This window comes from Muntiacus reevesi, chromosome 2 (assembly GCF_963930625.1).
Source record: "Muntiacus reevesi chromosome 2, mMunRee1.1, whole genome shotgun sequence".
Lineage (NCBI taxonomy): Eukaryota > Metazoa > Chordata > Mammalia > Artiodactyla > Cervidae > Muntiacus > Muntiacus reevesi.
The window spans coordinates 93,052,532-93,296,157 of NC_089250.1; the positions used below are offsets into that span (position 1 = coordinate 93,052,532).

At 40.4% G+C, this 243,626-nt stretch overlaps 2 protein-coding genes, 1 long non-coding RNA gene, 1 other non-coding gene and 1 pseudogene across 8 annotated transcripts; 4 read left to right on the plus strand and 1 right to left on the minus strand.

Moving 5' to 3' along the window:
- Positions 1-413: 413 nt before the first annotated feature.
- COG2 (component of oligomeric golgi complex 2) lies at positions 414-42,852 on the plus strand. Of its 3 annotated transcripts, none has more exons than XM_065922343.1 (18): positions 414-597; positions 9,715-9,876; positions 11,005-11,070; positions 14,761-14,841; positions 16,630-16,733; positions 18,255-18,363; positions 19,405-19,584; positions 21,251-21,375; positions 24,175-24,301; positions 27,961-28,100; positions 32,457-32,518; positions 34,025-34,176; positions 35,775-35,972; positions 36,898-36,970; positions 37,223-37,365; positions 38,876-39,015; positions 40,207-40,390; positions 42,196-42,852. In XM_065922343.1, exons 1-18 carry the CDS (start codon positions 526-528, stop codon positions 42,295-42,297), a joined length of 2,220 nt encoding a protein of 739 aa, XP_065778415.1. In that variant the 5' UTR covers positions 414-525; the 3' UTR covers positions 42,298-42,852. The 3 variants fall into 3 exon arrangements, with proteins under 3 accessions (XP_065778415.1, XP_065778416.1, XP_065778417.1); XM_065922344.1 differs by having other exon boundaries at positions 16,654-16,733; XM_065922345.1 differs by lacking the exons at positions 11,005-11,070; positions 14,761-14,841 and having other exon boundaries at positions 16,654-16,733.
- A 3,442-nt stretch (positions 42,853-46,294) lies between these two features.
- On the minus strand, positions 46,295-124,358 carry AGT (angiotensinogen). Of its 3 annotated transcripts, XM_065922346.1 has the most exons (9): positions 124,318-124,334; positions 124,050-124,141; positions 122,027-122,134; positions 116,041-116,157; positions 113,905-113,945; positions 52,050-52,906; positions 48,820-49,087; positions 47,719-47,863; positions 46,295-46,980 (listed from the first exon to the last, which is right to left on the minus strand). In XM_065922346.1, the coding sequence occupies exons 4-9, from the start codon at positions 116,056-116,058 to the stop codon at positions 46,792-46,794; spliced, it is 1,518 nt and encodes a 505-aa protein (XP_065778418.1). In that variant the 5' UTR covers positions 116,059-116,157; positions 122,027-122,134; positions 124,050-124,141; positions 124,318-124,334; the 3' UTR covers positions 46,295-46,791. The 3 variants fall into 3 exon arrangements, with proteins under 3 accessions (XP_065778418.1, XP_065778419.1, XP_065778420.1); XM_065922347.1 differs by lacking the exon at positions 124,050-124,141 and having other exon boundaries at positions 124,318-124,358; XM_065922348.1 differs by lacking the exons at positions 113,905-113,945; positions 116,041-116,157; positions 122,027-122,134; positions 124,050-124,141; positions 124,318-124,334 and adding an exon at positions 57,194-57,304.
- Positions 124,359-127,568: 3,210 nt separating this feature from the next.
- Positions 127,569-219,172, plus strand: LOC136157216 (RAB11-binding protein RELCH-like; annotated as a pseudogene).
- On the plus strand, positions 188,297-188,369 carry LOC136162191 (small nucleolar RNA SNORD36). The gene has a single exon (XR_010662012.1). It is a non-coding gene; the product is annotated as a small nucleolar RNA SNORD36 (small nucleolar RNA).
- Positions 219,173-223,580: 4,408 nt separating the features above from the next.
- Positions 223,581-225,087, plus strand: LOC136159773 (uncharacterized). The gene is made up of 3 exons (XR_010661509.1): positions 223,581-223,819; positions 224,550-224,667; positions 225,034-225,087. It is a non-coding gene; the product is annotated as an uncharacterized lncRNA (long non-coding RNA).
- Positions 225,088-243,626: the final 18,539 nt, after the last annotated feature.

The following is a 243,626-nucleotide window of genomic DNA, read 5'->3' on the forward strand; positions in this document are numbered from 1 at the left end:
TGAAGACCCAAGTTACTCAAAGGTGCTCCCTTAATAAGAGTGAAGACCCAAGGTTATTCCGACCTCCCACCTGGATCTGAGCCAGACCCTGGGGCAAGATCAGGGAGAAGATCCTGGAAGAATGCTGCAGATAGATTTTTCCCAGTGGAAACGGTGGCTGGAGAGGGAGCCCCAGACTCCTCCAGTCAGTGCTCTTCAGCCTCAGACCTCCGTCACTGGGAGCCAGACTGCCCAACCCAGCTTGCCTGAGCGGCAGTGCCGGCCTCCGCCGCACGGAGGCAGCATGACCTACAGCGAGGTGGCAGGGTGATCCCCACGCCCCTCTTGGCGGCGGCGGGCGGTGGGCGGAGGCCGGCGCACGGAGCCCTCGCTGATTGGCTGCGGCGCGGCCGCTGCCATGTTGGCGGAAGTGGCGCTCTCTGTGCCGCGGCAACTGGCTGTGACTGCGGCTGCCCGCTCCGTGCGGACGGGGTCTTTCTGCTTCCCTTCGCCCGGGGTTGGCGCTGAGAGGCGGCGTCCGGCGGGATGGAGAAAAGTAGGATGAACCTGCCCAAGGGCCCAGACACGCTGTGCTTCGACAAGGACGAGTTCATGAAGGTGCGCCCGGGGGCTGCGCTCCCCGAGCCGAGGCGGGTGGCCTGTCTTCCTTTCCCTCCGGGTCCTCCTCGGGCTGCTCTTGCTGGGTCCCGGGCCGCGCACGCCCCGGATCAGCCCCCCAGCAGGACCTCGCTGCCTTCGTAGTGAGTCTTTTGGCCTCAGGTGGGGCCGGGGCAGCCTGCTGTGAGAAGGCACTTCTGTGAAATGGTGCATAGTGACGAAAAGGCCTCAAGTTGTGGGCAAGTGGTTTTGAGCTAGGTGTAAAAGCTCCTCTTAGTACCCGGGCACATTACCATGCAGTGCAGTCGGAATTGCCAGATCCTGGGCCGACAGAAGTTTGTGGACCGCCGCCTTGCACCTAGAAGCTCAGTACTTATGTATTGACCAAATCTCTGAACCCACGTCCCTACCCAGGGATTAGGTGCATGGAAAAGGAACTCAATCGAAAGTTTTTCCTTAACGTTCGCCTAAAGTTTCTGAATGGGATATTTAAAAGATTAGAATCTATTACTGATTTTGTTGCAGTACAACAAAGCAAACCATTTTGCTTCTCTAAAGTTACTCTATTTTTTATAAAGTGAACTTGAAGTTGGTCTGCAGGTAAATGTACGACATAAGGTTACATAACCAGAATTGAAATATTATGGATATTAAAGGTTTATCAGGCACAAGCCTTGAATGTGTCCAAGATTTGAATCAGAGCTGAGAGGAACTTTGCATATTTTTGTGGTGTAATGCTCTGGGACTGTACATACACCATCAAGAAATACAGTTATGCTTTATTTCTAAGGATTCGCATTTTTGATACCACTTAGTGGCTGCTTTCAGTGTTAAAAAGTTAAATGTTTTGGCTCAGTAGACACTTAAACTTTTGAGCAACTCAATTTAAGTCTTTTTTTTTTTTTTTTATGACTTCAAGTCTTAGTATTTTTTTTCTTTTTAGCGTCATTAGTTTATCTTTTTGATGCTTGCATTCAGTTCACAGTCTCTGGTTTTAAACAGTATTTACATCTGTTCTTTTTTATAGCTGAGTAGTGTGTACCACATGGACTTGAGCTTGGGAAAACTCGGGGAGATGGTGAGGGCCGGGGAAGTTGGATGTGCTGCAGTCCACGGGGTCTCAAAGAGGCAGACGTGACTTGGGGACTGAACAACACCACATCGTCTTTATCCGTTCCTGTGAACTTTTAGATTGTTTACATGTCTTGGCCATTGCAAATAGTGCTGCAGTGAATACTAGGGTGCGTGTATCTTTTCAAATGATGATTTTCTTCACATATATGCCCAGGTGTGGGGTTGCTGAATGATATGGTAGTTCTATATTTAGTTTTTAAAGGAACTTCCATATTGTTCATAAAAAAAGAGCAAAATAATGCCATTTGCAGCTACATGGTTGGACCTAGAGATTATCATACTAAGTGAAGCAAGTCAGACAAAGACAAATATATGATTTACATTTGGACTCTAATAAAAATGATACATGCATGCGTGTATGCTTAGTCTTAAGGAACTCTTTGAAACCTCATGGACTGTAGCCTGCCAGGCTCCTCTGTCCATGGGATTCTCCAGGAAAGAATCCTGGAGTAGTTTGCCATTTCCTTATCCAGGGAATATTCTTAACCCAGGGGTGAAACTCACGTCTCCCATGTTTGTTTGCATTGGCAGGTAGATTATTTACCACAGAGCCACCTGGGAAGTCTGAAAAGTGATAACAAATGAACTTATTTACAAAACAGATTCACAGATCTCAAAATTAAATTTATGTTTCAGTTCAGTTCAGTTGCTTAGTCATGTCTGACTCTTCGAGACTCCATGGACTGCAGCATGCCAGGCCTCCGTGTCCCATTGCCAACTCCCAGAGTTTACTCAAACTTATGTCCATCTAGTTGGTGATGCCATCCAACCGTCTCATCCTTTGTCGTCCCCTTCTCCTCCCGCCTTCAATCTTTCCAGCATCAGGGTCTTTTTCAGTGAGTCAGTTCTTTGCATCAGGTGGCCAAAGTATTGGAGTTTCAGTTTCAGCATCAGTCCTTCCAGTGAATATTCAGGACCAGTCTCCTTTAGGATGGACTGGTTGGATCTCCTTGCAGTCCAAGGAACTCTCAAGAGTCTTCTCCAACACCACAGTTCAAAAGCATCAATTCTTCGGTGCTCAGGTTTGCTTATGGTCCAACTCTCACATCCGTACATGACTACTGGAGAAACCATAGCCTTGACTAGCTGGACCTGTATGGTCACCGAAGGGGAAGCATGGGGAGAGGTGATAAGTTAGGATGCTGGGATTGACATATACACATTACCATATGTAAAACAGATCAGCAGAGGTTCACTGTGCAGCACAGGGAGCTCTGCCCAGCACTTCAGTGACCCACGTGGAGAGGAGCCCAGAGCAGAGTGGGTCCACGCGCGCACACAGACGAGCTACTCTGCAGCACACCTGGGACTGGCACTATGTCAGCTGTAGTAAAAAAGTTAAGTGATGCAGTTTAAGAGAAAAGCAGTTACATCTGGATCTTCTCCAGTGTGGCCATTCATTTTTATTATGCAGGCCATCTAGACCCAGGAATAATGCACTCTTTTCCTTGTACGGTGATGTTTCTGCTAAACCTCTGTGATGAAGGGCGTCATTTGAAAGGGAGTACCACGTGAGCTTGCCAATCCAGAAACGCTTTGTTCCATCCGCTGGCTGAGAACTGTCCTGGAGCAAGGGTAGGAAGAAAGAGCATGATGAGGCGAGGTGTGCTGAAAGAAGCCAAGGCACAAGCAGAGATGAGGGACTTTGTTCTGTTCACGAATCTCAGAATACAGAGAGCTTAGCTTGACCAACTTTGCCTTCTTCAAGGCTTCCTTCAGGCTCAACACCAGCATTCTTTCTGACTTGCTAGCCCCACCATGTTTCTTGCTGTGAACTGATAGAAAGCCTTTGGGAAGAGAGGCTTTAGAAAGTAGAAACCTCAAAATAAGTTCTAAAGTAGAACTTGATGAAGGGGAGAGCAAACTGGGGAGGTGGCTGAAATGGCAGCAGTTTCATATTCTTTCATGCCTCCTAAGCCTCTGAATGTGCTCTGTAGTTTGTAGTGCTAATAAATGTGACCACATCACATGTAAAAGCAAAATACATAGGACAGCCACACTGTGTTAAATGTTGATTTTCTAAGTGAGACTTGGAGATAAAGGTTACTTGCAATTTATGTTTCCTTCAGAGAGACATTTTAAAAGTTTTGGTCACATGGCAGAAATGATAGAGAGTTTGCCTTTGGGGTTATATTTCTTAAGTCTGTCTGATTCAGTGCATATTGTAATTTGTGCTTCTGAGAAAGTTCAAGAATGTCCAATTTGCATTAGGAGAGTGGAGGTTATTCTCAAAAAATCCAGTCATTGGAAACTTTGTCACACACATGATGAGGCCCTGTTAGGACAATGGTAGCAATCATTCATTTAATAAACAGGCACTCATTGATCACCTTGGAGAAGGAAATGGCAACCCACTCCAGTATTCTTGAGAAGCCAGGTGGGCTACAGTCCATGGGGTTACAGAGAGTTGGACACGACTGAGTGTCTTATCACTTCACTTCGTTGATCACCTGCTTTGTGTCCACCAGCAGTCTAGACTGGATAGTACAGGAGTAGATAAGATTTAGGCTTTTGAGTATGGTCACAGAAAGACCACAGTGTGTGCTGAGAAACTGGACTTAGTCCAAGGAGGCTGGGAGGATGACCAGAATTGGAAAAGACAGCTGGGTGGGACTGCGAGTTGTTCTCATGTACTGCACTGAGGGGTTTGCGCTTGATGAGTTACAGTTAGGTGGAAAGCAGGAAGTGACGTAGTCATGTCTGTTGCATTGAACCCGTGTTAGAGGTTGCTGTGCCACTGGTTACTTCAAGTTAATATAGGGTTCTGTTTCAAGGGGAAATTATGTTGGATTGGAACTGATGAGCTAATATTTTGATTTGGGCCATTCTTGGACATGTATTTCAGTCCTAACTCAGTGTCGTAGTGGTATCTCAGACTTTTAGGAAGTTATTTAATAAATGCTTAAGAAACAACCAACTACCTTTCTGAACATAGAGAAAAAAGGCCACTTTAAATGCTTCAGTGGTCCTTGTAAGATCTAATGAGAAATACAGAGCAGAGGACAGATTTGTGAAGGATGTAGGTGATCAGAAGACAAGAGTGGCAGATGGTAGTAGAGGTACCATCACTTGGGGAGGTGGTGATGACATCATGTCATTAGTTTTGTCAGCTTAAAAACTACAGAAATCCTTAGCGAGAGTTGATAGCCACCCAATACATGAAATAGCACATGAGATACTAGTAGTACGGGAGAGAAGAGGCTGCTAACAAACTTAAATTAGACCCACTCACCTAGGTGTGCTGTTGAAATCTGTCCTTCTACCCCAGCATATGACTTCTATTTTATAGAAAGAAAAGTGCCATCAGATGGGAACTTCTTCATCTTAACTGATGACAGCTCCATTCTTGTGTATGTACCCATTCCCTTTCTCCTCCTCGCCTGGTTTGGAAAAGGGGTCTTCCTTCCTGAGGTTGATTCTTCCTACCCTGCTCCTCCCCGTGCTTGGAGCCCAGACCCCCTGGTACTCTCCCCACCGTCTGATTCACCTCTTCTCTGACCTCATCCCCAGTAGCTTTCAAACACACTCCTGCTTTGGTCTCTTTCTCTTGACCCTCCTGCCTCTAGTCATTTTCATATCATTCTCTTCCATATCACAGCCAAACTCTTGAGTTGTTTTTGCTTTCTTATATGCTGATTGACTATTTGTATATCTTCTTTGGAGAAATGTCTATTCAGATCCTTAACTATTGAGTTGTAAGAGTTTTTATACTCTGGATATTAGACCCTTGTCAGATACATGATTTGCAAATATTTTCTCCCATTCACTGGGTTGTCTTCTCACTTTGTAAATAATGTGTTTTAACACACAGGTTTTAATTTTGCTTGAGTTCAGTTTATCTGTTATCTTGATGCTTTTTTTGTCAATGACTGCCTAATTCAAGGGCACACAGATTTTCACCTGTTTTCTTCTTAGAGTTTGATTGTTTTAGCTCTTCTATTTGTCTTTTAATCTATCTTGAGTTAAATTTTTGTGTATAGTGCGAGATTGGTATCTAAATTCATTCTCTTCCATGTGGATGTTTTCTAGATAATAATATCAATTACTGTATGTTTAGTAAATCTACAGTGTAAAGTGAAACTCTCTGGGAAATGAAATGTAGCAGTTATTACATGCCACTGTTAGTCTGAAGTCGTTTGCTGTCAGAGCAAAAGCTGCCTGATCCGATATTCAGATGTCCTCAGGCATCTTCTCTTGTGTGGGACAACATTTGTTTATCCAAGAACAAATATATAAATGGCAAACTGAGCACTAATATTGCCTAATAGCGTTTGTTAGAGCTCAAGTTATATGATTTAGAATGCCATCATGAAGTTCAGATCTGAACTTCATCCATTTGAAGTTTATACTTTCAAAATAACAAGCTGAGTACTCCACATAGAGTCATATGGCCGGTCAGTACCAAGACCAAGATGTCAGGCTGAGTCCTGCCCTCACATTCTTTCTGTGATTGTTGTGTAACTGTGAGTCTAAGGTGTTATCTGAGGTAGTCTCAAGAAGTAAAAGAAACAGGTGGTTTTTCACTAGGTGGCTGTGAAATTATAGTTTGGTAAGAAATCTCTTCTCGGACACTATTATAGCAGGTGTTTGGGTGATTAATTAAGAAAGTCAGTTTTTATAAGTACTCCTGTGGAATGGTGCATGTTGTCCTTAACATGTGTGTCCATTTGTTCTACATTGATGTGGTGTGAAACTCTTTTCTCTGAAAATCTATCTGAGAATTAGATTTTTTTTGTTGTTGTACTTTAAGTTGAATAAGAACCCCAAGGCATTTGCAGAGAATCTGGTATAGAATCCTTCAAGATTTGTATGATCCTCCTCCCCACAGCACTACCTGGTTCATGGTCATCTCATATATTTAATATAATTCAGCAAAAATTGTCTTATCAGCTTCTCAGTATCAAGTATTTGCAAAGCATCTGCCTTAGTTTTCATGAAAACAGTTATCATTTTGTACTTATATTTTGTTGGTTTATACAATGTTTAATAAAATTATGTAATTTTGGTGACAAGTATAAGTGGCCTTAACAAGTTTGGGAATCATCGTACCTGATACTTGATAACTAAACGGCTCAGTTAGCACCAAAGTCATAAGTAGACAGTAATTTGCTGTCTGTATGTCTGTGTGCCTACCAGGGGCATCAGAATGTTATAAAGGGAAACAGGGCATAATGATTCTATGAACAGTGCTTGGGAGTTGGTTTTGAAAGATTTTAAACATCTGTTCAGTTGAATACTCAACATCCATGTAAAATGTCAATACCAATTAATATGTATTATGAAAAGACATTGAAGTTATGGGTAAAAGGAGGAAAATAGCTTAGAAAAGGTTTATTAAGATTCTGTGTATGTGTGTGTGTTTGTGTGCGTGTGTATGAACATAGAAAAAGGTCAAGAGTTTCATTCAAGGAGGATCCTACAATACTTACCTCCTCCCATGGACGCATGAAATCAGTAGCTACACATGGAATAGTTTCCTACTCTGAGCAACTCCTGCACATCTGGCAAACAACCCACATCAAAGTGGATAGGAGAGGCTGAGACATGGTCTCAACATCCACCCCACTCCCAGCATGGTGACCCACAATTGGAAGGAAGCTACCATCCCCAGCTGCTCCCTGAGAAGTGAAGGGTCTGAACCCTAAACTTGACACCCCTCCTTTAAAGACTTGCACCTGGGAGATGGGCCCCCAAACATCTACATTTGAAAGTCAGTGGAACTGGCATCTGCAAGACCCACCAGACTCATGATCTGAGAAACAGCTTTTGAAGGGCAGCATGAACTTGGTCACCCTCCTGGGGCCTGGCACAGGCACAGTGGCTGAAAAGGGCCCAGACTTTCTGTGAAAGAGACTTGTTTATCTTAAAGCATCAGCCTGAGGGGCCGGCCTCTCATTTAACATTCTCTGGGGGCTTGGAGGCTGGCAGGAGCCGTCTTTGCCCTCTCTGCCTCATTCCAGCTGGACAGTATCTCCTGGAAAGGAACTTGGGTACTTGTCTGGTGCCCCGATGTTTGCGGTTGTTGCCCATAGACAACTCTAGGTCACCTGGCTTTGGTGGCCGGTGAGGCTTACACCTGTAGGTCTCCAGTGTTCACTGCAGTATTATTTGTAATAGTCAAGACATGGAAGCAGGCTTAGTATCCATCGATAGATGAATAGATAAAGAAACCATGATATACACACACCACACACACAGAGGAATATTATTCAGCCATGAAAAGGAACTAAACCTAGACTCCCCTGATGGTACTGAAAAGGAAAAGTTAAAATTTGACATAACCTCCTGCTTGTTCTGCCTGTGTAACTCAGCTTGCTCCTTGCAAAGTCTGGATCGGGTAGGTCACGCAGTCTCAGAAAGTGGGGACTTAAGGTACAAGGAACTGGAGCTTATCTCACCACCCTTGTCCTGCTCTTTGCAATTCCCCAGCCCCTGTAAACCTGCTTAATCATGCCTTTCTGTGTAAAGGTCAGGCATTCCCCTCCCCATCTTGACTGCTATTCCCGTGCACACGAAACTGCTTCGTTTAAACCAGCCTATTAGCAGCTAGTGTTGCCCACTATAGTCTGTCTGTGAAAACTCTGTAACCCCTCTGTTTGGGGCTCAGAGCATAGAGTGTTAACTGCTCTGGGCCCGCTGGCGTAGTAAACGTGAGTTCTCCAACTCTCCCAGTGTGGTGCTTGGTTTCTCGAGTACTGGTTTCTACAGCAGTACAGTGGCTCAGAATCTGCTTGCCAGTTCAGGGGACACAGATTTGATCCCTGGTCCGGGCAGATTCAACATGCCACAGAGCAGATGAGCCTCTGGGCCACAGCTACTGTGCCTGTGCTCTAGAGTCCGTTGCCCACAACAAGAGAAACCACCACAATGAGAAGTCTGCAAGCCGCAACACAGAGTAGCCCCTGCTCGCCACAACTAGAGAAAGCCCGCATGCAGCACTGAAGATGCAGCACAACCAAAAATAATAAATTATTAAAAAAAAAATAAATCTTGCCATTTGTGGCAACGTGGATGGACCTTGAGGGCATTAATGCTACATGACATCAGTTAGAGAAAGATGATCACAATCTCACTTTTATGTGAAATCTATAAAACAAAACAAAAATTAACTCAAAGGTACTGAGAACAGATTGGTGGTTGCCAGAGCAGGGGGTGGGGAATGGATGAAATGGGTGAAGGGGTCAAATGGTACAGAGTTCTAGTTAATTAGTTAAATAAGTCATGGGGATGTGATGTATAGCATGGTGACTATAGTTAATAATACTGTACTGTATATTTGAAAGTTTAAGAGAGTAAATCTTAAAATTTACCATAGCAAGAAAAGGAAATTTGTAACTGTGTGGTGGATGTTACCTTATCCATCCTCACAGTGAAAATATTTGGGAAAAAAATTCCAGAAAGTTTCAAAACACAAAATTTGAATTTGCTGTGACAAATAGTTGGCTACTATTTACATAGTATTTTCAATGATCTGTATAACTTTTACATTTTATTAGGTATTTTGTAATCTAGAGATGATTTAAAGTGTATGTAAATACTGTGCCATTTTATTTTAGAGACTAGGACATACCTAGATTTTGGTGTCTTTGGGGGTCCTGAAAACAGGCCCCCATGGATGCTGAGGGATGGCTTTATTTATAGGTTGAAATTGTCACAGTGAATATCTGTTACTTTTAAAACTTAAGGGAAAAGGAACTACTTCTGTTCTGAGAAGAGCCTATTGAATGTGTGTAGTTAAAAACAAATGAAATCCCTTTTGGGACTTAGGCAGCAGGAGAGAATGCTCTTGGTCCGGGGCCTCCCTCTTGGCACCTTGATAGTGTGCGAGCACCTTTCTGTCCTGTGTGTTTTAAAGTGCTTTATCCTGACCGCAGTTAACCTTTCAAATGAATAGAATGGGGTTTCTCTGTTGTTCTCTCTCCTTTTGTATATGTAAAATGTGATATTGTTGCAATAATTCTTTTTTTCTGGTTTTATATTCAGGAAGACTTTGATGTCGATCACTTTGTGTCTGACTGTCGGAAGCGAGTCCAGCTGGAAGCACTCAGAGATGACCTGGAGCTCTACTACAAGCTGCTTAAAACAGCCATGGTTGAGCTCATCAACAAGGACTACGCAGACTTTGTCAACCTGTCAACAAACCTGGTAAACTTGAAATCCACAGTTCCTACCTGTCAGTGTATTTACACATGTACTGCACACTTTTTTTCTCACTTGTGTTTATTCTTAACAGCTCTGAGTCTTTTTAGAAACCTTTTGGTTATTTTCTTTCCCCCAGAAACTTGAAGGGATTGCTACTCTTGATTAATAAAGGAACTAAACTTTCTTAATACACATGTTTTATGTTTAGTTTAGTTTGATTATTTTTTGAATGACTTACTAAGAAGTGGTGAAAAGTAAAGGATAGCAATGCCAAGAGTGTTTGTTTTTGTTAGTTGCTAATTGATTCTTATGAAATCTCACCAGTTTAGACTAATTTCTGAGAGCAGCTATCAACTCACTCTTCTTAAGGAAATGTTTCATTTACTTTCAGGTACATGTGTTAGCCAGAGATAAGTTGAGAAAACATTGGCCAATATTGATCATTAAGAAGCCTATTTTTATACATTTATAAAAATGTAGGAATTGTTTATAAGAAGCATATCAATTACTTGGAAAAGTTGTTTAGAAATACTTGAGTTTTCATACTTGTGAAAGTCTGGTTCATATTTTGTTTTCAAGTCTGTTTGTCAAAAGAGGTATGGAAAATAGCCATCTCTATGGGAATTTCAAGAAGCATTGAGAATAATGAGCCATATTTGCTTTTGGGAAATACACCGCTAAGATAAATGTTCCAGTAGGATTAGAAACCCTGAAAATTTTATTTCCATCCTATTTAATTTGGATTTTTCTGAAGGGTTGTAATAATGCTTAGGAGAGATGTAGTTCATCAGACTTTCATATCAGCTGGTTGAATATCATAAACAACAGAGATAGCTATTTTTCCCGTTAGTTTTTTAAGTTATTTAAAATTTCACCCAAAGGCAAATTGTGCATAGGAATTTTTCATTTATTATGACTTTTCTTACTTTTATAGTTTTTATATATCAACAGGTTTTTCACATTCAGTGAGCAGTATTTATGGCCAAATAACATTTTTGTTATGTAGTTACTAGCAGCATATAATTGTACAGAAAGAATAACCTAAGTCTAATACTGCTTTGATCATTAACCATGGGCTTCACAGTTAATCCTGGCCCTGATATGTTTGTGCCAACATGATTTTGCCTTTAGGTTGGTATGGACAAGGCCCTCAATCAGCTTTCTGTGCCTTTGGGACAGTTACGAGAAGAGGTTCTGGTAAGTCCCCAAATAACAGTAATCAAGCTTCCATAAAGCATATTACAGTTGTTTGCCTTCTCCAAGAATTCTTTTATTAATCTGTTAGATTGTTGTGATTGTTGTCGTTGGTGTTTTTTAATGTTCCATGATTATAGTATAATACATTCAAAATGTAAATGATTTGCATGTGATATTACAACCTAAGAAACATATTTGGTTTGAAGACGGCAAATTCTCAAGAGTAGACACTTTTAAATGTCGGGGAGGAGAAGGGTATTTCAGATTTTAAATTTGTCAATACCGCCTCACCCATGTATAAGTGGTCTCCAGCTTAGAACTGGCTTACTTATATTTTAAAATTTGTCATTTTACAAGTGTTTTCCCAGACAATATTTTATATGTAGTTAGATTCGTGGACCAGTTTATACCAGCCATTTAACACCTGATGTAACTGAAGGGTCATATAAATGTCGTGTAATAACCTAGTTTCTCTGAGAACATCTCTCCCTTGGGAATGGAACTGTCTGCCCCTAAGCCATGAGAACAGGGACTTCATCCTGGTGAACAGTGGAGAGGGAGTTTTGGTCTCACCTCCAACAGAAAACTGCCGCCCTGCCCTCCCCTCACCCTCTAGGCTGTGCTAGGCACCTCGCCTTCCATCTTCCCTTTGTTGTGAAGCACCGCACCGTCACTTCCTGTGTGTGTCAGCACTGGACCACACCAGACCACGTGACCTCATGCTCCTTGCCTCGAGACAGCACCTGGCACATGCAGGGCTCTCAGTAGATAATGTAGTAAAGAGGTTCTGCTTGGATAAAACTGTAGGAAATGCAGGACAATGGGCATGTCAGGGCTGAGAAGTCCCGAGGAGGGTAGGCAAGAAAAATTCATAAAAGAGGTTAAGTTGTGAGCTGTGCCTTGAACTAGCAGATTGTTTGAAAGTTTGTGTCTTGTTTGAATTTTACAAAGCTTATTAAAGTGCCTTTTGTTGGAATGGAAGAGAAAGAAGTTTTTGGTCTGCTGCTGGATTCCACACCAGCCTCTGTGTGGCCTTCCTGCCGCCTTTTCAGGACTCCTCTTCCTTCTCCCAACCTGTAGCCATGACATTTCCTGAACCCCATCCTTTTTTAACCTTCCACTCTTCTCTCTGAACTCTCTCCACTCTGCTCACCTGTGCTTGAACTTCCTTGACTGCCCTCATGCCTTCAGGCTCTTGTCCTACACTGCCAGCACCACCTACCGTCCCTTACTCTGCAGCTGTCTTTATCACCACCCTTCTCCTCATCACCTGTAGACCTCACCTGCCTTTTTAATCTCAACTCAAGAAGCTTCTCTGAGATTCTAAGATCATTGAGGGATAAGACTAATTCTTATCTAATTCATCATTGTATCCTCATTGGCTGATGGTTAGTAGACATTTCATGTTTATTGAATTAATGAATTCACTTTTCTATAAAATTTTTGTGATTTGTCTGGTGGTGGTGATTTAGTCACTAAGTCGTGTCTGACTCTTGTGACCCCATGGACTGTATGTAGCCTGTCAAGCTCCTCCGTCCATGGGATTCTCCAGGCAAGAGTACTGGAGTGGGTTGCCATGTCTAGTTTATTCTAATCGTTTCTTTTACCTTTGCTTTGGCCTGAGTCTTCATATTTTGTTTAATTTATTAGCTTCTGGACATGTTTTCCACCTATGAGCTGCCTTTTCTTGGCCATTCTGTTCCTTACTCCTTGATTCGTAATATCCTTAGAACAACATGGCATCGTGAAGTATCAGTGCTTAAGAATTGTTTAGTTCCTGATAGAATCTAGTCTAAAATTCTCCTAAATCTCCCCCACCCCCCGTTTATTTCTACTTCTCTCCAAAACGAAGCCTGCTGGCACCCCGCAACCCTGAATGTGCCCTGTCAGCTGTACCTTTCCACCCTCTGTCTTCCAGTGACTGCTCTCCTCCACCGGCTCTCCAAGTCAGACTCGAGTTCCATTCCCTGTGCCAGATTTTCCTAGTGTTTGATTCAGATGGTTCTTTCTGTACTCTGACCACTTATGACGGTGATTGTATATGTGTTGGGTTGGCCAGCAAGTTCCACTGGTTTTTAAGTAAAAATAAAAGACACAGTTTTCATTTTCACCAAGAACTCTATTGAACAGTGTATTCACAGTTTTGTTCCACTACCTTCTGCTGTTTTTTTCAGGCAGCTTCATAATTCCATCTTCCCAAAACTTCTTATATTTTTGAGCAAAGAACTGTTGCAGGTGTCTCTTATGGTCTTTCAGGGAATTGAAAGTTTTCCATTAAGAGAATTTTGTAAAGACCAAAATAAGTGAAAATCTGAAGGTGCAATGCCTAGTGACTATGGTGGGTGAATGATAACTTCCCAGCCAAGCTGTAACAGTTTTTGCCTGGTCATCAAAGAAGCGTGGTCTTGAGTTATCCTGATGCAAGATTATGCATTTTCTCTTGACTAATTCCAGGTGCTTTTCGCCTAGTGCTGCCTTCAGTTTGTCTAATTGGGAGCAAGTACTTGTTAGAATTAATCATTTGGTTTTCCAGAAGGAGCTCATTATAGACAATTCCCTTCCAATTCCACCATATACACAGCATCACTTGTGGATGAAGAGCAGCCTTACGTATGATTGTGGTGGTTCATTTTGCTTGCCCCACGAGTTCTTCCATTCCACATAATTGTACAGTACCCACAGAGGATGAGATGGTTGAATGGCATCACCGACTCAATGGACATGAGTTTGAGCAAACTCTGGGAGATAGTGAAGGACAGGGAAGCCTGGCATACTGCAGTCCATGGGGACAACTGAGCAACTGAACAACAATAGCAGTTCACTTTTTTCTCTCCTGTCACAATTTGTTTTAAAAATTAAACATTTTTGTTACATTTAAATAGAGAATTCCCTGTGGAAATACAGTCAAGAAGGTTCTTTTTTCACTTCACTTATGTGGAACCCAAACATCAGAACAATTCACATAACCAAGCTGGTGCAAATGGTGTTCCACAGTCGATTTGAATATTTTGAGTATGTTGGCCATCTCCTGCATGGTATAACATTGATTGTTCTCAGTTAAGGTCTCGATTTGATTGCTGTCAACTTCAATTGCTCTTCTCAACCGTGGCCAAATCTATCCAGTGAGAAGTCTCCAGCACAGAACTTTGCAAGCCGTTTGACACTTCAGTCAGTCACAGCACCTTCTCCATACATTGCACAAATCTTACTTTGCTTTTCAGTTGTATTTTTACCTTTCTTGAAATAATAAAGCATAATACACAGAAATTGTTGCTTTTTTTCTCCTTTAATATTAAAATGACTACACAAAAATTCAGTAGTCTTGTTTTTTCTTTTAATGCACACTGATAAGACAACTGTCACAATACCATCTTACAAAATTATTTCTAATGAAATTAAAGACAGCCAAGCACTACTAGAGCCATCTTATGGTAAAAAGTAAACTAATTTTTTTGCCAACCCAATATTATTATTCTTTTGGCCGTTAATCCTCTGTGATCTTGGCTTTATATGTCATTTTGCCCTCAAATCATGAGTACCCTCAACAGCAGTTGTATTTAATATTATGTATTTTTGTCAATATCTAAATAATACTGGCACAAATATAATTAAGTTACGTGGAATTTAATGTATAAGTTTCATAATGCCACAAAACAATTTCTGCAGTACGTTTTCTTTATTCTTTTAAAGAGTCTTCGGTCATCTGTCAGTGAAGGAATTCGGGCAGTAGATGAACGAATGTCTAAACAAGAGGACATTAGGAAAAAAAAGGTATCCTTGAGTCATACTGTTAAACACGGGCTTATGGTAGCACCTTGGAGCTAACGGCACTTTCATGGATGTGATGTGATATACTTCTCTTGGTACCTTTGCAGAGAGAAGTGCAGGATATTCCTTTCTCTTTAGGCATCAGCATTCAGCCAGGCTCCTGAGGGATTCAGCCAGAGCTGGAGCCCAGGTCTTCTCACTCCTTGGCTGATTGAAGTCCTATAAATAAAAAGGGTGTGGTAAAGTAACTAATTGAAGAAAAAGACAAAAGAATATTGCATATTCTTCTTGTGCTTTATTAATGATAGCATCAAAAATTTTAAATATAGACTTCTTATGCTACATACCAGCTCAAAGCCTCATGTCTTCTCAACTTCTCACCATATGAAACTCTTTTTTGTCCTCCCAAAACTGTTTCTATGCTTATAATGTCATGTTAACTATTTGAAATAAAGCAGAATTTTAGAGGTACCCAAATGGACACAAAATTAACATTCTTCAGTTTTTCCAGAATAAGACACAGGAATAACTGGTATCAGTGAAGCACTTTAAAGTTTAGCAGACATAAAACTAATTTCTCAGCACACTTGTAAAGGAGATGTTCAAATTTTAGTGATTTGGGAGCAAGTAAGCCTTCTAAGGCCAACCCTTCCAATGTTCTGCTGCAGATTGAAAAATTAGTGTGTTGCTCTCTCGTTCTGCCACATTTACTTCTTTTGTTTCCACTTCTTAACTGTACATCTGCATGCACTACTTTTAATTTTTAGCAGTTTTATGTTTTGATTTTACTTTCTGACTTTAATGGATATATATTACATTATAATATAATATATATCCATTATTTTATATATAATAATATATAACATATACATATATCCATTATTATTGGATATAATAGGATTAGGATTTGAGACAGCTTTTGTCCAGAGATTTCAAGAATGTAGTGCCTTTCTAAAAATGATTGTAAGCTTTGTGAGAGCAGGGACTTTTTGCCTGTTCTATTCACTCATGTCCTCCCTGCCTGGAACAGTGTCAGGTGCACAATAGGGGCTCAGTAGCTATTTACATATTTTATTTTGTCTTTTTTAAAATTAATTTTTATTGGAGTATAGTTGCTTTACAACATTTTAATTTCTGCTGTGCAGCAAAGTGAATCAGTTACACATACACACATATCCCCTCATGTTTAGATTTCTTTCCCATTTAGCTCACCACAGAGCACTGAATAGAATTCCCTGTGCTATACAGTAGGTTCTGGTAACTATTTGTTTAATGAGTGACTTTATATCTTTCTGTTCTTTCAAGGATGAGTTTTTTTATAATGCTTAACTTCTTTGATAATGTTGTGCAATAATGTCTGATGAATTGATGCTTAAGCATATAATTGTGTCTTATACATGTAAATAGGATAAAGATGATCAGAAGCTACAGTTACAACATGAAAAAGGGTCATAAGAAAATAAATGTAATACCTACAGAGAGGTTCATTTAAGATAGGAAAAGAAAGGAATAAAAGTGTGGGAAATGAGAAAACAAAAAGTCTAGTTTTCTTCTTTTTTTAACTATAAACTTGCAGTAGAATATTGAAAATATGCTTTTTCTTGACACCTAAAATTAAGATTTGCATTCTTGGGAATTCAGTTTTATGTAGAAGTAATCAAAATATAGAATGCCCTACATACTCTAAGTTGACTTTTTGCTTTGTATTTCCCTGTATTTAGAATGGGGAAATAAGATGATTAAGATTAAATATCATGATAACTTTTCTTTTGCTTAATTATTATTTTATAGATATGTGTGCTGCGGCTTATACAGGTTATTCGATCGGTTGAGAAAATTGAAAAAATCTTAAATTCTCAACATCCTAAAGAAACATCTGCACTAGAAGCAAGCAGGTGAGTATTTTCTTTACTAAATATTACATAAATTAATACTCCACAACTAGCCTAAATTCTTTTTTTTTAGTTAAAATTCATTTCTGAAAAAGAAGAAAAGCCAAGTCTATGGTGAACAGTGTTTTTGAGTGTAGCTTGTGAAAAGTGGAGGGTGTGAGATGGTAAAGTTTATAATACATCCTTATAAAGCCTTTATGGTTATGGGCCACAGTTCCAATACATCACTTCACGGGGAATCAGACGAGTGTGCTTTTACTGGAAGAATTTTATCTTTGGAATTGCCTTATAGAAGCACTGGCAAAATTTTGTTGATCTGCAAGATATGAAATAGCTTTCATTTTTCCTAAATTCATTTAGACCAGATTAATGCCCAGAGTATTGCCACTTAGGTATCTTACCCTAGCATTACATCATTAAGAAACAGGATAGGCACATTTAGTTAATGTTTGTCAACAAGAAAAAAAAAAAACTTGTGAAATTAGAAAAAGATGACCATTTTCTTTGTTACATACTGCAACGGTCTTCTTATCTTTCTAGTCTGAATTTTAAATCAGCCAGGTAGGTGAGTGACTCAGAAAATGAGTAGCTCATACCAGCACCATGGGAAGCACCGTGGTGCCGTGGACAGATTTGTGCTGTATATTCCACTGGGCAGCCTGAGCCATGGAACTCAACTTCTGGTGTCATTGACAGTGGAAGGCTAACGGGAACTCCTCTGGCAGAGTTGTCTGACACTGAGGTGCCGTCAGCCCATACCTGGCATGTAGTAGGCCCTCAGTTCAGTTGAGTTGCTCAGTCATGTTCGACTGTTTGTGACCCCATTTGATGGGTCATCCCTTCTGACCCATTCAGGGGAGCTGTTTGTCTCAAACTGTTCCAAGTCTCTTGCCCTCAGCTGCCTTGGCAGCTCCTGCCAGCTTATCCTCACTCGACATCCACCATACCTGCCTTCCTGTTTTCTTTCCATTTTTGTCCATTCCTACTCTTCCTTGGATATAAATGCATCACAATGTCTTATTTCTATAACACTGGTCCTTTGTGGTATTCTATCTTTAATGTAATAGATATTATGCTGTTTCTTGCTCAGAATCACCTTTGAGGACTTTTTAAAAATTCAGATCAGCAACTTTGAGTTGTAGAGGAGGGAAAACCAGGGCAATGTAAATAACGGGGTAGAGCTAAAGAGAGGGAAGGGAAGTTAACAATGAAGAAGGCCCTGAATGAGAGAGGCTGGGGAAGGAGATGTAAACACCCACACTGGCCTGGGCCAGCTCTTGCTTCTGGGCTGGACCCTGTGGTTGGGGCCTGGCAGTGTCAGGGGCTTATACTTAACTATTCTAGTATTCCGCTGTCCTAGAACATGCTATAAAAGCTCATGGCACAAAGGATTCTATAGCTTCGACCTTATAACAAGGGGGCTATGGAAAAGCACAATGAAAGCATCAGGATTGCTGATCATGTGATATATTCTTGGAAATTAAAAACCTTTAGGAATTAACTCTTTTTAATTGTCTCCACTAGCCCGCTTTTGACTGGACAAATTTTGGAGAGAATTGCTACAGAATTTAATCAGTTACAGTTTCATGCTGTTCAAAGCAAAGGCTTGCCTCTTTTGGACAAAATAAGACCAGTAAGTGTTGTTTTAGATTTTCACACTTTAGTATTTAGGAATTTGCTAAATAATTTTGGTTTTACCTAGTACAGGCAGACCTTGTTTTATTGCCCTTAGATTTATTGTGTTTCACAGATACTGCACTTTTTTTTTTTTTTAAATTGAAGGTTTATTGCAACTCTGCATCAAGCAGGTCTATCACCATGCTGGTACTCTTTTAATAGCACTTGCTCACTTCAAGGGCTGTTATCTTTGTATCTCATTCTGGTAGTTTTCACGGTATTTCAAACCTCCACCAGCAAAATGATGATAGGTTACTTAACGTTCACATGATGGTTGCATTTTTTAGCAATAAAGCATTTTTTAATTCAAGTAATTAAGGTCTATATCTTGTTTTTTTTGCACATAATGCTTTTGTAAACTCAATATACTGTAGTGTAGTACAGTATAAACATACCCTTTATATCTGCTGAGAATCCAAGAAACCCCCATACCTGACTTTATTGTGATAGTAGTCAATTTACTATGGTGGCCTAGAACCACACCTGCAGTATCGTCAAGGGATGCCTGTATTGTTCTGACAGTTGTTGATCTGCAGGATTTTGAAACTAGCTTTGAATTTTCTCTTTCAGGTTTTGTTTTTTAGGCCCCTGCCTCCTAAGTGTCGCACATTATAGATTTTGTGTAAAGACAGGCATATTCTCTGAATTATCAGGGTAAAATTAATTCTAAATTTCATGTAACTTGACACACTATATGATTTAGTCAGAATTAATTTATCCAAAACTCCTGACTGGACTTTAGAATCATGATGTTTGTCAGATTTACTCTGTAGCTTAAAAGAACCTCATTCTGAAGTGATATCTAAATCCTCCTTTGATACAGCCAAGATTAACTTAAAAAGAGATGTGAGGAGGAGGAGAGACTCATTGTTCCTCTCCAGAAAATGTTAATATTTAATTTTACATATCTTCTGTTGGAATAAGAAATTTGTTATGTGTGTGTTTGGGTCTTTAGAAATGATTACAACTGGAGCTTTTAATCTGTCTTTTCTTGCAGCGTATAGCTGGTATTACAGCCATGTTACAACAGTCACTGGAAGGCCTCCTGTTAGAAGGTCTTCAGACTTCCAGTGTCGATATTATTCGGCACTGCTTACGGACTTACGCCACAATTGACAAGACACGGGATGCAGAGGCATTAGTTGGTCAAGTCCTCGTGAAACCCTACGTAGATGAGGTTTGTGTACTGTTGAATCAGGCCTTCATTTAGCAGATGTTCATAGAACATCTGCTCTGTCTTGGATGCTTTACTGGGTGTAAGGGGTTGTTTAGAGGCCTTTCTGTAAAGATTCTCAGTTACTGTAGTACCATCAGTTGTAAGAAAAGGTTGGTCCCTGGTGGTGACAACCAGCATGCAGGAGTCAGGCACCTTCTCAGTGTTTCTTAGTGATGCTGTAGCCCAGGGATCATGTTAATTTAGTGGGAGGAGGGTCTTGCCTAGGGAGAAGGAATGTATCAAAACATTTTTAGGTCAGTTTTATGGTATGTAAGTTATTTGCCACTAAATTCTTAAAATGAATTTTTAACTACTGGTCTAGTGGGTAAAATGGAACAAGCAAGCAGATACCAAAACCACAGTGTAAGTTCCTGGTAAGGGAGCCTGCTGAAACCCTGACCATGGAAAGTCTGTGCTGAAAGTTGTCTTCACAGAGATGTGGCCTAAGTCTTGAATACTGAGGAGTCTCTTAGCCAGGAAGGTGGGAGGGAGGAAATAGTCACTGATGCAGGACTTTCATAGGCAAATTAGCACCATAATACCCTAAGTCCAGAACTTGACTATCTAGTGTCCTTCATCTCCAAGGATGCAGTTACACTTTGGAAAGTAAGCATATTCTGCCTTTGAGCAGCCAGAATATAGACTGTACCATATGAAATTGCCAATACTCAACGTTTTCTGACACACAAAAACGGCAGCTTCATCTGGTTCAAATTGATAAAAGTCACAGGCCCATCCTCAGTGTTTGCAGACTTTCTTCAGTCCTCTGTCAGTGTGGATGCTCTTCCTGTCCAGTAAGTACAAAGCCCTGTTCACCATGACTTTGGGATGAAAGCCTCCCATTTATAAATGGGGGAAATGGAATCCCATTGATAAAAATGAAATGTAAGGATTAACTTCAGTAATCCTTTCAGCTTTCATTAGAGTTACTAAAAGTAAATGATCTGTCAGTTTCCTTTCTTCCTATCCTGTTATATTTCTTACCTAACTTGATAAGAATGAAAAAGACAAATTACCTACATTATTTCTGTCTCAGTAAGTGAAAATCGTTACTAACTTATGCCTTTGTTTTTCATTGAACTGAACCTAATGTGCTAAATGAGAGAAACATTTGATGTTTCAGTGACATATTAAATAAACCAAGGCCACATTTTATTTTTTTTTTTAATTCGTATGCTTGTCATTAACCTCTTGACTCTCAACCTTAACACAAAAGATAAAATAATAAAGTAAAATAAAATATATATTGCCATCTTTCTCTGTCTCACGCCTTCCCCTGATCTAAATTATGGTAGAAGAAAAGGCCGAGGTCAGTACAGGGAGGGGCTGTTGTTATGGGAAAGTGTCATTTTATTTTGTTTTCAGTCTCGGGAGGGGAGGAGGCAAATGTGCTTGGCTTTCCGACTTCAGGCCAGTCTGTCACCCAGCCTGTGTCTCCCCTGGGTCAGAGCTGTGCTTGCAAATCCTGAAACTCGTTCTGAGTATAGCTGTTACTGTTAGAAAACATGTTAACTGGGGAGGAGGGAGCATGAGGAAGCATACTTTTGAGGTTTTCTCTATTTTTCCTGTAGTGTGTAATTCATACCTCTCTTTGAGATTCTTTTTTTAAATGCTATTCGTTTAATAGGTGATTCTAGAGCGGATTGTTGATAGTCATCTGAGTGATCTCCAGCTCATGTATGATAAACTCTTGGAGTTCGTTCCCCATCACTGCCGCCTTCTTCGAGAGGTCACAGGAGGAGCCATCTCAAGGTAGTTTAAGCAGCTGTACTCAGAACTTGCGCCTGCTGATTATCGCTGCCTCATTTGGGTCGGGTTCATATGCGCTCCCCTGGTGAATTGTTAGCATGGCACTGTGAGATGGGTGTGGGTCATCGCCTCAGAAGGAAACTGTAATGAGTAGGGCAGAGGTAAAGGGTGCATCTTTCTGAGTTCACAACCCATACTTTCCCCTTTTGTGTACTTTTTCCTCAATTACATGTGAAATAAAAGTTGGTTTGCTTCCATTATTCTGATGTTGTAATCTGTTTATAAATAGGAATTCAGTGTAATTCAACAAGTTTTATATTAATTGTGGTTAAAGTCATCTTCAGTTTTCCCTTCTCTTGCCTGATTTCCATACTTTTCACTTTGTTTCATAAGTACCCGGCTGCCTTTCACTATCACCACTGGCCTGATCCGGGCCTTTATCATAGTTTTATCCAGAATAACAGGATCTGCCCACCTCCTCTCCCTGCCTCCACCCTCTCCCTTCTCACCCTTCCCCTCTGCCCTTCGGCTGTCACATTGACCCACAATTCTGATATTTAGGCACTGCCTTCTTCCTAAGTCTTTAGGGGCTTCTTGTTGCATGTCGAGGAAAGTCTAGGCGTCTTGATGCGGCGTATGAGGCCCTGCGCACTCCGGCCTCAGTGGTCCTTGTGTGTGGCACTCTGGGCTTCCCTTGTTCCGCAGATCCCCGGCACACATTTGGTGGGTCTCTGTTTTTCCTCAGAGTCCTCTGCCTTTCCCTTTATTTTTGTTGATCTGTCATCCCGTGTGAAGCCCCAACTCAGATGCCACTTCCTTCAAGAGACCTCTCACCTTTCATCCTGAAGTCTAGCTTTCATCCTGTTTTCTGCAGGCGATTGCATGTTGCTTTCACTTCTGTTGAGGACTAATTTCCATCTTAACAGCTTGCGTCCATCCTGCACAACCCATATTCCCCACCCCTGGCACAGTGTCTTAACACAGCAACTATCCAATGTTTGCGAAATGAAAGACTCAGTTTGCAGCATTAGAAAGGCAAATCGAGTCCCTTTCTTCATGGAGTGAAAATTATTTTTAGCCTTGAAATTTTTTTTTTTTTTGAAAAGAGAAACCTGGGGAATAAATGTGCTGATTGACTGGGAAGTACCCTCTCTGTTTCCACTAGATGATTTCGGATGAAGCTTTGTTTTGCCGCTTTTGTGTAATAATCATGAAGATTTAGTTGGATTTAGATTTGGGGTAAGAATTTAATAGCAGTCATCATGTGAAATTAAAGAGGCCACAGTAACGAAACAACCAATCATTAGATTTGACGAGCCTAGTCTTGGTCCTGAAATGTCAAGTTTCATGCCTCACATGTTTGTTCTTTTCCACAGTTTTCAGGGTGGCAGAACTCATGTAGAAAGCTCAGAAATTTGAGTATCTAGACTGTACCTTGGTAGGTCATCTGCCTTTGCTTCACGCTGCATTGTCTTGTTGCCCTGGACCCTCCTTGGCTCAGCATCTGCCTTTGGGTGCTCTGTATACCTGGCAACAGCAGTGATGTTCAGGAGTTATTTTCCAGAGGACCTAAATTAGCTTTTCTGACTGTTGATCTTGCAGAGTTAAATTTTCCTTTTGAGGTTTTAATTGTATATTTAGTTTGGAAATGAGGTGATCTTGTCATACGTTGTTGCTCACATTATGTGCATTTGTATTCTAAAATCTTCAATTTTGTTCTCTCTTTCTATACCTTATTAGAGCTAGTTCTTATTGGGATTAAAAGTATATGATATGATACGTGGAACTGGGTATGTGCGACATAGGCATCTGCTTTCCCTCATCAAATATAAAGAAAATTACCTTAATATAGAGCATGTTAACAGTGCAGTGAGATGCTGTTGCCTAAAGATATTTACAGATTTTTAAGTACAGAGAAACTTAAGGAACCTGCCTTATTTATTTATGTAAGGTGTATTTAACACTATTAACATAGCACTTACTATATGCCAGTAAGTGCTAGATGCTTTACAAACCTTACACCATCCTAAATGCTTTACAAATCTTATTCCATATAATGACCCTATGATTTTAAAGATGAGGAAACCAAAACACAGGGAAGTTAAATGACCTGAGATTTGAACTCAGGTGCTGTGGCTCCTGAGAGCATGATTTTCTCTCAGTGTTCTCTCTCACCTAAGTGTGTGAATTAGAAACTCAGAATTTGGCCTTTTTGCTGACAATGCACAATAAAGCATGTGCATATGGAAACTGTGAATGTTACCAGTTTTTTTGTATTAAGATTTGTAATCCAGATTTTACATGAAATAGTCATAGAACATTAGACCTGAAGTTAATCAGAGATAGCTGAATCACAAAGCTGTTAGTAATTGGTAAATTAATGTGATTTACAGTGTTTTAGAGTTGAGTAGTGTTAAGGTTGAATACAAAAATTGCTTTTCTTGTGGTATTAGATTGCTGCTTTTTCAAGATAGTGTAGCCCATTTAAGGGGAAAAAACTGCCACGGCAAGTCAGCGTAGTTTTCCATTATCCTTGACCCCAGCTGTCTGCTATGTTTGCTATAATTGTAGGAGTCAGGACACAGAGGATGTGTCAGGTTCTAGGTGAGAATGAGATCAAGGAGTGAAATACAAGTTTGGGCGTAAAAACAAAATAATTGACAAATATAGTTGTTTTTAAAAGGTTGAAGTAAATTTTAGGCTGAGGAACTTCTATTTTAATAAAACACCACAATGGAATTTTGCTTTTTGTAAGTAGATGTTTCTGGTGTATTTGACTGAAATTTTTCTCCTATTTTACAGTGAAAAGGGCAATACTGTTCCCGGCTATGATTTTTTGGTGAATTCTGTCTGGCCAGAAATAGTACGAGGATTAGAAGAAAAATTACCCTCGCTTTTTAATCCTGGGAATCCAGATGCATTTCACCAGGTACCTTTCCCTCTGTTGTCTTGATTCTTGAAGGTGTTAACCTGAGATAATCATGTCTTTTTTGCCCAGTCTTGGTTCTGTGGTTTATTGAAAATCACAATCTGAGTTGTGGAGCCAGCATTTACCTTAAAAATATACACACACTGTTTTATTCAAGTCATAGTCTCTGATACTTTGGGGACTAAGAATATTTTTTAGTATGTAATTCAGTAGAATGTAATTTAGTAGAATTCAGTCAAGAAGCAATTATGACTAGATATGGATGTTTTTAATCTAAATTTAAAAAAAAATCTTAAGGACTATTGACAACACCTACAGTTGTTTTCAATGAAAAATTAAGTTTATAGAACTCTGCTATATCACTTTGAAGGAAAACAAGAAGTAGTAATTGGATTGTAGTATATATTATGTAATTAATATTATAATTATTAATTTAGTATAAAAATGTCCTATATAATTTGAAAGATTAAGAGGCCTTGATATTTCTTTTTTTAAAAAAAATCATGTTTTTTTTTTCCCCCCTCATGTTTTTTATTTAAAGGACTTCATGGTTGATATATCCAAAGGAAATCCGTATGTTAATTTTTCGTTTTTTAAAGATGTAGTGTCCTGGAGAAGAATGAAGACTCTAGGCCAAATGGCCTGAGTCTGCACCCCACTCTCCTGCTCAGTACCCTGTTGCTCAGCCTCTTGGTGCCTCTCCTCTTCCTGCTCTGGATTTTGATTTTTGTTTTTTTAATTTTTTATTCAATATGACAGTCTTTGATAATTAGGTAATTTATTAAATTGACAATGATCGTCGTGATTGATATACTTGCGGGTTTTTTAGTTCTTCCTATTTGTCCCATTTTTCTTCCTTCTTTTCCTTTCTCTCATCTTTTTTTTTTTTTTTTCTTTCTTTCCCACCTTCTCTTTATTTTGCAGTTTTGGGAATGTGTTTTTCTCATTTATTCTCTTTTACCCCTCTACTAATTTGGAAGTTCTGCCCTCTATTTATTTGTGTGTTAAGTAACCTTAGTGTTTACTTAAGAGAATTTAAAGTTACTGGTGTTCTTCAGCCTCCCAAACAGCACAAGGATCTTAGATGCCAATCATGCCATTCCAAGTATATATTAGTTACCAGGGTCTTATTTCTATTTTGATATTTTTATGCCCCTCCCCCCAAATTGGGCATTATTTTTATTGCTTTAACATGGCCATCATCCGCCTCTCGAAACTATTCCACATGTTTATCATTTCCTTTGCTTATTGTTCCTTCTTGGATGTCAGACCTTTTCTCTTGTATCATTTTCCTTCCTCCTGAAATTCATCTCTTACAAATTTCTGTTGATAATAAATTTCGCTTTTTTATGATAAACCCTCAGTTAATATTTGTTTGAAAATAACTTTATACCTTTTATGTTTGAAAGGTAGTTTTGCTGAAAGTAGAATTCTCTGCACGTTGAACTTTGTCACTTGAAAGTAGTTGTTGCTGTTGTTTCTTGGTAGTTATAATGGCTTTTTCCCCTGGGTCCTTTTAAAATTTTCCCAGTGACTTTGGTGTGCTGTTTCATTATGATATATCTAGTATGGACTTCTTTTTATTTGCTGAATTTAAGATTTGTTGGGTTTTCTGACTCTGAGGATTGGTGGTTTTTTAAATCATTACTATATCATTTTTATTCATTAACTCAATTGTACTTCTGTCTCATTCCTTTATTATTTGCTTTTAGAACTCTTAAAATTATCCTCACTTTATCTTTCATGTTTCCTGAATTTACTTTTTTTTTTTCATCTTTGTGCTACATTCTGGGTAATTTCTTGGAACTTTTCTTCTAGTTCAAGAATTCCTTCTTCAGTTGTGTCTAAATTCCTTTTCACCTGTTTCAAATTTATCATTATTTTCATTTCTAGCAGCTCTATTTGCCTCTTTTTCTAATTGTACTTGATCGCTTTGCTTACTAATTTTTAAAGTGTAGAGAGGCACAAGTTGAGTGTGGTGAGCCTGGACCTAATAACTTCACAACAGGTGAAGTTGACAAATTTGGAACTTTATTATCCCAGAAATACCACTTATCTGTTCTCTTGACCCTTGTTACAGTATGTTGAACCATATAATTAAGTAATATGATTTTCAACCAGTTGTGTGACACTGAGTTTTGTGACTTTATAAAATAGATCTTTATAAATAAATAAAGTAGAGCTTTTAAAAATAGATACCATAAGCAGAATGAAGTAATGGTCTTAAGCATTAGCAATTTAGACCCTTTACATCTCTCTTTAGAGAATCATATTGATCATGTTAGGCTCAGGAGATTTTCCAGCTCAGACATGAAGCTTTCTGATGAAATATTGACTTTAGAATTCTAAACCAATACTTAATGTCCGTGGTTACATTTCTTGCAAGAAATGCTTTCAGTTTTCAGTGTTAATGGGACATGCTTTTAGAAGAGAGAAGTATTTTTGCATTCCTTTAACATCCATTATATGCAGGGGTGTAGTTTTATCCCAAAAGGGATGAGTAATACTTGTCTTTGTCTCAGCTCCTCACATCCAGACCACACTTAGGGAATTCAGTAAGTATAGCTAAGAGTCGGACAGGCTGAGTGACTTCACTTTCACTTTTCACTTTCATGCACTGTGAAAGGAAATGGCAACCCACTCCAGTGTTCTTGCCTGGAGAGTCCCAGGGACGGGGGAGCCTGCTGGGCTGCGGGGTCGCACAGAGTCGGACACGCCTGAGGCGACTTAGCAGCAGCAGCTCCAAACCAGCTGAAAGGAATTTAACACTATAGTGGTGTTTACTGTACTACAATTCCCATGTAATCACAGACATCGTATTTAGGCGATCGGTTTGGTGACCCAGAATGGAGCTTCTCTTCAGTGAGAAGTACGTGGGAAATCCTGCAGTGTTCTCCTGAGAGCCTGGGGATTGAGAGCCCTTGCCAAAGGGCGTGCAGCTGCAGTTTTGCACTGCTGACTGTCGGGGCTTCTGGTTCCTCCCTTTCCTTGCTTTGTTTCTGAGTCAGTTCTCTCTGAGCCTGGGCAGAAGAGGAAGTGTCATCTCTATGGGCGATGATAATAAAAGCAGTTAACCTAGTAGTGTAGTTTTCTGGGTTAGATTAAATAATAGAATTGTAAGCACTGTGTCCAGATGATACATGTTCAGTAAGTGTTACCTGCGGCTTTTGGTGGTGTTGCTAGATTCCCCTTGTCAGTCTTCATGCTGTCCCATCTATAAGAATGATGTAATTACTCACATGGTTTGAGTAATTGCTTTCATTTTCTTCCCTCCTTTCTTCCCTCTCTTTAAATTTTCTACTTCTTCTCGAAAGGCAGTGAAAATTACACCACTTAATCTGTGATCTCTTGTGGTTCCAGTGGACAGTTAGGGGTGCCCTAGAAGATGAGTGAGAGCTGTCACTTAAAGACCACTGGACTTAGAATACCTGGGTCTCTCGATGGGCTTGCCACCTAAGACCTTGAGCAAGTCAGAGAACCACTTTGGGCATTACTCAGTGTGGGGATCTTCAGAGGAAGATCCTGTAAGGTCCTAATGAGATCTTAAACCTATGATTCTGTGTGTTGATCTTTATCTTGATTTCCATTTTTCATTATATGATCCCGATTCTGGTCAGTTTCCTTAAAATGAAAATTCCACCTGTTTGTTCTTATTTTAGAAATATACCATAAGTATGGATTTTGTAAGAACATTTGAACGGCAATGTGGATCACAGGCCAGTGTAAAAAGATTACGAGCACATCCTGCCTATCACAGCTTCAATAATAAGTGGAACTTGCCTGTTTATTTTCAAATAAGGTCAGTAATTTATTCCCATCACCTCCACCCTTCTGAAATAGGATTTGAACACCAGTTCAGATGAACTGAACTTCATCTCACAGCCCTTTCTTGGAGATCATCATATTATTCCTTGGGAAACAGTTTAGAGCAGAAACACACAAGAAGTATCATGATTGCCCAAGTTCTGGCCTGTGTGACAAAAGGATTAAGTTTTACTCTCTTGTCATTAGTAAGCTGGGAACGCTAGACTCCAAGGGAGCTAGACCAGGCCCAGCTTCATTCCCAGGTGCTATGCCTTCATTCACCATGAAGAGACAGAGAGAGCTGGTCACCTAGCAGCTCTTCCTCTCCTTTTTCCTCTTTCATCACTTGTTTCAAATAGCAGACCTATCCTTCATCTGTAGTTTTGCTCATCTGTAACATTTTTATCCTCAGAGGGAATCAGGAAAAGTGTTCTTTCTTGAAATATTCTTTGTAGCTGATTCCATCCATCAATTTATAAGAATTGTAGTTATTATTTTGACTTCCTTTATAATCTTGGTGAGTATTCTGGAAAATGGTGACATTTTGCTTCCAGATAGCATAATGATATCACCAGTGCCAGTAAGTGGTCCTGTAGACAATTTGGGGGCAATTTAGGATAAATTCTTAACAATGTATGTTCCCCTAGAAAAAGAGATGAAAATATAGCCTTTTTTTAAAAAAATATAGCCATTTTTGCAGATTCTTTTGAATGAGATCACAGTAAGTTCCTCCATAGAATGGTGTTAACTAAAGCATTTTAGTTAGAATGGTTTTTAAAGACTTGCAAGCTTTTTGTTTAAATTGCTGGATGCTTTCATTAAATATGATGCTGTCCTTCCCTGGAGTTCTGAGGAATAATTACAGAGAGGGAAATATATTAAATACCTTGACTTGTAATTACTTGCCATGATTGAGAATGTATATAATTGTCTTTTGATGATGAAATCAAAGCTGTCAGACCGTTAGTGTGGTTCTCTTTTACATACAGTACTGAGCTTTATACTTAATTTTTCAAGGTTATATTATCATGTAGGTAAGAAATTAAGGATTTGTTTGTCTGAGATACTCATGGACTGCATGGGACATAATCGTTATGTGATGATCAAGATGTAGCCAGAGCAAGAAGCCCTTTTGGTTTGTGAGAAAAATTTTAAATGGTGAAGCATCATTTTATAGTGTAAGAGGGCAGAAGAAAAATAATATTTAAACTTTCCGTGTCTTCTGTAGTCTCCATTTTGGGTTAGATTGCTTTAGATATCTAATAATCATCACAGCCCATGCTCCTGTTTACTGCCTCCAAATGCCTCTTATCTAGTCATTTCCCCAGGCCCCAGACCCCCACACTTGGTAATCTTGCAGTCATGTCATTCTGCCTTCTGGAGTTCTGGGCCCTGCAGGGTAGCACAGCCCGGCCCTCAGCCTGTTCTCCTCTCATCATAGGTTCTCTCAAAGCTGGCAGTTGAGTCTTAAACTATGCTGAAACTCAGCCAGTCCCATGAAAGACATTTTTAATCTTCACCAGAGTTCAGCCGTAAGCATTCAAAGGAATTGCTTAACTTTTCTTTGTAAATAGTTTTATTTAAAATTTTTGAAATTAAAAAAGTTACGTTTGAGTTATGAAGTGTGGAACCTGTTTTCAGTGCATTTGCTCTTCCACTTAAAAAGAAATTTAAAAAAAAAAAATCAAAAAAAAAAAAAAGAAAAGAAATTCAAGTAACACTTTATAGAACACCATTCTGTTGATTTTTGCCAGTGGTTGGGTTATTTATTCTCTGGGATAACAGAAAGTTCTGCGAACATGGCTGGTGTCAAAGCTGTATTGCTGTCTGATTCACTTCAGGGTCATTTAAAGTAAGCCTAAACGCAAGCAGGGTGGTGATGTTTCAACAAATTTCTAGGAAGGAATTTCAGTACTAATATTGCACTCTCAGCAATCAGATAGTCCCGGGTCTGACTCTGTGCCGACATCCCCGTCATCTTCAGGAAAAAAGGCACCCCTCCCACCACCTCCATTTTGTGAGCACACAGGCACCCCTTCTGTCTCTGGTCCCCTATTGTGTCAACACACCCTATTGTATCAACACTTCATTTGTTCTTCCAGGAGTTTTGGAAAGTAGGGTTAGGCATTAGTTTTCATAGAAAGAGATTCGATACACATGGGCCCCCAGCAGTCTCAAATGGTAGTAAATCAGTGGCTGCCTGGAAGCTGGGTGTTAGCCCCTTAAATGCTACAGGCAGTGGTATGTCTTTTTCGATTGGACTCCTGCTAGAATGGTGTGTGCTCCCAGGATGGTCACATGTGTTCTCTGTCTGCTCCATTCAGCGCATGCTTAGCATGGTGTGGCTCCTTCACAGCGTGGAGTCTGTGTGGTACTGATGCGCCTTCCTTCCCCTCCACCCTCCTCAGGTTGTGTCCATGGGTCAGTAGAGCCGTGCATGGGGAAGGGGGTGTGTGTCTCCAGATCATCCCCATACCCAAATGTCAGAGTTTAGGAGTGTTTGTATTTGGGGTTGCCTGTCTTACAAATCCTCTATCAAGAGTAGAATGGCATCTCATATACACCTGTGAAAACTACAGCATAACTTTTCAAATTTCACCAAAGTAACATCTCACTTTGTTTATTTTCTAAGAAGTACAACCTAACACCTCAATCCTGGAAGTTACTGGCCAGCCAAGCTACTTGAGGGGCGGGTTCTGGGCTCCTGGAAGGTAGGGAGAGGGGACAACTGGGTCACACGACATAGACAGTTTTAGTCTTAGGGATCTCACACCTGGTCACACGTCATCTGCACATCTGTTTAAAAGACATTAATGTTAGGGGTCTGCTGCATTTGTGTCTTGCACTTTCTCGTTTGTATGGTTTTCAGATTGTTGTGGCATACATACAGTTTTATCCTGTGTCCTTACTCACACTGAGTTATACCTGTTCCTCTGATGGCCGCAGAACTTCCAGCTGACCTCTCTTCACGCTGCATTCAGTAGGAACTGTGCCGCATGTTGCGGAAACCTTCCGTTCCTTGGGGCTGTGAAGGTGGCTTCTGGTTCTCCGCGTTCTGAACAATGCTGTGTAGTGTCAGGCCTTTTCTATGCTGAAGCTTCCTTCCTGTGTTTCGTGTGTTAACAGATGTGGGCCAACGGTGGGATTTGGGGTCTGAGGCGAATGCAGGAGCTGGTCTGCTCTCTTCGCTGCAGGGCAGCCCCTGCCCTCTCCTCCCCAGTGTGCTCAGGAGCACCACCTTCTTTGTGGTTCTCCAGTGCTCCCTTCTCTTCCTCCACTGCTCTTCTGCCACTTGTTCCCTCTGGGCCTCTCCCTGCTGCTTGGAGAGACTCGCCTTCCACAGGCTTCCCGGGGCAGTCGCTGAGTTCTTTCCTGCGTGTGGCACAGGGAAGCTGTGGGGAGCGCCAGCTCCAGCAGGCAGGGTGGGCCAGAGTCCTCTGCTCTCAGCCACTCGTGCCTTTGAGGGCAGGGCTGCTACTCTTTCTATGAAGTGCTGCTGCGTTTACTCTCCAGTTTCCTGAAGATCAGTCTCTGAACTGCTTTTAAAAAGCATATACGTGCTATCCAAAAAACCAAGATTGTGGATTAGGTAAATTGATGTTAAGTATGTGTCAGAATTTATTGGTAGTGGGTGACAGAAGAATGTATGGTAAAGTTTGAACATGGAAGGGTTATATAGGTGGGAAGGAGGATGCTACATAGGCAGCTAATTAAGGAAATACATACACACACGGTTTCATTTCACAGTCATAAAAATGTGTCCACATCAGTTATTATATAATAACAGAAGTCTTTGAGAAGATGGTATGAAATGACAGGTGGCCCAGCAGAGAAAACAGAAAACCCATCCAGAAAGCAGATCCTGAGCCTCAGGGTGGGCCTGCAGTTACCAATAGCAGCACGAGAGACAGGCAGCAGACATCTGATGAGCGCCAGGCAGAGACTTGTTCTAGTTTAACTGCCTACTTTCAGTGGTATGTCTCCAGCTGCAAACAAAGATACAGAATATGGCTTCTCCATTTCTTAGTTTGAGGGACATTTGCTTTCTTCTGATAGTGTGGAGGTAAGAGGACTGGAAAAACCAGTCTTATGGCCCTGAAATGATTACCTGATTATAGATGGTGGGACTTGCCAGAAATGGCTTCCTTGTCAAGTAATTCAGGTAAGTTTATTTCCTGCTCAGTAAAAAAAAAAGTCTGGAGGCCAGGCTTCAGGGCTGCTGGGGCATCTCTGAGGCACTGGCCCTACGAGCAAGCAAGAGAATGGTCCTATTGCCTGGGGAGCGGAAGGTTGGGGGGACAGGCACCTGAAGCAGAGAAAACAGACGTTTACACTCTTGTTTTTCTCTCAGATTTAGAGAAATAGCCGGATCCTTAGAAGCAGCACTTACAGATGTCCTGGAAGATGCACCAGGTAACATCCTCAAAGTGACAGAGGCTATCGTTAAGTGGGTTAATTCCATTCACCAAGTCTTCTTGGTGGCCTTAGCGCCCTGGGAGCACTTTGACCTTTTGCTGTCTTCCAGTAGTGTTACTTGCTCAGTCATGTCCAACTCTTTGCAACCCCATGGATTGTAGCCTACCACGCTCCTCTGTCCATGAAATTCTCCAAGCAAGATTACTGGAGTGGGTAGCCATTCCTGACCCAGGGATCATACCCAGGTCTCCTGCATTGCATGCAGATAATTTACCATCAGAGCCACCAGGGAAGTAAGTTAGACCCTGAAGATAAAGTTTAAGTTCTTTTTTAAAAAAAGGTTTCTAGAGCTTCCATCTGTATAGAGACAATGTAAGGGACGCTTTAAGAACACGGGAAGGAGACCACATTTTCATTTCTGAATATAATGTGTCAAGGGGATATAACCCCTGCTGTGCTTAAGTGACAGCCTTTTTTTGTAGCCTTGTGGCTACCCTCCACTTCCCTCTCAAGCTGAGGTAAAGGATCAGAATGTCCCTTCCCTCCAGAGGATGAGTTTCAGCTCGGACTGCTGCCTCAGGCCTCCAGAGCCCTTGGCCCAGTCCTGGGACAGTGGGAGGGTGGCTGGGATCAGCCTACGCTTTCCAGACATGTTTGCATCTAGTCATGCTTTAGGTGTCCCTGGTGACTGCTCACCTAGGTGGCTCTTCCTGTGGCCACAAAGCTCCACTCCACTGTGCTCCCTTTTGTGCGGCCAAGTTCCATCTAAACTGCACTCTTTTAGCCTCAAAAGTTTATCTTCAGCTGTCTTTGCAAAAGTAGCCATGTGTAATTGACTTCCTATATTTAAATAGCATATTCAGGAGTGGAAGAGAAGACAAGACAAATTCAAAACCAAAGATTAAACCGTTGCAAGTGACTGCCACTCCAGTTCGCATGTGCTGCTTTATTATAAAGTACCTGTTAACTGATTATCTCTGATTGTTATATATGTTTCAGTTCAGTTCAGTTGCTCAGCCGTGTCCGACTCTTTGCGACCCTATGAATCGCAGCACACCAGGCCTCCCTGTCCATCACCAGCTCCCGGAGTTTACTCAAACTCATGCCCATCGAGTTGGTGATGCCGTCCAGCCATGTCATCCTCTGTCGTCCCCTTCCCTCCTGCCCCCAATTCCTCCTAGCATCAGGGTCTTTTCCAATGAGTCAACTCTTCACATGAGGTGGCCAAAGTACTGGAGTTTCAGCTTCAGCATCAGTCCTTCCAATGTATGTATCAAATACCTGGGAGAAGGAGTCATGTAAAATTAGCAAACAGCGTTACAGGCGAGATGGAGTCACGTGTCCATGGTACGACCTCTTGGCTGGCCACACCCTCTCCCTAAATCTTCACTGACCTCATAGGATTCTTCAGAATGCCACTGGTTTCACTCTTGGCTTGTCCGTTGCAGATTTTAGCTGTGAGCCTTCTGCTGCGACTTCTTAACTGTGCGTTTTTACCTCTAGCTGGGAGCTCCTATCGCCTTTTGGCTTCTCATAGGACGTGGAGCAGCCTTCAGAGGTGCTGGTCTGACAAGATGTTCTTGCCGCTGCTGGCGCATCGTCTGTGGAGACTGACGCTGCAGATTCTGGCGCGGTACTCCACATTTGTCAAGGAGGTGAGGGCTGGCTGGTGCACATCCCTGATCAAGACTGAAATAAATTAAAGATAGGTTAAGCTAAACGTGCCAAGATTTTTAAAGCCCATGTGGTCATGAGAGGTTGATGCAAGGGCTATAGTCCAACTTCCCAGGTTTCTATCCATTTCATTGGATTTCCTTTTCACTCTTGTTTATGTGACCTTTATGGATATCAGTTGTCACATATTCATTGCTTTGTCTTTTTGAAAAGCACCGCATTGACCTCATTTTCCCTTAGGAAAACCAGAATCTTTGGTGCCTCCAATACAGAGGTACCATAAAACAGAGATGATCATTTTAATGAAGATGATAAAAATATGTATATTCTTCCCTTAATATTTGGAAATTGAAAAACACCAAGTGGCTGAGATTAGAAGGTCATAAAATTGATTAACCTTGCCTTCATTTCAGAAACCCTTTTCAGCTTGGCTGTATTAGGTATTCACATGCCCATGATGACTGATTAGTTTTTGTGCATAAAGCCACAGTGGTCCAGTACTGAGCACCCGGCCCCACCAGGTCCGCTCCAGGTCTCAGAGATGCCTGCTGCACAGACAGCTCAGTGATAGACACACACCCCGGCCAGTGCAAGGTGATGAGTATAAGAGACCATGAGCGGAAGTGTAGGAAAGATGACTTGGAGAAGCCATCATCCATGGACACGGAAGCACTCTGTCAACTGGAGGAGAGTGTTTCAATGGAAAAAGCACAGGCTTCAAGTCAAAGTTAGACCTTGGCCCTGCTGCTCTTTAATTTTGTGGTCTTAGGGAAATTGGCTGAATCTCAGATTCTTTGTCTGTAAAATAGGAACACAACTTCTACATGTGCTTGTTGTGAGGTAAGGAGTAAAGAGATTTCTTGCCCAGCAAACTGATAACGAAGGTGCCCAGCAGATAATGGTGCTCCATCCAAGTTCCTCTCCTCTTCCTCCTTTGCCTCCCTCTACTCAGAGGAGTCTCAGTAGAGCACCCTGCCCTATGAAACTGTTCATGAAGATCGTGCAGTTCCTGGGACACTGTGGACTTGATATGATCCTCTGAGGCCTGGGCTTGCTTCATCATCCCCAGCAAGATGCCAGCCAGTGATGATTCTTACACCTAGAATATTCCTTTCTTTTCTCAATGCAAGTGCTCTTCTGTTAGGTTTTTTTTTCCCTTGTAGCAGTCCATTATGCAGAGAACACTTATGTCGTTTGTATTACTTGAAGCATAATTGAAGTTGAGACTTTTATTTTTTACCCTTATGATAATTTATTAAGTAAATACAGTAAATTGTTTACCTTAAGCAGTTAATTAACTTTTTAAAACCTGTGATGTTCCGGATCTTAATTTTCCTTTAGTTTTGGGACCTCTTGCTTTCTTTCTGACTCTTAAACTTAAGTCAAGGAGGGGAAATGCACATAGGATCAAAGTTTGTCCTGTTTCTGTTTTTCACACCTACCTGGAGAGACAGGATGTGGTATCCTTTCATAAGTTAACTTTCACTTAATACTTTATCGACAGCTGGCATTTTGTGTTGAGTTACATGCTCACGTATCTTGCAGGTGAAAACATTTTATCACTGAAATCCTTTTTCAGCTTTTACTCAGGCCCATCTCTAATGAAAGTGCTAAGGATATTAAAAAACCTTTGGTAACTGGCAGCAAAGATCTTTCTATCACCCAAGGAAATTGCGAAGACCAAGCAAGTGGCCCTTCTGAAACAAAGCCCATCGTCTCCATTTCCAGCACTCAACTTGTCTATGTGGTCACAGACCTGGACAGACTTCAGGAGCAGGTGAGCCTGTGTCGCAGAGGATTCTAAGTGTGGGGTTCAGTGTTCTCACTGTCTGGCCTCATGGGGTTTAGACTTGTGGGCCCAGGGCCCCTGAGAGAGAGCATCATTTTCCCTCCCTCTGGCATTGCCTCAGTCCCCGACTGGCATGCTGTCCTCCTCGGGTAGCAGCCTGTGTTCTCACTGTCTGGCCTCATAGGGTTTAGACCTGTGGGCCCAGGACCCCTGAGAGAGAGCATCCTTTTCCCTTCCTCTGGCGTTGCCTTCGCCCCCTGACTGGCACGCTCTCCTCCTCGGGTAGCAGCCTGTCTACCGCGTGCCTGCCTGGTGCCCCGGCTTCCCCTGAGCAGTGACGCCACAGGCCAGGGCAAGCCAGCCCCTCATTAGCTCAGCTCACTCTGTGGAGCCACAGTCTTTAATGGGTTGGATTCTAATTGTTTCTAGTCTACTTACCCAGCACTTATCCTTTAAAAGTGCTAATCTATTAAAACGTCTTCCTATGTCCTCCACATAGGTTTCATGTTCTTGCTTTTACCATTAACAGAACTTTGTTTAAGAACAGAATGTGTTTAAGTGCTGTGATACATAATTCTCCTTTTTTCAGGTTTAAGTGTTTTGTGGTGCTTGGACAAATACTGTATATGTTGAGCAAAAACATGGTCTTTATCATAAGGTTTTTTTTGGTATTGAGGGGAGCTACAGAATAGTGTTAATAGCCATGAAAATATGATTTTCCATGTTGCTGAATTATTTTCTAGTGAAAGCATTAATTAAGAATTTTATTTTCTTCCGATGAAAGTTACTGAAAGTTCCGAGTTTAGTTTTATTATTAATTAATAACATTCTATAGTTGTAGGTGCATATAGAATTGCCTCTTCCTTTGATTAATAAAAAGTAACTGAATATATAAAGTGCATATTTATTTCAGCTTCCAGAACTCTTAGAAACAATCAAGCCAAAACTTGAAGTGATGGGCTTTAAGAATTTTTCTTCCATCTCAGGTAAAAATGAATCTTTAGATTCAGCAAATCTTTGAATAAAAAATAAAATAGAATTTTAGAGACTAGGATATATTTAATTAACAGTTTTCTCTAGTTGTAAATCCTTGGTTGTTTCTGTATTCTTCTGTTCTGTGATTTTTAACTTCTCTGAATGAGATATTTTAATTCTAATGATTTGATTTGGTTTAGTGTATACTCTGTTTAGGCCTGAGCCTGAATAGAGTGATAAAACACATCTTTCCGTCTCTGCAGCAGCCCTGGAGGACTCCCAGCTGTCTTTGTCTGCCTGTGTACCCGCCTTGAGTGAGAAAATCACCCAGGACTTAAGTGAGTCTTGCTTTAGTCACCTGAAAAGTGCCCTGGAGGTTCCCAGGCTGTACCGAAGAACCAATAAGGTCAGTGCACTCATTGAAAAGCATTTTGAGGTGGGGAAATATATATCAGGAAGGCAGAGATGGAAGAAGTGGTTAAGTGAGAACAGAAATGGATTTTCCAGGGGAGAATCCATCTTGTTCAGTTGTGAAAAGGAGGCTCCTCCGTAGATGGCCAGGGCCTCGGCACAAACATAATGTAGGTAGTTGGACTTGGGCAGTATGGACTTTGGGCCTTAAGGGAGAATAGTATTTTCAAAAAAGCATTTTAATAAAATATTTTAAGTCCTGCCCTTCTTTTGGGTTTCATATTCTATATTTGAGAAGATCTGAATTTACCTTATTTCTTTCATATTGCCATTGGAAGTACCTGCTTCTGTCTTTTACTGGATATGGTATAAAAATGTTACATTAAAAGCTATTAAAGGCATTTACAAGGTGAAAAATTGAGCTTATACTGGTATTCAAAGTCAAATTCTCCTTTGTCTTCACTTTCTAGAATAGGAATTGGGGAATTTGTTTTTAGCAGTGTTTTAGTTTTTCTCGTAAACTCTCATTTTCAAGTGTTTATATTCATTTCATTCTTGCTAATTCGTATTTTCCTTCTAATTTTCTTTTTTCCTGATTGTAAAGTTGGATTTTAATTTACAACTAAAATTATTCTCAGGACCTGTGAAAATGTCCTGCAGCATTGTGCTATTTTGGAATATCCCTGGAGTTTCTACACGCACACCCAGTGTGGGGCCTGGTGTGCTATTGGTGTTACTTTTCCCACCCAGCCTCTGCTCTGGATGCGGGGAGTGGCTGAGCTGCGTCCTGAGACAAGCTGAGCTCATCTCTGTGACTTTTCTCCTTTTCCTTTTAACATCTAGGCCATATAGCAGAATTTCCACTTCTGGGAACATCAGCAAGAGTATCTACTCTCCTGATGTTGTGGTCTGAAGTGGGAGAAACAGACCTATTTTAGTTTGCCAAATTCATTACTTTTCCTGTAGGAATCTACCAGCTTTCCCTTTTTCATCAGCAGGGTGTTGTTATATTTACCAAGTGCTTGCCTCGTGGGTCAGACAGTCACCGTACTAAACACTTTATACTGTCATTCGTCCTGTGAAGTGAGTGCCAGTGTCATTATTTACAGGTGAAGAAACCAAAATTAAGAAAAGTCCTAGATCCTCACTTCTTAAATGGTGGTCTGTTAAACAGCAGCAAATGGTCACCAGTCGGAGCTTGTTATAAATGCATGGTCTCAAAACTTGGCCCCACTCACCTCCTGCCCAGTACACACACACAAAATCAGACCTAGAATTAATGAAGTGGCCAGGTGATTTGTGTGAACACAAGGTTAGGGAACCTGAGTCCAGTCAGCTCCGGGCATCGTCCTCTGTGGCTCCCTCTTGGTCTCCAGGGTCTTTCTGTAGACAGCACTTGTATGTGTCTCAAAACTGGTACCTTGGTAACATCCTTTTGAACATGAGGTTTGAGTACTTACTTTCTCCTTTTCTGGCCTCTTTAACCTCTGCCAACATTATCCCAGGAGGTGCCAGTGACAGCCTCCTCTTACGTGGACAGCGCTCTGAAGCCATTGTACCAGCTTCAGAGCAGGCACAAGGACAAGCTCAAGCAAGCCACGATTCAGCAATGGTTAGAAGCCGCTCTCTCTGAGAGCACGCATAAGTAAGTAACTTACAAGTAGACTATTCTGGAACTTTCTTAGAAAAGTCCTAAGTCAGAGATCACTGGGACCATCACAGTTGTTTTCTATGGCCTATCTCTGGACAAGGCTCCATGTGGGCACCCAGTCTCCTCCCATCTGTGCTCACTGCACGCCAGCCAAGGCTCTGCCTGGCCTGCAGCCACGCCAGCCCTGCCTCTCACAGCTCACACACCTTTTGGGACCCAGGCGTATTCCACAGTCCCCCTGAGCGTGCTGCATTTGACTGTCCTTAATGTCACTTCATGTGGGAGTGTTCTGCAAGTCTAGGCACACTTTCTCCTTTCAGGTCCTTTCTTCTCAACTCTGTCGGTCCATAATGGCTCCAGGCATGCCACATAATCAGCAGACTTGCACTGGGTAGACTAGGGTAATGAAGGAAGCAATCGTGTTCATTGTGAAATGTGATTACAGCTCTTACAGGATTGCTGTCAAATCCTCAGGCTGATGAAATTAGAGGAGGTCTTCAGTCTGGTTGAATGCCTCTTTAGTTCTAATTCAACCAACTGTTTTCCCCGAATCCAGCACTGAGTTACATCAAAATATATTATTTGATTTTGTTGTTGAATTTTAATTATTAATTTTGCAATAACATTTTGTTTCTTTCTACTGCTTATGAATTAAGCAGCATTTGTGAGTTAATTTAGAACACAGCAACGAGTTATAATGTGGTTTCTGTGGGCAAATGTATTATAAATGCCAGGTAACCAGTTGTAAATAAAATTTTGAAATATAGCTCATTTATAATTTGGAAATCATTTTGAAGGCAGTTAGTTTTGTTTAAAATTTTTGAAATACTTTTACTCTTTAAAAAAGATGAGCTGTTCCTAGAACTGATCATAAATGAATTTGCTACTTACATTTGAGAAATGAGCTGCTGTTCAGCCTTGATATAGGAAAGACTTTGGCCTGTGATTTCTCTTAGTGTTCAGGCGGACATTTTAGACAAAATTCATATACATAGTTCTTAAATTCTGAGGGAATACAATGCTAGAGAGTCAAGACCCTATTTTTCTTTCAGTCTTAAACAGTATTTACTATGGCTGATCTTTTATTGGAATTGAATTTTTAACTAAAAAAACCCTTTTTTTGGTCCACAAAGCTCATGGATATGTTCGGTACTGCGTCTCTTTGACTGCTGTCTTATGTTCAAGGTACTATGAGACCGTGTCGGATGTCCTGAACGCTGTGAGGAAGATGGAGGAGAGCCTGAAGCGGCTCAAACAGGCCAGGAGAGCCACTCCCGCCAGCCCGGCTGGGCTCAGTGGCGGCGGCATGAGTGATGATGACAAGATCCGACTGCAGTTGGCCTTGGACGTTGCATATTTAGGAGAGCAGGTGACCCGAGCGCCACTGCCCTTCCAAGGGGCCTGACTGCATTCCAAGGGCCCAGCAGGCACCCGGCAATGCCCCTGAGCCCAGAGATACTGGGAGGGACCAAAAGTTCATTCCCGGTGCTAGAAAAGAGGACCAGGGCCCCAGACACTTGAAGGAAGAGGATGTGCACCTAGGGAATATGAGAAGGAAAAAGCAGACTTTTTGAGGTCCAGTAAATTGCCATTCTCTTGGCTTGCTGGCATTCGTGTTCCCAAAGCTGCTGGGACATGAGCCCATAGGCGGAGATGGTGTCCTTTTGGTCCAGAGCCTGAAACGTGCTTGACGTGGCATTGCTGCTGGGCGGCTGAGGGTCCTTTGAGATATTTGTTAGTTTGGCTTTAGAATAACTAGAGAAGCATTGGGCCATTGATGTCTCCGTGCGGTGCTTGAGAACTCGTCTCAGCACTGTTTCTTTGTCTCCCTGCCTGTGTTTTTTAGGTTTTCTATAAGACACAAATTTTGGTGTCACACAGTGGATGGGTAGACATCCACATAGGTACCATCACCTATGGGCAAGTGTGGATCCTACGCAGGGCCTTCCATCCTTACTGAGTGTCAAACTTTTGAATGTTCAGAAACTGGCTTTCTCAACTGCTTAGGTTTTCTGTAGCAATAAATCCTCAAGAAAGACCTTTTTAAAAATTATTTATTTATTTATTTTTGGCTGCACTGGGTCTTTGTTGCTGCTCATGGGCTTTCCCTCGTGGCAAGCAGAGCTACTCTTGGTTGTAGTACATACTTCTCAGATAGTAGCTTCCCTTGTTGCAGAGCACAGGTTCTAAGGCATGTGGTGCCTCAGTAGTTGTGGCACTTCAGTGGCTGTGGCACGTGGGCTTAGTTGCTCTCTGGCATGTGGAATCTCCCTGGATCAGAGATTGAACCCATGTCCCTTGCATTGGCAGGCAGATTCTTAACCACTGGGCCACCAGCAAGACCTTTTTGCTAGCGAAAAAGTGATATTATGACATTCCCATCAAAAGATGCTTGGTTTTCTAGTCACTCTTTCTTATGGCTCAATGTCATCACTGAAAATCCAGATTTTTCCGTTTTCAAGTGAATTTACAGGGATATCCTGGCAGAAAGTCTTATTACCTTCTTCTGTTTACTTACTCTATTTCACAAGAGAAACTTAAAGTCTTTTTATGGGCAAAAAAGTTGGTCATAGACAAATGAAGAGCAAATGAGCAAAAGAACAGGGAGATGGGTTCCTCGCAGCCCCCAGACCAGCCCCAGCACGCCAGCAGGGACTGTGCAGGGGGTCTGGAGTTTCCCGGACGCGGCTTTGCATGTGTGCACGTGTGCTTGGTGGTGGTATTGAATGAAGGGTGACGCATACTGTGCTGCATCTCTGTTGCCATATGGTTGCTGTGCCGGAGCTGTTTCTAAGAAAAGGCTGTTAATGATATGCTAAGAGATTAAGACCTCAGGCAAGTCGTTTCTGAGAATTCAGCATGTAGAAAGTTCCTTTTCTTAGTGTGAGTTTTCTCTTCCAGCCTATAAGAGAGGCTCTTATCCTGGTGAGAGAATGATTTAGTGAACGGAGATAAATTGACACTGACGTCTTAGAATGACCTCCAGAAGTAAATGTTATAATAAGTACACTTTTTTACTTCATTTATTTGAAAGTAAAAAATTATTCTACCAGTCTTCAGGAAACTGCCTTTTTCTGGTTTAGTGGAGGGTGAGGTGAGGGTGGATATCTTGTTTTCTTTGTAAGAGTCTCTTCCATGTTCAGCTAACTTGATTCATTCCCGTGGCCTTTACAGATAGAAAAGATGGGCCTGCGAACAAAGGACATAAGAAGCTTTCCGGCTCTCGCAGAGCTTGTTGCTGCTGCCAAGGACCAGGCATCTGCGGACCAGCCTTAAGCATCTTGGAGTAGCCCAGGGGAAGGTTGGACCTCACGCCTGCAGGGAAGAAAGCGGCTCTGTTCTCTCTCAGGCTGCGACACAGACGCGTGTCCACCGGTTCCCAAAAGTGCGCCAGGGCAGCTTCCCTCAGCGTCTTTGGGTCTTCTTTCACCCAAAAAGAATACAAAAGCCTTTTTCCGTTGTATGGAAGATAATTTTAAGATGTTTGAAACTTTCTACTATAGTTTACAGAGCAAATTATTTTATTTTTATTGTAAATCTTAGCGTGGAAGAGATGATTTCTAAAATATGATTGAAGTAAACAAATGTATGTCTGAATATAAAATGTCAGCTTTCTGGCCCTGCAGTTAGAAGGGACTGGCTGCAGAGGGGTGGCTACACTGTACAAACACCCTTCTCCCTGGTGACTCTGACTTTCTAGACGGGGCTACACCGGTGGCTTCCCATTCTCCCACTAGGTGTTCAGAACAGTCCTCGTCACCCAGATCTCTGTCAACAGCAAGAAGCAGCAGGGGGATCAGTTTCCTAAATAAAAGAGCCTGCCAAAGCATATGCACCTCTTACTTGTGAATTCAGCACAGTCAGATACCACATCCCCTCTCCTTTGCACCTGTAGGCTCTATCTGTCATGGAGTGCCCTTCAGGTATGTTGCAGATCTGGGCCGTGGGAGGGTGACCCAACACACCTTCCCACTGAAGGCAGCAGGGCCCCTTCCTGGCAACCTGCTCCTGCGTGTGGGAGAAGGGGGGGAGTCGGGAGTGTTGGGAGGTGGCACTGCAAGCATGTGGGTGCTTTGTTCGCTCCCATATTCACACATACGTGCAGAGCGCATGTGCGTGGCTTTGGCTCTGCCCCTTCAGCCCAACACTGACATGAGAGCAGGTGCACCTCCTCTCTGGGTTAACTGGAGGGGGAGAGGAAGACTAAGTGACAGGGAAGGAAGAGAGCCGGCCTGGGAGCCGGCAGGAGTGACGAGATGGAACTGGAGAAGCGGGAGGGAGAGGAGCGGGGCCCCAGAGAGCAGTGAGCACTGCAGGCAGGGCACGGGCCCTGTCCAGGCTGCCAGCCTCCAGCGGGGCGTGCTCTGGCATCTCTGCTCTCTGTTGGAGAACAGGCACTCTCATCTTAGCAGGGAGGGCCCTGCCCTTGGATAGATGTGTGTCTTAATTTTAGGAAGCTAGTCAGAGGAGCAACACCGAGCAAGACAGCAGGAGGGATTTGCCCTCAGGGTGTGAGCCCTCGTCTGAGGAGCCAGCTCACCAGGCCAGGCTGTGCGTCCTTGTGTGGCGCCGGGCTCGTGGGCAGCAGGGGCAGGACAGGGGCGAGAGGTGGGTGTGCAGTGCAGAGCTGCTGAGCTGGCACCTGCAGACCGAGCGGGACCCTGGTCGCCCTGGGACTCCTTCGGCGCTGGGGTGCCTGGCACACGCACCTCGGATCTGGAGAAGCTAAGGGAACAGGCCTGTGGTGCCCACAGCCTTGTGCTCCAAGGGAGCCTGTAACAGCATAGCAGAGTGCGTGGCACAGGCTGCATCGCCACATCTTCAAGTCACACATGTTCCCTGAGGCCACGCCGAGCTCTCTGCACCAGCACATCCTTCCCTGGCAACTGTGCCGTCCAGCCTTGGGTGGAGGTGGGCTCCAGCACTGTCTCTGGCCACTTTACCTCTCTTGTTTCTGAATGTGGTGGACAGCAATCAGGTGTATCAGCCCCTCCATCGCCAGCACTGCTCTTGCCAATCTGCAGAAGAGGAGACAGAAATTAAGTTGTGAAATGAGTAAGAGATTTGGGATCTGATGACGTTCTTCATGGGGCCTTAAGCTGACCCCCCCTGGCTATCCTCAGGCCAGGGCTCATGCCCACCAGGAATATCAGATTGAAGGTAACCGTGGCTGCTAGATGATGACCTGATCTACTGGATAAGCACTTTGCAACCCCAAGAAGACATAGGATTTGCTGCGGAAATACTGAAGAGAGATCTCTACAATTAATATTTTTGTGTTGAATAATCTACAACATGCTGCTATTGAGTGTCCTGACCCAAATTTCCTTTTGTCGGTATAAAAGAGCTCTGCAACAAGGACAGAGAGTCCATTAGTCTGCCAGTTGCTTTCTGAAATAAAGTCAAAAACACCAACATTCCTCTTCCTCCTGCTGCCGTGGTAGTGCTGTTCCAGGTCTATGCAGACAACTTCAGAACCACAGTTATGACTCAGGATAACTTGTCCGGCTGGGTCCCCTCACCCAGCACAAAGCTGGACTTTCAGTGGGCCCCTCACAAATATATATCAAATGAAGAAATGCATTTCCTGGGAGGATATTTTTTGGCAAGCAGCTCTGAATCCAGTTATCATATATTTTGAAAATAACCATTTTTTGCCTTAAGTTGTCTGAGAAATTACAGAAGACACTACAAAGGTTATGTTTCTGGTTTGAACATGTGTCCCCTTGAGATCCTAAATCCAAGTGGTGGGTCCTGACTGGCTGTGGCCACATTCCCTTCTAGAAGCCTGTGTTTGGAAAGGAGCTTTTGAGCATCACTTAAAGCAGTGCTCCCTAAACTCTAGTGTGATCCCTGGGCCTCCCGTAAAGATACACATCCTGACTCAGGAGGTCTGGGTAAGGCCTGAGCGCCTGCATTTCTCACAGGCTCCCAGGGCAGTGCTCCCACGAGGCTCTGCGGGCGGGTCCTGTCCTTGCCTTTCGAGCTTCTTGGGGCTATGCTCATAATTTGCACGGTGGCCCTGAGTCACATATCCTTTCTCCTCTTCCAATCTCTTTGTTCCTCCCTCTCACAAGGATGGTTGTGGCTGCACTGAGGGCTCCCCAACATTCCAGGAGCACCTCATCTCAAGACCTTCAATCACATCTGCAAAGCCCCCCTTTGCCGTCTAAGATCATGTTCATGGATGTTAGGGACTGGGACCTGGGTGTCTTTGCGTGCCACTATTCAGCTTGCCACAGTTGTCCACAGGTAGGCATCCCAATCCCTGCTGCAATTCTGTGGAACAGGACTTCTAGACAGGGTGGGGGTCATGAACTCTGTATGGACTAAGGTCCATTGATGTAATGGTGGTTATTCATTTATTCACTCAAGTGTTCGGTTTCCTATTTTACAAGTAAGGATGGGGAGGCCCAGAGAGGTGAAATAACTGGATCTGGGTTAGTAAGTGTTGGAGCTGGACTTCCTGCCAGCCTGCTGTCTCTAGACCCTTTGCTCCTAAGCAATTCCATGCTGCCTTCTGTGCCCGGTGCTGCAGACTAGAAGCCTCTGGGCCCACAGAGGTGGGAAGGACAGCTATCTCCCCTGACGTCAAAACTAAGCAGAGGGTTTTCGACTGCAGAAGGGGCACTTGGGTGTGTACGGAGAGAGCCTGAGATGCTGGCCTTGGTCCAGATGCAGACCCTGCCTCCATCCTCACAACTCCCTCTGGATGAGCCAGGGCAGACTGGGCAGCTCCTACAAGCAGACCACAGATACCACCCGTTTCCACACCTCAAGCTTCCCAGCTCCCCTGTCCTCCCTCCCCTGCTCCTTGACCCTTGTGATAGTGGCTACACTGCAAGCCTACTTAGTCCTCTGAGTATTCGGGGAAGGGAGGGAGAGAATGTGCTTTCTGTTCATTTCACAGTTAGGGAAAACAGCACGGGCCCACCTCCTTCCCAAGATTTAGAAGGTGGGGTCCGCACTGAGGGAGACATGTACCCATATTCATGGGTGAAGATTTCTTTCTCCGTCCTCTGATTCCAGGCACAGTGTCAACAGCACTCCAGGGGGTGTTCAGGAGGACGAGTGACAGCTATCCCCCGCCCAGTTTTGCCCAGCGGGGTCTGTGCAGCTGGTCACCACCACCCAGAACTTCTCCAGACAAGGCTGAGGACAGCCTGTGCCTTCCATGAAAGCCCCATGCAAACAGAGCTCAAGTACAGCCTGCTAGCTACCTCACACGTATTTGTCCTGCTGCTGCCAAGTGAAAGAACTTTTCTTTTTTGTTTATTGTTGCAAGACATTTATTAATAACACAGGGGTAATCAGCCAGGGATTACGGATTAACATACATTCAGACACGTGTTTTTTTCATAATGTGTTTTTCAGAAACCGCAAGTATCAGGGGAAGGAGAAACAGAAACCCAGAGAAAGGAAGGCATTGGGGGACCACTTGCAGGTCATCGTCACCGTCAATAAGCCAAAGGTAAGCCTGGGGCAATGAGAAAGGGGTGTTTTAATTTTAGTGCCCAGTTTTGTTCTCAGTGAAAAAGGAAACCATTTTTGGTTTCACAGTCAAGCTGATGTGTTCAAACTCTTATCAGGAGCAGTGGCCTGTGCAAAACATGGGCTCATGGCGCTGCATCCACCACCACCCCCCAAAGGCTGCTCATTGTACACAGTGCACGTTTCCTGAGTGGAACGGCTTCCCGCAGCTCCCGGTGGACTCCGTAGAAGAGAACGGGGATGTGTAACGACACCGGTGGTGACACACGGGTGGCGGCCTCACTCTGCACTCAGCGGGTTGGACACGCGGCCCAGGAAGTGTAGGGCAGCTGAGTTTCTCTCCAAGACAGCCAACAGGAACGGGCTGTTGAGGGTCACCTCCAAGGCCTCTGGCCCGGCCGGCTGTGGGACGGACTCTGGGGCCTGCTCTCCATCTGCTTTTAGTTCAAAAAGGACGCTGTTCAGCACCTGCAAAGCAGTGAGCCTGAGAGTCACTCCTGAAGGCCGGGCCCCAGGGGGACCGTTCTCCAGCCTGCCCACTCTCACTTGACCCAGCTCACGTGATGCTATGGCTCTTCTCCAAAGTGTCCCTCAAACTCGCCTATCTTCACCTTCCCCTGCTGTCCCGGGCAGATGGAGTCTTTGGCCCCTGGACCATGGCCTGCCAGGGCTTGCTTCCTCTCTCTGCTAACAGCACAGGGGGCTCCGAGGCCAGGACTGTGAGCCACCCCCCACTTCTCACCCTCCCAGCATTAAGGCTCTTCTCAGCTGTGGGATTGCATCACCCCTGTGCTCCTGGGACAGTTCGTCCACTGCTGTGTGCTTCCCTGAAGCCAGGAGCTGAGTGCCAGGGCCGGTGGCCAGCCTAAAGGCTCTGCTCTCCAGGCCCTAGTCCTGACCCTGCTGTAGGCTCTGGAGAGGCCCCAAGGCAAGGCCTGGCTGCCCAGAGCCACGAACACATGCAGGGGAGGGTTTTGCTGCTCTCCAGCTGTCCCTGGGAAGACCCGGAGAGCGCTGCTCACTTCTCCCCCACCCTGGGCCAACGGCCTCCTGGCCATGTGCTCACACCTCTCCATCCTAACTGCCTCTACCCAACCCCCCAGCCCACCCCCTCGGTGAAGCCTCCTCTGTGTCCCTCTTGCCCGTGCGTCCCCCTCCACGAACATATAGAACCCACGGCAGGCACGGATAGCACCCGCTCAGTACCTTTCCAACTCTAAGGTTGGCATCGCTGATTTTGCCCAGGTTTGCCTCGGCGCCCAGCAGGGTAGGCAGCTTGGCCTGGGCAAGCAGGTCCTGCAGGTCATAGGACGCTTTCAGTGTCAGCTGGGGCATGGTGAGGTGGATGGCCCTGGGGAGATGACGCATGGTTACCAAGGGTGTCTCATAGTGTGAGGCACTGGCGCATGCTGGCCTCACAGAAGACCTGGGAAGCATGTGCTCCTGAACGAGGAACTTTTGCCATGCTCACTCAGCTAGGTGTCTTGGGAAAATTTTCAGCGATAAATACACTGACAAGCTTTCATTTTCTTTGAAATACTATGAGAGGGAGGTACAAAATTCAACAGTGGAGCTCTCTGAGGGATTGATGTGAACAGTTGTCAGTTCTGCCTTCTGTTCCTTTTTTAGGTTGGCTGCATTGAAAGCGTGCTCAGTGGGTTATTCTAAAATGCTATCCTCTAAAATAATGTCATGTCTTACTACTTCCCAGAGCAGTGCTGAGCTCCCCGTGGGAGGGGGAGGGGAGGGGCAGGCACAAGGTCAGCCTCTGTGTGGGCGCATCACTTACATCAGCTCAGTTCACCTCCACACAGAAGCCCTGCCTGCCTTGGGTATTGATGTCATGTTGATAAACGCTTAAGCATTGTTCAGGTGATTGATTTTATGTGACGTGTCTATCACAATTGTTTTTTACACGACTTAAAAAGTGTTGACCTCAGGAGGCCCCCTGTGCCCTTAGTGCCTGTCTCAGAGCAGGGGGCCTATTGAATGCGGGCCTCCCAACCCTGCAGGTAAGTGTCTGCACAAGGGAAAGTGGCTTCCTCCTCCCCTACCTCTCCTGCACCCAGAGAGAGGAGATAAAAAGAGCTGAGTCCATGACTGCAGGGGGTGCTCGTGTGGGGGTGCTCAGGCCTCTACGCTCCTTTCCCACCCGCCCCCCTGCCTGCTGGGCGCCCAAGGCTCAGCTGACACCGCTCCCTTCCCCCCCACGCCCCCCCACTCCCTAGGCAGAATGGCCCCGCAGATCCCCACTCTCCGGGGTGGGAGGCAGCCCAAGAGGGTCCAAGCAGTTTCCTGGAGCCATACCGAGGAGAGAGATTCTTCATTCGGGTCAGGAAGTTGTGCTGGAAGGTGACGGCCTCCACCTTTCGCAGGTCAGGGGTGTGGTGCGGCTGGATGAGCAGCAGGTAGGTGTTGGCACTCAGGGGCACGCGGGTCACGGACAGGTTGTTCTGGCTGTCGCTCCAGTAGTGGAAGGTCCCGGTGCCAGAGAGCATGGGGACCGACACTGAGGTGGTGTTGTCCACCCAGAACTCCTTGAGCCCTGGCAGCAGGGAGAACCCCTTCATCTTTCCTGGGGACACAGCAGGAGACAGGAAGGGAAGAGTAAGGGAGAGGACGGGGCTCTGGCGGAGCAGAGGGGCAGGGCTGTCTCTAAAGCCTCCACCACCACCAAGCCTCCTTTCTGCCTCTCCCTCCTTCTGCCCCAGGCTACTCTGCCCTTTCCTGGCCCCACAACTTCACCAGCCCCAGGGCACCCGACAGCCTTCCTCCTGCAGAATCCACGAACTGCCAGTGTTGAAATGTAGAACACACCAGGCCCCAACCTGAGGCCCACAGAGGAAAATCCTACCCCACTGTTAACAGACCAGGCAAACTCAGGCCCAGAGCTGTCCTGGCCCCAAGCCTGGGCTCTGCCATGCTCACTTTAAAAAACAAAAACACTATTTTTTAGAGAAGTTTTAGATTCACAGCAAAATTAAGACGAAAGTGCAGATATTTCCCATATACCCCCTACTCCCCAGCAACACACAGCCTCCCCCAACACCAACTCCATTAGATGGTCCACTTGTTAACACTGATGAACATCATCATCACCCAGAGTCCATGGTTCACATTGAGTTCACTCTTGGACATTTTACAGGTTTAGACAAACACATAATGACGTATCCACCATTATGCTGTTGTACAGAATTGCTTCACATTTCTTAGTACCCCTCGCTGCTAGAGACCCAGGATGACCAGTGGATGTGAACTGTGCAAAACCTTTGTGCTGGGCCTTGAGGGGAGGGGCAAGCCCTCTGTCACCTCCCACCCCTGCCAGTGGGCTGTGGCCTTGGGGTTGTGGAGCTGAGCTGCCAGCCAACTCAGCTGTTGTTGAGCAAATTCTTGAAAGCACTGTGACTTGGGCTGTCTCCATAGCAGCAGCTGGGCACACAAGCATATCCCCTCCCTCTGCAGTCTTCCTAGCCCCGTGAAAGGCCCATTTTGTGGTTGTTCCTGGGAGCACAAGGTGAAGTTGAGATTGAGCCCATCACAGAGTGGCCCCTGGGCACCTGGCACTTGGAGGTCTGAGCAGAGGTGACTTAAATGAGTCAGGGCTCTGGTTCTCTGAGGAGTGGGAGTAGGGAGCTGGGGAAGGGAGCCCAGGTATTGTGAGACAGGAGTGGCAGGGTCCCCAGCCCCGCCTTGTCCTCTAGCCTGGGGTCCCTGTGTCTTCAGGCAAGTTCAGCTCCCAGGAGGGCTGCACAGAAGAAGCTGGCCCACAGGAATGACAGGAGGCTTGTTAGTTTATAGGGAAAAAAGAACTAAATATTTTTTCCTTTAACTGAAAGGAAAACAGGATGCTACCTCCAAAAAGATATGGGAGTCTGAAACGAGGGTAGCTGCGGCCTACTCTCGGCTCATCTCATCACACAGCATGCTGTCCTCATCCAGAGATTAAGGACATTTTGACAGGTTAGGACAACAGGTGTGGCCCTTTCCTGGTGCCAGTGGCTCACTCTAACTCTGCCTTTTGGGAAGCAGACCTTTCTCAATGAGCTCTCCTCCTGGACACCTGTTAGCGACTCTTGGCTCAGCCCAGGGGCCCCCTCGGTCCTACATGGGGTGCAGCCAGCCTCAGCTATGTGGCTCCTGACTGGACTCTGCTCCCAAGACCTCAGTGCTGGGATCTGTGTGATCCTGGGCTCTCACCTTCCTCTTGCTCCCGGGGGCGGCCTGCTGCCTCTTCTTGGCAGCTTTTCAGACTTCCAGGTTATTGTCAGAGTAAGAAAGCAACTATGTTCTGTTCAACCTTCCTCTGTCTCCACAGTTCTGCCTTCCAGCCAACGTCTTTGTCTCTCAGTTCTACTTGTTGCACATATTGATGGGACCTCACACACAGCTTCCCTGGCCCACCCATCCATTCACAGAGCCTCAGAGTCTTGTTCCTGGAACCGTTTGCTGAGCAATTGCATAACCTTCCAACCACTCTTCCTGCCTCCAGTCCCCATAGCACAGGCCAGGGACCTCTGAGCAGAATGCCTGGCGCCCAGCTCCCAGCCACCCACAGCTCCAACCTCCCATTAGCACATTCAGAGTCTCAAAATCTGGCCTTGACCCATCTCTCTGGCCTTGCCTAACACTGATCCCATTCTCTCACTCCGAGCTCAGGCCAAACAAAATCGCCCCTGTCCTGGTTCCTCGCCCTGACCTGTGCAGTCTTGCACCATTTCCCAGCCTTCCTTCTGTCCTCTCCCAGGCGACACCCCTCCCCGAGCACTCGGAGCCCCGGGCACCTGCACAAAGCACCTTGCCTTCAGCTCTGGGGCTGAGGCATTGGCCTGTGGGGTCCAGCTTTCTGGTTAACCACAGTCAGCAAGCTGAGTCGGGGCTTGTGTGGTCTCCCTATTCTCCCCTCTGAGACACCAGCTCAGAGTCTTGCAAGTGATACATCCCCAATCATTATTTCCAAATGAATGAACAACTTGTGTGTTAGGCATTATTTTGGTAATAATCTCCCAATATGAAAATGACCCCAGCAAACAAACTGGTTATTTTTGCATGAGACAGTGAACTTCTCAAGAACAAGATCCCTTGACCTCGACAGACAGGAACCCATCTCTTCTGTGTGTGGAGCTGGGCCACAAGATGTGTGTTTAGAAATCAGGACCCTGCTTGTGGTTGTGCCATCAGGAGCAGTCGTTTGTCTGAGTATTTTTTGTCACTGGTAAACAAAGGCAATCATACCTCTTCACCGCCTCTCAAGGGGGTCCAATGCTGAAAGTAAAAGGATTCAGCATAGCAGCTGCACATAGAAGGGTGGCAGATGGGGAGGCCAATGCTCAGATAATGCTCATCCAAGGAGCCCAGTGGGGCAGCCACTTGGTACTCTAAGGGTGGCCCCAGGTACTTGCTCATCTGCCCCCCTGCCCATCTCCAGGCATGGCCCTGCTCAGCTGAGCTGAGATGCTGGACAGTGAGTTCATACAGACAGAGAACCACCACCCTCCTGCACTGGCCAGGGGCAGAGCCCCACGGAGGGCTGGCCTTACCTTGGAAGTGGACGTAGGTGTTGAAGAGCAGGGTGCTATCTGGGCTGACCGCTGTCAGGGGTTTGCCCATATTCCACCCCGTCACTGCCTGCATGAACCTGTTGATCTTCTCAGCAGCGAGGTTTGGGTCCGTGGACAAGTCTAGTGAGCGTGGGAGAGTGATGGGGGTGAAGGAAGAGAGGCCCTGCACAAAGGGCTGCTTCAGGCGCAGGCCAGGGGCTGTGAACAGGCCAACCACCGTGGACAGGAGCAGCCTGGCCTGACTGCTGGCCCCACCCTGGGCGACCAGAAGGCCCTGGATGGTCTGCAGGGAGGACAGGACCTTGTGGCCATCCAGCCGGGAGGTGCAATCCTGATCCTCCCCAGGGACGCCCAAGAATGCCTGTAGTCTGCTGGCCGTGGGGTCTAAGGCCCCCACATAGAAAGAGGTCAGGGTGCTGAAGAGGGCCACTGGGGAGAACACAGCCCCACTGGTCACACCCCATGTCTCACTCAGTATCTTGTACATGTGGAAGCCCATGAAGTTGAGCAGCAGCCCCACCTCTGAGGCCCGCAGCCTATCTTCAGCCTCTAGCTTCTCAGTGGCTCGAACCAGCTGTTCCAACAGGGCCTCTTCGTCCACTGGGGATGACTTGGACTGAATGGGTACAGGTGTGAAAGTCGGGTCTGGAGGTGTCTCCACGTTGGGTTTCTCCAGCTGGTCACAGTTGCTCTTGCTGTAGACGAGGAGGTGGAAGGGGTGTACATACACCCGGTCGCCAGCAGCCAGGCCAGCCCAGGCCAAGAGGCAAAGGACGGCAGTCCCTAGGCTCAGGCCAGCAGGAGCCATCTCTGACCGGGCACTTGCTTCTGCTATCCTGAAATATTTTGTGAAGAGTTAAAAGGGATTATTACCTGTCTTCCAGCAATATTCCCTGCAACCAGTCAGCACATGAGACATCCATCCATGTCTCATAAATTTCAAAGAGAAGTGGCTCAAAGCTCTGTGAAAGACATCTACAGGTATGCTCCAGTTGCAAGTACACTATCGTGGGCTGAGCTGTGCTTTTGTGAGGCTTTATTCTGGGGTAGGGTTTGGGTTTTATTTTGTTTAAATTTTAAAGTGGTAAGGATGTCTAAATATTAAGACATTTGTAGATTTTAAAAATATGAAATGGGGTTATTCTTAATTAAACACATGATTTCACAAAATATTGCAGGTGTTTTTTGTCAATAATACGTAAGCAGCTGATACCATTTTTACCTTTGTTAATTAGTGGTATGATGCTTCAGTCATGTTTAACAAGAGTAATATGGAAGCATCTTAATTTATTTTTAAAGGAACACTTTGAGTAAAAACAAAGTATCATGATAGTTGTTATGCAAAAATTTAAAAATTCATATGTCAAAGTTGATGGAAGAAATTTTTACATACTGAAGTATGGGGAAGTCATTCTGGTTTATCCAAAATGGAGCTGGGTGGCCATTGTGATGTTATTTCAGACATGTTCATATATCACTGAGAACTTGAATTTTCTGAACTATATCAGACTCAAGACCATAGTCGTAGCTGCCAGCTGCAACCTTCTGGTCTCCAGGTCTCCCCTTGTAACTATACAACCATTTTGAACCCGAACCAATCCTTGCTTAACAAACACCCTTACTTCTTGCCAGTTCCAGTCCTAATTCTTGACAAATAACTTACGTAATTTTGCAGTTTTTGCCTTCATAAGCCTCCTCTATTTTGTTGTCTGGTGGAACACAACTCAAGTGCTTCCTGAATCTGTGTCTCTCTGCGGTAGGCCTCAGTTTGGCTCAAATAGAACAGTTGTCAATTCTTATTATAGATTCTTTATTGATTATTTTTGTTAGCAAAGTCCTGACCCCTAGTGCCTCAAAATGTGACTGTATTTGGAGACAGTCTTTAAAGAGGTAATTTAGGTTAAACGAGGCCTTTAGGATGGGCATTAATCCAGTCTGACCGGTGTCCTTATAAGAAGAGGAGATCAGGACACAGAGGGAGAACCGCATGAAAATATAAGGAGAAGATGGCCAGGAGACCACCGGCAAGTCAAGGAAAGAAGCCTCAGAAGAAACCAACCCTGTCAACACCTTGTTCTTGAACTTCCAGCCTCCAGAATCATGAGAATACAGATTTCTTCTGTGTAAGACTCCAGTCTGTGGCTCTGTGGTGGCAGCCCATAACAGCAATAGGCCCACCTGTTCAAGGCTATAAATTTTCCCCAAAGGACAAAATGTGGGGCAGCAGGGGTCTTTGTGGGGCTCTAAGCCCTAGGGTAGGTGGTAAACCATTTTGGAATACAAGACCAACTCACACAGAGGTTTCTCCTCTGTTATAAATTAGCCTGACAAGAAAAGAATCCAGCTGTGTGGGGAATGTTCCCTTATTTCCCCAGTTAAGGTGTATAATTTAGAATGGAGATCTCATATTGTTTGGCCAGAGACGGTTCACAAAGCTCTTTCCCATAGATTATCCAGTCTAATGTGTCACGTAAGCTAAGATTGTTTCACTTTGCAGACACAGAAAGGGGAGTTCTGAGATACAGAGACACATCCCCAAGCTCATTTTACAGCAAGGATGTAACAGAGATCTGATTCCAACCTACTTTACTCTTGGAGGTTATTCTCCACCCCAGTGCTCACAGGACTCACCCAGAAAGCCTGAGAAACTATGACAATCTGAGTCTCACCTCCAGAGATGCTAATTAAGTGACACTGGGAAGGGTCTGAGAAAGGGTTTTTAGTCTCCCAGTGGTCCTAACATGCAGCTGGAATAAAGCACCATAGACTCAACCTGGGGAAGCCCGGACATCCCTGCCTGTCTCAACCCCCACACTAGCTCGCACCCGCCCTGCAGAGTAGATCCCTGCAGGGCTCCAGGTCATCTGTGCCCAAGCCCATTCATCAACAACCAGATTTCACTGGTCTGTGCCCAGTTCTTCCAGGAGGCGCCGAGGTGCATCAACAAGATAGAACCTCTCCCTGCCTCACCCGGGGCAGGTGGGACCTCTGCCTCACCCTCACTTCTAGCCAAGAGAACGGGCATGGGCTGAGCTCCTGGGTCGGCTCTGCTGGCTTTTTCCACGATGGTTCTCACTGAGAGAATGAATATTCCCTTTATGGGTTCATTCAGTTCTAGCAGTTTTTATATGACACCTCCTTCATTTTGAGGGAAGGGCAATGCTGTACCACCAGGTAACTGCTCAGCCTTCCCATTTCCCTCCTCACTCTCCCCTGCCCTCCCAGAGCTGGCCTGGGCCTCCTTGGAGCTATGGTACATCACCACCAATTCCAGGTCGCCTCGAAGCCTAGCTGGTTCCTACACCCCCATGCATGCCCGGTCAGGTGCAGTGACTGCAGCTGCTTGGGGAGGGCATCTGGCTGACACGCGTTGTCTACTCACTCTGCTCTAAGTGTCAAATTGCCAGGGGAACACTGACCTCTGATTTAACCCCCACCTACTCTTCTTCCAAGCTGTTTGACTCAACCCACTGTTCCCACAAAGAGTTACACAACATGGAAAAAAAGGACAGAAACTTCTCTCTTTATAGGCCTCCCTGTCAGGCATGCCTAAGTTGCCCATTGACACCTCTCCAAGGGAAACTGGCGGGGCCTGAGTGTGGAGAATTCTTCAGGAACCGGCCTCAGGGTCCTGGGCTGGGGCCGTGCAGGTAATCGCAGCCGCCTCCCAGCTTCTTTCAGGCACAGGCACCATTTTGGGTGATTTACCAGGTAGAACAGAGGCTGTTGTTTGCTCTCAGCTGTGGTCTGTCCCTTTGGCCTTGGTGCTAAGTCAGCACACAGCTTCCCAGCCCGACAGCCACACCTTGGGTTTTCTCTTCCACCTACCTACACCTGGCCTCCCCCTTCACCAGCCTCTCCTTCAAGCCTTCTTACATCTCAGGGTTTGTGCTTAAGGATAATGAGGATGGTAGCAAACACAAATGTATGGCTGATCGTGGTTTCAGTGACTTCAGGGGTCAAGTCTGAACCCTCACAGCAGCCCTACCTTCCTGTCTAGGCCTCCCCACCACTGATTTCGCACTTCGACTGGCCCTCCACGCCTGGCACTCTGAACTCACTCCTCCTGCCCTCCTTCTCTCTCCCTGTGGCACTAGTCACCTGAAACACTCTGATCACCGAGTTATACATGTGTTTCTTATGTTTAGCATTTATCGCCTGTCTCCTTCCACATGAATGCAAATCCCGTAAGACTGAGGTTCTTGCTCTGTTTTGCTTACTGATGTGTCCCACATTCCTAAAAATACAATAAGTGGTGGCTAAATGATGCTGTCCTGCAGATGAAGAGAGAGGTTCAAAGACTTGCCCAAGATCACACAGCTGGTAAGAGACAGATCTAGTATTCGAACCCAGAGCCCCTGACTCCATACTCCGTACACTTAAGCTCTGATCTATACTACTTTTGAACAAAAATCACAAGACTGTGTCTTTTTAGTTTATTCTGAAGTTTAGAAAGCACTGTCAGGTTGTATTAGCACTCTTATTTTATAGCATAATTCCTGAGAAAGGGAGACCTGTTATTGCTGTTGGTTCCATTTTATAGACAAGCAAACCAAGGCTCAGGAGACAGAGTGATGAGCTTGACTGCTCAGACCTGGGCCTTGAACCCAGGACCAGAGCCAGCACTGCCTCAAAAGAGCGGCAGGAAAGTAGACCACTGCTCCCCTGATCCCTGTGGGGACGCAGCCCCAGGCTCACTGAGCCTGCCCTTCTCCCCAGCTCCACTGCCTGCACAAGCCTTGCTCAACCTCTGGCTGGAGAAGGACCCAGCGGACTCCTCCTGCGCCGGCCCCCTAAGACCCAGTCCTGCTCAGAGAGAGCGGAGGACCCAGCCAGCCTGCCTGCTGCTGAAGGGAGCAGTTCCCCCGGTGAGACCATGATATGCTCAGGGGAGGGACAGCCCATGCCTAGGGGAGAGGCACCCTCCGAGTCTGCAGTGGTAATGTCGCCAGCAGCCCAGGTCACCGCTGTCCCCTGGTTCCTGGGTGCAATTTAGCCACAGGCTCCCAGCAGCTCTCCCCCACACCTGTCCGCCAGAGCGCCCAGCTTTCTCCTGCCAGCAAACAAGGCAGCCGCACGAAGAGAGCTGGGGAGGGGTGTATGTGGAGAGGGCCCCCACTCACCTTCCGCTCTCGTCCCCAAGACAGGGTGGCCTCTTCCCCTGGCTGGGCCACCGAGGCCCTATTTATGTCTGAGGGGTGGGGATGGAGCGGTTCCCAGACCGTCCTGTGCTCAGGCCGGGGGGAGGGTGTTTACATGACTTGGCCAGGCCGTGGGGGTGGGGGCCCCAGCAGCCTCCCAGCTAGAGGGACAAATGCCAGGCCAGTCGACTCTTAGGATGGGCCTCCTTCCAGGAATCCAGGGTGATCGATGCACTGTTGCTGCTGACAGTGAACTGGTGCACAGTCAAGTTACACATTTACTGAAGTCTGCTCGAGTTGGGGCTGCTGTTTCGGGACACGGGAGCTTCCCATGTGGGTTGAGATGTGTCTCTGCCCCCGGGTGTGATGGCCTGAGGTCAGCCACCCAAGCCTTGAGACTGAGCCCCCTTGGGGTGTGCTTCTGAGAGGCCTCAAGGACATGTGGGCTCATGGGCCCAGCAGGAAGGGGAAAGCCCTACTCAGGTAGCCTAGGGGTCACCTGAGCCGATGGCCTTGAGTGGTTCGGCAGTTGTCCAAATAGCCATTGGGTACCCCCTCCATGTAGAGGCCTTTGATGGAGATGGGGAGAAACACACAACCCAGCAAAGCACATTCTAGAGAATTGTGACTTATCCGGGGAGAACACTAGACACCAACCGTAGGGAGATGGGAAGGTGCTCACAAATGCTTTCAGATTGTGAGACGGTTTAGTCTGTTAGAGCTGGAGAAGCTTTCAAAGTTCTCTCTGTCATTTGAGTCACACCTTGAAGGATAAATAAGTTGGCTCTTTGAGGTTAAAGAAGGGCTTTTCAGAGGTAGAGGCTGATAAGATGATAACAGAGGTGGGAAAGCGTGGGGCTTGCCTAAGGGTCACCCACAGGCCCAGGGGCTGAGAGGGAGGTGCAGTGACAGCAGCAGAACTACTCCTGCTTCTGGGCTTCCCCCTCCTCCTCAGTGACGATGAGGGGACCCCAAACACAGAGCCTCAGGCCAGGCCCTGCAGGATGTAGAGCTTATGCACAAGAAGTCTGGCTGGGTCTGGGCCGTGTAGAGAGAGGGAAGGAAGGACGTTGATTAGTGCCAGACACCACATGGCAAGGGAGAGATGAAGCTGTGGGAGGGACTGAAGATGCCTGGGTGAGGCGAGGGGCACGATGCTTGACTTCTGCTTTAAAAAATGTTCTCTGATAGCAATACTTCATGAGGAAGGATGGAGAAGGTCCAGGCATCACATTTCCAAGTTCAGGCCCCTGAGAGAATGATAAAACCAATAACCCCGAGAGGGACACAGGCGGTACAAGAACTCTGGTGAAGGACTGTGCAAGGGTGAGTTGGGATGGTATCCTTTCAAGGTGTCTATTGGAATTCAGTGCTGAATACTTGCGTAGATGGTTTTGATGCTCAAGAGGGAGATCCAGGCTGGGGACACAGGTGTGGAAGGCAGAGGCACCACCATGTAATCTAAGGCCCATGGGAGGAGGGGTTTTACCCAGGGAGAGTCAAAGCAAGGAGACGAGAGGAGAGGGGAAGAAGGGAGAGGAAAATCTAGCGAGAGAGGGAATGGGAAAGGAGTCGGCCACCACAGGAGAGATCCAAGAAGGCAGTGAAAGAAACAGGAAGTGGTATTCAAGAAGCCAGGAGGTCGTTTTGACAGGTGAGTGAGGACTTAGGGCCTGAAAGAGGTCTTTTGGGCAGAGTCATTAGTACTGAGATGTCTCCTCCCAAACTATTTTTGATCAATCATTTACTAACATTTTATTGCTCACCAAAGGCCAGGAGGAGGTGAGTCGAGATCACAGACAAGTTGGAGAGCAGCCTCAGGGAAGGATGAGGGAGGGACCAGGCTGAGACGGTTTGATAAGACCTCGAAAAGAGAAGCAGGTAGATTGAACAGTGAACTGCTCTTTACTGAAATGTGATCATGAAAGAAGAGGTTTATTCTGTATTTTCACCTCTAAAATAGAAGGATGAAGGAATTAACATTTATTGAGCGGTTGCTACATGCTGGGTGTATGAATCTTTCAACATAGCTACGATATAGATTTTACTATACCTCTCAAGGGAAGCACACTGACTGAAACCACCCACTCTGGCCAGGCACCATGGTAACCATTTGCATGAGTTGTTTTATGACAGGAGGTCCTGGTAAGGAACACAGAACTAATACGCCACCACCAACCAGGGGAGTTTGGGAAAGGTCAAACACCGTGTGTCCAACCACCTCTCAGAATCCTCCTCTCTGGCATCCATCTTGGCTGAACAAGGCATGCACCACCAGGAAGGACTCAGAATGATTGGCTAAAGACAACTGGAAACTAATCCCATCACCATAAAACCCAAGACTGTGAGCCGTATGGCAGAGCAGGTCTCCTGGGTTCCCTTACCCTCCTGCTCTCCACCCGGGTGCCCTTTCCCAATGAAATCTCTTGCTTTGTCAGCACTTATGTCTCCTCCAACAATTCACTTCTGAATGTTAGACAAGAGCCCACTTTCGGGCCCTGGAAGGGAGTCCCCCCTTCCTGCAACATACCCACTATCCAGGGAGCGAAAACTGAGGTCCAAAGAGGTTCAGCTATTTTCTAAATGTCACCCAGAATGAGTTCAGATTTGCCTGAAACTAACACCCATTCTTTTCATATCACTTTTGTTCGTTTGTCCACCAACTATTTATTGAAAACCCATTACATGCCAAGATTGGAATTCATCTCTGAGGTGACAACTGGAGACAAATCAGGCATGATCACCACCCTCATGAAACCTACAGGTTTTCAAGGTGTCAAGATTAATCAATAGTCACATAAATAATGATTTATTTGCAGTTTGGATAAATGTTAGGGAAAAAAAGAAATGTGAACATCCTGAGGATGTAACAGTAAGCCTGGTCTAGCCTGTACAATCAGGAAGACTCGCTTGAGAAAGAAGTCAGGACAAGACCTTGAGGATGAGTGGAGTGGTCCCAGGAGCAGTGCTGGTGGGTCTGGTGGGGCTGACATCTAACAGTCAATGATTTTTTAAAACTTCTTATTTTGTATTGGGGTATAGCCAATTAACAATGTTGTGATAGTTTCAAGTGAACGGTGAAGGGACTCAGCCATTCATGTACATGTATCCATTCTCCCCAAAACTCTCCTCCCATCCAGGCTACCACATAACATTGAGCAGAGTTCCATGTGCTAAATGGTAGGTCCTTGTTGGTTACCCATTTTAATATAGCAGTGCGTACATGTCCATCCCAAACTCCTTATCTATCCCTTCCCCCATCCTTCCCACCCTGGAACCATAAGTTCGTTCTCTAAGTCTGTGATAACAGTCTATGATTCTTGCAGAGATGGGACAGACTAAAGGATTACATAATCCCATACTATCCTGGACAAGTTTCTATCCTGCTGCACTGTGAGTGTTTTCTCACTCCTCTCTCTGCCTTGAGTGACCATGAGTGCCCTTCTAGCCCTAGAACTCCCTTACTCTCTGTTTGGTAAACTCACCTGGCCCTGCAATATCCCTGCATTGAGAAAAAGATGCACTCAGCCCAGGGGAGAGTCTTGGCTGAGAAAGGTGCTCTTCCACTTGGCAATCTGCTTTCCCTTCAGGCACTTGGTTTGGGCGTCACAAATAAAATTTAGATTGTGCTCCTCAATGTAGAATTGAAATGGGTCTTAGCCTAGCTCTCAAAAGGACCAGAATGTTTCACAAAAATGACAGTATTAAGTTGTGGGGGGATATCTGCTATCTAGACAAATCATAATGGTCACATTTTTATTGAACTAGTGAATTTGGGGAAGGGCCTTGAACCCCAAATATGTGTGTAACTAGATTTTGCTGCATCATTTCAAAATGGCTCAACAGCAGTGGGAAAACTGAGTCCCAAAGAGTTGAATCTTGGGACCGGAACTAGAAAAGGCCTCCCCAAAGTTCCACCCTTAGGCCCCACACGCCGCTCTGCAGGCACGTTGCTCTGAATGTCCTGAGCTCTCTGACTCCCAGGACCTGTGGAGTGGCAGGACCATGGCCTGTGCGGCCCCTGGTTCCTGTTTCACTCCTTCAGCGCACTCTTTCTTCAGATGGTACCAGGGGTTGGTCATATGTCCAAGGAGCTCTGAGACTCATGCCTATAGAACATCTCAGTTAGAGGAAGGCTGTCTACTAATGAGATCACTCTTGCTGGCTGGCACAAGATTGGTTTCACTGTCTGTGTGTAGTAGGATGTGGGATGTGTGTGTGTGTGTGCATACTTGTGTGTGTACAGATGAGAGGTATGTATGGTGTAATGTGTGTATTTATGTTTGGGTGTGGATGTAGAGTGGTGTGTGATGGTTTATGTGTGTGATGTGGTATGTGATATGAGTGATGAGGTGCACATGTGTATGTGGTGTGTGTATGTGTATGGTATAGCATGGTGTGTGTATGTATGTGTGTGAGGGGAAGTGATGTGCATGTGGTATGTGTATATGTGTTCATGGTATGTGTATATCTGTGTTGCGGGGTGTGCATGTGTATATGTGTGTAGTATAGTATGTATAGAAGCAGAAGATATTAAGAAGAGGTGGCAAGAACACACAGAAGGACTATAAAAACAGACCTTAATGACCCAGATAACTACGATGGTGTGATCACTCAGCTAGAGGCAGACATTCTGGAATGAGAAGTCAAGTGGGCCTTACGAAGCACCGCTACAAACAAAGCTAGTGGAGGTGATGGAATTCCAGTTGAGCTATTTCAAATCCTAAAAAATAATGCTGTGAAAGTGCTGCATTCAATATACCAGCGAATTTGGAAAACTCTACAGTGGCCACAGACTGGAAAAAGTCAGTTTTCATTCCAATCTCAAAGAAAGGCAATGCCAAAGAATGTTCAAACTACTGCACAATTGCAGTCATCTCACATGCTAGCAAAATAATGCTGAAAATTCTCCAAGTTCAGCTTCAACAGTACATGAACTGAGAACTTCCAGATATTCAAACTGTATTTAGAAAAGACAGAGGAACAAGAGATCAAATTGCCAACATTCATTGAATCATAGAAAAAGCAGAAGAATTTCAGAAAAACATCTACTTATGCTTTATTGTCTGTGCCAAAGTCTTTGACTGTATGGATCATAACAAACCATGGGAAATTCTTAAAGAGATGGGAATACTAGACCACCCTATCTGCCTCCTGAGAAATCTGTATGCAGGTCAAGAAACAACAGTTAGAACCAGACGTGGAACAATGAACTGGTTCCAAATTAGGGAAGGAGTATGTCAAGGCTGTATATTATCACACTGCTTACTTAACTTATATGCAGAGTACATCATGTGAAATGCTGGGCTGGTTGAAGCACAAGCTGGAATCAAGATTGCAGGGAGAAATATCAATAACCTCAGATAGGCAGGTGACACCACCCAGATGACAGAAAGTGAAGAAGAATTAAAGACACTCTTGATGAAAGTGAAAGAGGAGAGAGAGTGAAACATCTGGCTTAGAACTGAACATTCAGAAAATCAAGATCATGGCATCCAGTCCCATCACTTCATGGCAGATAGATCGGGAAATAATGGAAACAGTGAGAGATTTAATTTGGGGGGGCTCCAAAATCACTGCAGATGGTGACTGCAGCCATGAAATTAAAAGATGCTTGCTCCTTAGAAGAAAAGCTATGACCAACCTAGACAGCATATTAAAAAGTAGAGACATTACTTTGCTGACAAATGACCATCTAGTCAAAGCTATGGTTTTTCCAGTAGTCATGTATGGATGTGAGAGTTGGCCTGCAGAGAAGGCTGAGTGCCAAAGAACTGATACTTTTGAACTGTGGTGTTGGAGTCTTGAGAGTTCCTTGGACCGCAAGGAGATCAAACCAGTCAATCCTGAAGGAAATCAGTCCTGAATATTCACTGGGAGGACTGATGCTGAGGCTGAAGCTCCAACACTTTGACCACCTGGTGAAAAGAACTGGATCATTGGAAAAGACCCTGATGCTGGGAAAGACTGAAGGCAGGAGGAGAAGGGGATGACATAGGATGAGATGGTTGGATGACATCACCAACTCGATGTACATCAGTTTGAGCAAGCTCTGGGATTTGGTGGTGGACAAGGAAGCCTGGTGTGCTGCAGTCCATGGGATTGCAAAGAGTGTCTATGGTGCACAGCTGAGCAACTGAACTTACTGACTGATGGTATGTGTATGTAAATGTGTGGTAGAATGTGTTGTGTGTGTGTGGTATATATGTATGTGTACAGGATATATGTATATACATATGGGGTATATGTATTTATGTGTGTGGCGGTGTGTGTGTGTGTGTGTGTGTGTGTGTAATATATCTATGTATGTGTGGCAGTGTTTGTGTATGTATGTGGTGGCGGTGGTTTAGTCACTAGGTCGTGTCCGACTCTTGCAACCTCATGGCCTGTAGCCTGTCAGGCTCCTCTATCCATGGGATTCTCCAGGCAAGAATACTGGAGTGGGTTGCCATTTCCTTCTCCAGGGGATCTTCCCGACCCAGGAATCAAACAATCGAACCCAGGTCTCCTGCACTGCAGGCAGATTCTTTACCGACTGAGTTATTAGGGAAGCCCTGTATGTACGTGGTGGGATATATGTATGTTTGTGGTGTATTCTGTGTGTATGTATGTGTGGTAGGTAGTATGTTTGTTTGTGTTGTATATGTATATGTATGTCTTTGTGTGTATGTACATGTGTGGTGGGGAGTCTGTGTGTATGTGATGTGTTATAAATATGTAAATGTGCAGTAAAGAGTTTGTGTGTGGTGTGGTGTGTGTCTGTATGTATGTGGTGTGGTATTTGTACTGGTGGGGCACTGGGCATATTGACTGATATTTCCCACCCACACAAACATCATGTGGCTCTTCTGTGAACCCACTTCTCCCCAGGTGACTCACCCAGATGTTTGGCTCCTGACTTTTCACCCAGTCCTCTCTAAGCTGGAAGGGAATAAACACCATGTTTATTCCCAATAAATATCCAATTCCTTCCTCTGTTCTCCAGTCTTTCCCCGAGTCCAGGAATTGCTGGTCCTGGCCCCTTCTATCCATCTTACTCAGGACTCACTGGCTCCCCAGTTCACGCCCAGGTTAACCCCTGACTGTGCTGGATGGCCGCTCCTTTGTGGGCTCAGCTCAAAGGCTCTCCTCCCCATCTCTAGCCTTGGCCATGTCCACCAGACCCAGGTTACCTTCACCTCCTCTGCGAGCTTCTGCAAACCCTACCCTTGAGTAACTCTCCTTGGAGAGTCCCGCTCACTCTCAGCTGGGAGAGAGCCTGCCCAAGATCATACATCTTTTAGTATATTTGAAGCAGCTTCTCAGGGATCACAACTCATACCGAAGTTCGTTTCAGCTTCATCATGATGAGAGAGGCTCTAAACCAATGAAGTTTCTGTTTTGGTAATGATATGTAATTGTGGAAAAATAAGGAAATAATCATTGTCAGGTAGAACACAATAAATTATATCTGCTTACACTTTCTGCAGGATTGGTTCAAGCCCCTTGATCAACTTTCAAGAGTGACTATCAGTTGGGTGGGTTTCCTATGTGAGGCTTTTAAACTCATTAAAATAAATCAGAAAACTGCTAGAGTACCTTATCAACATTTTATCAAGAATGTAAGTTATTCTTGGAAGGAGCACCTATTCCAACAAACCACAGAATTTTGACACAGTCAGATTTAGGACAGGTGGTGCTAGTGGTGAAGAACCCTGCTGCCAGTGCAGGAGACACAAGAGACATGAGTTCCATCTCTGGGTTGGGAAGATCCCCTGGGAAAGGCCATGGCAACCCGCTCCAGTATTCCTGCCTGGAGAATCCCACGGACAGAGCAGCCTCGCGGGTTATAGTCCATGTGGTCCCAAAGAGTCAGACACAACTGAAGCAACTTAGCATGCATGATTTAGGACAACTTCTTTTCAATAGGTGTTATTTCTTATGCTTTCACTGCAGCAGTGGAAGTTAGGGACAGTTTATCTCTGGCTGAATAAAGATTTGAGTGAAAGTAAGTGCTGGCTGTGGAGGACTTCACTCAGAGTTGGATCCACAGACCCAGCATGGGACCAGTCAGCAGTCTTGGGCAGCAATGATGTAGTGGTGAAAGATGTCCCTCAGGCTGATGATGTTCAGGTCTTTGTGGATCAAGTCTGTCCTATGCTTGTGAGATGAGGCTTGATCCAAACAGAACTCCAGCTTTACCAGTTCCTGACCAACCATCCCATCATGGGACAAACACACACAGAACTACTGTGAAGTAAAATAGAGCCAATCCAGGAAAGAAGAAGTGATTTATTTACACATGTGAGGCAATCCTATTTGGAACCAGCTTGCATGAGGTTAGGAAAGAATGAAGGGTAAATACAAGAACTGGGTTTCTATTTTTACACCTAGGACAAAGCTAATTGTTTTACAGAGGATTTGTCTCTGCCTGAATCAGACAGTTTTACTATGAGCATGTTTTGTTCAAGACACATAACCACTAAACTATTTACTGGAACCAGAGGATGGAGAGAAGCTCCCTGTCCTACATCCAAGCTTTTCTGTTTGTGATAAGGACACTTCCCACCCTTTCTGAGTCTTCATTTCTACTCACCTTCATCAAGTGAGCTGGGACAGATCCGAGGGTTCTGCCTTTGTAAAAAAAGGCTCAGTAAAGGAAAGTTCATTTCTTTTCAATAAAGAGCACTCACATATTAATACAAAGAGTTTTCTCAGTTGGCTCAATGAGCTTTAGATTTCTGGTAAATAAAACAAAATAGTCCCAGCCTCCCCATCTCCCCAGGAGGAATCTGTAGGGGGAGAAGACAGTTCATCATCTGTATAATGACACTTGGGGCTGCACCTGCAGACTGGTGTATGCAGCCTTTGCTGGCAGAAGTGTGGCTGTTGCTTCAGATGCAGCAAGCCATGGACTGGAGAAGATAGTAATTTGGGGTAGCAAGTTCTGGGAAATGTGATTGGATCATGTTTCAGGAGTTACAGCCAAACTGATGGCTTTTCTTGGTTATCGAGTGCAGTTGTATAAATAAGAAATGGGTTATTTGTCCTATTAATTTTAACATTAGATGACAAAGTTAGTGAATTCAGTTCCACGTTCTTGTGAAAAGTAGTGATAAACTTTATGCCAAACACAAATGGATACTGAACTCTCCTCTCCCCCTACACTTTTCTCCTTTGTCCACATCCACGTAGAAATTGAGAAAAATAAATATTCACTTTCCTAGCCTCCTCTGTAACCATTAGTAGCCAAGTAAGAGACTTGTGGCCTATGGGAAATAAACAGAAATCTGTTGAGGGCTTCTGGAAGTGTTTCTGCTTTCCTTTTATTAGCGGAGTCAGTGGCTCAGACTCTACCCCTTCTTCCTCCCTCAAATGTTGATGTAATATCTGGAGACAGAGCAGTCATCTCGCAAACATAAAACAACAAACTGAAGGACAAAGGCCAACAAGAATGCTAGAGTGGAGGGACAGAAAAAACCTGGGCCTTTGACCGACATGTAGAGCTGCTAAACTTGTACCAACAATTGCCCGTCTCTAACATCTACTTGTCTGGACACAATATGGGGCATTTTTAGATGGTTACATGAAGCTGAAAACATCCATAAATAACTAAATAACAAAAAATTTAATCCCACCTAGAGGCTAGAAGAGCATTAAAAAAAAATTCAATTCCATTGATATAGTATATTTCCTGTCAAATTTCAACCTCCTTGTAATGGGTTTTCCATTTTACATTTGTTTCAGTTGGTTTTATTTTAAAGGGAAAATGCAAAGTATAATGAAGTATAGAAATTTCCCAATTAAGTTCAGAGTTTAATCTGCTATGCCAAGATGAGGTTAATGACTCTAAACCTTGAATGAATAACAAGGTTAGTGTTATACCTTGCTTTGCTATTAGCTTTTATTTTATCATATAATATGCTTCATCCATAATTAACCGTGTGATGAGGGTCTGCCTCCATTTTCAATAAGATTAGAAGATGAGTACCATCCCTATATTCATTCACAGGAGGTTTATGGTTCTTAATGTAATGCTGCAAGGTTCTAAGAAAGCTAGGTATGACTTTCATGATACACATTGTTGGTGTACAATCTTTAAATCACAGCTACCTTCCTGAATGACTAGGTGAAAAGAAACCATCTCTAATGTGCATTCTAGGAGCTCCCTATTTATAGTTGTCTATGGTCAATCCTGGAAAGCAAAGGATACTTTTATAAAACAAATAGAATGAACATCCATTCCAGGAATTTGCAAACTATAGCCCATGGGCCAAATCTGGACCCATGTAAATAAAGTTTTATTGGAACATGATCATGCTCATTAGTTTTCATACAGTCTATGACTGCTTTCAGGCTACTACAACGGAGATGACTGGTTGCCACAGAGAACATATGACCTTCAAAGTCTAAAAGATTTATTACCTGGTCCTTTTTAGAAAAAGCTTGTTGACTCTAACCTAATCTGTTAATTCAGATTGCCAATGAAAGACTTGTATATTCTCTCCTTTTAGTTAGAAATTAGCTTTGTAAACATATGCTATATTTATAGCTCTTATTTCATGTATAATTTACATTATTTCATTTCTAGATGAATGGATTACTACCCAGAGAATTCTGAATATAATGACACAAACAAAAGTCAGATGACATAATGAACATGACAGGTAGAAATAGTCTACGTAGCCTATCCACAGAGAGAATGGCTAGAACATCACGTTATAAACTTAGTCACCAGATGAAATTTGATTTTAAAAAATACAGTTGGTAAAATTTAGAGCTGCAAAATTTAAGCCTTGGATACTGGACTTGACCAAAGTGGGGAAACAGAAAAACAAAAGGAAATTTTGTATCTGGCCATAAAAGAAAACTTTCAATGGCAGAAGCTATTATCAGGAAAACTTAATGATGACAGAATCTAATTGATTAACCAGCTCTTCATTATAAACTCTAAATGGAAAAGAATTTATCCTTATGAAAGGTACTTCTAAGAAATCAAAATGGAAAATGTTTCATTAATTAATTTTAGAAGAATAAAAAAGGATTTAACCACAGTATATAGAAATTGATTAAGGAATTAAATTGGCTTGTGAAGTGAAAGTTGTTCAGTTCTGTCCAACTCTTTGTAACCCCATGGACTGTATAGTCCATGGAATTCTCCAGGCCAGAATACTGGAATGGGTAGCCTTTCCCTTCTCCAGGGGATCTTCCCAACCCAGGGATCAAACCCAGGTCTCCTGCATTGTAGGTGGCTTCTTTACCAGCTGAGCCACAAGGGAAGCCCAAGAGTACTGGGGTGGGTAGCCTATCCCTTCTCCAGTGGATCTTCCCAACCCAGGAATTGAACCAGGGTCTCCTGCATTGCAGGCGGATTCTTTACCAATTGAACTATGAGGGAATTTATTCCAGAAAATATTTTTTTCAATGAAAATTCATTAGGAGTCATGTAATTGTCAATACAGTGTTCTTATTTAAAGTGGCACATTCTCATGTATCCTGTTTGTTTCGTGGGTGCCTCCCTAGTTCAGAAATGGCCCTGAAAAGACCTGAAGAGACTTTCCTGTGTCAGTTGAGTGAGGTGCTGTGAAAGCAGATACAGAAATACTATTTCCAAGTCTATTTTTCCATTCAGACTCTCTTGCCCTTACACTACTGCAAGTGAGGTGGCTGAACTCCATGTGTTTGTTTTGGCACTCATGCAGTTGGGGAAAAGGACTGTTCCGCTCACCATTTAATAAGTTTAGATAAGAAACAGCTGTCGAAATGGAAAAATGTTGTCATCCTTTTCCTACTGAAGCCCAGCATTGTGATGATAGAAATTCTATGCTTTGTGGGCCTGAGATGCTATCTCTTATGAAAACCCAGCTCCAGAAATATTTATTTAATGATCAGTTTCTCTTCTTTGAGAACCATGGCAGAGAAATTTGGAAAGGGAAAAATTAATGCCTTTCTACTGCAAATGAGAAGGAGCAGAGGACTCAGAGTGTGGTGGGATCTGACACTGCCGGTCTGTGGGGAAGACTGCCAGGATACCAGCAGGGAGTCTGAGCCCCTCAACACCCCCACCCCCCAGTTTTGTGCAGAGAACTGAATAGCTCCTCCTGTCTGAACCTCTGTGTGAGCAGTACCCATGAGAGTCGCTTTGGTCGTCTTCACCGTAAGAGGGACCAGCTGTCATAACTGGTTCAACCACAGATGGTGAAACTAACTGGACATAAGACTCGGCCTTACATGTCACACTACTAGCCAAGGTGAGGGGGCACTCTATTTGGTTTGAACTTGCAATATTTTAAATAATGAAACAAAATTAAAAAGGTTTAACTGACTACTTATATTACTTTATTATATCCTTAATCAATAGGAGATGATGTGCATCTCTTCTGACATCCTTTCTAAATATCCTTGTTCCATAATTCAATAGAGTCATCTGTATATGTTTTTCAAACTGAAACACTCACAAAGGTTCAGATGACCCAGGGTCAACCATCCCATTCTTCCTCCTGTCTTCAGATTGTTTCACTCCCCAACTCTCAACAGGGCCTCACTGAGCCCAGATACCATGTCCCCCCAACCCTTCTCTTCCCACCTCACCATTCCCTTTGATCTCAAAGTACTTTCCAAGAAGACACCTGGACTATCTGAGTAAGGAATAAGGAATTTGGATGAAAAACCCAGAAGTCTTCCCTTCTCCCTCTCTTCTAGATAATCGTGTCTTGGTGTCCTTCTCAAGTCAAAGTTGCCATCTCATAATCATAGTCATGTCTGTACCATGATTGATGAGTGGTGGGAGTTCCTGGCACCCTAGCAGGCCTTGGGGAGCCCTAAAATCATACCAGTGGTACCCAGGTGTGACTTTGATGCTCAGAAAAGACTATCTCTCCTCCTCAAGATTCTAGGCAAAAGGAAAATACAACTTCCCTTAGCTCTCTGCTCCAGATATTAGAGATCCCCTGTGCCAGGAACTGATTCTCATATGTGAATCCAATTGGGTGACCCACCAGGTCAGGGCAGAGAGAATATCTCTTAACACCAAGCAACCAAATTGGGAATCCCAGATGTCTTCACCAGGAGGCAGATAACCAACTGCACTCCCTGGGTTATTCCACAGCCATAACCTGAAACTATCAATCAACTGTCAACACGTATTTACTGAGCACACAAAAACAGACCACAGTTACAGAGGAAATCAGAAAAATTGAGAGGGAATTCTCAATATAGCTCTAAGCCATGAAGAAGGAAAACCTAAGTGACATGCATAATCCATATAATCAATACAGGTTCAAGATGAAATAGAAATCCTTAGTAAATGAGCAGAACATAAAACATTCAGTCAAAATTCTCCCCTTTTGAGACACCATCCTGGAGTGGAAAAATGACAAGTTCTCTCCACTTGTAAGGAACCAATAATTCTCATCTTTTGCGAATCATTATTGGGCACCGACTCTATGTTAGGTCTTGACCTAGTGCTAGGAGACATAAAAAATAGGAAATTCTCCAGCCTTCTTCTGTCTTATGCCAAGCTGAAAAGGTAATATTTATACTCATGAAAATATAACCAGTGAAATAGTAGCAACAATAATAAGATGCCATCATTTACTAGGGACTTTTGATATCCTTACATCTTCATCAAACACTTTACACCTACTTCTTCATTTCATTCTCCATCATACAGTGTGCGGTACAGGGTGGCACATACTATTTGCACTGTGGTTCTTATATGGCAGGAATTATTTTTGCTCTTGCATCATATATTCTTTAGATAAAGTCAATGAACATATCTGGACCATTTTGGCATTCCATGAAATCCCCAGGAGAAAAATTCCTATTTCTTGGTCTATTGTGAGGATAGAATTAACTAACATACGCCAGGGTTTGGAAGAGGGCCTGGCTTGCAGTGACTGTAGTTTAAGCATTAGCTGAGCTGCCCTCACTCATTAGAGGTCAGCTGGTGGCATGATTCTCAGCTAGCAAGATGGGGAAAGAGAAGAGATCCCCCCAGAGCTAACTTGTCCAGGCTCACAGCAACAGCAATGCATAGGCAGGCTGACACTCTCCTGACCTGTAGCCCACTGCCTCTGCAATTTCTCCACCAACTACCTTGCAGACCCCACTGCCCTTTGGCCACCACTTTCCACCTGCTCCCTGGACTTTCACCTACACTCAGCAAGAGCCTGATGATGCCTGCCCTCTGCTCTCCTGGGCTTCCAACACACAGTGGGCCCTACATAAGGACAGATATAAGTCTAAAATCCTTCCTGTTAAGGGTGGGAAAGAGATTCCCTTCCCATCCTTCTTCTCAGATCACTCATCTTAGAAAATGCCTCACTGTAAGTACTTTCTCTTCTTTTTGAAATATAAACATTAAATGAGACAGCACCCTACCCCCCAGTTCAGTGGGCACCTGGCTCCAAGTTGCAAAACTACCTCCTGTCATAAAGATGTGAGTTTGTTTTTCCACTGCTCTGTCATAGTGAAGGGGCTTGTGTAACTCGATAAAGTTGTGAGCCAGGCCGTGCAGGGCCACCCAAGATGGATGGCCCATAGCTGATAGTTCTGACAAAACATGATTCATGGAAGGATGGCAAACCACCCCAGTATACTTGCCGTGAGAACTTCATGAACTGTGTCAAAGGAGAAAAAGCTATGACACCAAAAGATGAGTACCACAGGTTTGAAAGTGTCCAATATGTTACTGGGGAAGAACAGAGAACTACTAATAACCCCAGAAAGAATGAGCTGGCTGGGCCAAAGCAGATACAACTCTCAGTTGTGGATGTGTCTGGTGATGGAAGTAAAATCTGATGCTGCAAAAAACAATATTGCATAAGAAACTGGAATGTTAGATCCATGAATCAAGGTAAATTGGATGTGGTCAAGCAGGAGGTGGTAAGAATAAATATCAACATCTTATGAATCAGTGAACTAAAATGGACGGGAATGAGTGAATTTAATTCAGATGACCATTATATCTACTACTGTGGGCAAGAACCCCATAGAAGAAACAGGGTAGCCCTCATAATCGACAAAAAGGGTCTGAAATGCAATACTTGACTGTAACCTCAAAAATGACAAATGATTTTGGTTCATTTCCAAGGCAAGCCATTCAACATCACAGTAATCCAAGTCTATGCCCCTACCATCAATGCCAAAGAAGCTAAAGTTAGTCAGCTCTATGAATACCTAAAAGACCTCCTAGAACTAACATCAGAAAAAGATGTCCTATTCATCATTGGAGATTGGGATGCAAAAGTAGGAAGTCAAGAGATCACTGGAGTAACAGGCAAGTTTGGCCTTGGAGAACAAAATGAAGCAGGGCAAAAGCTAACTGAATTCTGCCAAGAGAATGCTTTGGACATAAAAAATATCCTTTCCAACAACACAAGAGATGACTTTACACATAGACATCACCAAATGACCAATAGTGAAATCAAATTAATTACTTACTTTGTAGCTGCAGATAGAGAAGATGTATTCAGTCAGCAAAAACAAGACATGGAGCTGACTGTGGCTCAGATCATCAGCTTCTCATACCAAAATTCAGGCTTAAATTAAAGAAAGTGGGGAAAACCACTAGACCAGCCAGGTATAACTTAAATCAAATCCCCTATGAATATGCAGTGGAGGTAATGAATAGATTTAAGGGATTAGAACTTGTAAACAGTGTGCCTGAAGAATTATGGATAGAGGTCTGTAATATTGTACAGAAGGCAGAGAACAAAGTCATCTCAAAGAAGAAGAAAAGCAAGAAGGCAAACTGGTCTGAGGAGGCCTTACAAATAGTCAAAGAAAGAAAAGAAATGAAAAGCAACAGAGGAAAAAAAAAGGTATATCCAACTAAACGCAGATTCCAAAGAACAGCACAGAGAGACAAGAAGAACTTCAATGATCAGTGTAAAAAACTAGAAGAAAACAACAGAAGGGGAAAGACTAGAGATCTCTTCAAGAAAATTGGAGATATCAAGGGAAGATTTTGCCCAAAGATAGGCACAATAAAGGATATAAATGGTAGAGACTTAGTAGATGCTGAAGAGATCAAGAAGAGATGGAAAGAATACATGAAAGAACTGTACAAAAAATCCAAATGAACCAGATTGCTATGATGGTGTGGTCAGCCACCCAGAGCCAGACATTCTGAAGAGTGACTGTCTGGTGGGCCTTCGGAAGCACTGCTGTTAATAAAGCTAGTGGATGTGATGGAATTCCAGTAGAACAATTCAAAACCATAAAGGATGATGCCATCAAGGTGTTGCATTCAGTATGAAAACAAATGTGGAAGACCCAGCAATGGACACATGGCTGGAAAAGGTTGATCCTCATCCCAATTCCCAAGAAGGGTAGTACTAAAGAATGTGCTAACCATGGGACAATTGCACTCATCTCCCATGCTAGTAAGGTCATGCTTAAAATCTTTCATGCTAGGCTTCAGTGTTATGTGAAGCAAGAACTTCCAGATGTCCAAGCTGGGTTTAGAAAAGGAAGAAGAACCAGAGATCAAGTTGCCAAACTTCACTGGATCATAGAGAAAGCTAGGGAATTCCAGAAAAACATCTACCTCTGTTTCATTGATTATGCCAAAGCCTTTGACTGTGTGGATCATAATAAACTGTAGAAAGCTCTTAAAGAGATGGAAATACCTGACTGTCTTACCTGTCTCCTGAGAAACCTGTATGTGGGTCAAGAAGCAACAGTTAGAACCCTGAACAACTGATTGGTTCAAGATTGAGAAAGGAGTATGACAGGGCTGTCTGCTATCACCCTATTTGTTTAATCTATATGCTGAGCACATCATGAGAAAAGCCAGGTTGGATGAATTACGAGCTGGAATCAAGATAGGCGGAAGAAACATCAACAACCTCAGGTATGTGGATGAAACCACTCTAATGGTAGAAAGTTAAGAGGAACTACAGACCCTCCTGATGAAGGTAAAGGTGGAGAGTGAAAGAGCCAGCTTAAAACTAAATATTAAAAAAAAAAAAATCTTAGGTCATGGCATCCAGTCTCATTACTTCATGACATATAGAGGGTGAAAAGGTGGAAGCAGTGACAGATTTCCTCATTTTGGGCTCTAAAGTCACTGTAGATGGTGACTGCAGCCATGAAATCAGAAGACATTTGTTTCTTGGCAGGACAGGTAAGACAAACTTAGACAGAGTGCTGAAAAGCAGAGATGTTACCCTGCCGACAAAGGTCCATATGGTCAAGGCTATGGTCTTCCCAGTGGTCTCGTATGGTTGTGAGAGCTGGACCACAAAGAAGGCGGAGCGCCAAACAATCGATGCCTTTGAACTGTGGTGCTGGAGAAGACTTATGAGAGTTTCCTGGACAGCAGGGAGATCAAACCAATCAATCTTAAGGGAAATCAACGCTGAGTACTCATTGGAAGGACGATGCTGAAGTTGAAACTCCAGTATTTTGGTCATCTGATGGGAAGAACTGACTCATTGGAAAAGTCCCCAGTGCTAGTAAAGACTGAGGGTAGAAGGAGACGAGGGCATCAGAGGATGAGATGGCTGGATGGCATCACTGATGCAATGGACATGAACTTGGTCAAACTTGGAGATGGTGAGAGACAAGAGAGGCAGTCCATGGGGCCACAGAAGAGTCAGACATGACTGGGCAACTAAACAATAGCAAGGTCAAGTGGCCAACAGAAATGGTTCCCCAATTACCAAGTAAAGTGGGATGAACTCTGTGTGACCAAGATGCAATCAAGTCTGTTCACATGAGGACTGATTACTGTTTATCATGAGAACATACATGGGATTGGTTATATTTGCTTGTCTGTAGAAAAAGGGCAAGGTTGCTTCTTGTTTTTGCAGTCCCTTAGCAGATTTCCTGTGATACCCACAACATTTTGCTGTAATGTTTATTCAGTAATAAAAGTGTTTGCTTTCCCAGCTACTTTGTGGAGAGGATTTTGGGGGTTGGGAGATGAGTGTGGCCCCAGCAGTACCCTGTAACTGAAAGGTTGTTGCCGAACCCACAAAAAGACGCCAGGGTTCTTGACCTACGGAGGAGAAGGATTCAATCTGGGGTCAGAGACAAGGCTTGATCGCTCAGAGCTTTTGTGCAATATTTATTAAAGTATAAAAGGGATACAGAAAGTGTCTGACATAGACATCAGATAGGGGCAGACAGAGCACCCCCTTGCTAGCATTAGTAACGGAGTTATATACTCTCAAATTAGTTATTACAGTGAAACAAAAGAATGTCTGGAGATTGTAAAGACCTCACCAGACCTACTCCCATAATTTACAACTTAAGATAACAGGATTCGCCAGAAGGTTTTTCCCAGAGACTGTCCTCAGGCAGGTTACATTACTGTTATATAATCCTAAGGAATGTAGAGGGAAATAAAAGTTTGTTCTTTCTTCCTCCTTGAGAATTCCAGACTCCTCTCTCCTTGGGGACCCCTGGACTTCCTATCAACCTGCCTAGGAAATGACTCTTTCTTAACTCTGTCTGATGTATGCATGGCTTCTTCCACAGGCCTCCTGACCAGACTTCCTGCTTTCCCTGCTGCCCCTTCCATCTATTATTTATGTGGCTCTCGGTGGAAATCAAATCACATCATATTCCCTGCCAGAGTTAAAGTCCCCAAAGGGCAGCTTTCCCGTGAGCCAGCTGCTGCCTGTCTCTAAGCCTCACCCCGAGCCCATCCCTGTCCTCTGGACTCCAGCCATGCTTTCTCTGTGCCCTGAACACAGAATCTCAGTGCTGCCCATCTCCTCATCCCTCTACGCCCCTCCCTACCCCACCACAGCAAGGTTTCTTTCTGGATCTGAAGCAGAGGGTCCTCACTACTCAAATCTCAGTTTTTTTGCTTATGAGGGTGTGCTTTGCTGGGCAGTATACCCGGGGCAAGCTATTTTTGGAGCACCCCAGAGGCCAGGCTGTTACCTTTGAACTGGAGTATTTTCAGAGTTTGCATACTGGTATTTAACTCCTGTTCTGTTACTACGGACAGATTTAAAATTACTTTTTCCAATTCATAACCTCTGAAGTTTGGGAGCAAGGTCTTCAGTGCTGAAAAGAACTCAGAGTTGTGATACACAAGCAGATTCTCTACAATTTCTTAACTGGCACAATTATATGGCACCAACGTCATGAAAAAAGAAGCCCAGGTTTGTAACTTGGTTGGCATTTGGGGTGAAGGATTTGGTGACAGAAGAAGCCAAGTGCCCAAGTCTACACTGTCCAGGCTATTGAGATGGGAATGCTTTAAATAGTTTCTACATAAAAGAAAAGTGTGGTTTGCCGGCAAGTTTAGAATGGAATCTGTAATTTCCAGGGTCTGGAGCATTCTATGGCTGTTGTCATTGGTGTCCCCAGACCTCCATTTCCCATGTGCTTCTGCCAATATTTGAGAACAAAACATATTTGCAAAATAGCTGGTACAGGAGGCCTGTCATTAGGTTTTGGTAGATGTACAGTTTGGTTGTTTGACTTAACCAACTAAGTCCAGATTTTTGATCCACACATATATAGTCTGGGTATTGGTTAGCTTTCATGTGGGGTAGGTACAATTCTTCCAAGTTATACAAGAATGGTTTATGAGCCATTCAGAACATGTGATTTGGCAGACATTTGCGCCAGAAAGAGTGGTGCTGGAGTTGCTCACATCTTTATTGAGAGGTTTGAGGATACCCACCCATGGGATCAAATTGCAGAGTTTGATTGCAATATTGTCCTAGAATATCACACTAGAATGGTCCAGTATCATGTTTGTTTTCAGTGAAAAGGGAAAGTTTTTATTGTCCTTATCTGAGTAAGTGACAGAGAGCCCTAGGGCTTCTTTGGAGTTTTCTGGGGTCTAAATGACGCTCCAGAGAGAAGACAAAACATGACACTGGCCAATTACTGGAGTGAGTTTTCTTCTAAAGGCTCTGCTGTTCACCCAGTCTCCTGGTTTAATGGAAGCCTTGGCAGTCAGTGGAAGCCGCATCCCATTTACCTGCTGGCAATGTTAGGCTTCAGCTACACTTGTTAGTTCTTATATCTAGTGAGTCATAGCATCAATTGTTCACTTAAGTCTCCATGATGTTCATTTAATCCAAGAATGGCAGATTTACAGATGCCAGTAGGCATTGGTTGTCCAAATACTAGTTCAAAAGACATCAATTCATGTTCCCTATTTGGAGTATTACAGATCACAGAAAACTTACCAAACTAATCAAATGGATCACAACCTTATCTAACTCAATGAAACTATGAGCTATGACAGGTACAACCACCCAAGACAGACAGGTTACGGTGGAGAGTTCTGATAATACGTGCTCCCCTGGAGAAGGGAATGGCAAACCACTTCAGTATTCTTGCTTTGAGAACCCCACAAACACTATGAAAAAGCAAAAAGATATGACACAGAAAAATAGATATGACATATACACACACGCACAAAAAGATATGACACAGAAAAACCTCCCCAGGTAAGTAGGTGCACAACATGCTACTGGAGAAGAGTGGGGATATAGCTCCAGAAGGAATGAAGAGGCTGAGCCAAAGAAGAAGCAACGCCTAGCTGTGGATGTGTCTGGTGGTGAAAGTAAAGTCCAATGCTGTAAAGAACAACACTGCATAGGAACCTGGAATGTTAGGTCCGTGAATCAAGATAAATTAGAAGTGATCAAACAGGAGATGGCAAGAGTGAACACCAACATTTTAGGAATCAGTGAACTAACATGAACCCGACTGGGTGAATTTAATTCAGATGAATATTATATCTACTACTGTGGACAAGAATCCCTTAGAAGAAATGGAGTAACCCTTGTAGTCAACAAAAGGGTCCAAATGCAGTACTTGGGTGCAATCTCAAAAACAACAGAATGATCTCTGTTCATTTTCAAGACAAACCATTCAGTATCACAATAATCCAAGTCCATGCCCCAAACATCAATGCTGAAGGAGCTGAGGCTGACTGGTTCTATAAAGACCTACAAGAATTTATAGAACTAAACAAAAGAAAAAAAAAGATGTCTTTTTCATTATAGGAAACTGGAGTGCAAAATTAGGAAGCCAAGAGATACCTGGAGTAACAGGTAAGTTTGGCCTTGGAGTACAAAATGAAGCAGAGCAAAGGTTAACAGAGTTTTGTCAAGAGAGTGCACTGGTCATAGCAAACACCCGCTTCCAACAACACAAGAGATGACACTACATATGGACAAAACCAGATGGCCAATACCAAAATCAGATTGTTTATGTTCTTTGCAGCCAAAGATGGAGAGGCTCTATAGATTCAGCAAAAATAAGAGAGGGAACTGACTGTGGTTCAGATCATGAACTCTTTATTGCCAAATTCAGACTTAAATTGAAGAAAGTAGGGAAAACCATGAGGCCATTCAGGTATGGGCTAAATCAAATCACTTACAATTATACAGTGGAAGTGAGAAATAGATTCAAGAGATTAGATTTGATAGACAGAGTGCCTGAAGAACTATGGACAGAGATTTGTGACATTGCACAGGAGGTTATGATCAAACCATCCCCAAGAAAAAGAAATGCAAAAATGCAAAGTGGTTGCCTGAGGAGGCCTTACAGATAGCTGAGAAAAGAAGAGAAGCTAAAGGCAAAGGAGAAAAGGAAAGATATACCCACCTGAATGCAGAGTTTCAAAAGAATAGCAAGGAGGAATAAGAAAACCTTCCTAAGTGATCAGTGCAAAGAAATAGAGATTAAAAATAGAATAGGAAAGGCTAGAGATCTCTTCAAGAAAGTTAGAGATACCAAGGGAACATTTCATGCAAAGATGGGCACAATAAAAGACAGAAATGGTATAGACCTAACAGATACAGAAGACATTAAGAAGAGGTGGCAAGAATACACAAAAGAACTATACAGAAAAGATCCTAATGACCCAGATAACCACGATGGTGTGGTTACTCACCTAGAGCTGGACATCTTGGAGTGAAAAGTCAAGAAGGATCACTATGGACAAAGCTAGTGGAAGTGATAGAATTCCAGTTGAGCTATTTCAAATCCTAGAAGATGATGATGTGAAAGTGCTGCACTCAATATGCAAGCAAATTTGGAAAGCTCAACAGTGGCCACAGGACTGGACAAGTTCAGTTTTCATTCCAATCCCAAAGAAAAGCAATGCCAAAGAATGTTCAAAGTACTGCACAATTGCCCTCATCTCACACACTAGCAAAGCAGTGCTCAAAATTCTCTAAGATCGGCTTCAACAGCACATGAACTGAGAAATTCCAGATGTTCAAGCTGGATTTAGAGAAGGCAGAGGAACTGGAGATCAAATTGCCAACATCCTTTGGATCATTGAAAAAGCAAGAGAATTCCAGAAAAACATCTACTTCTGCTTCATTGATTATGCTAGTCTTTGACTGTATGGATCACAACAAACTGTGGAAAATTCTTAAAGAGATGGGAATACCAGACCACCCGACCTGCCTCCTGAGAAATCTGTATGCAGGTCAAGAAGCAACAGTTAGAACCAAACATGGACTGGTTCCAAATTGGGAAAGGGGTACATCAAGGCAGTATATTGTCACCTAGTTTATTTAACTTATATGCAGAGTACATCATGTGAAATGCCAGGCTAGATGAAGTACAAGCTGGAGTCAAGATTGCCGGGAGAAATAACAATAACCTCAGATATGCAGATGACACCACCCTTATGGCAGAAAGCAAAGAGGAAGTAAAGGGCCTCTTGGTGAAGGTGAAAAAAGAGAGTGAAAAAGCTGGCTTAAAACTCAAGATTAGAAAAACTAAGATCTTGGCATCTGGTCCCATCACTTTATGGCAAATAGATGGGGAAACAATGGAAACAGTGGCAGAATTTATTTCCTTGGGTTCCAATAACCCTGCAGATGGTGACTGTAGCCATGAAATTAAAAGATGCTTGCTCCTTGGAAGAAAAGCTATGACAAATCTAGACAGAGTATTAAAAAGCAGACATTTATTTGCCGACAAATATCTGTATGGTCAAAGCTATGGTTTTTCCAGTAGTCATGTACAGATGTGACAGTTGTACCATAAAGATGGCTGAGTGCCAAAGGATTCCTGCTTTGAATTGTGGCTCTGGAGAAGACTGTTAGAATCCCTTGGACTTCAAGGAGATCAAACCAGTCAATCCTAAAGGAAATCAACTCTGAATTTCACTGGAAGGACTGATGCTGAAGCTGAAACTCCAAAACTTTGGCCACCTAATGTGAAGAACTGACTCATTAGAAAAAGCCCTGATGCTGGGAAAGATTGAAGGCAGGAGAAGGGACAACAGAGGATGAGACGATTAGATAGTATCACCAACTCAGTGGACATGAATTTGAGCAAACTCTAGGAGAGATTGAAAGATGGAAGAGCCTGGCATGCAGCAGTCTATGGTGTTGTGAAGAGTCAGACAAATTCAGCAACTGAACAGCAACACAGATTAGGAAGTTTGTCGAAATTAGGTAAGTCAAGAGCTGGGGGTGTGGATAAAGCTTATTTTAAGTCTTCAAAGAAGGTCCATGTCTCTGGAGGTCAGGAAATGGACTCTGGGGCTGGTCTCTGGGAGGCAGCCATGCAGAAGCTTTGCAAAGGCTGCAAAATTAGAATCCCATTGGCAGCAGTAGCCACCGCTGATGGCTACTAACATTTAAAAATTCTGAATCACTACACTGTACACTTGTAACATATAATATTGTACATCACCTCTACTTCAGTTTTTAAAAAAAAAGGAGAGGAGAGTCTATATAGATTCAGTTCCTGGCTTTGCATCCCTAGAGAGGAGGGTTGAACTACACTTGGAAATGGGCTCTTCTTTTTTCAAGTAGTGTGAATATGTTCTGCACTCAGTAACAATCCTACTTCATTTGCTTGTGAAGCCCAGAGTCTAACTTGGACATTGTTTTTTTTTAAGAGCTCATCTCTTCAGAGACATTTAAGTCAAGATGAGTTTCTACTAAGGAAAGTAGAAGATTTGAGATTCGCTCTGAGAGCAAAGATGAAAAAATGCTTTTATCATTACAATGTACAGTGGCATTAAATTTATATAACAAATCTGTGCTGAAAAGATTTGCTGGTAAGCAGTTAAAAAGTAGAAAGGGGAGGAGGGTGCTCAGAGGACCTAACATTGTGGGGAAGAGCTGAAGTATGTGCAGGGACACAGCCCAGAGGCTCAGATTGTATCAGAAGTGACAGGTAAAGAGAAATCCTCTGAGCAAAAACAAAGTCACATCAGTGTCAATTGCACTATCCAGTCCCCAAGCCTCTCTTTTAAATCAAATGGCAGGCTCTGGGGTTTGACCGAGGATATGCTGACACCCTCACTTTAGAGAAAACTGTCCCTCAGGTGGAGAAAATGAAAATTCTGGGGATGCTGAGGCCTAGGAGGGTTTTTCTTTAAACCTCCCTTTCTTGTAAGTTTAGGGCAACTTCTCTCCCAAGGTTCTGCCTTCTTGAAAACCGGCAATTGTCTGGAGGTTCACAGGGAGGGCACTGCCTGGCCTTTAAATTATCCTCAGAGTCATACTTCTTTTTCCTAAGGATTCAAGTTGCAAAGCAGGAATGTGTGTGTATGTGTGCTCAGTTGTGTCTGACTCTGTTACCCCAAGGATGGTATGCAGCCTGCCAGCCCCATCTGTTCATGGGATTTTCCCAAGCAAGAATACTGGAATGGGTTTCCATTTCCTTCTCCAGGAGATCTTCCCAACTCGGATCGAACCTGCATCTCCTGCGTTGGCAGGAGGATTCTTAACCATTAGGGCCACCTGGGAAGCCACCTGAAAGCAAAGCAAGGCTGGTAGCTTTTAATTCCTTTTCCCTCCTGCTTTCCTATAAGCTGTTTTCAAAGAATTACATGGCAGCCTCCACTATTATGTTTAATGGCTGTTCTGACTAATTAACCATGCTATTTTGAATTCGCTTTTTTATTATCAAGGAGAGAATTTCCTACTAAGTAGAAATTAAGAGACTAATTTCTGAAGCCTCTGCTAGGGCTTCCAGATTTAAGTGCAGTGAGACTTTGAAAAGTTTGTACAAAAGGTTCAACAAATAAAATTTTTAAAAGTTCAACAAAGGCCTTTGGATGTTCTCTTTTCAGAGTGCACAATTTCAATCTCTGACCAATTAACTTCAGGAGGCAATGCCTCTGAAATTACCCCTACTAAGTTATGGTTTTTCCAGTAGCCACATATGGATGTGAGAGTTGGACCATAAATAAATTTGAGCACCGAAGAATTGATGCTTTTGAACTGTGGTGTTGGAGAAGACTCTTGGGAGTCTCTTGGACTGAAAGGAGATCAAACCAGTCAATCCTGAAGGAAATCAGTTCTGAATAGTCATTGGAGAACTGATGCTGAAGCTGAAACTCCAATACTTGGGCCACCTGATGTGAAGAAATGACTCATTGGAAAAGACCCTGATGCTGGGAAAGATTAAAGGCAGGAGGAGAAGGGGACAGAGGATGAGATGGTAGGATGTCACTACCGACTAGATGGACATGAGTTTGAGCAAACTCCAGGAGTTGGTGATGGACAGGGAAGCCTGGTGTGCTGCAATCCATGGGATTGCAAAGAGTCGGACATGACTAAGCCACTGAACTGAATTGAAACCTTGAATATTAGCTTGCGGTAAAGCCATTGCTGGACTTCCCTGGTGGTTCAGAAGGTAAAGAATCTGCCTGCAATTCAGGAAACCCAGATTCAATACCTGGGTCAGGAAGACCCCTGGAGATGGGAATAGGTACCCTCCAATATTCTTGCCTAGAGAATCCCATGGACAGAGGATCCTGGTGGGCTACAGTCCATTGGGTCACAAAAGAGTTGGATGCGACTATGCGACTAACACTAAAGTTATCTTCTGGTCATCGACAAAGGGCCTGGAAGAGGGTGTGACCGTCTATTACCTCTGGTGAGGTGGAGGGCTTCTTCAGGGGCTGCCTAGCCTGTCTGATAACTACAGGATATGTGCTCAGTCCCTCAGTTATGTCCAACTCTTCACGACCCCATGAACTGTACCTTACCTGACTCCTCTGTCCATGTAATTTTCCAGGCAAAAATACTGGAATGGAGTGCCATTTCCTACTCCAGGGGATCTTCCTGACCCAGGGATTGAACTTGTGTCTCTTGGGTCTCCTGCATTGATAGCAAGATTCTTTACCACAAGCACCATCAAGATACAGTATAGTTGTGGGCAGAAAGAATGCCTGCCAGTAGCCAGTCAAGGGGTCTATGAGTGGGGTTAAGAATAGCAACTAATCTTTCCAATTCCTCTGTGAATTTTGTTGGATCTTCTAAGTGGCAGTAAGAGCATTTTAGATTTTCAAAGTCAACTACTATCCAGGGGACTCGAATTCTCGGGCGTGGGGAACATTTCAGGGCCTGACCACAGAGCCTTGGAGAGTAGGAGGCATCACAGGGACAGCAGAAGGAGCTGCCCTGCTCTTCTTGGTAATTTCTGCTAAGCTCACGTCTGACTTTCAGCATTGACACAGGTAACCTCTGTGACCCTAGCTAGAGGTCAGGCCCGAATGCCCTCTGCAAGTCTTCTTGAGGAAAGGAGGTTGAAACTAGCAGTTAGATGTTTTCTGTAGAAGCTGGGGTCTTCGGATCTAAGGGAACTGTTTGAGGATTTTGCAATGGGGGTTAAACCAGGGACCCAGAGATCCAGAAGGCCTTCTGGAGAGTCAGGGAGTTAGGAACATAGGGGAGTATAGGAAGGAGGAAAAGGGGGATTTTTTAAATTTTCTTTATTTTTTATTGAAGGACAATTGCTTTACAGAATTTTGCTGTTTTCTGTTGAAAAGGGGGGTTTATATCAGATTTAATTTTTAATTTTGTTCTAAGTCTGACTGTGTTCCTTCGTTTTATTAAGGGATCCCCTGAGCCTAGGTATTATAGCCCTTCTTTGGGTTTTCTTTTCAATCTGATCCTCCCAAAATACCAGTAAGGCAGCTGCTTAGTGATGAAAAATTAGTTAGTCAATGTAAGAGAGGAATGGAAAATTTTCATTTGAACCAAATTTGAGGCTTATTAACTGGGAAGAACATTTCAGAAAGCCCTGAGAACTGGTCTACACATTAACAGTCCAGACACAGTTATGTTAGTGTTTTGAGGCAGAAGGCTGGGCGTCAAATGACATATTACTGACAGTTTACACAATCCAGATCTAAAGGTCATCGTGGCCCCTTAGAAGATAAAGAAGGAATGTAATCTTTAAGGAGCTGTCTTGTTGATGCTGGGGCAATGTTACTCCTTATGGTTGCGTGGGTTTTTCTGCCCACAGGATAGGTTTGGTGAATGCCTAATGGAGATACACATGCACAGTACAGAGAGAGAGGAGGCCAAGGTGTAAAGAAGATTTTTTTTATGTTTAAAATTTCTTGTCTTGCCATAAAATATGAATTTTTATTTCACATTAACCCTGAAATTTTTTCCAGTTTCTTTTCCAATTCAAAAAATCTGTCTTCTGGTCACTGATGAGTAAGAATTCCATTAGAGTATTTATTCCAATATCAACTCAATCTGAAACTTAGCCAGACCCTATGGGGCTCCTGGGCATAGAAGCCTTTCTGTGTCCCTTGTTACTTGTTTGTAGGGGACAGACTCCAGCTTCCATGATCTTTCCTGTGTTCCAAAAGGCAGATTGGAACAGTTTCTAATCAGGGAAGGGAAGGGATGCAGAAACACGGGAGGAACAGTTAAGAGACAATCTTGCAGCCTTGAGGTTCCACCTCAAGGGATACACACAAGGCATATTCCTCAAGGGGTACACTTTTGGGCTGTTTATAGAACTAAAACCCCCAGAGAATGGAAGATGAACCAATCCTCATTCCAGGGAGAAGGTCGCAGTTTGATAATCTTGAGAACAAGAGAAGTTTATCTGGAGACCACCTGAGAACAGATTTAAGGAGTACAGGCTCTGCGCATACCCTAATATTATCAGCAATCCCACCCTTGAACTATTGCTATAAAACTCCTTGACAAAACCTCCCAGGTTAAGAAAGAGTTTTTGGGGGTCACGAGCCTGCTGTGCCCCGCTTTGCCTGGCAAAACAATAAAGCTACCCTTTTCTACTTCAGCTAAAACTCTGTCTCTGAGATTTGATTCAGCGCCACTGCACATAAGTTGAGCTTTCATGATCAATTTCAATAAGCCTATTTGTGAAAATAATCAGAGGTAATTTTCCAGGTTTAGAATAAATCTTTGCCACTGATGCAAGAGGCATCCCTGGTGAAGGGGCAGAGATAGACCCTATGATTCAAAAAGGTATACTCCCAGAAATAGTCTAACAAAGTAAAGACCTTCATTGCATAGGTGGTAAGGTTGGTATAGCGGAAACAGCAGATGGTCTCCAGCAGAAATGTGGGGTAAAGAAACTGTTAGTCACTCAGTCATGTCCTACTCTTTGTGACCCCATGGTCTGTCCATGGAATTCTATAGGCAAGAATACTGAAGTGGGTTGCCTTTCCCTTCTCCAAGGGATCTTCCTGACCCCTTGTGTGTGTGTCAGATTTTTTCCCCTTCTTTATACAAATTTTGAAAGAGGTTTCTTTTAAAAATCTGTGTTGCTATGATGACACCTGGTTCCACCGGAACTTAACTTTTCTCAAACCTTGAGCTAACCAATGCATTTTTCTTATGGGAATGTTTCTTTAAGCTATGTTAATGAACAATAAACTGTGGAAAATTCTGAAGGAGATGGGAATACCAGACCACCTGACCTGCCTCTTGAGAAACCTGTATGCAGGTCAGGAAGCAATAGTTAGACCTGGACATGGAACAACAAACTGGTTCCAAATAGGAAAAGGAGTACGTCAAGGCTGTATATTGTCACCCTGCTTATTTAAGTTATATGCAGAGTACATCATGAGACACACTGGGCTGGAAGAAGCACAAGCTGAAATCAAGATTGCTGGGAGAAATATCAATAACCTCATATACGCAGATGACAGCACCCTTATGGCAGAAAGTGACAAGGAACTAAAAAGCCTCTTGATGAAAGTGAAAGAGGAGAGTGAAGAAGTTGGCTTAAAGCTCAACATTCAGAAGACTAAGATAATGGCATCTGGTCCCATCACTTCATGGGAAATAGATGGGGAAACAGTGGAAACAGTGGCTGACTTTATTTTGGGGGGGCTCCAAAATCACTGCAGATGGTGATTGCAGCCATGAAATTGAAAGACACTCCTTGGAAGGAAAGTTCTGACCAACCTAGACAGCATATTAAAAAGCACAGACATTACTTTGCCAACAAAACTCTGTCTGGTCAGGCTATGGTTTTTCCAGTGGTCATGTATGGATGTGAGAGTCGGACTGTGAAGAAAGCTGAGTGCCGAAATATTGATGCTTTTGAACTGTGGTGTTGGAGAAGACTCTTGAGAGTCCATTGAACTGCAAGGAGATCCAACCAGTCCATCCAGAAGGAGATAAGTCCTGGGTGTTCATTGGAAGGACTGATGCTGAAGTTGAAACTCGAACAGTTTGGCCACCTCAAGCAAAGAGATGACTCATTGGAAAAGACCCTGATGCTGGGAGGGATTGGGGGTAGGATAAGGGGACAACAGAGGATGAGATGGCTGGATGGCATCACTGACTCAATGGGCATGAGTTTGAGTAGACTCCGGGAGTTTGTGATGGACAGGGAGGCCTGGTGTGCTGCGATTCATGGGGTCGCAAAGAGTCAGACACGACTGAGCGACTGAACTGAACTGAACTGAACTGAATGAACTATGTATTTACCCTATACTCTGTCTTTCTTCAAGTCAGTTCTACCTAAGACTCAGAACTGACTTGACAAACCAGTATGTTTTACTCATGCAAATGTTCTCTTAAGCTATGTTAATGAGACTATGTCTTTGCTTGGAAACCTGTCTTTCTTCAAGATTCATGTTGATCATTTATGGCCAGGACAACTCACCTTGCGCCAATGTTATCTCAATGCATGCTGTGGGTGAGGGGCCTGGTGCCAGCCTCTGAGTTTTGAGACATTTCCTTTCTCTAATCAGTAGCCTGCTAGTAGCTGTATATCATCTGGCTAAAGACTAGCAGGGGGGCACTCTTTCTGCCCCTTTCTGATGTCTGTGTCAGAAGCTTTCTCTATCTTTTTTGTACTTTAATAAAACTATATTACGCAAAAGTTCTGAGCAATCAGGTCTCATCACTGGCCCAGGATTGAATTCCTCTCTGGAGGCCAAGAATCCTGGCGTCATTCACGGCTCAGTAACAACCTTTCATCTACCTTTGGGCTATTGTGAATGATGTTGCTATGAATAGTTGTGTACCAGTTATTGTTTGAACAGCTCTTTTCAGTTATTGACATGTATATCCAAGAGTGGAGTTGGTGAAATAAACAGTAAGTGTATTTTTATCTTTCTGAGGAAATACCAAACTAATGTACATATAGTCTACTATTTTCTATATACACAAGCAAAGCGTATGGTTTCCAATTTTCTACATTGCTGTTAATATTTGATCTTGATTCTAATTGTTTAGTGAATGTGAACGGATATTGCATTGTGACTTTAATCTGTATTTCCATCATTACAGAAAGGGAATATACCCAAGACAATTTTTAACTCAAACCTCAGCATCATGCTTAGTAGCCATAGCTGTTGCATTACCAAGACTACTAACAGTTATGTTATATATTTTAAAAAAAACTAATTCCCCAAATCACCCATCAAAATTCATTCGGGTAACACAAACAATTCTACCATGTTAATAAATCCAAACCTACTACAAATTTATGAAGATTTTGAAAAAAACCTTATAAAACTAACAATACAATGAATGTCATCAATATTCTTACTTGGAATTGAAACATGGCAATGAAAGGAAAAATCATTCTATTTTGACTGTAAGAACAGTAACGATGGACATTTGAAAATTCAAGATGTTAATCGTAATTGTTAACAGTGCATTTATTGATCTGCCATCCCCATCAAATATCATAACGAAATTCCCATTGTTTGCTTTGTATTTGTTTATTTTTGCAAATGAAATCACAACAGATTTATTTCTAGCAATACGTTGTACATGAAGTACAAGTCATATGTACCAATATGTAAACAATCTATGGATTATTTGTAGCTTACATGGAAATGAAGGTTCCATGTTCTTTCTTTCTTTTATTCATGTAGCAAGAAGCCTGCCATGTGAATTTCACACTGTGTTAGAATTATGAACATTAGAATCAGTTTACTGTTTCTTTAATAGCCATAGCGTTTATGTGTTGTGTGTTGCAATGAGTCTAAATGTCCTTTTAAGGAGAAACAGGTTTGTCAAGTTTTGTTTTAGCCACTCCTCCCATTGGCACTAAGTTATTCAGAAAAATCAGAGGAGGATTCTGGTCCTCATTCAATTCTTTGCCTTCCATTTTATCCTCCTCCCACCCCCTTTTTTTAAATTGAAGTTTTAACAGTTGATTAACTACTAATCTTTCATGAAACAGAGTCTAGTAATCCAACAGGGATCTCATCCAGTTCTAGCAAAATCTCATTTCATCCGAACTACAAAGTTGAGGATCCCTTGGTTGCTTTGTTCTTATTAATAGTCTTATCTGACCTTCTTATCTGACCCTCTAAGAGACCCAGAAAGTTATATGCTAACTAACTCCTTCAACACTCTCCCTTAACATTAAACTGAAATAATACTTATAATTTGCTTATGCTGTTCTGTGATCTATTCACAATAAATGGGTGTATTATCCCTAATGTTCCCAACTGTAATTTTGGCAGTTGTCCCAGTAGTTTGTATATCAAAACAATAAAGTGTAATATTGATACCTCTTAGCTAATGTTTTTTGGATTCCCACTAGTGGACCTATTAACACACATGAATTGGAAGAGAGTCCATTGATCACTGATACATTATCATTGGAGAACTAGCAACTGTTTTACATTTTTTTGGTAATTTTTGTTGTTACAGGACTAATAAGCATTATTAAAAGTAACCTGCTAAAGTGTAAGAGTCTTTGCCAGAAATGGAGAGTAATATATCCCCTTAAGACTCAGGGAAGGTGCTCTAGCTCTTCCATCAGCACAGAAAGTTGAGATTCAGCTTAAACTATTTCCCAAACAATTTGCTTACAGAACATAAACATTGTCATTAAGTGGCATACAAGCATTAAAAATTGATGACATAAAAGCAAACAGTACTGTTTGCTTGGAGAATTATATGCCCTTTTACATATATAAGTATAGCACTATGGTTTATTATAGTCCTTTAATAAACCATGGTAATTTTTATTTAAATATTTATTACATAATATGTAAAATCATGAATTATCTGATGTGTATAAGCATGTATATCAGCCAGTTGATATTATACAACACATTAAACAGTTCAATCCACTTTAGATTCCAATTGGTATTCATTTTTTACAGGGGTCATTGAGGTAATTAATGCTATATGATAGCTAAGTGTATTTATCATATATAACATATTAAGTCAAACCATCTGTGGTCAACATGCTTATTGCTGATAATCAGAGCTTGATTATGAAGATGTGAAAAAGTATCCATTTGCCCCCAAATATGCCTCTGAATTGGGGAAGGAAATGGCAACCCGCTCCAGTATTCTTGCTAGGAGAATTCCATGGACAGAGGAGCCTGGTGGGCCTCAGTCCATGGGGTTGCAAAGAGTCGGACACGGCTATGCAACTAACAAACACATACACACATGCCTCTTAATTTCTGGCCCATGCTCCATGTGGATTTCTATAAATGAACTGTATATGATGTCTGCTCCTTACTTCAGGGCCATCTCATATAAAATCATCTACTGTTTCCTCTTAAATAAGACATCACAATGAACTTAGGACAAACCCACCATACTCACACATAAATGGTTTCATGCATTTGCCATTTTTTAATTTTGGGGAGTTTTGGGAGTCAGCTATGGATACTTTGGCCACATGATGTGAAGAACTGACTTATTTGAAAAGACCCTGATGCTGGGAAAGATTGAAGGTGGAAAGAGAAGGGCATGACAGGATGAGATGGTTGGAGGGCATCACTGACTCAATGGACACGAGTTTGCGTAAACTCCGGGAATTGGTGATGGACAGGGAGGCCTGGCATGCTGCAGTCCATGTAGTCACAAAGAGTTGGACACAACTGAGCGACTGCATTGAACTGAGCTATGGATGTCATCACCGTCCTTAACACAGTCAAGCAACTTTTAGCTGAAACTGAATACTGTTTACAAACATCATAAACCATCATATGTTATTGGTTGAATGGTCACAGGACAGAGAGCAAGGACATTCATAGGTACACATGCACATTCCAGAAAAATAGTCTGTTGAATCAAACCCCCATGAAAGAAAGAGAGATAGTGGTAAGTCATGTCCGATTCTTGCAACCCTATGAACTGTAGCTTGCCAGGCTCCTCTGTCCATGGGATTCTCCAGGCAGGAATACTGGAGTGGGTTGCCATTTTCTTCTCCAGGGGATCTTCCCGACCCAGGAATTGAACCCAGGTCTCCAGCATTGCAAGCAGATTCTTGCACATTTCAGATAAATAGTCTGTTTATGTGTTTCCATGCATAGACAACTACATACACACAAGTGCACTATTACTGAGCCATAAAGTAGAATGAAGTAATGCCTTTCACAGCCACATATAGATGGACCTAGAGATTATCATACTAAGTGAAGTCAGAGAATGACATCTATCATATGGTATCAGTTATATGTGGAATGAATGTAAGAAAAATGATACTAATGAACTTATTTATGAAACAGAGGTAGACTCACAGAAACAGGAAACAAATGTATGGTTACCAAAGGGAAAAGGTAGGGATTAAACAGGAGTTTGGCATTCTTAACAGACACATACTACACACGAACGAAACCACCAGGACCTACTGTGTAGTGTGGTGGTGGCGGTTTAGTCGCTCAGTTGTGTCCAACTCTTGTGACCCCATGGACTGTAGCCTGCCAGGCTCCTTGTTTCATGGGATTTTCCAGGCAAGAATACTGAACTGGGTTGCTATTTCCGTCTCTAGGGAATCTTCCCGACCCAGGAATCAAACCCAGGTCTCCTGCATTGCAGGCAGATTCTTTACCTACAGAGCTATGAGGGAAGCCCACTGTATAGTATAGGAAACTATACTAATATCTTGTGGTAATGTATAATGGAGCAGAATCTCAAAAGGAATATATGAAAAAGACATGAAAAAAATAATCATTGTGCCAACACTAATAGTTATCATAACACTACTCAACACATATTTATACATGCCCCTAAAATGTTCACATCAGTAAATATATTGTCACTGATCAGTTACATATGGTTCCTTATTCTCTACAACTGATCTAACATTTATTTGTAGACTTTTTAATGATGGCCATTCTGACAGCTGTGAGGTGGTATCACTAAAACTTATTTTTTATTTTCTTCTGAGTAAATGTCAAAACTATGGACTGTCTTTCTCTATGAGCCTTATATATTTAAGTACTTGATTAATATATTTAAAAAGCTAGGTCGTAGTTCTAATAACTTGGGTTAGAAAAATAAGGGCAATATATTAGTTTTTTTTTTTTTTTTTTAAGAAATCCCCATGCTGTTTTGCATATTTCCTGTACACATTTGCATACCAACAAGGAGGAAAGGAGGATTTCTTTTTCTCTAAGCCCTCTGTGGGACTTAGTTTCAGTAGATCTTTTGATACTGGTCTTTCTGAGCAATATGAAGTGATTCTTCGTGGTTGGTTTGATTGGCCTCATTTTGGGAGGTAGTCATGTGGAGTATGTTTCCAAGTGCTCTTGGACTTTAGATAGTGTACAATGTACTTTTTCAAATTGGGCCCTGCTTTGGATTCTTTTTCTGATGATTTTCCTAGGGACATCACTTGAAGGGCAGGTGCCATTTACAACCTCTCAGGCCTTTTGAATAAAATTAGGCTTCCTCGGTGGCTCCCTTGGTAAAGAATCTGCCTGCTATGCAGGAGACCTGGGTTCAATCCCTGGCTCGGGAAGTTCCCCTGGAGAAGGAAATGGAAACCCACTCCAGTATTCTTGCCTGGAAGACCCCATGGACAGAAGAGCCTGGCAGGCTACAGTCCACGGGGTCACAAAGAGTTGGACACGACTGAACTACTAAACCACCACAGGCCTTTGAATAGTAATACTCCTTGAGAACTGGTTTTAAAGTTGTTCTACTAGATGTAGCCACAAGGTGGCAGCAGTTCTTCATGCTCAACGCTGGTTCCTTGGACGAGCTGAGCCTGCGAAAATCCTGTGTGGATTGTCAGTTTGAGTGAAGTATTTTGGTCACCCGATTTGAAGAGCTGACTCATTGGAAAAGACCCTGAGGCTGGGAAAGATTGAAGGCGGGAGGAGAAGGGGACAACAGAGGATGAGATTGTTGGATGGCATCACTGACTCGATGGACATGAGTTTGAACAAACTCCCGGAGTTGGTGATGGACAGGGAGGCCTGGTGTGCTGCAGTCCATGGGGTCGCAGAGAGTCAGACACAACAGCAACTGAACTGAACTGAACTGGGCCAGGAGAAACACCAAACACCCAAAGGTTTGGTGTTCCCCCTTACCCTTGATCCACAGGGCATATCCTAACTCCTCTTCCCTGGGTCAGGAAGATCCCCTGGAGAAGGAAATGGCAACCCACTCCAGTATTCTTGCCTGGGAAACCCCATTGACACAGTAGACTGTCAGACTACAGCCCATGGGATCACAAAGGGTTGAACATGCTGGAGCACACGTGCCCTGCGGGAAACACAGGCCTGGTTCGGTAACACATATAGCTCAGATCATTAAAAGTTGCAGTATCTGTGAATTCCTCATACCCAGCCTAGTGCGTGATAAATGCAGAGAAAATGCTCCTATTTCTTACTCAACCTGGGGGGGCTCACTGAAAGGTTTTGCTGCCCACACCAAGGTGCAATTCCGATGCCTACGTTGGTGTGTAAATAAATAAAGCTCAGATGAATCCATGTTAAATGTTATATTGTAGTGGTATTAACTTTTATTATTTACTTTGTGGTTCTAGTAGCTATTTACTCCAGGAAAAACATAAACAATTCTGAATAATGAACATAAACAATTCTGAATAATGAACATTGGGTTTCTGATTAGCTATATCTTCTGAAGTTCACAGTTTCTCTGTTGGCTCCATGAGGCTTCTGGAGTAAATTGTGAGCACACCAAGAACAACTTCAACCCACATCCTAGTAAACAGGCAAAGCTAGTGAGAAGTATAAAGAAAAACAAAACAAAACAAAACAGACCATTACAGGTCCTGGAGATTGGCCAGTCCTTCTCCCATCTCCAGCATCATGCTAAAGGGCACAATTCAAGGGTAAGATTAAGGGTCCCATCTCTGGTTTGTCTCCTTGGAAGCAGGAAATCAATCTCTCCTGTGAAAGGTACACTCTGGAAGCCAAGGCCTGAGGGTGGAGGGCTGCAGGCCCAAACATCAAAGTGATTAACCAAGTTACTGCAATGATTTTCAGCACTCGAGTTGGATATTTCAAGTATGTCATCTATTGCCTGCCTGGTATAATGTTGATTGTTCTCGGTTAATGTCTCTATTTGATCACGGTCAACTTCAACAGGTCTACCCGAATGCGGAGCATCGTCTAGTGAGAAATCTCCAGCATAAAACTTCACAAGCCACTCTGGACACATTGAAACAGTGTGGGCTCCGGGGATGCCTGGACCCCCCAAAACTGGAAGAGGCAGGAAGGACACTGAGCTGGAGCCTCTGGAGGAAGTGCGGAGCTGGGACACCCTGACCTGAGACATCTGGTCTCCAGGACTGAGCGAGGGCAGGCTTCTGTTGTTCAGAGCCTCCGTGTGTGGTCGTTTGTCACTGCTGCCCCGGAAAGCTCATACAGCAGGTGGTCCTGCCTGATCTAAAGCCTCCCTCCCATTAGGGGCAGCCCCCTGCACCTATGCTGTCTGCACCAACTGTGAGGTTCATGCTGAGCCCTGGCTCCCCTTCTCAGCGCTGGCATTGTGGAGGGTGAGGGCAGACACCACCATGTGACCAGCCTCCAGTCGGGTGCCAAGTCTCTAGTGCGCTTCCCTGAGGGGTCGGGGTGGGGGCGACTGTCAGGGTTTCACCCTTCGTCACTGGGGGAAGAGACGCCCAGACATCCTCGAGGGAGGAGGTGCAGGAAGGGTGGAGAGTGAGCGGCTCAGGGCCCCTCCCCCGGGGAAGCCCCACTGCGCCCTGAGGCGCATCTCAGCTGTGAGCACCCAGCCCGTGCTGAGCCTGGAGCCTCCCAGCAGGTCCCAAGGTGAGGTGGCCCCGCAGATCCCGCCCCTTCCTCCAGGTCTAGCAGGGGGACACCCCTTCTCCCTGTCACTCCAGGAGCCCTGAGACCCGCCCCTCCCTCCACGTCTAGCAGGGGGACACCCCTTCTTACCACTCCAGGAGCGGTTCTGGAGCCAATCTGTGAGTGGTTCTGGGGTTTGCAGGCGGAGCCCGTTGCTGTGCACCCCTTCCCCACACGAGCTTCCAGAGCAAGCTGTCTGCCCTGCGGCCTGAATGCCCCACCCTCCAGCCTCCGCAGGATGCTCAGGAAAGGATGGGGGTACTGTAGCAGCATCTGAAACCTCCTTTAATAGGGGTGTCCTTGTTCTCAACCCTTTAACCTTGTTCACACCTTTAGCAGGATGTAACAAAAGTCTCTATTTGAGAAGAGAGGAAGAGAGGAAGCTACAAACAAAACCGGATGGAACCAGCTGGGCCCACAATGGTGGTGAATCTGACTTCCAGCAGACCGTGAGTCTCATTGTGTGTTGATTTTAGTGTATTATTGATGCAGGGGATAGATGGGGTCCAGGTTAGACATTTATAAGTGGCCTCCTGTTTGCATTTCATGGGACATGAAGAAGTAGGCTTCAGGCTGGATACTTAGAACTGTTAGCATTTCTGAGAGAAGAGTGAGGTGGGCTTCAGTCCAGGTATTCACTGTCAGCCTCCTGTTTGCCCTCTGAAGTGGAAGTAACGACAGAGAGTAAATAGCCAGTGTTCGTCTCCTGTAAACACCTTGTGGTAATAGTAGTGGCAAAGACAAAGAGGGGGCGAAAGCCTGTATATGTAAAGGATTCAGAGGTGCTGCCCCCAGACTGTGGGGACAAGGGAGACACTGCGCATACACAGAAAGGCTTCTCGGGTCAGAACTCAAGAGGTGATGCCAGGCCATAACGAGTCTTGTTCCTCCCAGAAGCCTTCACTTCGAAATCCATCCTGCCTGAGGGGTGAGTGTGCACCCAGCGGAGGGTCCCAGGGTAGGTCAGGTGTGGGAAGAGAAACCAGGTAATTGGCCTGAAGAAAGACAAAGACCTGGAAGAACTGCCCTAAATGACTGCTATAAATGACTTAACCACCTCTTTGCTGCGCTCCCCTTCACTGGGGGGGGACACAACACCCGTTCCCTGCCGTGCTTCTTGTTATGCCCGATGTCCGAATCCCCAAGCGGGAAGAGAGAAGGCTTCCAAGACAATGCAACTCGCAAAAAAGGGAAGTTTATTACTGACTCGAGCCAGGGCCTTCTGCCCCACCCATCATAGTGGTGCAGGGTCAGAAAAAGCCCTGAGCCCAAGCTGTTACGCAAATTTATAAGATGTGCATAGCAATTAGTAGCTGGCTTAAGCGGATTGGTTACATGTTTGCAAAGCAATTCTATTGGTACAGACTTTCGCGGGCTTTTTCAAACCTGGGCGTTCATGGGCTTTTCAGCTCTCCCTTTGTTTCTTACTGGGTGCATATTGATTGGCTGGCTCCAGGTTACCTGATGGGGGTAGGGAATCTTACCATTTCAGGGGAAGCTAAAACTTAGGTCCAGGCTGCCTGTCATGGTATTAACCCTGGCAGCCTCACACTTCTATCTTAACAAACCACATCTATGTGTGCTCTCCCACTTGTTACACAATGCCTCTAATAATAAACTTTATATCTGCATTTACAGTTTCTGCCTCCATGGTAGAATCATTTTTCACTGGGGGCAAAGATCTGGGGAAAAATAGCATCTAGCCTCTAGCCCTTGCTGGTCTGGTGGCTAGGATTCCTGGTTCGCATCCAGCCTTCTCAGGCTCCATTCCTGAGCAGGGAGTTAAGATCTCACTTCAGGTCACTACTCGCTGCTAACTTGATCATTATAGTAAGTGATACAGCAACCCGTTGGCTGTGACCGAACATGAAGAACCAAAAATGGTAAAAAGGAGGTGGTACCCCACTAACTCGGAAAGCCCTGCCCTTTCCCTAAAGCACCTGTCCCCCCAGCATTAGCCTCACTCCTTCCCCCTTTGTCTTTACTTTTAAAATCAAACCACTCTCTCCAGGTGGGCGAGAAGTTGAGCTGTGAGCTCTGTTCCCACTTCTCCATTCTTTGGCCTCTGAACAAAGCCTGTGCTGTGTTGGCCTCAGCTTTGGTTTTATAATCTCCTACTTGAACCCGAATGAAAGAAGTAAACCTTTCCTCTTGAGGCAGAGAGCCCCGGCCAGGCTAGGGCAAGATCGGGGTCCATGGGCTGACTTGGTGACAGTCTGTAGGGGGCGGTGGTCTCCGCCTGGGGGGCGGGGAGGGCGCACCTACAGCCGCAGCACCGGCCGTGGTCGGCGCGGCCCCCTGGGCCTGGCCTGTGCCCTCGTCCCCACACCCCGACGGCACCCGACGGTCTGACTCAGTGACGCAGGCTGCCGGGCGCGTGGTCACAACGGACCCAGAAGCAGCAGCTGGAGCAGGTCGGCCGAGCCTCCTCACGGACGATGGGTGTACTGGGTGTCAGGACTTGGCGTGCAGGAAACAAGCAGAGCCGTAGAAGCTCGTGTCTGCTGTGGGCTTGAAACCCACGTGCAGGGCAAGAGCTCCCACTGGACCCTGCTCCGAAGCGTCTGCACAGGTGACAGCCACACCAGTGCTTCCTCACCAAGTCCTCCAGGCCTCCCTGGTGGGCACAGCGGGACCCACACCCTACGGGCTCCCCAACCCGGAGCCTGAAGGGCCAATGCTGGCAGGGCCTGGGGACAGGAACGGTCACTCCACCAACCACCAGACCGAGCCCATCCCAGGCTCTGCTGCGAGTCTGCTCTCTGGGTCCTGCAGACAGACCTGCTTGAAACAGCGGCCGTGAGTCCCGTCCTGATGTTCTGTGGAATTTCCACGACACCCCTTTCTGTGCTGTTCTGAGCAAATGACTGGTCAGTCCCTGCTACCATCAGCCCAAAAGCAGGCTGAGAGGCTGAGGCTCTGAGAAGCCAAGTGACCAACCCAGAAGGATAGACGCGCAGCCATGGAGTGGGGTGTTTGCCCCCCGCCCAGGGTGACTGCCCACGCACAGCAGGTTCTCATCTGCCCCCTTCACCCCCTCCCAGGGTGAGTGCCCACCCACAGCAGGTTCTCATCTGCCCCCTTCACCCCCTCCCAGGGTGAGTGTCCACCCACAGCAGGTTCTCATCTGCCCCTTCACCCCCTCCCAGGGTGAGTGCCCACCCACAGCAGGTTCTCATCTGCCCCCTTCACCCCCTCCCAGGGTGAGTGTCCACCCACAGCAGGTTCTCATCTGCCCCTTCACCCCCTCCCAGGGTGAGTGCCCACCCACAGCAGGTTCTCATCTGCCCCCTTCACCCCCTCCCAGGGTGAGTGCCCACCCACAGCAGGTTCTCGTCTGCCCCTTCACCCCCTCCCAGGGTGAGTGCCCACCCACAGCAGGTTCTCGTCTGCCCCTTCACCCCCTCCCAGGGTGAGTGCCCACCCACAGCAGGTTCTCGTCTGCCCCTTCACCCCCTCCCAGGGTGAGTGTCCACTCACAGCAGGTTCTCATCTGCCCCCTTCACCCCCTCCCAGGGTGAGTGCCCACCCACAGCAGGTTCTCATCTGCCCCCTTCACCCCCTCCCAGGGTGAGTGCCCACCCACAGCAGGTTCTCGTCTGCCCCTTCACCCCCTCCCAGGGTGAGTGCCCACCCACAGCAGGTTCTCGTCTGCCCCTTCACCCCCTCCCAGGGTGAGTGCCCACTCACAGCAGGTTCTCATCTGCCCCTTCACCCTCTCCCGGGGCATCTCACAGAGCCTCCTCTTAGGGGGACTCACTCACCTTTTACTAGGACTCCTGTCTCACATCCTATCTGCGATTGTCCGATCATCTGGAAGGCTTGTCCCTCTGAGGCAGATTCAGTCTCCCATCAGCAGGGCTGCTTTCTTGGTCACACTTGCCCACTTGCCCACTCCCCCTCAGACCACAAAGGCCCCCTCGGACCCCACGCCCCCTGGCTTTGCCTGGGCGCTCACTCCCCTCCGGCCTGGCCCTTCCCTCTCCCGGCCCCTCCTGCAGGGTCTCCAGGAGCTCCCACCACCCAGGGCAGGCGGTCTGCTGTCCTGGGGAGCCCCCGTGGTGTCAGGTGGGGCCTCCCACACTCAGCACAGTGGCCGCACCCGCCTCCTGCCCTGTCCCCTCTGGATGGGCCCAGAGTGAGCTCAGGGCCCCACTGCGTGCTGGTTCTCATCTCAGCCCGGCGCTGTTCACGGGGGAGCTACTCTGCACCTGCTGCACAGGGGGCGCTCGTTCACACGCCCCTTCCAGAAGCACAGGGTTCTGGTGGGCAGGCTCCTCCAAGGGCATGGGGCTCACCTGGGCAGGCACCCACAGGACTCAGTACCCAGGAACCCAGTACAGGGCCCTCATTGCAGAGCACCCCCAGCCCACGTGTTGGTCAGGTCTGACCCTGAGCCCCTCAGAGCAGGACCTGAACTAACAAACAGCTGCTTCTGGACAGGGCAGTGACCCTGGGCTTCACGACGCAGCCTCCCTCCACCGACTTCCAGAGACTTCCACTGCACCCAGGCACTGGGCCCTGTCTCCACACCCCACCCCACTTCTCCCTGACTTTTGGAGTCCCCTCATTAGGAGAGGGTCCTGTTGAAATTACCTCCCACTCGTGGGCCAGATAAAATGACTAGAAAACAGGCCAGAGCGTCAGCCCAAGTCCATCCTGACCTTCAGGACCACCACCACCACCCCCCCCCCCCCCCCCCGTTCCCTGCACCTGGCAGACACAGCAAGGCCCATTTCTGCAGCTGAGAGCCCCTGGTGGAGGAGGGTTGGCTGACCTGAGCTGCTGGCCAGGCCCTCCAGGTGTGCCTGGGCTGAGGTCTCCGTGAGCGTGTGTCAGAGCGCTGACAGCTGGACTCGACGCCATACTCTGTGGCGGTGTGCGGGCTGGGCTTGCAGTCGCTGTCTGTGATCGGGTCTTTTGTAGACCAGGGAAGGAAGTGGTGTGTCACCCATTCCTGCTGTTGGATGTCTCCCCGGGGTGGGGGGGGGGGCGGTGGTGGTGGTGAGGAAGCAAGAGAAAAGGCAGTGGGAGCAGGACTGGGGAGGTAACTCAGGGAGGGAACGGAAAGCTTCCAGAAGAGCCCCTGGGTCAGGACCAACTCGGCAAGCGTGGTGTCGCTGAGGTGGCCCCAAGCCCTTTTCTCCAGCCTGTGAGATCTTTGCTCATATTCTGGTGTTTTACCTGGGAACGATGGATGAGGTTCAGGAGCAGCTCGCCTAGGGCCCAGCCAAGGTTTACTTAGAGAGGCCTCCGTTGGGTCCCATACCTTCCCACTGAGGATGCTCCTTGAGGGTGGGGTAAGGGGGTGGAGACAGTGAAGGGCTGCTGGCTGCATGTGAGTCCCCACCCCTGACCATCTTCAGAATTGATCATCAGTGTGGCAAGTACTAGCCAATCTGATCACACGGACCACAACCTCATCTAACTCAATGAAACTAAGCCATGCCATGTGGGGCCACCCAAGACGGTCGGGTCATGGTGGAGAGATCTGACAGAATGTGGTCCACTGGAGAAGGGAATGGAAAACCACTTCAGTATTCTTGCCTTGAGAACCCCATGAACAGTATGAAAAGGCAAAATGATAGGACACTGAAAGATGAACTCCCCAGGTTAGTAGGTGCTCCATATGCTACTTGAGACCAGTGGAGAAATAACTCCAAAAGAATGAAGGGATGGAGCCAAAGCAAAAACAATACCCAGTTGTGGATGGGACTGGTGATAGAAGCAATATTGCTGTAAAGAGCAATATTGCACAGGAACCTGGAATGTTAGGTCCATAAATCAAGGCAAATTAGAAGTGGTCAAATGAGATGGCAAGAGTGAACGTCAACATTCTAGGAATCAGAGAACTAAAATGGACTGGAATGGGTGAATTTAACTCACATGACCATTATATCTACTACTGTGGGCAGGAATCCCTTAGAAGAAATGGAGTAGCCATCATGGTCAACAAAAGAGTCCGAAATGCAGTACTTGGATGCAATCTCAAAAACAACAGAATGATCTCTGTTCGTTTCCAAGGCAAGCCATTCAATATCATGGTAATCCAAGCCTATGCCCCAACCAGTAATGCTGAAGAGGCTGAAGTTGAATGGTTCTATGAAGACCTACAAGATGTTTTAGAACTAACACCCAAAAAAGATGTCCTTTTCATTATAGGGGACTGGAATGCCAAAGTAGGAAATGAAGAAACACCTGGAGTAAGAGGCAAATTTGGCCTTGGAGTACAGAATGAAGCAGGGCAAAGGCTAATAGGGTTTTGCCAAGAGAACACACTGGTCATAAAAAACACCCTCTTCCAACAACACAAGAGAAGACTCTACACATGGACATTACTAGATGGTCAATACCAAAATCAGAATGATTATATTCTTTGCAGCCAAAGATGTAGAAGCGCTATACAATCAGCAAAAACAAGACCAGAAACTGACTGTGGCTCAGATCATGAACTCCTTATTGCAAAATTCAGACTGAAATTGAAGAAAGCAGGGAAAACCACTAGACCATTCAGGTATGACCTAAATCAAATCCCTTATGATTATACAGTGGAAGCAAGAAATAAATTTAAGGGACTAGATCTGATAGACAGAGTGCCTGGTGAACTATGGATGAAGGTTCGTGACATTGTACAGGAGACAGGGATCAAGACCATCCCCCCAAAAAAAGAAATGCAAAAAGGTAAAATGGCTGTCTGAGGAGGCCTTACAAGTAGCTGTGAAAAAAGAAGCAAAAAGCAAAGGAGAAAAGGAAAGATATTCCCATTTGAATGCAGAGTTCCAAAGAATAGCAAGGAGAGAGAAGAAAGCCTTCCTCAGTGATCAATGAAAAGAAACAGAGGAAAACAATACAATGGAGAAGACTAGAGAACCCTTCAAGAAAATTAGAGATACTAAGGGAATATTTCATGCAACGATGGGCACAATAAAGAACAGAAACAGTATAGACCTAACAGAAGCAGAAGATATTAAGAAGAGGTGGCAAGAATACACAGAGGAGCTATACAAAAAAGATCTTAATGACCCAGATAGACATAATGGTGTGATCACTTGCCTAGAGCCGGACATCCTGGAGTGTGAATCAACTAGCTTTATGAAGCATCACTGCAAACAAAGCTAGTGGAGGTGATGGAATTCCAACTGAGCTATTTCAAATCCTCAAAGATGATGCTGTGAAAGTGCTGCACTCAATATGCCAGAAAATTTGGAAAACTCAGCAGTGGCCACAAAGGACTGGGAAAGGTCAGTTTTCATTCCAATTCCAAAGAAAGGCAATTCTAAAGAATGTTCACGCTACCACACAATTGCCCTCAGCTCACACTAACAAAGTAATGCTCAAAATTCTCCAAGCCAGACTTCAACAGAACATGCATCGAGAACTTCCAGATGTTCAAGCTGCATTTATAAAAGGCAGAGGAACCAGAGATCAAATTGCCAACATCTGCTGGACCATAGGAAAAGCAAGAGGATTCCAGAACAACATCTACATCTGCTTCATTGACTACACTAAAGCCTTTGTGTGGATCACAACAAACTGGAAAATTCTTCACGAAATGGGAACACCAGACCACTTGATCTGCCTCCTGAGAAATCCGTATGCAGCTCAAGAATCAACAGTTAGAACCAGACATGGAACAATGGACTGGTTCCAAATTGGGAAAGGAGTATGTCAAGGCTGTATGTTGTCACCCTGCTTATTTAACTTATATGCAGAAAACATCATGTGAAATGCTGGGCTGGACGAAGCACAAGCTGGAATCAAGATCACCAGGAGAAATAGCAATAACCTCAGATACGCAGATGACACCTCCCTTATGGCAGAAAGTGAAGAACTAAAGAGCCTCTTGATGAAAGTGAAAGAGGAGAGTGGAAAAAGCTGGCTTAAAACTCAACATTCAAAAAACTAAGATCATGGCATCTGGTCCCATCACTTCATAGCAAATAGATGGGGAAACAACGGAAACAGTGATAGGCTTTATTTTATTTTTTTTTTTTTTTTGGCTCCAAAATCACTGCAAATGATGACGGCAGTCATGAACTGTAAAGATGCTTACTCCATGGAAGAAAAGCTTTACCAACATAGGCAGCATATTAAAAAATAGAGACATTACTTTACCAAAAAAGATTGATATAGTTAAAGCTGTGATTTTTCCAGTAGTCATGTATGGATGTGAGAGTTGGCCTGTAAAGAAGGTTGAGCACTGAAGAATTGATACTTTTGAACTGTGGTGTTGAAGAAGACTCTTGAGAGCCCCTTAGACAGCAAGGAGATCAAACCAGTCAATCTTAAAGGAAAGCATCCTGAATATTCACTGGAAGGACTGATGCTGAAGCTGAAACTCCAATACTTTGGCCACCTGATGCAAAGAACTGACTCAACCGAAAAGACCCTGGTGTTGGGAAAGATTGAAGGGAGGTGGAGAAGGCAGGACCTCAGAAGATAAGATGGTTGGATGGCATCACTGACTCGATGGACCTGAATTTGAGCAAGCTCTGGTAGTGGGTGATTGACAGGGAAGCCTGGCTTGCTGCAATCTGTGGGATCACAAAGAGTCAGACACAGCTGAGCGACTGAAGTGAACTGGTAGAATCCAAACCAGTGTGCTCACTAGCATTGGACCTGGCAGGTCTTGTCAAAGGAAATATCCCTGCTAATGTCTAGGAAAGCTAACGGATAGGATGAGAGCTGGAATCTAGCTGGAAAATCAAATAAATTGCAATTATGAAATGTACATGCTCTTTGGAAATCCTTATTGTTTGTCTTTGGTTCATTTCCTCTTAGTGAAAATTTTCAAACATACACACAACTCTGGAGGGCACAGAAAACCCCACCCCACTCTATGTAGCCCTCACCTTGCTTCAGCAATCATCTGTCCTCTCCTACCACTGCACTAACACTCCCTTTTTTGGTCTGGAGTGTATTTAAAGACAAATTCCAAGCACCACATCATTTCCTGCTCCCCAAATACCTCCATTTACAAGTCAAAGCAAAAAAAAAAAAACACATTTTCTTACAAATTGCCAATGTCCCACCTAATAAAATTAGCAGTTTTAATAACCAATCCATCTTGGCTCTGAGAGGTGTGACTTTTAGCTCAATGCTACAGTGTTACTGAGTGATAACTGCAAATCCCACAGCATAGGTTGCACATCTACACCTTTAACCAAGGCACCATGGTGTGGGGTTGGGGAAAGGGTGCTGGGAAGACCAATTACTCATGCTAAAAAAGACTAAATGAGACAACGGATGAATGGTAAAGAGACATTAGTAAACCAAAACCTAGTGATGCTGGTGCAATTGATCACATGAGCAAAATCTCAAGACTGAATTTTCAGTTCTCAATACCTCAGAGATAAATTTTCTCACTTATGCACCAGTGAGTGAACAATATATTTACAAGAAGAAAAAAGAAATACAGCACTTATTCAAGAAGGAAGGACTTCATTGAACAATTACTTGTAATAAGAACCTGAGTGATAGTCGCTCAGTTGTGTTGGACTCTTTGCAACCCCATGGACTGTAGCCTGTCAGGCTCCTCCATCCATGGAATTCTCCAGGCAAGAATACTGGAGTGCATTGCCATTTCCTTCTCCATGGTATCTTCCCAACCCAGGCATTGAACCCGGGTCTCCCACATTGCAGGCAGTTTCTTTACCATCTGAGTTACCAGGGAAGCTCTGCTGTACAAAAAGAATGTGTAACCACAGCATACTTTCATCTTTTATAATGTTTATGTGCCAATAAATACTTTATATTGTAGCTTCAAAGTGGACAATGCTGACATTAGGTGAATATATAAAGGTGATTGAAAGAAAAGAAATGTGTAGAAATGACAACAACTTATTGGAATAAAGAAAATTAAAGAACCCATTGTACTCAAATGATAAATGATGATAACTGTTTTTCCCGGTATACTGAGCATATGTGATAGGAAAAAGAGGATACTACTCATAATATTTAGAAATAAAATATCTAGGAATAAAATAATGAGAAATGTATATTGGGTGAAGAATGATAAAATTTTACTTAGGGATATAACAGAAGATATAAATAAATAATGTTCAATACTGTAAAAAATGTCAACTCTCTCCAATTGCTTCTTAAATATGTTAAAATAACTAAGAATTTTATATATAACTCAACATGATGATTCTAAAATTTATATGAAAGAATAAATTTCTTTATCTGTGCCCATAGCTTGTATGATTTTATGATTCATGCCAATGATCAGAATATATATCTTTTAAATTATTTTAATATTTAAAATTTTTATTTTATTTTTTATTTATTTTTTGCTGCATTGCACAGCTTGTACACTTTTAGTTCCCCAGCCAGGGTTGGACCCTGGGCCCACATCAGTGAAAACACCAGGTCCCAACCACTGTACCACCAGGAAACTTTCTATTTTTTATTTCTTTTTAAATTATATTTTATAAAAGTTATATATATTAAGATATATTTGGGCTTCTCAGGTGGCACTAGTGTAAAGAAGCCAACAGCCAATGAAGAAGATGTAAGAGACACTGGTTCAATCCTTGGGTTGGCAACATCCTCTGGAGAAGGAAATGGCCACCTACTCCAGTATTCTTGCCTGGAGAATCCTATGGACAGAGGAACCTGGTGGGCTACAGTCCATGGGGTCACAAAGAGTTGAACAGGACTAAAGGAAATTCTGAAAGAGATGGAAACACCAGACCACCTGACCTGCTTCCTGAGAAATCTGGATGCAGGTCAAAAAGCAACAGTTAGAACTGGACATGGAACAACAGACAGGTTACAAATCTGGAAAGGAGTACTTCAAGGCTATATATGGGTCATGCTGCTTATTTAACTTATATGCAGAGTACATTGTGAGAAACACTGGGCTGGATGAAGCACAAGCTGGAATAAAGATTGCCAGGAGAAATATCAATAACCTCAGATATGCAGATATCACCACCCTCATGGCTGCTGCTGCTGCTAAGTTGCTTTAGTCATGTCTGACTCTGTGAGACCCCATATATGGCAGCCCACCAGGCTCCCCCATCCCTGGGATTCTCCAGGCAAGAACACTGGGTTGGGCTGCCATTTCCTTCTCCAATGCATGAAAGTGAAAAGTGAAAGTGAAGTCGCTCAGTCATGTCCAACTCTTCACGACCCCATGGGCAGCAGGCTACCAGGCTCCTCTGTCCAGGGGGTTTTCCAGGCAAGAGTACTGGAGTGGGTTGCCATTGCTTTCTCTGCCACCCTTATGGCAGAAAGGGAGAACTAAAGAGCCTCTTGATAAAAGTGAAAGAGGAGACTTAAAAATTTGACTTAAAACTCAACATACAGAAACTAACACCATGGCATCTGGTCCCATCACTTCATGGCAAATAGATGGGGAAACAATGGAAACAGTGGAGATTTTATTTTGGGGGGCTCCAAAATCACTGCAGATGGTGACTGCAGCCATGAAATTAAAAGACGCTTGCTCCTTGGAAGGAAAGTTATGACCAACTTAGACAGCATATTAAAAAGCAGAGACATTACTTTGCCAACAAAGGTCTATCTAGTCAAAGTTATGGTTTTTCCAGTAGTCATGTACGGATGTGAGAGTTGGACTATAAAGAAAACTGAGCACCGAAGAATTGATGCTTTTGAACTGTGGTGTTGGAGAAGACTCTTGAGAGTCCCTTGGACTGCAAGGAGATCCAACCAGTCCATCCTAAAGGAGATCAGTCCTGAATATTCATTGGAAGGACTGATGCTGAAGCTGAAACTCCAATACTTTGGCTACCCGATGCAAAGAACTGAGTCACTGAAAAAGCCCCTGATGCTGGGAAAGATTGAAGACAGAAGGAGAAGGGGATGACAGAGGATGAGATGGCTGGATGGCATCACCGACTCAATGGACATGAGTTTGAGTAAGCTCCGGGAGTTGGAGGTGGACAGGGAGGCCTGGCGTGCTGCAGTCCATGGGGTGGCAAAGAGTCGGACATGACTGAGAGACTAAACTGAACTGAAAGTGCCTTACACACACACACACACACACACAGATATAATTTTTAATAATAATAAACAGTACAGAGGGGCATAATGACAACCAGTAAATTCCTGCCGCACCGTTCTCAACTCTCAGCTTGCCAGTACAGAAATGAACCCCTCCCTGTGTCTGCTCTGATCAAGCCGTCTCCCTCAATTGTTCCAAATCACGTCACATCTTCCGTTGCTGCACATCGCAAGCGTGCTTTCTTGTACAGTTTGAAACATTTCCTTTTCCTAAAGTTTCCACCGCAAGAGGGGTGAAGAAATGAGGCCTTCCAGGGTTTCCTTAGCTCCTCATCAACCCATATATTACTGAAAACTCATTTCACTTCATTTGAGGTCTACTTGCTCTTCTAATTTGGAGGACTGGCCTCCCCTCTGGCTGATCCCTGTATAATTTATCGTTCCATGAGGTTTTAGACACATTTCCCGTTTTTAAACAATGCACCCTGTACTCCTCCTTTTGTAAAGTTTGTGCCACTTTTTGTTTTATAGGTAAAACAGCTTCTCAGATACTTCTGAGGATTTCAAGATTTTAATATTTTTAGTCCTTTGCTATTCCTTCAACTGTCTATTTCCTCATAAGTTAATTTTTTACTTTATCTTGGGGCTTTTTTTGGTCATGCTGCAGGCTTTCGACAAATGGTGCTTTTCAGCCAGACAAGTCTGCAGGCAAGATGGGTGAGCCAATGGATGAGAATCAGCCCTTCTGTCGGGCCCCCAGCTGACACAAAGCTAGCAGCGGCTCCCAGGCAGGTGCTAAGCTTCAGGGAAGGGCAGGGTCACGGTCAGCTCCCGGGCCGAGGGGAAGAAGACAGGCAACACGCGCTTGAACCTCCTGCAGAAGAGCATCTCCCTGATAAAGTTGCTGATCTAAGGTAACTGTTATTTTCAACATCCTGTGTATCTTCTTCATACCAAGAATTGATAAAATATTTCTTATTCATTTATTTCTTTATTTTGTTATGGTCTGACTATACTACTATGTTATTAGTAAACAGATGCATATGATATCTAAATGATACAGGACACATTCTAACTGGAGGATTAGAATTCTAACTCTAATTCTAATTGATAAAGACTTGGCTTATACTCTTTATAAGCATATGTGATAACCTTACAACTAGGGACATTATTCAAATGATAATTCTACCTTTGACATATATAATTAATATAATATTTCACTAACATTATTATATATATTATCATATTATATAATTAATTTTGACTTGCAAAATCCTAATTTTGCTTTGCTTTTGCTCTCCTACACACACACACACACAGAAGCAGGCTGCCATAGTGAATAATAATTACATGATTACGAGGGTAAAAGCTTCTAGTTTATGACTATTACACTAGTGTTATGTTATTGTCGTTGTTCAGTCGCTAAGTCATGTCTGACTCTTTAACCCCATGAACTATAGCATGCCAGAATTCTCTGTCCTTCACTATCTCCCTCAGTTTGCTCAAATTCATGTTCATTGAGTCAGTGATACCATCCAACCACCTCATTCTTAATCGTCCCCTTCCCCTCTTGCCCTGATCTTTCCCAGCATCAGGGTCTTTTCCAATGAGTCAGCTCTTCGCATCAGGTAGCCAAAGTATTGGGGCTTCAGCTTTAACATCAGTCCTTCCAATGAATATTCAGGATTGATTTCCTTTAGGATTGACCTCTAGTGCTATATGGAGAAGGAAATGGCAAAGTACTCCAGCATTCTTGCCTGGAGAATCCCATGGACAGAAGAGCCCTGGCGGGTTACAGTCCATGGGTCACAGAGTCAGACACGACTGATCTCTATCTTGAGATCCAAATCCCTATTTCTAACTAATTCCTGTATCTTCAAATGCAAGTTGAGCTCGGTAGCCTTCAGCCTCACCTCTCACGCCAGCTCTCCTCTCTTTCTATAAGCCAGAACGGCATGAACATCTCCCCAGTCAGCCAGGCTAAGAGCCCGCGCCCCTTCCCCGTCAAGCCCTGCTGAGTTTATCTCCTTCATGCTTCCTGTCTTTCTGCACCCCTGTATCTCCTCTATGAGCCACTCAAAGGTATACAGCATCTGGTTCATTATTTGTAAGACAATAGAAGAGGCTTTCATTTGGTATATGACACTAATGTACACAAAAAAGACAAATTTTCTAAGTACCTAATCTATTGTGTCAAGCATTCAAACTCAGTGAAAAATTCTTTCCTACAAGTTAATAAAAAACATAAGAGACTTACTTAAATGGTGTAAACAAAAATGATAAAGTAGCTTCTTTTTTCTGAGTCATTTTTACTTGGGAACCAAGCGTGAAAATATTTTATATTAGAAAAGATTAAAAAATGAACTAATTTCATTTTGAAATACAAATATCCATTAAAATGGTTCTTCGGTGATAGAAATAAATGGAATTTTGGGTTACTACCCTACTTCATAAATATTTAAAGAAAATGTTAATGCTATATAGTACCATTACAATAAGCTGAGAATGAAGCATATCAAGCCTGCAAAAAAAAAAAAAACTGTCATAGAATTAAGCTATACTTTTTAACTCTTAGGAAACAAAATAAGCTATGCTGCATTAACACTATTATGAATAACAAAGTTTCAGTTAAACGGTCATTTCTTTACATTGTTAATGCAAATAAAAACATAAACAGAATGACATGAAATGTTGCAATCTCTATAACTACTTCTACAAGGCAAATTCCATCAACAGAGACTTGGTTTGCAGTCTTTATAAGCACATGTGGTACTCTAACAGTTAGGGACACTCCTCAGCGCTAATTTTACACCCTCAAACTGATTCATGAAAACTGTACCTCAGAAATGTGGAACTGCAGGACGCTAGTCAGGTACAGACAATTTAAAGATAATACATTACGAAAATCATTTCTTCAAATACAAAATCAAGTATTTTCACAAAATATATTCAGTTTTAAAATTGGAATCATGTCCATATTTGTGTGTGGTCTTGTTTTACCATTAACTATTCAAGAATCTGTACTGCATTTGTAAACATGCTCTCTGCTTTGAAGAGATCAGAGGTATTAAGCATGTCCACAGGAATGATTCCCTGTAAATAACAAACACTGGCTTAATATCAGTACTAACAAAGCTCAGGTTATTCTTATTAAACAAAACAGACTTACAAGGGAAGCAATAGAGATAAGACATGGAAAAATAAATTCTTGAAATAATTAAAAAATCTTTTTTTAAATCGTAACTGAAAAACGTTCTACTACTTTTCTCACAAAATAGATATAATAAAAAATAAAGCAAAAGAGACGAATTAAGTCCAATAAAACCTAACATTTATCAAAAGGTTACTATAGGGCAGGCAGTGAACTAAATGCTCTGCACACACACAAAGCTACTATGGTGGGTCACAGCCAGCACATTAGGAAAAAAAAAAAAAAGAAAGACATAAGAAAAATAGGAGCATGCTATTAGGGTTTAGTTGCTAAATCGTGCCCAGCTCTTGCGACTCCATGGACTGTAGCCCACCAGGCTCCTCTGTCTATGGGATTTTCCAGGCAATACTGGAGTGGTTTGCCATTTCCTTCTCCAGGGGATCTTCTCGACCCAGGGATCGAACCTGGGTTCTCCTGTACTGAAGGCACGTTCTTTACCAACTGAGCTACCAAGGAAGCTCCACACTATTATACTATACTTAAAAGTGAGGATGTTCTGTGAAACTTTCGTTTCAGTTATAGACATACACACACATTGATGACCACAGGGGTCAGATGACTCAGGGTTCTGAGGCAGATGATATTATTTTTTTAAACTTTAACTTGAAGGGCGAGAAAGAATGGCTGATGGGGATGGATTCTGTTTGTCTTGTAGTTTTTCAGCATCCAGTTCCCACCTTAAAAACATTTCCACTGGAAGCTGAGATATTAGATGGAGCATAGTGAGTCTAATGAGGTCCCCTGACTTCCCATACCAAAGGGTAGACAAGTAATCCAGGCTGGATCACTCAAACGCTAATAAACACTGGAATTTGAAGCTTCAGGGTCAAGGAACAGACAGTACAAGAGGCACAGTGCGAGTCGGTGACCCTGCAGACTGGCTCTGCCACGGAACCGCAGTGAGTTTCTTTGTCCTGGGTCTCTGGAGCACTGAGTTAGCAAACCAGCAATATCTTTGTAATAAGTTTTCTTTAAATGGATTCAGAAACACATAAAAAGTAAATTTTACTGTATGATAATTTTTCTTTTATTCTGAGAGTTGATAAGAAAATTGTACTCTTTACCACTGAATTAAGAGGGAAGGGAACTCCAATAAGAGCTGCCATCAACGGTGCAAATTCAGCCTGCAAACAGAAGAAGTTAAATCTAAGATGGCGACAGATCAACAAGGACATTAAGTAATTTAATTTGTATAACTGGATTTTGAAAGATAACCATGATATCCATTTTAATCCATTATCATCAAATACTTATTCCATACACAGCAAATACTGATCTCTATCTCTAAAAAAAATGTCATTTGCTAGAGGTACATGAACTCAAGAAAACCTCAATTTGAAACCACTAGGAGCCCCCAAAGTAAAATATATAAAACAAAAAAGTTACTTATTCTACAAGCTAAGAGCTTGACCACCTAATGTAACAGTTTTTGGGTATTATGACAAGGATGCTTACTAGACAGAAAATAAACACCAAAAGTAGACTTCAATGAGATTTATATATATACACATATATATATTAAAGAAGGAATACAGCAGAAGGAGGTTGGTTGGCCAGACAGTGAAATCTAGAAAAAGACATCAAGCAGGATAACAGTCTCTTTAGACACAAGTCCGCAAGCACAGCTTTGGAGAGCCCCCTCCAGGTCCAAGTGTTCAGAAGAACCGACCACGCTTCCGGTCTCCATGGCCTCACCTCCCCATCCGTCCTCGGGCCGCTCTAACTTGTTCTGACTCTTTATCATCCTCTAGGCTGTGCTTACTGCAGAACTAATAACCTCCATTTTCTACATCGAATTGATTGCTTTTGTATTAGTCTTGATAATGTTTCAGGCAGTCAAGTGCTTGGCTGTCAGAATGCCCAATTACAAACACTTCGTTTGTGATCTTTGAGACCTTGAGCAGGTTATTTCAACTCTCCAATGCTTCAGTTTTCCTTATCAGTTAAAAAATAAATAAAAGTTTCTCCCTTACAGAATTACGACATGATCGAGTGAGACAATTTATAATGTACTGGTGTGTGATAATCCTGCACTAACCAGCTGCTGCAGACACTGCTGTGATTATAATGATGTGACCACTCGGCACTGTGCAGACCACCCCCTCTGGGTCTCTGTAACCCCGCTGTTAGAGTGTCTCCAATCTCTACTTTCAGTTCAGCTCATTCAGTCACTCAGTTGTGTCTGACTCTTTGCGACCCCATGGACTGCAGCATGCCAGGCCTCCCTGTCCATCACCAACTTCCGGGGTTTACTCAAACTCATGTCCATCAAGCCGGTGATGCCAACCAACCACCTCATCCTCTGTTGTCCCCTTCCCCTGCCCTCAATCTTTCCCAATAACAGGGTCTTTTCCAATGAGTCAACTCTTCTCATCAGGTGGCCAAAGTCCTGGAGCTTCAGCTTCAGCATCAGTCCTTCCAGTGAACATTCAGAGCTGATTTCTCAAACCCTCATTTAAAGTTGGAGTTTTGTCAGAGGCTCTCAGTCTGTCTCACTTTCACCATCTACGCCCTCTTTACCAAGCCCCATTTCACAGAAAACTGACAACACCCCTGGCTGCCTGATTGCATCCTCTCCTTGCCCAGTCTCCAATGCTGGCCTCTGAACTATTCTCCAACATAGAGAAGATCCTGCCGTAAAACCTCAGATCACGTCACTCCCCAGGCTTCAAACACTAGGAGGGCTTCCCCAAACTTAAGGATAAACTCCACAGGCCCACAAGGCCCTGAGCGTCCAGTGTCTGCCTCCCATTAAACCACGGTGTCTGTGCTCTGTTCAGCCGCCTTTTTCAGGATCCTTTGAAATGCCATGTACCCCCTCCCAGACCTCTGGGCACAGGCTGCTCCTCGGCCTGAGAAGCTCCCCACCTCCTGCCCTGGCCTGGCAACTTCTATTCAGGCTTCAGTCTCGGCTCCAGCCTCAGTTTCTCAGGAAACCTTTGCTGACCACACAGCCCACCAGATAGATCTGCTCTACGCCCTCATGGCTTCCCAGGTCTCTTCTGCTGTACTTATCACTGCTATAATTTTACATTTATTTGTATGATAAGTAAAGATAAATGTAACTTTTATCCTATTCCTAAACTATAAGCTTCCTAGGGGAGGGACTGTGTCTGCTTTTTATTCACCATGACAGCTGTCACACGAAGTTTAATGTTAATATTTCAATGTGGAATGTTAGTGTTAATGTCTGCACAGCGCTTAAACATACTGCAGACACATAACAATGCTGGCAGAAGGAATGAATACAGAATTCTCATCTAATGTAGAGCTGAAGCAGTATTCAGAGAGTAATAGCATTCAGTTTTTGATTATGATCCAGTCTGGCTATAAATAATATACGCTCTTATTTTATGAACTTCAAGATAGTCCCATCCCCCTGACAGTGATTTTTATTGCAAATTAATAGATTGCTATCTGATTCTATACATTTTCATTTGCTTGGGTAATAAGCATTCATCTGGAGAGATGAGACCATTCTTAATATGCTGAGAAAGAAAAGGCTTCTGTGAGCACACAGCTGACAATGAGACCCCGGAGCTTGATTTACCCTCCACAGAAAGGAAAGCCAGCTTCTGAGGCGAACATGTGAGGTGACCTGGGGGAGGTGTAAGATATTCCTGCCATTCTGGAGGACACACACCAATGACACCATGCCTTTCACTTGAAGACAGCTATCTACATAGCATATCCTCAACAAGAAAATTCTGTGCTTCCTATTTACAGGTGATGCTACTGGTCTAACTCTATTAGATTGGCCAGGCATTTTCCTATAATGTAAGGTTTCCTACAATGTAAGGTTTCTAATCTATATACTCTTGTCACTTTTTCCCCACTGCATTTGTAAAAATTTTGGGGTAGAATTAAAGATAAAACTTGCGTTAATAAAGAAGAAACAGTAACTGACACACTAACAGGAAGTAAACCCATAGTGGGGTTTTATTAGATCTGTGCTGAAAGCAACTGAGCAAACCATGACAAAAGCAACCATGACAAAAAAGTCACACAAAAGTAACAGGCATGCACATTTCAATTTGCATAATAATTCTGTAATTAAGCAGTGTTATTTGGAGGAAGTCTTCTTTCAGTTTTATCTGAGGCTTCTTTATTTTGCCCAAAGAAAGATTACTCGGGGTGAAAATATTCACACTAGTAGGATTTCTCTTAGTAACTGAAATGTTTTAGAAAAAGCTTTTATCATCTTTAATACAATTTTCTTTCCCAGATTTTTTTATTCTAAACTTCTTATAGGAGAGAAAATTAAATTTGAACATGATTAAATATAATGAATACCTGATTAATATCTTGTCTCTTCCAGTTCTCCAACTTCCATTCTGAAAGATACAAATAAACATAAGTGCTGATGTTAAGAATTAAAAAAAAAAGAAGCTATTTTATTATTACAGGTGGTCAACGGAAAAAGAAAGTATTGGGACAGTCAATTTTAAGCCAAGTATGAAGCATGAGGGTGCTAAAAAAGGCAGAGTGGCAAACTTTTTTAAACTAGAGTTTTAAAAGACTAACTCAATAATATATATTTGATATTTTCTGTAATAGTTTATTAAACTTCCAAAATGCTCATTAGGGGATAATTGTTTCAAAACATCAAAAGGCTAAGGAAGGAAAGATGGAAGCAAAAGGCACAACGGTAACAAGTGCCACATGACTGCAGTGACAGTCCCGCTCCAGGGAGTCACTACGGCAGCTGACCGTCTGTTAGTCACTCTAAGCTGTTTTTTTTTTTGTAATGGCAGCTGCTTGCAAAATACATGAAATTTTTTAGCTCCGATGCTCCTACCACCACTAATCCCAAATGTGAAAGTAGTATGTGCTTAGCAGCTCAGTCATGTCCAACTCTTTATAATCCCATGGACTACAGTCCACCAGGATTCTCTGTCCATGGGGATTCTCCAGGCAAGGATACTGGAGTGGGTTGAAATCAACTGCCAAAATAAAGTTCTGTTTCCTAAGTACAAACATCCCATTTAACCTAGCTTCTAGACCCAATCTAATCCATTTAATGGGCTTCCCAGGTGGCTCAGTGGCAAAGAACCCACCTGCCAAGCAGGAAATATGGGTTTGATTCCTGGGTCAGGAAGATCCCCTGGAGAAGGAAATGGCAACCCACCCCAGTATTCGTGTCTGGGAAACCCCATGGACAGAGGAGCCTGGCGGGCTACAGTCCATAAGGTCACAAAGAGTCAGGCACGACTGAGCGACTAAACAACAAAAGCAACCTATTTAGCAGAGTATAGGAATACAAAATGATGCAGCTGCTTAGGAAAACAGTTTGGCAGTTTGCAAAAAATAAAACATAAGGAATATATGACCTGTTATTACTCACCTAGGAATCTACCCAAGAGAAATAAGAACACATATCCACACAAAAAATTTTATACAAAGGTTCACTGCATCATTGTAATAATAGCCCAAATGTGGGAAACAACCCAAATGTCCATAAGATGATTGAACAAAATATGGTATATACATACAATGCAGAGAGGAGTAAGGAGTGACTGCTAATGGATAAGGGTTTCTTGTGGGGTGGGGGAGAGGAATGAAATTGCATAGTAGAGGCAAAATCGTGTGAATATGCTAAAAAAAATTCAATTACACACTTTTAAAGCATGAATTTTATAGTATGAGAATTACATGTCCAAAAAATTCAAAAAAGAATATGTAAGAAAACTTTATTATACAAACCCAAAAGTCTTCTAGCAGAAAGAACTAATACAGCTATGAGTTCACATCCCTGGAGAAGGTTTTAAAAAGAAAATTTCCAGGCCTTACCCAGACTCATGGAATTGAAATATCTAGTGATAAGGTCTAGAAATCTGTAATTTTTTAAAAATCTGTACTTTTAACAAGTACTTTGAATGAGTTGACACAACTAATCTAGAGAAGGACATTTGGGAGGAATTTATTTTGTCCAATTAGTAAAAGCTCTGAAATTCTAAAAAGACCCTTACCTTACAAGAGAACCAGAGCTCCAAGGAAAAAGAAAGAAATTCCTTTTTATCATGGATTGAGAAATAAAGAGGCTTGCGCAACAGAGAAGGCCTTCAAAAGTACTAGAGACAGGGCAAAATCTGTTCAGTTTTGAAATGTAAATTGTGACATAAATGTGGTTTATCTGATTGATAGTCTTTGCAGGTAAGATTTAAGCCAAAGGTTTAACCTGAGTCCTTGAGTAATAAAGTTTGTGAAAAAAAAATAGTACACTTGAACTTTCATAAGGCAAATAATAATGTGTATTTTAAGTTGAATATCATAAATGAAATAATATAAACTATACAAAAGTAATACACAGAAATAGTAATGTCAGAAATAAAAAAATGAAAGCTATAATTTGAAAAGTCATTTTTTTAAAATTAAACTTTGATTTTAAAATGTCACATTCATAAAAACAATAAAGGTAAGCATTCCTACCTTGCAAATATGAGTCATCAAATTTCTGAGCTGACACTTTTTGGGGAAGCTTGATTCCAGCTCCCCAAGCGATAAAAGGAGTACAAGTCTCTAAAGGATGATCAGCTCCATGGGAGCCTACAAATAAGGCATAAAGAGCAACGTGAGTATATAAAGATGAACCTATACCTGATTAACCTATACCTAAATATTTTTTAATACTTAGTTCTAAAGAGTTGACGCATAAAGAGCTAATTTCTGCCACCACACTCCCAAAAGATTGCATCTCTATTTAACAATTAGTTTTAAAATATTCTCAAGGCAAATCAGAGCATCAACAACAAACAGGCAAAAAGAAAAACCAGAACACCCGTGGAGTGACTCTGGTTGAAAGAAGATTAAGAATCATAATGACTAAGGCTTGGAGGAGATGCCACCAGAGTGGCAATGAAGGCAGAAATCACAGGGAAGGCTCCTCTGGGGAGTAACTGCCAGGTTTGGGGTGGGCAGTTAAGGCCAGCTCTGCTCTGAAGAGGATAGCAGGGTCTCAGTCTGCTTTTCTTCCCGGCCACTCTGGCTGGTGTAGCCAAAACCCCATTATAAAGTGGGACCTACTCATCAGAATTCTACACTGTGATTCGGGGACCCAAGTCTCAGCTTTGCCTTGATTTGCTCTCTGGGCACACACTGTGCCTGCCTTGGGAGTCTGGCAGAGTGGACAGTCTCCTCTAGTGGACACGGTCAGTAGCCGTAGGTCCCGCGGCAACACCACCTTAAACTCACGCACTATGCCATCACATACAGTTACTTATAGGTAGATGAATGTGGGTTTGGGGAGTTCTTCTCTGTCTCTGTGCGTGTGGGTGGGTGGGTGTGCACACATACACACACTCAGCTGTGTCCGACTCTGCAACCCTGTGGGCTGTAGCCCTCCACGCTCTGTCCACGGAACTTTCCCCGGCAAGTACACTGGAGTGGGTTGCCATTTCCTGCTCCAGGGGATCTTCCCAACCCAGGGACCGAACCCGTGTCTCCTGTCTCCTGCACTGGCAGGCAGGTTCCTTATCAACTGTGCCCCCTGGGAAGTCAAATGAGAATACATTCCTTTCATAGAAGAAAGATTATATCAGATCAGTCTTTGTTACGCTAACATTTTACGCATACTATTACATGCTAGACACTTTGCATATACTAAGACATCTAATCCTCATCAATACCCTAAAATATTTGCAAGCTATATTTACCACTACTTTAATCATAAAGTATGTATCACTTAGAGACAGACTAGCCCCAGTCTGTCATTCCATGGTCAGTGGTAAAGATAAATGCTATTTTCCCATCATTTCCATAGAAATCTTTAACAGTAGATTCAATTTCTTTCAATTCCTTATCAACTAATTTAATATTGTCTGAATAGTCCCTGTTTAAAAGAGCAAATTAAATTATATTAATTACATTAATTTGACAAAATCCAATTTATTCGACACAAATTTATGATAAAATCAGTAACTCCTAAAATACTTTTAGATTTCAACCTTAATGTTTTTCAATCAGAGCTCTGTAGATGGTTAAAAAAATTTTTTCCCTCTTAAAGAAGTAAAACAATCTGAAATCATTTTCAAAAATATTTTTTTTTAAAAGTATTGATTAGCAAATAGATTTTCATGAATACTTTTTAAGTCTCAAATGCAACAATGATGACTTTTAAATTCATGTCTATAATAATGTAAACTATGTTGCTCTTGCCACATTTATCAAACAATTCACTGTTTCAACTATAGAATATTTTCATTCTTTAGTGTGTTTGTGATATGATATAATACATTTTGAACAAACTATATTTAAGCTTTCCATACAATTGAACAAGGGAGTAATTTAGTATAAGTTTTATTACTTAAGACAATGCATTGTGTTAAAGAAGAGAAGCATGAGGTAGGTATTCATTACTGGACGTTAATAGACTTTACTGTTAGTTAGACTAATCTAAATCTAATCCAAAATGAAAAATAAAAGTATAATATGAATTCTTCCTATCTTATGCTTTGCAAAAGTGAGAAAAACAGTTGCTGCTTTATATAAGGAGTGCTACTGAAATATAGAATACAAAACTTTATATATTATCTGCTAGATATAGCACTATTAAATGGAACGTAAGGAACAGCTAGTTACATCTTTTTGTGATATAAATACTAGCACCATAAAAATGCTTTTTTGTTTCAAAATTTATTAAAATTCTTCTAAAACATAATCTTTTTCTCTTTGCTTTGATAAATGAGTAATATGGAATACACGTACAGAACATATTTTACTTATATTAATGTATAGTGTGGTCACAGCACATGTGATTTTAGCCACAATATCATACTACATATCATGTAAATTAGAATGTATTCCACTTCAGAGTTATTCAAAACATAAGTTCTGTTGTGATCATCACAAAGAAAACACTACAGTACTTTAAAAGTTCAAACAGAACAGGTATTTCCTTCAAAACCATGAAATTAAACACAGCGTTAAAATTATCTTGATGATGGTCGATCTGTCTATTCCTAATAAATGTAAGAAGAAAACTATTTTGTCTTCATTTACTTTAGAAAACAAAGATTGGTTGTTTCTGGCAGCATGAAAGAATTCCTATATGTAATAAATCAGTTAAAAATTTTTAGTTCATTAATTTTATTTAAAAAGTACTTCCAATGAAAACATTTAATTAAACTTATACAGAACTAACAAATTAAACTGTCCTATTTTGTTTAAATTTGTCCTCAGGACCTACCAACACAAAGTACTTGTCAGTTCAGGCATCTAAATTCAAAAAACAAGTGAGATATTTTCCGTGTTATAAATAGGCTGAAAAGAGAAGATAGAAAGGGGATCTCAATTTCATGAAGTTCTAATAATACTGAAGAACTATTTTGACATGAGCCAACAATAAAATAGCACTAATGGCAACAATTTAGGAATGCTTTATGAGTTTAAAATGTTTTCCTGCTTCTTGTCCTGTGTTAGCACCCAAGTTCAACCATAATCTCTCACTCGGAACATTGCAAATAGCCTATTTCTGCTGTCCCAAGATTCAAATCTGTGCTTCATAAGGTATGATAGAAAAATGTCCACATAATGAATGGAAATACAGATGAAAAATGATTAATTTCACAATGATAAGCTGGATTCATAAAGCCCTCTAAGAAAAGGATTCATCCTGTACTTACAAAAACATGAACATATAAGCAAGTACCTATGGAAAGTACTTTTAAGTCACCTGATTATCAAGATATATAATTATTATTCACATAAATGTCTTTAACTATATAAGATATTAATTTTAACAAGGTATTTAATTTCCAATAAAAGTCTGAAGTATTCCTTCAACTAACTCTTCATTATTACAAAGATTAAAAACATATACATGTGCCATTAGAGAAACTACCTATTTCCAAATAGAAGAAAAAAAAAAGGAATACATATGAAATTAAATATCAATAAATATAAATTAAATATAAATATACATAATCATCCTTAAAAGCATAAAATGACCCCCTAGCTTTCACATACATTCTAATTAGCCCCTAAGAAACTTTAAATCTAGATAGAACTGGGAAGTTTTTCAAGAGAAAGGACTTATATTCTAAAGATGTACCTGAGAAGCTGACGAGAAACAAAAAAACTTAGCAACTGAGTGGAGTCGAATTTACAATCTGTTTCATGACTGATATTATTTGGCTTTGTAAAAACTGCAGTTCATTCAAAAGTGGACACAGGATCTGGGAAACCATGAAACACTAATCTTGCAGAGCTCAACCTGATAGATTCCCACTGTCTTTTAAAAAGTTGGTCTTTTGCACACAAGAGGTGAGATACACTCCTAGCTTCCTCTCCACTCCCAATATTTAGTATAATTATGCCCACCAACTCCCATTTTTCTTCTTAGCTCAAAGGCACTCGTTCCTTTTTGTACTTAAATATTTACTATGCATTGTGGGAGACTGCATGCATTCTCCCTTTTTCTCTAAGTAAAACTTCTGATTTTATGGGAACATGTCAGTGCTTCAAACTTAAAACCTACATATTTCTTACTCTCTCCCACAGCTACCTGTCTGTGCCTTTTTGGTTATGGCCAATGAGACAGAAATCAAACACTTCAGTCAAAAGACAATGTGCCTTTTGAAATAAATTTAACTATTTATTAAAATCTTTTTGAAATAAATTTAATTTAGTAGAAGAGAAGATCCCTTTCAATTCCTTGTATTGTTGACCTTGTATTGTTGACCTAAAATAATGGCTGGAACACCAGCATCTCCCATTGTAAGACAACTCAGAAGCTAAGACCATGCTCTGAGGACAGAAGAGACACTTAAGAGACCGGATCTTAATGACACTGGGGAACCACCATGGCAATCTTGGACTACATCAATCCTGGGCTGCCTACTTCGGGCATTATCATTCATTGAGAGACAAACAAACTTTAAAGCAATATTTTTACTCTATTACAGAGATCCTTTGGAGCCCAAGTTATCAATGCTGTTGGCCTGAGATACTCTTCTCTATATGCAATCCAGGTCCAACCATTTCTTTGTTTCCTAGGCTTCTCCAGAGATTATCTCAAAACTCACAGGAAAGTCTTCCTCTAACTGTTCAGCTTAGATTGAACTTTCCTAAAGATATATTCTTAGTCCCTATATTTTTCCTTCCCACCACTCTTTATTGTGGATGATTTCAAATTTTTGTTGTTACTTGATTAATGTACATACTCTATCATATCTTACGAAATTATAGGGAAATTTTTTTTTTCTGGTCAATAGCAGTGTTGAAATAAGGTAAAAAAGGCATAGAATCAAGCCAGTCACTAACTATATCTGCTTATCCACAATGAATCAAATCCACAATGAATCAAATCCACGATGTTGAACATCTTTAGCTATGTTTATGAAGTTCGAAGCCAAGGGCCTTGAAACAAATACTAATGCAAGCTGATTATATTAAGAAGTGATACTTAGCAAAATCATTTGCTACTTTTGTAAAGAGATTTTATTTAACTTGAAGATTTTCACTTTCATTTTGAGTAAGAAAAGAAAATCTTAAGGAAAAAAATTCTAAGAAAAGAAATAGGGTTTATCAAAGAACATATTGAGCACTTAATTTCTGATAAATATGCAGGCACCTACCAACTGTTTACAAACAAACAATAAAAAATGACTCTGTTATGGAGAAGCCCACAATGTCAGTCCAGAGACGCTACTGGTAAAAAGAAGACTCACTAAAGGTCAGTCAATGAATGCCTCTTACAATAGATGAATTATGAGTTCTAATTTGGAGATGAGAAAGAAGAGAATGATAGATAGGAGTCAGCCAATATCAAGAGTTGAGATTCTCTCACAATTTTTGAAAACATAAATTCTATTGGATTCCTGGTGAAACTGTGAGGATTGTCACTAACAAATAGTCCAAAAAACCCCCCTCTATTTCTTAAAGAGACTCAAATGTTTTATTATGATTAACTTATGAACTTGTTCTTTGCTTATCTAATTTTTCTTTACAAATATTGAAAATATCTACCTTATTTTATAATAAATGCCTTAGATCTGAACATTCAAAAGACTTTCACATACATCACTGCTTGTAAGAGACTGGTTCTGTGGTCAACAAAAGACCAGGAAGGTTATTCTGGGGTGATTCAGCAAACGAGGAATGAAATGTGGGGTTCCTGAATCCCACCCAGGGCTCACTTCACTGTCAGAAGCATGGAACGGAAAAGGATTTACTTTTTCAAATTATTTTTTAAAAACCTGTATGTTATTGTAGAATGTGCAATTTCTTAGAATCCAGTCTTTTCAAAATAGTATGCTATAGTAAGGAACTTTCAAATTCATCCAAGCAGAAAAAACTAAGATGCATGTATTAACAAATCAGTTTCTAGTACATTAGGTACAGGTACTAGACAACTAGTGCACATTAGACAAATACTTACATCTAGTGTGTTGCAGGTTAGCTACTCAACAGCACATACCTTCACATGATCAAAAGCCCACGTGTCCAGTTTTGTTACATCGTGGGCACCAAAATCCTCACTGGATGCATCATTAAGTGTGTGCAAAAATATGGTTTCCAAGGTCACCTGAAGAGGAAATTTGGGGAAAAATTTTTAATGACATGCCACGGACCATGGTGTATGCTTGAACACATGCTGTTGCTTTTGTTCTCACAGTAACATTTTCCAATTTTACAGATACAAGTGAGTTGTAATTTAAAATGATTTTTTAAAAAATCACAATGCTAGTTAGTATACAATAGTGTAAAAGTAAACAACAGAGTTTGTCTTCAAGTAAGGATGAAACTAATCAAAGAATTTGGGCATCTAGGGATGGTACAATCTAAAACAAATTCAGTCACCTGTTTTACAAAATTCCCCAACCAAAAAGAAAATTCAAATATTTCAATTCTTTTGTTCATAAAATACATGCATTTTCTCAATATATGAGAAAAAGTACTGATAATTGCCAAATACTTTGAAAGGGTCAACAAATATATTAATCTTATACACTTGTAAGATTTTATTAAGGATCTAATCAACTTAGTGAATTTCTGATTTAGATAGCCTCTTAAAGGTCATAAGGAAGAGATAAAATAATGACAATCTCTTATAATAATGACAAGCTAAGCTCTAATGATACTGGTTCCACTCCTCAACCATTCTACTCTTCAAATCCCAAGTAAAGATCTGAGTGAGACTGCAAGTTACTCTAAGAAATGGAACACTTCTATTGGATTGTCTCCAGTTAAGGCATTGATCCTGTCCTATGAACTGTAGTCAGAAGTAGGGAGGTGAATTTGGTAAACCATAGCAACTTCATCTTCACCACTACCAAAAAAAGCTTAACTCCTTGCTCCTTGGAAGAAAAGCTATAACCAACCTAGACAGCATATTAAAAAGCAGAGGCATTACTTTGCCAGCTAAGGTCAATCTAGTCAAAGCTATGTTTTTTCCAGGAGTCATGTGTGGATGTCAGAGCTGGACTATAAAGAAAGCTGAGCACCGAAGAATTGATGCTTTTGAACTGTGGCGTTGGAGAAGATTCTTGAGAGTCCCTTGGACAGCAAGGAGATCCAACCAGTCCATCCTAAAGGAAATCAGTCCTGAATATTCACTGGAAGGACTGATGCTGAAGCTGAAGCATCAATACTTTGGCCATCTGATGCAAAGAACTGACTCATTGGAAAAGACCCTGATGCTGGGAAAGACTGAAGGCGGAAGGAGAAGGGGATGACAGAGGATGAGATGGTTGAATGGCATCACCGACTCAATGGACATGAGTTTGAGTAAACTCTGGAAGTTGGTATGGACAGGGAGGCCTGGCGTGCTGCAATCCATGGGGTCGCAAAGAGTCGGACACGACTGAGTAACTGAATTGAACTAAGGGAGTATATAAATGGCAAGCAGTATGAGTTTTTGGACCTGCTCTACATAATAATGTTCTGTGACTATCATACAGAAAATTCTGAATATCTCTTTTGCTTTTGAGATATAGAATAATCTTTAATAATTCCGATTATTATCATTTATAGTATAATTATACCCATGGCTAAAGGTCCAAAGCTTTTCATTAGGTGAAATGCTATAATGCTCTCACTAAAAAGCACTTAATAACATAAAATTCAAGTGGAATCCAGCTGATTCTAGAAAATGATGCAAATGAATTTTCTCATCAAGAGATGTACTCATACTTGTAGATTCATGCACAGAAACACAACAAATACAACAAATCTCAATGGCATGATCTTGAATACATGAAAATAGAAGTTATAAATATAAATTTTAACATTTAAATCTTTATGTGATTATCTACTAACTTCTTAATAATCAAAGTAAGTGAACATCATCACCATAATGAAATCATTGTAATAAGCATTTTGGTCAATATTTCACATGAATTAACTTATTTAATGCCCAAAACAAACCCATAAGATAGAAATTATTATTATCACATTTTACAAAAAAGAAAACTGAAATTTAGGGAAGTTATCTAACTTACCCAAGATTAAAATGCTGTTAGATGTTAGAATCATATACCATTTCACTGAATCCAAGGTATTTAAACTGTATAATCCAACATTTTAAGTACAACTAAGATGAAAAAAAAATCAAACTCACACATCTATTATAATATACACTCATTTCAAAGATGTTAAATGTGTCAAAACATGTATCTCATAATCAGTAAAATGTAGTATATATTTTAAATTACCATATTGATTTATTGCCTACTTAGTATCTGGGGAAATAGAATCAGTGACTCCTACCTTTGGCAAACATAGTCAGGATGTCTGGGCTTCCCCAGGACCGTGTGTACCTGGTTTCATTAAGAAGAGAATCAAATTCTACAGGATTTTCCTTCCAGTCTTCAGGTAATTGAGGAAAAAAAAAAAACCAAACAATGACAATAGTAATATTTAGATGGTGAAGTATTGGTATGGCTCCTGAAGAAGTATTTTTCAAATGATAACAAAGAGGATTAACTGCAGAACAAATGCAAAACTAACAACAGATTTTGTTATCTGTATTATATTACAATTTTTCTTTTAAAAAAGCTTACAACAGTTAATTGACTTCTTACTAAAATACAGAATCACTTTTGAACTTTTGAGAGTTAACATCTAGGAAAACCAGAGATCCATCCAATCATATTCTATCAACAGGACAGATGATACAAGATTGAAGTTTTATTCTTGAGTCAGTCCCAGTGCGTGTTTAAGTGACTTAGGCAAGCTAAATGACTTGTCAAAAGGATCTCAAAACGCACTTTGCTTTGTGTCATGATTCAGTATTAAAGAAGCAATATTTATGCAATCTCTTCATGTGATGAAATCATCTAAAGAGACAGTACCTTTGGCAACTGCGCTGACATCGACATAAAACCCTGCAATCATGGCCACCTGTCGGGGCCGAGACTCGGTCGGCACACGCGTGTGAGAGATGCCCCAGCTGCCTTCGTTCATTATGACATTCCTGAAAGGTATCACAGACGAGGAGTCAGCACACACTATGACCACATGCTCTGTTAAGGCTTTAGAAAAACAAGATCACCACAGAAGAAATCCAATCAAAAGAAGGAGTCAAAATTTAAGAAGGAATCTTTCTGATCCCAGCTGGGCTCAGTCCAGTTCCTCCCACCAGACTGATTCCGTGGCATAAGAAAGCCCAAGGAACTTTCTTAGACAAGGAACCACCCAACCACTGCACAGAATCACAAAACAAAATACACGCTACAGCTCTAAGTCACAAAGTATTGAAACGTTGTGTTATATAAGAAATCACTGATACACAAAGTATTACTTTGTCAATGTTAAGTTTTATTAGGTGTGATGATGGTGTTGTGATCATGTTTAAGTCCTTGTTCTTAGGAGATACACACTAAAGTGTTAGGGGTAAAGTGTTAAAATATTTTGCTTTCAAATTATTCAGGAAAATATAATTAAAGTTTAACTGTGTATATGTGTGTATCTGTGTGTTGGGACAGAGAATGCAAACATGAAAAATGTTTAAAATGGTCATATCTAGATTAAGGATATACGGATGAATATTCATGATATAATCCTTTTAACATTTCTCTAGTTAGAAGTTTTTCAGAATAAAAAAAATTCAGAGGAACCAGCTATACTCTCAAATAGGAGTTAAATTATCTTTCTAAATTTGAGATTAAAACAAGTCAAAAGTTTCTTTTGCTAAAATGTATCACCATTCTTTAAGCTGTCTAAGGGTGATTTGCAAAATCTGGAGAAAAATGCAAAAGTAACAGTAATGCCATGGCAGGTGAAAGGCCAGCAGAGCAACAAGTTATGAAACATGAATTCATTTGTAACAGTTTTCAAGCTGAGTTCTCAACTCTCAAAATGTTCTGGAGAGAAGTACCTAAAAGTGCTGATTTAGATAATTTTAATTGACTTATAACCAAACACACTTTGGTAAAATACATACATAAAAAGTAAAGGCTTGAAAAACCATTACACCACATGTTAAGAGAGAAATATTTTTTAACTTCTTCAGTTCTATAATGGAAACTGAACTCAAGCAAAAACAGGGAGGTATAAAGCAATGTGGATACCTCTCTTGAGAAACATTTTGATCAGATCGTATTTTTAAAAAAATGAAGTGAGAAACAAAGAAAACCTACCAAAAAAGGCTTCAGAAGCAGCTAGAATAGCATACAACACATGGCACATCAGCTGGGAGCCCTTGGCCCTCCACAGAATCCCGCAGGGAGAAACAGGCACTGTCAGAAAAGCCCATCTTTGCCTTAACAACCAGTATATTTTAATGTCATTAACTTTGCAATGAATTACATTTCTCTCCTCTCTATGACAACTAAGAAATTCAACCAAATATATCACCCCAATTTTTAAACTAGTCATAGAAATTTATGTTACATATTTTTGTGTACTGAACCTAACCCTGACAACCTTATTTTCCTACTCGTATTTTCCTACTGCTCTGAGTTGCTTGTTTCTTTGTATCCTTTAATATATTATGCATTTCTTTGATGCACCATAAATTTATTCCTGGAAATCTGACATAGACTTCAGGTTCATTCATTCTTCTAGCAGTCAACAAATATTTATTAACTGTCTACTATGTTTTAGGAACCAGAGATAATGTAGTGTATAAAACAAAGTCCCTGCCTTAGTGGAAGTTCTACATGCTAAGTAGTACTACAAAGAAAATCAAAATAGGGTAGAGGGATAGGAAGCAATGATGACAGGTAGGGACAGGGGAAAGATAGACAATTTTAGATAAACTTCCCTTGAATTTGAGTTTTAATCTCTCCACAGTAGCATTAGGAAGGGCTTTTGAGGAGCTTGCTATGAATGAAAAAAAAAGAATAGTTGATTGCAAGAACCCCACAGGTCCAAAAAATTAAATATTTCTTTTCAAAGCCACTTAACAGAATCCAAAATTATCATATTACATAGTGATATAAATTTGGAAGGCTTTATTTTACAGAAAACGTATTTTGAATTGAAATTTATATTTTTTAGCTAAATACCTTTGTAATTGGCAATTCACTGAAATTTATGCTTGTCATTACTTAAAAATTGAACAGTCTTAGTTTACAAAAAAGAAAAAAAGATAATATACTGAGTTGTAAGCCAGGATTCAGAAATCAGGACAAGTGAGGCCAAGCAGCTAAGGTCATGCATTTCGACTACCTGGTATCAACTTCCACAATAACAGAGTAACTGTAGAAGGAAACACATTTGCTAATTTCTATGACAAAGACAGAGGCATATGTGCCCTACTCTCTTTTTCATCACCCCTCTACCCAATGTGAGATAAACAGTATCAGCGTAACAATTTCCAGAGATGTCTTTGTACCAGTTGACATGCTTACCTAACAAATGGTGCCCTAGAATTTCCATCTTCATCTAATTCATAAAGTTTATGTGCTCGCAGGCCATCAGCGACAAACAGCACTAATCGTTTTGCTGGGGGAGGCAGAGGCGTAAACTGAGGAATCATTCCATGAACCAAAGGAGAGGTAAAACACCTGTTGAAGATGGAGGCGAAGAACACGAAGTGCACAAGCAATCCCAAAGTAACGTACAGCAGCATATCCAGAGGAACTAATCTATCTCCAAGAGAAACTGGAAAGGGGGAGCAAAACTAAATCTGGGTAAGCCTTAGTGCAAACAAATATGTTTTCAACTTATTTGATGACGAGAGCTGCCTGCCTCATTTTTCAGTCTCAACAAACTTCTTCATTTGGTGGACACTTTTTATTTCCTCCATCTTTCAATAAGCTTCTTTGTTTTGCGGCTACTTGCCTTATCTACATGGCTTTCAAGTTTTCAAGTTGTGCTAAGAGGGCTTCCCTAGAGGCCCAAACGGTAAAGAATTTGTTGGTAATGCGGGAGACCTGGGTTCGGTCCCTGGGTTGGGAAGATCCCCTGGAGATGTGGAACTGCAACATACTCTAGTATTCTAGCCTGGAGAATTCTATGGACAGAGGAGCCTGGCAGGCTCTAGTACACGGGGTCACGAAGAGTCGGACATGACTGAGCGACTTAAAAGAGAGAGTTCTTAACATAAGATCTACTCTCTTAAATTTTTACGTGTAAAACACTGTATTTCAAACTACAGGCACTGTTATACATCAGATCTCGACAACTTATTCACTTTGCATAAGCAAGATTTTACAGCCATTGAACAACCACTTTCTTCCCCCAACACACCCCAAACCCATCATTGGGTGGATTATCTTCTGGATTATCTCAGACAAGGAGAAATGTGCACATTTGTCCTCCTGTGACTGACTTGTTTCACTGAGCAGTATATCCTCAACAACATAACCATTACATTGGCCAAAACTTGGCATTGTAATCTGTTTGATTTTGTCCAGTCTGTTAACTTATTGTGATTTTAATTTACATTTCCCTGGTGATCAATAATGTCGAGCTACTTTACATGCATGTAATGGACATTTTTTAATCCTCTTTTATCCCCTTTTCATTTTTTTAACTGTGTTTTTCAAAGAGCAGTGCTTATAAATTCTTAAAGTTCAGAGAATTAACTTTTCTGTTGGCGATTGTATTTTGTGTTCCACCCAGGGAATTTTTGTAGATGACAACACTTTCTTTAGTACAGACTTTTAATATTTTTATTTTAAAACAATTTCAAGTTCAGAAAAAAGTTGCAGTAATGGTACAAACATTCATACACCCCTTAGCCATATATCTCTAACATTACCATTTTTCTCTGGTCCTTGCCTCATCTCTTTAAGTTACCCCTCTCGTGTGTGAGTGTGGGGGTGGGGGGGGGGAGGCGGGTGTATACTTCAGTGTTTATTTTCTGACAATAATGATACTCCCCTATGTACCTACAGTGGTTACCAACATCAGTAAACTCAATGTCAGTATTTTACCTAATCTACCATTTATACTCCAACTTTTTGAAGTGTCCCAGTAATGTTCTTCACAGCATTTTTATTGCTTTATTGAGGCATAACTGGCCTGTCATAAGCTGTGTACATATTTAAAGTGTATAATAATCACAGGAGAGTGAACATACTCATAACCCTCAAATGTTTCCTCATGCCCCTGTGGTTCATCCCTATATAGTTCACTTTTTGATGTTATTGTAAATGGTATTTATTTCAGTTTCCCCTCCTTAGTTTTTAAATTACGGCTGATTTTTATATATTCACCTTGTATGCCGCAACACTGAAGAAAAACTGTTTGTTATAGTAGTTTTTACGTAGATGCCTTTTGATTTTCCAAGGAGAAAAATTATGTCACCTGTGAATAAAGGACTTCATCCTTTTCAATCTATATACTTTTTATTTATGTCTCATGCTTGTACTGTCCAGGACTTCTAGTGTAATGTTGAATAGGTGTGGAAACAATAGAAATCCCTGCCGTGTTTCCAGTCTTAGGGTGAAAGTTGTCAGTTTTTCAGGTTTTTTTCATAGATTTCTTTTGTTGCATTAAAGAAGTTCTCTTTTACTTTCAATATGCAGTTCTAAAGTTGTGAATGAAAAATGCCAGATTTTGTTAAGTGCTTTTGACAAAAGCAAAAGTCAGAGGGGAGGATCACGTGAGATCCTCTCCCGAGAGAGGAGCAAGACCATCTGGTTTTTCTCTTTTGATCTTTCCTGGTGTGGGGCCTCCTGGTGTGGGGTCTCTCCTGCTGCTGGGTCTTTTCTGATGTGGGGTCTCTCCTGGTGTGAGGTCTCTCCTGGTGTGGGGCCTCCTGGTGTGGGGTCTCCTAATGTGGTAAACTACAATGATGGAGTTTCAAATGTTAAACCAAGCTAGGGTTCTCAGAATAAACTGAACTTAATCATTAAGCATTATCCTTCCCATATATTCTTGGATTTTATTTGCTAAAATATTTAGCATTTTAAATTAATATTTATTAGTGATATTAGACTATAATTTTTTTTTGTAATGTCTTTCTCTGGTTTTGGTGTCAGACAATGCATTGGGAGGTGTTACTACCTTTCATGTTTTGGAAGAGTTTGTGTAGAATTAGTACTATTTCTTCCTATATTGTGTAACAGGATATCAATGGCTCAGAGTTTCCTTTGTTGGAAGGTTTTTAACTATAAATTCAATTTCTTCATATGCAGAGAGATACTAAGATTATTTACTACTTGCTGAGTAAGTTTTGGTAGTTTATCTTTTGTCCATTTGTCCATTTCATCCAAATTGTCAAATCATTACAAAACTGTCCATAATATTCTGTTCACTTATTCTTTCTTCTATTCTCTAGCTCAGAACTCTTCTATCAGGTATCGTATTTAGTTACGCAAAGTAACTCATTTTTCAACTCATTTTAATTCATTTCAGTAAGATCTTAAGCGCTGTTTACAGCTAAAGTACATATGGTATCTACCTAGATGTAGAGAAGCTCCCATTGACTTAAATATTCCTACCATGGTAACCTGAGTACTCTCCTTATCATGTTCACTAATAAGGAAATATCTCTATCATTTCTCACTTTCTTTTGCATTTACAAATAACTCTCCGTACTTATGTTCTTCCTTTTCCCCACTGTTGTCACGCAACTTTTCTGTAAAAAGTATCAAAGTGTCTGTGTTAAAGGATAATACAAATTTTCCACTACCCTAAAGCTTACTGAAGTAGTAAAACAAACATTTTATTTGAGAACCTTGACCCTGAAGCTGTAATAGCTAACCAAAAATCTAGCTCTCTCATATAGTAACAGTGGGATCTTAGTCGGTCCCTCCCCGGCACTTTCGAGCATCACTTCCTCAGCGACTACTCAGTCCAAATCAGAAGCTCAACCCTTTACTTTAGTTTATAACTACACAGCTATGACTCTGACTATTTGTAGTAATGTCTGCCTCTATAACTTCATGCTGATTCCAGGACAGCAAGACAGGCTTTCTCCAGTACTCGGCCCAGGCCTGGGCACTTAGTCAGGGCTATTAAATAACCTAGGATTATCCTTCCAACGGTATGTGTAATACGCACTGTAGCCACTAGAGGCTGCCTTGCTTCTCTATTCCCCCAGAACAGAGACACGAGCAGTGGAGGTTAAATACAACCACAGTAACTTTCATATTTGTCATTTACTATACATAAAATTTCAGTGATTCCAAAATATCATCCTTCACATACTACTTAGTTTATTATAGTTACGCACATATAATTAAGCACTATTATCATTTAATGGGCTTCCCTGGTGGCTCGGAGGTTAAAGCGTCTGCCTGGAATGCAGGAGACGGGGTTCGATCCCTGAGTTTGGAAGATCCCCTGGAGAAGGAAATGGCAACCCAAACCAGTACTCTTGCCTGAAGAATCCCATGGAGGGAGGAGCCTGGTAGGTTACAGTCCATGGGGTCACAAAGAGTCAGACACGACTGAGTGACTTCACTTCACTTTCACTCCGCATATAAGTTAAATAAGCAGGGTGACAGTAAACAGATCATCTAATATTTCTCTTTTTTTTAATCACTTTTTACTCAGATTTAGAGAAAAAGAAAACTTTTTCACGGATGAATCATTTGGAAATCACCTAAAAAAATGAATAACAAATAAAATTTTTAAAATACACATAACCATGTATCAATAAAAGTCATTTAACTTATACCTCTGGGATGTTTACCACACACTGAAAAACAATGTCAAAAATTAGAATATGTAAAAATGTATAAAAAATTAGATATTTATAAAACTTTACAAAGTCAATGAAAATCTTGCACTGAAAATATTACTTGTGGTTATTTTAAGAGTACTAAAACAAAAAATAATTTCTTAATCAAGAAAACAATTGAAGTGCTTGGGAAAAAGCGATCTTTTATATTTTTAGCACTAACATACAAGCATCAATGACTATATTATTCAGTGAAACATTGGCTGTAAAGACCTAGATTAATGCAAATCTTGGTAAGTAGAAGGAAAATTCCTCAACAATATTAATGGCAAATTATTATTAAATAGAAATCATCAATTGTTAATAATATCCTAGTGTTCTAGACTGGAAAATCCCAGGGACAGCGGAGCCTGGTAGGCTGCCGTCTATGGGGTCACACAGAGTTGGACATGACTGAAGCGACGCAGCAACAACAGCAGTATGCACTATTAATATTTCTTCAACATTTTTATGATAAGCAAATCTCTATGCACTGTGGAAGAGAAAAGTACTTACTGAGATGACTGGCCAGTAGATTTGTTAGGGGTTTGGAAGGTCACATTAACAAGTCCATGATTACAGGATATGAGGTAGAACCAGGAAATCACGGATGTGTCATAGGAAGCTGCTGATCAAGGAAGAACTTCTACATCCAACTTCTTACAACTCTCTGAGGAAACATATTTCAAATCTATTTTCAATGTTCATTTTAGAAATCAGACCCTAAAGATACTCCCTTTGGGGCCTACTACCTTAATTGCTTTTTATGGCTAACACTACTAAATGACTGACATCAGGTTTGTTTCGCTTTACTTTTAAAAATCTGTCAAATAGTCTCAATATATACCAGTAGTACATTAATTGATAAATGATTACAACATTTGTTGTGTACTAGGTACCAGGTACTGTGACAAGCACATTCCTAAGTCTCTGTACTTTAAGTATCTCCTTGACAGAGGAAAGTATCTCCTTGACAGAGGAGGCTGAGAGAAGTCAAGTAACTTTTTAAAAGTCTCAAGGCAAATCATTGGCAGGATGGGGATATGAAGTGTAGACTCTTCAACCTAATAAGCACAGTCCTTGAGAGGAAGACCCTAAGTGTGGGGACCTTAGGTACAACAGATGTGTAAAATTCCCATTACACAGGTGGAAATATTGCATATAAATAATCCATTTCTAAACATGCCCTTTCCATGCCATTCCCTAGTCCTTCCCATCTTTCCATTCCAGAAATTGGTTCCATTTTCAATCTCTCTGGCAACTCAATTACAATAAAGATCAGCAATCCTTTTAGCTAAGGACTATGAAACAACACTGGTGGCTCTTTTGATACTATTTTCCTAAGATCTGGGGTTTTTTTCCATGCTTTTCTTCAATACATGGCGTGCCCATGCACACACACATAAATTTAGAATTAAACACTAGGAGCTAATGTTCTGTTTAAAAAAAATGCTTCCAATTCTTAGTATTAAAAATATCAACAACGACAAAAAAAAAACTTCTACCGAAAACAAAACAAAAACCCCAATTTCAGTTCAGTCTCTCAGTCGTGTCTGACTCTTTGCGACCCCATGGACTGCATCGTGCCAGGTTTCCCTGTCCATTACCAACTCCCGGAGCTTGCTCAAACTCATGTCCATTGAATCGGTGATGCCAACCAACCATCTCATTCTCTGTCGTCCCTTCTCCTCCCTCCTTCAATCTTTCCCAGCATCAGGGGCTTTTCCAATGAATCAGTTCTTCGCATCAGGTGGCCAAAGTATTGGAGCTTCAGCTTCAGCATCAGTCCTTCCAATCACTCAGGACTGATTTCCTTTAGGATGGACTGGTTGGATCTCCTTGCTCTGCAAGGGACCCTCTGAGGGACAGCATTGACGTTTTGAAGCGTCCCTATAGTGCAAGCTGTGTATTAAACCACAAGTGCTTACTGCGTTCCTAATTGTTTGTTACCGAAGTCGAGACTATCGGGATATTCGCAGATCCAAGCAGATCCCAACGTCCCCGCTGCATTTTCCATTGGCTCTGTCCCTGTGCCGCACCCAGGCCCCCGGGACCCGCAGGCACGAGACTGGGAGGGCGAGGAAGAGGAAGCAACCCCCCTTCTGACCACCGGCCCTGCCAGGCACCCGCCACCCCGGCGGGGAAAACGTCAGCAGCGGGCAGCGCACACCGCAGGAGCGAAGTAAGAGGGGGCAGCGCACCCCGGCGAGCGCCAGTGTCGGGCCTGGCCCCTGCCCCCACTTCTCCCGGACTCTACCTGGGCTTGAGCAGGTCAGGTCTGACCTCGGGAACGAGGCCTCGTCAGCGAGAAGGCGGGGTCCGGCTGCGAGTCAGAACTCCCCTCCCGCGCAGAAGAGAAGGCTCCTAAGCCACCGTCACAACCACCCCGCCCCAACCACGAAAAGCCGCTGGCACTTACCTGGCCAGAAGCTACTCTCGCGATAATTCACGGGTCTGTCCTCCGTGACTCCAATCCCCGCCCCTACCTCCTGCGACCAGTCAAAAAGGAGTGGGGTGGGGCTTTCCCTTTGAGCAGGGCGCAGGGCCCCTCAGTCTCTGCTCACAAGCGTGGGGAGCAGGCAGGGCACGCGCTATTTCTCGCGAGACCGGGGACCAGGAAGACGCCCGCAGAGCCGTGCTGCTGGTGTAGCCGTGGCTGAGGCAGTGGCTGCTGCTGCCGCTGCAGCCCCCGGACGGTTCGTCTGCGAGCCTGCGCCTGGTCTCCAGGTGAGGAGACGGAACGTGGCAAGGCCGGGGCTGCGGAAGCGAGCGGTTCCTGCCGAGGCCGAGCAGGGACTCAGGCCGCGGCCTGTCAGAGCCAGGCAAGGAGGCGCCCACACTCCTGACAGTGTAAGGTGGCGGCGGTGGCGTGAACCCTTTCCTCAGCGATTCGGACTAGGACGAGGACGAGGACGAGGTCTCGGCGACCGACGAGCGGCCGGCAGGACTTCGGCTGGGTGCCGGGGGCGGCCTAGATCCGGGCTCTGCGGACTCGCTGTCGCCCCAGGACCCCGTGGCCTTGGGGAGCAGTGCCCGAGCGGGGCTCCCTGGGCAGGCGGCGGCGGCGGCCCTGGGGGCCCCGGGGAGACCCCGGCCCGCCTGTCAATTGATGTGATCGCGGCCTAGCTGCTGTGCGATCAGTACCTACTGACCGCCTTGGAGCTGCACACCGAGCTGTTAGAGAGCGGCCGCGAGCTCCCTCGGCTGCGCGACTACTTATCCAACCCTGGCAACTTCGAGGGGCAGAGCGGGACCCCGCCGGGGACGGGGGCGCCGGGGGTCCCCGGGGCGGCCGGCCTTGGAGGCGCAGGAGGTCGGGAGCCGAGTACGACGTCGGGTGGGGGACAGCTCAGTAAGTGAACGACGGTGCTGTCCCTCCGGGTGGGCTGTTGGGGTTGTGGGGGTTATTGTGGGGAGGGGGTGCTTGTGGGCCGGTGCTGAGTGTTGGGAGCATTTCAGCTAGAGGGTTGGGGCGGGGGCGGGCGGTGATCTTTTGCGTGGAGGTCAAAGGATCTGGCAGCGACTGTTCTCTCCCTGCCTGCCTCCAGCCCTTGGAGGGACTTGCACCAGCTCCTGGTTCCACTATTGGTGTCGATATCTATTAAATATCCAGAGTTTCTAATTCACTGGCTACTACATGACTCCAGAAGACTCCCTTGCAACCTTGGTTTATCGCTTTAATCGTTTTTCCATTCTCTCCCATCTCCTGAATCGCCACTACCTGGAAACAGTGTTCCTTATGTTGTTCGCAGTAATTATTTGACTCCAAGTCAAGAGAGAAAAGAATAGAAAATGTTGCTGTCTGCCCGAAGCCAGATCCACTTGAAGACCCGTCGTCTTGGGGTCGAGTTGATTACTCAAAAGTTGCATCTTCTGCTGCGTTAAATTTGTTCAGTTTAAATAAACTCAGTTTCATTTGCTTTCTGTTCCTTAATTTCAGTGGATTTCCAGAATTATAGGAAGTCTAAGGAGCAGAGTAGGCAGGTTCTCCGTGCAGTGTTACCTCCTGGTCTCAAAACCTTGTAGGCTTTTTTCTCTTTGTAAGTTTAGGAATTAACTTTTCTGCCTCGTTGTAATCTTTGTTAACTGTATAGACTGGTCGTTTACCTCATTCATCATATATTTACTAGCATTTCTTATGTCTTTAAAACGTACTGCCAAGGATGCATATTGGAGTCTCAGTACCTACCCTTCTTAAGAGGCATCTTAGATTTTCCCGTACTAACGGTATGAGGTTTTCAATGTGTTATGTGAGGCCAACTGAAATTTGCTCACACATGTTAAAATACATGATTTGAAATTGTAGCCGAACTGATGGTTTTTTGTCAGTACTTTTAAGTGGTGCCGGAGACTGAGATCGCCTAACTTCAGTTCAGTCCCTCAGTCACTTGTCTGGTTTTTTGTGACCCGGTGAACCGCAGCCTGCCACGCCTCCCTGTCCATCACCAACTCCAGGAGCTTGCTCAAACTCATGTCCATTGAGTCAGTGATGCCATCCAACCATCTCATCCTCTGTCGTCCCCTTCTCCTCCCGCCTTCAATCTTTCCCAGCATCGGTGGCTTTTCCAATGAGTCAGTTCTTCGCATCAGGTGGCCAAAGTATCGGAGTTTCAGCTTCAACATCAGTCCTTCCAGTGAATATTCAGGACTGATCTCCTTTAGGATGGACTGGTTGGATCTCCTTGCAGTCTAAGGGACTCTCAAGAATTTTCTCCAACACCACAGTTGCCTAACTTAGATGTAACTTAGTTAGATCTAGTTAAACTGCAAAGAGTGCCATTTTCCATCAAGATAAATCCGTAGCAGCCTTCTCTCTTGAATATGGAATTTTCTCAGCAAGTTTAACTTCCTTGCTCAGTATTGTAGGATTTTCTTCCTTTTCCCAAAACTGGTTTTTCTGTTGCTGACCTTTAAGACTATAAAATGTAACAAAGGAGCAGTGTAACAAAATTGTTAGGCAGTTGGCTTTTGTTTAAGATTTTTGAAGTGTCTAACAATGATTTTCACCTGATAAGCTCTTAATACTTCCTCAAGACCCAGCTCAACTGTCATCTTTGTAAATATTTCCCACACTACCAAGGCTTAGTTGTTTGATTCTTTCATTGTACTACTTTCAAACCTCAACCATAGCCTTTAACTCTTTTTATTTGATTTATTAGCAGTATCGTTTCTCTCCATTAGATAGCTTCTTGAGGGACATCTTTTTATTACTCACAGTTTGTATAGTCCCTGGCCTGTTGTTGAACATAACTGAACTGTATCTGCTATGTTTTTCTACTGTATAGATATAATGAAATAAGTTATTCCTTTATAACATTATTTTATTTAATTTAAAAGAATGTATTAATCTTTTCAGCCTACCTTATTATGGTGTGGTATCACTGTTTATAGTGAAAATTTCTCTTAAAAACATTTTGTACAGAAATAGTTATATTTATAATTTAGGCTCTAAATATAGCTGTGTATTAAAGTAAAAGTTGACTTCTAAATGCCTTTGCATTATACATTTTTATAGTTTCTTGAAATAACTTCAGTCCTGTGATCATAAATCAGAATTTAGCTATAATCAAATATTCATGTGCAGTTGTGCTCTTCCATAGTTTGTTTGGACCTGTTTTGGGTATAACTCAAAAGTACATTATTACAAAATATAATGTATTTTCAAGTGAATGCAAAACAGATGAGCAGTAGGGGGAAAAAAATCACACTTATCCATAATCCAACCAATAGTACTTGCCTTTTCCGTTTTTTCTATGAATATATGTTTAAAAGCAAAAATTGGATTAAACTGTTTTTGTAGCTTTGTATTATTTGATAGGCTGTAATTTTTACCATCAACTTTGAGCTAAAATTGCATACAATAAAATGTGCCCATTTGAAGTGTACAGTGTGGTGAATTTTGGAGAACAAATTAATACTACAAATAAAATATAAAACATTTTTATTGTCCCCAGAACGCTTTCGTTTTCATTTGCATTCAGTATCCCAAGACCATCACTGACCACAGTAGACAACAGTTTTCCAACCTGGGCCTAGGCACTATTGGAATTTTGGGGCTGATAATCCTTTGTTGTGTTAGTGTCCTGTATATTCTAGAATGTTTAACAGGGTTGCTGACCTCTGTGTCCACTACATAAGAGAAGCAACCACCCAGCCCCCATTCCCCAAGTTGTGATAATCAAGAAATGTCACCAGCACCGTCCGAGGAAGGGGAGGGCAAAATTCCCCAAGTGAAAACCACTTCCTTAGATAAGTTTTGCCTGTTTAAAAATGTCATATAAATAGAACTGCCATATGACCCAGCAATACCACTCCTGGGCATACACACTGAGGAAACCAGAACTGAAAGAGACACATGCACCCCAATGTTCATCACAGCACTGTTTATAATAGCCAGGACATGGAAGCAACCTAGATGCCCATCAGTAGACGAATGGATAAGGAAGCTGTGGTACATATACACCATGGAATATTACTCAGCTGTTAAAAAGAATTCATTTGAATCAGTTCTAATGAGATGGATGAAACTGGAGCCCATTATACAGAGTGAAGTAAGCCAGAAAGATAAAGAGCATTACCACATACTAACACATGTATATGGAATTTAGAAAGATGGTAATGATAACCCTATATGCAAAACAGAAAAAGAGACACAGAAGTACAGAACAGACTTTTGAACTCTGTGGGAGAAGATGAGGGTGGGATGTTTCGAAAGAACAGCATGTATATTATCTATAGTGAAACAGATCACCAGCCCAGGTGGGATGCATGAGACAAGTGCTTGGACCTGGTGCACTGGGAAGACCCAGAGGAATCGGGTGGAGAGGGAGGTGGGAGGGGGGATCGGGATGGGGAATACATGTAACTCCATGGCTGATTCATGTCAATGTATGACAAAACCCACTGAAATGTTGTGAAGTAATTAGCCTCCAACTAATGAAAATTTAAAAAAATAAATAAATAAAATGTCATATAAATGCAGTTTGGAGCATTTAGTCTTTTCTGTATGGCTTCATTTCCTCAGTAGAATGTTTTTGAAATCCATCCAAATAATGTTTTTATGTGTAAGAGTAGTTCATTCCTTTTTTGGTTTTTCCATTCATCAGTTATTAGACATTTATTTTTTTCCCCATTTTTGGCCCATATGAATAAAGCTGCCATGAACATGCTTGTATAAGTTTTGCAGAGACATATGTTTTCATTTCTTTTGGATAATACCTAGGAATAGAATTGCTGGTTCATATAGTTAGTATACATTTAAATTTGTAAGAAGCTGTCAAACAGGCTTTCCAAAGTGGTTGTATCATTTAAAATTTCCATCACCAGTGTATGAGAGTTTCAATTTCTATACATCCCCCAAACCCTTGGTATTTTCAGGCTTTTTATTTAACTCATTCTAGTGAGAGTACAGTGGTATTTCATTGTGGTTTTCATTTTTATTTCTTGAGGACTAGTAATGCTGAGCTCCTTCTTTGAGCTTTTGGGCATTGGGGAGGGGGGCTGTCTACTGCCGTTACATATCTTTTGTGCAAAGTCTGTTAATAGCTTTTTATTGAGTTGTGGTTCTTTTATATATTCTGAACCCAAGCCCTCCATCAAATATGTGTTTTCCAAGTTTTTTCTCCCAGCATGATTTGTCTTTTCATTTTTTAACAATGTGTCTTATGAGCAAAAGATTTTCATTTCATCAAGTCCTGTTAATTGTGTTTTTTCCTTAATGATTCATGGTCTTTGTTTCCTAAATAAATAGTTGTGTATCCTAAAGTTGCAAAATTTTTCTTGCGTATTTTCTTCTGGAAGTTTTATAGTTTCTGTTTCTAAATTTAGGCCTATGATGACATCATAAAAAGGAGAAATATTTCTGAAATGTTCCTCCTATAATTATGCAGACACTTATAGCACAAGCTTTAGTATAATTTAAATCCAAATGCATTGTATGTCAAAATATCTATATTTAAATGTCTTAGTACAGTCAGAAAATAGATAAATGCCAAAATAAGTCTGTAAATCTGTGGTTAGTACCATGTTTTGAAGATTTTGACTAATATTCAGATCATATAAATTATATCTTAGAAACTCTGAGGATGAATCTTTCTTTGGGACCAGACTACTGCCAGTTATAAAGGTCCTCTGTATTCAGTTCTACCATGTTAATTGGTGCTAGTTAGGTTATGACTTTATAATACTCAATGAGTAGTTTTTGGTTTATTATAAACAGTATAAAGATTGATAGTGTAGATTATCTAAAACATTAAATTATTTTTATTTGTTTTTATGTATTTTTGATTAATGTGTGTCTGATCTGAAAATTCATAAAACTTCAGAGTAATAAATGTGTAGTCAACAGTAGTTTTCTTTGTTTAAAGATGTCTAAAAGGCTTCTCTGATGGCTCAGATGGTAAAGAATCCACCTGCAATGCAGAGACCTGGGTTCGATCCTGGGTTGGGAAGATCCCCTGGAGGAGGGCATGGCAACCCACTCCAGTATTTTTGCCTGGAGAATCCCCATGGACATAGGAGCCTGGCAGGCTACAGTTCATGGGATCACAGAGAGACAGGACTGAGCAACTCAGCACACACAAAAGCAGTTTTAACTTTGTAAGATTCACTAAATTGTTTGCCCCAAAGTCTGTTGACGTAGATAATAGTACAGTGGTAATTATAAAATACTTTAAGAAGTCTTCATACTATCTTCTTTTTCTTGACTAAAAGAGTAAGTCAAATTTATAAAACATATCAAAGAACTATAGCTTTTTAAGTTTTATGTTTTCAGTGGAAGAATTTAAAATGAGCTCTCATGGAGTCTCAGTGTTTGATAAACTGTAGCATCCTTGTGATGTTCTACTAGGTCCACTTGATAAACTAATTTGATCTTTTGCATGTAACATTACTTGCTTGAATATACACACACATTAATTATATATTTTCCCCTGTATTTTTGCCAGTTGAGTCAGTTTGGTTTCCAGTTAGATTGCAAGGTAAAAGTTATGCCAATGCCTTTGGCACAACTTAATTACAAATTACAGTATTTTATCTAGAGGAATGCTGTTCTACTCTGAGCCTTCAAGGTCTAATCAAAATCAGACTAAAATTCCTTAGAATGAGTCAGCTCTCTAGAGACAGTAAGTGGTCAAATAACTTACGCCTTTCAGTGATGAATTTCTTTTATTCTGTATTTATCATGCTTCTAGATGTTCATACGGCAGCTTATCAGGAGGCATTTATGATTGACTTTAATAATTTAACTTATGAGCCTACAGACTTCTTGAGTCATCCTTCTCCTTTTTAAAATACTCTTTCATTGTCCTACCTGTCTTTTCTCAGAACTCTGAAAGAGTACTTACCTCACTGTGCTCTGTTCCCTCTTAGTATCAGCTGTGCTGTGATTCCCATCTTCCAAAATTTCCCATCTCTTCCACTTAAAAAAGTAGTTCCTCCCTGTTAGGTTGGGATTGGGTTTAGTGCTTCCTCTGGCTTCTAACAAAATATCAAGAGAATATTTCTAAAATGTATTAAGTTCACTGCTTTTAGCTGAGTGAGACTTGCTACTGTTGTCTGGACCACATTCAGTTCAGTTCAGTCGCTCAGTCGTGTCCGACTCTTTGCGACCCCATGAACTGCAGCATGCCCGACCTCCCTGTCCATCACCAACTCCCGGAGCTTGCTCAAACTCATGTCCATTGAGTCGGTGATGCCATCCAACCATCTCATCCTCTCTCGTCCCCTTCTCCTCCCGCCTTCAATCTTTCCCAACATCAGGGTCTTTTCCAATGAGTCAGTTCTTCGCATCAGGTGGCCAAAATATTGGAGTTTCAGCTTCAACATCAGTCCTTCCAATGAACACCCAGGACTGATCTCCTTTGGGATGGACTGGTTGGATCTCCTTGCAGTCTAAGGGACTCTCAAGAGTCTTCTCCAACACCACAGTCAAAAGCGTCAATTCTTCTGCACTCAGCTTTCTTCACAGTCCAACTCTCACATTCATACATGACGACTGGAAAAACCATAGCCTTGACTAGATGGACCTTTGTTGGCAAAGTAATGTCTCTGCTTTTTAATGTGCTGTCTAGGTTGGTCATAACTTTCCTTCCAAGGAGTAAGTGTCTTTTAATTTCATGACTGCAGTCACCTTCTGCAGTGATTTTGCAGCCCAAAAAATACAGTCTGACACTGTTTCCACTGTTTCCCCATCTATTTCCCAACAAGTGATGGGGCCAGATGCCATGATCTTAGTTTTCTGAATGTTGAGCTTTAAGCCAACTTTTTCACTCTCCTCTTTCACTTTCATCAAGAGGTTCTTTAGTTCTTCTTTACTTTCTGCCATAAGGGTGGTATCATCTGCACATCTGAGGTTATTGGTATAGATTCTTAAATTTCTCTCTCATGACTGTCCTTTTGTACCCATGCCTTTCAGCAGCTTCAAACTTTTTAATTCTTGTGGAAATTTTGTCAGATATTTTCATTGCCTAGGACAGTGACTTGCATATAGTTGGTATTCAATATTTTACATTGATCAGTTAATTTATTAAATTATGTGATCAGCTAAGTATTATAGGAATCCAAAGGAAGTTTAGTGCATATCCTTGAGCATATTATGTTCTTAATGGAGAGGCAAGACTAACACATGAAAGTCTATAGAATAGTTTTTTGTGGTACAGGTAATAGTGTAAGCATTCAGATATAGAAAAATCATTGTTGATTGTGATAATTGTGGAGAAAGTAAAATTTTAATGTGATGCTCGAGTATGAGTGAAATTTTAATATAAACAGTAGCTTTCTTATTTGGCCATATTTAGACTCTTCATCCTGAGTGAGGAAGAGGAAAAGAAAGTGAGGGTAAAGAGAAGATAATATTTATTTTATATTTTGCCTTGTTTAAAACATCTTCTGGGAACATGCTTGCCATTGTCTGGCTCACAATTAATAAAATGATTCCATTTGGGTAGTTATAAAAATGCAATATGACACTTCAAGCCATTGTGGGTACATTGTTTAAAAGGAAACAAGATAGGGGTATTTAATCAGCGAACAGGCCTTTTTGTGTTAAAAACTAAATTTACACTTTCTACTTTAGAGATGATCTTCAGACTGTATGCTTTTTTGTTTCTTTGCTTGTATTTTAAGCACCTTTGTTGGAAAAAAAACCATTCAGGATTGGCACAGTTTTCATTTTGTTTAGTCTATTTAGGTCAAAAACTAAGTTTTGTTACTTTTTTTTGTATGGTGGCTTTTAACTGTGCCTACTACCTTAACTCCCATTGGTTTTAGGATGATTAACTGAAAAAGAGCACTTACCTTGGTCTAAAAGTACAATCTGCTTATACCTAAAGTGTAAATATCAATTAAGAAGGGCCTTAAATATTAATAGCCTATTTTTTTTCCTTCGGGTAGTTGTTTTTATTGGCTTCTATGTATATATACTGTAACTATCTAAACACACACAACACACACATCTGTACTGTAAGAGTTGATGATAAAATGTGGTTTCTAACTTATTTATACTAAAAACATACTTGTTGATACTTAAATAAAAAATAAATTGTGTTCTGCTGTTTAGCCATATTTTGAACACGATGCCTCTTTTGTTGACTTTTGGGGGATTTGATTTAGTTCAGGATTGATCTGGAGAAGGCAGTGGCAGCCCACTCCAGTACTCTTGCCTGGGAAATCCCATGGATGGAGGAGCCTGGTAGGCTGAAGTCCATGGGTTGCAAAGAGTCGGACACGACTGAGCGACTTCACTTTCACTTTCATATGTGCTATAGGTTTAAAAAACATCAACTAGAGTCACACTGAATCCATTATTGTGATTGCCCTTGAGGAAGGAAATACTGGGGACATGAATTTTAAGGTATTTCTTTTTAAATTTTGCAAAATGTTAGCAGTTGTTCATATCAGGTGTTGGCTATGTGGTGGTGTACTTTGCACTTTTCTTTTTTGAGTCAATTTAAGGTATTTTTGTCAAATTTTGCATGTAATAAATTCTAGCAAAACAAGAAATATCTGTAATGGGAATTACAGCTCCAGTGTTCTGCCATTAATTAACACCAAATCCTATAACTGTGCTGTGTAAACCGAGTTTGGTGTTTCTGGTGACGTGAAATACCAATACCATTTTCCCTCTGGTATATGAACGCAAAGAATATATTCTGCATCGTTAAGTTATTTCTGCATGTGTGTTTGGTACATGTTTTTGCCTTTTTTGTTGCCTTATATTGAATATCTGTCTTGTATCGTCTACTAATTAAATTTGCACAAGACAGCAGCAAAAAATGTCATTCTTTGCTCACAAATTATTGGTGCCTATGTACCAGTTTCTCTGTTCTCAGTCTCCTATTGCTATTTTACCTTGAAGGTGAGTTTTATTTGGAAGGGAAATTTTGAGACTCAGTTGATAATTCTTACTATAATGTTGACAAGGATCTCTTCTAGGATACATTTGACATGTTTCAAGAGGACAGAACTATACCGATAGCTTCTTATTGCACTGTAATAAGAAGTATTACAGTGCATTGCACCGCACATTGCACTGCATGGGGAGTCTTGTAAATATCCTGTGTATATGTGCAGAAGTAGAGTCACCATTGGAGAAGTATGGAGCAGCAGCCTTAAAAGTTTCTAATTTTTCATTCAAGAGTAGTTCCTGATTATAGGCATTCTTTACAATCTTTGTAAGGAATAAAGCGTGTGTGTGTGTGTGTGTGTTGGTGGGTAGGAGGTGTGGAAAATGGATGTATGAGTAAGGAGAAATGTCCAAAGATGAGATGATGAGAGTAACGAATGTATCACCAAAATCTCTTAGTCATATTTTATTATGTTCTTAATGTTTCTTATTTGCATTGTGGTAAGTTACAGTAGTAAGAATACTGATTTTTGCCTCCTAAACCTTCTAATAAGATGTCTGTAACAAATAGGTAGTTTGTATTGATAGGTGGGTTTTGAGTCTACAGTTTCGCTGAACTCTTCCTAACAGGTTGTTTTTTTTTTTTTCTGTAAACAATGTTGTCTCCTGAGTGTAGTTTTGATCAAAATATGTCTGATACCAAGGTTGGAAAGTAAAATGTATACTTATATACTCTTGGTAGGGCACTCTTTTGAGAGTAATTTGGTGGTATCAAGCACATTTTAAAAATGCATATTCCTTAGTATCCAGTTCCAATCCATATTTTATTATAGACCAGCTCATTTGTATCCAAATTATTGAACCTAGATTTTTTTCATATCTTCTACATTCGAGTAAAGGTATCAAAGATTGAAAACAACCTGAATGTCCAGCAATGGGGGATTGGTTAATTAAAACAGAATGATCTACATGTGCTGATGTGGAATGATATAAGATATAAATTGAACAAGTTAGGATGCAGGCAATATTTGTGAATTGTTTCCACTGACATACAAAAAGGGAGAAACTGGTCTATGCCTAGCGTATTTCTAAAGGGATACGTACAGAAGAGTCTAAGCAATGATTGGTGACCCATAGGGTGATGGCTGGTTGAAGATGGGTTTACCTTTTATTTGTATGCCCTTTTGTATATTACTACGTATCAAGACTTAACTTCTTAAGTGACAAGACTGGGATTCCAAACCAGATCATCAGCTTCCAAGTTTTCATTCTTTCCATTGCACCACAACTACTGTTTTGTCAATTTTAAAGCACAGTTAAGCAAATGTTCTTGAATCATTTTAGTATGTGATCAGGCAAAGTATCTTAGTGACCCATTCAGAGTATATCTTATTGACTCAGAGTAGCCAGTCATTTTAATGCAGAGGGCAGGTCGGGTAGAATAATATTGATCATTTAACAAAATGATAAACTGTAGCACCACACCAAGACAAAGGAGAATAATCTGCTGAATGAAATTCAGCTACGGAAATCCACTAAAGTTGAATTAGTATGTCCTCCTTTTTTTCAATCCCGCAGCTTTGCTACATGGTTACATCTCAGTTTCTGGTCTAGTCATGGAAGATGACTAAGCCTCTAGGAGCGGACCGTGGTTGCCATCATGAGTGTAACCTTCCAGATTTTCTCAGCAGTCAGAAATGAGGTTCATTTGTTTTTGAGACCAGCCGATCCTGACTAGGTGGCTAATATCGCTCATCCTATTTTCTGTGTTCTTTCTAACCGTCCATCTGCTCTGTGCTTGTGTGCTGCCTTAGTTCAGGCCTTCAGCTCACATCTGGACCCTCAGTTTTAGCCTTGTCACTGGTTCCTGTGCCTTTAATCGGTTCCTCCCTCCTTAATTGATTTTAAAAGCAGTTTGGTCATGTCACTCTAGCTAACGCCGTTTAAAATCACTCTCATCCAAGACAATTTTTTTTGAACTCTTTTTTTATTAGCAGAATTATATATTGCAGAAAAAAGAATTTACAAATCTGTTTAGGAATTTAATTTTTCCCATTTTTGCACAGTATATGATAAAAATGACTTTGAAATATTTTGTTATAAATATGTGTCATAAAGTTCTCCCTATAATTTTGTTTCTTCCTGTGTTTTCCATCCACACTGTCATATACAGACCTTTCTTGTACTCACATTGTGTACTTAGTGTTTCTTGAACTTGTTTTATATATTCTTGTCTCAGTGCTCTTGTCCATATTATTTTTCCTTCTCTTCATATTCTTTTCCTCCATCATTCTTCTTTCCAGATTCTGTTTATCTTTAAGGGAAGGTCCAGTTTATGTTCCTTCCTCAAAGTAGTCTCTAAATCCTCTGAACTTGTGGTTTTTTGTTGTTGTTTTTTTTGTCTCTCTCTTCTGGAAATTAATTATATGAAACTTGTGACTGTGATAGTGTTGCTTTTATTTTTGTATGTTGATGTTTTAGCTGACTAGACTTTTTTAAAGGTGTTTGTTGGGGTTCCTGTCTCATATATCTTTGTCTTCTTTCACACCTGGCACAAGTGCCTAAAGTAGGCAGTTCATAAATATGTATTTAACATGGATATAGAAAAAGAGACCATATTTTATTTATCTTTTTGTCACCAGTGCCTAATATTGTTCCTGACAAAAAAGCCTTTGAATAAATGTTGATGGTATGTTAAAGAGATGATCTTTAGGTATTGGGATCCTTTAAATATGTAAGTTTGGAATATTCCTTGTGAAATTAGCTTTTCCCTCTGTAGCCTGAGGAAAGTTGAGTCCAGGTTGACCTTCCTGAGGTCATTCACGGTATCAAGCCCAACTTAGCTTAGTTCAGATCTAGGAGATCTGAACCTGCATGCTTTTACACGTTGCTCAAGGAAACTAATGGTTTAGAGCTCAGGCTTTGGCATCCAAGGGCTTGAGTTCATATTTCTACTCTGCTTCTTCCCAGTTGCATGAGTCTGGGATAGTCTCTTTATCCTTTACTGTAAAATACATAAGGTAACAAACAGCTTCTGTTTATCTGTGAAAAATATCTGGCACAGAATAAGTGGTCAGAAAGTGTTAAATATAATAATAGGTAATGCTGTTAATAATAACCCTCCTCTTTACCTGACAAACTGTTCATATGGTCAAGTCATCGGGCTTTACAGAAATTTTAACTTTAGTGAATAATTTGTCAGTAAAGTTTCAGTGTTCTCCTGTTCCAAAGTGTAAGTCTTTTAATTTGAAGTTTAATTTAGTGGAATCTTGTGACAAAGAAAAAACAGTGAACTAGAAACTGGGAGACTTCAATTATACTGCGAGCTTCTCACAAAAGTTAATTTGCTTAACCTTTAACGTAGTCTAATTGTATCATTATTAACTGTGTACATGACTAAATTCCAGTGGTTTGTAAGTCTACTTAAGGCTAGAGCCAAGTCTTACTGAATTTTTACCTTTCTCCTCCACACCATGGATTAGTAAATATGCACTGAATGAATACACAGCTCTGTTTTCTTATTAGTCAAGATGAGGGGTTGAACTGTCTCTAAGATTCCCTCTAACTTCAAATATTTTGAATATAGGGGCCAGTGGAATGAGTCCCCATGTTAGAGAAGAACTGAAGATCAGGAAATCTAAATGTAAATTTTGCCATTGACAAATTTCTAAGATCCATTTTTAAATTTAAGTGGATAATATACTAAAGTGTTGATGCATGACCTCAAATTTAGATATAATTATTTTTAAGGTAAATTTGTTATCTATTTACTGAACTTATAAACTATATACTTCTTTCTTTGCTTTAACCCTAACCCATGACACGGGTGCAGTTGAGTAAATTATCTTTACTAAGCAAATTGAAATTTAAAGATAACTGCTTGACATTATTTTTCTTCGAATCCATTAATTGTAATTGGGTACTTTAATGACTTTTTAATTATAAAATGCCCATATTACAAAAAGCATTAATTGTAAAAAATTTAAACAGTATAGAGAGAAGTATTCAGAAATTTTAAGTCTATTCTTCAGAATCAGTTATATATATAGCCTTTAAAAATTATTCTTTAATTCTTTATTGTATTTTCCTGTTATTAACCTGGTACACAGTAGTTGTTCATTGAATGTTCACTGAATTAACCAATGCTCTTTACCAGTCAGGAGCTGATCAATTTTTCTGATACATTTTTCTTTTATAATGCTATTGATATGTAATTTCTATAAAAGATAGCTTTTCAAGAGTCTGAAACTAATTTTTTTAGCTATTGTAAAAGTACATTCTGTCATCAGTACTAAAAGATTTAATGAAAAAAATAAGAATACTCTCATACAGTAATTTATGAAATCAGTCTGCATGCCTCAAAGTTACACTGTGTCTAATGATTTTAGTTTTCAGGCCTACTAAAACTTACATACAGGTTTTACTGGTTTGCCAGCTATGACAAAAGTCCCTGATCATTCAGTTTCTGAGTTACAAAGTGAATTACTGAAAAGTTACACCATCTTGGAATTTGAAGAAATGCTTTGTGGTATACTTTATATTAGAAAGTGGTAATAGCTTCTTTCTTAAGAAAAGAGGCTAGTTTTTCCAAACTCTTGCTCTTTTATATCAGAGTATTTGGAAAGGTATGTACTTGCCCTGGAAAAGAATTCTGGCTGAATCCAAAGAAGCTTATTTATCTAGAAGCTATACTCTTACCTCAGTTCAGTTCAGTCGCTCAGTCATGTCCAACTCTTTGCAACCCCATGGATTGCAGCACGCCAGGCTTCCCTGTCCATCACCAACTCCTGGAGCTTGCTCAAACTCATGTCCATCAAGTCGCTGATGCTATCCAACTATCTCATCCCCCGTTGTCCGCTTCTCCTCCCTCCTTCAATCTTTCCTGGCATCAGGGTCTTTTCCAATGAGTCAGTTCTTCAAATCAGGGGGCCAAAGTATTGGAGCTTCAGCTTTAGCATCAGTCCTTCCAATGAATAGTCAGGACTGATTTCCTTTAGGATGGACTGGATGGATATCCTTGCAGTCCAAGGAACTCTCAAGAATCTTCCTCAACACCACAGTTCAAAAGCATCAGTTCTTCAGTGCTCAGCTTTCTTACAGTCCTACTCTCACATCCATACATGACTACTGGAAACACTGAAAAATCTTACCTATTAGTCTTAAATTTCAAAGTATATTTTATATACAGACTGTTATAGGTTAGCTCCATCAAAGTTGAAATTACTTTCTTCCATAAATAATTATTTTCTGACATGGTATATATTTTAATACATCAGGAAATTGGTTTTACTTTTATGACATTATTGTTATTATAGTTTAAAAGATACTAAAGCTTTTTTTCCTTGGAGAATATAAAATTGTTGACTCAGAACTAAAAAAAAAAAGTCAGGTGCCAGGGTCCAGCGCCAGCAGGATTCAGGGGAACCCTCAGGATGAACGGTGTCGGCGAAGGAGAGAGAGAGAGAGAGACCAGACCAGACCAGGATATGCGGCAGAGTCTGGCAGTTGCTTTATTTTTCACCATAGCCTTTATACCTTAAGTTGGTACATTTCTAAGGGGCAGATAAGCATACAGACTTAGTTTAACATTACATCAGCTTGCCCTTCACAAAACCAGGTGTTCTCTGTATATTTTTGTTTATGAGAGTCTTTTGCCATAGATTTTTTGTACATTATCTTCTGGCCTTGAGCTTAGCAGAAAACAGAAAAGTGGCAGTCTCATGATACAGCAGGTTGCAACATAATAGAAATACAATCCTGTTAACATAAAAGTCAGTCTTTTTGCAGAAGTTCTCAGCTAAATTTATCTAAAAAGCACACAAAGACTCTGTGGCTCTGGTGAGGGAGTCCCTGTTTAGCACTCCTGGTTAAAATTAACAATTATCTTATTGTTTTTACACTAGGGCTAAACTCTTATTTTTCTAGATCTCCAACTATATTAACAATAGTTTCCACTGCACAACCTCAGCACATTAACATCAAACAAACGTTGATCTAATAACCACTTTTAAAACAATATTTTTTGTATTCTCTAATAGGGCTTCCTCACCCCCCAAAGGGCTCTGTGCCTATTACGGCCCTTTTATGGTTAATCTCTATGTATAATACCTTTTGGCTTTCAGGCCTGTTGACAATTTATGGCTTGCACCTGGTATAACTTTAAGCATCTTCAGTAGCCAACCCTGTCTTTTTTGTGGTTAATCTATTTTCTTTCTATTAGGTGTCATCTCCATGAGAACTAGATAGGATTACATTTTTACAGAACAGAAATGCAAAAGATTGCAAAAACAGCAGATATGGCACAAAACAGGCTCTTAGTCTAAAAGTTAATTACCTGCAAGACGTCACCAGCTAATCTGTATCTAAAGTGTTTTTTATTAGGCACATTTGTGGCTATTTTATTTGTGGAGCTTTTCTCACCCTGCGGAGGGACCTATGCTTAATGGTGTCTTTTGTTAGCATACTGTGCTTAGGATGTTTAGAACAATCATGAGCATTTTTTGCAGTGGGAGCACACATTTATCAAACAAGCCAGAATGACAGCAAAAGGGTTTGAATTGAAGCATTTCCTTCATCCCTGGCCCCTTCATAGGGTAGCAGCGTCCAGGAGATTTATTAATTAGGGTTTTAAATTGGTCCTTATTCAGTGAAAGAGGAGCAGGAGAGCTCTTGGCAGGCAACACAAGAATCTGCAACAGGGCAAACAAGAACAACAGCAGAAAAAGGGGGGAGGATACAGGGTGGGGTACAGGCCGAGGCCAACCTGGAGGGTCCCTTATCCTAGACGGCCTTGTCTGTCAGGTTCTTTCCTCATGACCTCGTCATGGATGGGATCCCGGACGGCCTTGCCTGCCCGGTATTTTCTTCATGACCTTGTCACGGGCGGGACCCCCCATAATGGCTCCCGGCAGTTAGGATACATTTTTCAATGGTTATAATAATACCAAGACAGAAATTAAGGTGCGTTTGCTTTCCCCAAAGACTCTTTCCTATTACAAACTTCTGGAGAAATAGTATAATGGAGGAATAATGTATGATGATCAAATAGCCTCTTACTTAGTAGACCTGTATGTCTGATTGAAAATACCAGAAAGAGAAAGTAATACTTAGAAAACTAACATTAGATACTTAACATGTAGAAAAACATATATCTGAAATCAACAACCAGCATCATACTTCACTATTCATGAAACTCAGGAATAAACAGTGAGGTCTGCTACACCACCACCAGAATATTAGTTGATAAATATTTATCCTACTGGGTGTACATGTTTTAATATACAGGTTGGAGACATGAGACTAGCTAGTGAGGAGCTAAAACATGCTTGTGAGTGTGAGCAGAGGGACTAGTACTCGAGAGGAGTTTCTGATTACAGCAGTAATGGTAAAATAACTTACCAGGAAAATCTGGATGTTAGTTACGTGGTCAAAGAAAAATGAATAGAAAATTTGCACACATACACCCAAAAAAGGTAGATGGCCATTACATCTTTAAAAGAATGTTCAAGTTCACCAGGAATCAAAGATGCATTATTAAATAAGACAATTTTATAGTATATGTTAAATTGGTGAGATTAAAAATAATAATACCAAGTCTTTAGGAATCACCTTGTTTTCTCTCTTTTACTTAAACCCACATTTCATTTCACTACCAGGACATGTTAGTTTTACACCAAAAAATAACCCAAATCAGAGCAATTCTCACATTTCTAGTACCTCTGTTCTAGGCCAGATCTGATCATCTCTCCCCTACATGCCTCTGTGCTGTGTGCTGTGCTAAGTCAGTTCAGTTGTGTCCAACTCTTTGCGACCCTGTGGACTGTAGCCCACGGGTTCCTCTGTCCATGGGATTCTCCAGGCAAGAATACTGGAGTGGGTTGCCATGCCCTCCTCAGGGGATCTTCCTGACCCAGGGATCAAACCCAAGTCTCTTAATCTCTCTTGCATTGGCAGTCAGGTTTGGTTTTTGTTTTTGTTTTTTTACCACTAATGCCACCTGGGAAGCCCTTACATGGAGTATAAGGAGTATAGTTGATTTACATAATAGCTTCTGAGCTGGTCTCTCTGCAAACCACTTTCCTTACAGCAGCCAGTTTCTAAAAATGCATGTGTTTCTGTTGTTTTTCCAATGGACTTCGAATAAAATCCAAATTGTTTGCAGTTCTGTTGTCCTTAGCTAGGCTGGTTGCATTATACTCTGTGTGTGTCCTGTTCAGGAGTTAGAGATCTCAGCTGGGAAACTCAAGTTACTTCAAAGTAGTTTAATTAGTATGAGCATTTTTACCTTATAGTTTTAATAGAATTCCTATACCTTAGAATCATAGTTTATTAACTGGAAAAAAAATCATAGGTAATTGATTTCCAGTCCCTTATTTTGGCAGTTAAATAAAAAGCTGTTTAATCTTTTTTTTTTTCCCCTGATTTTGATTTATTACAGATTGAGCCGGGAGCATCAGTACCCTTGATTCTTTAGACTTTGCAAGATATTCAGATGATGGTAACAGGGAAACAGATGAGAGAGTGGCAGGTAAGATTCTAAAGACAGATTTGGATGCTTTTGACATTCCAGAAATAGTGAAATGACTTGAAAAATTCTCTTCCTTCTACAGTTCAGTATGTGAATAGAATTAGACAGTTATCATACAAAGTTATATTACTAATTTATTGGCTTCAGGGAGCATTTCTGAATGTTCAGCATCACCCAGCTGCTCTTCCCGGTGACACTCTGAGTTTTTGATTATGTGTACCTACAGCTACTGAGTTCTGCTTGCAGTTAACAGTTTATAGCCGTATAATTATAAAACTGGTGTAAAGCAGGTGTAAGTCAGCCATGGTTTAGTGCAAAGTTATTTGGACCTTGCTCTCATTCCTTTTATCCCCCGGACCAGGGCTAAGTAATAATTATGTGGTATATACCTATGCAACTCTGCTGATGGTTAAAAATTGGTTTAAATACATCCATGCTGATTGGTGATCAAAACTTTGTTATCATTCCTTGGATTCTCCCTGGCCGCCACTGCATCCCTTTAGAAACTTCATTTGACTTTCCTGTGATCCTGAAAATAGATGTTGTTAATGCTCGGTCCACTCAGGGCTTCCTGGACTTTGCCCATTCCAAAAAGAAGACCAGCATCCTTTTTAGTTGCTTGGTTCCTCATTCCAGTCTCCTTCCCTCTCCACCCTCCCACCAATTTTGCCTTTTTGGCATCACCATAGGATCTGTAGGGACTTCAGAAGACCAATTTGTACTCTCTGTATTCTGCCCACATCAGATAAGGTCAGTTGATTCTTCTGGGGGTCCACACTGAATTTACCAGTGTAGAAGCCCTGGCTCCTCAGATGTCCAGTGACTGGTACCTATCTGGTGCTTCAGGCTGTGACTGTCAGTTATTGAAGTAGTTCCTGAACATCTTTATATAGGAACTGTGGTTTTCATGGGATGTTGACTCTGAGATAGATGGGAAGCCACCCTCAGCTACGTATTTTAACCCACTGGAATGGGGGGCACACCTGGCGTAGGAAAGATGCCACATGGGACAGGTGGAGCCTGTGAGGGCCCTGTGGGGTCAGGGAACATCCACACTGTGACTTCCCCTCTTCATCAACCCTGTTGATTCTTTTTTTCTCTTTACTGGCACAGGGTTGTTAAAACCTGCCATATATTTGCCTGTCATAGTCATCAATAATAAAGATGAGTGCTATTGAGCTCTAATTTTTATATAGCACTCGCTCCTTCCTGAACACTTTGTAATTGTATGTTAACTCATTAAGTTATAGAATTATCCTCATCTTCCACTCCCCAAGAAACTGAGGCACTCAGAGAGTCTTAAGACTTAAGTGGCAGGGCTAAGACTCAAATGTAGAATAGCCTAGCAACAGAGCCCACAACTCTGTACCATATGCCACCTCTTAGGGTGAAGGATTAAATTTGACCTAAGTAAAATGACATTCCAATTTGTGCTTTTCATTTATTGCTTGAGAAAAGAGCTATTGAATGTTTAAATACCTCAAACAGTATTACATGATTTAGGGGAAAAAATGATGTAATCATTTTTAGTTTAGCAGAGGCTCAGAGAGGAGTGAGCAGTGAGAACAATAGCAGTATCGGCTGAAGGGGGAAGTCATTGGAAGACTTCAGTGCAGCTGCCTCCTCGATAGTCATGATTTAGTCGTAAGCATTGTTAATTGACAGCTGTGTCAAAAGAGCAAATCACATCAGTAATATCTGAAAATTAGCAAATCAAGTGGGAATTATTTCAATAATTTTAGGACTCATTCTCCTAATTATATCATTTGTTAAGTGGCATTATGTTATACTTAATTATATACTAAATGTTAGATATTATATGTTTTATGTTATTTATTAAGTGTTAAATACATGGTATTTTAGTTTCTTTGAAACTAACCAAATATATTTAGTTTTGTATATTGTATTATTGTTCAAATGGTTATGTATTTGAAAATAACTTCAACCCAGAAATAGACCACATAATTATTTTCATTCCTCTAATTTTTATTTGAAAACCTAAAGTCAAATTTAAGAGGTTCATCATCATTCTTGTTATAAGGTATGTTAGTATTTTTAATTAGGGGAAACATGGATGTAAAAGCAAGATGTTATAACTAAGCAAAATGCTATAACCAAACATAACTAAGAATGAAAATTTTAAATAGTTGGTAGGTTTTTGTTTTTCCTTTTTTTTAACAATATAAATTTATTTATTTTAATTGGAGGCTAATTACTTTACAATATTGTATTGGTTTTGCCATACATTGACATGAATTCACCACGAGTGTACATGTGTTCCCCATCCTGAACCCCCCTCTCACTTCCCTCCCCATCCCATCCCTCTGGGTCATCCCAGTGCACCAGCCCCGGGCACCCTGTATCTGCATCGAACCTGGCTGGTGATTAGTTTTGACCTTATATTTTTAATCTAAAGATTATACTCTTTCTCTAAGTTTGGGGAAATAAAGTAATTTTTGCTTACTATGTAATGCTAATATATAAATACATGTGGTCTTGAGAAAGACAAATACTATGTGATATCACTTATATGTGGAATCTAAAAATAATACCAGTGAATACATATATAAAACAGAAATAGACTTGCAGACATAGGAAACAAACTTGTGGTTCCCCAAAGCAGAGAGAGAAGGGAGGATGGGACAGGTTAGGAGTACAGGAGTAACAGATACGAACTACTAAACATGGGTTTACTTCATAGCACAAAAGTTTATATCTAATATCTTGTAATAACCTATAATGAAATATAGGCTACAAAAAAATGGGATGACACCTGAAACTAACACAATATTATGAGTCAGTGGTACTTCAGTATAAATGAATGAATGGATTCTGTCTTTCATCTTCACTGGGAAAAGGAAGAAAATACATGTTACTACAAGATAATAGCATTTAGACTCTTAGGGCTCTTATACCATAGCCTGTTGTTGAACCACGTGTGTGATATCTGGCTGAAAATTTAAATTAATCACAATTCTTATTTCCAAAGAGATTTACTTTGGAAAGTAAATCTCTTTCCTAACCATTGGTAGTAACTTAGAAGCTAATTGAAAGAACAGTAATTGAGAAGAGATAATTATCGTGTCATCTGTCATTGGATCATATGTAAACCTTACTGAGAAAGAACAAAAATCTCTGTTTGATATTCCTGTACCAGTCTTGGGCAGAAGGAGTTTATAGGTAACACAGGTTTTGAGTCCATTGCCCCATGATGCAAATGTAGGGCCTGCTCCAACCATTAGTTAACTGTTTATCTGACATATATATGTGTGTGTGTGTGTGTGTGTGTGTGTGTGTTTACATATATATGTGTGTGTGTGATATATATATGTATGTGAAGATTTTCATCATCATTTTCCTAAATTTAAAAATCTGGTTATTTTTTCGAGTCTGTGCAGATATTCTTTAAATGAGGAAAAGATCTCTAAGTGAATATATGTTTATAGAGCACCATTATTTTGAGTTTTGTGCTAAAAGAACTAGGACTAAAAAATATTTTAAGATAGTAGTGATACACACTTGCATATATCCCAAGTCATGAGTGCCTGATCTTTAACTAAGCACTCAAGTACCCCTGATATAATACCAGTATTATCCAACCTTGATTGAGAAATAACTGTTTCAGCTAATCTATAATGGCTGATACTGACTTAGTCATTAATTTTTTGGTAAGATTATAATATGCAGTATTACAATATACCTATACTTTGCAGTTATTACTTTAGTTCCACTAAAATTGCATTCAACAGTGTTGGGCTAGTAGAGGGTTGGGGTAGTGGAGTGAGCAGGCTGGTAGCTGGTTCCTATGGTGTTTTTTAAAAGCATTCACTTCAAACATTCTTGTGAAGAATTATAACATTTGAAAACTACTTGGAGGTTGCTTGGTATAATGTATCACTTTACAAATTAATAAATTTTGAGTTTTAATCCAATATCTTTTAATAAAGAAGTGACAAATTCATATGTGTGTAAATATATCTGTTCAGACCTTTCATGTAAAACTTTTTCACATAACTGCAATTATTTGATCATACTGTGCCTTTATAGAGATGTGCTGTAGCTTCAAAGATATGCCTTTGTCTTTTAAAGTCTGTATTATATATTAAGATACACGCAGCAGAGTGAATTCATTTCGATAGGCACTAGCTTTAAAAGCAGTGGTAACTTTTAATGACATTTGGCAATGTATGTGTAGATGTGCATAAAAATATAAATTCTTGCCATCTGACATGGGTTTTTCTGGCTTTCTGTGCCTTGATCATTCATTGTTTTGCTCTTGGTGACCTAAACTTTCACCAATTGAATTGAGGTGTTTTTTTTCTTTTTTTCCCCCACAGTTTGTGTTTTAACCTTTCTTTTTTTTTTTCATATTCTATCATTTTGGTGCAGGGCGTTTCTGATCTGCAATTGTTCTGTAATATGTCTTAGTAAATTGTAAGTGATATTGAAAGTATGATATGTATACTTACTTTGCTTATGGTATAGTGAAGTGCTTTTAAATCAAAACCTAGAGTTTTGAAATAGAAGAAAAATAAATCTATTCTGTACTTACCTTACATGTCGAATCTGTGCAGTCTGACTTTAAATACAAACTCTTAAGAGTTTCCAGAAGTGTAATTTTTAGGGAAAATGTTTCTACTTTGTTGCACAGAAATGTTTGCAGATCAGCATTGCTGAGGACCAAAAAAAAGAAATAGTCATATACACGTCATCTGATTTTTAGCTGTGCTTCCGTGTTGCTGCAGTGAAATTCTGTGCATCAAAATAATTGGCCTTCTCTACTAGATGTGATTCAGTTACATCTTCAGTTTTTAATGAAAATGTGCAAACTGAGTGAATTCTATTTTTCCCATATATTTTTATAGCTTTGTTGTCTCTGATAGCATTTCATTTGCCATCTTCTTTTTTCTGTTTATTAGTCAATCAGGAAAAAGTTGCATCTCTAAAGTTTTAAATGTACTCATCTTTATGCAGAACTATTTAAATAACAATATTTTTAATATTCAGTTGTGACAAAGATCACTTAATTTTCTCAGAGCTTTTACTTCACAGAAATGACCGTTTCCCCCCTAATACTTTTTTCTTCATAGCAGTATTTATATATTTTAAAGAAAATTCCCAGTAAAGACATAGTTAAATCTTGCTCATGATGAAACATTTCAAAAAGCTCATTAAAATGTTTCCTCAGTATTCATGTTTATTGTATTAGACTCTGCAGTAAAAGGAGAAATCTTTAAGTTTCATTAGTACCTCTTACTGTGAACAAATATCTATTTGAAGAGTTGTCAGAAACTTTGAAATTCTACGTAATTTTATTCAGTATCCTTAGATAACTACACTCTTAAAATTGTACACAATCATTTGCTTTAGATTGATTTTAATTGTAACTTTAAAAACAAACATATGTCTATTCTTTGGCTTTAAATGAAACCTAAAATAAATCCCTTGGAACTTTTTTTAGATATGTGTTTAACATATCTGTGCTTGTTTATAGAAGACATATATTTTGTAGAAAAATTGATAGACATCCCACATTTGTAAGATACTTAAAACATACTTCTTCAACATCTTAATGAAGGAATATATTCACTGTTTCTGTATGTTGATTTATAACATTATTCTAGATAAATACTTTGTTTTTAATCCTAAGATTTTCTTTAACTGTATTTGCTAGGACTGCATCTAAGTTTTGTCTTTTCCCCTAAAATTATGTCACCTGGAAACATTCCATTACATTTCTTACCTAGACTGAGTGAAGCACAACACCTAAGGTTTTTATTTGCCTAAATGAGAATATGCCATAGATTTTATTTTTAAATAGAGCTATTCCTTGTCAAACAGCTAGAACATTTGATCAGTAGTCCCCTGTGTTCTACAGCTATGGAAAACATTCACCAGTTTGCTTGCAAATCAACTCTGCTCCATGCGTTCACAACTTTCTTAAAGATTGCATGCTTTCTGTTTTCAATACAAATTGTAATTTTTTTTCATACCCATCCTTGCTTTTTATTTTTTATTTTTGTTTCTCTTTTCTTGGTTGGATGCCTGTGTGTGTTTATTCCAAATCCCTGTCCAGTCCTGGAGTTTGAACTATGGAAAGCCAAGGAGACCATTCAGGCCCTCCAAGCCAACCTGACAAAGGCTGCAGGTGGTGTACATACAACTTTTTTGAGACTTTCTCTACTTTGACAATGTAGAAGTAGCTGAGATATTTTCAAATGTAAAAGAGTAAAATATTATTTGTATTTCTTCCACCAGAACATGGAGCTCCTTTACAGGAACAAAAACATTACAAATCAAGTTCTGAAATTCAGGTGGGTGAATGACAGATCTAGAAGTATCTTCCATGTGAAATGGTAGCACCAGTATTGAAAGAGAAAGACTTACAGTGCTGTGTCCATCTTTTATCTGTCTCTTGGAGCCAGTCAGACCTCTTGAAAAGAGAGCTCTAAACTTCTTAGTCAGTGAGTTTTTGTTGAAGAATAACTACAAGCTGACATCAATAATGTTTTCAGATGAAAATGATGACCAGGTACAGTTTCCTTTTTTTTTTTTTTAAAGAATAATTTGTTTCGTTTCTAATTTATTTATTTATTTTTTTTAAACATTTATTTTTATTTATTTGGCTGCATAGAGTCTTAGCTGTGGCATGTGGGATCTAGTTCCCTAACCAGGGATCGAACCCAGCCCCCCTGTATCAGGAGCGCAAAGTCTTAGCCACTGGACCACCAGGGAATTCCCTCGTTTCTAATTTAGAATGTACTTATTTCCTCTTTTACCTAGCTTCTTTAGTTTTTTTAAAAGTTATACATACAGTAAAATTCCATAACACCAAAATAGTGAAATAGAAAAGAAAGAAGATTTCAAATTGATGAAGTTTGGTTTCTATTTTAAGAAACTAGAAAAAGAAAACTAACCGAAGTCCAAAGAAATTGAAAGGAAGGCAATATTAAAAATGAGAATGTATCAGTGATACAGGCAACAGAGAAAAACAGGGGAAAATTAATAACAACAAAAAACTGGATATTTGAGGTTAATGAAATTGGTAAACCTCTAGCCTGACTTATTAAGAAAAAGAGACAAGAAGCAAATTATCAGAATCTGGAATGAGCAAAGTTATATCACTGTAGCTATCTACTTGACTTTTAAGGAAGAAGTAAAGTAAATGAACAAGGTTATATCACTGTAGATACCTACCAGATATTTAAGGAAGAAGTAATACCACTTCTCCACAAACTCTTCTAGAAATTGCAGAGAAGGGAATTGTTCAAAACTCATTCTATGAGACGAGCATAATTCTGATATCAAAACCAGATACAGACCTGGCTAACAAAGAAATTTACAGACTCATTTTCCTCATGAGCATGGATGTAGGAAATCTATATAACATTTTACTATATCAAATCCAGCAATGTGTAAAAATGCTAATACACATTGACCAAATGGTTTATCAGAGGAACATAAGATTGATTAGTGCAAAAATCAATCATTGTAATTCACCATTTTAAGAAAAAAAGAAATCATATGATCAACTCAAGAGAAAACATTTGACACAATCAAACGTATCTTTCCCGCGAAAGCTTTAAAGAAACTAGGAATTGTGAGGAATTTCCTCAAATTCATAAAAGACATTTACAGAAAAACTATCACTAACATCATACTTAATGATGAAAGATAAGGAATAAACAGGAATATCTGCTCTCTCTACTTCTGTTGAACATCATACTGAGGAATCTAGCCAGTACAAGGCAAGAAAAAGAAATAAAAGGCATATATTTTGGAAAAGAAGAAAGAAAACTTTCACTGGTAACATGATTATATATATAGAAAATCCTATAGACTGCATTAAAAAAGACACTATAATAAGTGATGATAGACAAGTTGTAGGATACAAGATCAGTAAACTGAAATGAATTGTATTTCTGTATGCTAGCAACAAATAGACATTCAACTTTTAAAGATACCATGTACAAAAGTATCCAAAAAAATAGGAAATACTTAGGGATAAGTATGATGAAGGATTATACACTGAAAACTATTATACATGCGGAAAGAAAATAAAGAAGACATAAAGAAGAGATATATTGTGCTAATAGATAAGATTCAGTGTTGTCAAAATGTGTCAATTTTTGTAAAATTGATTTGTACTTTTAACACAATCCTACTCAGAATCTCGCTAGCTTTTTTTTTTTTGTAGAGTTTGGCTTATTCTAAACTTTCTTTGGGAATGGAAATAACATAGTATAGCCAAAACAACTTTAATAAAGATGTACAAAATTAGGGGGCTTCAACTAGCTGACTTTAAGATATTATAGTTCAGGCAGTATCTTATTGACATAAACGTAGGCAGGTCACTGGAACTTAGTGGAGAGTCAAGAGATTAACTTACACATAGATGATCTTTTGATGTCTAACAAAGCACAAAGTAAATTCCATTCAGAAAGTATAGTCTTTTTTACAATTGGTACTGTAATATTTTGCTATCTGTATACCTCCAAAAATGAACTTCGAACCACACCTCACACCATATACAAAAAGTAATTCAAATGGATCATGGATTTAAATGTAAATTCTAAAGCCATAAGGCTCCTAGAAGAAAACATGGAAAAATTCATTGCAACCCTGGAAGGTAGGCCAAGATTTCTCATATATGACACCAAAAGTATGGTATTCTTCATCAAATATTTGTTCTCATCAAAGTCAATAACTTCTACTCTTTGAAAGCGACTCTAAACAAATGAAAAGATGAGCCATAGATTAGGTAAAATATTTCAAGTAACATATCTGATAAAGAGTTTCTATCCAGAATATTTAAAGAACTCTCTAAATTTTTTTTTAAAAGACCCAATTTTTTAAAAAATGGACAAAAAATTTATACAGATGTTTCAACAAAGAACATATATGGATATCAAATAAGCGCATGAAAAAAGATATTCTACATCTTTAGTCATTAGCTAGATAAAAATTAAGTCACAGTGAAATACCATACCACACTTACTAGAAGGTTTAACTGAGACTGTACCAAGTCTTGGCAAAGATGTGGAGTAAGTAGAAATATCATCATTGCTCTTGGGAGTCCAAAACGGTGCAGTCACTTTGGAACATTTTTTGGCAGTCAATTTTTAAAAAATTAAAACCTTCACCACCTATATGACTTGATCATTCCATTCGTAGATATTACAGTGCAAGAGAAGTGAAGGGAGATGTTCATACCAAGACTCTACACAGTGTTCACACCAACTTTATTTATAATAGCCGACATTAGGGAGACAACCAAAGTATCCAAAAGCAGGCAGTTGAATAAAAACTTTTGATGTATTGTTACAGTGAAATGCTATCTCAGCAATAAAAAATAATGAACCTCTGACAGATACAACAACATAGATTAGTCTGAAAATCAATAATCTGGATGAAAGAAACCAGGCAAATAGAGTACTTGCTGTATGCTTTCACTTATATAAAATTCTAAGAAATGTAAACTTGTAACAGTGACAGAAAACAGAACAGCATTTGCCTAGGTACAGGGCATCTGTGAGGAAAAAAGGGGAAGTATTATAAGCAACCAGTAAAACTCTGGGGAGTGAACAGTTCATCTTTTTTTTTTTTTTTTTATAGCTTTGGTGTTTAATCTTTTTTTTCCCCTCTGCTTTATTTGTTTATTTTTGGCTGTGCTGGGTCTTCATGGCTGTGCTGGCTTTTCACTAGTTGCAGCGAGCGGGGTCCACTCTGTAGTTGCAAAACACGGACTCTAGGGATGTGGGCTTCAGTAGTTGCAGAACATGGGCTCAATAGTTGCAACTCCCAGGCCGTAGATCAAACAGGCTCAGTAGCTGTGGCACACAGGCTTAGTTGCTCCAGGACATGTGGGATCTTCCCAGATCAGGGATCAAACCTGTGTCTCCTGCATTGATAGGCAGATTCTTTACCACCGAGCCACGAGGGAAGCCGCCAAGTTCATCTTCTTGATTGCACTGATCTCTTCAGGTGTGTACTCAGAGGTCAAAACTTCGCAGATTGTACATTTTAAATTAGCTTGTGAATTTAAGACTTCCCTGGTGGCTCAGACGGTAAAAGCGTCTGCCTACATGGTGGGAGACCCAGGTTCGATCCCTGGGTTGGGAAGATCCCCTGGAGAAGGAAATGGCAACCCACTCCAGTGTTCTTGCCTGGAGAATCCCATGGACGGAGGAGCCTGGTAGACTACAGTCCATGGGGTCAAAAGAGTCGGATTTAAATTGTATGGTTTGTTATTTATTAATTATATACCCCAATAAAATTATTTTATAAAGGGCAGTGCAAGTGCTCATCATTACTTATTCTTTAACCATTAAATGATGTTTAATGGTAATTTCAACTGACCTTAAAGTAGTTCTATCCTAGAGCCCTCACTCCTTTCATGTTTAGCCTCTGCCTAAAATGTAAGACTTTTTACCTGATTTTGTTTTTTTATCATTTATATTAGTGGCCTGATTTTATCTTCATGGCTCTGTTGTTACCTAAGATTATCTCTTATCTCCCTTGACTAGTCTATAATCTTCTTGAGGCTAAACGAATCTCTTGTTCATCTCTGTATCTGCATGAATAGTAACACTCATTACACACTTATTGATAGTTTTCGTATATTTTTATCTGCATATAATCCTTGTCTTATTGTTTTTTGGTTCCCTGTTGCCCATTCTTTCCTTTACTTCTTGTCTTTCCTTTCTGTGGTGCTATGTGAAATTTTCTTATTGTAAATAAACATTCTTCATTTTCAACTTCTCTCTGAATATCCTTTTTTTTTTCTAATTTTAGAAATTTTTTTTTTTTAATTCTTTGGTTGTGATGGGTCTTTGTTGCTGCACGTGGGCTTTCTCTAGTTGTGGCGAGCTGGGGTTGTTCTTCACTTTGGGGTACATGTGCTTCTCATTCCTTGGTTTCTCTTGTTGCAGAGCACAGGCCCTAGGCGCATGAGTCTCAGTAGTCGCAGGTTGCAGGCTCAGTCGTTGCAGCCCTACAAGTTCTAGAGCTTGCACTCAGTAGTTCCAAGACAGGTGGAACCTTCCCGGACCAGGGACGAAACCCAGGTCCCCTGCATTGGCAGACAGGCTCTCGTCCACTGTGCCACTAGGGAAGTCCAGAATATCCTTTTTGCTGTAAAGAAAACTTGTCTCTCCACTGAGGACCCTGTTTCCCTTATTTTCCAAGTATGAGGTGGGGGTGCATCTCACAGTCTAATCCTAGACACTTCCTGACTCCCAGGATATTTATTCACCGGGCACATACACTTTGACATTATCACACAATTATGTTGAATTTTCAAGATACTAGCAATAAGGAAAAGATACATCTCAAAAATGCAAGATAAAACTGCCACATGGATTTTTTTTAATCTTTTAAGATTTTGAATTATGGGATGATGTAGGATTAAACATTCCAAAACCTCCAAACTTACTACAGCCCTACTGAGATTTTGGAAATCATCAAGTAACTGGAAAGACCTTGTGGAAGTGGCCAGCGGTGTAGAAGAAGACGAATTAGAGGCTCTGACACCAGTTTTAGGCAGCCTTCCTTCAACCCTTGAAACTCCGCAGACTGTAGAGGTGAGAGGTATTAATAATCTAGTCCACAAAAAGTGTTTAAGCCATGTCAAAGCAGACTATGAGATCTTGAGTTTCTGTTTTTCTCCCATTTTGATTTTAGAACTCCTTGCTAGTGCAGAAATTAGAAGATAAAATTAGTTTATTCAATATTGAGAAATGGTCTTTGATGGAACAAATCAGAAGACTTGAAAGGTTAGTACTTAGTCATCATTTCTATAAAACCTCTTAAAATCATTAAAGAAATTGACAGATTATATAAACATATAAGATAATATTTCAGTGGAAAGCTATAATTTTTCATATCCTAATACTTCTGGGGGGAAAAAATCTTATAATTGCTTATATATTTAATGTGTTCTTTTCCCCCCAAAAGTTATTAATCACTGTAGTAATCAGAAAATCATTTATGTCTTAGAACCAAGGAGTAAGATATTTTTTACTTTCTTCAGGTTGTATCAGTAGTAATAAAGTAACTTCTTCATGCTAGTGTTATACATATTTTCCATTCATGTATTTCATTTAATTCTTATACTCATGATGTGGGTTAGATGGAGTTTTCCACATTTCGCACACGAAGAAGGCTCAGTGATAATCCAAAGCATAGTTTATAAAACCATTTTTTATGTTTTGTAAGAGTTTGTGGCTACATTTCTATATGAAGCATCAATATATATGGTACAAAAAAGATTAATTAGTTGCCAAACCACTTTCTATTAACATGTTATACTTTTAAAGCATTAAACCCAGTATGAGGTTTATGCTATTGCCAAAGTCTTAAAAAATACAATTCTTCACTAATAATTTATCTTTCTTTTACAGTGAAATGGACTTCCTCAAAAATGAACACTTTGGCAGCCCTGTAGATTGTGACTCTGTTCAGCCTTCTTTGGATCAGTCTCCCCACAAAGACTCTGAAGACAGTGGAAAGAAATCAGTTATAAATAGTTTCGACAAGGGAGAAAACAAGGATGTCCATCTTTCAAAATCAGATGAAGTTGATTCCACTGTTCCTAAAGAGAATTTTCCACATTCTTTCCTCAGGATAGAAAGAGAAGGAATACCATCTTCTTCTCCATCAAGTAAAAACAGAGTCCATTTTGATAAACCCAATAGGTTAGTATGTGTTCTGTGTTTTGAAATGCATCTTTCAACTATTTAGTACATTGTCAAACTAGAAGAGTTTCAGTTCTTATTTTGCAGATCAGATGCATGAATTTTTATGTGTCTGACATGAACTTAACACATAGCAGAGTCCACATCATTGCAAAAAAATCACAAGTAATTACTAAGTTAAATTGTGTTAAAGAGGAATAGACCATAAATGAACTAGGCCCTATTTTAGCTAAGTACTGAAACCCATAAATAATATGTATGTTCTGTGTGCTGTATTTTACCCAGTGCTTTTTACCTTTTCTGTGTTCTACAGTCATTATCAGATTCAGTAGAAAGCTTTAATATTAAATAGTTGCCTTTACTAAAAAGGCGATTAGTTCTTGATCTTAGTCCTTTTTCCTGTGTCTGCCTCCATTAGTAATGTTGTGTCATGAATATTATCTTAATTCATTTAATTTTTATTGAATGGCAATGATTGAATTTAGATGACTAAAGCAGGGTCCCTTGCCCATCATGATTATGTCTCCTAGTAGAGGAGACAAAAAGTATTTACATTATAATGTGAAAAAAGAATATTCTCTAAGAGAGGAATATTTATTGAGTTCTTTTTATATATCAGGCACAGTTCTAAATGCTTTACATATGCTAGCTTAGTTAATCCTCACACATACCTTGTGATGCATTTTAAGCCAGTCATACTTCCTCCTCCTATTAAATGGAGGAGTATTAGAGCAAGTGTTGGGATGTAATAGGAAAGCATGAATAATTTGTTTTAGACTTAAAGGTACTCATTATTAGTGAGAAGTATTTGATTTTTTTTTTCTAAAGCAAGTTTTTTTACTCATATGCCACAACTTTGTGTGTGGTTGTGTGTGATTGAAATAGACATGGCCCAGTCCTCAAAGTGCATTTAATCTAATATGGTTAAGATATAGTCATAAAAATAATGCAGTGGCATTTGTAGTAGTTCTTAATGTTTAGTAGTTCCATATATCTCCTTTATAGTCCAAAGCCACTCAAGAGAAAGATGATTGTTAAATTTATCCAACTAACTTTTTTAGCTCTTAACTGTATGTCGGGCAATGTTAATGAAGAATATAAAGTTTAAAAGAAGATCGAAAGTGTTAGTTGCTCAGTCATGTCTGACTCTTTGGGACCCCATGCACTATAGCCTGCCAATCTTCTCGAGGTTCATGGAATTCTCCAGGCAAGAATACGGAAGTGGATAGACATTCCCTTCTTTGGGGGATCTTCCCAACCCAGGGATCCAAGCCGGGTCTCCTGCATTGCAGGCAGATTCTTTACCATCTGAGCCACTAGGGAAGCCCAAATGAAGCCACTAGAGAAGCCCAAATGAAGAGTATAGTAACGGTAACCAAACATGTTACACTTCGGTTACAAACTTTACAGTATAAGAGAGACTGTCAGGCAATTATAATATTGTAAAAGGTAATAATATAAGAGAAGTTCAGCTTGCTTGGGGAACACACAATCAGTGTACCTAACCTAGTCATCAGAGTAGGAAAGCTTTCAGGGAAGAAGTATTTTGTAACTTTATACCTGATGTGTAAGTATCAGTGAACCAGACAAAGAGATAAGAGGAAGTTTTCCCCCTAAGAGGGACTGACAGGAGCAGAAGAGCACTGAACTTGAGGAGCTAAGAAGGATTTCTGAGGATTGAAGCAAAGCATGCAAATGAGAAGACAACAGGAGGGGAAGTTGGAGAATTAAGCTGAGACTAAGTCATACAAGCTGTGTTAACTCATTTTAGAGACTTGGTATCTAAGTTTTTTGGTTTTGTTTTTTTTTTGTTTTTTTTTTTGGTATCTAAGTTTTAAAAGAAAGTAAGGAAAACCACTAGACCATTTGGGTATGACCTAAACGAAATCCCTTACGATTGTGGAAGGGATTGTGGAAGTGACAAATAGATTTAAGGGACTAGATCTGATAGACAGAGTACCTGATGAACTATGGACGGAGGTTCGTGACATTGTACAGGAGACAGGGGGCGAGATCATCTCCAAGAAAAAGATATGCAAAAAGTCAAAATGGTTATCTGAGGAGGCTTTACAAACAGCTATGAAAAGAAGAGATGTGAAAGGCAAAGGAGAAAAGGAAAGATATACCCATTTGAATGCAGAGTTCCAAAGAATAGCAAAGAGAGTTAAGAAAGCCTTCCTCAGTGATGACTGCAAAGAAATAGCAGAAAACAATAGAATGGGAAAGACTAGAGATCTCTTCAAGAAAAGCAGAGATACCATGCAAAGATGGTCACAATAAAGAACAGAAATGGTATGGACCTAACAGAAGCAGAAGATATTAAGAAGAGGTGGCAAATAAACACAGAAGAACTGTACAAAAAACATCTTCACCACCCAGATAATCACGATGGTGTGATCACTCACCTACAGCCAGACACCCTGGAATGTGAAGTCAAATGGGCCTTATGAAGCATCACTATGAACAAAGCTAGTGGAGGTGAATTCCTGCAGGAATTCCTGCTGAGCTATTTCAAATCCTAAAAGATATGCTGTGAAAGTGCTGCACTCAATATGCCAGCAAATTTGGAAAACTCAGCAGTGGCCACAGGACTGGAAAAGGTCAGTTTTCATTCCAATCCCTAAGAAAGGCAATCCCAAAGAATGCTCAAACTACCGCACAACTGCACTCATCTCACACGCTAGTAAAGTAATGCTCAAAATTCTCCAAGTCAGTCTTCAATAATACATGAACCGTAAACTTCCAGATGTTCAAGCTGGATTTCGAAAAGGCAGAGGAACCAGAGATCAAATTGCCAACATCTGTTGGATCAAGGAAAATGCAAGAGAGTTCTGGAAAAACATCTATTTCTGCTTTATTGACTACGCCAAAGTCTTCGACTGTGTGGATCACAATAAACTCTGGAAAATTCTGAAAGAAATGGGAATACCAAACCACGTGACCTGCCTCTTGAGAAATCTGTATGCAGGTCAGAAAGCAACAGTTAGAACTGGACAGGGAACAACAGACTGGTTCCAAATAGGAAAAGGAGTATGTCAAGGCTGTATATTGTCACCCTGCTTATTTAACTTCTATGCAGAGTACATCATGAGAAACGCTGGGCTGGAGGAAGCACAAGCTGGAATCAAGATTGCCGGGAGAAATATCAATAACCTCAGATACGCAGATGACACCACCCTTGTGGCAGAAAGTGAAGAAGAACTAAAGAGCCTCTTGATGAAAGTGGAAGAGGAGAGTGAAAAAGTTGGCTTAAAGCTCAACATTCAGAAAACTAAGATCATGGCATCTGGTCCCATCACTTCATGGCAAATAGATGGGGAAACAGTGGTATCAGTGGCAAACTTTATTTTTGGGGCTCCAAAATCACTGCAGATGGTGACTGGAGTCATGAAATTAGAAGACGCTTACTCCTTGGAAGGAAAGTTATGACCAACCTAGATAGCCTATTAAAAAGCAGAGACATTACTGTGCTAACAAAGGTCCATCTAGTCAAGGCTATGGTTTTTCCAGTGGTCATGTATGGATGTAGGAGTTAGACTATAAAGAAAGCTGAGTGCCAAGGAATTGATGCTTTTGATCTGTGGTGTTGGAGAAGACTCTTGAGAGTCCCTTGAACTGCAAGGAGATCCGAACAGTCCTGAGTGTTCATTGGAAGGACTGATATTGAGGTTGAAACTCTAATACTTTGGCCACCTGATGCGAAAACTGACTCATTGGAGAAGACCCTGATGCTGGGAAAGATTGAAGGCGGGAGGAGAAGGGGAAGACAGAGGATGAGATGGTTGGATGGCATTACTGACTCAATGGACATGAGTTTGAGTAAACTCCGGGAGTTGGTGATGGACAGGGAGGCCTGTTGTGCTGCAGTCCATGGGGTTGCAAAGAGTTGGACACAACTGAGTGACTGAACTGAACTGAACTGAAGTTTTAGTAAGAGTCCTTTAGAGTAGTGGTAATTAGAAGGTAGCAAGAATGGAGACTCGTGGGATATCTTTTGGAAGAGTCCAAGATAGAAATGGGGGAATTGCCTGTATTGGAAAGACATAGATAGATTTATAAGATAGTTAGAAGGTAAAAACTGGTTGGATTAGGAAGTTAAAACTAAGGGAAGGATAAAAACTTTCTGGCTTGGGCATGGGCAGTTAGATGTGTTGTAGCTCCCTCCACTGAAAGAATAGGGGAGGGGGGCGTAATGAGCAAACAGGCTTCAGCTTTGGCACACTAACTCCAAAATCAGATGCTACTGGGTGCTGCTTTGTGGTGTATACTAAGTAACCTCTGTTATGTAACCTTAGATGTTACTCCTTTTCTTCATAGATTAAGCACATAAAGTACAATTCATAGTTACAATATTTTGAATACTATTACATAGAGACCAGTGTTATTTTACAAATATAAATGTTTTAACTTTCTTTATTAAACATAAATAGCTAATATTTTCAATTACAAAAAATCCTTTAAAATATATGTGAATGTTGAATGAACCTCTCCTTCATTTATTTTTCATTTTTAATTCTTTTGTGTGGGTTTCTAACATTAAGGTTTTCTAACATTATCATGATATAGATCTGCAGAACTTCTCAGCAACATACCAGGTTAGCCTTCGCAGCCACTCTTTACTTTTCTGAGACCATAGAGAATTCGGAAAGAAAAAAAAAATCCTCATTTCAGGTTTTGCAAACACTTTCTATAGTCATTGACCTGCCATACAAACTTCAGGTTTAATCCATTAACATTTTTAAGACATTCATTCACACAATATCAAGCTCTTTTAAGATCAGCAGCTATTGCTATTCCTTTTTCCCTGTATGATTCTCCAGTGCAGTGACCTTAAATCTCTTGTGGCTGAGAAATTCAAACATTTGTGGGGCAGCATTCATGCGATGATGGGAATTATAACCTGCAACTTTCTTTCTCCTTAAATGCCAGTTTAACTGTTTGGTATTGTCCCATTTTCATTCAGTGTTTTCTTCTTGGAAGTTGTCTCCTGCTTTCCATCAAGCATTACTCTCTTTCTGTTAAATGTCAGCAGATAGTCATTTAGGATCAGAGGTAAGTTATACCAGATTCTTGCAATTTTCTTAAAACATTCCATTTTTCTTGTTAGCATTTTACCCCCAAAATAATTGTAATACAACTGTGTTTCAAGAACAAATCTATTATTTAAACTAACAAACACTCTAAGAAACAATTCCAAAGTTTTCAGCTTTTAAGGAAAGTAGTTGATTATTTTTATCTTTGGATTAAAGCTCTATTTAGTATGAAAGTGACTCTTTACGGTCTAGTTTTAATTTTTTATGTCTACCAACCTACAATTATATGCCTCTCTATGGTGTAATTTAGAAAACCAAGTCAGGTATATATATTATTTATAACTTCAGTTATTTTTAGATTACTCCATTTTTAATTTCTCTAGGATTGATTGTCTTTGATTGCAGAGTTAATTGGCTCTCAGATTTTTTTCATCAAGTCCTTTGTAATGGTTGTTGCAGGCTTATCTTAAAAGGGTGTTTTTTTTCTCCTTTCTTTATACTTCTCCCTTTCTATTAATACCTTTCTTGTGGTTGATTCCACTTCATCTCTTCTGGGCTTCTGTCCCACAGTGTCGTTAAGAATCTGAGAGAGCTAGAGGATGGTTTGGATGCAGTCTGGCAGTTCTCATTGCAAGACTGGGGCAGCCCCCATGGACTTCCCCTTGCATGCATGTTCATTATGCAAACTGCTCTTTCACCTTAGCCAAAGATCGTGACTTTGTGGGTACCTTTCCCCCCAAAACAAAGATTAAAAACCACTGAAGCTGCCCCAGTCCTGTGTTATCGCTATTTGCTCCCAGAACTGAAGCCTAGTAAGCCTCCCTGTCTGTTCCCTTGCTTCTTACTAGTGTTTTAAATCCATTTCTGGTCTACAAAAATGTTTGTCCTGTTTGGAATCTCAGGTTGTTGCTGTTTTTGTTTTCCTCCTCATCATAAATTGTCCTTTTGAATGTGTGTTTGAAACAGAAGTGACAGGGTCCAAATCATAGCCTTGAAGTCCCATCACGCACAGGAGTCCTCCAGTGTCATCTTTGATTAACCCTGTGGTCTTCTAGGTGTCTTGGACTGCAGACAGTGAGACGAGCATCATGCTAATGCTGGGGCGCTGCCCGCCGCACATCGTCCCTAACGTGCTGTTGGCCAAGAGAGAGGTGAGACCCAGAGAAGTACTGTCATCCCCATCATCACGTTGTCCATTTTTTGTCATTTTGAAGTTTAGTGTTATATTTTTATTTTGCTAAAGTTTATTACGTGCAATCATATTCTTAACTTTTGTGCATGCATCTCTGCTCCTAGAGAATGGTTTTACACCTCTGTCAGGTGAGTTCAGTAAAACTGCATGGTATTCATGTTTTCCAGTTTTGCTTAAAGCATCATTAGCTTCTGCAACACTAACTATTACTGCAGGTCCATTTATGTGCCATGAACACTGTCTGTTCTTTACATTATCAGTTAACTAATTTATTTGATCTCTCTCTTGATATGATATGTGTGACTTGCCTACAGAAATAGACAGTCTTGGGATTGAACATTAATAGGAACAAGTAATGTAACTCTTTTCTTAAATGTACTTGTAATTACCTCTTTTTAATGTTAGTTTTATTGTATTTGTTTGGCAGTAGTTACACTTGTCTTAGAATAGGATAGTTATAATATTGTCTGCAATAACTTTTGAGAGTATCTTTTTCATTTTTCTTGTAGCTAACCTGTTATTGACAGATGCTTTAAATGTCTAAAATAGAGTAGCAGATTTATTTTGGTACACATTGCCTAGTTATAAGCCATAAATACTATAGAAAGTATTCTTTAGAGTTATATTTCACCATTAAAAGATTAAGGAAAAATTATGTTTTCTCATTTAAATAGTGAATGATTTATTTGCAAACAAGTTTATTTATTTGAATTATTCAATTTATGAAATCAATTTGCAATTCACAAATTTTTTAAATAGGTTAAGAATATTATCAAACGTGTCCTACAAGTTTTCTTTTGTTAACCTCTTAATCTTTACCACTGGTTTAAGTCATAATTCACGGGACCTACAGTATGATAGGTACACAATGCATTGGCAAAACCCATATAAGAGCTTATCCTTAATTATCTGTTTAGCACAAGAAACTTGTACTGATCCTCAAGAAAACGTATATGTAGAGCTTTAATAATTTTTATACCTATAGGTATTTTTAATTTAAAAATGGTAAACATGACTGTTTTCTTACTTACAGTTTTATTTTACCTAACATTTAAGAATAGTTGTGAGATATTAAGAAGCATAAAAATTTTCTATGTCTTGAAGGATCAGTGTCCAATTTCATATTGTTTTGTAGTTCCGCCTGGCAGAATGGTGTTTGAGCTTCTTTTTCCTTTTTCAGCTTGTAACATAATCTGTGCAATGCATTAATGTTTGCATCCCTTTTACTATGTTTCCTTAAGATAATCTTTAAAATAGCATAGAAATCTAATTGCTATGAGATGCAGTTTAAGCTTTTCTTTAATTTTTATTTTCCCTTTTTTAATCATAAAAAACTCTACCACTAAAACTGATTGTACTGCATGAGTTTTCATAAATTTGCATCATCAGTAATCAGATATATTATATATGTAAATATAAAGTGAAAGAAGAGAGTGAAAAAGTTGGCTTAAAGCTCAACATTCAGAAAACTAAGATCATGGCATCTGGTCCAATCACTTCATGGGAAATAGACGGGGAAACAGTGGAAACAGTGTCAGACTTTATTTTGGAGGGCTCCAAAAGCACTGAAGATGGTGATTGCAGCCACGACATTAAAAGATGCTTACTCCTTGGAAGGAAAGTTATGACCAACCTAGACAGCATATTAAAAAGCAGAGGTATTACTTTGCCAACAAAGGTCCATCTGGTCAAGGCTATGGTTTTTCCAGTGGTCATGTATGGATGTGAGAGTTGGACTGTGAAGAAAGCTGAGCGCCAAAGAATTGATGCTTTTGAACTTTGGTGTTGGAGAAGACTCTTGAGAGTCCCTTGAACTACAAGGAGATCCAACCAGTCCATCCCAAAGGAGATCAGTCCTGGGTGTCCATTGGAAGGATTGATGCTGAAGCTGAAACTCCAGTACTTTGGCCACCTCATGCGAAGAGTTGACTCATTGGAAAAGACCCTGATGCTGGGTGGGATTGGGGGCAGGAGAAGAAGGGGACGACAGAGGATGAAATGGCTGGATGGCATCACCAACTCGATGGACATGAGTTAGAGTAAACTCCAGAAGTTGGTGATGGACAGGGAGGTCTGGTGTGCTGCGATTCATGGGTTCGCAAAGAGTCGGACACGACTGACTGACTGAACTGAACTAAACTGAACTGATATATGTAAGCATATATTTATATATATACACTTGTATATTTTATTTGTGGCATGATGTTTACTTTTCTGGCTGATTTTAAGTTTTTTATATTTAAAAATATTTTTATACTTATAATTTCATGAAGATTTGATCACTTATCTTTGTTTTCTTAATTATTTGTATCATATTTTGTTTTACCAGAAAATTTACCATTTTTAGTATACCAGAGTTGTATTCCCTCAAAATTAAATTGGTAAATAATGAGGTTTATCTTGTCTTTCTTTGAAACTAATCCCAGGGCATAGAGGCACAGAACTTTTATTTGATTTTATCCTTTGATATTGGATTACTTGTATTTAATATTTTACCCTAGTTCTATAAATTTGTATTTTTTAAAAGGTCTTATGATTTAAGGATTAATATTTTTGTTTTTTCTTATTTCTCAAGTTTTTTGTGTTCTTTTATCAGTATAAGCCTTTTTATCAGTATGTGAATACAATTAAAATGTCCATTTGTATGATTGATCATAGCAATATCCTAGATAATTTAAAAAATAAAACATTAAAAACAGAGTGTAAGGTTTGATTAAATAATGTATATTCATGGTTTAACATCTTTTGAATATGAAAGGGTGTACAATAAGAGCTTTTCTTCCCCTGTCCCTGAGCTATCATTTCACATGCAGTAAATTTTAGTAAATCCTTTGCCCATTTTTTAAGTGGATTGTTTGTCTTTGAATTGTAAGAATTCTTACAATTCTGAATATTAAACTCTGACCTCATATCTGATTTGCAAGTATTTTCTTCCATCCTGTAGTTGATGTTGTCCTTAAATGGAGAGATGTTTTTCATTTCTGTGAAATCTGATTTCTCTATTTTTTTCTTTCGTTGCTTATGTTTTTGGTATCCATCTAAGTATCCATTGCCAAAGCTGAAGTCAGATTTACCCCTATGTTTTCTTCTAATAGTTCTATACCTTTAGCTCTTATATTTAGGTGATTGATCCATGTTTTTGTTTTGTTTTTTGTTAATATATGGAGTGAGGCAGGAGTTCAGAACTGTATTCTTTTCGTGTAGTTACCCAGGTGTCCCAGCACCATTTGTTGAAGAGACAATTGTTTCTTTATTGAATGGTCATGGCACCTTTGTCAGAAATCAGTTTGATGTAGCTGTTTGGATTCATTTGTATACTTTCAATTCTGTGCCATGGGTCTTTATGTTTATTTATCTTTATGCCTGTTCCACTCTATTTTGGTTACTGTAGCTTTACAGTAAGTTTGGAAATTAGGAAGTATGAGTCTTCCAGATTTGTTCTCTTTTTCAATATCATTTAGCCATTTAGGGCCCTTTTTGGTTCCACATAATGGGATGCTCAGTTTTGGTCTCTGCCATAAAAGTCGTTTGAATTTTGACAGGAATTGCACTGAATCTGTGGATTCCTTTGAGGAATATTGACATTCAAACAGCATTAACTCTTGTATTTTATGAACAGGAAATTCTTTATAGTATTTGCACACAGAATGTGTTAAGAGTTGTCCCTCCTTTTCTGTTTTTTCAAAGAGTTGAGTAGGATCAGTATTAATAATTCTTTAAATGTGTTTTAGAATTCACAAGCAAAGTCATCTGATCCTAGAGGTTTTTTTAATTATTGATTCAATCTATTTGCCTGTGATAGGTCTGTTTTGATTTTCTGTTTCTTGTGTCGGTTTTGGTCATTTATGTGATTCTACGAATTAGTTCATTTATTATCTAACTTGTTGGTGGACCATTGTTCATGGTATTCACTTATAATCCTTTTAATTTTTTTTAAGTTTGTTACTAATGTCCTCTTCTCTATTTCTGATTCTAGTTGTTTGCATCTTCTCTATTTTTCTCTTAGTCAGTCAAGGTAAAAGATGGTCAATTGTATTGATCCTTTCAAAGAGCCAACTTCTGATGTTGTTGATTCTGGGTTGTTTTTTTTTTTTTTTTTTTTTCGGTCCTATATTTCACTTACCTCTGCTGTAATCTTTATTATTTTCTTCTTTCTGCTGGCCTTTAGTTTTTTTCCTTTTTGTGGTAAGGTTGTTGAACTGGAATCTCATTTTTTTTTAAATGTAGGTGATTATGGCTATAAATTTCCCTCTGTGTTCTGCTTATGCTGCATCTCACATGTTTTGGTATGTTCTGCTTTTCATTTATCTCAAAGTATTTTAATTTCCTTAGTGACTTCTTTGACCCATTGGTTGTTTTAGAGTGTATTGTGTAAAATGTATATCATTAAAGCTATAAAAAGAAAAAAGATAAAGGAGAGCACCAATTCCCTAAAAGCCTTAAAAATTAGCTAGTAACTCTAAAGACTTGTTCATCTTTTAAGAAACCAAACTTTACTCTTTTACATTACCATTTGTGGTTGCTCTGTGGTAAATTTTTAACTTAAGGGTAATAATATAATTTATAATTGTATGAGACAAATGTAGTAGTACAAGTATAATAAAGTAAATAGTAAGTTGCATAAGCTTGGTCTACCTTCTTTACCCATGTTGTGTTTGTGTGTGTGTATCTTGTGATTTTCAGAGCAAATCACATGCTCTTTAGCAGTATCAGAGTTTAAAAGTTACTAAAGTATTTCAGTTAGGCTTCCTGAAGGCTAAGACCTGGGAATTATAGATAATAATTCTAAGAATAGGTATTTTAGCAGCCCTTGAAGTATAAAACTTTTCCAGAGGTGAGTAATCTTGTCTTTTCCTTGTATAAGTCTTTGTAATGTTTTTTTTCTTTGTATGTTACTACCAACATCATGACAAGTTTCAACTGAAAATCCAAATCAAAGGGTGTATACTTAACAGTATTTGACTTTAAATTGTAATTCATTATTGCTTAATTCCTAGGCAAAAGACTAGATGAAATAAATTTAGTAACAGCCATCTAAAATTTTTTTGAAGCTTAGGTTATAGGAAATATTTTCAGTGTAATAATGAAGACAAGTAGTGACCTATAATTAACTGGACTGATACCACCTTTCTAGAATTGTAGAATTTTGCTTCCTGACCTGAAGTACTCAAACATTTCCTCATTGGCATCTGATCTAAGTGCAATACTTCCTTTTGTATTTTAGATTCCTTTCAGATCTTGGAGTCATTATCATATCAACATTCCCATACTTTTAAAAATTTTAAATTGTGCCTGATCTCATTTCCCACTTCATATTTTTTCCCTTTAACATCTGATCACTCACATTGTTTTAGATCCTGTTTAGGTACTATTTTTCTTCTGTTTTTGTAGTCTGAACACATATTAATCTTTAAAGACTGAGAAAGTCAAGTAAAAGTATTCATTAAATCAAATGTAATCATCTCTGAAGACATTTACAACCTTGAAAATGATTTCTTTATTATCATTAGAATTTATTTTGTTCTACTTGTAAAACTGAAAGAAAAATACTGGAAGCCTTTCTTGTTTAATTCTGTACAAAATTTCATAGGAAGGGCTGGAGGTCCTTCATATGGAGGGAACTAGTGTTGTCAAAATGGCAGAAGTCAAACCAGTTGAAGCAAAACTCATTTACTTGAATAAAGTGTAGATTACTAAGTCTTTCAGAGTAATGAGTTCTAAAGGCCTTAGAAATATCTTTCCTAGTGTCCATGGTAAGAAACTGCTGGAATACCTTCTGTAATTGGATTACTACACTGATTTCCTCTCTAATGATCAGTAGGAGATCAGTTTTATATTTCACTTCAGTACACATTAACTGACAAAGCATATTTGAAAATATTCAAAATTTCTGTTGCTCTCAAATATGGACTCAGTTAACGTTTTTATGCGGGGTAGATAAAGGATTCCTTTTGGATATCATGTTTATCAAAGCTTTATTATTTCACCATGGTTATTATTCAAAGACATTTTTAAAACCACTGTCACATTTTCTTCTGAAAATCTAGATGCCAGTTTTTAAGTATTTTATTTCGAATTATAAGGAAACTATTTATTTTTATTTTTTTGGAAACTATTTTAAACACTAGATTTCTTCAGCTGGAGATGATGATACCAATGGGAGAATATTGATTCAAATCTATACATTTATGCATACCATTGACCCTTGAACAGCGCACAGATTATGTGTGCTGACCACCACACAGTTCAGTATCCAAGTGTAACTTTACATTCAGCCAACCACAGATCCGTGTAGTAATGTAGTACATGTTTATGGGGTAAAATCTGCATATAAGTGGGCTTCCCTGGTAGCTCAGCTGGTAAAGAATCTGCCTGCAATGAAGGAGACCCTGGTTCAATTCCTGGGTCGGGAAGATCCCCTGAAGAAGGGTTAGGCTATGCACTCCAGTATTCTTGGGCTTTCCTGGTGGCTCAGACAGTAAAGAATCCACCTGCAATGCAGGAGACCTGGGTTCGATCCCTGGGTTGGGAAGATCTCTTGGAGGAGAACATGGCAACCCACTCCAGTATTCTTGCCTGGAGAATCCCCATGGACAAGGGAGCCTGGCGGGCTATAGTCTGTGGGGTTGCAAAGAGTCAGACACAACTGAGTGACTAAGCACACACACACTTCATATAAATGAACCCACAGCACAGTTCAAACCTGTGTTGTTTAAGGGTCAACTGTAGTGTGAAAATCCTAGAGTCTTGTGAATAGACTAGTACGTCAGAAGCTTGAAAAAGGTGACTTTACAAGAAGTAAGATATGCAGCACAGCAGATAATGTACTTACAGAATTCATTATTTGAAGAGTGGTATAAATAGAAGTTGTGATTAAATGAATGATAGAGGAAGAGGAAATTAGGATATTTGAAGTTGGTCATAACTTAGCAATTAAAGTCCTGACGGCTCTGTCACAGACTACAGCCTCCACTTTTTCCTACCATCACCTTCTGGACCTCTTCTCAGCTCAGCGATACTCAGGAAGAGGAAGCCATTTGGCACACTTTATGATGGCCATAGCCATCAAGGTGCCAGGATGTACCCAGTTCTTCTTGGCGTAGAGTATCAACCAAAGTGTATTGGCACTGACTTCCCACATTTGCTATTTTAGCCAGCAAGAAATAAAAACAGATGGCAGTGTAAATTATTACTAACTGTGATTGAGAAAAGTGGAAGAATATTTCTCTTAAAGTCCTAAATTCACAGAATTTTAGAGTTCAAGGAGACAAGGACTGACAATTTTTTTTTCCTTTCCTATGTGTACGTTTGGATTGGTTGGTAATGGCTGCTGTGTTGAGAAGGGTTTTGAGGCCAGCTTTGATCTCAGAAAGGAAAATTAGCAATCTTATTAGCAATAGGTAAGAAAATGATAAAATATATGTATTTTTTACTTCTGTACTCAGCTTAATTCCTGTATGTTCAGTTGAGGAAACAAAAACTCAGAGAGGTTCACAATTTTCACTGGGTTCTTTGGTACTTAGGAGTTTTGAGACAGGAGCTCTTCGAACTCCGAGTTTAGCATTCTTGGTTTGGCACATCTGTAGCCACATTCTAGTTAAAAGATTCATTACGGTAATGTATAATGTAAAATTCCTCTTTGATTAAGAATCACTAAGGTTCGTGGTTTGAAAAAAAAAAAAAAAGGAAAAGAAAACTTAAGCCACAAAAAGTAAACAGTAGCACAGTTATTTTGGTATACCTGTTTTTGAGATAAAGAAATGAATTATTATTCTGTATTTTAAACAGAGGGTGTATGCATGTACTTGCAGTTAGAGCAGATATCTTACCTACACTTCATAAGTTTATTTCTTTAAAGAGTAATGCAATAGGAAGAGAGTAGAGTGAGATAGTTTAAGAGTGAATATTTGGAGATGATTGGGAAGCAGGGAGAAGGGTTAGGAGAAAGCAAGAAAACCCATAGGAGAGAAAGATTGGCCATGAGGGAAAAGTACAAGTGAAATATTTAGGGCCTTTTTTATTTTTCAGGCATTAAAATTATTTTCTCTTTTTGTTAGTACTTTCTAGAATAACTACCTTTTAATCCTTAAACTTTTACTCTCAGTGGAATATGCTTATGTGCCATCCTAGTCCTCTCATTAGTATCACTGGCCCTTAGCAATCTCAGTGGAATTCTCTAAGGATCCTTGGTATTAATGGTCCTCACCCATCAAGCCTCATAGTAAGCATCTTTGGAAAACATCAAAATACAAGGATCCATACATATACTGTTCCAATCCCAGTGCAAAATTACTTTCCCCACTTTTCAGTTATTCACTAGTCTAAAACCTACTACTGCTACTAGTAAGTTACTTCAGTCATGTCTGACTCTGTGCAACCCCATAGACGTCAGCCTGCGAGGCTCCCCCGTCCCTGGGATTCTCCAGGCAAGAACGAACACTGGAGTGAGTTGCTATTGAAAGATGGCAGAATAAGTGGGTTGTTTTTTTTTTTTTTTACTTTAAAATTTTATTGACGTATTGGTTTACAATGTTAAATTCTGTTGTATAGCAAAGTGATTCAGTTATACATATACATACATTTGTCTTCATATTTTGCATATGATTTTAGACAAGTGCCAAGGTCATCACTGCTGTTCTGTAGATTGGTATATTGAAGTTACTTGTCAAGTAGGAATTTTTAAAAATTGTTAATACTTCAGTGATGTATATATCAATATATGAATGTTCAGTACCTAAGAAGCATCCAATGTGGTTATTTCCAATTGTATCCCTCTTCCTCCACTGCTCCCAGGGATATCTATGATCTTGAATTTTGTACTTAGCATTTCCTTACTTTTTTGTTTATAATAGCTTTACCTTGTATGTTTTCATATAATATATAGCTTACATTTGCACGTTTTTGACATTTGTATGAAAGAAAGCATATCATATTTTCTGAGACTTGGTTTGTTCACTTTTAATTTTAGATTTATTCATATTGATGCATGTGGTTATAGTTCATTCATTTCTCTTTTTTGAACATTTTGTAATTCATTTCTCTTCTTGGTAAAAATTGAAATTACTTCTAGTTTTCCTTTTCTTTGCTGTTAAAATCAATGATGTTCTAAATATGTTTATACATGTCACTTGGTGAATATGTAAGTGCAAAACTCTCTCTAGAGTAGTCTTTGGAGTGGAAATTGATAGGTCATGTGGATTTTCATTTTCCTAGATTTTTTTTTTTTTTTTTGCTACATAAGTTGTTTTCTGCCAGACAAATTATTTTCCAAAATAGTCATATTAATTTAAACTAACTGATAGTGTATTAAAAATTCCCTTTGTGTCAACACTTCGTATTGTTTGCTTTTTAAATTTTGTCAGTTTGGTACATTTAAAATGGAACCTCATGGTTTGATTTACATTTTGCTGATTACTAATGAGAGTAGAGTGCCTTTTCTAATTTCGTATTTGTGTTTCTACTTCTGTGAAGTGTCTGCTTCTTTACTGCCCATTTTTCTAATAAGTTTCTCTTATTATTTATAGATTTTCTTTTTTCCACTCTTTGTGGATTATATATGTTGCAAATCACTTCTCCCAGTTCTCAATCTTAAAGATAAGTTCAACCAGTGAAGTATATTTGCTTAGTCTGCGACCCCATGAACTGTAGCCTACCAGGCTCCTCTGTCCATGGGATTTTCCAGGCAAGAATACTGGAGTGGGTTGCCATTTCCTTTTCCAGAATAAGTGTTTTAAATTTGTTTTTGCTTCTCAGATTTGCTTTTCCTCTTCTTATCTACATCTTTGTGCTTTGAATTTAAGTTTATATCACGTAATTATAATTTAACATAATATATGTAAGACATTAGAAATAATGGAAAGGACTTCTAGTCATGCCTTAGTTTTAGTCTCAACTTCTCTAAAAGCATATCATCTGTTTCTAAGGGAGCATCTTCAGAATAATGTAGACTTTTCTTTAAAGCATCATGCATTAGTACATAGTGATTGATTCCTATTTTAAATCTGCTAGTACTTTTTGGTGGGTAGGGAGGTAGATGGGAAAAATAAATGAGAATACTCATTCTACCCTTTTTATTATATCATAGTGATTTCTTTAAAATATGTGCAAAATAACTTAGAGGGTTTCTCTCCAAAAATACTTTATCACTTTTGAACTTTTATTTCATTAGATTTGCAAATCTGCTTCAAAAGTGAAAAACATTAATATCTTTTAAATGTATTTTAGGATTTTACCTCAGTTTAATTAAAATGTGAAGAAGCTTTAATTTTCAAATACTTTTTAAAAGAGAAGTAAACTCCTGTCTGTTTCCTTGAAAATACTAAATTTACCTCTGTATGTTGAAAGTGGAACAAAATATTTAAAATTTTCATTTCAAAATAGAACATTTCTGCAAATGTTTTTATGGGGAGCTTTCAACACCTGTGAAGATGGTCTTTTTTTTTCCCCCCCGCCTTCGGCCTGCCACCCAGCTGTCGCCGTCCCCCGGCTCTGAAGATGGTCTTTTTAATTGGCCACTAGGTTAGGTGCTATGGGTATAAAATTATTAATTATTTCTGATCCTACTGTGCTTATGGAAGTATGAAGAGTTATCTTTATTTTCTGTTTTTCATTTTAGGTTTTAAAATATAGTTAACTTCTGCAAGTTTTTATTTAAAAGCACTTTCAAAATTTAAACTACTATATCAGCTTATAGTAAGATAAAATGTTACTTAGTGTAAAAGGTAATAGACCTTTGGGAGGTATTGGATGAGAAAACAAGGTTAGTTCAATCGTAAGTTACTTTATTGCATTGTGATGTGCACCTTCTGCACAATCTCTCTGTAACTATGTTTATGTTTTTCTCTTGAATTATCAGCCTTACAAAATAAAAATTTGCTCCTCTCTCTGTTGATGTTTATTTCATTTAAAACTTCCATTTATGAATACTTTGAGGGGAAAAGACTATTCTGCAATGCATTTTTATTTTGACTTTTTCCACCTTTGTGTTTCTTTAGGAGTTGATCCCCCTCATATTGTGTACAGCCTGCCGGCATCCTGAGCCTAAGGAGAGAGACCAGCTTCTCCACATACTTTTCAGTTTGATCAAGAGGCCAGATGATGAGCAGAGGTGAATATGACTGCTTCTTTGGGAAGTAAATATAATGTTGACTTGCTCATTTTATTAATTTGGCATCATGATTACCTTTTTTATCTTAATGCCATCTTTTCTTTCTAAGGTCTCTTTTAATAAAGGAAACACTGACCTTGTTCGCAATGAATGCCCTATATTGTTTTTCTTCTTGTCATCCCAACTACTTATGTTGAACTTCTGCACTTTTGTGTTCGTTATCTTTGGACTGCTAATTATTCCATTAAGTTTTTGCTTTTATCTTTCACATTTGATTTCCAAGAACTCCTAAATGTTTCCCTTTTCCCCCCACAGATGAACTAGTTACAGCATGGCCTCTTAATAGTTATGCTTTACCAGAAATAAAATATTTAACATAGGAATGTCTGCATCACCAAGCTATCTGTAAAGCAGTTTCTGTATGGTTAGAGGGATACAGTGTTTTGGTTAGTCCTGATTCAAACGCCCACAATCAAGGATGCCTGAGTGGAGAAATGAGTTGTACTTGGGGGTGTCGAGGGGCATGAGAGTGGTGGGGGCAGGGGGACAAGACACATACCCAAGAGACTTCTGGAAGAAAGGGGAATGGGTTTTTTGCTCAGGCAACCATGATAGATGTCTCCCCAGAAAGTAGACTTTTAAATACTAGGAGAAGCTGTGCAAGTGTGAACGTGAACAGAATATCCTAGTGGAGGGTAAGCAGACTAAGCACCAGTTGGACAAGACTGAGCTGTTGAAATGTTTCCACATTGCAATTTTCTATCTTAATAAGCAGATAATTTTTGCTTATACATTCGCAAAACAATAGAATTGTACATTAAGATTAGGTAACTTGATATAATTTTAGTTCTTGTTTTACTGATTCTCTTCTGAGAATGTTGGAAAATCATAAAGTGAACTGGAAGACAAATCAAGCCCAAAATTTAAAACACAAGGAATCTCTCCACCATGAGAATAAAAAGTCATGTAGACTTTTAAACTCTGTGAACAGGTATGTCTTTCCTACCCTTATTAAAATATACCTGAGCAAGCAGAGAGGCATGTTTTTTTCAGGATCCAGTCAAGATTAATCTACATGCTAGCTGAATAGAAGTAAGGGAAATTCAATCAGGTTCCATTCTTTGCAAACTGAAAATTTTCTGAGGACAATTTGATGGTGCTATATAGGAAAATGAGTATTTTATCTTCTCCTTGAAAATGCTATTTCCTATCTTGGAAACTTAATTGATAATTAAATACTACTTATTACACTGTCATTTTTAGAGTACAAGGCAAAAATCTCTCAATTTACATAGCCCGTTTTTACAGACCGCATGTAAAGCTGACAGCTGCCACCTGGTGGCCAAAAGTACCCATCGGCATGACTTCAGGTCAAGATACATCAGGATTTAAACACGCATATTCACAGTTGATCCTCCACTTTTCAGAAATAAAGTTATTTATTTAAGTAAGCTAAACTGTTAACTATATTTGATATGAATAAAAAATAAAGCAAAAGTTTTAAATTAGCATAAGTTTGACATATAATCAGTTATTACTTTTCTTTACTTACTGGATCACAAGCTTCCTTGCGTCCTAAGGAGGACACAAGGACTGTCCAATTTTATGGTCAGCTATATTGCGTTTTTGGTAATTCTTTGCTAGCAGCCATAACCAACACCATATTTCCACCTATTGTGTCAGTTCAGTTGCTCAGTCGTGTCCTGCTGTTTGTGACCCTGTGGACTGCAGCACGCCAGGCCTCCCTGTCTATCACCAACTCCCAGAGTTTACCCAAACTCGTGTCCATCGAATCGGTGCTGCCATCCAACCATCTCATCCTCTGTCGTCCCCTTCTCCTCCCGCCTTCAATCTTTCCCAGCATCAGGATCTTTTCCAGTGAGTCAGTTCTTTCCATCAGGTGGCCAAAGTATTGGAACTATAGCCCATGGAATTTCTCCAGGCCAGAATACTGGAATGGGTAGCCTTTCCCTTCTCCAGGGGATCTTCCCAACCCAAGGATCGAACCCAGGTCTCCTGCATTGCAGGAGGATTCTTCACCAGCTGAGCCACAAGGGAAGCCCATTGTGTAAAATACCAGTCAAATAATTTCACAAGTAGGAACAGTATTAATGATTTCTCACAAGTAGAAATAGTATTTTTACTATCACAGGAGTCTATTTCCAATGCTACTAATAATCTGTAGCCATCTGATCTTTTCTGTTTTCAAGTATATTTCAAAACTGACCTACTTTTTACAATTGTGACTCTTAATTCTGCTGACTAAGAAGTTTATTTTGAGGGGCTTAACATTTTTTGAACAAATTTGTACATGTTTAATATAGTGATGATGACTCATGATTTAAAGTTATTTCACATGAAGGTCTTATACAAGTATATACTTCTTACATTTGTTCAAAATGCTTAAATTTCAACAGTTCACTTATTATAATTATCAAATATTTCTGAAACCTGTGTATATGACTTCTCATTATTTTAGTAGTGGTAGAAATGATCAGAAATGAAGAAATTTTTAGTGGGAAGCTAAATGTCTATCTTAAAGCCTGGGAATTTCTTTTTCCATTTGTCTTTTATTCACTTTATTTGCCTTCCTAAAGTAGGAGAAAATAGAAAAAGAAAAATTGAGAAGCCATCAGAGCAGACAATGATATAAGTATAAAGGGAAATCATGTAGATAAAAATGACAAGGTTATGGTGAAAGGAAGCTGCCGTATACAGTGAAGACGTATTGGCTCAATATTTTCCTACCGCCCATATACTTATTGTCTGTCATTGTTCTTCTCAGCCTGAGAGAACAGTTGTAGCTGACTTGGATAGACTAAGTAGAAACGTAAAGTCACTCTTCAATTTTCAGTTAAATTGACATATTTTAAGAAACAGCAATGAGTAATTGCTTTTATAGTTGATATGAATTAAACATTCTGTTTTGGTTTTCCTTAAAGTTGGCTACTTTGAAACATCTCTGGAAAACATGCTTTTTTTTTCCATCAAGTTTTACTGGTTTTGAAGTCATAGGTAATCAGAAGTAAAAAAAAAAAAAAAGAAACTTACCATTGTGACTTTCAGAGTCATTTTAAATGTACCTTCATTCTGAAAAGTGAAAAATCTTTTTCAAAATTTTGAACTGTAAATCCACCATCAAATGAAACTATCAGATTAGTTATTTATATATTGTTTTATAACAAATTACCCCAAAAGAAAATGGTTTAAAGTAACACTTGTATTATGATTTATGTGAGTCAGTTCCTCTGGGTCTCTTATAAAGCTGTAGTCAAGGTGTTGTCTGTGGCTGTAGTCACCTCAACGTCTTTGGGGGAAGGATTTGCGTTTGAGCTCATTCATGTGGTTGGTCATTGGCAGGATTCAGTTTCTCATGGATCTTTGGACTGCAGGCCTTGGTTCCTCCTTCACTGACTTATAGCCAGAAGTTGCCTTCAGTTTCTCTCCACATGAAACCATTCAACATGGTAGTGTCTTCAGAGGATGCCAGCTGAGAAGGCAGAAAAGACTGTCTCACGATATGGATGTCACAGGCCTTTGTAACCTGATCTCATAAGTGACATCCCATCACTTTGGCCATTATTCTGTTTGTTAGAAGCAAATCATTGGGTCCAGTCTACACTCACCAAGATGGGATTACACACAGGCATGAATATCGGGAGACAGACCTCATTAGGAATCATGTCAGAAGCTGCTTACCACAGTTATCTTGGGTTCCATACCAAAAATTCTCACTTAAGTATCATTTTACTGATACGGTATCATAGTTTTTAATTACAGAAATCTGTCTGCTCAGTCGTGTTCAACTCTTTGCAACCCCATGGACTGTAGGCTAGGCTCCTCTGTCCATGGAATTTTCCAGGCAAGAATATTGGACTGGGTTGCCATTTCCTCCTCCAGGGGACGTTGCCAGTCCAGGGTTTGAACCTGTGTCATCTGGGTCTGCTGCATTGGCAGGTGGATTCTTTACCACTATGCCCCCTGGGAAACTGAGTTATAGGAATACTGGGAAAATAATCGTAAATTGATTTAGTGACTAGAAACTGAAATTCATTAGAAATGGAAGCATTAAACATAATCTCAGAATGTGTTATATATATGGGAACTTAATTTAGGAGATTCATCTTTACAGCAGTAGAGAATCTCTTCACAACATCTCTCAAATGGTGTTGCTGTTGCTGGAAGGACTAGTCTTAAGAAACTCACTCCCTTGGGGCAGCCTTTCCACTGGGAAAAGTCAAAAGTCAAATTCGATTGTACAAAAATAGTTGTACTCCACAATAATTAGAGCTGACTCCTTTAACCCTTAGTCCTAGTGTGCTTTCTAATGCAAATGCTAGTCTACATGCATTAATTCTGTGTCTTTCAGGCAAATGATACTGATGGGCTGTGTGGCATTTGCACATCATGTTGGACCCACACGTGTTGAAGCTTAACTTTTACCACAATGTTGGGAACAGGTAAACAGCTGTATTGGGTTTTCTCTAGCTGTTGTATTCTAGGTTATTGTAAATGCTCATGTTATCTTTTTAAAATGCTATTAGGAAATAATATGTGGGATATAAATTATGCTACTATTTCTGTTGCCCAACCCAGTGATTTAACAGTGCTTAAGAAACGTCTGGGATGTTTTGCTTTATTCTGAATCAAGTGAGATACAAAACACAAAAAAATATAAAAAAATAATGAGTTCAGGGAAAGCAAGAGGTTCTGTGTATGCATAAGTAAGGAGGTAAATAATAAACATAGTATCTGTATATACTGTGTACTTGTATATATTACAAATATATACAGAATATAAAGTGTAAACCTTTGATGTAAGAAGTCTGTATATTTATAATTCAACTCACTATTTACTAACAGTACTTTTGGTTTTATATTGAATATTCCTGTCTTCTCTAGAATTCAGGATCTTTGACTTTGCACACTTGACATTTAGGTCATTAAGTAACTCATTGTTCCATCCTAAAAAGATGAATTTTTTACTTATGAAGACAGATTTCATGGCCTTATTTATATCTGCTCTGTCACTTGTTCTTAAGAAAAAATATTACTCTCCGGAATATTGCTGAAGTATATGGTCTTAGAGAATTCTCTTTCTTCAGGTATTCACTTTTTTCTTTAAAATTTAGTAGATTCATCTACTAATTTAGTAATCCAGAGACATTATTTGAAAGGGAACATTATATATTATTCATATTATCTCTGACAGTCCCTAATTTACCTGCAAATTGTAATGCACACTAGTTTAGGGTGAGACTCTAATCACTGAAAATCAAGTTAAGTTGGAAACAATATACACAACTTTGAATTTACAGTTCTCTACAGTTCTATATATGTACATGTCTTTTTTAATTGTTTTTCCATCTTTTAAGCTTTATTAAGATTGTAATTCAGATAGCATACAACTCACCTATTTAGTCTACAATTCAGTGGTTTTTAGTAGTCACAGAGATACACAGCCATCACTACCATCAATTTTAGAACAGTTTTATCACCCACAAAAGAAGCCCCAGCCCCTTAAATTGGTTCTTGTATTTCAAGGTTGTTTTGGCTATTCTGAGTCCCTTTAATTTCTGTGTAAATTTTAAGATCAACATGTCAAATTTCTACAAAAAAGCCAGCTGAAATTTTAAGTATTGCCCTGAATCTGTAGATCAATCTGGAGAATGTTGCCATTCCAATAGTGAACCTTTCAATCCGTGAATTTAAGATGTCTTTTTGTTTGTTTTGGCAATAATGCATGAATTTCTTCACCTGGAATCACTGTGAAGAGTAAAATCCAAGCTTTTTAACTCCGCTGGTAAAGAATCCACCTGCAATGCGGGAGACCTGGGCATGATCCCTGGGTTGGGAAGACCCCCTGAACAAGGGAAAGGCTACCCACTCCAGTATTCTGGCCTGGAGAATTCCATGGGTTGTATAGTCCATGGGGTCGCAAAGAGTCGTACACGACTGGCCGACTTTTACTTCACTTCACTTCTCCGTTTATTTAGGTCTTTTGAATTTTCTTTCAGTAATGTTTTATAGTCTTCAGAATATAATGTACGTACTTCTAAAGTTTATTCCTGAGTGTTTTATTCTTTTTAATACTGTTGTGTAAATAGAATTTTCTGTATTTTTCTGGTTGTTCATTGAAAGTATGTAGGAATAGAGTTGATTGTAGTATGTACGTTTAATTTTGAGACATCCTGCTAGACTAAAGAAACATGTGAGTTTATGTGTAACATATTATGGTGTTCAAATCATTTTGTCTTGAGGTTACTGTTTCTGGGTTAAGTCTAACTCTGAGATCTCAGTTACCAACAACTTCCCTGCCACCTCTTTCTTCTATAACCTGAATAAACATGGACATCAGGGATCTGTCGACCGCCTGCCTCCAGTTTGTTGCCCAGTAGATTGCTGCGTAATTTCTTTTCTTAATTTTAGGCATCCAATACTTTAATGAATTATGTCACCTTTTCATATGGGAATATGAGAACAGATATAATTCTTTTCCAGTCAAAGAAAGATTTACATTCTATGAAGAAGACATATGGGAACAAAACCCAGTATGTGTCATTTTTTTTGTTTTTGTCATTTTTCGTTATGATTCAGTGTAGTCATTACAATAGTAAAACCCCATGATCTTGCATATGCAAGCAGGAATGAATTGACATCACTTACTTTAAAAACAAAGTCATAACACCAGTCAGGAGCTCTGGTTAAATCACTGATGATTTGCAACTTAATCCTTGAGGTAAAAAAGAGGAATGACGGATCATTCCTGGTACATATTGTAGGCCATATCAGTAAATACCTAGAAGCTGGATTTTCCAAATTTGAAAATATAATAATGTTCCTAGGGAAGGAAAAGGTTGCTCCTGACATCCTAAGGAAAGCTGTCTTGGGCAAGCCCACAATCTCTAGACACCTTGCCATATTTTCATCTTTGCTTTATCCTCTTTCTCTTCAACAGATAGCCCCCGTGAACTCATTTTTTAGGCTGAGTCCCTTAATCCTGATCCAGGTATAGGTATCCTCAGAAGTGGAAAGAAAGAAGCCTTATTGCATTCCTAACAGGATTTGTGGTGAAAAATAATTCTGTTTTGGAGGAAGGGAGGGTATGTTGTTTATGTTTGATTTATTTATTTTTTCTCTAGATTAATCACAAATACCCAGAAAGAAGATTGCTTGTGGCAGAATCTTGTGGCACACTGGCACCTTACCTTCCTGTAAGAATTGTGATTTTTCTTAAAAAAAATTTTCCTTCTTTTTTTAGCAATAGAGAAACCTTTTTTCCAGGTGTCTTATTATACGTTTTAATCCACATCCTGTCATAACAAAGGAAGACGTTAAGCTGAATAAAGAAAGCTTACGTTGATACCACGTGACATTGCAGACAGAGGGGAACATTAGCCATTGATTTTACATGAGTATAAATATATTAAACCTCATCAGGAATTCTCAAAGTTTGGTCAGAGGACCCTGGGGAGTTCCTTGATCCTTTCGAAGAGGTCCATGAGATGAAAATTATTTTCATAATAATATTAAAACATTTTTTGTCTTTTTCCCTGTGTTGACAGTTACAGTGTTGGTGCAAGCAAAATTTGTAATGGGCAATGGTGGCAGTGCATTAGCACTAATCAAAGCAGTGACACCCAGATAGACAGATAATGGTCATATTCTTCACTACAGTGCACTCACAGAAAGTCAACTTCACTTAAAAATAAACTTGGTGAATCAGTGAAATTATTAATTCTCCTAAATTTTGACCCTAAGTATGCCTCTTTTTTAATATTCTGTATAATCAGCTGGAAAATACTGATATTAAGCCCTTTTGCTGCATTCTGAACTAAGATGGCTGTTGCAAAAAGAAAGCACTCAGATAGTTTGAGTTGTGAGCTGAACCAGCTGCTTTTCTCGTGGGATACCAATTTTACTTGATAGATCACTGAAAAACAAGCTGTGATTATTCAAACTTGGTATGTGGCAGACATCTTCATGAGGATAAGTGACATGGAGCCTTGCTTCAAGGAAAACAAGTAGACGGTTTTCATTGCCAATGATAAAATTAGAACTTCTAATGAGAACAAGAATTTTGGAAAACTTGTATTCACCATTCCAAGCTTGACAACTTCTATTCTTATCAGAAGAGGCTATGAAGATACTTCTCCCTTTCTCAGTTACGTGTTTCTGTGAGGCCAGGTTTTCTTAAGTACTTCCACCCAAGCAACATACAGTTGAAGGCAGAGCAGATAAGATGATCCTACCTGTCTTCTTTTAAGTCAGACGTCGCTGAGATTTGCAACACAATATAAAGCAACACTATTCCTCTCACTAGTTTTTTTGATTATAGTTATTTCCATTAAAATTGTAATTTCATTAGTCATGTTAACCTTTAAGAAGTTTATTGTTTTTAATGAGTTAATAATTTGAAATTTCTCGTTTTTAATTTCTGATATGATAAATGTCAGGAGATATTCCCCACCCAAACAAAAGCTGTTTGAGGTGCTCATTAGTTTCTAAATGACCAAGGGCCTCCCACCAGGAAGAAGACTGAACACGCTGGCCTGCTCTGCTCTTGAGGTGTCTCCTGATGGGTCCAGGGCTTATAGGGGATGGAAGCAAGCGGTGATATCAAGAGTCATTTTACTTTGAACAACGGTAATTTAAAGCAGAACTTGACAAAGTACAGTCTGGAGACCAAATGGAATCCACAGCCTGTTTTTATAAATAAAGTTTTATTGGCATGCAGCCACACCCATTTCTTGTGACTTGTCTGTGTCTGCTTCCATACTGCAACAGCCGAGTTGAGTAGTTGCAGCAAAGACTTTTTGGCCCAGTTTGCTGACCCCTGCCTTGAAGGGTCATTTCTATAAGACTCCTCTTTAAAAGGAGTACAAAAATTGGAACTGTTCAACAGTACATGAGCTATTTATGTTACATTTACCGTTACCTCACATTCTTTAGTGTGAGGGTGAGTGAAGACTGAGAAACCCAAGAGTCAGACAATTGTCTTTTTAAAAAATAAAATTTATCTTTTCTTTTTATACAGAAAAATACAAAGAATAATTTAAGAATAATTTATAGTCTCCACTCCCAGAAATGTTGTTGTTGTTGAAAATAAATTTTCAGACAGATGAAAATCAAAGACTTCCCTGACCCTAGTCATTCTCTCCAAAGACAGACATCTGTGGTTAATGGTTTTTGATGAATACTTGAGAAAATAAAAATTCATGCATATGCAAGCTTACATTTTTGTATCTTTAAAATTTTTCTTACTCAGAATTAATCACACTGTACAATGATCTATTTATCCCTTGTGTGGGAATCTATGCATTTTAAATTTTCACATATTGTTAAAACCTCTGTATCTTGCTTCTCTTGACATGTGCATTTTTTATTTGGACAGTGTTAAATCGCCCCCCAACCAAGTCATCATAGATTGTACTCCTATTAGCAGTGCATCAAAGTTCTTATTTTCCCATACTTCCACCAGGAACTGGGCATAAACTTTTTTTTTTTTTTTTAGTGTTTTCCTATCTTTTCAGAGAAAATTATCTTATTGTGATAAATTGTATAGGTAGATATTCACGAGTGAGTCTGAGCATCCTATTATTTATTGTCCCAAGGAAGAGCTGAACATCACATGCTCTCAAAGAAGGAAGAAACTGTTCCACACTGCTTCTAGTACTAGAATGCTAAGCAGCATTAATAATGGACTTAATGTTTCCTGTGTGAATCTCCACTTGCCTCATTACCCCACTGTAACTGGTAGCAGTAAAACCTCAGTGTAGTCAAGCTCAGATGGCGTGAAGCCTCCTAACTTGTCCTGTGGGTTTCCTTAGCATAGGAAACTGCCACAGTTGACCTCAGCCTTGATTGCTGCAAAGCAAATACCCAGCTGAGGTTTACTTGCCTCTATTGCCTGTGTAGATATCAACCAAAAAGCCCTTTTAATACACTTTTAAAGAAATGTTGGAAAGCAGTATTTAACCTAAAAGATAAATAAACAAGACTTTACCAAAAGGTATATTCACCACCCTAAATGTGACCAAACTTTTCTATAATTACATATATTTTGTTTTTAAAAATCAAAACAAAAACTAGATATTTAAAAATGTCTTTCAGACCTTGCTCTGCATACCAAATCACACTGACTAGAGATTTATAGAAATGGTCATTTCCTTTTATTGTAACTGTTAAATGTAAAGGTGACCTAAACAAGTTGAGGTTTTAAAGAATTTTATAAATTGATCAAGTTACAATACTGGTACAAAAAAGGGAAGGAAGGGCAAGAATATGAAAACAATGACACTTTATTCCAACCTCAGACATTAATTAGGCTGAATCCGTGGGGTAAAAGTTGTATGAAACTTAAGACACAATAGTAGTTGACATTATATTTAATAGTAGCATCTGAAAATAGCCATGCAGTTTTGTAAGCACTTTTAAAGTTTACTCTCATGTTTTATCATTCTGTTTTTTTTCCCCTCAGTTCTTCAAAAAAAAAAAAAAAAAAAAATAGCAACACCAGGATTTTAGTTTCCATACTCCTACCCCAGGCAAACGTTTTTATTACCAGAGTGGTTTTTGTAATCCCTCCTGTTGTTTTGACTATCAGTGCTTTTCTGAGTTCCATAGGTAGTGATAGAGAGAATCGTCTTTTTACACAATGAAATCGTCTTTTTACACAAAAGAATCTGTTTATGGCGGAGTGGTGACTGTTGATTTGCCAAAAACATACTGTGAAGATTTCAGGGATTGGCACATACATAGTAAAAATAAAAAAATATGCTGGGAGATGATTAATACCAAGTTCAGGGTAAATGTTATCTTTAGAGAGGAGAATTAGGGCAAGGGGGAGGGTGGAAGAGAGGCATGCCCTTCTGCTGTGTCTATAATGTCTTCTGTGTTTCAGAAATTAGGACTTGCAGCAAACATAGCAACGTGTTAATATATATTTAATCTGGATTGTGAATACATGGCTATCTGTCATTTTTTTCTATTCTTTTCTGCTGCTAGTATAAATAAATAGTAAAACACGTTCTTGTTTATTTCAGAAAGAGATCCCTAGCTCCTTGGTTCTTTCAATGTTGCAACAAATGTTAATGGAAGATAAGGCAGATTTGGTAAGAGAAACTGATCAAAAGCCTTGGTATCATTATGGGATACATTGATGACCCAGACAAATATCAGCAGATATGCTTTTTAGAATAAATCCCATCTGTTCCATTATAAAATTCCGAATGGTGTAATATCCCAAATCTCTGATTCAGATACCCCATAATCTATAGTATGGATGGCAAATGGGTCAACTTGAACAAGTTAAAGTTGGCTGCCTGGTAGGAGAAAATGCTTTGATTCATTTATAGTATCTGCCACAGCTTTGTGTCAGGAAATTGGCAACAAGCTTGCCATTTCCTCTCTGGTTTCCCCATTAATGGATACATGACATTTTTCTTTAAAGAAATTGGGGAAGGCAGGCTTATGAATGGCTTCTTTCTTGATTAAAATGTCTTCTAAATGTATTGGAATGTATGTTTATTACATTTTATTGTGTTTTTGAGGCTTCTGTTTTAAATCTGCATTGTGTCTATTTCCTTTTAGCAGCGTTTTGAACTGTTGCTGTCAGCCTTGTGTGATCCCTCAGAAAGAGTTGTTAGTGCCACACATCAAGTATTTTTACCAGCCACTGCCGCCTGGACTACAGAACTTGGAAATTTACAGTCTCACCTTATACCTAAATTGCTGAACAAGATTGAAAAACTTCTCAGGGTAAATGCTTCCTTTTTTTATACAGTTAATGGAAATTTTAAAGGTGTGTTTTAAGGCATCTTGAAAGAATGTTGGGGAAACAAAGACAGAAAGTATCACTTTGCTGAACATTCTAATTAATTGCCCGTTAAAGATTCTATTGGTCTGGAGCCAAGAGAGAACTGAGGAAGTTTTGCTTGACAAGCTAAGGAGAAAGGGCACGATCTGACTTTGTTAGCTAAAATAGCACCTTTGTGGCACCTACTCTGACACTGTTCCCAATGCTGCCTCTTCCTAACCTCTTCTGAATACTTAAATACTTTAGATAAAGTATTCAGCTTCAGTCTCCAGAACGCAGAGATAACTTAAAATATGAGTCTTCAAAGCTTTCTTATTTACACCATGTCAAAATGTTTTAACTTTATTTCACTGCATTCGTTCATGCCCTCACTCTGTAAAATGAATTTTCTTTTCTTTAAAATGAATTTTCCATTCTTCCTAAGAACAGAATAAAAGTCGACACAACGAAACTAATTTTTGTACTAAAAGTCTCAGCATCTGGGAGAAAAACTAACATTTCTTTCATGTGTACTATGTACACATTATGTACCATATTTTATAAATAAAATCTATTATTTCATTCTTAGAACTCTTTGAATTATATTTTGGCTTTTTGGTGTGAAAACTGTTTAACTTTCCACAGCTGTCAAATGAACCAGGATCAGGTATCAGCCTCTGAAACCACTGTTGCCCTCTCTACCCCCAAATTTTAAGAATCTTTATAAGACTCTTAACATAAAATATTTTAACATATATATATACTACTCTGTATATCATCTTACATGTATATATGTGCATTTATCTAATTTAAAAATTGGACTTTTTTCCCTATAAATTTCAAAATGCATGTTGAAGACTATAAATAGACAGCTAGACTGGAGTACATCTTTTTATGAAACCTAGGGAATTTTTCTCAAGTATTTTTTTTTCAATATTTGCATCCCTTCTATCTGAGAATTATCCACACCGGGTTTTCTTTGTTCCATTCCATAACACAGTTAATTCCATATTGCTACTAAACATAGCTGCAGTATTCAGCACAGGTAATGGTCCATAAAGAAATTAACTAATTTAGAACTTGATAGTAAAAAAATGGAACTTATCTGGTATTCCTGACACAGTTGTTATTTATAATATAATGACATCCCAAGTGGATTTGAGCAGCATTAAATGCTTTTATCTCTAATGATTCTAGTTTTCACTTTAATACTTGGTTTCTGTGTACCATAGTGATCATTTTACTCTTTTTGGTTGTTGTTTCTATTATCTCTTTCTTTTGTTTCCTTTTGAAATTTCTTCTGCGTTTTACATTGAATTATTTTAAAGTGCATTAAATACTGGCAAATACAGTTGTCATCAAACCTATGAAAGGAGTTTGGAAGTAGAGAGAAAATAATAAGTGCTGCTGCTGGTTTAACAGTTGAGCATTTAAAATGATTCCTTTGATCACTTTAATATCTTTAACCTGACTTCTAAAATTTCAAAAGTTAAGACCCTCTTAAAAGAAAAAACTTGTGAAAGAAGTTCCATACAAATGAAATGACTGATGTTCACCCTGAAGTTTTCCATACAAAAGATTCTATTACGTCCACAGTGCTTTGCGAAAGTTAAAATGTTAGCCGACCAATAGTGTCCGACTCTCTGCGACCCCATGAACTGCAGCCCACCAGGCTCCTTTGTCCATGGAATGCTCCAGGCAAGAATAGTGAGTGCGTTGCCTTTTCCTCCTCCAGGGGATCTTTCTGATCTAGGGATCCACCCAGGATCTCCTTCACTGCAGGCAGATTCTTTACTTTCTCAGCCAACAGGAAAGCCCCCACAGTGCTTTTAGCTCTTCATATTTTCACATACTCAGAGCAATTCAGAAAAGATTCTTGTTCATCTCCATTAGGTTTACTGTGAGGCTAACATGCTGCTGCTGCTGCTGCTAAGTCGTTTCAGTCGTGTCTGACTCTGTGCAACCCCATACACGGCAGCCCACCAGGCTCCCCTGTCCCTGGGATTCTCCAGACAAGAACACTGGAGTGGGTTGCCTTTTCCTTCTCCAATGCATGAAAGTGAAAAGTGAAAGTGAAGTCACTCAGTCATGTCCAACTCTGCGCAACCCCATGAACTGCAGCCTACCAGGCTCCTCCGTCCATGGGATTTTCCAGGCGAGAGTACTGGAGTGGGTTGCCATTGCCTTCTCTGATGAGGCTAACATACATGTCCTTAAATGTTTTATTGTTTGCCACCGAAAGGAAGAGCATCATAAATGCATACTCTCAGGAGACTAAATTAGCTTCCACCTGCTTATGTTTCAGGAAGGTGAGCACAGGCTGGATGAACATAAGCTCCACATGTTTCTGTCTGCCTTGCAGTCCTTGATCCCATCTCTCTTTACATTAGTGCTACCGAACACACCCTTCTCCAGCAAAGCCAAGCTTCATGGTGACGTGCCACAGATAGAAGGTATTGAACTTAAATTACGGAAAGAAGATGTAGAACATTAACACCTTAGCTTCCCACAGAATTGTTTTTGATTAAAATTGTAAAAGTCACTTCGTTTTAGTTGCTGAATCATGGCCAACTCTTTGCAACCCCAAGGACTGTAGCCCACCAGGCTCTTCCGTCTATGGGATTTCCTGGGCAAGATTACTGGAGTGGGTTGCCATTTCCTTCTCCACAAGTCTCTGTATGACAGCATAATTACTAAAATGTATTATATGTGTGGAACCACATGGTCAGAGATTGTATGATACCTAAGGGGAACTACATGGCTTGATCATTTATGGATAAGCCTCATGGTGTTATTGTACAATATTTATTCTTCCTCTCTATTCTTAATCTAGAGCCTTTTTATGGCCTTTTTTTTTTTTCAGTGTGGTAAGTCAGAAGTGTTTTCTTTCATTAACAGAGCTGAATTAATAGTTACCAGGGCCAGTTCGTGAAGCTTTTCATTTTCATTTTCTTTGTATTTTTTTTCTTCCTCAGCTATTTTGTGTTATTTTCAGTAGGGGAAAGAAAGTGTAATTGCTATTTCCTGCTGTGTCCTTGATAGGAATATAAGCATATGCAGCACAGTTTTTTTTTCCCCCAGAAAAAAGAATATGATTTATGTTCAGGAATACATGAAATTGATAGCAAAAGCCATTATTTTCTTAGCTCAGAGTCCAGCTAACCATAAGTGACCTTTGACCCATGGCATGTGGTAGCCCCACAGCACTCAACCCCCAGAATAAGTGGCTATAAACAAGCTATTAGTATGTATGAGATTTTCAGATTTGTGAAATTATTCATATCTCTTCTGGGCTTCTAATAAACAGGAGTATAAAATCAAGTGTTTTTAGTGTTACAATTTCCATATGAAGTAAACTGGGCCACCTGTAATCTCTGGGATATGAAGCAGTATATCATCCAACAATACGTGAAGCATCACATAAAAATGGTATATACTGTAAGAATGCCAGTTTTACTTGGAAAATTGAGAACGGATAGGGTAGAGTTAGTTGAATAATTTTTAATTATAATTATTGAGGAGAATGCAACTTCAGAATTAAAGATAAACCACAAAGTGCTCACAGCTGGCCACTTTAGGTTTACCCCTTTACTCATTAGGGACTTTCTAATTCCCTTTTTCTTTCTATCTTGCTGCATTGTTCTGCCAAATCCACCATAACAAAGTAAGTGAAACGTAGTGCTTTAACATCAGATACTTGTTGTCGTGCAGTTCTGAAGGCGAGAGGTCTAAGATCAGGTTGTCAGCAGGGTTGGCTCCTTCTGAAGGCAGTGGTCCACTGGAGAAGGGAATGGCAAACCACTTCAGTATTCTTGCCTTGAGAACCCCATGAACAGTATGAAAAGTAAAATGATAGGATACTGAAAGAGGAACTCCACAGGTTGGTAGGTGCCCAATATGCTACTGGAGATCAGTGGAGAAATAACTCCAGAAAGAATGAAGGGTTGGAGCCAAAGCAAAAACAATACCTAGTTGTGGATGGGTCTGGTGATAGAAGCAAAGTCCGAAGCTATAAAGAGCAATATTGCATAGGAACCTGGAATGTTAGGTCCATGAATTAAGGCAAATTGGAAGTGCTCAAACAGGAGATAGCAAGAGTGAATGTCGACATTCTAGGAATCAGCGAACTAAAATGGACTGGACTGGGTGAATTTAACTCAGATGACCATTATATCTACTACTGTGGGCAGGAATCCCTTAGAAGAAATGGAGTAGCCATCATAGTCAACAAGAGAGTCTGAAATGCAGTACTTGGATGCAATCTCAAAATCGACAGAATGATCTCTGTTCATTTCCAAGGCAAACCATTAAATATCACAGTAACCCAAGTCTATGCCCCATAGCTTGTGATCAATGCCCCAGCCAACAACGCTGAAGAAGCTGAAGTTGAACGGTTCTAAGAAGACCTATAAGACCGTTTAGAACTGACATCCCCAAAAGATGTCCTTTTCATTATAGGGGACTGGAATGCAAAAGTAGGAAGTCAAGAAACACCTGGAGTAACAGACTAATTTGGCCTTGGAGTACAGAATGAAGCAGGGCAAAGGCTAATAAAGTTTTGCCAAGAGAACGCACTGGTCATAGCAAACACCCTCTTCCAACAACACAAGAGAAGACTCTACACATGGACATCACCAGATGGTCAACACTGAAATCAGATTGATTATATTCTTTGCAGTCAAAGATGGAGAAGCCCTATACAGTCAGCAAATACAAGACCGGGAGCTGACTGTGGCTCAGATCATGAACTCCTTATTGCCAAATTCAGACTTAAACTGAAGAAAGTAGGGAACACCACTAGACCATTCAGGTATGACCTAAATCATATCCGTTTTGACTATACAGTGGAAGTGAGAAATAGATTTAAGGGACTAGATCTGATAGACAGAGAGCCTGATGAACTGTGGACGGAGGTTTGTGACATTGTACAGGAGATAGGGATCAAGACCATCCCCACTGAAAAGAAATGCAAAATGGCAAAATGGGTGTCTGAGGAGGCCTTACAAATAGCTCTGAAATGAAGAGAAGTGAAAAGCAAAGGAGAAAAGGAAAGATATTCCCATTTGAATGGAGAGTTCCCAAGAATAGCAAGGAGAGATAAGAAAGCCTCCCTCAGCGATCAATGCAAAGAAATAGAGGAAAACAACAGAATGGGAAAGACTAGAGATCTCTTCAAGAAAATCAGAGATACAAAGGGAACATTTCATGCAAAGATGGGCTCAATAAAGGACAGAAATGCTATGGACCTAACAGAAGCAGAAGATATTAAGAAGAGGTGGCAAGAATACACAGAAGAACTGTACAAAAAAGATCTTCACGACCCAGATAATCACGATGGTGTGATCACTCACCTAGAGCCAGACATCCTGGAATGTGAAGTCAAGTGGGCCTTAGAAAGCATCACTACAAACAAAGCTAGCAGAGGTGATAGAATTCCAGTTGAGCCATTTCAAATCCTGAAAGATGATGCTGTGAAAGTGGTGCACTCAATATGCCAGGAAATTTGGAAAACTCAGCAGTGGCCACAGGACTGGAAAAGGTCAGTTTTCATTCCAGTCCCTAAGAAAGGCAATCCCAAAGAATGCTCAAACTACCATACAATTGCACTCATCTCACACGCTAGTAAGGTAATGCTCAAAATTCTCTAAGCTAGGCTTCAGCAATACGTGAACCGAGAACTCCAGATGTTCAAACTGGTTTTACAAAAGGCAGAGGAACCAGAGATCAAATTGCCAACATCTGCTGGATCATCGAAAAAGCCAGAGCGTTCCAGAAAAACATCTATTTCTGCTTTATTGACTACGCCAAAGCCTTCGACTGTGTGGATCACAATAAACTTTGGAAAATTCTGAAGGAGATGGGAATACCAGACCACCTGACCTGCCTCTTGAGAATCCTGTATGCAGATCAGGAAGCAACAGTTAGAACTGGACATGGAACAACAGACTGGTTCCAAATAGGAAAAGGAGTATGTCAAGGCTGTATATTGTCACTCTGCTTATTTAACTTCTATGCAGAGTACATCATGAGAAACGCTGGACTGGATGAAGCACAAGCTGGAATCAAGATTGCCAGGAGAAATGTCAATCACCTCAGATATGGAGATGTAACCACCCTTATGGCAGAAAGTGAAGAGGAACTAAAAAGCCTCTTGATGAAAGTGGAAGAGGAGAGTGAAAAAGTCGGCTTAAAGCTTAACAACATTTAGATCATGGCATCTGGTCCCATTACCTCATGGGAAATAGATGGGGAGACAGTGGAAACAGTGTCAGACTTTATTTTTCAGGGCTCCAAAATCACTGCAGATGGTGACTGCAGCCATGAAATTAAAAGATGCTTACTCCTTGGAAGGAAAATTATGACCAACCTAGATAGCATATTAAAAAGCAGAAACATTACTTTGCCAACAAAGGTCCGTCTAGTCAAAGCTATGGTTTTTCCAGTGGTCATGTATGGATGTGAGAATTGCACTGTGAAGAAAGGTGAGCGCCGAAAAATGATGCTTTTGAACTGTAATGTTGGAGAAAACTCTTGAGAGTCCCTTGGACTGCAAGGAGATCCAGCCAGTCCATCCTAAAGGAGATGAGTCCTGGGTGTTCATTGGAAGGACTGATGCTGAAGCTGAAACTCCAATACTTCGGCCACCTCATGTGAAGAGTTGACTCGTTGGAAAAGACCCTGATGCTGGGAGGGATTGGGGGTAGGAGGATAAGGGGACGACAGAGGATGAGATTCTTCAGGCAAGAATACTGGAGTGTGTAGCCATTCCCTTCTCCAGGGAATCTTCTCAACCCAGGAATCAAACTCCAGTCTCCTACATTGCAGGCGGATTCTTTACCATCTGAGCCCCCAGGGAACCCCTGAGTTATCCAAGTAATTGCTTATTTCTTGTTTTGCTTCTGTTGGACCTCACTTTAAATCTTTGGACCTCACTTTTCCTATAATAAATCTTAACACTATCTATTTTACTCTTAACTCTTCCACTGTTTTTCAGTAATTTGTCATATTTCTGAAGGAATAATATGCATTCCATCATAGTATCACAAATTGTGACCAATATGATATAATCCTATTTGAAATGATTAGATGTACTTCAACATGATATAGAAATAGGAGGTACAGCTATCCCTCAGTGTCCAAATCTGTTTGATTCCTAGGTTGAGATAATGATGATTCAGGCAGAAATCTCAGAGAGTATGGGGTACCATTTTACCTAAATTCATTTATTTGTTTGTGTATTATGATAGCAAGTAGAGACTTTAACTAACAAGGGACATCCTTTATCTGTACTTAAGATATTGTTAAATACCTTAGAAGTGTAGGAAGATAATACCATCTTAATTTTGTCTTTCAGCATTTTAAAAGTTATTTCATGTTTTCTTAAGTTTAATGATTATCATTAAGCCATTCATATGCTTTGAGAAAATGCTGCATCCTTCATTGTGTCTTTTTAGGGTGTTAACCTCTATGCAGGAGCTGTTGGGCCACTAGGAATTTCTCTTCAACAGTTAAGGAGCTGTTGTTAGCGTTCTTCACTTAAGAGCCAGCTAAGACCTGGGATCTAATTGTGATCTGTAGGATCATAAATTTTATTGATATGTTCAAATTTGAAAATATACTAATGTATATTTGTTATTTATTTACACAATTTTTAAAGTCATTTTTTCAGTTTTCCCCAAAAACTTTTAAAGTTTTTATTTGAGACCCTGGTTATAATATTTATAATAATTTTTTAATTATCATTACATATAGTTTTATCTTACTGGTCACTGTTTTTAACACTTTATATTAACTTAATGCTTATCAAATTATGGAAAAAATTCTAAATAAAGCATTTAATATTGGAGATTAAATACTTAAGAACCCTGTTCAGCTAAGCTTTAGTGTATTTCAAGTTATTCTCTGGTATTGAACAATTTTTCCCTGCTGTCAACCTATTAGTTTCTTACTCCATGAAGGAAATATCTTATTGTAGTTATTATTTATTGACGTAAGCAGTCTGGTGGATTTAAAACTATCTTTTTTTTAAAAACCAAATTCAAATCCATATTTTAACTGAGATCTTATTTTGGAGCAAATTTTAAATTAAAATAAATAAAATTTTGCTTTTTACTGGCAAACTCTTTCATTTCAGTGTTCATTTACTAGATATTTAGTCTCATAAAATCTTAATTTTTGAGATTTGTTAAATTTGTTCACATGCAAGAGAAATTTACAGTCGACCCTTAAACATTACAGGAGTTTGAGGTGTACACATCCACTTATATATGGATAGTTTTCTGTAGTTAATATTGTAGTACTGCCTGGTCCATGGTTGGTTGAAAGGTCTGACTGTAAGTTAGACAATTTAACCCCTGATTGTGCAGGGATCAACTACATTTCATTTTTTTCTAAAAGTGATTTAATGTATTTTAGTTTTATATTTGAAGTCTATAATATGCTAAGTAGATATTAGGAGGCAGAACCTTACTTTTCTTTTGATAAGATAGTTAGCTTTCCAAACTGCCATTTTCTACATGATTTATTTTGCTTCTCTTATTTTATAGTGGCTAGGTTCCCTCGGCCTATGTCACCTCTTCAGGATGTATCTACTATTATTGGAAGTCGTGAGCAACTGGCACTGCTGCTACAGCTTTATGACTACCAGCTGGAGCATGAGGGTACAACCGGCTGAGAGAGTTTACCATGGGTTGTCAGTCAGTTGTAAGTTACCACCTCCATGTTCATTTGGTACATCTCAGCTACTTGAATGGAAGATAGCTCATGATATTTAGCCAGGGAAAGAAAGAAAGAAAGTGAAGTTGCTCAGTCGTGTCCGACTCTTTGCGACCTCATGGACTGTAGCCAGCCAGGCTCCTCTGTCCATGGGATTCTCCAGGCAAGAGTACTGGAGTGGCTTGCCCTTTCCTTCTCCAGGGGATCTTCCCAACCCAGGGATCAAACCCGGGTCTCCCACATTGCAAGCAGATGCTTTATCCTCTGAGCCACCAGGGAAGCCCGGGAACTGAGGGACAAAATATAGCAAAATATTTTTTTAAAAATAACAAAACATAACTTGGCGTCATCTGTGGTAACTGTCTTCAGGAGAGAAGATTTATACCTGTAGACATGTAGTTGCTTATCTGTGAAAACGGTACGTCTGTATTACTGCAGAAAGATCTGTCTGTTCCCTTATTATCTAAAAGTGGTGGTGGATTGTAAACTACATCCAGACTTCTCATTTTTGAGGCTAAAATATATGGTGGAATGTTAGCCAAGCTTTTGTATGAAATATCACCTCCATTGACTTAAGTTTTATTAACACCACACTTAGAACTCTGCCATTAAGCTTCCATATATTTCATGACAATCTGTTAAAATTTAAGAAGTTTACAGAATATAAAGTTAAGACTTTTTCAAAGGGTCCCAAACAACTCCTTTGCATTCTAATTTTACTGGCTGTGAAAAGCAGAAGAGATTGTTAGATTTGGATTGTTTCCAAAATTGGCAAGGAAACAGTAATTTATTTGTATCCCCTGCCGATTTTCCTTTCTTTCTTATTCAGGTTACCACAGCTTATAGAAATAGTTGGCAAAATTAATGTTACTTCAACTGCCTGTGTCCATGAATTCTCCAGATTTTTCTGGCGCCTTTGCCGGACATTTGGCAAAATTTTTACAAACACTAAGGTAAAAACTTGTATTTCATATTTTCTTATATTCAAGACGTATAAAAATGTAATGTGTTAATTAATGCTATGGCAGAGTAAGTAAAAGCAGGAGCCCTTCCTTTATTTTAATTATCTTTTAATATCTTAGAAAACTATGATAATAAAAGAAAATTTTGGTCTGTAATATTATTTATTGATTTTCAGAAAATGATTTAGTCAAAATTTAGTCTGTATCCACATTTAAATATAAGGTCTGCTCATTGTGGATGTCTCAGAGCTTTCCAGCTGAGAAAGTATCAGCTAGGAGACTCCACTCCAATTCCTTGAATGTGCTTCTTGTACTGAATCTACCACAGATCCAAGAAGCCACCATTTCTTCTATATGCTTTGGTCAGAACTTCAGGTGAATAATAAGGCCTCCCTGATACCTCAGTTGGTAAAGAATCCACCTGCAATGCAGGAGACCTCAGTTTGATTCCTGGGTAGGGAAGATCTGCTGGAGAAGGGATAGGCTACCCACTCCAGTATTCTTGGACTTCCCTTGTGGCTCAGCTGGTAGAGACAATCCACCTGCAATGCAGCAGATCTGGGTTTGATTCCTGGATTGGGAAGATCCCCTGGAGAAGGGAAAGGCTACCCCCTCCGGTATTCTGGCCTGGAGAATGCCATGGACTGTATAGTCTATGGGGTCGCAAAGAGTCAGACACAACTGAGCGACTTTCGTTTTCACTCAGGTGATTATAGAAACAAAGCAGCTTGTGTAGAATACTTGCTACAAGATAGGAGCTCTTGGAATAGAATGGACACTTGAGATAAATGCTGCATATTTCAATCACTGTTACATTTGCCTAACCAGGTTATTTTGTTGTTTAAATATTAAAATTGGAAAGTTCTTAGGTCCTAATTTCTTCTTTAATCCTGTTAATCCATTTGTCTTCATAACAGATTGTTGAGCCAGTTCTTTAGAGCATTAACAAAACCTTACAAAGATGTAGTTGCTGTATGTTAAGACATTTAAAAGGTAAAAATTTTGTGGCACCTCTCTACTAAGCCTGTAGTTTTTTAAACATTTAGAGCATAACAGTTTGGTATAGTGGACTGACAAAATTCAGAAAATGGATTGTGACTCTGTGTATCCTTGAGTAAATCATTTAATGTAGCTGTACTTAATCTTTTCATGTGTGAAATGAAATTTAGTCCTGTACATCTGATGCTGTAGGTTAATCTTTTCACAGTGGTCTACATCTCAGTTTAAATGGAATTTGCAAATTAATATGCCTGACCTATTGATAGGAGGGCAAAAATCAAAGCTTAATGTTACTGTAGGAGAAACCAAATCATTCATTAACATCTAATTATTAAGTATAGTTGGATTTTACTGGGAATCACTATTGGCAAAACCTGTTTGACATCTCCGGAAGAAGTAACTGTTATTTATTTTACTTTTTCTTTCAAAAGCAATTAGGAATTCACTTTAACACTTAAGTGGCTGACTTCAGAGGCCTGAAATCTGTGATGTTAAAAATAAAAATTGAAACAAGCATTTCCTCTAACTTAAAACTTTAATGTTAAATTCTGTCTTTTGTGTTTAAAATCAAATTTTAAAAAAGTTAAAGACTAAGCCAATTCATATAACATAATGAGTATCTTACTGAATATCCTAAATGAATGGAATTTCATTTTCATTCCTTTTATACAGAACATTTTCTTTCAACAATTTTAATCATATACTATCTGCCTAAGTATCCTTTCTGTCATCAGGTTCGGTTTTGGGAGGTAGTAATTTCAAACACTTAAAGTCACCTTGGAAATTATTTTAATTTAGTGAAGGAATCTAAAGGTCCTTCAGAAAACTTGCTGACCTAAATTGATTTTTTAAATATTTTATCTCTAAAAAGATGTTGTTTTCAGAAACTTGACACTTCTTTTTTTCCTATGGCTTTTAAGAACTGTTGTGTTTTTGACTACTTAAATCTTTAAAAATAAGTGGTAGTAGCAATGGTAGGAAACATTATATTTAACCATTGCTTGGTCTGTTGAACCTGAGACGTTCTGGATCTTTTCTTCAGGTTGCTTAGGTAAAACCTCCGTTCCAGGAGATTTTAAGGCTGTCTGAAGAAAATATTGGTAAGTTTGTGCATTATAATTTTTACAAACAATTAAGTCTCTTTACTCCAGAACAATACTTTATTCATTATAAGCAAATTGTATAAATAAACTAATAAGTACAGTTGAAAAGGAAAATTTATACTATGGAGTTCTTGGGTTTACAGCACTGCTACATCTAATATCCTTTCCATGGAGTAGTAATAAGATTAATCTCCGTCAGTTTTATTGTAAATATCTACCTTCACTAATCAAATTGACCTAAGCCTGACCTTCTCAGACTGTGTACTTACTTGTACCCTTGGAGGTTTGAAGTGGTGCAACTGAAATACTAAAAAGGAAAAAATACAGAGCATAAATTCATAATTAGTTATTTAGAACTTTTAAAAATTAAAACAAGTATAACTGAATAGAATATAAGATATACATATATTTTTTTCATGAAACATGAGATTTTTAAGAAACTACAGGCTTTAATGGACAGCTCCAGCCCCTCTGTTCATAGTTTTCAATTACTGTCTTAAGAAGTCTGGTTATAGCACCAAGAACTCCTTTATGTGTGGATCTTATGTCCCTGTGTATTTTTCTAATTTCTAGGAATGAATTGTGAAAAATATTAAGGACAAAAATGTATAGTCCCCGTGATTTGTATTTTAACTTGGCTGTTTTGGATATATAGGTAATTCTTATCTCAATCTTACCTTAGTGATTTGATTTGAGTCGTCTGGAAAACTCCATTTTTGTCTGTCCTCAGAGGTAATTAGAGAGTGAATAAATGATTCCTTTTAAGTTTGAAAATGTCAGTGAGTTGTTTGGGTTTCTTTTTTTTTTACAAATGCTTCCTAAAGTTTATGTTATATAGCTTTTTAATGGTTTGATTATTTGGAATTAAAAATTGGTATTATCTGTTTAGTTAATTATACATTCTGATGATGATAGCTTTCAGAATTATTAGTTAGGAGGTGATTATATTCAGTCTATATGTATGAATTCAACTTAAGCTTATGTTCGTAGCCTCAGAGTTACCTCTCAGCTACCATAGTCACACTCAGCCAACATCAGTAGTCCCCAAAAGGTAAAATTACTCTTGCCAAGAGAATAAAAATCCTCAAATACTAATTGATATGAAAATAGATTCTTTTTTGGTGAAAATACTTCCAAGATAGTTAAATACATGTTTTTACCTGAATTCTGTATGTACTACTTTCTGAAAAGAATTTAAAACCATATAAGAATAGAAAAAAGTAATTTTTAAAAGTTTGAGTACATAAAAGCAAATGTAAAGTGCTTCAAATAATGCCTAACATCAGTAAGTGAGAGCTGTTGGTGCTATAAATAGCAACTGCCATATCATCTCTGGACCTGTTTTTAAAAAATCATCTACACATGCTGCATAGGAAAATCTGATGTCTTAAAGTTGTCACAGGACACTCAGCTGTGGTTGGATGCTTTCCCCTTTCCCCAAGCTGTATTTAGCCTCCCTACTCCATGAAAATAGTCAGGGTTCTGTCTGGCTTCTAAAAAACCCCCATACAGGATACAGGAAGAGCTCTGGAACTAGGCTAATTAGTAGAAACTAGGTAGTGTCTCGATGTCTAGAAGCAGGTTAAATATATATCTAGGTGTCTCCTTTCAGCTGAGTACCTTGATGTTTTACTGAATACTGCAAATTAAAAACCTGAAAATTCATACAACATGCTTATATGGCCAATTGGGAAAGTGTTAAAGAAAGCTCTGATTTATGACTATGCAAATAACAGTATAGCATCACATTTTGGTCATTGGAGTTTTTCCCATCTATCAAAATTGTGTATGCTAATGGCTCTGAAAGTATTAAGTTGCATTTTCACAACCACCAGTGGATATATATGTTTTGATCAAAGTATTTTTAAAGTAATGATAACATTTACTTGTAAGTTTAATTCCACTAAAAGCAGACCTTACTATCATTCCTATTTTATCTTGTTGGCACTTTCAACTTAGAGAAGATAGAGGAAGCAAAAAGAGGAAGTGATGATTGTGAATTTGCAAGGAAGGACTGTTTAGTAATGGAGAAGTGACAGGACCCTTATGAGAAAGTAATAATGGGATGTCAGAGTGTGGCATGTCAAAGAAAGAAAACATGGATATGTTTATACCTTTTCCCTAAACTTTGCGAAAGTAAATGTTTACAAACTGCAGTGAAAAGTTATGTGTAATCTTATATTTTCTTAGAGTTTCAAAAGCAATATGCCTCAGAGAAAATGAAAAAGTCAAAAAAAGAAAGATCAAAAATTTTAGCTCTGTAAACCTAGTTTTCCAGGTGGACACGGCAGTGGTTTCTGAAAAGCACAGGCGTCTGTATAGGAGTGTTACTGTATATTTAGTTATGTGCAGAATACTACTAAGAGAAAATACAGTGAAAAGTCTTTATACCAGCACAGTAAGGGGAAGACTCATCTTAACAACAGATCCTGTACAAGTAGTTCTACATGAGTCAGAACCTGTACTTGTGTCAATAGGGTGGTTATGGCCACTAAGAAAATCACATTGTCTATGTCCTGCTGTTCCATTGCATTCTGAGCTGATAGAACACAACATCATATTTTAATAGGTTTGGCAAGGTGTTACATCAAGAAATGATGTTTAATATAAAGTTTGAAGGAGTCTAGAAATATTTGACTTAGAAAAGAAATGGTTTAGGGATGAAAAGATAATTCAAAAATTATTTTAAAGGTTGTTATGTAGAAAAAAACTTAGGCCCATTTGTGTAACTAAGGTGCAGAGCAAACGCTGACAAGCAGAGAGGCCTGTGGTCTGAGAAGATCTTTCTGAATTAACTAAAAGTACAATGACCTCTTCTATGAAACTGAACGTCCTATCACTGTTAGCAGTCAGAGGCCTTATGACCATCATTCACAGATGAGGTAGAGGTGGTTTCTAACATCAGATAGGACTAAATGATCTATAAGTTTCCAACTCCTAAGAAAGACTGTGGGATTTCATGGGGAAGAGGACCAAACAGTGAGTAGATAGAAAGGAGGCTTTATTCCTCTCTCTCTTGAAAATAACTGTATTTTCAAGGCAGTAGTTATATGGATTTTTTTATTTAACAAAGTTTATTATAATTTAGTTCAGAAAAATCACCTCATCTTTATAGGGGAAGTCATTTACTGGCACTTCTCACTTTAATATTAATATGGTATAATATTAAATAAGAACTATTTTTAAATGGCTCACAACTATGATAGGTGAGAAAGTGTCTTTAAGTAATGTGAATGAACAGGGTGAATTGTTTTCTTGAGAAATGCATCTGCTTTCCTGAGTCCTTTCAATGTCATATGATCAATTAAAACTCATATGACTAAGAAATATAGGTAGTACTAAACTTATTACAGCAAAACCTCTCTCGCCCAATTCAATCAGGACCAGAAGAAATCAAGAAAATGATATGTACCTAAGGTAACTTCTTTTAACTTAAAACACATAAATGTAACTTACTTTACCAATCTTTTGATGTAGAGTTAAGGCATTTCTTTTGTGAGTCTGTTGATTAGTTTTAAACATTAGCCTTCTTAGAATAATCACATTTGTAATATAATTGTCTATGAATTTCAGCTTAAGTTTGTTTAAAGAGAATCCAGAAACATTTCTGATAATGAATACTGAATTTTTCTAGATTTTTGTATTTTTCTTTGTATTTTAGTATGCATAATATTTTAAACAGCAATGTTTTAAGCAACTGGACTTTCAACTTAGTTATCATGGAAATATTAATTTTCTTTTTATCCTCATTTAAACATCCAATTAAATTCCATTATTTCATTTTCACCCTTATTATTTCATATGTCTATATACCATATTATTAAACTATGTGCTGTTACAATAATGAATGCTTCTGACATGAAGCGATTTGTGACAATAAACACAGTTGACTCTTGACAAGTAACTAACTCAACAGATAAGGATGGTGCTTTAGGGAAGCCTATTGGCTCTAAGTGACCAGTATACCATAGTCATCATTTAAGAAATCTGCTTCTGTTGTTCTGTTGGACATACCAGTTTGGTTTTTGTAAATGTCCTTAACTACCTTCTCTCAAGTCATTTCAGAGGATTTAATGGTTAATCACTTTTTACCTGGTCTCAGATGTTTACGAATCAACATGGAACATCTTTCTCCAGAGCACGAAGTAAGCCACTGTCATGATTAAGCCATTGTGTTTATCAGTGCCGTGTTCACGTGTTTTAACATCTCCTATGCGTGCATGCATGCGTGCTAAGTTACTTCAGTCGTGTCTGACTCTGCAACCCCATGGACTGTAGCCCTCCAGGCTCCGCTGTCTATGGGATTCTCCAGGCAAGAACACTGGAGGGGGTTGCCGTGCCCACCTCCAGGGGATCTTCCCAACCCCGGGATCCAACCGTGTCTCCATGTCTCCTGATTTGGCAGGCGGTTTCTTTACCACTAGCACCACCTGGGAAGTTCATTATCTCCTATACAGACTTTCATTCCTTTTAGTGTGAGGCCTGCTTATGATATGCTGTGCTTAATTTTTTCAAATCTAGTTCAGTGTCATTTTATGGATTTATTAACTAGTGATGAGATCTTAAGCAGCTCCTTTTGCATCTCTCTGCTCAGTTCTCTAAAGTAGGCATAACATACTGTCTAGAATTTAGCAAGCAATGTATGTGAAATGCTTTTTATCTGTAAAATGCTGTACATCTTAGTATTATCTTAGACCATCAGCTTTCTTAGAAGCAAAATTTCTATTTTCTGTCTCCATTTCCTCATAACGCTTCTCATTCTGTTTATCTTCCTGTGTCCTCAGGATGGAAGACGCTGGTTCCGTCCCTGTTTTATCGTTTATTTCCTAGTCTGTGTCATCAGTCTGTCTTTCTATCAGCTTTTCTTTAGCCTATTACCATGTTTGACTCTCCTATCCTAAACAAGACAAAACAAAACCAAAATCTTCCCGTTATCCCTTCACCACACCTCTTTTTCTTCCCCATAGTCCATGTTCACTCAGCTCTCACACAGTGTACAGCGTATCCACCGTCACACTCGGCCAGCAAAGCTTCTGTCTCTGAGCTCACTGGTGATCAAAGCGCTGTACTGAACAGACACACCGGAGTATGTAACCTTTTCCTCCGTATCTTTGTCAGTGCTCAGTGTTTTTGGACTTCTTTAAATTCGGTAGATATAAAGTGATATCTCATGATGGTTTTCATTGCATTTCCTTGATTGTTTTTAAACTTGGAATTCTTTTTTTTTTTTTTCTTTTTTTAAATTTTATTTAGTTATTTTTTTTTCAGTGGGTCTTGTCATACATTGATATGAATCAGCCATAGAGTTACACGTATTCCCCATCCCGATCGCCCCTCCCACCTCCCTCTCCACCTGATTCCTCTGGGTCTTCCCAGTGCACCAGGCCCGAGCACTTGACTCATGCATCCCACCTGGGCTGGTAATCTGTCAAACTTGGAATTCTATATGTGCTTACTAACATCAAAGCCTTTTTAGGTTTTTTGCCCATTTTTCTCACTTTGGATTATATTTTTTTCCTATTATTTCTTTAGTGTTTGTTATATAATTGAAATACCAGTATTCTGTTCATTTTGTATTTTACGAATATCTTTTCCCAATTTTTTAAAAATATTTTTGGCCTATTTGAACACTGATTTTTAGTTTTAATAGATTGATTAAATCTTTCTAAGACATGATCTCCTATACTTTCTTCTTAAAATGTTTAAAGTTGTATTTTTACAATAAAATTCATAATCCATCTAAAATTAGTTTTTATGTATGATGTGAGGTAGTGTGTAAATTATGTTTTTTTCTATACAGATGACCAACTGTCCCATTATTGCTTATGGAACAGTTCATTATGTCTATAGTGATTGGCAGTGCCACTTCGATCATATCTGATGTTTCCTTCTTTGCCTGTGTCTGCTACTAGGGAGTATTCTTTTCTGCTAATCTCCTTGTTTATTATAACATTGATATGAACTGTATAATTGTAGTGAACTACCTTTATTCCAGTTGCTTGTTAAAAAGTTCTGAAATCTAACAGGGCAGGTTCAGCATCCTGTCCTTTTTTTAGAACTCTTCATAACCCTTATCATTTTTATGTAAATTTTAGCATTAAACAAGGTTCCAAGAATGATCTTGTTCAGATTCTGATGAAGTTTAATTGATTCTATAAATTAATTAATCATCTTTATAATTTTGAGTCTTCTATCTAGAACATGGGGCTTCCCAGAAGACTCAGTGGTAAAAAAAAAAAAATCCACCTGGCAATGCAGAAGGTGCAAGAGACACAGGTTCCGTCCCTGGGTCAGGAAGATACCCTGGAGGAGGAAATAGAAACCCGCTCTAGAATTATCGAGAAAATCCCATGGACAGTCCATGGGGTCAAAAATAGTCAGACACAACCTAGCAACTGAGCATGCACACAGGCATCCAGGACACACTGTATCTTACATTTATTTAGATCTCCTTTAGTGTCAAACCTGTATGCAGGTCAGGAAGCAACAGTTAGAACTGGACATGGAACAACAGACTGGTTTCAAACAGGAAACAGAGTATGTCAAGGCTATATATTGTCAACCTGTTTATTAACTTCTATGCAGAGTACATCATGAGAAACACTGGTTGGAAGAAGCACAAGCTGGAATCAAGATTGCTGCAGGAAATATCAATAACCTCAGATATGCAGATGACACCACCCTTATGGCAGAAAGTGAAGAGGAACTAAAAAGCCTCTTGATGAAAGTGGAAGAGGAGAGTGAAAAAGTTGGCTTAAAGCTCAACATTCAGAAAACTAAGTAAAGCTCGTCATTCAGAAAACTAAGATCATGGCATCTGGTCCCATCACCTCATGGGAAATAGATGGGGAGACAGTGGAAACAGTGGCTGACTTTATTTCTGGGGGCTCCAAAATCACTGCAGATGGTGATTGCAGCCATGACATTAAAAGACACTCCTTGGAAGGAAAGTTATGACCAACCTAGATAGCATATTAAAAAGCAGAGACATTACTTTGCCAACAAAGGTCTGTCTGGTCAAGGCTATGGTTTTTCCAGTGGTCATGTATGGATGTGAGAGTTGGACTGTGAAGAAAACTGAGCGCCGAAAAATTGATGCTTTTGAACTATGGTGTTGGAGAAGACTCTTGAGAGTCCCTTGGACTGCAAGGAGATCCAACCAGTCCATCCCAAAGGAGATCAGTCCTGGGTGTGTTCATTGGAAGGACTGATGCTAAAGCTGAAACTCCAATACTTTGGCCACCTGATGCGAAGAGTTGACTCATTGGAAATGACCCTGATCCTGGGAGGGATTGGGGGCAGGAGGAGAAGGGGATGACAGAGGATGAGATGGCTGGATGGCATCACCGACTCGATGGACATGGGTTTGAGTAAACTTCGGGAGTTTGTGATGGACAGGGAGGCCTGGCGTGCTGCGATTCATGGGGTTGCAAAGAGTCGGACACGACTGAGTGACTGACTGAACTGAACTGAACTGAATGTCTCTCAATAAAGTTTTATAATTTCGTTTGAAAAAAACTGTCACCTTATATTTATAATATTATAATGCTAACTTTTTTTAGGATTATATGTTTTTTAACCCTTTGTTATCAGTGTATAGAAATGTATATAACTTATATGTTGAATTTATGTCTGGCTAACCTGAGAAACTTTATTACTAATTCTACTAATAAAATGTCTCTGGATTTTTTAAATAAGTTTCAAATGCAGGAAAGTCACCATTATTATAGTAAATAATTATTTTCTAATACTTTTACTGTATTTTTTTCCCTTTTCCTTATTGTAGGCTCTATATTGCTATATCTTTTACTTCTGATATTAATTTGTTTTTTGCTTTCTTTTTAAAATCCCTTTGTTAGGGGTTGTGAATTTTATTTACCTTTTCAAATATTGAACTTTTGACTGTTGATTTTTCTCTGTTTTTTAGTTTGACTACTATTTTCATCTTTCTTTCCTTCTGCTTTGTTTAGGTTTGATTTTTTTTTTTCCTGTTTTTCTAACTCCTTAAGGAGGAAGCTTGGATTTTTTCACTCGTTAACTTTTCTTCTTTTCTGATACATAAATTTAAGGCTCTCAGTGTTCCTTTAGCCACATCCCTTTTGCTCCATTGTAGCTTTGTTATCATTTAGTTCAAATTAGATTCTCATTTCCATTATTTCTTTATTGATCCATGGATTTTTGCTTCATAAGGTAAAGAGAATTAATTTTATGAAACGGTTCTCTTATATTTGTATTAACCTTTTGTGATCTACTTGTTCTATCAGCCATGAAACAGTTCTCTTATATTTGTATTAACTTTTTGTGATCTACTTGTTCTATCAGCTATGAAAGACATGTTAAAATTATGATTGGGAATTGCTTTTTTTCCCTCTTTTTAGCTTTTTACATATTGTGCTTTGTACATTTTATAGTTGCCCTTTACCAACCTGAGGAAATTTGTTTTTACTGCTGGTTGGTTGAGTATTTTTATCATGAGGGGTGGTTGGATATTGTTAAATATATTTTTCTGAGTCAGTTGATATGATTACATAGTCATGGTTTTTTATTCTCTCACAATATTTGATATTAGTGTGTTTTTATATGCTAAAACAACCTTTTAACTCCTGTAAAAAAATCCCACTTAGTTATGATGCATAATTCCTTTTATTAATATATGAAGGTAGATTCAACTTGCTAGTATTTTGTTCAGGAATTTTGCATTGAAGATGAAAGCTATCTGTAGAATAGAACAAACGAGAGGCAAGCCTTTAACAAAGTAACTGCTGAAAGTTTCCTCTTTTAATTAACACATTAGCTTATGACAATATTAAATACTGAATTAAAAGCTTTAATTTTACTGTGCTACCTATATTTCACTAAAGTCAATTTTTAAGTCAGGTTATTTTAACTTCCATGATAAAAGAATGTGAACAAAAACTAGAGAACAAGACTGTCCAAGAGCCTCAAGGGTAAGACCTTAATTCTTTTTTATGGCTTTGTGTTAACCTTAACTTCTCTACATAAAATTTTTGTCAGTGGGTAAAGTGTTTTATATTGTGTTGTTTTGTGGTAATTAATTTAGAAGGCAAGAAAAGCCTTTAAATGGGCAGTTCACACATACTAATCCATAAACCATGTAGGGAATTTAAAATTCAGATCTCTGCCTCATGCTCTGTGCCCTCGAGATCTGTATATTTAAAAGCCTCCAGCCAAAACACTCATTCAAAAAGACGTGCACCCCAGTGTTCATAGCAACATTATTTACAATTGCCAAGATAAGGAAACAGACTAAGTGTCTATCAACATGAAAGGATGAAGATGTGTGTGTGTCTGTGTATACACACACACATAATGGAATATTACTATGCCATAAAAAAGAGGGTATTATACCAAGGGAAATAAGTCAGGGCAAGACAAATACTGTATGATATCATTTATATAGAATCTAAACAATACAACAGGATTGTGAATATAACAAAAAAGAAACAGACTCAGATACTGAAAACAAACTAGTGGTTACTAGAAACGTGGAGGAAACGGGGGAGGGACAATATAGGGGTAGAAGATTAAGAGGAACAAACTATTATATATAAAATAAATTACAAGGATGTATTGTACAGTACAGGAAATATAGCCAATATTTTATAACAACTATAAATGGAATATAGCCTTTAAAAATTGTGAATCATTATATTGTACACCTGTAATTTACATAATATTGTATATCATCTATCAGTTCAGTCACTCAGTCATGTCCAATTCTTTGTGGACTGCAGCACACCAGCCCTCTCTGTCCATCACCAACTCCTAGAGCTGGCTCAAGCTCATGTCCATCGAGTCAGTGATGACATCCAACCATCTTGTCCTCTGTTGTCCCCTTCTCCTCTGCCGTCAGTCGAGACTATTATAGACAGATATTTTAGAGTATAAGTATTGTTAATAGTTTATCTAAAAGCTCATATCACATTTACATTTTTAGGAGTTTTTTTGTTGTTATTTTTAGAGGTACTTTCTTTGTTGACTGTCTTATGACAGATATAACAATATAACAATTTTTAACTTATAATAAACCTAGGCACTATGAAAATTTTGTGCTTAACATTAATGACTCTTAGACATGTCTATAGTAGAGTAGCGAGAAAAAGAATACTAGATATTTAATATTGACTATTTCCTAGTTCACGTGAATCTGGCATTCATTTAGGTCAATTTTTTCTTGTATTTATAACTGTTTGATTTGTAAGGGCTTCCTTTTCTTTAGACCATTTAAATAAGAACTCATAACTTCAGCAATATTATCAAAAAAACAGAAGACTCACACTAAGACATACATAAATCCAGACAGACAGACAGAGATCTAGTTTTCCGCCTGAGATTTAAAATGTTTCTTTGAGACCCCCTTTTTTTGCGGGGGGCAGGGCAAGGTTATTGGAGTGGATTGCCATTCCTTTCTCCAGGGGATCTTCCCAAACCAGGGATTGAACCCAGATTTCCAGCATTGTAGGAAGATGCTTTGCCATCTATAGAAAGGCTTAACTTCAAGCTTTGCCCTAGGCAGGCCTTTGTAAAAAGGTAACTGTTTTTAATTACATATGCAAAAGAACCAGCTTTACCTTTTCCAAGAAAAGAAAAGTTTCATTGTAACCAGTTTTCTCTGGTTTCATGGCCATCCTAGGTCAGGTCATCTTTCCTTTCTGTAGTCATAGTTTTATCCCTAAATTATAGACAAATCAGCTGATAAAAAGCTTGGATTGTCTCTGTGGGGTTAATTTGCTCGGGGGTCACAGTTGTGCTCTCAGGGGTCGCCATTGCGACTGGGAACGCCCATTTCGTGGGTTCCTGGGTCCCCATCAAGCAGCATCCAGTGAGCGGAGTGGAGGGTGTGGACCACATGTAAGGGAACTGGGGCTCGGTGGCGCAGGGTGGAGCAGGGAAGCACGCATTCCACCCTTTCTGTTGGTACAGTCTCAGAGTCCCCTAACCTGGTGGTCGCAGAAAAGCCTCGCTTTTGGGGTCAAGGCCTTTACCGCCTTACCCCTTCGGATAAAACTCAGACCGCACGGTTTTCCCAAGCAGCCTAGTGCCTGCTGGAAGTCCAAGGGATTTATCCTGCCTGGTGATTTCACCTGCTGGGACTCCACAACCCTTACTCTGGCTGGCTAGCCCAGCCCTGCTTCCAGCATTTTGCAGGCCAGCGGGCCCTTGACCACCTGCTGGGACGGGAAAGGGAAGGGTCCACAAATTGTACCCTAGAAACTTAGTAGGGTGCATGGATTTAAAAACCTGGTGGCCACCCAGGCAGAAGAGAAGGGAGGAGGGCACCTTGCTACCCTTTCATGGGGGAATCTGTGGCTGTCCTGCTGAGAGGGGGCCTTTCAGTAGGGACCCTGTGCAGCAAGTTTGGTGTTTTGGAACTGAATAATTAGAACGTGTAAAAATTTTAAATTATGTGGTGCTTTAATAATAAAAAAAAAGCTCCAAGTTTTTTGAAAATTGAGGTCTAAAAATTGAAGGCCTATTTTCCTTCCACTGTGCCATTCTATGAAGAACTGTGCATTTTTTTTTAAGAAAAGGGTCAGAAAAGTGAGGGAAACAGAAAACCCAGAGGTGCCCCTATAGTTTGGCGAAGGCCTTAGGAGGTCACTTGTAAATGCTGCTGGCTGTCGGGAGGCAGTCTCTTCCTGTGGCTGATGAGCACAGAGCTCCGCAGACTTGTCCTTTGCATGGCTGTTCTTGTTTGTGGAGATCCAGCTCGGAGCCATCTCCTGATGTGTAAGAATTTCCCAGACTAGACCCCTATGAAAATCCCGCAGGGCCAGGGGCTCCTTCCTTCATTGTATTTGTCTGTTTGACTGAAAACCAGCAATTACATATTTTTCTTTCAATCTGGTGTATCATCCAGGCCTTGGAGTAATATTTCCCCTCCCGCTCAATAGGCTTGGGTTCCAGGGATGAATTACCATCAGTTGTCCATGATTTTGCAGATGAGGAAACAGAGCCAGAGAGGGTGAAGGACTGTTCAAGGGAGAATGGGATATCCTTCCAGGAACCCTGGCTTCTGGGTTTTTAATGAGCTTCCTACCCAGCATGGTCATTAAGTGGCAAGTGTTGACATTGAGAATAAACTATTGTTGGAAATGTAAAAGGTTTTTTGAAAGAATGTGCCTACCAGTTGTGCATCTTATGGAGTATTTTCATTGTACTCCCCAACCCTTGGAAAGTGCTGGGCACAGGGCAGATGCTTCATCATTTTTATTGAATAAGTTCAATTTCACATAATTATATCTGTAGTGTCAGCAACACTATGAGGTGTATTAGAACAGTGATTGTCACAGTTGGTACTTCACAGATCAGTAAAGAAAAAAAACTTGTTATTAGGAAGACTGTAAGAGAATTGCTAGGTTTTAAGTTTATCCCACAAGGGTATTTTTAAAAAATGAAACAAATCTCTCCGATCATCACCAAGGCTATCAGAGGTCTGTTGAGGACCCCACGTGAGGGTGGTTCTACCTCTTGGGACACCCCTACTTCAGCATCTCCCTAAGCCAGCAACCTAGGACAGCTGAGTACACTTGAAGTTCCTTCCTTGACCTTGGGAGTTTTTTTGGAAGACAATTTTTGACAGACAGGGGTGGGGGGAGGTTTTGGGATGTTTCAAGTGCAGTCCATTTATTGTGCACTCTATTTCTCTTTCTGTTCCCTGGTGGCTTAGTTGGTAAAGAGTCTGCCTGCAATGCAGGAGACCAGGGTTCAATCCCTGGGTCGGGAAGATCTCCTGGAGAAGGAAATGACAGCCCACTCCCGTATTCTTGCCTGAAGAATTCAATGGACTGAGGAGCCTGGTGGACTACAAAGGGTTGGACACGGCTGAGTGACCGAACACTTATTTCTGTTATTTCACCAGCTCCACCTCAGATCATCAGGCATTAGATCATGGAGCTTGGGGGCCCCTGCTTTAGTTCCCTCTTTCGTCTTCTATACAGCTCCAGCCTGCTTCCTCCTCCTCTTACAACCTGCAGAACGACCTGCTGGGCTTCTCTGAGTGTGACTAAGAGTCTCCTTCCCTCACTTCCTTTCCTCTGAGTCCCTTCTCCTTACTGGGTTTCCCTGATCTCCATTTAGGCACTTTTGCCCCCAGGTGATGCTAGTGGTATAGAACCTACCTGCCAATGGAGGAATCCTATCCCTGGGTTGGGAAGATCCCCTGGAGGAGGGCACGGCAACCCACTCCAGTATTCTTGCCTGGAAAATTCCCATGGACAGAGGAGCCTGGCGGGCTCTGACAGTCAGACGTGACTGAAATGACTTAGCACAACATACCAGAGGACCTTTGAACTGCAGACCCAGCTGGTTGTTTTGACTCTTTGGAGTCCGTTGTCATTCCACGTGTATGTTAGGGTCAGCTTGTGTATTGCTTCCTAAAGCCCCAAGAGGGTAACAGGCAGGAAGGCCAGGGGTCTCCCACAGAGGGAATAGGCTGCAAGTGTCAAACATTTTTTTCTCTCTCTCTTAAGCAGGGGGAGGAAACAAACTAGTGTTACATTTTTTCCCCTTCTGGATACAAATTTAAAAGGAGGTTTCTCTTAAAATTCTGTGTTGCCATGAAGACTCCTGGCACCACCTAAACTTAAGTTTTCTCAAACCTTGAGCTAAGCAATGCATTTTTTCTTGAGGAAATGTTTGTCTTAAGCTATGTTAATATACTATGTATTTCCGCTAGACTCTGTCTTCAGGTCGGTTCCCCCTAAAGGCTCAGAACCAACTTGACAAACCAGTATGTTTGACTCATACCTTGTTCTCCTAATCTATGTTAATGAAACGATATATTTGCTTGGAAATCTGCCTTTCTTCAAGATTCATGTCAATCATTCTATGGCCCAGGATGATTCACCAGCTGCCAATGTTATCTCAATGCGTGTTGTGGGTGAGGGGCCTGGTGCCATTCTCTGAGACATTGCTTTTCTTTCATTAGCAGACTGCTAGTGGCTGTATAACATCTGGCTAAAGACTATCAGGGGGTACTCTTACTGCCCCTGTCTGATGTCTATGTCAGCAGCTTTCTCTATCTCTTTTATACTTTAATAAAATTTTATGACACAAAAGCTCTGAGTGATCAAGCTTTGTCAACTGGCCCTGGATTGAATTCTTCTCCTCTGGAGGCCAAAAATCCTGGCGCCTTTCGTGGTTCAGCAATGACATTTCAGTCTTTTGTAATTCATATTGAATCTTCATTTCAGATTGAAGATGCATTCCATGGTATTGCCATCTTAAGTCTTTCCATCGCTATGAAATATCTGTACATGTATTCAGGATATTTTTCAGCAATCACGTATAATTTCCAGTGTGCCAGTCTTGTCATCCTCGTTACATCCATGGTATTTTATTAATGTTGACATTATCAAAATGGAATTGTTTTTTAAATTCCTTTTCAGATTATTATTTGCTAGTGTATACAGATAAAACTGTGTAATCATTCATTTTTATCAGTTTGGACAGCTTGATAGTTGTCTTTACTTTCTTTACTTTCTCATACTTTAAGATTATCCTGGCTCATATATTTACTGTCTCACCCCTAGTCTCAGTCACTTATTGAAAGAACTTATCCTTTTTTTAAAACACTGAATTATTTTTGACGATGCTGGGTCTTTGTAGCTAGATGGCTAGTTGCAGTGAGCAGAGGCTACCCTCTGGTTGCCATGCCATGGCTTCTCATTGCAGCACTTTCTCTGGTTGCAGAACTTGGGCTCTGGAGCATGCAAGTACTTCAGTAGTTGTACGGGGTCTTAGTTGCCCCTGGGCATGTGAAATCTCCTAGGAACAGGGGTTGAACCCGTGTTCCCTGCATTGGTAGGCAGCTCCTTTACCACCGGACCACCAGGGACATTTCCTGTTCCCTTTCATTAGAGAATGATATTTAAAACATGCATGTAGGAGCTAAATATGCTCAGCTGACAATTCTTGGAAATATATACATGTATTCCAGCTTACCTTTGAATATATTCAGTTAAAGGTAATTTGTGATGATGTCTCCATGAATCTTGTAATCTTTCCTTTTGTTTATCCGTAACTTCCCATTCCAATGGTAAGATACCTGGCTTCCACCACTTGTCATGTATAGAATTCAGTGCTTGTCCCATGTGGTTACTGAAAAAACTGTCACACTGTCTTCCAAAGGGGGCTGTGCATGCATCCCACCAGTATCTTGAGTATGTTTCTGTAGGAGAGTTTAAATCAGTATACCCTCCGTGGCCAGGTGTCTATTTCAATCTTTACCAGTTATGAATGGGCTTGTGTGCTCTAGTGTTCTTGGACAATTTGAGTACAGATTCTTTGTCAGATATGCATTTTTTAGGAAAACAATTTTCTTTATTTTTGGCTGTGTTGGGTCTACGTGTGTGGGCTTTTCCCTAGTTTGGGTGAGCGTGGGCCATAATTAGTAGTGTGCGGGCTTCTCACTGCAGTGGTTTCTCTTGTTGTGGGGCACAGGCTCACGGGCTTCAGTAGTTGCAGTGTGTGAGCTCGGCGTTGTGGCTTCCAGGCTCTAGAGCACAGGCTTAGCAGTTGTGGCAACCGGGCTCCATAGCATGTAGGATCTTCCCATAGCAGGGATCACACCTGCATCTCCAGCACTGGCAGGTGGATTCTTTACCACGGAGCCACTAGGGAAGCCCTCAGGCATATTTTTGATTCTAGTTCTCCACACATGTACCTGGTGAGAGAGGCCAGGATCAAGAGGCCTGGTAGCTGGGAGTCCTCAGCCACAGTTCTGGCTGTGACATCAAAAGCTCTGGGGCCTTTGGCGAGCGCCTCAACTTCCCTGGGACTGTTTCCTCCCCTCAGAAATGCCCTGCTGTTGGACTATGGCCCACCAAGCTCCTCTGTCCCTGGGATTTCTGAGGCCAGAATACTGGAGGGGTCTCCATTTCCTTCTCTACAAGATAGTATTTTGAAGATATCTTCTCTTGGATTGTGGTTTTGATGAAGGAAGGGGAATCCCTTCCAGGGCCTGAGAGCGGGTTCCTGTCTGACACTTAGAAATGAATTGTCCGAGGAGAGGAGTGCTGCCCAAGCGAGAGACTTTATTGGGAAGGGCTGCTGGGGCGGAGGGCAGGAGGTTGAGGGAAACAGAGAGAACTTCTCTGTCACGTGGCTCACAGTCTCAGGTTTTATGGTCATTGGGCTAGTTTCTGGTTTGTCTCTTGCCAGTCATTCTGAATTGGGATCCTTCCTGAGGGCACACGCATCGCTCAGCCGAGCTGGATTCCAGCAGGGAGGATCCTGGGAAGTTGGTAGGATCTCTGGACTGGAGTCTCCCATCTCCTTTTGACCTCTCCAGAATCCTGGTTTGGTGGTAGCTTGTTAATTCCTTCTTCCTTACCAGGACCTCCTGTTGTAAGTTGACTCCTGCAAGTGTTTTCTCTTCTCTGTTGCCTGCCAAGGGTGGGTGGTCAGTGGTTCATTTAAGTTTGTCTTTTGGTTCTCTCGAATAAGGTCCTTCACAGAGTAAATGTATAAAATTGTAAAAGTCAATGTTTTAAATAATTTATATTCACAATTTGGTAAGTTGGCTTTTTTGTTGTGTGTTAGAACTCATCACCAGACCAAAAGTCATGTAGATCTTTTGTTGTTTTCTAAAATTTTATATAGTTTTTTAAATTGAATTACGGTGTTAGTTGCAAAGTTTGTGTTTCTGTTCATTTCATTCCATCTTTTTTTTTTAATAGTTATTTTTAGTTGATTGATCATTGCTTTACAATATTGGTTTGATTTGTCATACATCAACATGAATTAACCAAAGGTGTACGTGTGTCCCCTCACTCTTGAATCTCCCTCCCACGTCCCACCCATTCCCACCTCTCTAGGTTATTACACAGTCCCAGTTTGAATTCCCTGAGTCAGACAGCAAATTCCCACTGGTTGTCTATTTACAAATGTTGGTGTACCTGCATCCATGCTGCTCTCTCCATTCATCTCACCCTCTCCCTCTTGTTCCCCACCCTTGTCCATAAGCCTCTTCTTTATGTCTGCATCTCCATTGCTGCTGTGTGAACAGTTTCGTCAGTACCATCCTTCTAGATTCCATGTTTTTCTCTTTCTGACTGACTTCCCTGTTTAATACACTCTAGGTTCATCACTTCATTAGAACTGACTCAAATGTGTTCCTTTTTATGGCTGCATTCCATATAGGCTCTGATTGTTCCTTAGCCATGTTTTGAGGAGGGTCATGTAGCTTTACTGCTGGATTTCAGTTTGGGCTTCCAGTCTGAGTGCTCACAGCGGAGCTGCTTCTGGGTGAGCCCCCTGGGCTCTCTGAGCACGGGGCTGCCCGCTCTTCTCTGGCGGCCAGCAGGGGGCGCCAAAGCCCCCTCTGATCTGCGGGCACAGGACGCTTTGCCTTCAGACTGGGCTGGGTGACCAGCTAGCGGGGCTGTCTCCTCAGGGCCGTCAGGGCTCGGACTTCTGGATAACGGGGCTGCGTCCAGGCTGAGAGGAGCAGGCTTGCCTCAGTGCCCGCCAGCAGGGAGGCGCTGCAAGAGGGAAAAATGAGGACGAAGTAGGCATTTCCTGTGTCCAGCTGAGCGCTGACCGGAGGTGCATCTCAGAGGACTCGGAGCGGGGGCGGGGGGGAGGAGCTCCATGTGCAAAATGACAAGTTTTCTGTTAGATGATCTAGAGGATGACCAGTGATGTTCTTCAGTGTAGGTGGCCAGTTTTCCTGTCACTGTTTCTTGAGAAGACTCTCCTTTCCTAGTTTGATTTTCATGAACTGACCACGTACATGTGGGTTCATTCCTGGGCTCTCTATTCTTTCCTCGAGTCCATGTGTCTGTGTTCATGCCAGTTCCTCACCGTGGTGGTTACTACAGCTCCGTGATGTAGTTTGAAGTTGGAGAGGAAGATGCCTCCAGCTGTGTTCTTCTTTCTCAGAGTCTTTTTGGCTGTTTAAGGTCCTGTTGAGTTTTAGCAGCCTAATATTAGGAATATTTCTATTTCTGTGAAAAATGCCATTGAATATTATTTTGTGATTTCAGTCAGTGTATTTGTTGATGGCTTTGGTTGGAATGGACATTGTTCCAGTGCGTGAGCATGGAGTAGTTTTCTGTTTATTTGTGTTTTCTTTGGTTTCTTTATCAGTGCTTTCTAGTTTTCTGAATACTGGTCTTTTATGTCCTTGATTAAGTTTGGTGCTAGATGTTTTATTCTTTTTGATGCAGTTATAAGTGGGATTTTCTTAATTTTTGTTTCTGATTGTTATTAGTGTATAGAAACACAACTGATCTTTGTATATTAGTTGGGATTGTAAATTGTAGTATTTTATATGACTGTAAATTGATCCAAAATTATTCAACTTTACTGAATGTAGTCTAACAACCTTTTGTGAAGTTATGGAGAAATTTTTATTTGTAAAATCTGTTTCTCCTGCAATAGGTCATCCAGAGGACCCGAGACATGGTGGTCACTAATAGACTTCCCACAGTACTTCTTCATTCAATGTGGACTCCTTCAAGGGCAGTGAGCATCAGAGCTTCCCTTGAACTTCGTCTGGGTAAGTCTTGGCCTCTATAAGAAAGTTTCATGCCTGTCTAATCTGATTTTCTTTTATGGTATTGACATGGTTGTTTTGAAACATAATTTACTTTCCAGTAATTTAAAATGTACAGAAAACTTCTAGCAATGGGGAAAAGTGCTCAGATTTGCCACATCATCTAAAATACTGTATGTGTTTTATCCAAAATGGGTGCATTCTCCTGCAGAACCAGCACATAACATCCAAAATCAGGAAATCATATGGTTTCTACATTAAAATGTAATCCACAGGCCCACTTCCCTTTCGGCAATTGTTCAATTGTATGAATACATCTTTTCTTCCCATCCTTTTCCTCATCCTTTTTTCTTTTTCTTTTTTTTTCAGAGTGTTACTGAGATTTTCAGTTATTTGGACAAACTTGGATTTAAAGCAGACATGGTGAATATGGGATCTGGGTGGCCTTTTCTATATGGATTTTTTCCACTAAAGATGGTTTTAATGTTTATTCATGTTGTAACATGTATGAAAATGCATTCTTTCTCTTCCCCATAGTAATTAAGAATAAATAACATGCCATTTACCATGTAGATATTTGTAAGCATACAGTGTTGTAGTATGAACTATCTTTACTTGTTTTGCAAACCAGTTTAATAATATGTACCTTGTGCATGCTTTGGAGAAACTCAGGAAACGGAGTCAGTGACTGAAATTGCTCAAGATATCACCTTAGATAGTATCTTCATCTAAAAACAAAACAGGGGCTTCCTGGTGGTCCAGTGGCTAAGACTGGACACTCCCAAAGAAGGAGGCCCAGGTTCAATCCCTAATCTGAGAACTAGATCTCCAGTGCCACAACGAAGAGTTTTCGTGCTGTAGCTATTATCTGGCTTGCCTCCACGAAGGTTGACCTGGCGCAGCCAAATAAAAAATAAATATTAAAAAAATAAAACCAAAGGAAAGGAACGGTATGGTTGTTGTACAGATTTACATCTTAGCTTTCCCTATTGATAAAAAAAAGAGTTTCACAAGCTGTCATCCTTCTATCTGGTATATACCGAGGATTCCTTTGAAATGAGATTTCTCTTGTAAATGTGACTCACAGAAGAGCCATCTTGAACTTGGGTTTCAGAGATGATCATGTGTCCTCTTAAAAAAAAGTTAATTAGGTCCAACTAATTCTCAGGCTGAAGAGGTACATTTTGGGGTAGCATTTGCTCCCCTTCACTTTGGATGTATCCCAATTTGCCTACACAGTCTTCTACTGAAGACATCCTGATATTTGAAAAGTAGAGCTGCTGTGTATAATTGTGTAATAGTTTTTGTCTGGACACTTTTTCAAAGCTGTTTACTAAGTGCTAGACGTATAGTGTTCAGGTCACAGGTGAGCCTTGTTTAGCTGTGGAAAAATCCAGCTAAGATATGTATTTTATAAATATATTTTTCTGTGGCATGTGTTTAAGTTTTGTGAATAAGGTTTTCCACAGTTTAAATTTATAATTTTCTAAAGTTCATGTTATAAATTTTATATCTATTTTTGGATAGACTTTAGTGTTTTGGGTTTTTTTTTGTTAAATTTCATAAGCAAAACTGAGGTACTATAGATACAGTTTTAAGCAAAGCTGAGGTACCGTAGATACAGTTTTGCCTTTTGTCTGTTGAGAAGTTTGAGTGAGGTTGGTATAAATTGTAAAATTATGTATACATTCATTTGATTGGATATGGCTTCCAATTATTTGTATAATTAGTTTTGGAGATGTCATGGGAAGACAGTTTCCCCAAGGGAAACTGGGTGGGTATCTTGAAACATGAACTGTCTTCGATCCCTGGGAATCACTTTCTGCTTTTTCAGGCTTTGGATTTGACTTGTTTGGATATCTCATACTAGTGGGATCACAGAACGTTTGTCCTTTTTTGGTCTGATTTATTTCACTTAATATAATGACCATAAGGTTCATCTACATTGTAGCATTGTCAGAATTACTGTCTTTGAAGGGCTGAATCATATTCCATTGTGTGTATACCACAGTTTGTTTATGGAATTGGCTGTCCATGGACACTTAGATTACTTCTGTTTGTTGGCCAGTGTAAATCACGCTGTTGTGAATATGACTGCAGAAATATGCATTTTTTCAGCCCCTTTTTCCAAACCTTTTGGGTACATAGCATGACTTAGAATTGAAATATATCTTTATTGCCTGTGTTAGTTTTGGAATAATTTCTGTAATGTCTTGCACAGTGGCAGAACCATTTCAGTTTATTTTTTTGTATGGTAGAATACTGTTTAAGCTTTTGAATATATCCTGTGCTGCATATTCATTCACCCACCGATGGACACTTGAATGGGTTCTACCTTTGGGCTATTGCGAATAATGTCGCTATGAATATTTGCATACCAGTTTTTATTTGAATTATTAACAAAGACATAGTACTATATATTAAAGAAACCACAAGGACCTACTGTATAGTTTAGGAAACTGTATTGAATATCTTATGATAATGTATAATGGAACAGAATCTCAAAAGAAATATATGAAAAAGACATAATACCATGATAATTATTCTGCCAACACTATGAGTTCTCATAGCACTAGTCAACATGTATTTATACACGCCACTAAAATATTCACATCTGTAAGTATATTTCACTGCTTGATTATATAAAAATAGATAATTCAAACAGAGAATAAATAAACTTCCTGTCATTGCTCATCATCATTTATGCACTATTACTACCTGTAACACTCATTGTATAAGTGCTGGACTAGGAATTTACATTCATGTAAACCAAGAGATTGTGAAGGTGTAAGGAAGTATAACTTATTTAATTCCTTATAGAAGGATTATAAACTCTATGTACATGAAGTGAATGAAAGTCCAACGGTGTAATTGAGCCACATTCTTACTAGAGTGATGAGCTTCCGCCCCATCCAATGTTAGCTCACAATTAAATCCTGCAGTCATCTGCCCTCAATGTCTGCTTCCTGACATCCAGAAAGAAAAGGTGAGGAAGTCCTGACAAAACCGTTCCTCTTTTTCTTTTTTTTGATTTGTATTTTATTGCAGGGCTTGGCAAAAAGAGGGCCTAATCTGTTTTTAGAGTTCCATCCCAAGGCTTGCTCTGGCATGTTACATATGTTGACAAACTGCTGATTATTTTCAACAAAGGACAATGGTCTGCACTTCACTATCTGTTGCTTGAGCTGGAATAGTAGGCATCCCTTTAAGTGCAGTCCTTCATGCTGAAGTAGGCATACCTGAAGCAGTAGTGTAAGATGAACACATTTATCATGTAGACATCACATCCCATGAACTTGTAATAATTTTTCAGTTATACCCATCATCATTGGAGGAACTGACTTGTCCCAGTAATAACTGGAGTACCCAGCATAACAGTTCCTTGACTAAATAATATCTTACAAGTACTTCTTCCAGTGTTCTTTCTCCTACTTCGGTCATGAACAGGAGAAGCTGATGGCAGTGGTTCTTGAAATGTATATCGATTCCTAGGTGGCACAGTTGGTAAATAATCTTCCCACCAGTGCAGAAGATGGAAGTGATGTGAGTTTGATCCCTAGGTCGGGAAGATAACAATTCATACACTCGTTTTATGTGAACAAGTTTTATACTCATGAGCTGTTTTCTTCTGTATGCAGAATATATTGTTGGACTATAAAGAAAGCTGAGCACAGAATGGATGCTTTTGAACTGTGGTGTTGGAGAAGACTCTTGAGAGTCCCTTGGACTGCAAGGAAATCCAACCAGTCCATTCTAAAGGAAATCACTTCTAGGTGTTCATTAGAAGGACTGATGTTGAAGCTGAAACTCCAATATTTTGGCTACCTGATGCGAAGAGCTGACTCATTTGAAAAGACCCTGATATTGGGAAAGATTGAAGGCACTAGGAGAAGGGGATGATAGAGGATGAGATGGCTGGATGGCATCACCGACTCAATGGACATGAGCTTGGGTAAACTCTGGGAGTTGGTGATGGACAGGGAGGCCTGGTGTGCTGCGGTTCATGGGGTCACAAAGAGTCGGACATGACTGAGTGACTGAACTGAACTGAACTGAACAGAAAAACAAATGCTGTTCAAGGACACTGAAAGAACCCTAATGTTGAAAATCAGATCTGGGCTGTGAGCAATACTTAGAAATCCATGAGTTGAAAAAAAAAAAAAAAAAAGAAAGAAATCCATGAGTTGAAGCACAGTATTATGCCTATCATCCTTGTAGTTCCCTCAATGAAATATGTTGAGGAAAGCTCTTCATTCATGGTATAGATTCATGAAGACGCTAAACAGCATTAATCCTTTACGTTGACAACTGTGAATTTAAATCTCCTGTGAATCCTTTGTGATAACCACACATACCCACATGATTTATTAGTATTATATCAGTATTTTTAGTCCTATTGTAGTTCAACTAAAAATATCAATATACAATTGTACAGGAAGTCAAGACATAAAATCAGGGCAAATACAAAGTATTCCATCCTTTGAGAAAGGGAGTGAAAAATCTAAGTGCTTTGCCTATTGCATTTTTATGTATTAGATCCTTAAGTATTTTATTCACCACACCCAACTGAATGATTCACAAATGTTTCAGAGAGGAAAGGATCATTTCTCTTTAACAATGAGTAGTTCAACTCCTCTCAAAGCAAATACCGGACGGTAATAACTATGAAGGATGAAGTTGATTATTCATATTTATATTACTCATTCATTAGCTTGACAAAGGTACTAAATCTATCACAACCTTTTTTTTTTTAATAATATCCACATGTGAAAGTGAAAGTGTGGCTCAATCGTGCCTGACTCTTTGTGACCCCCATGGACTATACAGTCCATGGAATTCTCTGGGCCAGAATACTGGAGTGGGTAGCCTATCCCTTCTCCAGGGGATCTTCCTGACCCAGGAATCAAACCAGGGTCTCCTGCATTGCAGGCGGATTCTTTACCAACTGAGCTATTAGGGCTTCCCTGGTGGCTCAGTTAGTAAAGAATATCTGCATAACTGTCTATAAATTTGGAATTAGCAATCTGTCTGTGAGCAGGACTGGTCATAAGCAGCTTCTGTGATAAAACAGAAGCATGTCTGTCTGACTTTCTTCTACAAGGATCTTTCACTGTTCTTGTGCTAGTAAACATGTAAAGTATTAGATTCGGTTTCTAAGTGAGAATTACAATGAGAAACCAGTGGCTAATATCACAGCTGGCCATTTAAGTACTTAATGGGAGAGGCAATCCTAGCTCTACCAAGCAGTAGCCATCATGAAATTAGCTATTGTCATTGTAGCCATATTCCTTGAATTTGTAGTGTTATTTGCTGTGTTATTCAAGAATATGCCTTCACCCTGTCAATAACACATATTTCCATAACACATAGTGATGCACTAAACCGATGTGCTTCCTACAGTAAATCCCAGCCCTGATGTCTTATAGGAGCCTCTCCGGCCATTGTCATAAGTGAGTGTAATTTTTGTGCGACCATGAAAACTCAGTGTTTTTATTATACTTGAGCTTATGACGGAAGGTCTGAGAAGGCACTTCTGAAAGTTTATTCCTACCAGTCGTCATTTTTATAGAATCTTTAAAGGTTTAATCACTGAGGTGTTGCTTCTACACTTGCACTAGGCTGAATAGCAACATGCCCTTTTCTCCCTAAGGGCAGTAGAAGTCATTCCCACTTCTCAACATGTCTGTCTTCTGTCCTCTGGAGTATGTATTGCTTGAGCTCACCATAGCTTGGTAGATGGAAATTGTCAGGATATTCTAGAAGCCGTTTTTATTGCAGTCTCTTTAGGAGATTACAACTCCTGCAAACCTCAGGATTTTACAAAGCACTTTTTACAACCTCAGATGAAGAAGTCAACACTTGTGACAGTCACAGGCTTCCATGGCCTGTATATGATCGTGGGCTTTGCTTTCATAATCATCCTGTTTCTTATACCAACTAAGATGTCACTGTATTTTTTTTATCATCATTTTATCTTTGATGTTTTTTAGATATATTACAGATTTTCCTATACATCTTCACTTATTGATGAAGGTCTTATGTTAGTAGTAGTTACTAAAACTGACTTCCAGTCAGTTAGCTGTGGTAGAATAGGAAAAAGAATGACCAATTGTATATTGTTAACATTATGTATTAATATATTATTAGTTTTATTGTTTGCAGTCATCCAATTCTAATTTTCTGAAACAAACATTCAGAAAAAGCATGTCCTTTTGAATGTCCATTTGACTTTATAGGAGCACAGCAATGTTATTATATAAAATTGTTTAGTTTCCATTACATTTCTCCTGTTTGATGTAGATATCAGCGTTTGATTCTATCACTAGCATTCTATCACTAGTAAAAAAAAAATTAATTAGAGCTCCAATGGTATTTTTACTGTTAGCAATAAGTATAGCATAATATGAACACAGAAGAGGTTAGGGTAGACCAAATATGAAGGTTAGTTTAAAAGAAAACATACAATGTTGAATGATTACAGTAGGATTAAATTTATAGTTATGAAATTCCTTTAATAGTATTCTATCCTTTCAGTTTCCTTTGCAGAGGTATTAATGTACAGATTCCAGTACCATGACTAGAGTGAATAATACTGTCATTATTCATGATAGCAACTCTACTAATTCTTAACGCTCATGTCAGTCAAGGTATTTTAATACCTATTACGTTAGTAGTGTTTGTAGTTTGTGAAGTCACATAAGTTGTATTCATTCAAGTAATAGTATCAAACAGCTGTGGCATCAATTATAGATGTGAAAATAGAATGTGAATCTTTTTCACTGTGATCTTATTATTTAAGGTATTTTATTAATACCAGTAAAAAAGCTGTGCAGAAATAATACAATGTTTATTAAGAAAACAAGATTTACTAATTCGTTTTCTTTTAAACCGATTTCTTTTTAAACCGGTTTCTTTTAAACCGATTTAATGACAACAGGCTTAACTTTTTATTAACTTGTATGACCATCAGCAGTTTGACCAAGTTGAAGATCATGACTCGTTCATAGTCTTCCTCATCAGCTCACTCCATCTACTAGCTTTAAAATTATTTAGTACAGAGCTCAAACACTGTCTAGGTGTTAATCTAGTGTTTTGTTTGATTATCATGCAGGATCATTTTAAAAGTAAAAGTATGCCTGTATGAGTTAGACCTCTGATCCCAACAGTCCATGTAGAAGCTTCCACTGAGAAATGTATGGTTTTTGCACAAATGCTACTGAAATTTGTGGATGTGGTATACCGTGAATCACAATAAATGTAAACAGCTTCACATGCTACTTATTTGAAACCACCACTACTAATGACATTCTTATTCATTTGAGGACTAAATATAGCCAACTTAGGCTGTGTTGGCCAAATCGACTTTGAAGTATTATTCACATAGTCCTTCATTGGTCCATGGCACTTGTCAGATCGAGGAAACCCTTGCTGCATCAAGGTTGTGAGCATGTATACTCATGTTTTGTTTGAGATTTTAAAGTCATTCTTCAGTTTTCTTTGAGGAATGGTTCTGTATATGCCCCGTGGATCCCCAAATCCGCTGATGTTCATGTGTCTTGGGGCTTCCCAGGTGGTGCTAATGGTAAAGAACCCATCTGCCAATGCAGAAGACATGAGAGATATGGGTTCGATCCCTGGGGCAGAAAGATCTCCTGAAGGGGAGAGCATGGCAACCCACTCCAATATCCTTGCCTGGAGAATCCCATGGACAGAGGAGCCTGGTGGGCCCTGGTCCATACGATCCCAAAGAGCTGGACACGATGTAAGTGACTTAGCACAGCACATGATTCATTGTAATAGCTGATATAATGGAGATGACATGTAAAGAAGTGCCAGCAGGTGAAAGTCAATATTCACCACTTTTAAAAGTTTAAACTTAGGAATTTATTGTGATATTTTACATCCATATTTGTATGACTTCATAATTGGAGAATCTATGCATATGAAGGACTGATTGTGTTATATTTATGTTGAGGGAAGATTTATTTTTATGTGGTTTGAGATACGGGTCCCATTTCATTCTTATGCATGTGAATACTCATCACCTATCATCATTTTTTGAAAAGACCATTGTTTTGAAAGGTTGTTGCTGAACCACGAAAGATGCCGGGATTCTTGACCTCCTTAAAAGAAGAATTCAATCCAGGGCCAGTGACGAGGCTTGATCACTCAGAGCTTTTGTGTCACAAAGTTTTATTAAAGTATAAAAGAGCTTCTGACATAGACATCAGAAGGGGGCAGAAAGAGTGCCCCCTGCTAGTCTTTAACCAGATGTTATATAGCTACTAGCAGTCTACTAATTAGAGAAAGGAAATGTCTCAAAACTCAGAGAATGGCAGCAGGCCCCTCACCCACAAAATACATGGAGATACCAGTGGCACCAGGTGAGTCATCCTGGGCCATAAAACGATTGACATGAATCTTGGAGAAAGGCAGATTTCCAAGCAAATATATAGCTTCATTAACATAGATTAGGAAAACAAGGTATGAGTAAAACATACTGGTTTGTCAAGTCAGTTCTGAGCCTTTAGGCAGAACCGATTTGAAGATAGTCTAGGGTAAATACATAGTACATTAACATAGCTTAAGGCAAACATTTCCGTAAGAAAAATGCCTTGGTTAGCTCAAGGTTTGAGAAAAGTTAAGTTCAGGTGGAACCAGGTGTCATTATGGCAACACAGAATTTTAAGAGAAAATGTCTTTTTAAATTTGTATAGAGAAGGGGAATAAAGATAACACTAGCTTATTTCTTGCTGCCTCTTAAGAGAGAGATAAAAAATAGACGTCTGACACTTGCAGCCTATTTCCTCCCTTTGGAGACACCTGACCTTCCTGCCTGTTACCATCTCAGTTTCATTAGTTGAATGTTATCTGCCTTGTGAAACATTGAATCTAGAAGTATGTGTTTATTTGAGGGTATTTCATCCAATTTCATTTAAATGCATATGTTAATGGTAGTATTACAAAGTTTTACATGCTGTTGCTTTGTATACTGACATACAACATTGGGAAATGTGAGTCTCCAAGTTCGATTTTGTTTTTCAAGTTTGTTTTTCTTTTTAGGGGTACAAAGAAAAATAATATGACCGTTAAAATCAGCTTTTGTATTTTTTGCCAAATATTAATTCTGATCACATCAAATCTGGAGGTGTGTCTTTGCATTGAAGTCCTAATAGCTATGTTAATTCATTTCACTACTATGGGATGTTTTCATATCTATTGAGGACTTACTTCATTTATTTCGGTCATACCTGTTTAATTTTCTGTCTTACAGTCTTGTTCATAGATCAAAGCTATTAAATATTGAAAACAACATTTGAAATGTCATCTGTTTTTAAATTCCTTGTGAGGTTATTCATTGATAGTTTATAAAACTGAATGAATTGTGTGTAGCCATACTTTCTTATTGTCGTTCTGTGAATTTGAAGAATGTCTGAAGTTGTTTATGCCTTAAACATTAATACAGATGATGTCCAACATTTATCTGAATAGACTTGCTTTCAATTTGTAGTTTCCTATGCGTATGTCTTTCTTTATGGATTTGGGTAGAACTTGTATTGGAGAACTGAAAAATCTGTTAGAGCAACCATGCTGACCTTTTTTCTGACGGTCATAATTAAGATTTTCATTGTCAATGATGAGCATGACATTTGTACTGTCATTTTGCACAGTGCTTTGGATCCTAGTGGAAAAAAGTGCTGTTAATCCTACTTTTGTGAGGATTGAAACCATCGTAAAAACTGGAATTTGTTTAAACATTTATGGTTTAAATATATCTTATGTATATAATTACCCAGATTACTGTTGGGTATTAGATTTCTATGTTACAACATGTATGACATACATGTGTTCCACTGTTATTGATAGGATATGTGGTGGAGAGGTATTTGATGGTGGAGTGATTTAAATGATGTGTTCAGTGTTTATATTCCTGTTATGCGGTTAATGGGTCTTGGATCCACATTTGAAATATGACTCCCTTGTCTTTTGTGATGCATAAGAAGTGCCGAAATTGAAGATGATGCAGGTGGTACTTCAAAAGGTAAGTCTCGGGTTGAGGGTGTGAGTAGGGTGTGGGGGAGGATGTGGGTTAGGTTAGGGGTGTGGTTTAGGGTGTGGGTTACATTGTGGCTTAGGGGTTAGAAGTTAGGGGTGTGGGTGAGGGTGAGGGCTGAAGGGTGAAGGTGTCTGGTTAGGGTTAGGGTGTAGGGCTAGGGTTAAGGCGAGGGTGAGGTCAATTTCCCCTGGAGTCTGGGGCCTTATGGATGGGCCCCACACTCAAAGGGAAAGGCAGAGCCACATCCACATGTCTGTTCCATCCCTTTGCTCTGTTGTAGAGCTCTAGTGAGCCTAGGCCTGTCAGGAAAACTCTTGGCCCCTATGGCGACACACCCTTTGTATGAAACTACATACCAGACCTAGGGGCCACAGGGCGCCTGTTTCTCTCTGGGGGGGCCCTGATGCGGTGCTGCCTAGCAACAGCTTGAAAATCTATTAAATTGCACTTTACTTACCTCCTATAGAGCTAGCTTTCCTCCACCCTTTGGTAGTATGGAGGCAAGAAAGCCCAACCCCCTCCCTAAGGGGACATGGGGCCTACTTCGAGAGGAAAGGCCCCTTGAGGAGCTGAGCCCATGAAGATACCCAGTCATGTCAAACACACTCCCACTGCTTGCTTCTTCATGGGAGTTACCACTATCAGCTAGGAATGTCTTTGCAAGGATCGCAAAAGGAAGGGGACGTACACAGCCCTGCCTCTGAAACTTCTCTGAGCAGATCTGGACGTCTCCCGTTGTATAAGCAAACCTGTTCCTTCCAAATAGAGGCTTGCAAACACACGTTGGGTGGCTGCCTCTTCTTCCCCAAAGGAGGCTTGCTTTCCCCGCATCCTGTGAACCCCCTGTCCCAGCCTCCTGGAAAAGCGCTTCTTGGAGTTCCTTTCTGAGGGGCAGTTATCCCTGAGCTTGGGGCCATAGGCCAATTATTAGGCAACAATTGCTTTAGATTTCTTGTTGGTTAGTCATGATCTGTGCCATTCCTAATACCGTCCTTTTGTCATCTGGGACTGATCTGTGTTCCATCTGGGGAAGAGACGGTACTGCTAATGTCTTTTGCCAGAGTTAGTGATAAGTTTCTTACAAACCTACATTCATGATTTCTACTGATGGAACACTGCTATAATTGATCATATAAACAATGAGACAGAAATTCCCCCAGGTTGAGTGCTGCATAATCAAGGCTGGCTTTGTTTTGGAACTCAGAATTTTCAGCCTTGTTCATTTAGAGACTTAGAGTCTGTGTACAGACAAGTCTTGGAATATTATTCCTAACTTGCATGAGATGTTGCGTGCATGCATGCTATGTCACTTCAGTCGTGTCTGACTCTGCAACTCTATGGACTGTAGCCTACCAGGCTGCCCTGTCTGTGGGATTCTCCAGGTAAGAAAACTGGAGTGGGTTGCCATACTCTCCTCCAGGGGATCTTCCCGATCCAGGGATCTCTGGTGTCTCCTGCATTGCAGGTGGATTCTTTACTGCTGAGCCACCAAGGAAGCCCAAAGCAAACAGAATCAGGCATCCTGATTACAAAAGATGTAACATCTGGTAAAGGCAATGGAGATCTAGGAAAGAAGTCACAACAGAAGGCTGGAACCAGGGCTTACATGAGTTGCACTACATGTTTGAATCGCTCTTGGTCTTTTACAGGTGGCAGATATTTGACTTATCACCCTCTGAAAGTCATTGAATTCAAATTTAGAATTACCTAAGGTCTGGCAATTACCTAAATTTTAATAACTGTTTTTTTTCCCTAATAAAACAGGACACAAGGAAAGTCACAGGTGAACTTGCTTAAGGTTGTTTTCCATGTTGCTGCAAATGGAGCTGCCATCAACTGTAATTCTTATTGTCTCCTTTGATGAGATGATAGCTTCCTTGTGGTTTTCATCACAGGCTCAAGATGGAGAGTAGATTCAGCAGTCAGTTTAAGATCTAGGGCAGTGGCTACTTCTTGGGATAATCTATCAATGGCATTAGAATGAGTATGTTCTGACATAACCATTGAATAATAGAGAAAAGACAGGAGAGGAAAAGGGTCATTACTGGTATATGACAACCATTGATCTCCAGAAAATGAGAATAAGAATTTAAAAGCCAATAAAACAAACAAACACAAGAATTAGACAGGGTTTTGATCTAACATCTTGGGGAGAACTATCCTATATCTTGTGCATTATCCTAGGTTGTCTGCTTGTTCTAAAGGTCTTGAGTCAGCTCCCTGCTTCTGAAGATCAGCCACTTTTGGAGGTCTCAGAATCCTCAGTTTGAGGTCTTCTATTGGAGTAGCCTTCCAATTATGTGGAATTCCAGATTACTTCTTAGTTGTGAAACATGAACCCAAGGATTGATGCCCTAAAGTTTCACTGCTATAACATATTCCCTCCCAGATGAAGGCAGAAAAGGTATTGACTGTTATTATTCAGCCTTAAAAAGCATGAAATTCTGACATGTGCTGCAACATGGATGAAGCCTGAAAAAGTTATGCTAAGTGAAATAAGACCACAAAGAGACAAACACTAAATTGTTCCACTTACATGAAGTACTTACAGCAGTCAAATTCTTAGATACAGAAAGTCAAGTGGTGGTTGCCAGTGGTGGGGGAGGGAAAGTGGCAAGTTAGTGTTTAATTGGTAGAGTTTCAGTTTTGGGGTGATGAAAAAGTTCTAGAGATGGTGGTGATGGTTGCATCAGGATGTGAATGTACTTAATGCCACTGAACTGTGCACTCTAAAATGGATAAAATTGTGAATTTTATGTTATGTATATTTTACCATGCACACACAAAGAAAGCAATTGATTGTCTTGATCTAGAAGCACACTGAAAAAGCTAAGCGAAGAGTCACTACAGAAAGTATGGTATTTGAGTTAAGTGAGGAGTAACAGGATGGTATTTGAGTTAAGAAGTGAGAAGTAATAATTTTATTGATGGTCCTGCGGTCTTAAACCTGTCCTCTTAATGTGGACATATTACAATGGCAGGGTATGAGCAGACCTTTGGATCTAAGACTTTCAACTATCAGTTGGATCCCTTACTATCCCTTACAGTTTCAAGGATTATTGGGGAAGTTTAAGCAATGGTTTGGCAGGATCTGCATAAACTTTCGGAGAAGGCAATGGCAACCCACTCCAGTGTTCTTGCCTGGAGAATCCCAGGTATGGCGGAACCTGGTGGGCTGCTGTCTCTGTGTCACACAGAGTCAAACATGACTGAAGCGACTTAGCAGCAGCAGCAGCATATGAACTTTAATAGGTTCTCTTCTGATTATTTTCCCAAAACAGTGGAACTGTGACCCCATAGAGTGTCAGGTTCAGTTTCAGTATTTATCTGGGGCATGCACCAAGAATAATGCAATATCAAATATACACCAGAGTATTTGGGAACTATTTGTGAGATTCCAGAGAACTCCTCTACTCATAAGCAGGTTGATTCTGTTCCCCGTTATTTTTTGGTGCATAATTTCAAATGCATTTATCAAATGAACAGACTTGTTCAGTGTTCCTCGGAGTGGTCGCTGAAGGCCCAGAGCATTCTTGGTGAAGTTATGCCATTTAGAGAGATAGACCCAAGGGTTGACTGGTGTTGCAAAGAAACAATATAAGAAGCAGGAGGTTTCCTAGAGGAGGAGAGGAATTAGACTTAGGGAACACTATGAGAACTGGCAACATCAGGTAGGAATGTCATGCTGTGCACCTCATGTCTCTCAGGACACATAATTGAGATGGAAGAACCTCATTTAGTTTTACTGGCAACTGCAATAAAGTTTGTCCTAATGGATGAACCCTAGACTCACAGGTCGAGGAGGCTCTGCCTGTTTTCTACACCATAACTCTCCTTCTTCTGACAAACAACACTTTTAGACAGTACAACACAAAATAGAAACACAAAAGACAGCAAACAGGATGCAAAAGAATGACCTGATTCTATCAAAGCTGCCAGTCAAATAGGAATCAACAACAAAACTTGAGTACCAAACTGCGACTAAATAGCCCAGGAATCTAATGTAAGAGAGCAGAGATAAGACCCAAAATGAAGAACTGCAGGGTACAAGGAAGCCACATGTACCGCATCTGCTTGAAGGCTGCAGTCTGAGGCAACAAGCAGACTATGATGCAGACCATATCTTGGTGGAGCCACCAGGAAAATTATACAAATGAAGATTGCCCCAACGAAACAGGCAAAGGCTATTTATTCAGAGTTTGCCATAGAAAGGGGGTCAGACCCATCACTTACTTTTGGCAGAGACTCAAAGGCAGGCTGAGTTTCCCAGATGGCTCAGTAGTAAAGAATCCACCTGCCATTGCTGAAGATTCAGGTTCGACCCAGGGGTCAGGAAGATCCCTTGGAGGAGAAAACAGCACCTACTCTGGTATTCTTGCTGAGATAATCCCATGGTTATACAGGAACTGGCAGGCTATAGTCCATGGAATTGCAGAGTTGGACACGACTGAGCACGCACACACACATGCAGAAGCAGGCTAAGGAAAGCTTCATGGTTTAAAATAAAATCCTCAAATTAGAGATTGGTGGGAGATTTTAGGGTTCTTTAAACTACATTCTTCTGATACTAATCATACCACACTTGTGCTTTAGTATTTTTCCCAAGGTAACTACTCATTTTATCAGCCCCAGCATATCACCCATTGGACCACATTCTGCAGTCCACTGGAGAAGGGAATGGCAAAACACTTCAGTATTCTTGCCTTGAGAACCCCATGAACAGTATGAAAAGGCAAAATGATAGGACACTGAAAGAGGAACTCCACAGGTCGGTAGGTGCCCAATATGCTACAGGAGATCAGTGGAGAAATAACTCCAGAAAGAATGAAGGGATGGCACCAAAGAAAAACAATACCCAGTTGTGGATGTGACTGGTGATAAGAGCAAGGTCCAATGCTGTCAAGAGCAATATTGCGTGGGAATCTGGAATGTTAGGTCCATGAATCAAGGCAAATTGGAAGTGGTCAAACAGGAGATGACAAGGGTGAACATCGACATTCTAGGAATCAGCGAACTAAAATGGACTGGACTGGGTGATTTAACTCAGATGACCATTATATCTACTACTGTGGGCAGGAATCCCTTAGAAGAAATGGAGTAGCCATCATGGTCAACAAGAGAGTCTGAAATGCAGTACTTGGATGCAGTCTCAAAAATGACAGAATGATCTCTGTTCATTTCCAAGGCAAACAATTCAACATCATGGTAATCCAAGCCTATGCCCAAACCAGTAATGCTGAAGAAGCTGAAGTTGAACGGTTCTATGAAGACCTACAAGACCTTTTAGAACTAGAGTTTTGCCAAGAGAACGCACTGGTCATAGCAAACACCCTCTTCCAACAACACAAGAGAAGACTCTACACATGGACATCACCAGATGGTCAACACCAAAATCAGATTGATTATATTCTTTGCAGCCAAAGATGGAGAAGCTCTATATAGTCAGCAAAAACAAGACCTGGAGCTGACTGTGGTTCAGGTCATAAACTCCTTATTGCCAAATTCAGACTTAAATTGAAGAAAGTGAAGAAAACCACTAGACCATTCAGGTATGACCTAAATCAAATCCCTTATGACTATACAGTGGAAGTGAGAAATAGATTTAAGGGACTAGATCTGATAGAGTTCCTGATGAGCTATGGATGGAGGTTCATGACATTGTACAGGAGACAGGGATCAAGACCATCCCCAAGAAAAAGAAATGCAAATAAGCAAAATGGCTGTCTGAGGAGGCCTTACAAAGAGCTGTGAAAAGAAGAGAAGGAAAAAGCAAAGGAGAAAAGGAAAGATATTCCCATTTGAATGGAGAGTTCCAAAGAATAGCAAGGAGAGATAAGAAAGCCTTCCTCAGCGATCAATGCAAAGAAATAGAGGAAAACAACAGAATGGGAAAGACTAGAGATCTTTTCAAGAAAATTAGAGGTACCAAGGGAACATTTCATGCAAAGATGGGCTCAATAAAGGACAGAAATGCTATGGACCTAACAGAAGCAGAAGATATTAAGAAGAGGTGGCACGAATACACACAAGAACTGTACAAAAAAGAACTTCACAACCCAGATAATCACGATGGTGTGATCACTCACCTAGAACCAGACATTCTGGAATGTGAAGTCAAGTGGGCCTTAGAAAGCATCACTACGAACAAAGCTAGTGGAGGTGATGGAATTCCAGTTGAGCTATTTCAAATCCTGAAAGATGATGCTGTGAAAGTGGTGCACTCAATATGCCAGGAAATTTGGAAAACTCAGCAGTGGCCACAGGACTGGAAAAGGTCAGTTTTCATTCCAATCCTTAAGAAAGGCAATTCCAAAGAATGCTCAAACTACCGCACAATTGCACTCATCTCACACGCTAGTAAGGTAATGCTCAGAATTCTCCAAGCCAGGCTTCAGCAATACGTGAACTGTGACCTTCCAGATGTTCAAGCTGCTTTTAGAAAAGGCAGAGGAACCAGAGATCAAATTGCCCACATCATCGAAAAAGCCAGAGAGTTCCAGAAAAACATCTATTTCTGCTTTATTGACTATGCCAAAGCCTTTGACTGTGTGGATGACAATAAACTGTGGAAAATTCTGAAAGAGATGGGCATACCAGACCACCTGACCTGCCTCTTGAGAAACCTGTATGCAGGTCAGGAAGCAACAGTTAGAACTGGACATGGAACAACAGACTGGTTCCAAATAGGAAAAGGAGTACATCAAGGCTGTATATTGTCACCCTGCTTATTTAACTTCTATGCAGAGTACATCATGAGAAACGCTGGGCTGGAGGAAGTACAAGCTGGAATCTAGATTGCTGGGAGAAATATCAATAGCCTCAGATATGCAGATGACACCACCCTTATGGCAGAAAGTGAAGAGGAACTAAAAAGCCTTTTGATGAAAGTGGAAGAGGAGAAAGAAAAAGTTGGCTTAAAGCTCACATTCAGAAGACTAAGATCATGGCATCTGGTCCCATCACCTCATGGGAAATAGATGGGGAGACAGTGGAAGCTGTGTCAGACTTTATTTTTGGCAGCTCCAAAATCACTGCAGATGGTGACTGCAGCCATGAAATTGAAAGATGCTTACTCCTTGGAAGGAAAATTAAGACCAACCTAGATAGCATATTAAAATGCAGAGACATTACTTTGCCAACAAAGGTCCGTCTAGTCAAGGCTATGGTTTATCCAGTGGTCATGTATGGATGTGAGAGCTGGACTGTGAAGAAAGCTGAGCACTGAAAAGTTGATGGTTTTGAACTATGGTGTTGGAGAAGACTCTTGAGAGTCCCTTGGACTGCAAGGAGATCCAACCAGTCTATCCTAAAGGAGATCAGTCCTGGGTGTTCATTGGAAGGACTGATGTTGAAGCTGAAACTCCAATACTTTTTCACCTCATGTGAAGAGTTGACTCATTGGAAAAGATCCTGATGCTGGGAGGGATTGGGGGAGGGAGGAGAAGGGGACGACAGAGGATGAGATGGCTGGATGGCATCACCGACTCGATGGGCATGAGTTTGAGTAAACTCCAGGAGTTGGTGATGGACAGGGAGGCCTGGCGTGCTGTGATTCATGGGGTCGCAAAGAGTTGGACACGACTGAGCAACTGAACTGAACTGAACTGAACTGATATCACCCATTGTCTACCATAGAATTTGTATTATGCATTATCTTCTCTCTAAATTCAAATTACATACATTTAGTGTATGATTTGGCAGTTAATAAGCTTACAATTTAAATTCATCGATGGCAGAACCTCAATTTTATTTTTAAAACTATTCTAATAGAGGATTCAAAGAGCAGTTTTAAAGAAATGACACACTGCTATGATTTCATGCCAGATCCTGTGCTGAGAGAGCCTCTACAGTTTCTTCTCTTGAGTTTCCATTTTCCCTGTTGTAAACTGAAAACCATAACCTACTCCATAGGGGTGTCAAGAGACTCTCCCTAGAGCATGACCTGGCAACCAGACCAAAGTTTAGTTATGGCAGGCAGAAAATGTAATCAGGCATGTCATCTGCTCTAGAAGCTGGTCAAATGGTAAGATTCTGGAAAAGAGAGGGATCATTACGTGTTATTTTAACCAATTCGATATATATTTATTGACCACTATGTTCAAAGTTCCAGGAGACAAAAGACATGACCCTTATTTTCAGAAGCTTAGAGACCCATGGAGTCTATAACTAGATGAATTCTTTACTCTTGAGTCAGGTTGAAGGGGAAAGGATGTCAGAACTGTAATTGTTTTCATTTGCTCAAAAATTACTTGAGAGCAGAATGAGACCTTGAAGTTGGGTAGAGACTGGATATTGTACAAGCCTGGCTTAGAAGTAGACTTCCAGACTCTCTTACCCATGGGATTTTCCACAGGCCATATCCAAGGAGAACATATGGGTTAAAAGACATCCCAACAACAGCATCCAGTAAGGACAGCAGTCATTAGGAAACCCCTCAGAACACCACCTAGTGTGACCTTCCCTAGAAGCAAAGAGTCTGCCTGCAATATGGGAGACCTGGGTTCGATCCCCGGGTTGGGAAGATCCCCTGGAGAAGGGAATGGCAACCCACTTCAGTATTCTTACCTGGAAAACTCCACGGACAGAGGAACCTGGTGGGCCCCAATCCGTGGGGTCACAAAGAGTTGGACACGACTGAGCGACTAGCACACAGAACATCACCTCTCCTACAGGGGGCACTCCCCACTCACCCCAGGCTTCTGCTCTAACTGATGCACTTCATGATAACCGTGAGTTCTGCCTGCACATACCTGCTAGGCACAGTGCCAAACACTTCAAATACAAAATTTCCCTTAATCCTCACAACAATCCTAGGAAGTACATGCTGTGTTATTGTCCCCATAACACAGTTGAGAAAACTGATGCTTGAAGAGGCTAAGTCCACGAAGCCTGCCAAGGTAACCAA

Bases quoted from the DNA above. Each gene is read 5' to 3' on its own strand.
- AGT (XM_065922347.1), bottom strand. The intron at 47,864-48,819 runs GTATGGCTCCAG...TCATCTCCCCAG, and splicing joins ATGAAGAATCTCTCTCCTCG to GGCCATCCACCTCACCATGC. The intron at 46,981-47,718 runs GTACTGAGCGGG...ACTGCTTTGCAG, and splicing joins CCAACCTTAGAGTTGGAAAG to GTGCTGAACAGCGTCCTTTT.
- COG2 (XM_065922343.1), top strand. From the start codon at position 526: ATGGAGAAAAGTAGGATGAACCTGCCCAAGGGCCCAGACACGCTGTGC. The intron at 34,177-35,774 runs GTGAGGGCTGGC...ATCCTTTTTCAG, and splicing joins ACTCCACATTTGTCAAGGAG to CTTTTACTCAGGCCCATCTC. The intron at 37,366-38,875 runs GTCAGTGCACTC...ACATTATCCCAG, and splicing joins TGTACCGAAGAACCAATAAG to GAGGTGCCAGTGACAGCCTC.